The 288,358-nt window shown below is 41.1% G+C and overlaps 2 protein-coding genes across 5 annotated transcripts; both read left to right on the top strand.

Moving 5' to 3' along the window:
* Positions 1–106,598: 106,598 nt before the first annotated feature.
* On the top strand, positions 106,599–211,730 carry WLS (Wnt ligand secretion mediator). Of its 4 annotated transcripts, XM_060023729.1 has the most exons (13): positions 106,599–106,978; positions 143,676–143,948; positions 171,638–171,762; positions 176,592–176,753; positions 178,468–178,604; positions 181,590–181,758; positions 183,880–183,977; positions 184,330–184,393; positions 186,113–186,256; positions 187,459–187,542; positions 194,137–194,290; positions 210,204–210,368; positions 210,651–211,730. In XM_060023729.1, the coding sequence occupies exons 1-12, from the start codon at positions 106,873–106,875 to the stop codon at positions 210,353–210,355; spliced, it is 1,668 nt and encodes a 555-aa protein (XP_059879712.1). In that variant the 5' UTR covers positions 106,599–106,872; the 3' UTR covers positions 210,356–210,368; positions 210,651–211,730. The 4 variants fall into 4 exon arrangements, with proteins under 4 accessions (XP_059879712.1, XP_059879730.1, XP_059879721.1 ...); XM_060023747.1 differs by lacking the exon at positions 143,676–143,948; XM_060023738.1 differs by lacking the exon at positions 210,204–210,368 and having other exon boundaries at positions 106,603–106,978.
* A 54,894-nt stretch (positions 211,731–266,624) lies between these two features.
* On the top strand, positions 266,625–268,979 carry DIRAS3 (DIRAS family GTPase 3). Its single transcript, XM_060005834.1, has 2 exons — positions 266,625–266,805; positions 267,562–268,979. The coding sequence occupies exon 2, from the start codon at positions 267,627–267,629 to the stop codon at positions 268,317–268,319; it is 693 nt and encodes a 230-aa protein (XP_059861817.1). The 5' UTR covers positions 266,625–266,805; positions 267,562–267,626; the 3' UTR covers positions 268,320–268,979.
* Positions 268,980–288,358: the final 19,379 nt, after the last annotated feature.

Below are 288,358 nucleotides of genomic sequence, written 5' to 3'. Positions count from 1 at the left end.
GGGAGGGAAGAACATTCCAGGCAGAAGAATCAACATGTACAGTGGCCCTTAGTGACTGGGGTAAGGGTTCAAGATGAGACTAGACCAGGTGGGTAAGAGCCAGATCTTCTCACAGGAGTTTTCATTGTCCTAAAAGTAACAGTAGGGTTTTAATCAAAGGACTGGGATGGGTGGAAGATGATATGTTAGGATTTGTACTTTGAAAAAAATCCCTCCGGATGAAGAATGGAGAACAGATTGAAGGATGCATGAGGAGATATTAAGAGATATTTAGGAGTTTTGTTTTGTTTTAATAGCCCAGGTGAAAGATGAGGCTATCTTGAACAAAGAGAAATAGATTTAAAAAAAAATTTAAATGGCAAAACATCCAAAACTCACTGGTAGATTAGATATGGGGCTTGAGAAAGAGAAGGGTGTCAAGATGTCTCCTAGGTTTCTAGCTAGCATACTGGATGAATGATAATGGCATTGACTAAAATAATAAATACCAAAAGAGAATCAGGTTGAAGGACAAAGCTGTGAATTCAGAATTAAACAGTTTACCAATTAGGAATCTTTTAGTCACAAGTTATTAAGAAGCCCAATTCAATCTGACTTAAACAAAGAAGAGAAGATATTGCTTCGCCTAATTATAAAATCTATTAGAGAGGCTGGCTTCACCAGTGGCCTCATTTAAGAATCAGATGATATCACCAGGATTCACCTCTCGACTCTACTTCCTCTCGACTGGCTACATTCTCAGACTTTACATGGTGGTTCCTGTACAACTTCAGGCTCACACCATCACAAGACTAGTTCAGTGTAAGAGGAAATTCTCTTCCCAAAAAGTTGAACAAAAATTCAAAATCTCATCTCTTTAGCCTTTATGGTCTTCTTCTGGGCATATGCCCAACCTTGAACCAATTACAATTGCTTAGGGTGATTAAATATGCTAATTGGATCCTGTAGCCTGAGGCTTAAGTCATATTCAAAAAGAAGTTCATGAATGAAAATGGAGGAGAGTTACATATCCCAAAACAAAATCATGTACCACTGCCACAAAAAGCATAAGGGAACACAGGGTAGTGAAAACAAAATATAACTATCTCGTTTAGGTGAACGTGATTTCTGAGATTAACAACAGGCAGGATGTGGTGGACATCTGAGAAAATCAAAGCTTCACTGATAAAGAAGGGGTACTTAAAATCACCTCTGAGCATTAGCAGAGGTCAAGACTATGGGCTTTCAGTAACAACTGGCTCAATACAAGAACATAGACCACATGGGACAAAAGCAACATAAGGAACCTCCAAGAAAATCTATTTTTGGTGAAGATTCTCTGGAAGGTCCATCAGATGTCTTGCTGTAAAATAATCAGAATTGAATTTTTTTCTGTTTATGTTTAATGCACATCATATGATGTGAGTTCAGTCAATCTTACTTTTTCCATTATTAAAGTATTGATACTCCTCCAGGTATCAATAGAAATATGTAGACTCCAGCACCTAGAATGGACAAAAGCATGACGACCACCCTCTTTATTTCCTGTTGTGTCAGCCAGACCTATTCCTGTCTGGGAATGCTAAACAGTACACACACACACACACACACACACACACACACACACACACACACACAAAACCCTTTGGGGGTTGTCTTGGTAAGATTGAATGTGAAAAATAGTTTCCACTAGAGGGTGCTAAGCCTCAAAATAAAAATACAAACCAAGTACGTAGGATTTTCCCATACTTTCCAATATTCATTGAGCAACTAATAACTATTAACCCGGACTCCCCAAAAAGCAGAGCCTGAGGCAAAGCTTATGTGCTACTACTTTATTATAGAATGCAATCCCAGGGAGCAGGAATGAGGGCAAAGGAAAAGGAGGCAGGGAAAAAGTGAGAGTCAGTCCAAGAAGTTGTATTACTGAGCCAGTCACCTCTTGCTATTAAACACAACTGACTCCTAGATCTTATTGTACCTTCCTCTAAGAGACCATATAAAAAGCTGCTTCAGGGCTTCCCTGGTGGTGCAGTGGTTGAGAGTCCGCCTGCCGATGCAGGGGACACGGGTTCGTGCCCCGGTCCGGGAAGATCCCACATGCCGCAGAGCGGCTGGGCCCGTGAGCCATGGCCGCTGAGCCTGCGCGTCCGGAGGCTGTGCTCTGCAACGGGAGAGGCCACAACAGTGGGAGGCCCGCGTACAGCAAAAAAAAAAAAAAAAAAAAAAAAAAGCTGTTTCATAGAACAGTCCATCCAGACTGGCTCAATCATCCATTGTTAAAGTTTTACCCAGTGGGGTATTAATTCCCTCCTTACGTCTGAGTTGCGAAAAAATACCTTGTCAAAGATAATGTCATGCAAACAGCAGTTGGAGGATGTTTGTCCTTTGACACTAAACGTTAATTATCACTTCTCATTTAATAAGACAACTAGTTGTGGGTTTCTTAGGTATTTCTTGGTTGAAAATAATTTCCATTAGACTTGCTAATCATCTAAGAAATTAGCTTTGTTGTTTATCTTTGAATTAGTCTTGTTTACCTTTGCCAAATGAATGCTACATTATAACTGATTGAATAAGCAGTGCTATTTGTTTTTAAGAACGAGAACTCTTTGTTTTTTCAAGTTGATTTATTTTGAAATATTTATAGCTTTCCCCATGGCTTCAGAAACAGACTAGGAAGACATTTAGCTGCTTTTAAACAACCGTTGTATAACACTACAAGCTTTTTTTCTGTTTGTCTACTTAGTAAATCAAGCACATGTTTTCTAGAAGGCTTTGTCTAACTGCCATAATATCAATAATTTGCATCCATTTGTCCTACCTGCTAAATAATTTTATGCTTTAGATCCTTATCAGTTATTCTTAACGTTCTTATAAAATGTGCCATTTTTACATTGACTTTTTATTTGGAAATAATTTCAAACTTACAAAAAGTTGAAAAAATAAAAATAGTACAAATGAATACCCATATGCCATATACTTTATCCAGATCTATCCATTTTTTAACATTTTACTCTGTTATATATGGTTGTCCATCACGGCCCTTTACCCCTAAATACTTCAATGTGTTATTTCCTTAAAATAGGGATAGTCTCTCAAATAATCAATTATATAATCTACTGTCCATATTCCAATATTACCAACTGATCTACTAATGTTCTTTATAGCATTTTTCCCTCCAATACAGGATCCAGTCTAGGGTCAGGAAGGTATTTAGCTGTCATATCTCTTCAGCTTCCTTTTGTTTGGAATAGTGCCACAGTTTGTCTGTGTTTTTTAAGACATTAATATTTTTGAAGGATACAGTCCCACCTCCCTTTTTTAAAAACAGAAAATTTCTCATTTTATGATTGTCTGATGTTTCCATGTGATTAAATTCTTTCTCCACCAGCAAATGCACAGGTGATGTTATGTCCCTCTCAGGGTATCACATTTGGAGCTCCATGACTTCTGTCTGTCCCTCATTGGAAATACTAGCTTTGATCACCTGGTCAAGGTGTTCTCTGACTTCTCCACTATTGTTTTTTATTCCTCCCTGCAACTAATCAGCAATCTGTGAGAAGACACTTAAGACCATACAAATATGGTTTTGCTGTTCCAAAGCAAAATTTCTCTTTAGATTTAGCATGGATTGATTATGCTTGGCTAATCCAATCTTCACTGTGATGGTTGCAAAATTTGTGAGTTTTTCACTGCAGAACAGTCAGTCCTTGGCATTCTGCTGTATGCAAGAGCCCTTCCTTCTCCCCCATTTATCTATCATCAGTAGGGACTCATGAATTAATATGCTTTTCAATGGTTTAGATTTCATTATTGAACTTTATTTTGCTACTTAGATTGTCCCAGATTTGGCCAGTGGGAGCCCTGCCAAGCTAGCTCCCATGTCTTTGTGACATCTTTTTTCCCCAGCATTTCTTACTATCTGGTACAACAAGATGTTCCAGGTTCATCTTGTACCTACCCGGCTCCAGTTCTAGAAACCAGACATTTTTCTAAAGAGCCCTACTCCTTTTAGTGGGGAATGGTATTAGAGATCAAGATCTGGGTGATAATGTACGTTCACTGCTACTGTTGGGGGAGAGGGATCTTTGCTTCTTGGCTCTTTCAACCAGAGATAGAAAATCTGTGCGTACACATGCATACAAATGTTCATATATACATAAATATTTAAAAATAAAAATACATAGGCATGCCCACACACACACACACACACATACACACACACACACACACAAACACACACACACACACACATTTTTTTTTAAGAAATCAAGTGTTCACACTGGTTCTTCCAATTCCAATTCATGCCTACGGAGTTCTTTCTTTCTCTTCTGTATTCCTTATTTGTATGGCCATGCTGCACAGAAAGAATTCCGGTTCCCAACAACATGCTATGTATGCATTTGCTCAGTCCTATGATGCATCTAAAATGGTTTCAGAATTTTGCCAATACTACTAAAAATACAATACAATAAACAAAACTACTGAAAAGAGTTAAAGATTTATTTCCAATTCTCACCTCCCCTACTGTACCACCCCAACACACACAGCTATACACACCCTGTTCTGGCCACAACTAATGGTGTAGAGTCAAATATATATACGGTCAATAAAGGCATATTTTGTAAACTTTGCTATTTTTATTACTCTTAACAAACAGGATAACACATGTTAGCCTTCTTTCCTAGACATGCATATATGTCAGCACACCTCTTCACATGACATATTACCCAGCCCTTCCTTTCCTTTTGGACTATGCCATTTTATAATCTATCCCATATGCAGCTTTCAAAAAAAAAAAAAAAACTTCCTAAGGTGTAGCTTCACACATGCCATGATACTGTCCAACAAAACTTTCTATCACTTCCAATTACCCAAGACAAAGAAACAAGTTCATCTTCCAAGCCCTTTGTAATAGGGTCCCAAACTAGCTCATATATCCTAGCTCCCCAAATTACAGTCTATATCTGATTCTGGTCAAAATGGATTATTTGCTGTTTCCCAAACTGTTCCCATACTTTTTCTCATGCAGTTCACACTTGCTGGACGCCTTTTATTATCAGATCACTTGCCTTTTAAAACCCTATCAGTCCTTCAAGGTTCATCTCTAATACCACCGGTTCTCCCATGATGGCTTTTATTTTTCCAATTTATGCTGATTTTAGTTATGGTCGAAAAATAATTGTTTTCTGTATATATTATCAAAAAGAATTTATTTTCTATCTAGTATTTGGAAGAAACTGTGACAGAGACCAAAATAACCTGTATCTACTAATATATTGTGGGGTCTTGATGATTTGACCTTGGGGAACCCAACTCATTGTTGGTGGATCTTAATTTCATTACCAAATAGCTGTGTGGCCTTGGACAAGTAATCTCTCTGGCCTAAGTTTATCATCAATAAAATAGACATAAAAAAAGTATCTTCACTGGAGAATTGCTGTGAAAAACAGAAATAATCTTGCACATAGTAGCCCGTTTTGTCATTGCTGCTGAATGTGCTTAATAAATGTCTCAGATGAATTGGGATCCAAGACAGACCGAATTCTAATCCCAACTCTACCAACACCTTGGACATATCACTTCAGCTTTCTAGGCTTCCTTATCTTCCATCACGCACAAAGCCAAGTGGTGAAGCCCACGCCCTCTGACTGAGTCAACCTGGCTGAGTCCCTAGGTGGCAGTGTCTTGGGTTTAGGCCCATACTCTGTGTGGCCACTAGCTGGCAGGATTGCCACATGGTTGCTTGGCCACTCCCCATCTCCACCTCCATCTCCACCTCCAGGAAGGCCTTGCCTTAGGGACTTTGGACCAAAACAAACAAAACAGTCCAGGCTAGCTGCAGCCAAGCCTTCAGAGTGGAGTCTTATGTGGCTATAAAAGGAGAAGAGGAAGCAAGATCTCCAGCACTCTTGTACAAGCCTAGAGGAGGGACTAGGATTCCAAGGACAGCTGACATCTCTCCAGCCCATCTATCACATGGTAGATGCCCCTGTAAAGTGCTACAGGTGACCCAGGTCAACACCAGGGTGCCCTCTGAAGAATCAGATGCTGCCTCTCTTGGAAACCATATCTCATGCCTCACGAAATACTTGTGAAAATTTGGGACTTGGGCTTGTAACGTCCAAATGGGTGAGCAACTCACTTTGATCTCTTCGCTCCTCAGTTCCCTTTGTTGTAAAATGAGTGTAAATCAGGCCTCTGATCTCCTTGTTTTGTCTTCCGTGCTATAGGCAGTGCAGAATCCTGGAAATAATGTGGGCTTCGTGAACACACAGACTTGCTTTAAAACCTGTTCTTTCCATTTGTATAAATCTGAGGAACGTTTCTAAGTTTCCTCATCTACAGAATGGAGATAGAAAAGCTATTGATTTCGCAATTTTTTTTGATGAATGGAATGAAATAAAGTAAGTGAAAATGGCACATAAAGTTGCTTAATAGTGTTAATTCCCATCCCTGATTATAAAAATACAAAACAGCACGATTTCATAGTCATTAAAAATGGGTACACATGCATAAAAAGGACAAGATCAATATGTACCAAGCTCTTAGGATTTATCTCTAGTGATAAAAATTCAAGTGATTAATATTTTCCTCTTTATAGCCCTCTGTAGTTTCTAAATTTTCTAAAATGAACCTTTATCACTGTTGTTCCTTTTTTTATTGTGGTAAAACATACATAGCATAAAATCGACCATTTTTAAGTGTACAGTTCTGTGGTATTATGTACATTCCCAATGTTGTGCAGCCACCACCCACTGCCATCCATCTTCAGATGCCTCTTATCATCCCAAACTGAAACGCTGTACCCATCAGATCACAACCTGCATTCTTCCCTCCCCTGCCCCTAGTAACCACCATTCTACCTTCTATCTCTATGAATTTAACTATTCTAGACACCTCATGTAAGTGGAATCATGCAACATTTGTCCTTTTGTATCTGGCTTATTTCTTATTTCACTTAGCTTAATATTCTCAATGCTCATCCGCGTTGTAGCACGAATCAGAATTTCCTTCCCTTTTAGGATTAAGAAATACTCCCTTGTATATGTATACATACATATATATATATATATATATATATATAATATTTTGTATTCATTTATCCATCAATGGATATTTGGATTGTTTTTATCTTTTTGGCTATTATGAATAATGTGAACAACAGTGTACAAATATCTCTTTGAGTCCCCGCTTTTAATTCTTTTGGGTGTATACCCAGAAGTGGAATTGCTGGGCCATATTGTAATCTGTGTTTAATTTTTTAAGCAACTGCCATGCTCTTTTCCATATCAACTGCACCATTTTACATGCTTATTTTTTTTATATATTTAAAAGCCGTCCTATGGGCGTGAAGAGGTGTCTCATTGTGGTTGTTACATTTATGTAATGTGCCGATTTGCATTTCCCTAGTGACTAGTGATATTGATCATCTTTGCATGTTGTTAAGTAACTAAAAACAAAACCCTTCCTACTAAACAAATGAATATATTATGAAACAGAATATAATATTTGTACACATTTTCAAATTGAAACATGAGACTTCAAAGAAATTTCCTGTATGTGGTGGGCAGCTTAGATCTATACCCCTAGACTCCCCAGGAGTCCTCATTCCTTCTTCTCCACCATGGGGATGGGTCAGGAAACCATTTGCAAAGACTGCTGGTCCCTGAGTTCACAGGAGGAGAAAGGGTGTAAGAGGCAAAGAAGGTTACATCTAATAAGATAAAGTTTCCAGAGGAAAGTCAGCCCCGAATTAAAATGAAACCCATTCAATAAACATTTAAGACACCTGAAAGCTACTCTGCATATGACAGTGATCAAGTTACTCCTTGTGAAGTAGTGAGTAAAACAAACATTGAATTATGGTGTGACAAAGCGAGAGAGTGGCATGGACGCATACACACTACCAAACGTAAAATAGATAGCTAGTGGGAAGGAGCTGCATAGCACAGGGAGATCAGCTCAGTGCTTTGTGTCCACCTAGAGGGGTGGGATAGGGAGGGTGGGAGGGGGGAGATGCAAGAGGGAAGAGATATGGGAACATATGTATACGTATAACTGATTCACTTTGTTATAAAGCAGAAACTAGCACACCATTGTAAAGCAATTATACTCCAATAAAGATGTAAAAAAAAAAACCATTGAGCACTTGTTACAACAAACAAACATTGAGCACTTGTTACCAGTTTAGTGGGTACTACCGATGTAGAAGTACAGTACCACAGGAGGGTATAATAGGAGGATTTAAACAATGGAGTACAAGAAGCCCAGAGCCAGACACTAAACTGACATGTCAGGAACTCCAGAGGGAGATAAAAGGAGGTAAAAGGAACACATGGAGCAGTTATTCCCAAACATCTGTCTGTGGGCAAAGTGGTAGCTGATCAGCAGTAAAAAGAGAAAAATAAGGATACTCTCATGAGTTTTACATAAAGCTAAATTTACCCTGTACAGAACTATCACTAGGGATTAAATGTCCTTTCTTTTATAAAGTAAAAAATATTCTTAGGGGCTTCCCTGGTGGCACAGTGGTTGAGAGTCCGCCTGGAGATGCAGGGGACGTGGGTTCGTGCCCCGGTCCGGGAAGATCCCACATGCCGCGGAGCGGCTGGGCCCGTGAGTCATGGCCACTGAGTCTGCGCGTCCAGAGCCTGTGCTCGGCAACGGGAGAGGCCACAACAGTGAGAGGCCCGCGTACCGCAAAAAAAAAAAAATATATATATATATATATATATATATATGTATATATTCTTAATAAGCCAAAATAAAAGGAGCAAACCCACATCATTTCTTAAATTTCGTTGTGACCTTTAACTGCTCTGTAACATTTCAGTACTCTCAGCACTCCAGGAATTCCTGGCTAGGAGCAAGAAGCAGGTGTCTTGACATGGAGAAGGGCAAGCCAGTCAGGATGAGTGGAGACCCACAGAAGGCCTGGCCTAGGTTGGATCTCACGGACTCCAAGCCCTTCCAGAGAAGCCACTTGTAGGTGTTGCTACATGCGGCCCCCTCCCCAACCCTATCATTCTGAGCCAGGGACAGGGATTTAAAGAGGCAGGAACCTGCTGACGTCTTTTGAACCTGTCTGTCCCAACCTGTAGAGAGGGGTTGGCACACTTTTTCTGTAAAGGACCATACAGTAAATATTCTAGGCTTTGTAGGCCATCTGATCTCTGTCATGACTACTCAGTGCAGATGTTGTAGCTCAAAAGCAGCCACAGACAATATGTAAACAAACTGCCATGACTGTGTTTCATTGAAACTTTATTCACAAAACACAGGCAGAGGGCCAGATTGGGCCCACGGTCCACAGTTTACCAAGGACTACTCTAAAGAGCCTCGTACATCCCAGATCAGACTCAGCAGTAAAAACAGATCCCGGTCATTTTGTAGACATGAAACTTGTGGCATAGAGAGACTTGTGGTTTTGAGTTCAGCTTAAGCAGTTGTCTGCTGAACACCAATATCATCACCGTTCCTAGAATTTTATATCTAGCTGCTATACACCAAGAAATATACTAAGTACACCATACGGATTATTTTACTTAATTTGCACAACAACACTATAAAGGGCTATTACTACCATTTCTACTTTACAGCTAAAGGGATTGAGGATTGAGAGGTTCTGTATGTTGCTGAGGCCCACACAGCTGGTGAGCAGTGGAGCTGTGTTGATAAAGCAGGAGACGTGGACTTCCGCTTCTAGCCATGATGGAGTAACAGGGACTAGATTCACATTCCCACCTTAAACAGCTAAGAAACTGAACAAAATCTATAAAAAGATCGTTTTCAGACATTCAGTAAGTGGCACAGTGGGACAGTGATTCCTACGAGAAAAGAGGTGAGCCCTACCTAGGATGCCCCAACTCACTGTCTGCATAAAGTTTCCTGGCTAATACCAAAGGGAACAGGAACCAGACAGAACCCAGCCAAACAGAACCCAGCATCTGGAGTCTGGGAGGCCAAAGCAGCTAAAATTTCTGGGGCAGAGTACTAGAGAGGAAAGAGTCACACAGAAGGGAGCTCCAGAGACATGCAGAAGGTTTACCTTATGTCTTCAGCTGAGAACTAATTAGCATGTGTGTGCAAGAAACTACCAGTGCAAGGAGAGAACCATCAGAAAGGAGCATTCCTGGAGCTCACCCAGGGTTGGGAATATTTTATGTTCCTGTAGCCACAGTAAAAAGATCTCCTGATATATACCTACTCAAAAGGTATCACGTTAGTAGTGGGACTAAACCAGGCCTACCCTAAAGGATACTCTGGACCTGCCTAACAAAAATTAAAAGCAAGTCAAAAGAATCAGTTTGTTTCCAAATAACTCAACTGCATCCCCCAAAACAAGGCTTAAAAGATATATAAAGGATTAGAGAAAAAAATCTGTGCCCAATCACATAAAATTCACAAAGTCTCCCACCCAACAAAAAAATAACAGGCATTCAAAAAAGCAGGAAAATATGCCCTTAAAACCTGGGGAGGCGGCACAGGGAATCAGTCAATAGAAACAGATACAGAAATGCCACAGATGATACAATTAATAGACAAGGATGTTAAAACGACTTCTATAAATATGCTCCATATGTTCAAGAAAGTAGAGGAAAGCATAAGCAGGACGAGAAATGAAGGATATAAAAAAGATCCATATAAAACTTCTAGAGATGGAAAGCAAAGAACAGTAATATCTGAGATGAAAGGTCACACAACTAGCAAGTGGCAAACCTGAGATTCTAACCCTGGACTGACTCCAAGTTTGGTTCACTGCACTACTGGATCAGTTTTGTAGCATAGGCGACTGACAGAGAAGGAAAATCAGTACCACTTTCTTAATTAAGCCACTGGTTCACAGGTGTAAGTAGCATTTTTAAAATTTCCCTGAATGTATTTATTTATTTATTTTAACATGTTTATTGGAGTATAATTGCTTTACAGTGGTGTGTTAGTGTCTGCTGTATAACGAAGTGAATCAGCTATACATATACCTATATCCCCATATCTCCTCCCTCTTGCGTCTCCCTCCCACCCTCCCTATCCCACCCCTCTGGGTGGTCACAGAGCACCGAGCTGATCTCCCTGTGCTATGCAGCTGCTTCCCGCTAGCTATCTATTTTACATTTGGTAGTGTACAGGAATAAAGACGCAGACGTAGAGAATGGACTTGAGGACACGGGGAGTGGGAAGGGTAAGCTGGGACGAAGTGAGAGAGTAGCATGGACTTATATACACTCCCTGAATGTATTTAAACTGTCTTCAGCTTATGCTGCACGCTGGGATGGAAGCTAACTAGACACGGCCGTACATCATCTCTGGCAATCCAAGTAGAGAGTACTATAAAAAGAAACAAAAAACAACCATTGCTACCCAGTGTAAATCTAACCATGCCTGGTGAATTTGCTTAGTTCTCTTTCCTGCTGAGAATATTCATACCTCTTTTTTGTTGTTATTGAGACAACCATATATGTGATAAAAGAATGAAAGATCATTCATTGTTCTTCATCTCAGGGACTACTCAGATGCTATAGAGATTTCCCTGATCCATCAAAGACATAAGAGGCATCAAAGAAAGAAAGGACATGATTCTTAATGAGGAAAGAGCCTGCATATCCCCAGGGTTAAGTCAGTCCCTGATTCTGTCACCCACATTCCACCACAGTGGGGCTGGAGCTCATCTTTTGGCTTTTTAGGATATTTTCAAGAGCAATATTTAAACAGTAAAAAGGAATAAAGAGTTTTCATGTCCCTTTGCCACATTTATCTGTATACTATACATTGCTAATTATACCTGAGTTTATCTACTCAGGAAAAGCAGACTAAGAAAGACCATTGTTCCATACATCATATAATAACATCTTAAAATCAGACACAATCTCAAAGATCATCTAATCCTTCCCTGTCATTTTAAAGATGAAGAAACCTAGGCCACACACACAGATAATGGCAGAACTGTGACTAATATCTTTACTCCTCAGAAAACTGGAGTACATGTGGGAAGAAAAGGATCCACCTTTTAGAGGCTGTGGGCTGTTGGGCTAGATCCTTAACCTAGGGGACAAATATCTTCTGTGGATTAGATAAAATAATGTATGCATGTTGTATTAAGTTTACATTTATTTCAGTGGTTGTCCCATGTAAAGGGCCTACTAAATGGATTTAATGTCCCCAGAACCCGTTGACTAGTAACCCTCTAAGAGACGGAAACCAGTTGGAATCAACACAAAACTGGAAAAAGTCTACCATCCTAAGAGCCTCATAAACATGTATATTTTCAAGGTCTAATCAAAATAACTGGGATGAAGTCTTAGGAAAGTGTAACTAGAATACAGCTTACGAGGGCAAAAGAGCTATGGCCTAATGAATTTTATTTTAATCTTCCTAAAGAAAGATAACAATGGAAGAGAAGGCCTGGCCTGCATGGGAACTACAAAAGGGCAATGAAAGAACATAAATTGGCCATGTTGCTTCCACCTCTGTCCAAGAGAGGCGATGCCATGAATTGGATGACAGTGGCTGTTATTTTCAACCAGAGAACTCTTTCCTTTCTGTTTCTGTGTTTCCTCTTCTCTCCTCCCCTCTCCTCTCCCTTTATCTTCCTCCCCGACCCTCTCTTGGTCCCATTCAATTTTGGGCCATGTGCATGCAGATGTAAAGCCAATGCATCCATTTTGCTACCATAAAAGAAACCAGCCTTAGAATGAATACAGCATCTCAGGGGGCAGAGATAAGGCACATGAGGCGCGCGCGCACGCACACACACGCACACACACACACACAGAACAAACAACTAAAACCAGAACTTGATAATACAGTGAGTGCTTAAATCAGTTCAACTCCAAGTTCATTCTACTTTGGATTTCCAATTGTAGAAACTACCAAATCCTCGCACTCATTTCACCTATTTTGTTTCTTTTTTTCATTTATTTTTATTGAAGTATAGCTGAATTACAATGTTGTGTTAATTAGTACTCTACAGCAAAGTGACTCAGTTATACATATGTTATCTATAAATCACCTATTTTGAATTGTAGTTTCTGTTACTTGCAACAGAATGCAACATAATGAATCAAAATTGGTTCGTCATGAGGACTTTCCTACATGGGATATAATGTTCTAATCAGCCAGCATATATATGTGGTCCACCTGAAGGATGGTTTTCGAGCAAAATTAAAAACCAACATTAAGTTTTATGTTTAGGTCACATATGATTTTGTTTAGCACGATTCATTTACTTGTTGTGTGAGACGTGTCTTCTAGCCTTGTTGAGTGGATCATTTCTAGTAATACCAATATTTTCACATTTCTGGACCTACACATCTAAGAGCCAGACCCTGAACTGTGGCCTCCATGCTCCAGTGTTGCATCTTGTGTGACCTAGACTATGTGCCTGCTCTGTTCATCTCATCTCTCTCCTTAATGACTCCCATTACAGTGCTCTTTCCACCATGCCACATGCTCATTAGGTGGTTAATTACATCATGAGCTTGAAGTAATAAGATAGCATTTCTTACTATTTGTTAATTCAGATGGTAGGCCTTCCCTCCAATTAGTGTAAATTATTAAGGCTTTATTATATACATACATATGTGTTTATGTCTGTAAAGTTTCATTGATGAATAATGACTGTGCAGCCACCCACAGACCAGATGGAAATGATTGGAGAGCATTAAATAAAACATTGTTAGGTCATTTCCAGTATGTAATCAGCACCAGTGGCTGTGGTTAGACTTGTTAAATAAACAGATGGAGGAAAGGATGACTCACTGAGAACAAAAATTATTGAGGCCTTAGGTATCCCCAACACAGACCTTCCAAGGAAAAAGCTTGGAGACTGCTGAGCATGGCTTGGGTGATGTCCTAGGTTGAAGGGTTGGTGAACAGCACAGAATCTTTGCTCTCTGAGTATTGACTATAGTTTAAGGTTATAAAAACAGTCTCTCCTTCGCCCTTCCTCCTCCTTCCTCCTTCCCAACTTTCACTCCTTCCTTTATTTTTTTCTTTCTTAGAAACACTTATGAATGTCAAATATGTGCCACTCACTGGGCTGGGTATTAAAAAAGACATAATCCTGACCACCGCCCCTACTATTTCCTGGTTTTGTGGCCTTGGTCAAGTTGATTAACTTCCAGAAGCTCAATTTTATCATTTAAAACTGAAGATATAGTTGCCTCTCCTGTCTCTACTTTACAGGTTTGCTTTGAAGATCCAATGTCATTAGTGAGGTAAAAGGAAGGAAACCCCTAAGAATTGTGATTGCTATTCCATGCCCACTACCGCGGCCCTCTAACAGATAACATCATCCTTGCGCTTTGCTTCTAAGCATATTTTCACTAATAGTTATGTAGTACTTTAAAGTAGAAAGCATATGGCATTTATTATCAGAACAATCAGGCTTAAGTCCCAGCTTCACCATTCAATAGCTGTGTGACATTAGGCAAATCCCTTAAAGTCTTCGAAACTCAAGAGATTGTTGTAAGGAAAAAATTAAGTTTAAAAAAATAATAACAATGGTTAGAAATCAGTTACATTTGGGGGAGGTGTGTGTGTGTGTGTTGGTTGCAAGGACCACCTTTAAAAAGGGACGGAGTTTATTTCCAGGACTTATACCATCTAGAGCAGGAACAAGAGGCCGTCAGGACTTGAGACTCTCTGGGGACCAGACAAATTCTTCAGACTTTCTCACTGCATCTCCGTTTCTCTCCACCTGTCTGGTTTGTACCCACTGCACAATCTAGATGGAATCCTAAAGTGAACCAATCTGAGTGGTTTAGCAATTCACCACGGCCTCTGTAACACAGGAGCCCTCCATACAAGGTTATCTCCAAACAAGCCGAGGACTAGCTTGGGGTGGCCCAATCAGTGGTCACTTCCGCTCAAAGAATAGCCAAGCACGAGTCTCCTGATTAGGGGGCTGTGGATGGGCTGAGGGATGTTGTATGCGGCAGGAAACATCACTGACTATTTCAAAGTAAGGCAGGGATGTATGAGTACATTCTATTGGGCAAGAAGTAGCGAATAGAAACTGCCCCCTGAGCACTCTGAGGCTATATTTAAAGATGTTACACAGGGACTTCCCTGGCGGTCCAGTGGTTAGGACTACGCACTTCCACTGCAGGGGGCACATGGGTTCGATCCCTAGTCAGGGAACTAATCCCTCCTGCTCTGTGTCTCGGCAAAAAAAAAAAAAAAAAAAAAAAAAGTTACACAGAAGGTGTATACTTAGGGAGGAAGAGATTAGATTCCAGGCAGAAAATAACTTTTCTCTCTAAAAATTTCCCTTCACTGCAGCAAATAGAGAAAAGAAAAATTAACATAGATGTGAGGGGTGGGAAGGGGGATGAGGAGACAACCAGAATGTTAAGATTAAATGAGGGAAGCAAAGATGAAATACTCTGCAACCACTCCCACAGTAAAAAGTAAATCAGGCAGCCGGCATTTTACAGCAGGTTTGGGGGGATCTGGTCTCCTCAGCAATATTGATGACAAATTTTGAATACTTAATGTGAATTCTGAGTAATATAACATAAGCAATTACTACTAAGTACCCTGAAAAACTAGCATGGAGTAACTTGGGGAAAAAGAATGTGAGGCACCATAGGAAAATCAAAGGAAGCCAGAAGATGATAAATCAAACGGTATCAAAATCAAAGGTCTTTCCTCAGCAATACCTATCGGTTAGGGGTCGAATTGTGTCCCCTTCACACACACACAGAAAAAAGATATATTGGTACGAACCCCCAGTACCTCAGTATCTGAGAATGTGACCTTATTTGGAAATAAGGTCTTCACAGAAGTAATCAAGTTAACATGAGGTCATTAGGGTGTCCTTATATGATTCAATACAACTGGTGTCCTTATAAAAGAAGGAAAATTTGGACACAAAGACAGGCATGCGTAGAAGGAAGGAGATGTAAAGACATAGTGAGAATGCCATCTTCAAGCCAAAGATTTCCAGCAAACCTCCAGAAGCGAGGAGAGAGAGGCCTGGGACAGATTCTCTCTCACAGCCCTCAGAAGGAATCAACCCTACCAACTTTTTGGTTCTCTACTTCTACCCTAAATTTTTGTTGTTGAAGCCACCTGGTTTATGGTACTTTGTTATGGCAGCTCCAGGAAACTAAATACACCATCTGAGGATGTTTACCCGTTCCTTAAGGAGAAGAAGAAAAGAAAGTGACAGTCAGAACCCCATTGATAAGCACACATTCTCATTGCTCATAAACAATCCTCCCATACTGCTTTTGTAAAATATGTAAGTTCTCAGTCTCCCATACAGATTCAGTCCTTGAATCATCTCCTTCCAGCCCTGAGTTGGATGCTCTCTAGAATTTTTTGTAAATATCTGAACTTGGTGTATTCTACCTGAGTACTGCAAACAAGATTCCAGTAGCTAAAACCAGAATTCCTCTTCAAACTAGAATGGCTAATTTTTTTCCAGTTTTACTGAGAAATAATTGACACATATCACTGTATAAGTTTAAGGCATATAGCATGATGGTTTGATTTACATATATTGTGAAATAATTACCACAATAGGTTCAGCTAAGATCCATCTTCTCATAGAGATGCAATAAAAAGAAAGAAAAAATTTAAAAGGAAAACTTTTCTCTTCTTGTGATGAAAACTCTTAGGATCAACTCTCTTAACTTTCCTACATCATACAGCAGTGTTAACTATGGTCATCATGTTGTACATTACATCCCTAGTACTTACTTATCTTATAACTGGAAGTTTATACTTTTGGACCACCTTCCTCCAATTCCCCCTCCTGCACTCTCCCCCTCTGGTAACCACAAATATGATCTCTTTTTCTATGAGTTTGCTTATATATCCCACCTATAATGAGATATGCAGTATTTGTCTTTCCCTGTCTGACTTATTTCTCTTCAAGGTCCATCCATGTAATTGCAAATAGTAGAATTTCCCATTTTTTAATGGCTGAATTATATATATATACACTCACACACATATATCTCACAACTTCTTTATCCATTCATCCATTGATGGACACTTAGGTTGTTTCCATGTCTTGGCTATTGTAAATAATGCTGCTGTGAACATGGGGGTGCAGATATCTTTTTGAGTTAATGTTTTTAGTTCCTTTGGATATATTCCCAGAAGTGGAATTGCTGGAATATATGGTAGTTCTAATTTTAATTTTTTGAGGCTCCTCCATACTGTTCTCCATAGTGGCTGTACCAATTTACAATCCCTCCAACAGTGCACAAGGGGTTCCTTTTCTCCACATTCATACCTGCATTTGTTATCTCCCGTCTTTTATTTATTTATTTATTTATTTATTTATTTATTTATTTATTTTAGCGGTACGCGGGCCTCTCACTGTTGTGGCCTCTCCCGTTGCGGAGCACAGGCTCCGGACGCGCAGGCTCAGCAGCCATGGCTTACGGGCTTAGTTGCTCCGCGGCATGTGGGATCCTCCCGGACCGGGGCACAAACCAGCGTCCCCTGCATCGGCAGGCGGACTCTCAACCACTGCGCCACCAGGGAAGCCCTCTCTCATCTTTTTGATTATGGAAATTCTAACAGGCATGGGGTGATATCTCATTGTGGTTTTGATTTGCATTCCCCTAATAACTAGTGATGTTGAGCATCTTTTCATGTACCTGTTGACCTTTCACATATCTTCTTTGAAGAAATGTCTATTCAGGTCATTTGCCCATTTTTTAATTGGGTTATTTGGGGTTGTTTGTTTTTGTTTTTTTGCTGTTGAGTTGTATTATACATTTCTTTATATATTTTGGATATTAACCCTTTATCAGATACATGGTTTGCAAATATTCTTTCCCATTCTGTAGGTTGTCTTTTCACTTTGTTGATGGTTTCTTTTGCTGTGCAAAAGCTGTAGAATGACTCTTTAGTATGGCTTTTGTCTTTTTATCCAGGTGGGCTATATGATACTGAAGCACTTTACAGACTGTGAAATACTATGAAATAATAAGAACATATATCCTACTGATAAGAATATTCTCTGTTTTGTGTCTCTTCCTTCTCAACAAGGATAGCTGCAGGAAAATCCTATAAAACTCCAGGAAAGTCATCTTAGGTACATTGGAACATACGTATTGTTCCAGCAGGAAAATGACTGCATGTCAGAAACCATGGCAAAAGCCCAATCACACCAGAATTATCCTCACAGTAACCCACAAAATCCCCTCTGGGAATCGATTTCCACTCCACTCACCACCTTTCATCTAGGGGAATTGTGGGGAGTCTCTAAGTGGTAGAGACTAGTAAGTGTACCTCAACATCCCTACTCCTCTTCTTTAGCAATAAGCCCACAGATTGTTATCTGGAAGCATAACCATCCAAAGTAAAGTCAACATTTCATGCCTCCACATATGTGTTCCCATGTGATTAAGTTCTGACCAATGGCACACAAATAGAAGTTTCGAATGTGGTTTCTATGTCCATAAAAAGGGAAGACATGTGATCTGTATCCTCCTGTCTTCCAGGTTGGAATAGCAACATGATAGCCAGTCCTCGTAACATTGTCTATTTAGAATAGTATAACAACATGATGAAGGAAACACAGGCCTTTGCCACTATGGAGAGCCTATCCTGGGTTGCCAACATCAGTACATTTTTATCAAGAGAGAATTACAAATCTATATTGTTTAAATCACGATTATTTTAGGATTTTGTAAAATGTAGCCAAAATTCTGCCTAAATGATTCAATGCCCTTGAAAACAAAGAACAGAAAACATGTCATGGTGGTTCAAAGAATATGGAAACATATCACATAAGGAGAAATCCAGAGGTCAGGCAGCCATAGGGCTGGTTAATTCAGCAATTCAAGAAGGTCAAACACCCAGATTTTTGCATCTTTCTGGTCTGTTTCCCACTGTTTACCCACAAATACTATACTTCAGGCTTGATGAACTACTATTGGTTCCCTAAGTATGTCATGTTCTTTTAATTCACCTTTCAATGAAATATGCTGTTGCTTCTTCTTGGAACATCCTTCCTCTCCTTTTAGCTGGCTTAATCAGCTCAGGCTGCCATAGCAAAATACCATAGATTTGGTAGTTTAAACAACACAAATTTATTTTCTCACAGTTTCTGGAAGTCCAAAGTCAAGGTTCTGGCTGATTCAGTTTCCAGTGAGGACTCTATTCCTGACTCGCAGAAGGCTGCCTTCTTGTTAGTCCTCATGTGGCTTTACCTCAGTTTGCTGGGGTGGGAGGCAAGAGGAGGAGCGTGAGGGAGCTAGCTCTCTGGTGTCTCTTCTTGTAAGGACACTAATCCTTTCAGACCAGGGCCCCACCCTTATGACTTCATCTAACCTCAATTACTTTAGTAAAAGCCCTATCTCCAAATATAGTCACACTAAGGTTAGGGCTTCAACATTTGAATTTTGGTGGGAGAGACACAAAAATTCGGTCCATAATACCTGGTAAGCTCCTCCTAATCCTCTAAGATATAATCAAACCTTATCTCCTTTCAAAAGCCTTCCCAGACCACTAAAGTAGAGTTAGGTGTTTCTTCCTCAGTTTCCATATTAGTTCCTATCATGCAATGCTAATCACACTGAACAGTAATTAGGAGATGTTTGTCCCTCCTTGTTAGCCCACAAGACACTTAAAAATAGGACAGTAGTTTATTTGCTTTGTATTCCTAACACCTAGGGTAATGCCTGGCACAAAGTTGGTATTAACAAATGTTTAAGGAAGGAAGAGAGGAAAGAAACATCACACCTTTGAAAGAAAATGTGATCCTGTGCGCCAAATAACTGAATTACAAATGAACATCAGAATAGCCATCATCCACTGGATTTGTCTCAATGATACATAAATTCAATCACCAGATTGCTAAACTTGGCTTAGTGGTTAAGAGTGTCTGAGCAATGCTGTCTTCCAACCTATTGGCTATATGACTTGATTATTTACAGTGGCATATTTAAAATGATTCTCAGTTCTTTGATGTCCCTCCTATTCCCTTCTCCTTGAATCTTGGCTCATCTTAGTGGTGGAAGTCACCTTCTGGGGGTTCTGAGGCTATGCCATAAAAAGCCTTGCAGCTTCAGCTCAGGCCTCTTGGAACACTTGCTCTTGGAACCGTGGGGCACCACGGAAGAAGCCAACTACCCTGAGGCCACCATGCAATGAGGAATCTCAAGCTGGCCTGTGGGAGGCCATGATGCATGAGAGATGCCTTACCAGCCCCCAGACATTCCACTCATCCCAGCTGTGGTTCTAGACATCTTGGAGCAAAGCAGAGCTGACTCTGCTGTGCCCTGTATAGTTTCATGACCCCAGAAAGCATGAAATAAGTGTAATAATAGTGTTGGAGTAGGTTTTTAAGTGGTAGTAGATGATGAAATACTTACTCCACTGGGCCTCAGTGTTCTTTTTTTGTTTGTTTGTTTTTGTTTGTTTGTTTTGTTCATTCTTTTTTTTTTTAACATCTTTATTGTGGTATAATTGCTTTACAATGGTGTGTTAGTTTCCGCTTTATAACAAAGTGAATCAGTTATACATATACATATGTTCCCATATGTCTTCCCTCTTGCGTCTCCCTCCCTCCCACCCTCCCTATCCCACCCCTCCAGGCTGTCACAAAGCACCGAGCCAATATCCCTGTGCCATGCGGCTGCTTCCCACTAGCTATCTACCTTACTACGTTTGTTAGTGTGTATATGTCCATGAGTCTCTCTCGCCCCATCACAGCTCACCCTTCCCCCTCCCCATAACCTCAAGTCCATTCTCTAGGAGGTCTGCGTCTTTATTCCTGCCTTACCCCTAGGTTCTTCATGACATTTTTTTTTCTTAAATTCCATATATATGTGTTAGCATACAGTATTTGTCTTTTTCTTTCTGACTTACTTCACTGTGTATGACAGACTCTAGGTCTATCCACCTCATTACAAATAGCTCAATTTCGTTTCTTTTTATGGCTGAGTAATATTCCATTGTATATATGGGCCACATCTTCTTTATCCATTCATCCGATGATGGGCACTTAGGTTGTTTCCATCTCCGGGCTATTGTAAATAGAGCTGCAATGAACATTTTGGTACATGACTCTTTTTGAATTTCGGTTTTCTCAGGGTATATGCCCAGTAGTGGGATTGCTGGGTCATATGGTAGTTCTATTTGTAGTTTTTTAAGGAACCTCCATACTGTTCTCCATAGTGGCTGAACCAATTCACATTCCCACCAGCAGTGCAAGAGGGTTCCCTTTTCTCCACACCCTCTCCAGCATTTATTGTTTCTAGATTTTTTGATGATGGCCATTCTGACTGGTGTGAGATGGTATCTCATTGTAGTTTTGATTTGCATTTCTCTAATGATTAATGATGTTGAGCATTCTTTCATGTGTTTGTTGGCACTCTGTATATCTTCTTTGGAGAAATGTCTATTTAGGTCTTCTGCCCATTTTTGGATTGGGTTGTTTGTTTTTTTGTTATTGAGCTGCATGAGCTGCTTGTAAATTTTGGAGATTAATCCTTTGTCGGTTGCTTCATTTGCAAATATTTTCTCCCATTCTGAGGGTTGTCTTTTGGTCTTGTTTATGGTTTCCTTTGCTGTGCAAAAGCTTTGAAGTTTCATTAGGTCCCATTTGTTTATTTTTGTTTTTATTTCCATTACTCTAGGAGGTGGGTCAGAAAGAATCTTGCTGTGATTTATGTCATAGAGTGTTCTGCCTATGTTTTCCTCTAAGAGTTTGATAGTGTCTGGCCTTACATTTAGGTCTTTAATCCATTTTGAGCTTATTTTTGTGTATGGTGTTAGGGAGTGATCTAATCTCATACTTTTACATGTACCTGTCCAGTTTTCCCAGCACCACTTATTGAAGAGGCTGTCCTTTCTCCACTGTACATTCCTGCCACCTTTATCAAAGATAAGGTGTCCATATGTGCATGGGTTTATCTCTGGGCTTTCTATCCTGTTCCATTGATCTATCTTTCTGTTTTTGTGCCAGTACCATACCGTCTTGATAACTGTAGCTTTGTAGTATAGTCTGAAGTCAGGGAGCCTGATTCCTCCAGTTCCTTTTTTTGTTCTCAAGATTGCTTTGGCTATTCGGGGTCTTTTGTGTTTCCATACAAATTGCGTAATTTTTTGTTCTAGTTCTGTGAAAAATGCCAGTGGTAATTTGATAGGGATTGCATTGAATCTATAGATTGCTTTGGGTAGTAGAGTCATTTTCACAATGTTGATTCTTCCAATCCAAGAACATGGTATATGTCTCCATCTATTTGTATCATCTTTAATTTCTTTCATCAGTGTCTTATAATTTTCTGCATACAGGTCTTTTGTCTCCTTAGGTAGGTTTATTCCTAGATATTTTATTCTTTTTGTTGCAATGGTAAATGGGAGTGTTTTCTTGATTTCACTTTCAGATTTTTCATCATTAGTATATAGGAATGCAAGAGATTTCTGTGCATTAATTTTGTATCCTGCCACTTTACCAAATTCATTGATTAGCTCTAGTAGTTTTCTGGTAGCATCTTTAGGATTCTCTATGTATAGGATCATGTCATCTGCAAACAGTGACAGATTTACTTCTTCTTTTCCGATTTGGATTCCTTTTATTTCCTTCTCTTCTCTGATTGCTGTGGCTAAAACTTCCAAAACTATGTTGAATAAGAGTGGTGAGAGTGGGCACCCTTGTCTTGTTCCTGATCTTAGTGGAAATGCTTTCAGTTTTTCACCATTGAGGATGATGTTTGCTGTGGGCTTGTCGTATATGGCCTTTATTATGTTGAGGAAAGTTCCCTCTATGCCTACTTGCTGCAGGGTTTTTATCATAAATGGGTGTTGAATTTTGTCAAAAGCTTTCTCTGCATCTATTGAGATGATCATATGGTTTTTCTCCTTGGGCCTCAGTGTTCTTGATCAAAAATGGAGATATAAACAGATGCTACCTCTTGGCACTACAGTAAGAGTGAAAGAGTTAGAGCTTGTAAAGCACTTAAAACTACCTGGCTCAAAGTAAGTGCTTATAAATATGAGATATTGTTTTTATTTTACTTTCATTTCTTTATTTTGATACTTTTTATTTCTGTAGATCAAAACTATTTTGTTTTGGTGAAATTAATGATTGATCAGAGCTAAGGTACATTGCAATTTTGATGACTGCGACTTTGTAGTTAGTGGGACTTGATTCAGACCCCATAGAGGTAAGGCCATCTCTGCTAAGAGCCTGCAGGTGTAGAGGGTGAAGAAACAAGCCCCTGCCCCAATTATCAAATACTAATCATCTTCCTAAGAGGTCAGAGCTATGGCTTGGGCAGAGGAGAGAGGCTCCCTAGCAAGCTTCCAAATCCTCTGTTTACATTGCTAGGTTTTTTGCCTTCTCCCTCCTGGGATAATTTGACACTAATGGGCAAAGCTCTTGAGGATGGAAATCGTTGGTCTTTTCTCCCTGTGAGCCTAAAATCCAGCTTCAGAGAAGGAAAAACACAAACATGACACTAATGGACTTCCCTTGTTCTCAGTTCTTCTCATTTCAAGACAGCAGTCCCCTTGGCATCAAGGCTCCTCATTTCAGATCCATTAGTGCCGGGCAAATGAGCCGTGTGGTTTCTCTCATCTCCTGCCCAGAAACCACCACACGTACCCCTCTCCTGACCCCTCCCTCTAGTTAACATTGTTTAACAGACTCAAGGACACAGTTGTGGTTCTTTTATTCCTACAAGAGAAAAATGTGCTAATGCTTCCTGACCTGGTCACCTGGCTTGGTGGCAACTCAAAGCCAAGGCCTGAGCTGTTTGATGCTTTCTATTTTGGGATGTTATTGAGGACCTGGGTGATGAAGAGGGCCCCCGGAGCCCATGACACTACTGTGTTCCTCCACTGACATACCCTGGCACACCCCAGTCATCTGCCCTCTTCTGACTTTCCAGTGTGGCTCTGGTTTTACTGGCCTCCTTTAGGACAGCATCAGGGCCCTGAGGCCCTGGGAGGAGGGGCTGAGATGCACAAGAGGAATTGAGAAAGACTTGCACAACTAGTACCTAACTCAGCTAACTTATGAGGAAAAGAGAAGCATTTATGGGTTCAGTTGGATAGTTAACCAGCATCTAGGGTAAGGGAAAGTGTATCAGTTTCAAAACTGTAGACTGGGGTCTCAGGCCCTCTCCACTTTGTACTAGCTGTCTGACATTGGGTAAGCTATCTAGATCTCAGCCTACTTATTTATATAAATGGGAATATAATATTTAACACAGAGGGCTATTTTGACAGTTGGACGAGATAAAGTATTGCCTTTATGAAACACAACACCTGGGACGTCATGCAGATATCAAACATGACCAGAAAGAGTCCAGTTTTCTTGTAGTTGGGTCACAAACACACTTGGAATCCAGAGGACTCTGCAAACTGTTTAGCTACTCTTCCCAGCAGGTTGTATTTCAGTCCACACAGAGTTTGCCTTCTCTATTTCCTCTTTACTTCCTTTTTCTTTTCTATCCTCTGCCCTCAGTCCCAACCAAGGTTAGGGTCTGTCCCTCCCGTCTGAGTCTGGGAGGAGCCCTATGCCAGGAGCCTTCTGAGTAGAGCTCCTGAAATGAAACAGGACTCTCTTGCCCATCCTGATGGCCTCTCTTAGCATATCTTTGATGTATAATAATGTTGAAAGGTCTGTCTCTACCATGGATGAGAATGGGAGCAGATTAAAGGGACAGAGAAGTGTACCCTGACAAAGGTGGGAAGTGCCTAGCAGAGTAGGTATTCAATAGTGACACTGTCCTCCTTTAATGTTTAACTAATCTTTATCCTAACTCTTCAACCTACTAACTATGTGACCTGGGTCAAGTTGCTTAACCTCTCATGCCTCAGTTTCCTCATCTGTAAAATAGGGATAATAATCCTTATTATCATCCCAGGTCATAGTGTTGTTATGGGAATTAAGTGAACTTATACATATAAAACTCTCAGAATGATGGCTAGCAAATAATAAATAACATATACGTGTTTGCTGGTATTACTGTCATTTTTAACTACTTTGATTGCATTATTTGAAATAGGCTTTCATCCAGGTTAATGCAATTTAAAATGGGAGGTTCAAACAATACAGTCTCCTCCTTCTCTCTCCTTATTCATTTACAGATTTCTGAAAGTTGTTTCATACTCTTCAAATTCCCGTTTGTTAAGGTGTAGGGTGCCAGACTGGGAGCATACGGGTCTGAGGTCTCCAAGCTTGGCCACTGTGTGACCTGGGGCAAGGCACCTGGCCACATGCTCCTCCCTTTTCTCCTCTCCTCTAAAAAGGGCAGCACTCTCAGACCACACAACCTGTGCAATGAATTCACCCTCCGGCCAGGAGAACAGCAGGGCCCCTTTGATATGGCATCCTTGTATTTCTCCTTCACCCTGGATTCCAGGCAAGGCTGAAGGCAGCCTGTTTTCAAACTGTTTAACTCCCAAGAGAGGAGGAAAGCCTGCCTTCAAACATAGCTTGCTGCCTTTCCCCAAGATAAGCATTCCCCCAACCAAGAGTCCCTGATTATCAAACATGTCAGCATATTCTAAGAATCCTGTATAAAATAAGCAAACCAGTCCTCTGGGAAGACCTGAGGGACTGCTTTGAACAAAGTGAATGAGCATTAATGCATAAATGGATACATCCTCATTAAGCTGCAGAGGCCCAGAATCACTGGGATGGTGACCTCTATACAAAAGGTGCTGCACCTCTGTGGATGAGGGGTCACCAGGGAGCTTAATTCTCTACCCTCTGCGGAATAGTCACCCCCAACATCTTTATATTCTCATGATGATACCTGTAGAATCAAGATCTTTTTTTCTTTCTTTCCTTTAATCTCTCTTTCCAAAGTAGTCTTGAGTCCCTGCTATGCACTAGATACTCTGCTTACTGACAGTTACATAGAGAAAATTAAGACATGCTTCATGCTTTCAAAAAACTTATATGTCGGTTGGAAAGACTAAAATATAAAGAATTCTATAATACATTGCCAGGCTAACTCTGGTTCCTCTGTTAGCACGTTGATAGCACTTAGTACTTTCCCTTCACTTATCATAAGTCAGTAATTGTATTTGTGTTCTCTATTAATTAATATCCACCCTCCCTCACACTCCTTCACAGTGTAAACTGTGATGCTTTGAGCTAACATATACTGGTACTTATTATATACAAGACACTGCTTTAAGTGCCTTACATATATCAACTTTTAATCTTCACAACTACTTCAAGATAAATGTACTAAATATTATTCTCATTTTACAAATGAGGAAACTAAGACACAGAGAAATTAAGAACTAAGTAATGTGCCTCAGGTCACGCAGCTGGTAAGAGTCAGAGCCAGGTCTTAAACCTAAGCAGTCTGGCTCCAGACCTCTGCTCTCAATTACTAAGCTCTGTATTAAAGGGATGATACCACGGCTCTTTTTAAGGTAATAGATAAGTACGTGATACAGTCTAGACAGATTTCCTTGTCAAATTATTAAATTTTGATAACGCAGATAAACTTCATTTGTCTGGAAAATTCATTCCTATGGAATCCCTAGTGTCAAATCCAAGTAAGTGAGGTATTGGGTTGTATACAAAAGAAGAGAAGGGAAACGGCAGTACTTAGATCAGACTAAGGAAAAGAACATACACTGCAAAGCAAGTCTATTTGTAGAACTGAGAAATGTTGCTACCTAAAAGCAAAGAACTATATACACTGTCAGATTTCTGACTTGATCTAAATTTTTAATTATGGAATCGAAGAAAAATGGCCTACTAGTTCTTAAAGAAAGAACCCCATCCTGACTGCTGTAACAGCCCAATCCATTCATCCATGGGCAGCAGGCATTTCTCTGATAGACTCTTATCATCTCATAAGTTAAAAGAGCAAAATGTCTATCAAAAATAAAAGTTAGTTTACTTTATGCAACTATGTAATTTAAAGACTTACTAGATTTCAGGGCTTCCCTGGTGGTGCAGTGGTTAAGAATCCACCTGCCTAATGCAGGGGACACGGGTTCGAGCCCTGGTCGGGAAGATCCCACATGCCGTGGCGCAACTAAGCCTGTGCGCCACAACTACTGAAGCCCGCGCACCTAGAGCCCATGGCCCGCAACAAGAGAAGCCACCGCAATGAGAAGCCCATGCATTGCAATGAAGAGTAGGCCCTGCTTACCACAACTAGAGAAAGCCTGTGCGCAGCAATGAAGACCCAATGCAGCCAAAAATAAATAAATAAAATAACTAAATTTATGGAAAAAAAAGACTTACTAGATTTCAAAACTGTTTAATTGTTCTCTGCCTTTTGAAAATAAAACATGAAGACTTTCCATCTTGATGTGTTAAATTCCTGTTGGTAATTTAAAGCATGAGATCACACCAAATAGGTTTCGACCCCAGCTCTCTTACTAATTATCTACAGAGATTTGGACACGTAATGTAGTCTCTCTGGTCTCAGTGTACTTAGCTGCAAAATTAGGAGACTGAATTAGATGGTTTTTAAGACTCTTTCGCTCTCCTCTAACATTCTGAGATTTGGTGATATATTTTTATATCAGCCTGTTTATGTCTTTCTATAATGTTTTATTTCCATGCAATGATGTTAGAAGATACTTATGTTTGACTCCAGTTCAAATTCTTTCCATGAACATTTACTATAATAAAAACACTAAATTCACTTACAAAATAAATTTGGAGTTAGGGCCAGTGTTCAACAGAGTAAAGTGGTTCCCAGAGCATCAATAAATAGATGGGATAGGGACATCAGCTGTAGAGATTGCTAGTGTTTACAAATACCAGTGCTCTGTTTTTCTTCTGGGCACATGGCTGGACCACATCCTGCAGTTAGTTGAAGCCATGTGTCTACACTTCTACCAAGGGAATGTGAACCTATGTGACATGAGCCACTTCTGGGCCTGAAACTTAAAAACCTCCTTCATGCATTCTTCGTTCTTCTTCCCCATCCACTGGCTAAATAGACAGAATTTGGAAAGTGGAAAAGAGAAGCACAAACTCAAGACAAAAGCAGCCTATGCTCCAGAATGACCACATACAGCAGAACACTACTGGATTGTTACATGAAACAAAAATGTTTATTGTGTCACACCACTGAATTTTGGGCAATAGCCTATCCTAACCAACACATCAACCTTTTAGATTTTTATCCAGGTGAAACTGGGTTATGATGAGCCTCTGGTTCAACCTCGAAGGGAGGCAATGTCACAGAATGGTTAGTCTGAGGACTGTTTCTGGTGAGGAAAGACGAATATTTTTGTTGGGCATCTTGAATCTTTCTCCCTTGTTTATCCTATGATACTACTGGGTTTTGTTTTGTTTTGTTTTGTTTTCGGTAAGCGGGCCTCTCACTGTTGTGGCCTCTCCCGTTGCGGGGCACAGGCTCCGGATGTGCAGGCTCAGTGGTCATGGTTCACGGGCCCAGCCGCTCCGCGGCACGTGGGATCTTCCCGGACCGGGGCACGAACCCGTGTCCCCTGCATCGGCAGGCGGATCCCCAACCACTCCACCACCAGGGAAGCCCAATACTACTGTTTAAATACCTTATCCTATCATCTTAAAGGTCACCCTAGTTTTGCCAGCGCTCCTACTGCACTTACAGCACGTCCCTACAAAACGCCACTTCTGCTGCTCACTATCCAAGTCGCTCCATTATCCAAATCTCCTCTCTAGTAAATGCAGCTTAGCCGTTCTTCACTTATTTTTTATTTGTCATTTTCTATAGCATTAATTCTAAAACATTTTCAGTTTCTAATCTGTCACATTATGGACTAATCTTTCACCTCAGTCAAAACTGAAAGCTGTCGGACTTCCCTGGTGGTGCAGTGGTTGAGAGTCCGCCTGCCGATGCATGGGACACGGGTTCATGCCCCGGTCCGGGAGGATCCCATGTGCCGCGGAGCGGCTGGGCCCGTGAGCCATGGCCGCTGAGCCTGCGCGTCCGGAGCCTGTGCTCCGCAACGGGAGAGGCCACAACAGTGAGAGGCCCACGTACCACAAAAAAACAAAAAACAAAAAAAAAAAACTGAAAGCTGTTTAAGAAACCTGTTTGTGTACTGATCTGTTTCTCTTTGGCGTTCCATGAGTTTTTGCTTCATGTATTTTGAAGGTCCATCATTAGGTGAATATCTGTTTAAGATTGTTATGTCCTCTTATTGGAATGACCCCTTTATCATTATGAAATGACATTCATATTCCTGGTAATGTTCTTTGCTCTGAAATTTACTTTGCCTCCCTGCTCCATTGCCTGGAAACTCTCTAAAGACAGTAAGCTGGGACAATGGCTGGGTTTGCCTCATTTGGTTCCCATCTTTCAGGAATTACTGTCCTTTGTTGCTTGTTGCCCAGTGTCTTTTTTTTTCTTAATTTAATTTATTGATTTTGGGGCTGCATTGGGTCTTCATTGCTGTGCGCAGGCTTTCTCTAGTTGCGGTGAGCAGGGCCCACTCTTTGTTGCAGTGTGTGGGCTTCTCATTGAGGTGGCTTCTCTTCTTGCGGAACACGGGCTCTAGGTGCATGGGCTTCAGTAGCTGTGGCTCTCTGTCTCTAGGCACGCGGCCTTCAGTAGTTGTGGCTCACAGGCCTAGTTACTCTGTGGCATGTGGGATCTTCCTGGACCAGGGCTTGAACCTGTTTCCCCTGCATTAGGCAGGTGAATTCTTAACCACTGTGCCACCAGGGAAGTCCCACCCAGTGTCTTAAAACTATTCCCTCTTCTCTTATATTTTAGCCAGTTTTGGGTTGTTTCAGCCAAGAGGGTAAATCTGGTCCCTGTTAACCCAATCTTGCCCTGAAGGGAAAGTCACTAATGCTTTTATTTTTATTTATTTTTTTAAATCAATATTTATTTATTTGTTTGTTTGTTAATTTTTGGCTGTGTTGGGTCTTCATTGCTACATGCAGGCTTTCCCTCATTGCGGCGAGCAGGGGCTACTCTCTTTATTGCAGTGCACGGGCTTCTCATCGTGGAGACTTCTCTTGTTGCGGAGCACGGGCTTTAGGCGCACAGGCTTCAGTAGTTGTGGCATGCAGCCTTCAGTAGTTGCGGCGTGTGGGCTTCAGTAGTTGTGGCTCATGGGCTCTAGAGCACAGGCTCAGTAGCTGTGGCACACGGGCTTAGTTGCCCCACGGCATGTGGGATCCTCCCATACCAGGGCTCGAACCCATGTCCCCTGCATTGGCAGGCAGACTCTTAACCACTGTGCCACCAGGGAAGTCCCACACTAATGCTATTATATATCAACTCATTTGATCCTCACAGAAGAACCCTATGAAGTGAATCTTATTATCCTTTTTTAGAGCTGAAAACAAAAACCAAAAATCCTGAGTCTCAGTGAGGTTACATAAATGGTCTAAAGTTACATGGTTACAAAAACCAATTAAAATATATGGGATAGGTCAAGATTTTGGTGATAGTTGCATATATTTTCTGAAACTAAAATTAGGCACATGCCATAAGATTTTCTTTTATTTGTGAATTTATTTACATGATGAATCTCACAAAGATTTATAAAATCAAAACACATTTAAGTACATATGTAGTAATCTGTCTTACCTGACAATAGCTACAGTATATGAAATGAGGTCTATCTCAGAAAATCTGGGCTATGACTTCAAAGTATGAGATGGGAAGGATGATGAAATATTATAGCCAGTGGGACTGGACAAAGGATAAAAGTTAATAACACTATTTCAGGTAGGAATTGGACCTGCCATATTTAAAAAATATCCTTCAAGCCAAGAATCCTGAAGCAAATGTCTTTAGTATTCATGGAAGAGTTTAAAAGAAATAACTGGAGTGTGTGTGTTTTTTTTTTAAGGGGTGGGGGACCTACTTTATTTATTTATTTATTTATTTATTTATTTATAAATATATATTTTTTTATTTTTCAGCTTCTTTCCCATTACAGTTTATTACAAGATATTGAATATAGTTCCCTGTGCTGTACAGTAGGTCCTTGTTTTTTATCTGTTTTATTTTTTTAGTCCTAATCTTATTTTATTTTATTTATTTATTTATTTTTATACAGCAGGTTGGAGTGTGCTTTTTAATTCTTGTTTTCTTTTGCCTGTTGGAATATAATGGAAGTAAATCATCAGGAACGACTTGGGAGGGGCCACCCAAAACAGATGATCCAATTTATGTCACAAACATAGTCTTAGGGCTCAAATGCCTCAGTTTAGCAATGTTCTCCAGTGGGTTCAGTGGGAACAATGGGAAATCCTAGTTCAAAGATTCCTTCTTCTTTTAAAGTACATATCATTGTGTCTGGCACATCAGATGCCCTTTAGCAAATGTGCATTCCATCCTTTCTCTCCAATTAGAATAGATCAGACCAAACACTCTCTGTCACAAAGGAAGCAGCAACTCAAGGACACCCAGGCAAGGCTGCATGAGGAGGCTTAATTTGTCTTTATATTGGAGATCCTTCCATTGACACTAATTAATCTCTCCCCCCAACTTGGAGGGCTAGCAAACGTCTTTTAAAATAGCTGCAATAACTCACTCCCTCTTGTGAGAGCACCGGAATCACAACTAACTGCTGACCAATCATCGAAAGGAAGACACTGGAACTCACAAAAAAGATGCCCACATCCAAAGACAAAGGAGAAACCACAATGAGACGGTAGGAGGGGCACAATCACAATAAAATCAAATCCCATAACTGCTAGGTGGGTGACTCACAAACTGGAGAACACTTATACCACAGAAGTCCACCCACTGGAGTGAAGGATCTGAGCCCCACGTCAGGTTTCCCAACCTGGGGGTCCGGCAATGGGAGGAAGAATTCCTAGAGAATCAGACTTTGAGGCTAGTGGGATTTGATCACAGGACTTCGACAGGACTGGGGGAAACGGAGACTCCACTCTTGGAGGGCACACACAAAGTAGTGTGTGCATCAGAACCCAGGGGAAGGAGTGGTGGTGCCATAGGAGACTGAACCACCTACCTGCTAGTGTTGGAGGGTCTCCTGCAGAGGCGGTGGGTGGGTGTGGCTCACCGTGAGGACAAGGACACTGACAGCAGAAGTTCTGGGAAGTAGTCCTTAGCTGAGCCCTCCCAGATTCCACCATTTGCCCCACCAAAGAGCCCAGGTAGGCTCCAGTGTTAAGTTGCCTCAGGCCAAACAACCAACAGGGAGGGAACTCAGCTCCACCCATCAGCAGACAAGCAGATTAAAGTTTTGCTGAGCTCTGCCCACAAGAGCAACACCCAGCTCTGCCCACCACCAGTCCCTCCCATCAGGAAACTTGCACAAGCCTCTTAGATAGCCTCATTCACCAGAGGGCAGACAGCAGAAGCAAGAAGAACTACAATCCTGCAGCCTGTGGAACAAAAACCACATTCACAGAAAAATAGACAAGATGAAAGGGCAGAGGGCTATGCACCAGATGAAGGAACAAGATAAAACCCCAGAAAAACAATTAAATGAAGTGGAGATAGGCAACCTTCCAGAAAAAGAATTCAGAATAATGAGAGTGAAGATGACCCAGGACCTCAGAAAAAGAATGGAGGCAAAGATCCAGAAGATGCAAGAAATGTTTAACAAAGAAGCTAGAAGAATTAAAGAACAAACACCTAGAAGAATTAAAGAGCAAATAAACAGAGATGAACAATACAATAACTGAAATGAAAAACACACTAGAAGGAATCAATAGCAGAATAACTGAGGCAGAAAAACAGATAGGTGACCTGGAAGACAGAATGGTGAAATTCACTGCCGTGGAACACAATAAAGAAAAAAGAATGAAAAAAAAATGAAGACAGCCTAAGACACCTCTGGGACATTAAACACAACAACATTCGCATTATAAGGGCCCCAGAAGGAGAAGAGAGAGAGAAAGGACCCGAGAAAATATTTGAAGAGATCATAGTCAAAAACTTCCCTAACATGGGAAAGGAAATAGCCACCCAAGTCCAGGAAGCACAGAGAGTCCCAGGCAGGACAAACCCAAGGAGAAACATGCCGAGATACATAGTAATCAAACTGACAAAAATTAAAGACAAAAAAAATAATTGAAAGCAACAAGGGAAAAATGACAAATAACATACAAGGAAACTCCCATAAGGTTAACAGCTGATTTCTCAGCAGAAACTCTACAAGCTAGAAGGGAGTGGCATGACGTATTTAAAGTGATGAAAGGGAAGAACGTACAACCAAGATTACACTACCCACAAGGATTTCATTCAGTTCAACAGAGAAATCAAAAGCTTTACAGGGCTTCCCTGGTGGCGCAGTGGTTGAGAGTCTGCCTGCCGATGCAGGGGACATGGGTTCGTGCCCTGGTCCGGGAAGATCCCACATGCCACGGAGCGGCTGGGCCCGTGAGCCATGGCTGCTGAGCCTGTGCGTCCGGAGCCTGTGCTCCGCAACGGCAGAGGCCACAACAGTGAGAGGCCTGCGTGCTGCAAAAAAAAAAAAAAAAGCTTTACAGACAAGCAAAAGCTAAAAGAATTCAGCACCACCAAACCAGCTCTACCACAAATGCTAAAGGAACTTCTCTAAGTGGGAAACACAGAGATGGAAAGGACCTACAAAAGCAAACCCATTACAATTAAGAAAATGGTAATAGTAACATACATATTGATAATTACCTTAAACGTGAATGGATTAAATGCTCCAATCAAAAGACACAGGCTCACTGAATGGATATAAAAACAAGACCCATATGTATGCTGTATAAAAGAGACCCACTTCAGACCTAGGGACACATACAGACTGAGTTTAAGGGGATGGAGAAAGATATTCCATGCCAATGGAAATCAAAAGAAAGCTGGAGTAGCAATACTCATATCAGATAAAATAGACTTTAAAATAAAGAATGTTATGAGAGACACGGAAGGACACTATGTAATGATCAAGGGACCAATCCAAGAAGAAGATATAACAATTATAAATATATATGCGCCCAACATAGGAGCACCTCAATACATAAGGCAACTGCTAACACCTCTAAAATAGGAAATCGACAGTAACACAATAATAGTGGGGGACTTTAACACCTCACTTACACCAATGGACAGATCATTGAAAGAGAAAATTAATAAGCCAACACAAGCTTTAAATGACACAATAGACCAGATAGATTTAATTGATATTTATAGGACATTCCACCCAGAGACAGCAGATTACACTTTCTTCTCAAGTGCGCACGGAACATTCTCCAGGATAGATCACATCTTGGGTCACAAATCAACCTCAGTAAATTTAAGAAAATTGAAATCATATCAAGCATCTTTCCTGACCACAACGCTATGAGATTAGAAATCAATTACAGGTAAAAAAAATGTAAAAAACACAAACACATGGAGGCTAAACACTACGTTACTAAATAACCAAGAGATCACTGAAGATTTCAAAAAGGAAATCAAAAAAATACCTAGAGACAAATGACAATGAAAACACCATGATCCAAAACTTCTGGGATGCAGGAAAATAAGTTCTAAGAGGGAAGTTTATAGCTATACAAGCCTACCTCAAGAAACAAGAAAAATCTCAAATAAACAATCTAACGTTACACCTAAAGGAACTACAGAAGAAGAACAAACAAAACCCAAAGTTAGCAGAAGGAAAGAAATCATAAAGATCAGAGCAGAAATAAATGAAATAGAAACGAAGAAAACAATAGCAAAGGTCAATAAAACTAAAACTGGTTCTTTGAGAAGATAAACAAAATTGATAAACCATTCGCCAGACTCATCAAGAAAAAGAGGGAGAGGACTCAAATCAAAATTACAATTGAAAAAGGAGAAGTTACAACAGCACGGCAGCAATACAAAGCATCCTAAGAGACTACTACAAGCAACTCTATGCCAATAAAATGGACAACCTGGAAGAAATGGACAAGTTCTTATAAAGGTATAAACTTCCAAGACTGAACCAGGAAGAAATAGAAAATATGAAGACCAATCACAAGTAATGAAAGTGAAGCTGTGATTAAAAATCTTCCAACAAACAAAAGTCCAGGACCGGATGGCTTCACAGGTGAATTCTATCAAACATTTAGAGAAGAGCTAACAACCATCCTTCTCAAACTCTTCCAAAAACTTGCAGAGGAAGGTACACTCCCAAACTCATTCTATGAGGCCATCATTATCCTGATACCAAAACCAGATAAAGATACTACAAAAAAAGAAAATTACAGACCAATATCACTGATGAATATAATGCAAAAATCCTCAACAAAATACCAGCAACAGAATCCAACAACACATTAAAAGGATCATACACCATGATCAAGTGGGATTTATCCCAGGGATGCAAGGATTCTTCAATATACACAAATCAATCAATGTGATACACCATATTAACAAACTGAAGAATAAAACCATATAATCATCTCAATAGATGCAGAAAAAGCTTTTGACAAAATTCAACACCCATTTATGATAAAAACTCCCCAGAAAGTGGGCATACAGGGAACCTACCTCAACATAATAAAGGCCATATACAACAAACCCACAGCAAACATCATTCTCAATGGTGAAAAACTGAAAGCATTTCCTCTAAGATCAGGAACAAGACAAGGATGTCCACTCTCACCACTATTATTCAACATAGTTTTGGAAGTTTTAGCCACGGCAACCAGAGAAGGAAAAGAAATAAAAGGAATACAAACTGGAAAAGAAGAAGTAAAACTGTCACTGTTTGAAGATGATATGATAATATACACAGAGAATCCTAAAGATGCCACCAGAAAACTACTAGAGCTAATCAATGAATTAGGTAAAGCTGCAGGGTACAAAATTAATGCACAGAAATCTCTTGCATTCCTATACACTAATGATGAAAAATCTGAAAGAGAAATTAGGGAAACACTCTCATTTGCCACTGCAATATAAAGAATAAAATACCTAGGTATAAACCTACCTAGGGAGACAGAAGACCTGTATGCAGAAAACTATAAGACACTGATGAAAGAAATTAAAGATGATACCAACAGATGGAGAGATATACCATGTTCTTGGATTGGAAGAATCAATGATGTGAGAATGACTATATTACCCAAAGCAATCTACAGTTTCAATGCAATCCCTATCAAATTACCAATGGCATGTTTTACAGGACTAGAACAAAAAATCTCAAAATTTGTATGGAGATACAAAAGGCCCCGAATAGCGAAAGCAGTCTTGAGGGAAAAAAACAGAGCTGGAGGAATCAGACTCCCTGACTTCAGGCTATACTACAAAACTACAGTAATTAAGACAGTACGGTACTGGCACTAAAACAGAAATATAGATCAATGGAACAGGATAGAAAGCCCAGGGATAAACCCATGCACCTATGGTCAACTAATCTATGACAAAGGAGGCAAGGATATACAATGGAGAAAAGACAGTCTCTTCAATAAGTGATGCTGGCAAAAGTGGACAGCTACATGTAAAAGAATGAAATTAGAACACTCTGTAGCACGATACACAAAAATAAACTCAAAATGGATTAGAGACCTAAATGTAAGACTGGACACTATAAAACTCTTAGAGGCAAACATAGGAAGAACACTCTGACATAAATCACAGCAAGATCTTTTTTGATCCACCTCCTAGAGTAATGGAAATAAAAACAAAAATAAACAAATAGGACCTAATGAAACTGAAAAGCTTTTGCAAAGCAAAGGAAACTACAAACAGGACGAAAAGACAACCCTCAGAATGGGAGAAAATATTTGCAAATGAATCAAGGGACAAAGGATTAATCTCCAAAATATATAAACAGCTCATGCCACTCAATATTCAAAAAACAAACAACCCAATCCAAAAATGGGCAGAAGACCTAAATAGACATTTCTCCAAAGAAGATATACAGATTGCCAACAAACACATGAAAGAATGCTCAACATCATGAATTATTAGAGAAATACAAATCAAAACTACAATGTAGTATCACCTCACACCAGTTAGAATGGGCATCATCAGAAAATCTACAAACAACAAATGATGGAGAGGGTGTAGAGAAAAGAGAACCCTCTTGCACTGTTGGTGGGAAAGTAAATTGATACAGCCACTATGGAGAACAGTATGGAGATTCCTTAAAAAACTAAAAATAGAATTACCATATGACCCAGCAATCCCACTACTGGGCATATAACTAGAGCAAATCATAATTCAAAAAGACACATGTACCCCAATGTTCATTGCAGCACTATTTACAATAGCCAGGTCATGGAAGCAACCTAAACGCCCATCGACAGATGAATGAATAAAGAAGATGTGATGCATATATATAATGGAATATTACCCATAAAAAGGAACAAAATTGGGTCATTTGCAGAGATGTGGATGGATCTAGAGACTGTCATACAGAGTAAAGTAAGTCAGAAAGAGAAAAACAAATATCATATATTAATGCATATATGTGAAACCTAGAAAAATGGTACAGATGAACCAGTTTGCAGGTCAGAAATAGAGACACAGATGTAGAGAACAAACGTATGGACACCAAGTGGGGAAAGTGGTAGGTGGGGGTGGTGGGGTGGGATGAATTGGGAGATTGGGTTTGACATATACATACTAATATGTATAAAATAGATAACTAATAAGAACCTACTGTATAAAAAAATAAATAAAATAAAATTCAAAATAAAATAACAGCAATATAACACTCCCTAAATGGGATTTTAACTAATGTATAATAATTAGTCTTATCATAACAGCATCTCTTTACCACATTCAGAAGAGAACCCTGCCTGTCTGCCATAAGTGGTGTTATTAGAGGGAAGAGAGTGTTTTTCCTGCCCATTCATGCTCCAGATGCCATTTAGCCGCATTCTGTGGGGACAATGGTCCTTGCCTTTCATAGAGTACAGATAGAAATGCAGAACTACAGCATTCAGAGATTCTGCTGTCTGCCACAGAATTCTAGTCAGCCCCATTTCTTTGAAAATGCATAATATTTCTGAGCAGAATGAAAACTTTCTTTCAAAAGAAAACTGCTTTCTGAGTCTACTGTAGCCCAGAAAGAGAGGTCAGATACGGAGAGTTGCCGCAGCAGACCTGGCCTTTAGATAAAATGCCTTTTTCATTTGTTGAATGCAAAGAGAATTTTTGCATGAACCAAAACTTACTTAGTTGCACAAAAATCTAATTGGAGAGCTCATGTTGCCCTTGAACACAATAGCAGGAAAGCATCTGCTTAGACCCAGACCCTCTGCAACTTGCTGAAGTAGAAAAACCATGGGCTTTTGCACCATATAGACCTGTGTTCAAATTTTAACCTGCCGTGTAGGAGCATAGCCTCAAAGCCAATGCTATCCAATAGAACTTTCTTCCATCACAGAAATTTTCTGTATCTGTGCTGCCAAATAGAATAGCCACTAGCTACATCTAGGTATTGAGCACTCGAAATGTGGCTAGTGAAACTGGGAAACTGAATTTTTACATAGTCTTAAAATTTTAATTCATCTAAATTAAAATAGTCACATGGTTAGTGGCTACTCTATTGGACAGCACATCTCTAATATAAGAACACTTTCTGCATCTTGCACCTCCTACCATTATGACAGAGTTACACCTCCCAGCACTAAGTTGGCCTCTTTGGGTTTCGGAGGCAGCACACACTGCACTCAGGAACACTGCTTTGTCTCATTTATCAGGTGAACTATAAGACTGCCAATTCCACATAGAACCCAGAGCAAGAGAGGGGTTTGCAGCAAGTTGAGGCTGGGAACCCGCCTGCCCACTCAGCTACAAACTAAAAGTAACAGTGGCAGATGAGAATGCTGAGTGGAGGACCAAGCAAGTTTCAATAGGAGAGTTGTTACATCGTCTCCTAGAGCTTGAGAGTAAGGCCATGGCTTTTACAGCAGAGAACAACTTTCTGTTTGAAAATCAACAGCTGGCATTCTATTGGACCCTAGGAGGGACTGAGTACTGCTCTCAAGCACTATGTGACCAGAGCTGCCCATTATATCCTGGGTATTGTTTAATTCACTGTGTCATAAATTCAAGCAGGTGCAACACAATCCACTACTCTACATAACGGATTGTGTTGCAATCCATTAATGTACAGAAACGGTACATTAGAGTTTGGGCTTAAGTGATTCGAGAAGGCACAAGTACGTTGCATTAACAGCTCAGACTTCCACATCATCTGTCCCTATTGTATCAATACCTCTTCTAAAACCCAAACCTATAGCTCATGGGGAATACCCTACAACCAACTGTCAGAAGAGGAATGAACTTGGGCTTAGTTCACAGATGGGTTGGCACAATATGTTGGTGCTAACTGAAAATGGACAACCGCCATTATAATTCCACTCAGGGGTATTTCTAGTGAACAATGGTGAAGAGAAATCCTCCCAGCGGGCAGATCTGCTAGCAGGACACTTGGCCATCCAGTGCTAATGGAGGGAGATGTAGCTTGAGGTACTTAGGCTCCTGGTTAATGGTTGCATGACTTGGCTAGTTGTTGAGAGGCCTAGAACAAATAACACTGGAAGGTTTAAAACAAGTAGTTCTGGGGAAGAGGTATGTAAGCAAATCTATAAAAGTAGGCACAAAGTGTGCAGATCCTTGTGTCTCACAATAATGCTCATCAGGAAGTATTCCCTGCAGAGGAAGCTTTCAATAGTTAAGGGAACAGAATGACTCAGTAGACGTTATTTTTCTCCTTTCCTTAGCAACCTAAAGCCTCATGAACTGGGCCAATCAACAGAGTGGCCATATGAAGAAATAAAGACACTAAATGGGTCTAACAGCACGTACTTCCTCTAATCAAGACTGATACAGCTACTGCCATGGTGAATATCCATCCAGTTTCCTAGGAGAAGAGACCAACTCTGAGCCATCACTATGGCACCATCCCTTGAGGCAGCCTCAATTTTAGCAGGAGGTCAATTACAGTGGGCCACTTCTACTATGAAAAGGGCAGTGATTTTTGTCTCACTGGAATAGAAATCTACTAACAATGTTAGTTTTCCTTTCCTTGCACTTCCCTCAGCACCACCATCCAACCAGCTCACAGAATGCCTGATCTATCAGCATCATGTTCCATAGAACATTTCCTTGGAGCAAGATCCCTATTTATGTCAAAGGAAGAGCTACAGTGGATGTACAACCACAGGTACCACTGGTCTTCAATATACACCCCTCACCAAGAGCATCTGTCTAGAAGAACACTGGAAAGCCGTGTTGAAGGTTAAGCTAAGGATTGATTGCTGTCCTCTAGGATGCAGGGTAAGTACTGATAAATGGTAGATACACAGTGATGCTTTATCCTACATAGCAAAAATAAATGCATCTGGGAAGCACAGGGTCAAAATAGAACTGGGTTCTTTCACCATAATTTCTAAAACTCACAGAATTCGCACTTTCTGATCTTAGGTTCTACGAAATTAGAGATTGTGTTTCCTGGGGATCAGATAGGTAGAGTGGAATGGGAGCATGCATCTATCAAATGACACAGAAAAATTCCTACTTAACTTGAAGGTATGACCTACCTGTTCATTTTGAGCTCCTTATACCAAGAAACATCAGGCAAAAAAAGGTATTAATGTCTTGTCAGGGGTAATTGATCCCTGTTATCATAAGAAGAAATCCAGAATTGCTGCTATACAATAGGGATAAAAAGGGATGTGTCAGCAACCCAGGAATTCACTGAGGTATCCCTTGGCGGTTTTATACCTGGCAAGTGATCAATTGTAGCAACCACAGCCTGACAAAAGGCAAGGCCACTATGGATACGTACCCTCAGAAATGAGGTCACTCCAGCAGGAAAGCAACTGAAGGGGAGGAAATTCTAGAATAGCTGGTGAAGAAGGGAGATTATATTTATTATACCCTTGGAATCAGTTGAAGCTGACAGCATGTTGTTTCCACCAAGAGAAAAGAAAGAAAAAGAAAAGAGAGAGGGGTCTCTTATTTCAGAATGGTAGCCAGATATAATGAGAGCACATGAGTTGAGGTGACTGGTGCAAGGGGGTGAATTGTATCATATACCACTTATGGTTGCTTCAGATTCTCTTGATCTCAGCTGTTTCTGTCATTGCCACACTTGTTCCAGAATCAACAGTCACTGTATTGACACAGTCTGGCTGGACACTAACTCATTTCATGTGGCCACAACCTAACAGCATTTGCCACATGTCTATTCAAAGCACATCTTGCCTCTTGTTTCAGATGATGCTGAGGGATAAGATGACATGGGACCACGTATGCTCAGCTCAGAAGTATCAAAGAATTAATATCCTAGGGAGCAAGCATTTGACTAATGAGAAATGGGAGCTAATGGATAAATTCTCCTTCCTTCTTTTCTTGGAAGGACTGACTTGAGAAGTAATTGTTTTCATAGTCTCTTAGAAGAAGGTCCCATGAATCAGGTAACACTGTCACTTGTTACCACATATGGCCAGCTTGATAATATACCTTTTTATTGGCTCTTCCCCCACTTTCCCTACCATGCTCTCCTTGTTCCTCAGATCTGCTGCCCAGGATTAGGAGAACCCAGGTCAAGAGACAGTGGAATTACTGAGATTTTCTTGAAAAAAATAAAATCCCAGGTTTATAAAAACTGCGGGCTATGTTTAAACATCTTATGAAGAATAGAGTTAATAGGCACTTCAGGAGGTCAGCCTAACTCTTGCTTCCTGGCTGGCTGTCAATTTCAACTCATCCATCCTTTAGAACTGACCCAAGTCCTTCAGACAGCAGCACCAGAAGACACAGAGAGATACCCAGAAGAGGAGAGGGCCATAAAGAAAAGGGAATTAATATTAACTAAGCACTGTACCACATATACTCCATATATTATCTCAGCCAATCAGCCAAGGTAGGTAACATTATTATCTCTATGTAAAATAGAGAGGAAGGAATGTAAGTTCAGACCAATACTACCCAATTACCAAGTGGCTGGGATCAAACTCAATTTTTTTCACTAATGTAATTTCTCCATATTAGATTCCTTTATTGAGAACCAGAGTTATATTTAGACATTAGCGTTTTGTGACCTCATTGGACCTAGAGAAAAGGAAGTTGGTACTTAGGGAGCAAAAAAACCCCAAACCCCACAAACCATCTTAGCAAAAGTAGAAGTTAAATACAGTTATACGTAAAAGAGAAAAATAAAAGAGAACAGAGAAAGTCAGAATCTTGGACGGCATTTGTCCAGACCAAAGTTTTACAAATATGTGATGCAGAACACATATGTATCAAAAAATTTGGATGTGTTACTAATTTTTTTTTTCGGTACGTGGGCCTCTCACTGTTGTGGCCTCTCCCGTTGCGCAGCACAGGCTCCGGACGCGCAGGCTCAGCGGCCATGGCTCATGAGCCCAGCCACTCCGCGGCATGTGGGATCTTCCCGGACCGGGGCGCGAACCCGTGTCCCCTGCATCGGCAGGCGGACTCTCAACCACTGCGCCACCAGAGAAGCCCGTGTTACTAATTTTTGATCAATGTTCCAATATGTTTTGGCTATCACTAAAGATACTCTATTTGACAATGCCTGTCAGATTAAACATTGCATTACAGTGGGTTGTGCAACATGGTGTAGGGCAGAGCAAAACTTGCTATGAACCGGGAAGGACTGTATCACAGATTCAAGCAGGTGACAAAGAAAGAAGTGTTTAATGGAACACTTGAGAACATTGTCTTCTGTGTGTATAAGAAAGAGTAGTCATGATAGTTGATATTTCTATCAAACATCAACAGTGGTGCTGTGAGATCAAGGGAATGCTGAAAAAAATACTAAAATCTGATGCAACATTATTTTTTGTAGTTCAGACTGATCAGTAATAACTGTTGACTTGTTTACTGTTGTCAGATGAGTCTTTTAATCTTTCAAATTGAGCTGCTAAAAATACCTTGAATGTGAAAAGTGTGAGAACTGTTGTTCTAAGAAACCTATTTACCTGACCAGACTTGCCACCCCACCTAAGCTGAGAAACAAATGGGAAATTGCTGGTTTAATTGCTGGCTAAAGCAATTTATTGTGTTAAAAAAGCACTTTTCCTTACTAGTACAACTGAAATGAAAATAGTGATAGTGATGTATAGACTAGTGATACAGAGACCCACATTCATGGAGCTCTCTATCAGAATCAGCAGCATCTCTTTGAGCCAAGTGACCCATCTGGACCCAAATGACCCAGAAACCATGAAGGGGAGAACACCTCACTCACTAAGAATGTATTTAGGAAGTAGAAGAGCTAAAAATCAAATTCCCTGAGCCTTGGGCAGTGATCACAACATGCATTAGAAAGGACCAGAAAGAGCTGAAAAAGAAGAAAGCCAGGATTTTGCTTTGGCCTGCCTCTTCTCCCTCCATGTGTTGGCATATGAAGGAAGCCTGCAAAATGGAGAGAATTTCTTCAGTAAATGGCAGACCCCGCATCTGCTGAAGAACGGAGGTGAAGGTAGCCCCCCCACCAAAGCTCCAGAGTGGCTTTGAATGGTCAGCCAGAGACGGAGGAGGCCATTATTAGCCCTGCAGGCCGGCTATTGCTCTTTCAGGAGAATCAATGGCAGTTTTCTTTGAAAGATTCAAGGACAAGGAAACAAATTTCACTTGCTAAGATCCCTTCTTTCCCATTTTATCAAGATTTGATGGCAACTCAATATGCAACACTGGCTTCCACGTTTGGCTTCTGATGCTGTTGCGAGAATAACAACCAACATTTGAAGGTGGGCCCATGGCGAAAAGGACAGGAATGTAAGGGCCATAAGGCCCTGGATGAAAACCATAACTCCACCACTTCCTGTTTAAGAAGTGAACTCTCTGAGCTGCAGATTGATCCCAGTTAAATGGGAAAATGATACCTGCCTTATAAGAGTGTTATGAGAATGATTTTGTGTATAGGGTCCAGCTCTTAGATGGTACTCAATAAATGTTAATTCCCTTGCCCTGACTTCAGTTAAATTCAATGTCTCCTTTAATCCTCAAAACTCTACAAGGAATGCAGTCAGGTACCACCCACTTGTAAAAGGCAGGGAGAAACTGAATCTCATTATGTGCCTAAAAGTTGATGGCCGATAAATGACAGAATTAAGAGTTATTTCCACGTCTTTTAAAAATTCCTAACATCTCTGCTCCTTTGCTCTAAGTCACAGGGTTTGATTCATTTATTCATTCATTCAACATTTGTTCAAGTGCCTAACACCCATGCCAGACTTATAAATCAAGGATTGAAAAAACCAACAAATCTCTTTCCTTATAGAACTTACATTCTAGTGAATGGAGACAGATAACAATTAAATATGAAACATGTACAAAGGTGACAATGCTAGAAGAAAATACAGTGAAGTAGAGCAGGAGTCCCCAGCCCCTGGGGAACCGGGTCACACAGCGAGAGGTGAGCAGCGGGCGAGCGAGCGAAGCTTCATCTGTATTTACAGCCGCTCCCCGTCACTGGCATTACCGCCTGAGCTCCGCCTCCTGTTAGATCAGTGGCGGCATTAGATTCTCATAGGAGCGCAAACCCTACTGTGAACTGCGCATGCGAGGGATCTAGGTTGCACGCTCCTTATGAGAATCTAATGCCTGATGATCTGAGGTGGAGCTGAGGCAGTGATGCTAGCGCTGGGGAGCGTCTGCAAATACAGATTATCATTAGCAGAGAGGTTTGACTGCACAGAGACCATAATAAACCAATTGCTTGCAGACTCATATCAAAACCCCATCAGTGAGCGGCAAGTGAAAACCAGCTCAGGGCTCCCACTGATTCTTCATTATGGTGAGTTGTATAATTATTTCATTATTATATTACAATGTAATAATAATAGAAATAAAGTGCACAATAAATGTAATGCGCTTGAATCATCCTGAAACCATCCCCGCTCCCGCCAGTCCATGGAAAAATTGTCTTCCACGAAGCCAGTCCCTTGTGCCAAAAAAGTTTGGGCACCACTGAAGTAGAGGACTGTAGGGCTGAGTGTGTGTGCACTAATTAAGGAAGCTGGTTGGGAAGGTGGTCTGATAAGCTGACCCTGGAGTAGAACTGAAGGAGTGAGAAGTGAGCCATGTGGATATTTGAGGGAAGAGTGTTTCAGGCAGAGGGAATCACCAAGTACAAAGGTCCCAAGGTAGGAGCATGCTGCTTTTGTCAGAGGAATATCAGAGATATTGTGGCTGGATGGAGTGAGGTGGGTGGGGGGGTAGTGGTGGGATATGAAATGCAAGAAGCATGGGGGAGGTAGGTTTATTCAGGGCTTCCTAGGTGATGGTTAGCTCTTCGAATTTTACTCTAAGATGGGAAGCCAGTGAATGTGTTGAACAGAGAGGTAATATGATCTTAAGTTTTTACAGAGATCACTCTGCTGGGGGGCAAGGGGAAAGCATGAGACAATTCACTAATTCAGGAGAGAGATGAGGGTGGCTTGCTTAGGATGGTAGTGGTACAGATGATGAGGGGTGGTCAGGTTCTGTATATATTTTAAAATAGGTTCGAAAGAAGCTGTTTATGAATGAATTTGAGTGTGAGAGACAGAGGGAGAGATGTCAAAGATAGCATCAAGATTTTGTTGTTATTTTTTAAACACCATAGAAAATCACCAGTGATTGTTAAAGTTTCAGCTCTTATAAGTAACCCTGAATTAGTCATTTTACCCCTCTAGCTTTAGTTTCTTCATTAGCAAATGTCTTTTGATTGGTCCAGAGGCAGCATCCGTTCCCTCCAACACCCCTTCCCTCCAGCATCTTTTCATGCCAACAAATTTAATTTGAGGGTGGTGTTTCCTCTTCTCATTTCAAAGAGTTTCTCTTCCTCTTCATGCATCATTCTATTTCCCTCAGGTTTTCTTCTTCCTCACTTCCCTTTTCCCATTCAATCTGCCTCTTCCTGAGTCATGAAGAACTGAGGATACATCGTCACAATTTGGAAGAGAAGCATTCCCCTTCCCGGGGATTATGCTGGCCATGCATTCTCAATCCATCAAAGGCTAAATTTTTAGCATCTACAGTGGATTAGGTATCCTGGGAAGATAGCCCATGTCCTCAGGAATCAGTTGCTTCTCCTTGCATTAATATCTTGATTCATGTAGATCCCTTCAGAAGAAAGTAAGGGAAACAGAGTACTGCAGAGATGAATCTTAAATCTGATAAGTCTGTGTCTAAAAGCTTCATTTTCCAGTTTTGTCACTTACCTCCCTCAAACCTATTCCCAGCACTCCTAAAGTATAAACACTTGACTGATTTGAAAGCTAGATAAACAGAAATTCTACTGGACAACGAGAAATTCTTCATATCTCCTCAGCACTGAATGGCTTATAGAGCATTCTCATATCCTTTGGACAGCACTATGAGAAAGAAGGGAAGGACAGAAATTATTTCCCCATTTCACTGGTGAGAAAATTGAAATTCAAATAACTATTATTGCCCAAGGAAACAACTGCTAAATGCAGGATCTACACTAACATCACTAGAATGTGGGTCTTCTGATTTCTAAACATAATGCTATTTCATAATAATAGCTTCTATTTATTGAGCTCTGTATACCTAGTGTTCTGTGAACAGTTTTTATAAATTAGCTTATTCGATGTTTACAAATGCCTATGTATTGTATTGACCTAATTTACAAATGAGGAAATTAATACTCAGAAAGCTTAAAAAAGTCAATTATACCTCAATAAAGCTGAAATTTTAAAAAATAATGAAGTTCTTATATTTACTTTTAAAAAAAAAGGTTAAATAAATTGTCCATCTGACACTCATAAGAGATTTAGCCAAGATCAACCTTGCCCCCATGGGCGGTGTTGTTTACCATATAAAGAAACTTAGTGGTTACAAATGGATTTCAATATAGTTGGCTACTTCATTCCTACAACACTTGCCTCTCCTAGGTTTCTTTTTTTCCTACAGTCATCACTTACGATCTTCCTCCTACCTCAAGGTCATGGCTTTTTGGTTTCCACACTAACTCATTTTCCTCTACAATCATATTTTTATTTATTTATTTATTTTGCGGTACGCGGGCCTCTCACTGTTGTGGCTTCTCCCATTGTGGAGCACAGGCTCCGGACGCGCAGGCTAAGCGGCCATGGCTCACGGGCCTAGTCGCTCCACCGCATGCGGGATCCCCCCGGACCGGGGCGCGAACCCGCGTCCCCTGCATTGGCAGGCGGACTCTCAACCACTGCACCACCAGGGAAACCCCTCTACAATCATCTTAATTTTGGATTCCCAAAGGCAAATCTTGGGCTCTTTCTTCTTCCTTTCTCTATATGATTTTATCCATCTCCTTAGATTCAAATACAAATGAACTTCCGGAGACTCTCAAACTTCTGTCTCCAGCTTAGCAGTCTCCTCTAAGCTCTAGACTTGCCTCCATATCCAGCTGACATTTTGGCATATCTCCTTGCCTGTCTTGTTGACATCCCACACTTAACATTTCCAAAATGGAACATGTGATTCTCTCTTTACCCAACTCCTAAGCTGATCATATTGAAGTCTTCCCTTTGAAAGGGAAGAAAATGACAGAACCACCCAAATAGTTGCTAAAGCCGGAAACCATGGTTCTTCCCTTTCCTCACTCTTCACAACCTATCAGCAAGTCCTACTGGCTCTGCTTTCCAAATATATCCTGAAACTCTACTCCCCTCTGTTTTAAGCCACCCTCCATTTTTACCTATGCCACCTCATAGGTGGCCCACTGCACCCACTCTTGCCCCTCTCCCATCTGCCCTCTCTACAGTAACTTTTTTGGAAAATGTAAACCAGCTCATGTCATTCCCCTATTTCACAGCCCTCAGTGACTTCCCATAGACTTAAGAAATCTTCAAACATCTAAAGGCTTATGTGATGTGGCTCCTGCCTTTCTCTCCCCATCTTTCCTTCCTTATACACCAGTCATGCTGGCTTTCTAGTAGTTCTTAAAATTTTTCCAGCTCCGTCCCACCTCGGTACTCTTGCTGTTGCCTCTGTCTGAAAAGCTTCTCTCTTGACCCTTCACTTGGCTGGCTTTTTGGTCTCATCTTAAACATTGTCTCCTATGAGAAGCCTTCTCTAACTACTGCCATTAGTCTCCGTCACAGCACCATGCTTAACTTACTTCGTCACACTTATCACAACCTGTAATTATTTATTTGTATATGTATTTGTCTAACTCTACTTGAGGGCAGAGTTTTGTCTGTCTTGTCATTGTCACAATACAGTGTCTGTACATAGGTGTTCCCAGTACACAAAGCTTGGGAGATACTTACGAAATGAATGAAAGAATGAATGGATGAAACTCACTTTTAGTTATGCAGACTCCCATTTTCATAAATATGATGTCTTGGTTATGTTTATCCTCTGTGTTCTGTGCTCTAACAACTCAAGGAGGCATCCCAGTGATGAAGTAACATAGAAATGAGTTATGGTCAGGACCTAACTTCTATGAAATAAGAACAAAGAGGACAGGGCTTCCCTGGTGGCACAGTGCTTAAGAATCCGCCTGCCAGTGCAGGGGACATGGGTTCAAGCCCTTGTCTGGGAAGATCTCACATGCCGTGGAGCAACTAAACCCATGCGCCACAACTACTGAGCCTGTGAGCCACAACTACTGAACCTTGTATGCCTAGAGCCTGTGCTCTGCAACAAGAGAAGCCACCACAATGAGAAGGCTGCGCCCCGCAATGAGGAGTAGCCCCTGCTCGCCGCAACTAGAGAAAGCCCGTGTGCAGAAACCAAGACCCAACACAGTCAAAAATAAATAAATAAAATAAATAAGTTTATTTAAAAAAACTTATAAAAAATTATTAAAAAAAAAAAAAAAGAACAAAGAGGACAAATTATATTGACCCAAAAGAATCCAGGCCGTTAAGCCAGGTGCCAGAATTTTTTGGCTTTTTCATTTCCTTAGGTACATAACAGACTTGAATTTCTGAGAAGTCACCCAAAGTATGACCATGTGTTACAAAACCCATTTCACTTAGCCCTTAAGTACATGTCATGCTCTATTTCAATATCAGCCAGAATTCTCATCAGCATTTACAGGGTTGGAGGCCATATCTAACCCAGGCCTTAATCTTTGTCACTAAAAGTAGGCAAATATATAATCATAATAACTATTTGTCTTATTTTAAGAGCCTACTTATGGTAATGACAAGTACTCCCAGGTACTAGGTGCTCTGTGTTTTATTTCTACTTAATCTTTGCAACAAACCTATAAGGAAAATTTTTTGCCCAACTAATAGTTGAAGAATCTGAGGCTCAGAGAAGTGACATTACTTGCTCTTATGTCAGGCTTATAAGCTGGTAAGAGGTAACGCAGAGATTAAACTCAAGTTTTCTGATTCCAAAGTGAACATTATTTAAACTACATTGCCTTTTGAAAAAAAAATCACACCAGTATCTTTTTAATAAATTATTTAAATCACTAAGTATACCATATTTTCTGATCAACTAATGAAATGTGGTTCTCTTTAAGAGGCAATCTGTGTAAGCTCTCTGGCTCTCCATTATATCTCTAGGGTGAATCCTATCAGTGACTCTGTCACAGAGAATAATCTTAATTTGCCTTCTCTGAGTAAACAGTTGGCTCACAGATAATAGTGATTCCTCTACCTGAAGTCTCCTCAAAGAGGAAATGAATTCATTTCAGTAACGATCTGTGGAACCCTTGGATTTCATGAAGTTGCGGATGAGGTTCTTACAAAGAGAAGAAAATGGCGCCATTATTCCCTTGTTTATTTTCTATTTTGGGGCTTTAACTTAAATTTTCATTTGAAGTTTGAAAACCACTGCCCTTGAGAAAGAGAAAAAAAAAAAGAAGGAAGGAAGGATGGGAAGGAGGAAAGGGGGGAGGGAGGAAGGAAGGAAAAGGGAAGGGAAGAAAAGAAGAAAGGGAAGAGTCTTCTTTTTCTTGGAATGGCACTACAATAAAGGTATCCTGACACCCTATCTGACTGGAAGAGAGGGAGAGATGGAAGACCAAGGGTAGAGTCTTCTTACGAAGGAAGGTAAAAATAGGTGTGTTCCAGCCCCAGAAAGAAAAGTTAGATTGAATGAGAGTATAAACTCCTTCAGCTAGAACATCTAACACAGATGTGAGGAAATAAGAACAACCTGATTTAGCTAGAGAGAGTCAAAGAATAAATTCTATGACATAAACAGACCCCCACTTCTGTAAAGAATTCCTAAAAAACAACAGGCACTAAAGTTATCTGGGTAAAAGTTCAGCACAAAGTCACGCAAACAATGTGAGAGGTGTTCTACCCCCAGGAAGTTAAATGTATTATAAAACTCCTAATTACACTTTAGATGATCTACCACCAGCATGTCTTACATATTCTTAGATTTAGTTTTTCTTCTGTAATTAAACACACAGTTGTCCGCCTCAGATCCAATGGATGACTACTTGAGACTCAGTATATCTAATGATTTTTCATATTCCATTTTGTTACAAGAAGCATCATTTTCAGAATGGAAGTTCTCCTCTGCTATACCGATTAATGTTGGTGTGATCCAGAAAGGGGGGAGTAGGAAGCCTACTGCTCTTCTCTAACCACACGTTCTCTCCAGGTAAATACCTGTAGTCCCATGGCTTTAAATAATATCCATGTGCCACTGCCTCTTAAAGCTCCATCGCCAACTCTGATCTTTCACCAAAACACCCTTACTGATATGTCTAACATCTCCAATAAGATGTATAGGAGGTATAGGAACTTCCCTGGCTGTCCAGTGGTTAAGACTTCGCCTTCCAATGCAGGGGGTGCAGTTTCGATCCCTGGTCTGGGAGCTAAGATCCCACATGCCTTGCGGCCAAAAAACCAAAACATAAAACAGAAGCAATATTGTAACAAATTCAATAAAGACTTTAAAAATGGTCCACATCAAAAAAAAAAATCTTAAAAAAAAAGAGGTATAGGAGGTATAGATATCCTAAACTTGAAATACCCAAAACAATATTCCCATTCCCCAAAATGTAATCATCCCCCAATTTTTCATCTCAGCAAAGGTCTATACCACTCATTGCTAAAAATAAACAACCAAACAACTCTTGGAGTCATCCTTGCCTCCTTTCTCTTCTTCACGTTCCACATCCAATGTTGGCTTTACCTCCAAATTTTATAGTATTCATCCACTTTTCTCAATCTCTTCAGCTACCAAGCCAACATTATTTCTTCCTCTAGATGAAATACAACAGCTTCCTAACTGGTCTCCCTGCTGTTACTCTCACCCACCTTCATACAAACTTGCTCTCTAGACAGCAGTCAAAGTCAGTTTTCAAAATGTGAATTAAATGTTACTCTCCTGCGTATAACTTTTCCAAAGGTTTCCAATTATACTGAGAATAAAATCCAAAATGCTTACTATAATCTAGGACAGAGCTTTCCAAACCAAGCCATTACTAGGTTGTGAAACCAATGTACTGGGTAAGGATCAGCATTTTAAAATAAAACAAAATATCAAAGTTTATTGAAAGAACTCTTTCAGGAGCGTGTGTGTGATAGTGGACTGTAATATAAAATGTATTTCTTACTGTGGGTCACATTAAAAGAGTTTGAAAGCCATTGGCCTACGAGATCTTAAAGATCTGTTAGCTCACATCTCCTGCGTAACATCCCACCCCATCCCCTGCTCATCCAAATACCTCAGCCCTTCTAGCAGCCTTATTGTGTCTTCAGAGAAGGCAAGCTTCTCCCCACCTCTGTCCCTGGCACTTGCCTGAATGCTCTACTTCCAATTATTCTTAGGGATGGATCCTTCTTGCCATTCAAACCTCAGCTCAAATCTCACCTGCTTAGAAAGCCTTTCCTCCTCTAACTAATGTAAAGCAGTCCCTACCACTTCTCTATCACACCACCCTGGTTTATTTCCTTATGTGGCTAACCATGCTCTTGAATACTTATTTGTTTGTACACTGTCTTTCTCGGCATAATGCAGGGCCCTTAACTCTCCTGTTCACCACAGTTCCCCACACACTTATAACAGCCTCTCAATAAGTATTAGTTGATAGAATGTTGAATATTTCAGTTTTATGTGTTTTTATAAAATAGGGACACCTTATGATGAAATCCTTAAATAATCGTAATAACACTGCTAGGAAAACAATGATGCTGCTGCTGAAACTGAACAGTGACTGGTACGCAGGACCCATGGGAGAGCCTGAAGGTTCGTTTGTCAGCTGATGGAGGAAAACCCAACTGTAGCGTATAAAAGGTAATTTCCGGGCACGCAAGGAAAATTCAGATTGGTTGACACTGAGCATAGAAATGTTAGAGACTTTGTCATAGTTTTTATCTAGTGCCCTGTGGTTTCTGGCAACAAAACCCCTTAAAACCAAAGTGTTCATCTTGAATTCCCTTCCATAGTGGAACCAGGAGCAAAAATCTGCATCCAATGCCTTCAGTCCTGAATGAAAGAAGAGGGACCCAGGAAGGCAAGAAAAGAGTGGCAACTGCCAGGAAAGACAAGATGGGGGCAGGGTCAGAGTGGGAAGTGCCCTCGGGGAGCCAGGCCCACAAGTAGACTCCGGAGTCAGAGGGAAAGAGGCCCTGGTTCCCTTCACAGCCCCATCTAGCAAACTCCCCCAAGAGGGGATTAGGATTATCGCCTCTGTCTGTCTTTAATTCTTCCCAGGTGCCTGTCATAAAGGGGCTTGTGTGCTAAGCTGAGGAGTTTGAACTTTCTGGGGAACCTTTGAGGAGTCTAAGCAAGGGGATGGCCCATTGCGGTGTCTCAGAGAGATTCCCCCTGGCTGCAGGGGGGAGAGGGCTGCTGTCTGCATGCTTGGAAGCGGGAAGCTCTGCAGCAGATGCACCTGATGAGAAGCAGTGAGCGTCTAAACGAAGACGAGGTGTGTGGGACCCAGAGGCTGTGCAGAGGGAATCTGACTCCACCTGCCTACTAGTTAGCGCCCCCAGTCCGCGGCCCCAAGCCGGTTAGGAACTCCAAAGCCTTTTTTTCTTCCTTGTAAAATGAAACCGGAGACTGGCATCTCCTTCAGAGATTGCTTTGAGGATTGCCTAAGATCATGCGTATAAACTCTAAGTGCCTGACACATAGTAAGTGCTCAATAAATGTCAGCTGTTACTTTTTTTAGGCAGGCACTAGCATTGTCTTTTAGCACGGTGGGAGACGCTGAAGCGGACAGAGACAGACAGACCCCACATCCAGCAAATCATAACTCACGTTGGACGGTCACAATGCCTTGAACACACGTTCTTGCCAGAGATGAACCTGGAGCTACAAGGGAAAAATAAACAGCATTTTATTCGTAGAAGCAGTGGACTTAGACTGAAAACAGCAATGCAGGAGAATGAAAACCGAGTTAAAGCTCGACCTCATTGGGGTGAGCGTGGGACTGAGGCGGGAGAGGTACCGCTCGGGCCTGGCCCGCTTAGAATCCGGGCTCCTTTCCCTTCGCCTCCGGCTCCTCCTTTCGGAGACAAGGCTCCCGCCTTAAGCGAGCGGGAGAGGCGGCAGCTATCCAGGCCCACAAAAGGTCGGGGGTTGAGGGCCCCTCGGCACAGGTTTTGTCTGCAAACCCAGTTTCCGAGGTGCCTAAAAGTGTACAAATAGTGAAGCCAGGCCCAGGCGAGCCAATTCATTACCTCGTCTCCGCGCTGCATGCTGATTATCTGCTCTCCATATCACCTCTCCTCAGGGGGCTCAAAGGAATCAGCAAATCCCCCGCATCAGAGCTACGAATCCCCAGCACAGCCCATTCACACACAGCGGGGCGGCTGGGGATTAATTGGAGGGGGGATGTTGTGAATTCCAGAGAGTTCTTTCTCTTTGCCTCACAGCCGGTGGCCGGGGATATTGCTACATGAAAGCTTCCCTGTCAGTAGCAATCATCATTGCCCCGGCTGCTACATTCCAGAGAATGAATTGGCCTCATTTGGTAACTCAACTGGAGAGGGGGCTGGGGAGGGGGTCATTCCTCAGGGGTCCCCATTTGTGGTCCCCACTTCTCGCTCCATAAGTGGTTTGCAAAGCCAAACAGAAACCCCCAGGGCCCAGCTTTCTTTTCCTGTTTCCTTACTTTAGTGATGCTTGGTACGGAGTGAAGCCAGGAAGGGTGGGAAAGGGCGGGACCTGGGTTAGGGCCCGGGCAGGAAATTAGTTGGGGCAAAGCCGCTTCGGAGGAGAGAAGCAGGCCAATAGACCCCCAGGGTTTCTCTGATTGCTTTGATGCGAGGCCGACTTCCCCCTCCCATCCCCGGGCTTCTCGGCAGGAGGCCTGCGGGCTCTCCCCCAACCTCGCGCCGAATGGCGCCCGGGCCTGGAAGCCAAAGGAGCCTAAACCCCGCCGCGCCCAGAGGCAGGGCTGCTCCAGCAAGGCAGGTAACATGAAATGTAAGCCTCAGACGTTTTCTTCGAGGAAGCAGTTTCTGGGAGCCCCGAGAAAGGAGAAGAAGGATTTCATCTCTGAGGTCGGCCGACTGAAACCTTTCGCTAATTCTTTACCTTTTTAAATGCAAGATTGCCCGACTGCCTTCCCCTCCCCCGCACCTTCTGAGCATTTCTCTCCGATTCTCCTCAACCCTCCCGCTGCCTTTTTGCAGAATTCCCTGAAACTCCCACCAAGTCCATAGTTCAGAGAATGTACCCTGGGGAATCCACGAGTCTGGGCCTCTGCATGCCGCCGTAAGAGGTGCCTGAACTGAGGGTCCTCAGGGGCTGAATCCCCCGCCGGGCTCTGCTCAGCCACTCTGGGGCTGTGTGGTGTGGGGCAACTCGCTGGGCTCCCTCTGTCTCGCTTAGTGCATCCATAAGACATATGATAATAACTGCTCTGCCTCCCTAATGACTGTGTAGGGATTAACGGAAGAAGAGATTAAAACGCGTTTTGTGATTTGCAAAGTGCTCAGCATAAGGTATGATTATTATTCAGTTCTCTCATTGGGCTCAGTATTGGGTGTACTCGTGATCTTTATAAAAACCTCATTCTGCATTTATCTACCTCTGTCAGGAGAGTCCTGGTGACGTATGCCCAGGGAGGGACAGAGATAAAAAGATAGGCCAATATACACAAAGGAAAAACAAAACAAAAAGCAGGAGTGTTAGTATAATTTTCAAAAGTAAAAACAGAGTGATATCCCTGCCGCATTTCAAATTACGGATGCCCGGAAGGTGACTCTTGCCCTGTGGGCATTATTCTAGGCCAATAGTCTATCTGCTGGGGATTCTTTGGCGTGGCAGCAGGCAAGCATTGGCCTGCAAAGCAGAAGACTCTGTGTAGTATTGAGCAAGTCATTTCCTCTCTCCGGGCCTCAGTTTCCCCTTCTCTAAAATATGTGAATAGGACTGGATTTCCTTAAAATCTTTTCCAATCTGTCTGTTTTATGATTCTTTGTATGCCTTGATAAGGATTTAGCAACAGTTGGGGCTCCAGTGTCATTTCATACTTGCTAGAACATCATAGAGTTTTACTAATCTTCATCCTGGGATGAAGGACTAAGTGAGCAAACAATCCAAAATCATGCCAGCCACTTAGGGACCCTTAAGTCTACTTAATCATAATGAGAATTTTTCAACATTTGGAAATTAATATGGGAAGAAGCATGACATCATGCCTTAGAACATTCCAGTGCAACTGGCACAGGATCTTATTGCAATTGGCACAGTTTCCCCACCCCAAATGCTTTACTACTAAAAGTGCCTGCTTCACTTAGTAACTCCACTCTAAAAACTGACACCTGAAAACCACAACCTTGGTGTTGCAAGAATCCTAAAGACCACAAGTTCAGCATTCCATTTCACCTTTCTGTCTGCTAAATCTGAACTCTCATCTTGAGTTCCCCAACCAGGGTCTTTATCTCCCAGCTGCACTCATCTGCCTTAGAGAGATGCATTTCTTTTCTTCCCAGCTTCTGTCAGCTGGCTTGTCTGTCCTCAGTGGGAGACTTCAGGTTCAACGCTCTGTCTGGGGAGTTCATATACAGCCTTGACTATTATTCTGATAGATCGTTTTAATTCTCCCCACTTTGATCATGTCAGTTTCCACAACAAACAAGCCTCACCAGAAGCATTCCTGGGCTCACAAAGGCAAACATGCTTGGCTTTGCCTCACACACCAGAGGCCAGAATTCTTTGGTTTTGGCTTCAAGGCTATTTTAACCCTTGGTTACATAAGTTTCCCAGTTAACGCGTTTAACCTTCACTTCCTGCAACCAAAGGCGTGTTAGCCTCCTTCAGAGAAATGCAATGATTTCCAGCCTTTAATTAAGTAAGGATCCAAGTGGCAGATGCAGTTCACACACACTGGAGCCAAGCCCTGGCTACGAAGATTCTTTTGCTCCAAATGCTCTGCAGTTCACTAAGAGTAACTTCAGCTAATAAAAATAACTCTGTCTATTGAGTGCCAGGAGCCATTTCAAACCACTTAAAATATTATCTCATTTAAGATAGGCAAAATGTTAATGTGAAATGGGGATTATGTTGACTTCATAAGTGAAGAAACCGAGGAGATAGAAGCTAAGAGGTCTGTTTAAGATTATACAGCTAGCCCAGGATGGCGCAGGGGTTTTAACCTAGATTTGTCTGACTTCAGGGGAGGCTCTAACACTGAAATGTTAAATGTTAGACATCAGCACTCATTCATGCTGTAGCAGAAAGAGCTCTTGATTGAGAGTAAGGAGGCCAGAGTTAAAGTCTCTGACTGTGGCCATCTCAAGCAAGTCAATTTTCTCCATGCTTTGATTTCCCTAACTGTAAATTGAGGACAGAATTAAATCAGTTTTTTCCCAAACCTCCATCATGCACTTTATTACTTATACCATTCATACTATTATTTAATAACTTTTTTCTTTAAATCCAAATGTTTTAAAATTAAATGTTATTAAATTAAAAACCGAAATGTCGTGCTCTAAGTAGATGGTAGTAATAAAAATAAGATGATAAAAAATATACCGTTAAATTCTAGCTGGACACTGTTGCTGGCCTAAGGCTCTAAGACACCTTAGGCTAACCTTATGTTAAATTGGAAAATATGCAAGCTGGTTAAAGACACTGCAAGTTAGTTAAGTTATATGGAGGACATACTAACAGTCAAGCTAAGACTTGGCCTCAATGTAACCACATGGAAAGAGAAACCAACAAGAGACAACTTTCTCACTCCCTTACTCAATGTTACTTAATGTTTGGCTGTGTATTACCTAAAATATTTTTTGCGTACAACCAGTGGTCCCCATCTCATATTTGACCAGATGATGTTGTGGGTTTCTCTTTTAGCATTTCTAGCTCTAAAATACTTCGATGCTAATGAGGAAAGTTATATTAATTACTGGTAAATTTGAAACTTAATTCATTAGCACCTAGTGAGTATTTCCTGAACTGCAGAGAAGGTAAATAGGGAGGGAATTTGACAGTAAAAAAATCACTGTTATCAATTTCTTTGAACAGCAAAATACAATAAAGAAAGACTCTTCTCTGGGAAGTATGGGAAGGACTTCCAACCCTTTAGCCAGGTAATAATTTTTCATATTTACCATGGTGTGTACAGTAGGTTTTCAAAGTGTGGTTGAAGGCCCTGGGGATAATCAATACCCATTCGGGTCAAAACTATTTTCATAATAATACTAAGATGTTCATGCCTTTTTTACTCAGTTTTCCAGAGGCTACATGAAGTGAGATACTGCAACAGATGGAAAGCAGAAGTAGATATGAGAATCCAGCTGTCTTCCATTGACACAGACATTAAGGAGATTTGCAAAATGTTAAACAATGTCACTCTTCTCACTAATTTTTTTTTAACATGGGTAAATCTATTTTTCCATAAAAATTAAGTTATTTATGTTAACATATAATGAATTTGTTATTTTAAAATAAATATTTTTAAAATATCTCGATTTACCTTCTTATATGGTAAATATGGTTGATATAATCCACATTAAAAAATCTTGATCCACCAGAGGGCAGACAGCAGAAGCAAGAAGAACTACAATCCTGCAGCCAGTAGAACAAAAACCACATTCACAGAAAGATAGACAAGGTGAAAAGGCAGAGGGCTATGTACCAGATGAAGGAACAAGATAAAACGCCAGAAAAACAACTAAGTGAAGTGGAGATAGGCAACCTTCCAGAAAAAGAATTCAGAATAATGATAGTGAAGATGATCCAGGACCTCGGAAAAAGAATGGGGGCAAAGATCCAGAAGATGCAAAAAATGCTTAACAAAGATCTAGAAGAATTACACAACAAACAAACAGAGATGAACAATACAATAACTGAAATGAAAAATACACCAGAAGGAATCAATAGCAGAATAACAGAGGCAGAAGAATGGATAAGTGACCTGGAAGACAGAATGGTGGAATTCATTGCTGCGGAACAGAATAAAGAAAAAAGAATGAAAAGAAATGAAGACAGCCTAAGAGACCTCTGGGACAATATTAAATGCAACAACATTCACGTTATTAGGGGTCCCAGAAGGAGAAGAGAGAGAGAAAGGACCCGAGAAAATAGTTGAAGAGATTATAGTCAAAAACTTCCCTAACATGGGAAAGGAAATAGCCACCCAAGTCCAGGAAGTGCAGAGAGTCCTAGGCAAGATAAACCCAAAGAGAAACATGCCGAGACACATAGTAATCAAACTGGCAAAAATTAAAGACAAAGAAAAATTATTGAAAGCAACAAGGGAAAAACGACAAATAACATACAAAGGAACTCCCATAAGGTTAACAGCTGATTTCTTAGCAGAAACTCTACAAGCCAGAAGGGAGTGGCATGATATACTTAAAGTGATGAAAGGGAAGAAACTACAACCAAGATTACTCAACCCAGCAAAGATCTCTTTCAGATTCAATAAAGAAATCAAAAGCTTTACAGACAAGCAAAAGCTAAGAAAATTCAGCACCACCAAACCAGCTCTACAACAAATACTAAAGGAACTTCTCTAAGTGGGAAACAGAAGAGAAGAAAAGGACCTACAAAAAGAAACCCAAAACAATTAAGAAAATGGTAATAGGAACATACATATTGATAATTACCTTAAACGTGAATGGAATAAATGCTCCAATCAAAAGACACAGGCTTGCTAAATGGATATAAAAACAAGACCCATATATATGCTGTATAAAAGAGACCCACTTCAGACCTAGGGACACATACAGACTGAAAGTGAGGGGATGGAAAAAGATATTCCATGCCAATGGAAATCAAAAGAAAGCTGGAGTAGCAATACTCATATTAGATAAAATAGACTTTAAAATAAACATTGTTGCAAGAGACAAGGAAGGACACTACATGATGATCAAGGGATCAATCCAAGGAGAAGATATAACAATTATAAATATATATGCACCCAACATAGGAGCACCTCAATACATAAGGCAACTGCTAACACCTCTAAAAGAGGAAATCAACAGTAACACAATAATAGTGGGGGACTTTAACACCTCACGTACAACAATGGACAGACCATCCAAACAGAAAATTAGTAAGGAAACAGAAGCTTTAAATGACACAATAGACCAGATAGATTTAATTGATATTTATAGGACATTCCATCCCAAAACAGCAGTTTACACTTTCTTCTCAAGTGCGCATGGAACATTCTGCAGGATAGATCACATGTTGGGTCACAAATCAAGCCTCAGTAAATTTAAGAAAATTGAAATCATATCAAGCATCTTTTCTGACCACAACGCTATGAGATTAGAAATCAATTAAGGGGAAAAAACGTAAAAAACACAAACACATGGAGGCTAAACACTACGTTACTAAATAACCAAAAGATCACTGAAGAAATCAAAGAGGAAATCAAAAAATATCTAGAGACAAATGACAATGAAAACACGATGATTCAAAACCTATGGATGCAGCAAAAGTAGTTCTAAGAGGGAAATTTATAGCTATACAAGCCTACCTCAAGAAACCAGAAAAATCTCAAATAAATTATCTAACCTTACACCTAAAGGAACTACAGAAAGAAGAACAAACAAAACCCAAAGTTAGCAGAAGGAAAGAAATCATAAAGATCAGAGCAGAAATAAATGAAATAGAAACAAAGAAAACAATAGCAAAGGTCAATAAAACTAAAAGCTGTTTCTTTGAGAAGATAAACAAAATTGATAAACCATTCACCAGACTCATCAAGAAAAAGAGGGAGAGGACTCAAATCAATAAAATTAGAAATGAAAAAGGAGAAGTTACAATGGACACCGTAGAAATACAAAGCATCCTAAGAGACTACTACAAGCAACTCTATGCCAATAAAATGGACAACCTGGAAGAAATGGACAAATTCTTAGAAAGGTATACTCTTCCCAGACTGAACCAGGAATAAATAGAAAATATGAACAGACCAATCACAAGTAATGAAATTGAAACTGTGATTAAAAATCTTCCAACAAACAAAAGTCCAGGACCGGATGGCTTCACAGGTGAATTCTGTCAAACATTTAGAGAAGAGCTAACACTCATCCTTCTCAAACTCTTCCAAAAAAATTCAGAGAAAGGAAACCTCCCAAACTCATTCTATGAGGCCACCATCACCCTGATAAGAAAACCAGACAAAGATACTACAAAAAAAGAAAATTACAGACCAATACCACTGATGAATATAGGTGCAAAAATCCTCAACAAAATACTAGCAAACAGAATCCAACAACACATTAAAAGAATCATACACCATGATCAAGTGGGATTTATCCCAGGGATGCAAGGATTCTTCAATATATGCAAATCAATCAATGTGATACACCATATTAACAAATTGAAGAATAAAAACCATATGATAATCTCAATAGATGCAGAAAAAACTTTTGACAAAATTCAACACCCATTTATGGTAAAAACTCTCCAGAAATTGGGCATAGAGGGGACCTACTTCAACATAATAAAGGCCATATATGACAAACCCACAGCAAAAATTATTCCCAATGTGAAAGATTTAAAGCATTTCCTCTAAGATCAGGAACAAGACAAGGATGTCCACTCTCATCACTATTATTCAACATAGTTTTGGAAGTCCTAGGCACAGCAATCAGAGAAGAAAAAGAAATAAAAGGAATACAAATTGGAAAAGAAGGAGTAAAACTGTCACTGTTTGCAGATGATATGATACTATACGTAGAGAATCCTAAAGATGCCACCAGAAAACTACTAGAGCTAATCAATGAATTAGGTAAATTTGCAGGATACAAAATTAATGCACAGAAATCTCTTGCATTCCAATACACTAATGATGAAAAATCTGAAAGAGAGATTAGGGAAACACTCTAATTTGCCATTGCAACAAAAAGAATAAAATACCTAGGAATAAACCTACCTAGGGAGACAATAGACCTGTATGCAGAAAACTATAAGACACTGATGAAAGAAATTAAAGATGATACCAACAGATGGAGAGATATACCATGTTCTTGGATTGGAAGAATCAATATTGTGAAAATGACTATACTACCCAAAGCAATCTGCACATTCAATGTAATCACTATCAAATTACCAGTGGTGTTTTTTACAGAGCTAGAGCAAAAAATCTTATAATTTGTATGGAGACACAAATGATCCTGAATAGCGAAAGCCGTCTTGAGGGGAAAAAATGGAGCTGGAGAAATCAGACTCCCTGACTTCAGAGGATAGTACAAAGCTACAGTAATCAAGACAATATGGTACTGGCACAAAAACAGAAATATAGGTCAATGGACCAGGGTAGAAAGCCCAGAGATAAACCCACGCACCTATGGTCAACTAATCTATGACAAAGGAGGCAAGGATATACAATGGAGAAAAGACAGTCTCTTCAATAAGTGGTGCTGGGAAAACTGGAAAGCTACATGTAAAAGAATGAGATGAGAACACTCCCTAACACCATACATAAGAATAAACTCAAAATGGATTAGAGACCTAAATGTAAGACTGGACACTCTAAAACTCTTAGAGGAAAACATAGGAAGAACACTCTTTGACATAAATCACAGCAAGATCTTTTTTGGTCCACCTCCTAGAGTAATGGAAATAAAAACAAAAATAGGGCTTCCCTTGTGGCGCAGTGGTTGAGGGTCCGCCTGCCGATGCAGGGAACACAGGTTTGTGCCCCGGTCAGGGAAGATCTCACATGCCACGGAGTGACTAGGCCCGTGAGCCATGGCTGCTGAGCCTGCGCATCCGGAGCCTATGTTCTACAATGGGAGAGGCCACAACAGTGAGAGGCCCACATACCACAAAAAAAAAAAAAAAAACAAAAGAAACAAAAAAAAACAAATGGGACCTAATGAAATTTAAAAGCTTTTGCACAGCAAAGGAAACTATAAACAAGACGAAAAGGCAACCCTCAGAATGGGGTTGGACAAAGAAAGGATTAATCTCCAAAATATATAAACAGCTCATACTGCTCAGTATTAAGAAAACAAACAACCCAATCAAAAAATGGGCAGAAGACCTAAATAGACATTTCTCCAAAGAAGACATACAGATGGCCAAGAAGCACATGAAAAGCTGCTCAACATCACTAATTATTAGAGAAATGCAAATCAAAACTACAGTGAGGTATCACCTCACACCAGTTAGAATGGGCATCATCAGAAAATCGACACACAACAAATGCTGGAGAGGGTGTGGAGAAAAGGAACCCTCTTGCACTGTTGGTGGGAATGTAAATTGATACAGCCACTATGGAAAACAGTATGGAGGTTCCTTAAAGAACTAAGACTAGAATTACCATGTGACCCAGCAATCCCTCTACTGGGCATATACCCAGAGAAAACCATAATTCAGAAAGACACATGCACCCCAATGTTCATTGAAGCACTATTTACAATAGCCAGGTCATGGAAGCAACCTAAATTCCCATCGACAGACAAATGGATAAAGAAGATGTGGTACATATATACAATGGAATATTACTCTGCCATAAAAAGGAACGAAATTGGTTCATTTGTAGAGACGTGGATGCATCTAGAGACTGTCATACAGAGTGAAGTTAGTCAGAAAGAGAAAAACAAATATCGTATATTAACGCATATATGTGGAACCCAGAAAATGGTACAGATGAACCGGTTTGCAGAGCAGAAATTGAGACACAGAAGTAGAGAAAAAACGTATGGACACCAAGGGGAAGAAGCCATGGGGGTGGGGGTAGTGGTGTGATGAATTGGGAGGTTGGAATTGACATGTATACACTGATGTGTATGAATTGGATGACTAATAAGAAAAATAAATAAATAAATAATAAACATTAAAAAAATCTCTTTTGCTCCTCAATAATTCTTAAGAGTATAAAGATGTTCTTCAGCCTAAATGTTTGAGAATGTCTAAGGCCATTACAAACAGCAGGTCTAGAGTACATCAGCTGGATTATGAAGTGAGTGAAGTCAACAGTAGTTCATCACAGAACTACCTATAAGGGGGAGGAGTAGGAGAAAAGTACAGTTAGCAATAATGAATTATTATGGTTAGTAATAATGAAGTTAGATTTTCTGAAGTGATCATCAACTCAGTGACATCATTTGTGATTGTGGCAAAGGAAAATTAAGAAGAAATGTAACCAGAAAATGTTTACATTTTATATATTAAAAAACAGAAGCAGAACTTTGAGTTCCAAACTTTGTGACTGCAGCAACATAAAACATGTCTGCTCTTGCGCAGGCCTAGAATCGAATGTGGAAAATGAAGACTTTTCTGGGAAGTTGGCATAGGAAAATTTATTCTTTCACAAATTATTTTTAATGGTGTCCCCAGTTGGCATATATAATCACTGTACAGTGGTAGTTAGTTTAATGTCTTGTGTAGTCAAGAGACTGCTGAAAGGTTGGGATACCACAGAGATGGTTCTCTGGTCACACACTTGATTAAATCAACAAGTTGGGCCAATGTAGCCTAGCCACTTTACTAACTGAATCCCATGAACTATATGGCCTTTTTTTTTTTTTTTTTAAAGGGCTGGAGAGCACCCGCGGGTCTCGAACCACTCTCGGAAGTGTGGTTGAACCATGATGAAGTATGGCCATAAATTGATTGTGACTATCAGCCGAGACCATGGCCGAAAAAATATAATTGTCGGGCTTCCCTGGTGGCGCAGTTGTTGAGAGTCCGCCTGCCGATGCAGGGGACATGGGTTCGTGCCCCGGTCCAGGAAGGTCCCATGTGCCGCGGAGTGGCTGGGCCCGTGAGCCATGGCCACTGAGCCTGTGCGTCCAGAGCCTGTACTCCGCAACGGGAGAGGCCACGGCAGTGAGAGGCCCGCATACCGTGAACAAAACAAAACTAAACAACAACAACAAACATATATATATATATATATATATATATAAAATTGTCAATTTGTATGTTTCACGTAGATAAGGCCAAAGTGTATTTGCACCTACACTAAATGCCTCACTCTCATTTTGATTCTGGGAGCTCAATTTACAAAGAGAATTAACATTTCTCTTTATTTTAAGTGGTTTCTATGGATACCTTCTATGAAGCATTTCATTCACATCTATCCAATTTAAGCTTCTCATTTTAATTTAAATACATTTTCCATTCCTTCAGAATCTGTATATGATATCCACAGTTCATTTTCTGAAAATAACCTATGCAAAGCATTTATGCACATAAAATTTTAAATTAATATGTTTAAGAGTTAAAAACGAGAAACTCCTATAATACAGAAATGCATAATCTCAGAGTTAGAAGTCTATTTTCATCTGCCTCATACTCACTGAAAATCTGAACTGATTTTCTGATTTCAATTTTTTGGTCATTATTCAGTGCTTTTTGGTCCCTTTCGTAATCTTTTTTATTGTTGTTGCAGTTTTCTTACTTAGCAGAGTTGGGATTAAAACTTTTTAGGTTCTAGTGCCATTAAAATTCAATAAGGTTTCTACTTAATGTAGAAAAATGGGGAAAAAAATGTTTTAAATGACTACAACCTCAGATATATAATATTGCCAGTATTCCCTAATCTAATAAGCACTTATACTGTTAATTTCCTTTTTTCCAAGAAAAACTATTATATATAAACTCTTGTTAGAGGAGAGGTCTGATGTCATCTCCAGCTACAAATCTTTCTTTTTTTTAATCTATTATGCAGACTTTATATACCCCAGCCTAGAAACTAAGATCTTCCACATTTTGATTCCAGACTTCTGCCACCTCTATCCACCACCTCTCCCTGCACAGACCTACTATGCCACAAATAGGCCTACTGAGTTCTCCAGGGGGTTGGTCCCCTTGCCAACCTCTGGCCTTTGTTCTCACCATTCTCCTTCCTGTGAAATGCCTCCTTCAGGACCCTCACTCTCTGTTAATTGAAATTTTATCCAGGCCGCCGAGGCATATGACCAACAACACTTCCCTTAGAAAGACTTTCCTGATCCTCCCAAACAGAGGTGACCACTTTGCTCTTAATGCCAAAGGACTCTCATTACTCAACAGGATACCTGTGTTTTTTGACTCATTTGTGCATTTGCTTTATCCTCTACTTCAAAATGAAAACTCCTTTAATTTTTTTTATTTTTAATAAGTAATGCATGCATACAATAATATACTAGTCAGAGAGCACCAACAGATATTCAAGGAAACATGCCTGCTTCTTACCCTCACCCAGTTCTCCCCACAGGCACCCAATGTTACCAATTCCTTGTATCAATATATCTTCTCAGAGACAGTCTATGCGTGTGCGTGTGCGTGTGCGTGTGTGTGTGTGTGTGTGTGTGTGTGTACACAAATGGCAGCGTATTTTCATGTTATTCTGCAGGGTGGACACATGATGTTGGGCAGTTTGTGCCTTATACAAGGGCACCCAGTGGAAAGGGCATGGACCGTGAAATTCAGCCCAGGCTTCTCCTGAAAGCTGTCTGCTCTGTGGCTTTCCTAAGTACATTCTAAAGAAAGAAGGCTGTCTTCAAATTTCCGCCAATGCTGCTTGGAGGCTATCAGTCATCCTACTGTGTATTTTTATTTCATTTTTAATTTTCACTTTATTGTGAAATATCTTTGTTGTTTTCTTCACTTTGCACTCTTACAAGAAAGGACTTGCATTAAAAATTCATATTTAAACACTGTCATCAGGAAAAAATTAACTTGCGAAACCTGTTTTCAAGCACTGGCCTATTTCTTTCAAGACTTGCCAATTTACAAATCATCAGTGAAAATACTAAGTTGATATTATTGTTTTTAAATGAAATATCCATGAAAAGATTTCAGAAATCATGAAAATATCAATTGTCATACTTATAATGATTATTATTCTTTTTAGAAGCAAGAATTTTAAGAATGTTTACTAGATTAGGTTATTTGGAGTTTATTAAATCTAAAAAATTTTTAATCTAATAATTATACCTTTTTTCTTTTCTCCAAATGAGTCTAAGATATATTTTTTTAAAAGGTACTGTTTTCATACCCTGAGGGCTCATTGGGTGTCAGTTGCAAATCATGTCAAAATCCAAGGCTCTTATAGTTCCAGAAAAAAATTTATCTTTAATGCTTCTCACTTCAGGCATCCCCTTTTGATGTGTTGCTGCCCTCATTTTCCAATAGTTAAATCTAAACCTGTGTTTTTTCTTAGAAAATTCATCATTCTACTTCGGAGCCTGAGATTTGCAAGCCAAGACCATGGCTCCTTCCTGGATGTGAGAACCCAGGAATTCATTCTTCCATCCAACCACCTATTTGTATTTTATAAACCTATCTAGATTATAAGCCTTAGATGCATCCCTTTCAGAATTGTGTTTTAAATGGCTCTATCACTCTGCTTGGTCATGTTACCTTTAGGTCAGAATCTCTGGAAGACAAAAAAGATATTTCCCCATGGCTTAAAAGATGAGAACATAAATATTTGTAATGCCATAGACATTTAGTACTTCCTCCTGTTTTATGACCTTAAAAAAAACACTAAGCTTTTAGATTTTTAACATAAAAATCAAATAATATGCCATCATTTGCAAACTGAAGGACCTTTATGTCTATTCCTCACACTCAGTTCACCTCTGACCTCAGGCTCAGGGAAGAGTGAGCAAGATGATGATGATAAAGTGATGAACAGAAGAAGGAGAAGAAAAAACTATGAAATTAATGATCGGCCTCTTCGGGTCTCCAAATGCCAGGGAGCCAAAATTATTGTCAAAACATCCTGCTTCTTTTAAGATAAGATGTATTCCTGGCTTATTTTTCACAAAGCAGTAATAAGTATTAAGACATTATCACCTTTCTCTGCATTGAAGGGGCCCAGAATACTCTGCCGTAGCATAAAACATAATGTTGAGCTGATGGCATCTGAAAAGTCTTTTTTCCTTAATACTCTCATCTGCCTAAGAGCAGAGCCTCCCAAAAGAACTCAAGAGAGCTCAATTGCCATAAATTCGCTTCCTGGGAGCAACCAGGAAAGTCTGACTGTCATCACTGTCAAATAGAAATCAGCACCACACCTAAGCAGACTGTCTTATCTCCTATCTATTCTCTTAAGGACTTATTTATCTTTCTTTAAAGTCATTTGTTTTCCAATAAGTACCCTTCCCCTCCTCCCCTTCCTGTATTAAAATAGTACATAAGCCCCAAATTTTAACTGTCTCCTAGAGCTACATTTTTTTGTGTGAACTCCCATGTGCCTTGTACTTAGGTGGATAAAAATCCGCCCTTTCTCTTGCTAATTTTTGTCAGTTCAATTTGTGTGCTCCCAGTGACTTAAGAGGGTAGAAGAAAAGTTTTTCCTCCCTGACAGTTTGGCAATGAGGATGGGATGGTTGGAACTTCCAGCTTGCTCCAGAGACTGAAGCTGAGACCTCAGGACCACTGATGAAGCTGGCAAGGGTAAGATTTCCTTACTAGTCTGTCTCTTGGATTTCTGCCTGGAGTCCAGTTGAACAAGAGTAAGAGCTTCTCTTTGGTTTTTCTAACTTTAGGCTGGCAGAAGAAAACACTTGAAGGAACTAGTTTTGGGGCATTAGGACTCTTGGGTGACTCTCAATTTCGACTACTCTTGACTATAGATCCTTTCCTTCACATGGGTCGCTACTATGTCCTGTTTGTCTCATTTTGTGTCCTGAGAGCTTGGCTTGTGTTTAGTGAGAGTGTGTTTGCTCTGAGAGTTTTCATCTGCCAGGGAGTGCAGATTGTTGGACCTGCATGTGCAGGCAGCCAACCATCAGTTTGGGGGCCCCAGGAATTTGTAGTCAGCTGAACAGAAATGCAGGAACCTGCGGTACAGCTGGCACCGTACTGACCACTGCCAGCTCTCGGAGGGTTCATCTGTCTTTCCTTATTGCCTTGCTAGTGCTGAGACTGCCTGTGGCAATGAGAGTCTTTACTTTCTTTCTCTTTGGCTATCTTTGGGGATGAATTTAAATCATGGGGTCTGCATCTTCTACACCCTTTGGGGGCTTGCCTTTTGCATCCATGGTTAAGTCATAAAAGGGCTTATTGGTTTTGAGTCACATTTTTCTGTGAACTCTCATATATACATATGTGGATGAAAATCTGTCCTGTCTCATGCTAAGCTTTCTTTTTAATTCACAGTTTAATTCACAGGCCTCCAACTACTGAACATAAGAGGATAGAAGAAAAGTTTTTCCTCCCTGACAGATCATCTCTTCCTAGTGAAATAATACCCTTTAAGACCCAGCTCAAACACTGCATTATAGAAAGTGTTCTCACCTTCTGACTTTCCAAGAAATTTGCTTATACTTCTTTTAGAGCATTTCTGCAGATATCATAATGATGTATGCATTTATATTACTCTCTCATATTCTTTTTTAAAAAATATTTATTTATTTATTTGGCTGCGTCGGGTCTTAGTTGCGGCATGCCAGATCATCGCTGAGGCACTCAGGATATTTTCATTGGGGTGCGCGGGCTTCTCTCTAGTTGTGGCATGCTGGTTTTCTCTCTCTAGTTGTGGCACGGGCTCCAGAGCACGCAGGCTCCCTAGTTGAGGCGCGCGAGCTCAGTAGTTGAGACACGTGGGGTTAATTGCCCTGTGGCAAGGGGGATCTTAATTCCCCCACCAGGGATCAAAGCCATGTCCCCTGCATTGGAAGGCAGATTCTTTACCACTGGACCACCAGAGAAGTCCCACTCTCTCATATTCTAATATATGGTTTTAAAGACAAAGACTGGATCTACCCTATCTTTGAATTCCCAGTACTACTAAGGACAGTATCTTGTGTATGTAATAAATATCAGTAGAAAGGAAAAAAGAAAACTTATCTAATGGCCCCAGCATTATAAATCTGAATAGTTCCTCAGGTGGTCAGTTCTTAACTATTAGTCTTGGGCAAGTTCCCTCCCAATCTCAACCTTAGCTTCCTCCTTAGCAAATGAGAATCATAGCACCTATGTGGAAACATTCATTTTCATGATGGGTAGATGAGCTACCTCATTTAAGCACCTAGCAGAATGTCTAGGACATGAAAGATGCACTGCAAGTTTAGTTCCTCTGCTCCCTCACACCTACCTGAACATACCTGTGAAGACTGAGGAACATAGCAGTCTTCACATCTGGATCCTATCTGAGTCTGCCACTCTCTCTCCCAGCCAGGTGAAAATTTCCCCAAATAAGAGTTTCTCCTTTCTATTGGGCTTTGCCTATTCAAACTAGAATAACAAAAAACACTAGACTAATTATCTGGAGACCTGGGTACTTGTCCCAATCTATAGTCAATCTCACAGTTGTTTGGGGATGGTTGCTTAATTTCTAAGCCTTAGAGTCTTAATCTGTATAATACAGGTAATAACCCTCACCAGTCCTGTTTTTCAGATCATGAATATTGTAAAGTAAAATGAGAAGTGAAAAAGATGGCTTCACGCTAGATAAATACAGGTATTATTAACTGACATTCAAATTTAGAGGGTATGGCTATAAGGAGTATTAAATGTGATGATTTGGAAACTCAAGAAGCCTGAAAAAAAAATGCTGGGCAAAATCCCTTCGAGGGTCATACAGAGTCAAAACACCAGGACTTCTAGAAGCTGCCCAAGTCTTTTTCTAGGCCTACTGTTAGATTATCTTGTCAGGTAGTTCACTGTTTCCTGTGTCAGCTGACAGAGGGAGGTTTCAATGGTGCTGGTGGTGAGAGAGGATTGAGCTGGTAGCCTTGAGAGAGGAGTGGGGATGAAAGAGGTGGCCACACAAGACAGCGGGCCAGCAAAGGGAGGGCTTTGGTGACGAGAACAGTGTCCCCATCACTCTGGGAATATTTGTGAATTTGTGTGAATCTGTTTGTCCATGCTTATGCGCACAGGAGAATTGCCCACAAGAAACCCACGCATCTATTCATTCATTCATCTGTTCATTTTAATCAAATTAAATGCACTTTTAAAAGTGCTCCAGGTACTGGGGGAAAAAAGATAAGTAAGATAACCTATGCCCATAAGGAGTCTGATTACAGTTTATTTACAGTCTGTTGGAGTCAGACAAGTAAGTGCTTTACAAGTACTCTTGTAAGAGAGGTTAGCGCAAAGCACTAGGACAGCAATCAGGGAAAAAGCACTGGAGAAAAGGGGAGAAGCACTAAGCTGGAGTTTTCTTCTCCTCTGCACGTTCTCCATTTACCTTTGTATATTCTCCATCCCATTCCCTCCCCACCCCACCCCAGGATTAGTTTGGAAGTAGAAACAAATTTAACGAGACTTTTTGTTTTCTTTTGACATGTGCTGAAAGGCCAGTACTGCACAGCTTTTCCTGTCTGGTTTAGGGACCACCCTTTCCTCTACCAATTTCAAGTGAGCAAATTAAAATGACTTGTAGTTACTGTGTTTCCACTCGTTAGTTGTGGTAGATGGTAAGCACCAGCACAAGGCCTACCACACAGAACAGGCTCAGTAACTATTCTCTGGTTGGTGAGGGAGGGAGGGAGTGAATGAAACTAGGTCTGACTTGTAACGTGGAAATACCTCCTCCGGGTTCTCAGTGCCGTTGTGTGAGTAGCCGATGCTGGGCCTGGCCTTTGAGAAGCACTCAGTATATGATAGATAGCATTGTTATTATCATTATTAATATTAATAATTACACTTTAGTGGATTATACCCAAACATTTAAAATGTTTAATTTCGCTTTTAAAGTAAAGAGAGAGAAAGAAAGAAAAACAAAATGTCTGGGCCATAATGAAAGCCGTGTGGGTCCCTCCACGGCTCTGTATTCCAGAGCTCTTCGTGAGCACCCCATGGTGTTCCCTCCTCTTAGTCAAATTCCAAGTCCAAGAGTTACCCCCAGGAGAGAACTTGCCATTTTGGCCAGTGGCCATTATCTTGCAACCCTTGCTATCTAAACAGATTGTCTCCTTGGATGAGTAGATAACCACACCTGAGGACAGGTGGCCCTCTGCCATCTCCTTAAGATTCCAGTCCCTTGGGTCACAGCCTTGTGCCCGAGGAACCCAGGCAATGCCAGCTTCCTAGGGCTGCCTCACTCAGGACTCAAGACTTTCACTCCTTTGCCTCCTGGCCATTTGTGACTGCAGAATTCTCCACTAGGACACTGGGCCAGGGTGCAAACCAGTGTGGTTCCCAGGTCTGATCCTAACTCAGCAGCTCACATCTTACTTTGCTGAGACCTACACGCTAAAGACAAAAGGATGGAGTCATCTGCAAATGCCACCATTGGGTTTGTTATTAATAAGGGAAGAGGGTTATTCATTACCATTTGTGAGAAACTGGAATGCCACCTCAAGCATGGAGACCATTTTAATCCACTCATTCCAACCACCCAGATTTTCATTTTGAAAAGCTGACTTCTGCTACAGTCCTGCTCCCAATTCAAAAACATCTCCCACATAGTAGGTGCCCAAGAAATATTGTTTCAGTTCATAGAGAAAATGTCATTTAGGTCTTAACTTGAATGAAGACATTTACCTTGTCTGGGTAGAGATTTATGCTTTGCGGGATGGCTAGTCTCTTAGGCTACCCATTCAGAAAGAATACCTCTAAGGAAATTATATGTGGCAGGCAGTAGGCATTTATAAACGTTTTGCTTCACAATGGTAGACCTGGAGGTATAGAGAGGACAAAAGGGAACATGTGTATATCTATTACTTGTGTAATTGAAATTTTTTATACATAGAAAAAGACTAAAGCAAATATGACAAAATGCTAGCATAAATTAACTTTTCATGTGTGGGAATACATATTACATCTGTTCTTTTCTATATTCTACTTCTATATATTCTATATTTTTCAAAATTCTAAGTTAAAAAAAGTATGTTGCCTGGATTTGGCCATCTATAGGATGTGGATTAAAGGGCACAAAGGTGGGAGTGGCTTCTGCTGCCTCTTTTTATAAATATAGGCTGGGTCTTGTATCCCTCGTACAACCTTAAGTGTCAGGTATTAAAATACTCATTTTACAAATAAAAAAGAGAAAGAGAGAGAGAGAGGTTAGTTAATTAGCACAGATCACACAGCTATAAATGGTTGAACTCTGCTTCAAACCAAGCAGACTGCCTCAGAGCCCTGCTTTTTAACCACTATCACGATGAACTGGAACTCCTGAAATTGCCGTCATAGCATAGAACACCAAGAATAGTCCTGTCTCCTGTCTTCTTCCTGGAATAAAAACCTGAGCTAAGAACTTTATGTTCTCTCTAAGGCAGTGTTTCTCAATCTTCTTTTTCCCCTAATCACCCCTTCCCCGTGAACTTTTAATACCACAGGTATATTGTATATCTATTTATGTACTGAGAAGGGCCACAAACCATTGTAGTATCTGATCTGGTTTTTCTCACCCTCTATAACCAATTTTCACCTCCTTGCCAATAATACTGTCCTCTGTTAAGAATGCATGCTCTAAGGAAAGTCTGTAAGACCTTTTGTACTGTCATTGCCTATCCACATATTACAACACTGTGGTATGAAACAAAAGCCTCCATGTAGGCTGACTTCACAGGAAATGTAGTAATGGAAGAATTTGGGCTCTTTCTCGCTAGCTTCTGAGGTTGTGTGTTTGAGGGTGGCTGCCGGTATGTTTTGAGAGAACAGGGAATGAGTAACACCAAAGTAACTGCCTGAAGCTGGAGATTCCAGTTGTCCTTATTATATACAGTCAGTTTTCAATTACCTGTGCTAATGAGGTCCAGCAAGAGGATGGGTAATTGAAATCCACAAAGAATTCCCAAATCTCATTTAGGAAACAGTTGCAAGCTCCTTCTTGAGCCTGTGAACATGTAAGAACCACACTAGGATAACTATTGTTTCTATTGTTTCCAGCCTCAGATGGAGTTGGAATAACAATGGATGCCATGTTCACCTTGTATTCATCCAGTAGAGCCTTCTCTTGACCAGGTAAACTTTGTGAGTTCTGTTCACTGAGGTATCTTACTTAAGCCCGCAGGGTCCATATGTGGTAGGTATCATCTTTCTATTTTAAAGAAATGAAACTGACTTGCTCCAAGTGCTGCCAGTAGGAAATGGCAGAATCCAGTTCAAACTCAGGTATTTCTAATTCCAAGTAAGTTCCTTTGTAGTATCATCAAAACCTTATGCAAAAGCTAGAAAGACCTGGAAAATGTTCAATTCAGTTGAATTCAGTGCACTTTGAATTGTTAATCAATTGAAATGCTAATTGTTTGAGCTTTAACGTTAGACAACTTGGATTTATTTCTTTCTAATTACGTGTCCATAAGCAAGTTTCTTAACTACTCTTGTGTTTCCATCAACATCCTAATCAGTAAAACTGTGTTGTAGGGAAGATTAAATGAGACAGTGTTTTCAAGCACCTAGTACATCATCTGCATCAAAACATCCTGTTTCCTGTCCCATCCATCAGTTTAGTCCTCATGTCACTTATTTGGCTTTTGTGCTACACTTCCCTGCATTGTTACATGTCACTTTACAGTATCTGTCTGGCCTTTTTTGCTGTTCTCATAAAGGTTGTTGTCAAATTTCCATATTTATATCTTTTCAGTGTATGAAATTGTATACATTGCACATTGATACTCCTAAAAATGACTGTTCTGAGCTAATTTTAGACTTCTTTACATCACCCAGTGAGCACGAATTTGAACTTTGAAATGGAGGCGCCTCCAGGATGGCCACAATTTTTGTTTGTTCTGTTCTATGAAGAGTTGATTGCATTTGCCCTTGAAATTTTAGAATGGGTGAAAAACGGTGATGAATAAAATTGTGAGATGATAGAAGATATACTCTAAGTGGCAGATCTATGGCTTCAAATGGATGTTTATTGAACTTCAGCCTATATCTGTGTTCAGTTGTGAGGGTAAGAAGAAAATGAAAGGTCATCCATGAAACATCGAGGTCTATCTTCTCAGACTGCCTCAAAGGAGAGGAGTTGGGGATATGAAGAGATCTTTAGATTATGAATTGTGAATCTATGTAAAAATTATTGCTATAATTTGAATGCCCAGAGGAGTTCAAGGCTGAGAGAGATATTGCCAAAGGTAGAACTCACACAGATTCCTCCCTCGAGGAGAGAATGCCAGAGTTCAATTCCTTTTGACAAAACTTCAAAAAGAAAAAACCAGAAGTTGCTGCCATAAGGTCATCTTTATAAACTCCTGCTCAATGTTCTGCACAATCTCATTTTGCAAATCCTTTTCCCCACAATGAAATGATGTGTTTCTTCTGTTTATAAGATGCCATCTTTAGAAAGTAAGTTCCTTACAGGCAGAAATATATTTTGTTCACTGAAGAGCTCCAAGCACCCAGATCAGTACCTGGCATGGAATAATCACTTAATAATTATTTACTGAATTTAATTCAAGTAAAGTCAAGTTGGAATAAGACATTACTTTATAAAATTATTTGCTATATTCAATTTTCTCTGTGTTAAATAATCATGTGTACCTGGTGTCACCCAGGAGTTTAAGGAAAGCTAAAATGGAGAATACAATTAGGATTTTATTATTTTAGCTCTTTCAGGTCCAGAAAAGTTAAGCACCAGGTTAGGTTCTGTCTTGCATGAAAGGTGTAATATTGATCAAGTCACTAAACTTCCCTGAACCTGATTTAAGATAGATAAATAATGACATATTTATGTAGCAAACTATTTGTTTATCTATGTATCCGCCTCACAGAATTAGGACACCTTCTAAGAATACATACAATGGACCAAAACAAATTAGATAAACTGAATAAAGAAGTGTATAAATACATGTGTAAGTTTCAAATAAACTATAGGCTAAAGGAGAAGATATGACAAAGAATAAAGCTTTGTTTTTTTCAGTTTTAAGTTAAGAAATAGCACCAACCTTGCAGATTAATGTATTGAATGATTTTATGTGATATTAACTTGTAAGGTTAACACATTTTAGGTCTTTTAGTTGTAATAGTAATTGTAATCTTAAAGATGAGTAGGGTAACTTCATGTTTCCTACCTTCATACCATTTGTGGCATGAATCTCCCCTCTGCACTGTAATCTTTGTGACAGTTGTGGATGCTCAGTGGGTATTACTGAGGGTGACACAGTGTGTGGTAGATTATATGCAAAGATGGCCATTAGCAACACCTCCTAGTCTTATATGTCTGCTGGGCCTCTCCTCTAGAAGCGCAGTTTATTTTCCTTTCTCTTAAATCTGGGATGACCTTGTGACTTGCTTTGTCCAAAAGAATGGAACGGAAGCAATATTGCACCAAGCTTTGTGAAGTGTTGAAATTTGTATTTTCACTCTCTTGGGAGTCCTCTGAGACACCGTATAAAGGAGTCCATCTACCCTGCTAGACAGAGAGGCCATAAGGAGAGAAACAAGCCCAGTCATTCCCAGCCATTCTAGCCACCCGCTCTAGCTGGAGCTCCAGTCATGTGCGTGAAACCATCTGAGATCCTCCAGTCCAGGGGAGCCACCCAGCCAAGACCACATGGGGCAGAGAAGAGCTGTCCACCCAAACCCTGGCCAATTTGGAGAACTGTGGGCAAAAACGTGGCTCTTGTTGGAAGCCACTGACTTTTGGGGTGGCTCTCTACGCAGCAATAGATCAACAGCATGGTTTTCCCTGGGCAGAACACCAGCCTCAGAAGTGCCCTATCCAATAGTAGTTTGTTTTGTTTGTTTCACCTGCTATCTCCCATCCTGAGCAACTTCCTCTTTATTTCTTCAATTACCACTCCATTAGCTGTCCATGGATTTTCAAAGAAGATCAGTGATGCTGTGAAAAGGGCCTTGACCTTTGATTGGTACCCCAGAGAAGACTATCAGGTGTGAGGACTAAGTGAAGATATTTAAATATTTAAAACTCAGAGTTGTTTAACAATACAGAAATGGAAATCTAGGCCTTCTATAGGCCAAATACCAGAAACTGGATGTCACAGTGGCTTGTTTGTGTAAGGCAAAAAGGAAGGAAAATGACATTAATCAGTCCCAGTGGACCGCAATAAGATATTGGTATCGCACAGGAAATGCAACCTCACTTCCCTTATAAAGTGAAAAAGCAGCGTAACACACACAAACATGCCCTTTTTATTTTCAATTTTAATGTATTGTACAATCAATATTTTAATGACAAGGAAAAGAATAAATAAGCCACAGTCTTACCACCAAATGCAACTATTTTGCCAAGTTCTTTTCCAGTCATCTTCCATGTGCGTTAACTGTAAGCTCTTATTTTTAGCTGGTTAATTATCCAGCTTCTCTTGCACAAGGATAAAGACCAATAGGAACCGAAAGCAGTGAGAGAGGCAGGGAAGGGAAATAAGGGAACTGTGCCCCCTGTCTCCATGGAGGCATGGAGAGAAGGTGTTAACGGTTAATTTATTTCTTCATTTATTCAGTCAATGAACATTATTGCAAGTATTTTAAGTACTTTCCATTTCTTAACATTCTTCAGCTGTGTAACTACTTGTTCATTGGTCTTCTGCCCAATTAGACTGTGAGTTATACATGGCAAGATCTGTTTTTATTCACAACTATTTTTCTAGCATTTAATATAATGCCTAGCACTTTGAAGGTATTAAGTAAATATTAGTTGGATTGAAGCACGGGAATGGCAAGTCTAGAGAATATATTTACCAAACCAGAGATGGAAGGAAAGAAGTAAGGAGGAATGGTAGTTGTTAAATAGTGGGTAAGAGACTATGTATTAAAAGGAAAACATGCATGGCCTAATGTACTTTAAAATGTGGTCTATTTGATTAATGCTGCTAGTTAGGATTTGGGTCTTCTGGAAAAAAAAATGATGAAACCATCTCCAGAGACATTGTGTATTCAGTTCATTTAATATTTATATCGAGCTTCTTAACTCAGCATCCTCAAGGAGACCGAAAATGATCTTTGGAATGTGCAGTGATACTCAGGAGGATGGGGTAAGAGCGCTCCCCACTCTCCCAGTCCCAGATAAATCAACATAGATTGAGTTAAATTTAGGTACGTTCCTGAAGGGCGGAGGAAGCACTATAGAATATTCAGAAAGGAAATATCCTTTCTCATCTCTTTCTCCACAAGACTCTAGCAGAGGTTTAAAAAGTAGGTTTGCTATTACGAGGAATAAAAAATATAAGTTAGGGGCTTCCCTGGTGGCGCAGTGATTGAGAGTTCGCCTGCCGATGCGGGAGACGCCGGTTCGTGCCCCGGTCCGGGAAGATTCCACATGGCGCGGAGCGGCTGCGCCCGTGAGCCATGGCCGCTGAGCCTGCGCGTCAAAATTCAGTGGCTTTCAAGAAGATAAACTTTTATTGTGCTCTCTCATAGTAGTCTACAGGTGGGCAGACCAGACCAGTAGACAAATTTGCTCAACAAAATAACTGACATTTAGATTTTTTTTCCATGGATGTTGACCCATCATCCGCTACTGAGGCAGTACTTCTCAAATGTTAATGTGCATTCAAACCACCTGAGGCTCTTGCTAAGATACAGATTCCGGTTCAGCGGGACCAGGATGGGGCCCAAGATTATGCATTTCTAAAAGGCATCCAGGTGATGCTGATGCTGCTAGTCCAAAGACCACACTAGGGGTAGCAAGGCCCTAGGGCGGCACCGTCATTATCTGCATTGTCAGAGCTGGGTGGCTGGCATATTTTGATTCCAGTTTTCAGGAAAGGGAAAGAGAACAAGTCCAGGGCAAAAAGTTTCCTTAAAGTGAACAATGTAGAGATTATATGCATACCATCTGTTTATATTCAAAATCAAAGTCTTAGTACGATGGTCATGCTGGGGTTCCAGGGGGCTGGCAATGTGCTTAGTCTCTAGTTGGCAGCCATGTTGCCAGCAAATATGTGGAGTGGAGGAGAAAAGCACTATTACCCTAGGAAAAGAGAGAATGGCTGTTGGGGAACTTTATCAGTCTACACACAAAAACAAAGGAGGTAGGAACGTGTAATGAAGCAATAGAGATGAAATGGAACACCAAGAAATAGGATGTATGAGCTAGATATTACCCTGAAACCTATGAAGACAGCTTTAGCAAAAAGCTATTGGATCATAAGTCTATGGGCACTGACAGAATCCCATTTTAAGTTTTCAACCCCCGGTATGCTTTGCTTGCATGTCCTCTGTGACTTATTCTTGGGGGGTGCTGACAATATGATAGGTAAGTGGGAATGACTCAGAGACTATTCTATTTTATTTTTGGCTGCAGTGAGTCTTAGTTGCTGTGCGCGGGCTTTCTCTAGTTGTGGTGAGCGGGGGCTACTCCTTGTTGCGGTGCACGGGCTTCTCATTGTGGTGGCTTCTCTTGCTGTGGAGCACGGGCTCTAGGCATGTGGGCTTCAGTAGTTGTGGCTCACGGGCTCAGTAGTTGTGGCTCGCGGGCTCTAGAGCGCAGGCTCAATAGTTGTGGTGCACAGGCTTAGTTGCTCCGTGGCCTGTGGGATCTTCCCTGACCAGGGTTCGAACCCATGTCCCGTGCATTGGCAGGCAGATTCTTAACCACTGCACCGCCAAGGAAGTCCCCAGAGACTATTTTAGAGATACTGAGTAGACACTGACATCTGCCTATGGTTTGAGAAAATAGATGTAAACAAAAATCAAGAACATAGCTAAGATGTCATTAAAGACATTAGGCTAAATATTAAGAAAATCCAAGCATAAATTAGGAACTTCTGGACATAGTTAACATGACTTTTTATCCCTGTGACCATCAGTTTACCCGGGACATATTTTGAAATTTGCTTCTGACAGCATCAGAAACAAAATTCATTGCCTAGCCCTTTGATATGACAAATTTTCTCAGAACATTCAGTTGCATAATGAATTTGAGAAGCTTCCAGCAAAGAAAATTACATAACCTTTTCTGACAGTCCCACCTCATTTCAACATTTAATTATCCTGTCTTACATAAGATCTTGTTTGGCTCTAACGTCGTTAGAGTGACCATGTTGGAACACTTCTGAAATTGAAATGGGCATTGTTAACAATTATGCCAGAACAATAGGTATAAACCAGGACTGTCCTGGGTAACCCAAGAGATATATAACTTAGTCTAGGTAATACCTATCATATCTTCTTTCTCTCTCTCTCTCTCTCTCTCTCTCTCTCTCTCTCTCTCTCTCTCTCTCTATATATATATATATATATATATATATAATTTCTTCAGTAAAAGTAGGGAACATTAACTGTGTTAATAAGGTTCTTTAAGATTGTAATGAATAGTCAGTTGCAGATTGTCTTTGGTAATGAGAGTTTGTTCCAATAAAAATAACAGGAAGGTGTGGCTGGGGAGCTGTGCAATCAGTCACTGTTGACTCTAATCCTATACTTTCAAGAATGGGATGTTCAACATCATTCAGGATATAGTCTGGGTTCCACTGTCTCTTCCTCTCTGTGTGCCTTTGTTGGGCAGAGATATTGCCAAGTCCAAAGCACTGGGCCTTCATTCACATCAAGCACATTCAAGTTTGCCTTGTTCAATCAATAGTACCCAGGGAACAAAGACAGTTTACCTCATTGAAAATGTTGTGAACTTTAGGTGGGCTTTTTGTAGGAAAAAAAAACAAAACAAATCTGTTGTGTTGTATATTTCCACTTATGTTTTTTTGCTTTAAATGGAGGAAGCATACAATTGATTGGGATATTCAAAAAGGAAATAACATTCTTTCCTATCTCTTTTTCCATGTGACTTTGTAGAGGTTAAAAAAGTAGATTGTGGATTGTGGTCCATTATGACCATAAAGCTTATTTGGTCATTTGATTACTCCTTTGTAGGATTCTGTTACCAGAAGAAGTGGGGAGAGTGAATGTGATGGGCAGACAAAAATACAAATACTATCATGCTGGACAAGTGATAAAAGCTGATAGAGTGAAGTAGAAAATGTGTGGAACTTACCCCAGTGATACTGGCAATCTGAACAGGAGCTGCCCTCCAAGATGAGAGTCTAGATTGTGTCTGGAGAGGAATGCTATGTAGAAGGTGTGAACTCAGAATCACATAGCCCAGAGAGGGTTTCATAATGAAAGAACGCATTATGCAGGAAAGGGAGCTAAGGTTATAACCTGGAAAAAATCAGATGTTGCCTTAAGCCACAGAGACTCAATTGGAAGTATAAATATGGTAATGCATATGATAAAGACAGTTAAGTGAGGGATGAGGGGATGCAGGGTCAAGGTCAGGGATTTTTGTATATGGCTTCTTGAATTTTGCATATCTGGTAGAGAATATTTCTTTTAAATGTGGGTCCTAGCTTGTTTCATGATAATGGAAAATAACTCTTAAATAAGTTGAAAAGAACCAAATTAGATAAATTTCTCATTTCAAGGAAGTACAAAGCACTGAGATAGAAATTCCCTTCCATAGACACCCCACTGCCTGGGCGAGAAGCATGAAGCCAGCAAGGAGGCCACGAGTGGGCGAGTGTGATGGTATTTTGGAGGCGAGAGCTCCTTGAGCATTCACTCTTTCCTTGTTGTACCAAGTGCCAACACTATCCATAGTTTTTTGGGGTTTTTTTTTGTGGTATGCGGGCCTCTCCCTGTTGTGGCCTCTCCCGTTGCAGAGCATAGGCTCCGGACGTGCAGGCTCAGCGGCCATGGCTCACGGGCCCAGCCGCTCCACGGCATGTGGGATCTTCCCGGACCGGGGCACGAACCCGTGTCCCCTGCATCGGCAGGTGGACTCTCAACCACTGCGCCACCAGGGGAGCCCTATCCATAGTTTTTAAATGTGCTGTTCCCCAACAGAGTGGAGACATGCAATAAAACTTTATTGGATGAATGTATGATTGGTACTATTATTTCCCTTTTCCCCCTTCAAATACAAGCGAAGCCTGAATGTCCAACCTTCCCTCTCTCTAACCACTGTGAAGGAACCAAGCCTAGAAACAGAATCAAGCCTAAGGTGTTCCTTTTAATAGTTTCCACACGCTAAATAAACTTTAACCTATTCAACTTGCTAATGTCTAGACCCAGTGTATTCTCTTAATTATATTCCTTTTCAGGGCCAACAGGACCAGTTACTAAGGTATAAGAAGGAGCATGTATAGTTAACCAACTTGAATCAGAGACAGGGATACAGAACCCAGCTACTAATCACGGGTCAAGGGCTTACTATGGCAGAGACTGAGCTGGTATTCACCAAATCTATTTTCTCTTCTCCCTGAAACATTTTTCAGTCTTGTTTGCAATTAAATGTGATTATGTTTTAGCTAATAGAATGTGAAAAAAGTGATATGTGCAAATTTTAGATCTGCTCAATAACCTTCCATCCTTCCATAGCACACAATCTTTGTTTTCGTTTCTATTCCCCTGGCTTAGTGATAATAAGCATGGTGACCTGGGATGCCATAGTTTGAAGATAACAGAATCACAAGATGAAGGAAGTCCCAAATCTTCACTTGGAGGAGAGCCACCTGCCTATCAGATGTCTGTTTTGGACTTTATATGAGTAAGAAATGAACATCTTTTGTATTATGTCACTGAGATGCTGGTGTCTATCTGCTGTAGCAACTGGCATCACCTAACTGATTCCTATACACATGAAGAAAGAATCATGGAAATTAGAGCTGGAAAGGGCCTTAGAAATCATCAAATCCAACTCTCTCAATATTCAGAAGTGTGGCCCAGAGAGGTAAAATATTTCCCCAAGACTAATGAGCTAGTACTAGAATCCATGTGTTATTTATTAGTCAGGATGAACTGTAACTGTACTAAACAAAAAACAGTAATGTATTGGCTCACATAACTGAAAAACTCATGGGTAGGGCTTCATCCAGAGGCTGAGACAATATCATCAGGATTTGGCCTTGCCCCCTCTCTCTGCTCTTCCTTCCACTGGGTGAGCTCTGTTCTTAGGAAGACTCTCCACTTCCGGCAGCAAAATGTCTGCTGGCAGCTCCAAGATACACCCGCAAGAGAAGGAGAGTTTTTCTTTACTGCACTTTAAACAAAAATCCTGGAATAATTGCTTCTGATTGACGTAGCCCTGTCGTATGCCACTCTCAGGACCAAATGCTGCAGCCACCAACCTAGATGACTTGCTAGGTGGCATCGACCCCACGCATAAGATCTAGAAAAGCCAGAGGCCAGTGTTCTTACCTTACATAACTAAATGCACCATCTCTTCCTCACAAGAGCATTGACCATGCATTTACTCATTGTACATTTGCAGTATGCCAGGCTCTGTGCAGGATGCTATAATGGATACAAAGATAAACGAGACACAGGTCCTTCACTCAAAGAACTACCAATCTTGTGTGTTTGATAAAACATATACACAAATAATTACCTGGCTACCAGGCAACCATACGAGCAAGCTGTCAATCATAACTAGGATATGCTTAGAGCTTATGATTGCAATTTCCTACCATGGGACAACATGTTTGTTAAAATCCACAATCAGTGCCACTAAAAAGAGGAGAAACAGTTGAACTAGGGAATTAAAGAAAGGCCAACTGAAACATACTTGGGGAAAATAGAATAAAGCTGGTTTTCCCTTGTAATTCCAAATTCCAACTTTAGTTACTAAAACAAAAGCCCAATTCATCAAAAGTAGTTTAAACAAGATAGAAGTGTATTTCTCTCTCATAGAACATTTAAGAATAAATGATAATAAGGCAGCTTCATAGTGTGGAAGGTCTAAATTCCTTCCGTCTGCATCATTCCTGATGGTGTTGTCTCCTCGTGCTTGAAGACGGACTGCCAACACATCTCCTCAATCAGCTTTCGGCAAGCAGGAAGACTGAAAGGTTCAAGGGAAAGACAGGCTTTTTGCTTCTAAAGGTACAACCCAGAAGTTGCAAACATTACTTCTGCTCATATCCCATTGACTACAAGGGAGACTGGGAAATAGCTTTTGTAGCTGAGAGTTCTAATAAGGGACAAAGGGAATGGGCACTAAGGGACGGCTAGCAATCATGCTACACAGTAGAAATAATGATTTAATCTATCCATGAATGATTAGGGAGAACTTGTAGGTATTATTTAGTCAACTTCTATTATAGGAAACCAAGATTCAGAGAGGTTGAATGATTTAGCTAAGGTCACACAGCAAATTATTGAGGGAGCCAGGACACAAATTGGTGTTAGTTGACTTCAAATGGTAAATTGTTGTTATCACCCTGTGCTGCCTGTATTTTATTATTTTTTAAAATACATGCACTTTTTTTTTTATTTTTAATGCTTCTAGTACTCTTTGTTTTTAAATTTATTTATTTATTTATTTTTGGCTGCTTTGTGTCTTCGTTGCTGCGCGCGGGCTTTCTCTAGTTGCAGCGAGCGGGGGCTACTCTTCGTTGCGGTGTGTGGGCTTCTCATTGCTGTGGCTTCTCGTTGCAGAGCACGGGCTCTAGGCTTCAGTAGTTGTGGCACATGGGCTCAGTAGTTGTGGCTCGTGGGTTCTAGAGTGCAGACTCAGTAGTTGTGGCTCACAGGCTTAGTTGTTCCATGGCATGTGGGATCTTCCCGGACCAGGGCTCGAACCCATGTCCCCTGCGTTGGCAGGAGGATTCTCAACCACTGTACCACCAGGGAAGTCCTGTGCTGCCTTTAAAAGTGCTTTGTCACATAATGTTGTAAAAAAGAAAATAGTAGTGTAAGATGTCAATGAGAGCTTTTATAAGAAATGTTAAAAGACAGAAATACTGATTTTTTTTCATTGCATAGTTGATAGAGCTTATATAGATTTTAAGATATTTGGTTGTGTTATTTAATGCAAATTAATATGCAGTCATAAGAATTAAAGTATCACAGAAGTGGTTAAAAGTAAAAATCTTCCCAGGCATGACCGCTGTTAACAATTTGTGCAGAGATCTTCTCAGGTAGATTTTCAAAGGTTCTTGCGTCTATTCCCAAAGTGATGAGACTCCCAGCAATATTTTTTTAAGTAGAGTCAAAGGAAAAAGGCAAGTAGATCAGCAGAACCATTCCCAGTCACTGCAAAGTGGGGTGATTCTTTGGTTAGGAGACTTCGGAGGCACCTGGGGTCAGGCCACAGAGAAGTAAAGAGCCAGTACAAGAGGTGGGCACACCTGCAGTTGTCATCTTGCCAACACCAGGACTGGTTGCTTGGCATCAATTCCTCCCTCCATCTCCATAACCCAGCGCCCCATCCAAGCTGATATTATCCCTGAGGGCACTGCCTTCCTTCCTCTCCAAAGGCTGGCTTCCACAGCCACATTCACTTGGTGGAAAATATTAAGTGTAGGGGCAAAGGGAGAGGAAGAGCACGAGTTTTTTGTGTGATTTTCTGACCATTCAGAGTGACAGCCCAGAACTATATTCCCATTCATTCTGTCTGTCCAAGAGATAGTGTGTGCTGAAAGGCAGAGAGCTCAGTTCAAGGCCTTGTGCCACTATTTACCATACATGTGCCTTGTAACCAGTCACTTAGCTCTCTGAGCCTAAATTTCTTCATGGTGACCAGGGACAATTAATCTTACTGGGTTGAGAAAATTAGTGAGATGCTGTATAGAACACTGTTGTAACTCTAAGCCTTTGTGGAAGAGAGGTTTAAGGCCCTGCTATCAATGGGCTACACTACCTTCTTTCTTGATTCAAGTAATTTCTGATATTAAAAAGAGTAAACATGTTCATACACCATTGAAATTTGTGTTGAAAACCCCACAAGTTCTAATTTATAAAAATATTTTGAGAAACAGGACATAACAACAAAAATATTAGACTAAAATCTAATATTCGTAATTCTTTAGGGACTTAGCAAGCCTCAGGTTATAGGTTTGAAGTGCCCTGGATATTTTTAGCATTAATAAAAGGATTCTTCTTAATGAATAGGCAGTAATTCTGTAACATTATTCTTAATCCCAGAACTAGATCAGAGGGGCTAGTCCTTTTATTTTTTGTTTTTATTGTGACTTCTATTACTTCCATCTTTAGTTCTAAACTTCATACGAAGATTCTCTGGGCCATTGCTATGTTGGCCACAAGGGAAATGGATTGAGGAAGCCTAAAAAGTAGGGGTGATAGCCAGCAGGTACCATTAATTCAGGCTAAAAGTGGTGGTTTAAGGCTGGCCTTTCTTCTGATTAATACCTGAACCAGTGCTAACAGGGACCTTTTCATTAAAGGAGCAAATGTCAGTTTGAAAATCAACTCATTCTTGAGGAGAGGAGAGTAAACTTAAAGCATCTTTACTTTGGGGCAGAAAGGTTTAAATCAAAGGCAGATATGGTTTTTTCTTGGCAGATATGTTTTTCAACTCCCCAAACAAATGTCATTTACAAGTTGACTGAATTGCATAGATTTGCCCTTGAGCTTTGGCCCTGTTTTAAACATAGTTTGGGGTTGCTTATAAAATAAGCAAACAAATGAATCAACCTCCTCCGCTGCTCCCCTCTCTGCAAAGAAACCCAACAAACAAAATCAGTGGTGTCAGGAACACACTAACCCTTTTTGCTCATAGACATAGCAGCATGTGTGTCTTTCTTCCCAAGATCCGTTTTCAACCAAGAATACAAGCAAGTGCGTATCCTAATCCTTACCCTTCCCTTGAAGATATTCCTGAATCTACATTTTCTGTTTAAATTTGAAAAGCTCTAAGCAGAGATTTTATATATATATATATATATACATATATGTGTGTCAACCCCAAAGTGTTTGAAGACAGCAATTTGTGAATTGGTATATCTGTTTTCCTTCTTTATTTCTTTCTCTCTTTCTTTTGAAACATTTTAAGCTAGTGACTAATAAAACTAAGATTTTCCAGCTTTCCAACCAAAGATTAGAAACCCTACCCATTTCCTGGCCTCTGATAATTTTGCTTCCATTTATAGGACACAAAGAAAAGACAGCATGGGGAAATCAGTTAGAAATTACTTCTCTGTCAGTTGTGCATATTGAAATTATATAGACATATAGAAACAAAATTATGAGGAAAACAAGAAATTCAGAGAACTCAATCATTTCTATTATGACTGAATCAAAACAATTATTTAAGCCCCTATATCTATCAAGTCTAAGCATAGCTTATATAAATGAGGAATAAAGTTTGAATTACTCCAAACTATCAGGTTATTCTATTGATACTTTTCTACAATACACTGAAATATTCATTATCTGTATTTTAGATTTGCGATTGTGGTGATCAATTGCTTTCTTTTTTCTTCAAAAAAATTTTGACTCACATATACTACCAAAATTGGTGTTACTTTTTAAATTAGAAAAGTGAATAAAATAGTCAATTTTTATCATTAGAATACTCTTTTCTGTTCTAAAATGTTGATTCCACAGTGAAAAGTACGAATTAATAGTTGTTGACTTTGCTGTTGTCCTCTACTGTTCAATTAATCTTAGAATTTTTTTGATGGAATCTTTGTTGGCAAGATACCACAATTCTGAAGTCAGTGTACTTTCATAAAATTGAATATTTCTCTTATGTAATAAGTCTCAGGGAGGTAACAAAATCTAAATTATTCAACCTAGAAAGAGCCTGAATCACCTCTAGTAGAAGCTAAAATTTATAATTTTGTTTAATTTTGCCTTATGCTTATTTTATGAACTTTAGTTTCACCTAAAGAAGAGTCGGGTACCTGATTCTGACCAGAAAATGAAACAAAGACTTAGGCACATTTGCCTTAAACAAAGTAAAGTTTTGAATTTCTGACAGTAATATAACCATTAATATCATATATTTTTTATATTTAGCAACCAGATAATTTCTAAGAAAGATTGACTAATGAGTAACATTAGTCAGAGGAACTCTAATAGTCAATGAAAATTCCCCCAAAGGAAATATCACAACAGTCTTCCTTGGTTTAATTTATGAAATTTTTGATTAATAAACCTGAAATACAAATTTGCCTCCATGACAAAGATGAGCAGTTTATTGTGACCTCTGAATATTAGCAGTCAATCCACAGCAACATTAGACAAGGAACAGTTAAAACATGTTAGCTTTCAGCAATTTAATGTGTTCCCACCATTAAAATGATTATTTCAAACCAGTATCCCTTCTAATGTTTCAATGTCTTAGGAAAAGAAAGCTTCTATTGACTGTCTCAACAAATTCAGATGTTTATGATTTTTTCCCAAATTGAGGTTAAGAGTTATTGGAAGTTTTTTAGCAGTAAAGATAATAGGTATGACTGCAAATAAATCATTTTTGTGTATGTGTTGCATTTTTTACTAGAAATGAATTCCGTCTATGAAAAGCAGAACAGCCTGATGTTTAAGAATACAGATCTGTGTCAGAACCTTGGAGTCAAATCTTGCCTCTGCCAATTACTAGTGGTAAAACGTTCAACAAGTTATATAACCCACCTGACAGTTTCCTCATCTGTAAAATGGGAACATCTCATTGGAATGTTGTAATGATTATACAAAATACAAAACTACAGTTTCTTATCCAAAATCCTATGGCCTAATGTGTTTCAGAATTTAGATAGTATGTTTACAAAGGAAATATGGTGAACATACTGTATATTATGCAATACCCCCACTAGAGTCTGAGGTGGCACTCCAAAATCAAACATGTTGTGTTAGTCAGCTCCTGCCTCAATAATTCCTCCTAACAAAACACACTAAAACTCAATGGCTTACAAAAGCAATCATATGTATATGTTTTTTATTTGTAGGTCTGTGGGTCAGTTGGCATGACCACTTCAGCCTGTGGGTCACCTGAGCTCAGCTAGGATTGGCTGGGTTTGCTCCAGAAGGGAGCTTGTGGAGGCTGTTCTGCATTTCTTCTCATTCTTCTCAGACCAGCAATTTCCTGGGGCAGGCTTTCTCATGGTGAATCATAGGAAGGCCAGAGGCAAACCAAATTCAAACCTCACCAGCAGATTTAAAGCCCCTGCTCTCATCACCTTCACTCCATTCCACTGGCCAAAGCAAGCCACATGGCCAAGTCCAGAGTTAGGGAAATACATTTCAGAATGAAATAAGTGAATTATTTCTGTAAAATACTCAAATCTATCATACATATTAACATTTCTTCAGTAAAATATACAAATATACTCATATTAAGTGGAATAAACACTAACTATAAATAACCTCATTATAGTCTGGTTTTCAGAACTTTTTGAATTTTATATTTGTTACTAAGACATTGTGGATCAGTAATGTAGGCAAAGAAAGCACTTTTACAGTGCCTGATAATAGATAGTCTTCTTCGGTGCTCACAGATGATGTATAATCTTTATGGTACCTAGGGACTTAACTATTGAAAACTTTTCCCCATGTCATGCCAAACATATTAAAATGTATTTCCATCCCCTCTTGCATATATGAATAAAATTTAACTGTAACTAGAGGACATAATTCTAGATTGTAATGATGCCTAAACATTTATTAAGTTTAATTAATTTATTTTAGTTTTCTTCTTGAAGATTGAAACGAGTAATATGTCTTTAAATCTGAAGTACCTACATGTAAACACAACATAGAGCTTACCATGAGCCAGGAACTATTAAACTTCACATGTAGAGCTAATTTAATCCTTATAACCACTCTGTGAGTTAGGCACTATTGTTATCCTCAGTTTGATATCCCCAGATAAAGAAACTGGAGCATCTTAGATGCTCTAAAACTTAAATCAAGTTCACATAACTAGGAAGCTGCAGAATTGGGATTCAAATCCAGGGGGGGCCCACTCTCTTCTCCTTTCTCTAAACCTTGTGCTAAGTGTTTTTGTAAACACAAAGAAGCTTAAGTTTTTCAACAGCGGACCAAGAATCCGTTGTGGATAAAAAAAGTCCCTGTTTGCACATGAATCTAGGACTTCTCCAGCTATCTTTTAAGATTTGGAAGATCTAGTCACTAGTTTACTTTTTGTCAATACCGTTTATCTGTGAGCTCCTGAAAGGCAGGAGGGCCGTGTGCTATACCATCATATTTCCAGCATCTGGCATAATGTCTGGCATGTAATAGGCACCAAATATATATTTGTTGAACAAAATGAATGACCAAATGAGTAAGCTATATGTAATTAATGCATTTTAAACATGGACCTTTAAGGTAATAGTGTGTATAATTTCCATCAAATCACGTGGTATTTCCACTCATCCTTTTACTCTGCAATTCCTACTCCTGAGACTAAGAGCTGCAGCAAGGATGGCCTCCCCTCTGCTCAAGGCAGGCAAAAGCTACTGCTGGTACCTGATTCCTAATGTTCTCCATGGCACCTTGGCTCTTTCAGATTTCATCTACTTCCTTTGTTGCTCTCACAGGGCCTAACAAAAGCTTCAGACCCCCAGGAGGTCCATAAAATAATGCTTATTCAATTGGATTATAACGTCAGTGAAGGCTGTAGATGATGCAAGCCAGTTGTGAGAAGACTTGGGGAGTTAAGCCCCAGGGATGTTCCTGCCATTCAGCTAGTGTATCTCATCCACTCCTATTCTGTAATCACTCTGCTTAAAGAACATCTGAACAATTTTCAGGTGGGTTAATTAAACTTCACATTTTCCATTTATTTACTAATGCATACTGCCATGTTTTTAACCAGAATGAGATAGTTACTTAGACTTCAATAATATTCTCCTAAAATAAAGAAAACAAATCTTGGCAATAAAGTTATACTTAACATTTAAGGCCAGCTAATAATTAGTGACGATACCATTTATGTACTCCCTTAGTTTTCTGAGAATCATGTTTCTAAGGGGATTTGAAGTAAAGCTATGGACTTGTATTTAGAGTGGAATATTGCCCAGTAACAGTGCTATCTACCATATATTTATCCCTAACCCTTTTGGCCTAGATTGTAATTAAAAGAGAAGGTTATTACAACAGCATGGTTATTACTTGTTTCATGTTACAGTAGGTTGGTTGATGTCTTCTTGAAAAATAAAGAACTCAACTTTAAGCTGAGGGATTTTTCTAAATACCCTGATGCCATTCTTGAGTGCACAAAATTATGATTTCTCAGGTTTCAAAAGAAGATAAATCCAAAGATTTATGAAAGAAAAACCATAGAAGACAATACTGCTGAATTACCGGCAATTGAACCAGACAAAAGAGTCAAAATGAATTACATTTATTTTTAAAGCTAAATCATGAAGAAATAGCAAATCAAAAATAAATAAAATGAGAAATTTTTATGCTCACAAAGGAGATTTCTTAGCATTTTTCTGGGACTTCAAAGATTCTCACACACATGCACAATTGACAAAAATTTTCCATTGCTTTTTATTTTTTCAAATTTATTTATTTATTTATTTTTGGCTGCGCTGGGTCTTCGTTGCTGTGCGCAGGCTTTCTCTAGTTGCGACGAGCAGGGACTACTCTTTGTTGTAGTGTGCAGGCTTCTCATTTTGGTGGCTTCTCTTGTTGCGAAGCATGGGCTCTAGGGTGCGTGGGCTTCAGTAGTTGTGGCATGCAGTCTCAGTAGTTGTGGCACACGGGCTTAGCTGCTCTGCAACATGAGGGATCTTCCCAGACCAGGGCTTGAACCCACGTCCCCTGAATTGGCAGGCGGATTCTTAACCACTGTGCCACCAGGGAAGTCCTCCATTGTTTTTTAAAATTAACTATTTTATTACAATAGTAATATAGGCTCAATATTTTAAATATTAACAGAATAGAGAGGTATAGGTAAAACAAAATTTCCCTGCCTTCTGTCCTTCCTACTCTGTAATCCCACTTTCTGGAGATAACTACTGGTAACATTTTCTTCCTTTTACAGCCGTTGAAAAGGTTTCACTTTTACTGTTTGTATTAGTTTGCTAGGGTTACCATAACACAGTACCACAGACTGGGGGCCTTAAACAAGAGAAATGTATTTTCTCACAGTTCTGGAGACCAGAATCCCAAGATTAAGGTGTTTGAAGGGTTGATTTCTTCTGAGGCCTCTCTCCTTGTGTCATACACAGCTGTTTCCTCCCTCTGTCTTCTTGCGGTCTTTCCTCTGTGCATCTCCATCTCTCTGAGTCCTAATCTCTTCTTCTTATGGGGACACCAGTCAGATTGGAGTAGGGCCACCCTAAGAGCCTCATCTTAACCTAGTCATCTCTTTAAAAGTCCTATCTCCATATACAGTCACATTCAGGGGATCTGGGGGTTAAGGTTTCTACATATGAATTTTGGGGAGACACAACTCAGCCCATAACACCATTAAAAGCAATACTACAACAAAATTGTGAAATTCCTGTACATATATCTTCAAAAACCTTTGCAAGTATATGAGTAGGATAAATTTCAACATGGAGGTCAAAGGATATGCTCATTAGTAATTTGGAAAAATATCGATAAATTTCCTAAAATGGTTTATAATAATTTATACTATCAGCAATACATAGAAATATCAGTTTCCCTTTAGCCCTGAACTGACCTAATCTTTTAATTTTTAATTGAATAGAAAAAAATGACAATTTATTCTTGTTTTAATTTGTACAATTTAAAATATGAATATGGTTGGGTATCTTTTCATGTATTAATTGTCTATTAAGATTTTTTTCCATGAACTCCCTTGTGCATTTTTTCTCTTGGGTTATTTATCTTTTATTTACTTATTTGTGAGAATTTCTTGTATATTAAGGATGCTTTTTCATATGTATTACAAATATTTTTTCCAATTTGTTATTGTCTATATTTTTGCCCTTTTTTATTGCATAGTCTTAAAATTGATAAAAACTTAAAATATTAAGATATAAATTTGGATATTAAATGTTCTTGAATAGCTTGAGACATTTGAAAAATGCTTTAGAAAGGCCTTTCCCATGCCAAAATTGTTTATGTATTACTATTATCTCAAGTTCTCGTCCAGGTATCTTATGGTTTCTTTGTTCACATTTAAGTTTCTTTTTTCACATTTTAATATAGAAGGAGAAGAAGAATACTCAGCTTTATGTACGTCAAATGTTCAGCCATTCTCACCAACATTATTTATTCAACAATTCATATTTTCCTAATTTATTAAAGTTGGCTTTTATCACTTATTAAATTCTGAAAATTATTCAAGTTTATTTATGAATTATCTCTTCTGTCTCATTGATCTGTTTGTCTAATCTAAGGTCAGGGAAATACAGTTTTAAATACTTTACTTGTTACTCTCCTCATGATTTTTCTCTTTTAGAATTTTTTCTTACACGTACATTTTTCACATAAATTTTAGCATCATTTAGTTCAAGTTAAAAAAAAAACAAAACCCAAAACCTTGTTCATATTTTTGATTGATTCAAAGATAACTGATGTCTTTTTAAATATTGACTCCTCTATCCAAATTAAGGATGTCTTTTCATTTATTTAACTCTTTTTTTAGGTACCTCAGAGGAATTTTTAATTTCTGTGCCTTTCTTGTTATATTAATTCCTAGAATCTCAATATTTCATAGTAATTGTGAATGAGACTTTCCTTTAATTCTACTTTCTGATAGTTAATCATCACGGTAAAGTAACTGTCTTTTATATTAAATTTGTGATTAACCATATTAATGAATTTTTATTGTGCTAAATAATTTTTATTTGAATTGTTTGTAGTTTTTAGGTTTATAATTATATCAATTACAAATTATTGTAAGTTTGTTTCCTTTTTGCTTCTTTTTTAATTCTCTTGTCCAGTTGCACTGGCTAGCATTTCCAAAATAAATATCAAATAATAGTGGTGACTTTTCAATTTTACATTGTACTGAAAGAATTGGCCATAACTATAAGGTAAGAAAACAAAATAAAGCTGTAATGTTTGGAAAGGAAGAAGTAAAATTGTCATTATTTGTACATGACATGATCGTTCATGAAAAATTCAAAAGAATCTACAAATAAATTATAAAAATAACTTAATTTTGCAAGGTCACTGGATAGAAGGTCAATATAGAAATATATATATAGGTACTAAACTAGAAAATAAAAATTTTTAAATTACCATTTATAATAGCACCAAAAAAAATCCAATATTTAAGAACAGATCTAACAAAAGAAGTGTAAGACCTCTTCCCTTAAAATTAAAATATGACTGAGAGAATCTAAAGAAGACTCAAATCATTAGAAGAGACCCCATGTTTATTGATTGGAAAACTTAGTATAGTAAGATGTCAATTCTTGCCAAATTGGTTCAATGCAATCCTCGTCAAAACCCAGCGAGTTCTATTGTGGAAATTGACAAGATGATTCTAAAATTTATTTAAAGTTCAGAGAACTTAGGAGAGCCAAGGCAATTTTGAAGAAGAGCTAATCTGGTAAACTTAATTTATATCAAGTTTTAGCATAAAGCTTTAATAATTAAAACAATCTAGTGTTACCACAAATTGAGATAAATAGACAAATGGCAGAGAATACAGATTCCAGAAGAAGACCTGCACAAATATGTTTACCTGATTAGCTACATAGCAACTACTGCAATTCAGTGGGAAAGAAGTGGTGCTGGATCAATTGGCTAGACATACAGAAAAATTAATTTGAGGTGAATCTTAATCTTTTACATGAAAATAAAACAATCGAGCTTCTAGAAGAAAACACAGGAGAATATCTTCATGACCTTGGAGTTAGACAAGGTTTCTAAAAATGGAACATCAAGACAAACTGTAAAAGGAAAGATTGAAACATTGAACTTAAGAATTAACATTAAGAATGTCTATTCATGAAAAACCCATTTAAAAAGAGAAAAGACAAGCCATAGACCAAGAAATGATATCTGCAATACAAATCCTGAAGAAGGGTCTGTATCAAGAATATACAAAGAACTGCAAAAATCAACCAATTTAAAAATGGAAAGAAGACTTGAACAGACATTTCACAAAAGAGGATATCAAATGACCAAAAGTCAACAGCATTAGTCAGCAGGGAAATACAAATTAAAACTCCAAAGATATACTCATACATCCCACCAGAAAGGCTAAAATTAAAGAGCTGATAATGCTAAGTGTTGATGAAGATGTGGAACAACTGGAGCTTACATTGCCAGTATACGTTGGCACACCTACTTTGGAAAATTATTCTACAGTATCTGTTAACATTGAATACAACCATATATCTATAGCCTAGCAATTCCACTTTTGCTATATACCTAGCAGAAAGGAATGGTTATGTCCACCAAAAGACATATATAAGAATACTTACAGCAGCTTTATCATAACAGTCAAAAACTGGAAGCAACTCAAATATTGTATAAATTGTAACATATTTACACAATAAAATGAAATAAAATACTGCTACATGCAATAACCTGGATGGATCTCACAGACATCATTTGGGGGGAAAAACAGCAGTCAAAAAGATAACAACCCCATATTATGAAGTTCTGAAACAGGAAAAAACATCAATGGTGATAAAGATGAAAAGGGATTAGCACAGGAGGATTGATTGACTGGAAGAGAGCACAGAAGAACCTTTTGAGATTAAGGAAATGTTCTATACCTTGATCTAGGCAGTATCTTATATATGTATTTTCTACAGCTGAATTATGTCCTCCTTCAAAGTCATATGTTAAAGTCCCACCCCCCAGTACCTAAGAATGTAACTATATTTGAAGATAAGGTCTTTAAAGTGGTGATTAAATTAAAAGAGACTGTTTGGGAGGGGCCCTAATCCAATATGACTGATGTTTTTATGAGAAGAAGGGACATCAGGGGTACAAACACACAGAGCAGAGGTCATATGAAGAGACAGTAAGAGACTGGCCATGTTCAAGCCAGGAGAGAAGTCTCAGAGGAATGCAACTCTGCCAGCACTTTAATGTTATATTTACAGCCTCCAGAACTGTGAGAAAATAAATTTGTTACTTAAGTCACCCCGTCTGTGGTATTTTGTTATGGCATCTCTAGCAAACAAATACAGTATTCATTTGTAGAAATTCATCAATGCGTATACCTATGATTTATGTAGTTTCCTGTATGTAAGTTATATATACATCAATCTAAATTAAAAAAACAAAGTTTCCTCTGGCAGACAACCTAACTTATCCCAAACACATCAGTCCTACTCATCATTGGAAACCTGTATCATAGTTTATCCAGGATTTTCTGCAGAGCTCATCACTCTATCTGATTATCTTTAGCTCCACCTTAGCCTTTTCAGCTACAATATTTTGCTCTATTTTTCCATGACAAGAAGAGGAATGGGAGGGAGAGTGTGGAATTAGCATGATCTTGTTATTTTGGACACTTCAGTGAGCTGCAATTTAGAGTCCCATTTCTAGGTCCATCAGTAACTTTTTGTGCAACCCTGGATTTCTGCCTTCCTTACCTTGTACTTCTGCTTTCCTGTGTGGAAAATGGTGATAATTATAATTGGCCAGACCTCCAAGGTTGTGAAGATTACTAAGATAGTATCTTAAAATTGTACAGAATTGGTGCTATACTAACACAGAAGAAGTGTTATTATTCCCAGTCCAATAATAAACATGGTTTAAAATGATAGCTTTTAAAGATCTATAATCATAATGAGAACATCACTTCTCCACCCTTGTTATGTTCCTATTTCCCATGGCTATAGGTCTCCAAAGCAATATGGTGGAGACACAATGACACATTATACTACTTCTTTTGTATGAGCTTTAGGAGTTACTGTTCTCTGATTTTAATATTGCCTATCTATCTATCTATCTATCTATATATTTTGCCTACTTGGAGAACACTTGCTCATTTTTAAAAACTCATCTAGAGTTATCTTTTTCTCTAAAGACTTATATGAACTCCTTTACTCACTCTTTGTTCTTGCTTCTCAATGCCCATGTTTCCTTATATGGTAATTCCATTCAAACAACAACTACTGCTACTACTACTAGCTACAGCTGCCCTTTACTTAGTGTTGCCATGTTCCAGGCAGTGATCAAAGTTCTTTATATATAGTAAAACTTAAAATCTTGATAGCAATCATATGATGTAGGCATAAGTAATTTAAATGAATTTCCTAAGATCACACAGGAGGTATGTAGCAAAGCCAGGCTTTGAACAAGCTCCATCTTGTTCTAGAGTCTGTGTTTTGTGTTTGTTTTTCTTTTTCTGGCCACACCACAAGGCATGCGGGATTTTGGTTCCCCGACCAGGGACAGAACCTGTGCCCCCCGTGGTGGAAGCACGGAGTCTTAATCACTGGGCCACCAGGGAAATCCCTAGAGTCTGTTTTCTTAACCTCTTTGTAATTCTACCTGTTATACTTCATTGTACTTGTTGGCTTCAATGTCCTTTTCATTTTCTAGATTTTTATTTTCTGAAGAGAAGAAACATTCTCTGGAGTATTTAGTGTCTTTCATACAGTAGGTATTCAATAAATGTTTGCTTAATAGGTAGATGGTTGACTGAATAAAAGAGACCCTCACTCTCATACTGGAAAGGTACCTAAAAGTTTGTGTTAAATGATCTGAGAAATAGAAAATTCCAAGGAATTCTGAAACAAGCCTTTAAAAGAGTAAAAGTATACTCTTTTGCACTGAGTATTCACTTCAAGGTTTTTATGGGTTTCCAGTTTGAACTTTTATTCAGTTTTCTTTAAGTTTATCTGTATAGGTAATCAAGGAGAAAAATGACACCTACCTCACAGAGGGTGTTGTAAGGACTGAATGAAGTAATACATGTAATATATTCAGAGCAGTGCCTGGTACATAGAAAACCTTAAGGTATGCTACTATCACTGCTATTTGAATCAAAGGCAGAAGAGAGCATCTGTTAAGTGCAAGGACTTTGGTGTTATACTGATGGGGTTCACAGCCCAGCTCCAGTGTTTATTAACTGTGTGATCCTGGGTAAATTACTAATCCTCTCTAAACCAGTTTCCCTAGTGTCTAAAATAGCATAATAGCATGTATCTCAAATGGTTGTTGTGAGGTTAAAATGTTCTAAGTGATATGTATAAGAGTACACTTAGAACACTTAATCCTCACTACAACTATTTGAGGTATATATTTGTATTATACTCTAGTAGTTCTAAGTGTTATATATTTACACATTCTATCTATCTATCTCCCTAACTATCTCACTTCAAACAGGGTCTGTCTGATATACTCTGATATGAGTATTTTGTGTTATTATAATGATGCATTATTTATGATGCCTGGCAGGTAATATTGTCAGTATCTCTTGACTACATTTACAAATGAGAAGTCTTGGATAATTTCTAGGTTTCCATTGAGTCTCTGGATAGCCAGCACTTTTAAACAGACAATGCAACAGGAAAAATACCACGAAATCATAGCTTGGTGACATCGCCTTAGCGGTCAACTAGTCTATCCCAATAATTATGTCACAAGGAGAAAGACATAAGCTAGACTGTGAATTATACACAGTGAGGTACAAAGAAGTGCCTTGGTGAGTCCGGGAACAAAAGGTAGTACAAAAGAGCTATATCTTAGAGTACTCAGTGGAATTTTGCTAGACAAGGGCTTAAAAAGTAGGCTTTATTTGTAGGCAGTGGGAAAATACCATAGAATTATATTCAGAAAGTGAGCAAAACGGATCTGTGTTTTATAATGATCATACGTGGAAACTGTGTGCAGACTGGATTATCTAGATTAAGAAACCAGAGATTGGAGAATTGTTAAGGAAGGTCTTCAGTAGTCCCAATTTGGAGAGATAATGAGGGTCTGGAGTTGCAGAGAAGTGGGGAAGATGGAGAAGAAAAGGTAGCTCATTATGGGTAAGGAAGACAGAATCTGGTCTGGATAACTGATTGGATGTGGGGTAATGAATCAAGGATTGCCCTGAGACATGTAATTTGGGTAATTAGTTGGAAAGTTGGGCCATTAAGTGAGATACGGAAGACACCCAGTTGGTTTGGAGATCCATGTAGGCAGAGATGTCTAGGAAGTGACATCTATAGACTCTATGAGTCTATAGTTCAGTCAAGAGGTCAGGGCTGAAGATCCAGATTTGCCCATGGATTCTATGAGAAGAGATGAGGTAAAGGAAAGAATACTCAGGGATATTACCATTCAAGGAGTGGGCAGAGGAAATGGAGCTGGTGAAAGAGAGCGAAGGGGATGTTAGAGAAATAGGAAGAGAATCGAGAAAGCAAAGTTATTAAAGCTGAGGTACGGAGAGCTTTTCCAAAAGGAGTGTTACATTTCAGAGGCATCAAGTAGGGTGAAGACCAGAGAGGTCACTGGTGATATTTGTCAGAATAGAGAAGAGTAGAGTCAGTGGAATATTGGGTCTGGAATCTAGATCATCTGCAGTAAGTCAGGGCGGGAATGGGAAATGAGGTTATAAAGCCTGCAGATATGAACACTCTTTCCAGAAATTTGATTCACAGCCAAAAGAAAGAAGCCAGTGAAGATGATGAATTAAGGAGAATGTGAAGGATATATTTTAGGATGGAGATTTGAGAATAAGATTGAAGCAAGGTAGGAAAATAAGATCATTAAAGAAGCAAGTTGTAGAAGGTGATGGAAGGTAATTAATAATAATAGCTAACAATTATTGATTGTATACCATGTGCTAAGTACTCTATCTAGGAAGTGCTTTCCACAGGCTAATTCATTTAATCCTTATTCTCACCCTGGAGGCAGGGGCTAAACAGAGCACATACTCTTAACCCTTAGGCTGTGCTGGCCAGCTCTCTAAAATAGGCCGAAGAGCATAAGTAAAGGTTGATATGCACCAGTAAAGTTGTATGCTTTGCCCAAGAGGGGGCTCATTGCTTCTTTGGAGATCAGGCATCGGAAAATATTGATGAGTTTGGAGGCTAAGAATGTTTAAACCTGATGGCTCCTTCCCCCAAGTTCCCCAGTAAAATAGAGCAACTGTTTTGAGAGGGAGGTGAAGAGACAACGATGAGGAAGAAAGATCTGTAAGAATCACTACAGAACCTGGGTTTCTAATAGAATTAAATAAAAAGTCTTCTGAGTAAAACACAGTCCTTTTACCTTAAAAAAATGTGTGACTTAATACAGTAGATATGACAAGTGCCCAAATAACTACAATATCAGGTAGCATGTGTGAAGGGACATAATAGACATAACTATATGAGGGTTCACCCAAAGGAGATACTGTATCTGCTTATGAGGCAGGAGAATCAAAAAGAATCTCCAAGTATATTTGTGATACTGGAAAAATAGAGTTTCAGCAAGCATTCCTAGAGGCTTAGTATCCCATTCTTTCCAACAGACAGCTCTACAGCTCCGTAAGAGCAGGGTTGTTCCATGAGAGAGTTTTCAACAAGGATTTCAGGGAATTGGAGTTGATGGGAACAAAGCACGGGGGAAGGAAGAGTCCCTGAACAGGGAAGGATGGGGAGGCAAGGGTTGAGAGCACTGAACCTGTTTTCCAACTAAAAAATGTCAGCCACCTCTAAGATTATTCTCCTCTTCTTCCTCCAGCTCTTCTCTAGTTCCTCATTATTGAGTGCTTATCAAATGCCTGGTACTTTACTAAGCTCTCTATACATTGAATGTATTCAATCTTCTCCATAGCTTTTGTGAAGATGTGATCCTCTCTACTTTATAGGTGACTTAGCTGAGGCTCTAAGAGGTCATGTTACTTGCCCAGGGAATTCCACCCAGATCCATTTGATCTTTATCCTTGCTTCTCACACTGCCTCCAATAATTATACAAACAGCACCTGGCATATAGGAGATATCCCATACATTAATAATGATGATAATAATAATAATTATTAATGGATATATATCCAACAACACGTGGTGCTTTGGGGATTTATCAAGATGTTAAAGTGAACAGAATCCAAGGTACATTTGTGGGAGTGATAGAAAAGGAAAAAAATTATTGTTTATTTATTTTTAGCAAATCCATTGAACTTAAAATCAGGCAGTTTTAAATACTTTACACAAATTATCCCATTTAATCTGCGTAATGATCATACTTGGGGAGGGTATTATTATTCCCATTTTACAGGTGAGGGTACTGAGTGACGAAACAATTACCCTAACTGGCCCAGGCACACAACCAATAATTGGCAAAGCAAGGATTCAGATCCCAGGTAATCTGGCCCCAGATCCATGCTCTTCACTGCTTCACTATGCTGACTCTGAAGGTTAAATGGAGCCAGAGTGTGGAGGACCTCGTACATCCAGCCAAGGAAGGCACACCCCCTCTCAGAGCACATTCCCTTTCTCTTTCTCAGATCAGAGTTTCTTCCATGTGTCTTACACCAGTGATTATTTAGGACTTACTATCTTGGCTAATAGAGCCATTGCATCACCAAGATCCTTGGACACACCTGAGATTATAAGCTTTACGAGAGTAAATCTGTCCTTTTTGTATTTGCATCCCAGCACTTGCCAGACGGTAAATGTATAATAAATCTTTATGAAATAAGTGAAAAAAAGTACCATCAAATCATTCAGGCTTCAGGTATCAGATTTCCTAGAAAGGTAAGACATATCAGAAGTAGGAATTTTTACCCATAAAAATGATACAATAAGATGAATAATATTTATAAAGCAACTTGACACTTTGTGTAGAGACAACACAATATCAAACAAAAATATTTTAGGACTCAATCTGCAGCTTAGCTGAGCCAAAATTAATTTTGTTCATTGAATGTCTTTTCCTCATGTATGTTCTTCAAGGATGTTCTCAAAACACTGTGAAATCATGCTTAACAATTTCTTCCATGAGTCATTTGACTTGAAAATTGATCTTCAACTTGGAAAAGCCTTAGTGGCAGATCCAAGCAAGGAAAGAATTGCAAAGATTGAAGGCTTTATTGGAGGGAGTTTGACCCGAGTGAGAGTAAGGTGCTGAAGAAAAAAACAGAGTTGAGTGTATGAACTAAGTAGTAGCTGAAAAACACTAAAACAGGGCCTGTCTCAGAATTGGCAGGAAAAGAGGTTTCTGAATGATCGTCTCCTGAGGGAAACATGGGAAAGCAGGAGTTAGGCCCCTCAGCCCAATGACAACATGATTTCTATTCACTTCCACAGCCTTATGGGGTTCTTTCTTTGATAAGTTCAAAGGGCATGGCTGACATAAAGGAGGTAAGAACCTAGGCTCTGAAGTGAGCTTTCGAAAGTAGGCTGCATGAGGGCAAGGCCTGTGTTGGGCTCACTGCTCTTCCCCAGGGTCTAGATCAGCCCCTGGCACTTAGAGGAGTTCAGTACATATTTGGTGATTGAATGAATGGAGTGTTGCATCTACTTTAGAATCTTAATTCCCCACGTTACTAGCTCTGTGGCCAAGGGAATATTCGTTACCTTCTCTGAACTGGCTTTCCCCTTTTAAAAATGATAAAAATAGTACCTACCTCAAAAGTTGTCACGTGCATTAACGGTGACAACATATGTAAAGCATTTCATGGAGTGCTTGGTACGTAGGAAGCAATATAAGTTCTTGTTGTTGTTGCTGTTATAATTATTGGTGTTATTATTAGGGGCTATTTGCTGCCATGTATCTGACATTTGGGGAATTACCTGCCCTCCCTCACTCCCAGTCATCCCAGTTTCCGTTGGCTAGTGGGAAGTAGAAATATGAAGTTCCTTGGCTTTCACATATTTTATTCTCATACAATCTTTACTTTCCCACATTACACATAGATGCCTGAAGCTGTTTTATTGGAGATTGTCCTTCATGCTGAGCTGCTTAGTGATGATTCTGAGCTAATTTACAATTAACATGGGGTAAGGACCGGGCTTTGGTCCAAGTCAGGGCCTATTCTCACCCCAGATGGTCTAGGGCTGACGTTAAGTCTGAGCTCCTCTTCTTGCCATTGGCCACCTGTGGGGGGCCTTCTTGAACCCCTGGACAGCCAGGGACTGGGACATGTTCATTGGTCATTCATTCATTCAGCAAAATTTGTGTGCTGACTCTGTGCCACGGTGTTGAGTGCTGTCCACACATCATAGGATCTCTGTTCAGCCTCTCCTCCCACTGCCACTGTCTCTGGCGAGGAGCAGACGGAAAGGAGCTTGTGAGCATGACAGAGCACAAGGTGAGATGGGGAGAGCAGTCGTGAGAGGACGGGGAGTGGGGGAAGCAGTCAGCTCAGACCCCATTAGGCTTATACAGGCTATGAAAACACGCTAAGAGAAAAAGCCCTTTCCTCCACCTCTGCTCCAGGAACCCGGCATGTGTGACCTCTGAGGTTTAAACACTGGAGGCATGTCTGCCCTCTGCCGAAGCTTCTTTCAAGCCTGGGAAACAGCAGGGTGCTGGCTCGCTACTTCAAGTTGTCAGCTGCCTCCCACCAGAGGTCTCTGGAAACGTATAAAGTTTCTTACCTGCCATTCCGGGTTGCAATTTCAAAGAGACAATTTCATAAGAGACAATAATTAGGTGTTTCATAGTTCTTTGGGTTTTTTGTTTGTTTTTTTTCTATCTGGGAACAGAAATCTCCTCCTTTATAACATGCAAAATGTTTGTTGAGTGCCCACTTTGTGCCAGGCTCTGTGCTAGGCACTTTGTAACGTTATTTTGCTTAATGCTCACCACAAACTATGAGGTTATATTATCACTTTTTTAAAGTTTTTTAAGAAATAAGAAAAATAAATATCAAAAAGGTAAGTAATTTTCTCAAGTTTATTTACACAATTAGTAAGACTTAAAGTTGGGCATGAATAAGCCTAATGTCTGAAATGTATGAGGAATGTGAAAGAAAAAGTGAAATGGAGAACTTCAGGGCAGGTGCTGATGTGTAAAAATGGAGGGGTGGCGGGGTATTTATTAATTAAACAAATTCATCTGAAGATCAGGTTGAAATACTGGTCTTCCAAGCTCTGGGTTCTACATAGTTCCTATCCAAGGTTAGCCTGTGAATGTGGGGGGGAGCTGGGAAGGGTCTTGTGTGTATACACGAAACAAGACAATGGGACTCAGAGAAAGAAGGGAAGGGTGGTTCTGTGTGGAAAAAAAATAAGCATTTTAAAAGAAACTGAACATATATATATATTCAGGGAGTATATATATATATATATATATATATATATATATATATATATATACACACATTCAGGGAGAGAGACAGAGCGAAGGAGAAAAGTGACGCTGAATAATAGAGTGTGAACCCCAAATGCCTGCTCGCATTCACAGGCACTAACTGTGAGAAAATACCAACAACGGAGGAGCTGCAGGGATGCCATTTATGGATAAAAGCTATTTATGAGAAAGAGAAGCCTCAGAGTGGGACTATTACTCTTGTTAGGTCCCTCTGAGAAGTAAATTACGTGTTGGAGTAGGTAGGTGCAACTCTTTTGTATTTCTATGTTACATTTACTGCGATGACAATAATGATATGCCACCCTTGGCTTCCAAAGGGGGCTTTCTCAAATTGAGGAACTGAGCCTCGCTCTGTGCAAGTTGCTGTGCTGGGGCTGTGAGAGACACAAAGGCTCAGGTCATATCTCCTTGTTTTTAAGGAGCTTGCCAGCCACGGGTGACAATACAGCACATATATAGAGATAGTGTGCAAACTTCAGCGCAGGAAAATGTGTCAGATAGGCATTTCGTCAGTGAACGCTATACAGGAATTAGGGGTTGGGAGAGGGGGAGGAATTGCAGTGAATCCACCTTCAGTTAGATATTCATTTATTCATACGTTCGTTCACTCATTCATTCATCCATTCAATAAATATGCACTGCAATCTTTATGACCTTCCATATGAAAAACCCTTCAAATAAATCAATGGATAAATCAGGATCCCCATCTTATAGTCTAGTGACGTGGACTTGGAATGATCAGTTTCAGCTGGCAGAGTTGGATTGCATCCTTGGATTATCTGTCTTTTGGACAATGTACCTAATGACTCCAAAAAAGTGTTTTACTGGTGATTGGGTGCAGTTTTTAGAATAGAATATCTATATTTAAGGTTCACTGAGTGTTGTTCAGAGTTCAGTACTAGATGTTGGCCTTATTAGCACTTTTGTCAAATAGTTAATCACCCAGACTGATCCTAAAATATGCTTCCAAAAATAATTATAACATGATAAAATTTTAAAGCTGAGAACAAACCAATTAGTGAACAGTTTCTTCTAAGTGTTCCTAAATAGAATCATCATCATCATCATATCTTGCGAGAATACCATGAGGTAGGTACTATTATGATCTCCATTTTACAGATGAGAAACCTGAGCCTCGGAGTGGGTAAATGACTGTGTAATGGTTTATGGTGATCACATATAGCAAGAGGCAGAGCTGGGATCTAGGCTACACCCCAGATCCAGCGGACTCAAACACTCATGCTCTTTTCTACGCATCTGTGTTATTCCCTTGGGAAATAAGGACCCGATAGTCACTTTTAATATTCATAAAGACATAATAGACATTGTGAATTTTTTAAAGCAGTTCATGGTGATGAATATTGCATGTTGTCTGCCCTGCACTCAGTTTGGCAGTATTGGTCATCTCAGGCAAGCTAGAAGCATTTATTAGCAATTAGAAATATCTCTTTTTAATAAAAATGGTTATATAAGTGCCTGTTCAAAATAGGGGATCATAGTTGTGGGGAACCAGTATTTTATCCCAAGCCTCTGGTTTCCAGATGTGGACACTGGAACATAAGGAGTTAAGCCACTTACTCTGAAGAGATGCATTTGGGAGATACAGGGATGGGGTGTGTTGTAGCACTTGATAGAAAAATGAGTTGAGGACTCATTAATCTTAAATGAGTAAACCAATGCAGCTAGCCAAGAATATCTTATGGATCCAATTCAAACTTGAAGTGCGTGGGACACCCATTTCTTTCTTCTTAAATTGTGAAATGTAATATCAAATGGAGAGTAAATCTTGATATTGAATCCTGTCAACCTTACTTTAGAAATATCCCTTGATATTAAAAAAAGGAATTCTAACCCTAAGGCATTATTATTAAAATGTGTGGAAGTTGCCAGGTTGTTGAGATGAGAACACAGAATGTGGAGTTAACTAGCAGTAAGGTGAGAAGGACATTCTTACTTCTTTTTATGATGCTCTGGAACCAATTCTGACAGGGAAAAAAAAAATGATGTAAGATTCTGAAAAGGTAAAGAAGGAATGCAAAAATAACCTACGCTGGTCTATCTATGTTTGGGTACCAAAGTGTTGACCGCTATTGTTCACAACAATTCTGTCTGTTTTTGACCATTTGCCATTTGATCTGCTGTTCTTTAAAGTAAAGACGGTTAATCACTATTCAGTGAATAACAGCTAGTCTGGGGCTCCTCCAGGTCAAGGGCAAGTGTTTTCACATCTTGGTATCCTCAAGTACTTAGAAAAGAAAACTTGGGACAAGTTAAGGGCGCAATATATGCCTATTGGTTAAAGGGTTAAAGGAAAGAATAAATAAATAGCAACTGTATCCTCAGAACTGTTAAAAACTGTTAGACTCCAAGGAGATGGAATTTTATATATGTATGGTTTGGCACCTGTCCTTAAGGAGGTCCTGGTCTAGCTGGAGATTAGAATTGAATACTTCTATTAAGTGTAACCTGCATGGGATCTTCTATAAGGGCACTGAGAAATCAGGAACAGAGTAGAGGAGGAGACAGGACTTGGGATATTCCCTTGGCATGAAGAGGGTGTAGGTGGAGGCGAGGGACAAGAAACCAGGCAAGTAAGGGGTGGTGGGTGGTGGAAACTGTGTATGTGTGAGAATAGGGTGTTACCAAACCAAGGGTCTGTTGGGCAATGTGAGCTATACTGGGCAAGTGGCTAGTTTATGTAACGTGGAACAGCCAGGCCCAGGAATTTAGACTTGATGGAGCAGGAAATCTCTAGAGTCCCACTTACCTTTCCCCCTGGAAGTTAAGCATAAATATAAATATATCCTTACAAAGAGAGGACAAACATTGTAACTTAATATGTGTTCCCTCTAAGGCAAATAAGGTCTCAGGCTTTTGAAATGCACACCGTGGGCTTGCTTTCACATTCACTTATTTATTCATTCCACAAAACTTTACAGAGGACCTACTAGAGCTAGAATTTTGTTAAGCACCACGGGGGGTACAAAGATGAAGAGCACTCGGTCCCTATCCCCCAGGAGTTTACAGCTGAATGGTGGAGACAAACGTGTACACACAAGTCCTTGCAATAGGAGGTAAGAACGTAAACACAGGAATTGTAGGGGCTTAATGTCCGGAGATATTAAAAGGAGGTGGTTTAGAAAGTAAGAAAGATTTTTCAGGCGAGCTGGTTTTTAAATGAGGTTTAAAACTCCGATGGGGTAGAATATATTTTCTTTCAAGGCAAGAGCCAGGGTTAAGGCTCTGGAAACCTATGGAGTGGGGGGATAATGTGGTAATGAACAGTGGCCTGATCTGGCTGGAGCGCAGGGTTCCCCAAGGGGTGCAGTGGGGGGATTTAGCTGGCTATTTGCCCAATGACGAGGCTGGGATCAGGCAGAAGGAAGCCCAGCTGAGACTTTATTCCGCATCTCCGTGCTTTGACCTAAGCATCTATTGGGTCCCTTTAAAAGATTCTCCTCCTCTTTCCTAAAGAGAGTTCTAGCAGTTGGGGGTGGGGACCATTTCCTAAAGTCAAGGCGTAAGTTAAAGGTCTGCCGAGCTGCCCACGGGGGATTTAAATCTCGCACCAGAAGAGGAAACGTGTGGGAAGCGGAGTAGGGGGAACCCACTAAAGAACAACATCAACCCCCAAACGACACGAGCCCCTGGCGGGACAGGTTGCCTTCCAGACCCGGGAGCGGGACACCAGCACCCGCCAGAGCTCGGAGCCCCGCACTGGCGGGCAAGAGGGAGTGGAAGAGCGGGAGGTAGGGAGGGAGGGAGGAAGCGCGAGAGGGAGGGAGGAAGAAAGGGAGGGAGGCGGCGTCATGTGATCCGCTTCCCTGCTCCTTTAAGCGTCCACAGGCGGCGGAGCGGCCACAATCACAGCTCCTGGCATTGGGGGAGCCCGAGCCGGCTGTGCCGGGGGAATCCGTGCGGGCGTCTTCCGTCCCGGTCCCATCCTCGCCGCGCTCCCGCACCCCTGAAGTTTTGCAGCGCCCAGAAAGGAGGCGAGGGAGAAGGGAGCGTGAGAGGAAAGGGAGCAAAAAGCACACCCTAAAACATTTATTTCAAGGAGAAAAGAAAAAGGGGGGCGCAAAAATGGCTGGGGCAATTATAGAAAACATGAGCACCAAGAAGCTGTGCATTGTTGGTGGGATTCTGCTCCTGTTCCAAATCATCGCCTTTCTGGTGGGAGGCTTGATTGGTAAGTGCGAGAGCTGCAAACTTTTCCCCCTTTCTCTCTTTTCGGGCCCCTTCCCTCTTTGCCTCTTCGGCTACTTGTTACAGTATCACTGCCTTGCTTCTATGATCTAATTAGTCCGGCTATTGTGCTTAAGAAAGCAGAGCTCCATGGGGCTCCGTGGGGCACAATCCAGTCTAGTGGCTAAGAGAAAAGGAGGGGGAAAAGTTTTGGCCTAGTTTCAGTATCCACTTGAAAGGAAGGAGGGGGGTAGCGGGGGTGGGAATCTTAAGCATGGCGACGGATCGCGCGAGGAAGCGCTGGGTTACAAAGTTGATTGCCGCTCCCCCCGCTTTTTCCCGCGTTCCCCCCCTTTTCCTCTCGCTTCCCTCCCAATCAGCTCCCGGAGGGCAACGTAATCGACTTTATTAGGAACAACTGAAGAGTCAGAGAACTGCGCCCGGCGCAAACCCAGAGAGCCCTGTTACAGGGCTGTGATCTCTGCATGTGTAAACGCTTTGGGTTGTCTCAGCTGGGGGCTGAGAGTTTGCATTTCGGGTCCTGACCTTCGTGCCCTCAGCTTCCTCGTCGCACTCCCATCCCACGCCCCGCCGTGGCCGTCCGCAAGGTCCGAGCCTTGGCCCGGAGCCTGGATGGGGTGAGGTACGGTGGGAGAGAGTCCTTGGATGGCGCTGCGGGAAGTTGGAGAGGTCGGAGGGGAAAGGCGTATCGGAAAGGTGTTGCTTTTGGCCTCCCGCCCTCTCGCGAATCTCCCCTCCCCCACTTCTTAGAGCTCCGAGAGCCGGTGAGTCGGGAGCCCCGGGTCCTGCCTTGGCGCCTAGGAGGGCGGCCTGCGCCCCCGCCGCAGCCCCCCGCAGGTGACAGCTCCCCCCGCTGGGAGACCTCCCCTGGCGTGCATCGCCCGGACCTCTCGAGCCAAACACGCTTCCGGGTGAAGAAGATGGTTTCACGGATCTTCCACTCAAAAATACTCCCTTCTTCTCGCCGTGTCTCCATCTCCATCCATCCTCCCGCCTCTCCGCACACTCGCTTTCCCCTTACCCTCGAGATTTAGGACGTCCCGGCGCAAACTTCAGCGCCAACTTCGCCACGGGTGCGGATGGGAGGCTTGGCTTCCGTATTTCGCAGATCTGTAAAACTTTGCGCAGTGGAGAGTCTACGGAGGGGCTTTCTGCGCGCGTCCCTCTTCCGGAGCCCGCGCGGCGCGGGTGTCGTCGTGGTCGTGAGAGCTGCACAGGCTTGGGCACCTCGAGTCCTGTGCCTGGCGTTTTGTCTCCAGACTTGGGTTTGATGGGAACAAATGAAAGGGAGTCTGGTTTTGTAAATCACCGTAACATCCAAGCTAATTGTTTAAACAAAGGAGAGTGGGTGAACCTTCACCAAGGAGAGAAATTTCTGGAGGAGATCGTGCCTTTCGCTGTGTGTGTATCCACAAAGCAGAAGGAGGTTCGGAGTTTTCCAAGCTCATATCCTCAATTTGGGTCAAACAGCTTAATCTTTTTATTCCTGGAACCCTCCCTCCCAGCCCTCCCGTTAGGAGCTCCTGTTTAGCTACGTGCAATCTCCATGTTTCCCTGTATTGGATTTTTCGAGGCTCTTAATACATTCTCTACTGGGAGCTGAAGGCAGCCTTCTCTGTGCCCTCACGGTGATTATGCAGCGGTTACAATTACACCTCTTGTCTCCCTTGATGAGCAGTTGCAGTTAGATGCCATTGGATCTTGTGTGATTTCAGTGGCAGACCATAATTAAAATTTCTTGCACCTTGTGCTTTCAGAATTAAATTGGCCTATTATCCCTGTCTGACCTTCATCCTCTTTGAGGTTTTTGCACAAGCAGTGAACCATTACACATAGTTCCCTGGTATTTGTTGGTGTGTGTTTCTTTTTCTAAAGTTGATCTAGCCCGTTATCCACTGTTGTAGGTTTCTTAGGGCACTTCTGGAACTAGCATAATTTCTGGAATCTTAGTACTGTGGAGAAGGTCCAAGGGCACTGGTGAATGGCTGCTGGACATTGGAGTTTCCATAGGATCAGAACAGTTGTATGTTCAAAGAGGGGTTTGTTTGGAGTAAGTGGTGCCAAGGGTTGTTTTTCCCTGAGAACTTGATTAGTGACCGTATCTGATAACAATCTCAAAAAGTTAGTGATAGGTCTCGATTCCCCTCAGTAAATCAACTGATTTAATTCCATCTTTACTTGAAAAAGAAAACTATCTCTGTATAACACTTCTTGGGGGAAATTGTTGTGTACGTTGACCTCTTACCTCTCCTCCTTCCTCAGTTGCCAAGGCTGTGTCCCTAGTTCTGGCCTGAAGGCTGAAAAGATCAGATCCGTTTCACCGCAACACTTGAATAGTGGCTTAGCCTTTACCTCAACCAGTTATAGAGTAATTTTTTTTTCTGTTAAACAAGTCTAAGAACTTAGGTATGCTATAAGACCCAAACATGGGAAATAAATATCAGCAAAAGGTAAGTGATATGTTTTCCCTCCAAACTTCCCTAAACTGGAAAGCAGGTGAAACTAAGCAAAGGATGGAACTTCAAGAAAGTGAGTGAGTGGAATCAGTAGCTGAAGAAGAAGTGTGTAGGCTGGAAAGTCTAAGTCCAGAAACCTCCTCTTCCATGCTCCGCAGTGAGAAGAGAACTTCTTCACTGCTCAACCCTATTGATGCGTAGGAAGTCCGGTGTCTTGGGTGTGCAGTGTCTTTCTAATTCATCAGCAGAGGCCAAGTGAGAAAGTGAAATCTTCACTTTGAATTGGCCTCGGTATATAATGTTCCTTTTTGATCACTGTTGTCCTAGATGAAAGGAAACATGACAGCCTAGAAAGGGGAGGATCCGAATGGCAAAGCTCCTGATGGTAAGGGTGTAAGTACTCCACACACGCAGAGGCAAAACAAAAACAATCAACCACCACCCCCGAACAATAATGACAAACCCGGCACCCAAGGTGACAGGCAGCTTTTCAGTTAACCAACAGGCTTCAGTCTCCTCATTGGTAGGTTGATGAGTTTGAGATTCCTTTCAGTTATGAAATTGTATGAATTTTTCAGTGCTTAAGTTTTATGTGGCATTCAGGCTGGTGTTTGGTTGTAGTTTTCTAGAATTGATGGGGAAAAATTTAAACACTAGGTAAAAAGGAAATAAGAGGGATTGGGTTTTGGTTTAGTCAGCTTAAATCCTCCCCTGCTCCAACAGCCTTCTTAGAACCAAGGGTTTTTTTGTTTGTTTTTGTGCTTGTTTTGTTTGTTTGTTTTGTGCCAGGGTCTGTATACTGCTAAGCCTTTAATGGGATTTTTCAAGAAGTCTCTGGAAAGCAATATCTTATGTGGTAGAATTTGGGGTACTTAAGAATTCAATGAATTATGCCATGCTTTTGTAAAAACTTTGAGTCATTATAAAATCATGCATCTGATTGTTTTCTTATGTATTGAGAAGGTTTCTTAAGTGGCTAACTTATTTTGTATTTAGAATTCATTTAAAAATTTAAGAACCCCTGAAGGAAAAGAAAATATTTTTAGAGATATAGCTTAATCTTTAGCCTCCTTAAAAATAAGCCTGCAGAAAATTAAAAAAATAATTTTCCTTTGATTTCACGTTTGGTGAGTTTAGTTCATGGAGAAGCAGCTGCAGGGGTGGTGGAAGGGGGGAGGGGAAGGAGACCATGTGTGCTGAAACAACAGTGCAGCCGACTAAAAATCATGAACTTGATTCCCTGGCCTATTATGTGCAATTTGCTCAGCTTCAAATTAGTCATGTCTGGGAGATATAATGGTTGGAAAAGCAGGTCACCGTTCCCACCTGTTCTAAAACTGGTAAGAGTATAAAGATCAGGGTTGGATGAATAGAAAATTATTGCATTGTTTTAAGCATACCCGTAAATTAGAATATTCCAAACTTAAACCCAAATAAGTATCAACAAATTGCCCATTATTATTATTTTAGGAAGGATTGCTTTCTTTCAAAGGCTTAGTATGTTAGCAGCCTTTTCTTGTTTTTTATTGCTGAGAGTATTATATGTGTGTATACATGTATAATACACATACATATACACACGTATAATCAGTTTTCTCAATTTTAGCATGGACTTATCTACTGCTTTTCAATGATATAGCCGTATTATTGGGCTATTATTGTTTGAATGGAAACTATGGGTGGTTTTGATTGTGGTCCATTCATATGAAGAGTTTTTGTTTCTGCTACTATCACTTATTTGAAAGGGGCAGGATTTTAAGAAATTTAATAAAATTACAGTTATGCAGAGTATATAAGTGTTTGCTTCTCAATATATTAGGTTTTAAACTTGTGGTATTTATTACATTTTAACATATATTAATAATGCAGTACTTGGCAGTCCTGCAGTGTTTGGGTATCTGTTGAGAAAAGAACTAATGAACTTGCTTTTGGTTGATGTTACTCCACAGTTTTCTGTATTTGATTCTTATTTTGTAAAATTTCATATCTGACTAAACCATGTCATTTTTTTCTTTGTTAACTATCAGTATCTAATATGGTTCGTAGAAGTACTGTGCAACCTCAAAATTTCTTTTGTAAAGAGTGGGAAATTTTTTGTAATTGAAATTGCATTATTTGACTTCTAAAAAACTATCTAAGCCATCTACTTGGTTATTGCAACAAAGTCATGCTAGTGCTAACAGTCTCTAATCATGCTTTCATCTAATCATTCAGTACAGCCTGTCTAGGCTTCTGTTGGAACTTTCCCTTTTCCCTGTTCAAAGTGAGAAACATTTCCTTGAGATAATAGTGTGGCTTTGTAAGGTTTTCAAGTCCCCTGCCTGGAACCCAGATCTAGACTCAAAGCCTTTCCTAGCTAGTTGACATTTTGCAATAATGTAGCCTTAAAAAAAATTTTTTTTTTTTAATCCATGTAGACTGAGGAAAGATTCTTACCTTATCTTCCCCATAAAGGTGTTTCTATGGAGATTTAGAATTTGGAATTGTGTGAAAGTCCTTAGCTTAGAGCTCATGTATGTTACCTACCTACTGTGCAAAATATTGATTAGAGCCTAATGTGTACCCAGCATAGTGCTACAATGCTGACTAGGGCTTAGGAAAGAGGGGACTTGAAGCCTGAGTAACCTCGGGGAGCCAGAGGTAGAAAAGAGTCCCTCTTAATCCAAGTTCACTAGCTAAAGATTTCTTATGATGAGGTTTTCAAGATCATGATAATTCTCACTCATTTACTGGGAATTTGAGAACATGTGAAATGAGAAGCCCTGTTAATTATGTCATCAAATAGTTATATTAGTATTTCATCTTAACATATTAATATAACAATATAAATAATACTAAACATGTGTTAAATATGTACTGTGTGCCAGACTTTGTTTAATTTGATTCACGCAAAGCCTTGCCACATTGGTACTGTTGTACCCATTTTATGTATAAGTAAACTGAGGTACAGAAAGGTCTAGAAAAATTGCTCAAGATTACCTAGCTAGTCAGGGTCAAAACTCGGATTGGATTCCAGTCAATCCAGAATTATCAACCATTAGGTGCTCCTGACCCCACTTCCCAAAGCCTTGCCTTCTAGGGCTGAATAGAAATGGTTTGAATGTAGACAGACATGATAAGTAACACTGTAAATGCAACTAATTTCTCATTTCTAACCAACAGGTAACATGTTAAAAGAAAAAGTATCAAATCTGATGATAAGTGAAATGGAGTCCAGCTGTACTTAATAAAGCAGAGCCTTGACCCAGCTAAGGGAGGACAACTTCTGAGAAGTCTATATATGCCAGTCCAACCAATTTCTTACAGGTTCTAACCAGTACCCATAATTCTATGAATAATCCAACTGGCTGAGCAGCCAAGTTCATTAGCCACAAAGTGTTTGAGTTCTGCTACCTTAAGGAAGATTACTCAATTTTATTTTCTCTAGTTAGTGGTTTTAACATATTTATACAGTTATATAAGTCTGGACTTTTTCAAAGGAAGAGGAGAGAAGAAATCAACTGAGGTTGGAGAGGTTTTTTAGAGAGTGTGGATTGGCAGTGAGAGCAGTTGAAAGAAGAGCCTCTTACTGAAAGTTGAAAATTCAGTTTCCCCAAAGGATAATTTTTGTTTATATACACACCATGCATAATAATGAGGGCATTTCACACCGGAGGCTTCCATGCTGACGCTGTGAATAGGTACATGTCCCATTGGAAAAAATGTTGATGGATTTTCTCTATTGAGAGATTTACTACCCTCGGTTTTGATAGAGACTCTAAGAGATGAAGGGAGACAGAGAGCATCAAGACGTGAAAAGATCATGTCTATTTCATTTGTCTTCTGTTTTCTCTGAGGTGTTGTAGCGGTGGCACAATAGAATAGACGAGTGTGCCAGATGTGTATGGTTCCCAGAAAAAGTGCCTGGATGGGGATGGGAGTGGAGAGGAGGAGCTTGAGGCACTGAAGTTCTCAAACTTGATGATGAAATGTTTTGCGTTTTTCCCTTTTCATAATAGGGCTAATCAAAAAGAATTGATAAATAACAGAAAAGAGCAACTCATATGTTTTAGAATACAGAAATCCTAAGGTTCTTTAGCCCTTTAGCACTACCTCTCCCTCCCCTCCGTCCCTCCCACCCTACCACGTTCCACCCATAATTAAATTTTGTTGAGGAGTGAAAGCAATAATCAGAGTGTCATCTGACCAGTAGTGAGGGATTTGGCTAATTATGATTTGTTGCTGTTTTGAAGATTTATTGGGTGACTATGGAAAACATTTTACATGTATTGATTCACTTAATGAACATAACAACCTAGAGGAGCAGGTACTTTCTCCAGTTTTCAGATGAACGGGAGGCTCACTTAAGGAACTTTTCAGAGTTAACAGAGATGGTAAATAAGAGGGCTGGCATTCAAGCCCATGATCCTGAACTGAATCAAGCCATGCTCTCAAGTCTAATGCCACTCTCCTCCTATTGTTCCTTCAATTTCTATGGGAAACAAAGAGTCAAGTGTGATGAAACATTCTACACAGATTCAATAGAAGATGAAAGCTCAGACTAGCTTCTTCTGCTTCTACGCCTTTCCCAGACCACATACTCCCATCACTGCCTGGGTACTATTCACTGACCTAGTTACTTCCTATACAAATGATCCCAATTCCTAAAATATATTAACCTCCTTCACCAGCTATTGTAAGTGTTGGCCAGTGCTTGCAGGCCATGCTGAAGAGGGTTAAACCTGAGGAAATTACACCCCAGCTACCCCCCACCACCAAAAGAAATTATTACACACAGCAAAGGGTAACTGAGAGTTGTAATTGAAAACTTGTCAAAGAGTTGCTTCGACCTGAATGCCAGCTAGACTTAGTATACACAATAGGTCCTGAATATAGCTGTTAAATACAAGAGAGGGGAATGTGGGTGGGGAGAAGGGAGATAGGAGTAGAATGTGGATTCAGGAAAGGAAAATTAAGGCCCCTATAAACATATGAGAACGTCTCTTTGGGACATAACTTATGCCTGGATTTCCAAAATCTACTTCCTATGTCACCCACTCCTCCCAAGCTGAGCTAGTGTTTCTCTCTACTTGCCTGTTTAAATCCTGGGCCTTCAAGTGCAATTTCTGCTCCCTCTTTTTCTTTTCTACTCTATTCTTTTAATATTCCCTGGTAAAGGGTGTTCTTTCTTCACTGGCCCACAGGAATTATAGGGCCTTCTTAATCTTCTAGTTAATTCCCTGGGTTAACTAAGAGGCTTTATCCATAAATACACATTTCTGAGAAAGCAGAAGAAATTGAAAGAAGATGCCAAGTTATTACATTTGTTTTGGCAAGGCATTATGATTTTTCTTTATGTAGAAGGTAACCGGTCTGTAAATGATTGGTTCAGTTTTGTTTTTTTTCTTTTTCAAGCCCCAGACTAAGGAGGTTAAGCTCATGAGAGCTGGTTGGGGGCCAGTTATCTGCTGCTTTTAGTTTTGGACTGAGCCCCTCCCAGGGAGAGAGTGCCTGGTCTCAGGGCAGCATCATGTAGTGGAGAGGAACTTGGCTGTAACTCTGCAGATGATCTGTGGTCTCCGTGATCGCAAATAAGTCACAAAAGCTCCTTGGTTCTCACCCTCAACTGTGCTGTGGGGCAGAGGCCTCCTATTTCATGGATGACTGTAGTGAGGAATCCACTATCATGAGGATAAGGCACCCTTTGGGTTTCTCATTGAGCCAGGCCCACCAGAGAGCTGATTCCCAGAGGACATTTTGCTGAAACCATCTGCTTAACTTGTATCTGTTTCTCCTACTTTTCTTTCTCTGTACCTCTCTGCTCTTAGATCTGGAAGAATTTAGCCTTGATGTCATTTATTTTCTATTCTTTTTCTTTCTTGAGTCACCACCACTTTGTCAAACACCTCCAGATTCATGGATCTATTTAGGCAGAGGGAAGTGGATTGACCCAAAGCATTACTCATTTTGGGTTTGAAGGTGCCCAGAGAGGTCATCCTGCTTTCTAACATGAATTCCCATTATAACTGTATGTCTCAGAATGAGCCTTCCCCAAATGGTAGATATTAATATTGTTGCAGATAACTAGCTAAAAAGAACGTGAGTCTAAATCATTGTCCTAAAGCATGCACATTTTGTTCCAGGTTAACTACTTTTGCTTTATAGGCAATTTTAATAGAGCCTGGTTATGCCATTTTCTAAGTCTACAGCAGTTGGGACAATTTGCCGCAGAAACTCACTGGCAGCAGAGAGATGTAGATGTGCGGTAGGTACCATGAGGACACAGGAAGAGAAAGGGAGCATGCCCCGGGTTCTGGGGTCTCTGGATATAGGCAAGTCATTTCACACCTAGCAGTAGCACCCCTTCCCCCTCCAGTGGCATCATTACATTATAGGCTGGGGTATGTTAATTGATTCCACTCTAAAGCTTTGTGATCTTATCACTTGCCATGAGTGCAGCTTTTTGGATCCACTGTGTCTGTCCCCTTTGGTGGTATCTGGCCTGAATGGAAGCTGTGAAGCTTGTTGCTATTAAATTGTAAAGATGAAAGGGCCTTGGAGACCGTCTTGTCCTACCTCCGAGTCCCAAGAAAGGGAAGGGGCTCAGTTTACACAATTAGAGGCAGAGCCTTGGTTTAGACTCAGGTTCTAATGCCAGTCAGCCCTCCAAGCATATATCTCTTTCTGCGTTTCAGCGTGAAGATCATCTGATTTCCGTCGTATAGTTAATGTGCAGAAAATTCCCAACTTGTGGTTCTTAAAGCTCTATTGACTTTCCTGTTACTTGAAAATAAAGTAGCAATAAACTTTACTGTCTTCTGCTTGCCTTTGTGTACTTAATGTTCTTAGCTAATTTCTGATGAAGCAATGGGATTATATGGAGTGTTAAGCTGTTCTATGTGGATTCTAAAGAATACCACATAATAATAAAAAACAAAAATAAAGCTAAATTTCTTCCTTGTTTGCTGAGTGGGCGGTACATCCCCTTTCTCCTGCTTGAGAAAATGTAAATTTAAAACTTAAAACTGTGCACTATGGTCCTTACCAATCCAACCAAAAGTGACATACATCCACATGTTTAAAGACTTCGTCAGTCTAAAGCTTCCTTGTCTAAACGTCTGTGACTAACTTTTGTGCTTTCAGGAGATGTTTGTGGCAGGCATAATTCTGAAGTTGTAGTGAGTTTAGGGGAAGTGACATGCCCTGTATTTTCTGGGTCTGTTTTACATACAGAAGAAACAACAAAGTTGCTCATCCTTTGTGTCTGCCATTTCTTCACTCTGAAGGTAATGGCAAGTAGAAAATTCAAATTGCCGAAACAGGGCTTAGAATGTTGAAGGCCTTATGCAGTTGTGTCTGACAAGCATATTTTTGTGATTTCAGAGCTGCCAATATTACAGGGTAGATTCTTCTACTTCTTTTATTTTTACTGAAACTAAGCAGAGTCACAAAGCACTGTTTTTCTGCATCCTCTGATTTAGCTGTGATGAATTTTTTTTTCTTTTAATTCTCTCTTTAACATGCTTGCCTTCAGGTGATCCCAACCAAAAAGTTGGCATCCATATTTGTGAAACCCAGCCCTCTCTCAAGGCAGATCAAGCCTTTTTTCTGTTCCCTTTACTCCGGGTTCTTACATATTTTATCTGCTGTCATTTAGGTTAGAACTCACCTGAGAACGAAATGCCTCAAATGTAGAAAAGACACATCCCCACATTCCTTTCTTTGCTCTGCTCTGTTGAGCTAGTTCTGGCTTGTGTGAAATGGGCTCTGAGTTCAGCCCCTGCGTGCCTGGGCAAAAGGAAGTTGTAGATAAGATTTTTACTGAGGCTTTGGAAAGAGACTGCACCAGGGGCCTTGCTGTCACTTAAAGAACACATCTGTACTTAGAAGGGATCAGCTTCTTCTGAATTGTGAGGTGGCAGTGGGTGAGGTGGGGAGGGGCTTGTGACAGGCAACTCCAGGGCCTTGGACATACGTTCAGTCACCCAGTCTCCTAACTGTACAGTGTTTGCATGTTCACGAGCCAGCCTGTGTTAAATCCTCGGCCGGCATCGTTCTTTGAACATGCCCAAATGGAACAGAGTTATGCTCTATGAGAATGTGGTGTTTCTGGATAATAGTTGATGAAAGAGAAAGAAACAGAATAATTTGTAGATGCCTAAGATTTTTAAACTTAAAGTATGCTAAGGTCCCCTTTCAGTTAGCATCTTAGTTTTTTCTAGAGATTGGGAGAATTCTCTCATGTCGCTTCTCTACCCCACCTACCTGTTAAAAAAGACAAAGAGGGCTTCCCTGGTGGCGCAGTGGTTGAGAGTCCGCCTGCCGATGCAGGGGAAATGGGTTCGTGCCCCGGACCGGGAAGATCCCACATGCCGCGGAGCGGCTGGGCCCGTGAGCCGTGGCCGTTGGGCCTGCGCGTCCGGAGGCTGCGCGTCCGGAGCCTGTGCTCCGCAACGGGAGAGGCCACAGCAGTGAGAGGCCCGCGTACCGCAAAAAAAAAAAAAAAAAAAAAGACAAAGAGAGAAAATATAGTTTGGGGGAGGGATGAGCAGTAGGCTTGGGATTTGAACAAAATCAGCACTAGTATATATTTGAGAAGACAACATTTCCAGGTCAGGATGTGGTTAGGTACTGATACCAGCTCTGTCTAGGGAAGCCGACAACTCTCTGCATCTCACGTTAGAGTAACTCTCCCAGCTAAGCAGTGACGTTACAGGAATTTGGAAGTTGCCTTTAATGACTTGCGCTTCTTATAAGATTCCTAGGAAATTGTCACACTGCAAAACAACATGGTGTTGGCTCAGGGTTTTCCATATGATGTTTCTGTTCAAATGATAGACTTACTGATTTAAAGTGATCAGATTTCTAACTGCTGGTATGCGGGTTTTGGGTTGATCGATGGGTGTGATCCGGTTTGTTATCAGACTTGGACAAACCATTTACATTCTATGAGCCAGCCTCAGTTTCCTCGTCTGAACATAAGTTACCTGTGCGTATGTGCTAGATCCTTCAATGTATGTGAGACATTTCCCTGAATTAGGAGTCGTCACTAATTAACTTTTTAAGGATTTTTTTGAGTCATCCCATGTCTAGTTAGGCTCATGGCAGCTTATTTCTGCCTCTTAGTGAATTACATAAAATTAGAAACCCAGCAACCCTGCTTCATAGCCTTCCCATTAAGCATAATCCATGCAAGCCAGCAGTTCAAGAAGCATGTCATCCACACATTTGGTGAATTAGAGCAGTTAACTTACTTTTTGATCCAGTTAGTGATAGTTTTCACCAGGGTTTAACTTGAATCTTAAATTTTGCCTTTTAAAATGCTTGCCAGTATTCACCGCTCTTTATAGCATATATAGCCCAGGTAGCTTGGCTTTTAAATGAATACCACTCTATATGTGGAAGAGAGATTCCATCCATGCTTGCTGCATAGCAAATCCCAGTTGTTCTGTTTTACATTATAAAATTGAAGTCATCATCCACTGGGAAATGTTTTTGCTTCTAGATATAATATAAATGACAAAGACCTTTGAAAGTCAAGCTTCAAGGAAAGAAATGATCTTTTATAAAATATTAACTACTTCTGAAACCTTAGCTAGAGTTATCACACTGTATTATAAGGAATTATAAAGAAAAATAAAGTTAAAATATAATCCCTGTAAGACTATAAGCTACATGAGAGCAAGAATGGTCTAATGTGCTCATCTTTATCTCCAGTGGTTACCACAGGGTAGTGCAGTGTAGGTGTTCAGTAATACTTTTTGAAGAAATAGATAAATGCCTTGCATTTTGGACCTGTTGCAGGGGTAGCTAAAATGCTTCAACTTTAAGGTCAGCCCTAGAATTTCTAACACTCTATTCTGGGCTATTCTTTTATAATTTAAATGAGGACAGGTTTCTTATTACTTACTTGAATTTAAAAGATTATGTCACCTTCATGGTTTATATGATTAGATTTATAAAATTGTAAGTTTGAGGAGTTTTGGGAAGGGACCTTTTCTTGTTATGTTGTATAATAGAAACTAAAGCTCAGAGAAATTGCAATGAAAGAAGATTTGAACCAAGTTTCCTGACTGCTAGGGGAGTGTTTCATTACCTATGCCTAGTGTTGCAGTGATTACTACTAGGTCTGATTTATGTATTCGGTCTTTATTTGGCCATAAAGGCAGCAAATTGACTGTGGTTATCCATACTAGCTGATAAAGTCTGCTGGGAAAAAGGAACACACCCTAGTACATGAATCCTGAATATTCCAATGGGAATGTGGAACCATAATGGAATTTTGTGATTTATTATCTTTAAGAAGTAAGTGTGTTTCTTCTGCTCCCTGAGAGCTGTTTTTCAGGGGCTTCTTTAAGAAGCTCACATAATTTGCTTAATTTTCTATAAACTTTTAAAGATGGAAAATTCATCTTTCAGAGTTTCCCTTCTAAGAGTTTTGCAGATGTATTTATGGTTCTTGTTAGGGACCAGTAATGTATTTGTGATGTCAGCTTTTATAACTGCCCTTGACAAGAAAGCATAAGACATTCAAATAACCACCTCTGCATCCCATTGTGTTCAGCTTGTTGATCTGGTGGGTGGGAATGAATTCATCCACACATTCTTCCAGGTTCCTGAACTGTACTGAAACGTGCTGTGTGGAATAGGTGCCTGCAGGCAAAGAGGAGCCTGGGCCTGCTGACTTTCCAGTAGAGCCAGGTGGAAAGGTGGGAACAGAGGTTTAAGAAGCAGATGTACACTGATAGGGAAGGAAGCAAAAACCAAGGAGAAAGCTACGCAAAAGCTGGACTTGGACTCCTCTTAGCCAGACCTTCCAGCTAGAGGTGGAAGCATTGGGGAGGGGACACAGAGCTGACACAAGAGTCAGGGGAGAGGAGGCGGTGGTGATGGAGAGAAGATGGGCTTGAAAGAGGCGACAGGAATTCCTCCTTGGCTGGGTCATCACATCATCATGCAGGCCTTCCCTCTAAAATAATGACGTGTGTGTGTGTGTGTGTGTGTGTGTGTGTGTGTGTGTGTGTGTGTGTACGCTATGAACCTATCCACTGCTCTAAAGGCTAGGTAAAACCACAGCGGAAATGGAAGTTTGCTATTCTAAATATAAGCAAGAGTGTTGCGTTCAGAAGGACTGGATAGAAATCCTGGCTCTACCCCTTGGTGGCTAGGTGGCCTTGAACAAATGATTTAAACTCAGAGCCAGAGTTTCCTCATCTACCTCTTGGGTAAAATGGGAGTGGTAGCGCTTGTGACATTGCTGTGAGGATTAAATGAAATAATCTGTGAAATGAAAAGTATGTATACAGTAACTTGCAAATTGTAACCACATAGAATATGCTACATGTTATTTTATTATTAGTCTTATTCTTTTAACCCAAGAATGATTTCCCAGTGTTAAATCACCCAGAGTCCTTTGGGAGCTGACATAAAAGGTTTTCTGCCTGCTCCGACCCTGGACACAATGGTTCAGGGAGAAGTAGGTGGCTCTAGAGTTGGGTTTAGATTGCTTGTGTGAAATTATAATCTAGTGACTATAAACATGCATTTTTGTCCCCTCCTAATCTTATTTGTTTTTAAGCAAGAACACAATGATATTAAAGGAATTAAAAGCAAAGAAAAAAAATCCTCCTAAAATGCACCATTTTAATACAATTCTGTGTTAATTTTTTATTTTTTCACACTTCTGTGACTATTTCCAATTTTATATAAAAGAAATGTAAAAGCCTAGTTAGCAGAGGCTCAGACGTTTATTGTTTATGCCTCTACCAATTATGTGTTTTCTTTGGAAATTCAGCAGTCAGTTCCTCCTCTCCTTCTAAAACTCTTCTCTCATACTTAACTCAAGATTGCTTGTTGAACCATTGAACCATGGGAAATTCATTTTCAAAATCTGCTTAATTGCTGTGAGACTTTTAATTTGTTCTGGATGATGGTGCTAATGTCTGGGAACTGGGACCGAAGCCCTCCAAAGTTGTTAATTCAATCAGCCACTGTGCCCTTGCCATGCCTAATGAAGGGAGGGGGGTATCCAGACCCCTCTCACAAAGAGGCTGGGTCCCTCCTGACCACCTCGTCAAAGATGAATAAGAGGGGACCCCACAGTTAGGTCGAACACTTGGGGCAAATTACCAGGGTGTCAGTCCACATTATCCAAAGCCCTGGGTTGTGCTTTCCCAAATAATTATTCAGTTGGTTTTATGTAGGAGCCCAGAGTTTTAAGGCATGGTTTTTGTGTGCATGTGTTCACACCTGCTAATCTGCAAAATTCTTTAATCACCAGCGTCTATTTGGCTGTGTCTGCAATCTGTAAGATCATAAACATCACCCCCAGACTATTGATATTCCTGTTAACCACTGAAGTTTTCCATGGCGAGACTGGTGAAAGCTTGCTCTGTCCTCATGATAAATTAGCTTGTTTATTCCTCTTCTGCTTATTTCTATCCTGCTGTTGGTTAGTGTAATGAAGCAGAAGTCCATTGTGTATGTTCATTGGGTAGCGATCCTCTGGCACCAAAGGGGGTAATTGAGTAGAAAGGCAGAATGCTGTTGGTGCATGGGAGAAGTTAACACCACATGAGGTCACCAGGCTTCAAGCTTTAATCAATGTGGACACAATGCAATTGAGATTTTGAAAAGGGTTTGTTTATAGTGTGAGAGTAAGGGTCAGTAGTTAATTTGAAATGCTGTAGGTGTGTTTTCCTTGAACCAAGAAGGTACAGAGCATGTGTCATAGAGGATTGTAAATATCCTCAAGGGAGGGATGTAATTGGGGTGGAGGCTTAAAAAGAAGGGAATTTAAGAACTTCAGTGTGCTTATTATTGACCCATCCATGTTTCATTTAAACTTTTACCATTCTTCACAATGGGAAAAAGACTGTAGGAAAAAACCCTATAAAAGTCCATAGTACAGAGGCACAGCCCTACCAAGAAACAACTTTTTTGGTTTTTTTAGAGCAATGCTTTCCTTTGGGAAGATATTTGGAGTGCTATAAAATATTGCACTAAGAGTACTTAGTAGTACTAATATTACTCTTAGTATTAGCTGCTAATTCTCAAAGAATTCCCACTCTCAAAAGTTTACATCTTTTAGGATTTTTAATTGCCGTGGCTTGAATGAGATAATATGAAAACCCTTAACCCCTCTACTCATTTATGCTGCTGCCTCTTTCCATTTCAGGCTCCAGTCTAAACCAGGCATGTCTGTCTGCTTTTTGGATTATCTTTGACATTTCTCCCCATTATTTAATTACCTAACTTTCAACAGCTAGAAACACCATGCTATTATAATCACTATTCCAATTTGAAAGTAGAGAGGGCCCTATCCTTTTGTTGCAGGGAAACTCTGCAGACCAACGTCTGGTTTTCAGAAATGACTACAGGAAAAGAATGTGAAGGCTAGGCAGAGCCAAAGACTAGACATAGACTCAGAGATGCTTTGTTAAGTGCATGTTAAACCTAGGTGATGACTTCATACTCCTAATACCTCATATTTGTATAGTGCTTTTATCCTTCTTCAAAGCACGTTCATAGAAATGATCTCATTTGATCTTAATAACAGCACTCTGAGACAGGTCAGTCCACCAGGAATATTCACATTTTAAAGTTATGGAAACAGAAATGGAGAATAGCTGGTTTGTGGTTAGTTTTGTTTGAGAAGGGTTGATTTGGTAAGATTTATTTGTGGTGGAGTTACTCTGAGGATTTGAAGATTAATTGCTACTTGATGATATAGGATAAAGTGTTGTAAAAAGCTTAGTTTTTTAATATAGAGAATTACTTCTTACAGAAGTTGCTGTATATTAACCAAACATTACTTTCTGAGCTATCTTCTAGGACAAGTACATGTCACCTGTGGTCCATCATGTTTAATTTCCCCATGTAACACACAGCTGCTCCCTTAAACAATTGTTAAGCAAACATGTCAAAAATATCTCTTTGAAGGAACAACAAATTTTAGCCTGTTGAAGGTGTCCAGATATTTTGACCTTTCCCTGGGGAGATCTGGGTCTTTAGAACCCTATGGAAAATCTTAAAGAAGGAACCAGGGAGCACCTAGAGATGAGAGTGAAATTAATTTCGTAATTTTAGCTAGTAAATGGCGCTGTGGTATGGTCACCCACTTAGTAACTCTTCCATGGTATGCCTTTCTCCCTTAAAGTCATGCCAACAAATACGCATTGAAAAGCCATTTTTGGTGTTGGTATGATAGCCCATAGAATGGATTACCATAATTAGTTTACCTAATCTCCTACTGTTGGACATTGATGTTATTTCCAGTTTGGGGGCTATATAATAGCACTACTGGGAAAACCTCCCTTGTAGTTAAATTTTTATTCATGCCCTTAATTATTTTCTTAGCAATTTCACTTCTGTGAATTTATCTGAGGTCAAAAATCATGCCCATTTTTAAAGATTTTGATAATCTCCATCTCGCCCTTCGAGATCAATGATAACCTCACATATACCTCATAAGTCAATCCTGGGAGTGTCCATATCCCTGCATCTTGGCCTGGGCCCTGGGCATTAATTTTATTTTTAAAAATTTTGCTAATATGCCAAGAATATTTTTTTCTTTTAATTTACATTTCTTTGATTACTGGTGAGGGTGAACCTATTTTCATATGCTTATTGGCTACTTATACTCTTTTGTGACTTGCCTGATTGTTTCCTTCCTTTATATACTATTTTCAAAGTTGATCATCCTTGTAATACAACTTGTTAGAGATTAGGGAAAAAGGGAAGACTTACGGAGGAGGATGGTTCAGCCTAATTCTGTTGATAGCAGGATCCTGCATTTCCTTTGTGGTACCTCCCCTTTCCCACTCTCAGACCATGAGCTTTAGGAGAATCTTCATCTCTGACTCCAGTTATGGACATGTGACCAAGCCACAGGGGACACGTGGCTCAATTTAGTTTAATCAGAATGAAGTCTGAGATTTGTTGTGGAAGCTACCAGGAAGAGATGTCCTCTCTGTTTATTACTGAACTGAACCCAGATAATATGAGCCTGGAACTGCTGGAGCCCTTCCAATGAAGTCTGAAAATGAAACTAGTAAAATATGATAGAATTCAGTGACCGTAGAGAGATGAGATCTGTTGATATAATTTGATTTCTCAAAACAACCACTATCTAAAGACCATACTGTCTCTGGACATTTTTCATCCTCACCTTGCTAATTGATTAATTTAATTTTTGCTCAAGCAGCTTTGTGCAGGGTTTCCTTTCTTTTGCAACCAAAAGACCCAGACTGATTTACTTACTATGCCTTTGGTTTAAAGATAGGTCAATGGAGACTGCTGCTATATCGTAGAAGGTGTATTTGGAGAGTTTGCTCATGTTAGGTCTTTGGTAACAAATAAAAAATAAAATTAGGTACGGAACCAACTTCTGTTAGGCACAGCTCTTCCAACTATAGCAATAGTTGAAATGGTGTGTGTGTGTGTGTTTGTGTGTGTGTGTGTGTTGTGTCACGGTTGGAGCACCAACTGGCTGGTGAAGATCATTAGTGACAATTCTTGGAACTTGGCCAGGCTGTTGGCTTTGAAGAAAAGCTCATTGCAACATGTACTCCTGCTGAGCTAGATGTGTGTGTGAAATGGATGGCAAGAGGATGTCCCAGCAGCTAAAATGAGGTTCTTGATGGCATCACAGGAGAAGCTTAATGACTGCCCAAGCAGGCTAGTATTTGGGGGGATGGTTGGGAAACTTGAGTAGGTATTATGGTGACTCGAGGTTTCTTTGGGGCATCCAGAAATCTGTGAGGCAGAACAAAGGATGAGCTGGCACATGTTACTACAATCCCTGAGCTGGGTTAGTCATGGGCTACAGAAGGAATGCACACATGGATCATGCCTTTGGGCAACTTAACTTTGATTAGAGAGATAAGAGCGATAAAATAAGACAGTCTGTTGTCAAGGTCAAAGTGGGTGAAATGGACTAAGTGCTCTAAGTATTTTTTAGATCAGATATAAAGATTTTTTTGAAGAATTAGGGAGTTTGACCTGGGCCTTTGCAGTGTGGGTGGTCATTGGAAGCACAATTTGATGTACATAATTCAAGACAAGATTCACGTCATTCAGGGCACTGAATTAAGAGCAAGCTTAATAGAAAAAGCTATGAGTAGAGTATCAAGAGATCTGGCTCTAGCCCCATTTGCCTCCTTAGACATATCATTTAATCTCTCATGCTTCTTGCCTTTGATTATTTGCTGAGTAGACCTGGTAATGCTTTCCCTTGGCAAATAAAGACAGAGGCATGTCTTTCTCAAAGCCAAATACGTTGGCTTTTTCCACCCATTTCTTTTCTTTTTTTAAAGGCATTAAAGTAAGTCCTCAGAGTCTTTAGGTTACTGGCAGATTAGAAGTTTGTTTAGATGGTGATTAAGTTATATCTTAGAACTTGGCTAAATTCTGGGGAACATACAGAGGCAGAAATCATGATAATCTGCTCATCTGTCATGTCATGGAAAGAAAGCGTGAAGTTAATGAGTTGAGATCTCAGGGAACCTATTTCTCACCAGCTATGAGACTAGGTTTGCTTTTAGTATCTTGTCTGTACCCTACCATAGATCTGTAAATCGGTAAATAAGAGGATGTGTATGAAGGCAAGGCAATTATCTTTTGTAATGTACCAAAGACAAACGAGGTGGCACTGTTTTAGCTGAGTAGACAGGCAGGACATACATAAAAATATCATTAATAAAACAGAGCATGGTGTGGTAAAAATATTAGGTAGTATTAATTGAGCACTTACTATGTGCTAGGCAATGTGCTAAGTGTTTTATATGCATTATGTTGGCCCACTAACATGGTTGAGCTGGAACTAGAATCTTTGTTTCACTTGCTGTTTTCATGTTTAAAGGTCTAGAGAGACTGAATGATCCTTAAAGCACTGATTTGGACTTCTTTAACTCGATAATTGTATTTTCTTTAAAAACTGTAAGTTCGAAAAGCAGTGGAGTTTTGGGGACAAAACCTGGGGGTGGTTGTAAATTGACCAGAAGGTTTACAAATACCCATAAGGACGGGCATTGTGTTAGACATTGTGGGCAAATCCATTCAGCCTAGGGCCTTCCGTCTGTATTTCCCTTTGTGAACTCTTTTGCTGAATGTCCCGTCATCCTTTGTGAGGTGAGGTCCTGTTCATCCTGTCTGCTTTCACGACATAAATGTTTTAGGAACTCTCCACAGACTGGCTGGATTGTCTCTTTGGGCTATGAACAGATTGTGTGGGTGATGAGACAAGTAGGAAAAGACTCAGCAATCAAAAAAGGGGGGTGGAAATCTCTTTCTCTGGCTCTCAGAATGGAGCTTGGACACAAAGGGAACTTCGTTAATCATGCCTCCTTTGTAATCAGAATGGTGGAGGCATTTTTTTTAAACCACTATTATTTTGTCCTTTGTCTCGTCTGAGTGAAACCAATTGTTAATAGCTAATCGAGGGGTTAAAAATTTCCCAGACATGGCCAGGCAGAATCAACTTCACTTGATAAAGTAGTGGGTTGATTCTGGTTGGAACACCAAGTCAGGTGTGGTGACAGGCTTCTTGCAGACATGGTGCTGGTCTGATAGGATACCCTTGTCCAAGATCTACATGGTGGCAGCTTTGTGCTTAGTTGTTGAAAATTTCATGCATGTGTGAGAAATGGGGAAGAGATAGGTAAGACTTGGGGGTTTTGGTGAGTTAGGATTCAGTCACTTTGTAGTACTAAGTCCCTAAAACAAGCACTGAGTGGACAACTCCAAACATCTCAATTTACTGAGCAACTTGGACAGCTTACTTGTTTAATCTTTCTGTAGTTGCTTTCTTAGAAATCAAAGGAGGATAATAATCTTTGGTACCCACTTAATGGGTGTAAAATAATGAGAATGTAAATGCTTTGAGTGCCCTGGAGATGAAGAGATAGGGAAAATTCTCTTAATGTATTATTCATATATAATATGGTAAGATGAATCAGTATGGTTTTTTTTTTGAAAACCTGTTATTATTTTAGCACCTCCTCCCTTTTACAAGGGAGGTTGTGTGCCTTAGCAGAAGTTGACTTTGTCATAATTTTATTTGCCAAGACAGGTCCAGCAAATTTACAATGTGGTGGGTTTTCCAAGAGGAAAGGTTGAGGTTAGCCCTGTCCTATCCATTCCCTGAATCTGGTGGTGAGTTGTTTTATAACGAATTGTTGGTTGAGGGCAAGTCGAGGATAGTGAAACTAAAGGCAATATCAGTGTTTAGAAGAAAGCTGTCAACTGTTATTCTAGCTATTCCTTACCTGGATGTTTGTCTATTTTCTTTAAAAAATTGAATGGATTTTTAAAATCAGATAGTGAGAGCTGCCTGTAAATTCCAAGAAAGAGGCATCACAGTGTTATTAGGGTTGGAAGACAAAAGAAAGAGCTGCTTGATTCTTGGTCCTTTTTTAAAAACCCTACTGCCCTACCCCTTCATCTATTCAGAAGAGAAAAACATCCCCCACAAGGTCTTCCCCTCTCATCTGGTACGACCTAAATGATATTCTCTTCCCAGGCAAGATGGGAGTCTACCTCTCCTATTATGGCGATGAACTAATGCTGGTGCTTTTTGCCCAATGGAGATCCCCACGTTTCCCACCCTCCATTTGTCTGTTTTCAGCAGGAATCCACAATTTCCCAATTCTTTAGAGAAACAGAGATTCTTGTTTTGTAAGGGGCCTGGGAATTTGTCTAGTCTAACCTCACCCACACTGGGGTCTCCCCAACACAGATGACCTCCCTGGCAGCATTTTTTCCATTCCAGTGACGGTTGCTCAGTAGACAATTAAAATTGTTTAATTTTTCAATCTAGTTGAAACACTGTGATGGTTAAATGTTCTTTCTTATAATTCAATGGAAAACTGGTTTCCATTACCACATTGTATTTTCCACTCATGAATCCTGGACTTTCCTTTTGGAATAATCTAGAATATGTGCTGCTTCCCTTTTGTTAGATGGTGGCCTTTCAAATAATTGAAGATGACTATCATTTCTCTCTGACTTTCCCTTTTCCAGGTGAAAACACCGTTGTCTGGTAAGATTCCTTACCAGAATCTTGCTGTCCCTGTCTGGTGATTGTATTCCCAGTCAAGATTAAGTTTACCTCTGCTACCATGGCAACCAGCTACTGCTTGTTGTTTCTGCTTAGAGGAAACCACCATTTTCCTGTCTTCAGTAGAAAATCCATAATTCAAAAATCAACTTGTTAGTGTCCTTAGAACAAATACGCCTCTATTACTGGTGATCAGCTTAGTTCAGAGAGCACCGAGTTCTACAACAGTCTATGTGCTGGCCTCCCCATTTTAACTCATGTAACTCACGCCAAATGTACTTCGCATATATGTCTGCACTGGTTTTTCTCATTAGGAGAAATAGTGTGACCTGAGACAGAGAGAGACTCTGGACTCAGATGGATTTAGGTTCAAACCCCAGCTCAACCCTTTATTGGCTGTGACCTTGGTTGAGTTATTTACATTTTCAGAGCCTCATTTTACTCATCTCTAAATGGAGATAATGATATCTACCACTTACTGCTGTATAAGAATGAAAATCAATCCAGTTAAATCCCCTAGCCTACTTCCTGGCACATATGAAATGCCCAGCGATTGGTAGCTGTTATAATCATTTACAATTTGTAGATGACAACCTGATGCCCTTTGCAGCCAGTCCAGCATGCAGGCAACTGTGATGGTTATGGATTATTCAGAGCCTGGAATCCCCGTAGTTGCAAATTCTGAAAAGGGAGTGTCGCAAATTGGCTTAGTGGGGTATGAATTTTTCTCCGAAGCCCGAGTGATTGGGATAAAGCTGGGGTTCTCAACCAGGAGTGATTTTGCGCCCCAGGGGATATTTGGCAATGTCTAGAGACATTTTTGATTTGCACTACATTCGGGAGGAGGAGAGAAGATGCTCCTGGCAACTAGTGAACAGAAGCCAGGGCTGCTGCCAAATACCCTGTTGTGCCCAGAAGAGCCTCCACATTTATCCAGCCCCAAATGTCAACAGTGCCGGGGATGAGAAGCCCTGGGGTAGAGGGATGGCGGCAGTGTAGCCAGGAGTATTAAGAGGGAATAGGCATGTGCAGCTCTCTGATTGTAAAGAGCCCAGGCTTTGAACAAAATATTGAAATAAAATGATGATGAGATAGTGTAGGTGTAGCTCTAGCCTCGTATGGTCAGCCCCATAATCCTAACTTGCCTTTCTAAACTGTCAATCCTGTCCATCTTCCCAGTGTCATGTGCTGATTAAATAAGTCCTGCCAAAGGTTTGGATGACTTTTTTGCACCTGTTAATCTGTTTTGTTTGTGTTGCCCCTATGCAAAGACATGACTAGCCTAATAGAGCCATCTTGACGTAGTGATTCTGTCAAAGAAATAGGCAATCCCCCCAAAATGAATTTAAAGTCATATAATAACTTCAGTTCTCTATTCATACTGTGAAACATGGTAAAGAAGACATAATCTGTAGCACTACTTCTAGAAACCCCCCTTTTCTTCGATGCTTCTAACTTCTCTCTTCCAAAATACCCCTAAAACCTCCTCTGCTAAAATTCCCCCCTAGCCCAAGCCCATCTCTTCCACTTGTCCCTTTTCTCTTGATTGTGTATCATGAAAACTCAAAGAATCCATTTAGCAATAAGTTGAACCCCTGCTGGGGGCTGGTGAGGGCCTGCAACAGAGCAAGCAAAACCAGCATTCTCTCTATCTGCAGGGAGGAGGCAATGGAGTAGGGAAGACCCACATTAATACTTTTGGCTATAGTCATTTTCTAATAAGTTATGGAAATAACTGTGAAAAAAGATGTTATGAAGCCCATTTCACTGAAGAGAAAATTAAGAGCTAATCCTGTGTTCAAACAACAGGCTGCTTAGGATATCCCTGGGATGTTTCTTAGGGAAAGACATCTTAGATGTTCAAGTTAAAATTCTGATAGAATCATCTCCGGTTGCTGAGAACCTCTGTTTTTAATGACCCAAAATTCAGACCTTCTAGTTCCTTGAATGTTTAGATAAACACATCCCTGGTGGGAAGGAGGGGGAGATAGGATAGAGAGCAAGGAGCATGTCACCATCTCCCACCAGATTATTCTTCTCCATCTGCTGGCAGCTTTCTTATTATCAGTAGTTAACATTCATTAAGGCCTCACTATGTACAAGGTACTGTGATAGGCTCTTTTTACTATTTTATCTTTACAACAAACTTACGAGGTGGGTACTCATAGTAAGCTTTTCCAAAGGAGGAAACCGGCATTTTGTAAGGCCATGAAAATTGCCCAACTAAATTGCTAGTAAGAAACAGAGTTAGATTTGATCCCAAGTTTTTCTGAGTCTAGAGCCCTTGCTTTTAATTTCTCTTGTTCTGTTTTTGTAGATGCCTACAGCAACCTAAAGAACCCTTTCAGTGAAAGCATTTCCCTTGCTGCCCTGTAATTGTCATTTTCTCTTATGGAACATTTTTTCATAGAGGGTAAATTTTGAAATATATTAAGAACCCAGCAGTTTAAATGAAAATCTGAATGAATGTTATGAATTGATGTCTCATTAGCAAATTTTGTCCGTGATCTTTTGGCTTAGGGCAGTGTTTGCCATGACTTCCATTTCTTCTGAATAATAGACTCAGCTCTGTTGAGCCTATTTCTATCAACCTGAAAAACAGAGGTTGGACATACTCCAGATTATTTCATTGTGTTGGAATGTCTTTGTGTTGTTATACTGCAAGTGTATGGGCCATTGGCTGGAAGCTGGAATGGAGTTTTGGGTTTTTTTCCCTAAACGTTTTCATTATGATTAGGTTGGACCACCTTCCCATAGTATGTATTACAGGGGTATATTTCATCGTGCTGAATATATCAGTATGAAATTTTACATATACAGTTGGCTCTAGCTTGCCTTTGCTTTCTGGAATAATTTGTTGATGTCAGCAGTTGTTGGAAGATAGAAAACACCCAGAGCCCATTTCGGCCTCAATAAGCACCAGAGAAGAGTAGGAGAGTACAGTGTTTTCCTCTAACAGATGTGAAAATACAAGGAAGATGAGGGGAGAAGGGGCTAGATGGGCAAGGCATGGCAGCCTGTAGCATTGGCATACACATTGATCCTAATTTAAAAGGGTATTTTTCAACCTTAAAAGAATGACTTTCACCGTAACATAGAACATATAAATTCCCTTTACAGTCGAAGAATTTCTAAGTTAGGAATGTCTAGCAGTTAAAATACTGCCCTTTACAGTTGAGAGAACTGGGGCCCAAGATTGGTTGAATACCTTGCCTGCTTAGTGGCATATCCAGTACTAGAACTCCGCAATCCTGATTCATCGATAATTCATGATAATTGATAATTCATTCTGCCAAGGTTCTTATCCTCAAACTTGTAGTAATTCAGGAAAGCAGACCAATTTGTGGCCCAGAGTTGGAGCTCTAAATGTCTGAAGAGTGCTCATAGAATATAATGATGGAGAAGGCCCTAAAGGCTGTCTTTCCATCCTCATCCAGTGCTCAAATGTCCTCTGTGCTCTTTGCACTTACCAAGTGTTTCTAGCAGGAGCATTTGTACTCACACAGGTATGAGTAACTCATTGTGTTCAACTGGTCAGGTTAACTTCGGACCATCTGATTTCTATTGCTCTCAGATTTCCTTCCTTAGAACTTGCAACATTGGAACCACCTAGAATAAATCTAACTCCTCTTCCAAATCTTAGTCATTCATGTATTTGACCTTTTATCTGTAACACCCCCTGCATCTTACAGACTGAGCTCTTTAATTTAACAAGCTTTACACCCCCCGCTTCTTTATATTCTGCCTGTCATATGACATATCACTCATTTTCCTTTGATTCCTCTCTTAGCTAATGACATTGCCATCCATCTGCTGCCCACGCAAAGAACTTGGACATCCTTGACTTCTCTGTCTCACTCACGCCGCGCGTTAACCAACAGGGCCCACAAATTCTTCCTCCTAACTAGCTCTTCCCTCCAGTCACAATTGCATTTGCCTGTCACCATTCAGAAGCTCCGTGTGTCATCTCAAGACTTCTGATACCATCCTGTGCTCCACAGTTCCTTCAACACCAGAAATCTTCCATTGCTTTTCTTTGCTACTCTTTTGTGAACTTTCATATGTAATTCATTGGACCACAGAGAAAATCTCATTTAGAGCTGCTAGGTAAATAGATCATGATGCCGCAGAAGATTCTTTTGCCCGGGTTTCTGTCTGAGCTGTTTTGTAGATTTGATCTCAAAAGTAGGATTTGATGCCTTTAAAAGCAAGTGACTTGTGTAGGGGATGTTAATGAAATGGCCAAAAATTTCCCTATCTATGTTCTTAGGAATATAGATTTTGTTATAAAATCTTCAAATTTGCAGCCACTAATTATATACACTTAAGTCTAAGATGTGAATATTTTATCTCATTTTGTCTCCTATTTTTCTTTCCACCGTGCAGGCCTTGATCCCTTCAAGGCAGCACTGGTATAGGGTAAATAACTGTTAAGTTCTACCTTTGTGAACCTCAGTTTCCAGGAAATAATGATAAAGAGTGGTATCTAAACATGCTCCCACAATTTTAATATGGGCTGCAAACCCTCATAGTAAAAAGATAAAGGCTAATAAGTAAACTGGCAATTGAGGCAATGTGGTGTATTGGAAGGCGCAGCAGATGTGAAGTGAGACCGGGGTTCTAGTCCCAGCTCTGCCACTTACTGGTGGGACAAAGCTACCAATCTTCTGCATAGGCAGTGTGGACCATTATAATAACAGCTTCACCTGTTTCCTATGAGGATTAGATGATCCAAGTGTCTGAAAGTGCTTTGTAAAATGCAACGTGCAGTTCACATATTAGTTAGTATTCGTGTTTATTATTAACATTGGTAATATTGATAAAAGTAGAATATCTGTAATTTATAAATAATACATGTCTGATAATAATAAATTATAGGTGATAAACATGTGAAATTATTGTAGAATGTAATAGGTACTTCAGAACAAAGCAGCCATTTCTCCTAGAAGATTCAATTTAGGGGTTTTCTAACCCTAAAGTTTCACTCCAAAGGTGTGCCAGTGGTGAGCTTGCTGGTTCATAGAGCCAGGTGGCCACGTTTGTGTCTTCCCTACCCACGTAGCTGCCAAGAGCAGCTTTGGGGGCCTCTACAGGGGCTCGGAGAGATTTTCCACACAAAAGCTTGTTCACCCTCCATGCTGGGTTTATGAGATCATAGCCAAGGTAGTAAATTATAAGATGCTATAATTCACTTTCCATAGGTGGTCTTGGCTGCATTCCACAGCCTTTTGGCTGAATGGTGGCTGATTTTGACGCACTGGCACAAAGTCAGAAATTCAGCCCAGATGACTGGTTTGCTGAGCGATGAGCAATAGTGTCAACAGATGAGCCGTTTGCTTTTTCTGTGGAGGACTTTTGTGTTCACTTCGTGTGTAGTTTCTAGCGTTTTGAGTATTTTTGAAGCTATGGAGAAACAGTAGTTGTAGGTATTTTTCAGAGCTAGAGGTCAGAAATATTTGATGTACCTGTCAAGCTTCTTAATTTAATCTCTGTTCGTTGCCAGACACCAGAGTTGAGGGTCAGTTTTTTTAATCTGAATTCAGGATTGCTCCCCCAATTAGCACGTCTAATGGTTGGCAGATTTTATGTGCTAAAACTCTGGCAGGGCTCTTTATGTGCATTTTATTATTTTTTCAAAAAGAGGGAAAAAAACTGGCACTAATCTTGAGCCTAAAGTAACTTCATGTTTACCACAGCATTTCAAATACTATGTAAGAATTTGGCTCTATGTCCCAAAGCACAGTAATTTTTTTCCTTTTGGTTCCAGCGCTCCTCAATTCCACGGGATCCAAGCCAGACAAGTAATGGAAGCCAAGTGGCGCTTCATGTTTGCTGTGTAGATTCTGACAAATGTAGAGTAATTCTTCTATTCCTCAAAGCTGTCGCATCTTTGGCTCCAGAACAATTGAGGTTGCAGGCTAAGCATTGAAAATCCTCATCAGCCTAAGATGTAAACATACACTATTTTTCAATATTTTTTAAGGAAGGAATGAATTACACAAGTGTTTGCTACAATTTCTGAAACTTTCCTGTCAAAATGTCTGTCATTTATTCATAAGTTTATGTTGTAGGGAACTGTTTTAAAATACGTGTTTGACTTGTGTGTGCACAGTACAAATTACTTTGCATTCATCTCTGCTATGTGGGGTGTGTGTGTGTTTGTGTGTTTTGGTGGTGGTAGGTTAGTGTAGAGGAATGTTCTGCTGTGTTTAAAAATTTAGCTTTCTTAGAACAGATGTTAGCATAATTAACTACTACTTACTGAAAACGGCTGGCAAGGATGAATTACACGTCACTTAGTGTACCCCGTTATGCCCACTGGGGCATAGCTAGGATAATTCTGAAAATTACTTCTCCAGATCTTGGCCCTGCACACCCACTTTTGGTTCTCTAGTGACTGAGATTGAATCATGAAATAATATTTTAGTTAGTAATCTAGTAAGATTTAATTGGTGTGGTTGAAATATAGGAGAATTTTATCTTCAAAGTCAATGGCATAGGTAGAGTGAGTGTCTGACCATTACAACTTCAGAGCAATTTATGTGAAGGAATTAACAGACCGAGTCAGTTAATTCTGAAGCACTCAGTTTAACACAACTATGTACACTTTCTTTAGCCGAAAAGTTTTGAAGTGGTCATTATTATGAGACATTCTAAAACTTAGGTACATGCTGTGGTAGATACTAAGAAATCTTTTTAGGAACTGACCTGGAGGGAACAGTAAGCAGAATTGGCCAAGGAATTGCTAGTTGTCTCAAATCTCTCAACTCAACCAGATAATATGATCTGGCTACTTCAGTTGTATAGTGTATCCCACATGTATCCTTTTAACTAGAATTAAGGTAGAAGGTTTCTGAGCTTAAGAAAGGCAGGTGCAGTCTCTGAGGGAATTCAATTTAATACATTTAAAAGCTAATTGTTAAATTTAGCTGAAGATTCCTTTATGTTAAATGAGTGTTTGGGGGGGTGGTTTGAATAAAACTTGTAGTTGTATAAATAACAGGTATTCGTCTGGTCTCCTTGGTTTCTGTGGCCACCTATGTTCCTCTGCCCCTCTTTTCCCCATCCCCTTCCTTGGGAGGGAATCAAAAAATTCTAAGCAAACCCTGGAATTGTCCAAGGGCCTTAAAGGCCCAATGCATTTCATATAAATTCTCATTTAGGCAAGCATAGATATTCAGATAGGCAAAGCTTAGAACCAATTTGAGTATATAATCTTTTATGAACATCTTATACATACCATCCATGATGAACATCTTATACATACCGTTCATAGCCAGGAAATGGAAGTTTTCTTTATATTACAAAGTGAAATAGATATTGAGCCATTTAGCTTTGTAGTTCAGCTGAAAGCTGTGGGGCTTACATTATCCAGCTATTGCTTTCGTAGATACAGACATAGGCCAAGTAATTCTTAGTGCCCCAAACATTAATTCCATGCTTTTAAATCAGCCTCAACTCGTTTTAAAAAATAAAGTCTAATATTCACTTCCTAGTATCCAAAATCTATTAGGGAACAAAGTAGAGAACAAATAAACAAATTAAATTGTAAAAAATAAATAAACCAATTATTCATGTTTATACAGGTCAGAGATCATGACAACAGATTTTGAAGTAAGACCAGATTTAAAGAGTTAAATCAACCTCCCTCTTGGGTCAGTAGAAAGTATCTGCTAGCAATTGTCTGTGTTTTAATTAATTAATTTATTTATTTTCACTTTAATATTTTAATACGTCTCTCTTCTAAATATAATTCTGTCACATATTTTTACACCTATATAAACAGCTTAATAAGTTATTTTAAGAAATGGGAATAAAATTAAAGGAAATAACACCTTAAATTTTTATTAATTAGCAAAAGCAAAATAATCAAAAATAAGAGTAATGAACTCTTATACAAGTGCACCATTTTCTACAACAAAGATAACACTTTCAAGAAAGTAAATAATTGTTAGAATATAAATAATGCACTTTGTTTAAACAGCTCTATAGTTTACCTGGATCAGACTTATTGCATATATTTCATAACAGTTTAAAAATTTATCCAGATTTAAATGTTAAGTCCCCAAATTTATAACATTATATATCACATTTCATTCCAGAAGAGAAAATGACCTGGTCTCAGGGATAGTTGCTTACAGCTTGGATATTTTGTAAACTTTTATATGAAGTATTAGTACAATTTCTTTCATTCAGACAATTAAAACAATTTTCCTGGAATACAGTAGGGTACAAAATGTGTAGAAATCTTATAGTTAAATGGGATCAAATCAGACAGCAAAGATTTCCCAGACCATAAAATCTATGAAGACAGGAAGCAAGTGATTTAACTTTCAAGATGTTAATTTACAGATCTAACTATTCATTTATGTTTGACATTAAAACAAATTTTGAATAAGTACTGTTACAGCATTTTTTTCTAGGGACAATCTTATACTGGTTGGGTTATTCTGTCAGTTATTATATATTCATTTTTAGATCATATAATTAATGGGAGTCTACTCAGCTTTGTTTCATTTCATTAATTGTAAGGGTGTGTTTTTATTTTTTTTTAATGTTTTTCTTCCAGTTTTATTGAGATATAGTTGACGTACAGCACTGTATAAGTTTAAGGGGTACAGGATAATGATTTGACTTACATACATCATGAAATGATTGTGTTTTTTTGTTTGTTTTGTTTTTTTTTTTGTTTTGTTTTTTTTTGCGGTACGCGGGCCGCTCACCGCTGTGGCCTCTCCCGTTGCGGAGCACAGGCTCCGGACACGCAGGCCCAGCGGCCACGGCTCACAGGCCCAACCACTCCGCAGCATGTGGGATCCTCCCGGACCACGGCACGAACCCGCGTCCCCTGCATCGGCAGGCGGACTCCCAACTAATGTGCCACTAGGGAAGCCCGATTGTGTTTTTAAATCAGTGTGTATAGTTTTGTTTTTTCACTTTTGTTAGCTAAGATGCTATTATGAAAATAAAATTCTCTAAAATATTTCTGAAATGTTTGACCATTTTTAATTAAAATCGTTACTTTTTCAATTAGAGAGGTTCTGGTTATTAATGCTTGTAAACATGAATTACCCTTTTAATTGGTCTGTTTTCCACATTCCTTCCCCTTGGAGCCCAAAGCACATTAATCCTGAAATATCATTTCTGTTGCAAGGAAGACAGTCTTCCTCTAATTTAGGTGAAGGCTGTTCTGATAATGGAGACTGCACAGGCTCTTCGGAGACCCCATTGCCTTTTGCCTTCCTTCCGGGGCACCGTGTTGCTCATGTCTGGCCTTGTGGCTACCTATAAGATACCAACAGTGTCTTAGAAGGAAAGATTCCCCCAAATAAAAGTTCTTTGTTATTTGTGGGTCTCTTCATGTCGCTGTACAAAGTGAAGCTGAGACTGTTGGGAACAGAAGCCAAGGCCCCCTAGAGAACTAGACCCCTGGTCAGAGAAAGCAAAGGGCTGTAACAAGGTTAGGGCTGTGCAGCATTTTCACCTAGTAAATGATCTCTTCTTAAATTTAATGCTCAAACACAGACCGTACGATTGGCCTTCGGTATCCTCGGATCAACCAGCCAGGGATTGATCTGCTGATCAGGAGGACCGACTATATTGTGCCATTTTATAGAAGGGACTTGAGCATCCTCAGAATTTGGTATCCATAGGGACCGTGGAAGCAGTCCTCCACGGATACAGAGGGACGACTGTATTGTGGTCGAGATAGCCTCTGACCCAGCACATGCTCTTCTTCAGCGCCTTCCCTACTCCTGTCCCCTTTTCCACCTGGCTAACTAACACCTGCTCTCTGTGAAGTCTAAGTCCAGGCCTCGGGCAGGCAGCCCTCCCAGCCTCCTTCACAATTGATGCCTCCTGTGCAACATCTGTAAGGGCACGTTTCAATCAGGATGGGCTTCTCTGCCAACTTCTCACCCTCCCACACTCGACTGTGAGCAACTCAGGGTCTGGGACTGTCATTTGTCTCTATCTTTAGGTTGCACAGTGCCCACATAATAGTAATACTCCTAGATAACTGCTAAAGGAAACTTCTTTACTTGTAATAAAGCGAAGAAATAAATAGTCTGTGTTGGCTTAAACGGAGACCATGTGTCATGTCAGCATGTTGTTTTAATTTTATTTTAACTTTTCTAGGAGGCAACCAAGTCTTGTGTCTCTGTCCAACTCTCTAATTAAAGGTTCTGGCGGGAGTAGGGGCTAATGATTTGATGTTGACTCAACTTTGAGCATGATAGCGGTAGTGGTTGGCCAGATAGTAATTTGTAAACGGGACAGCCATTTTAGATGCCATAACAGGAAGCTGACTGGAGTCAATGAATATTCTTCCAAAAGAAGTACAGGTTTAGTCATTGTTCACTTACATTTTTATTCAAGGTTGCATTGTAATGATGACTGGAATTTTTGCCTCATTCTAGTGAATTCATTTCTCCTGCCTTCCAAATATCTGACTATGGCCCTTTCTCAGGTAATGTCAGGGTAAATATAGTATCACCACAACTATAATTACTTTTTCCTGTAATTATTTATGTATTGTCTGTTTTCCCCATTATTTTTACATTCCACATGGCTGGTGTCTCTTAGGTTCCCTCAAGCACCTAATAGTGCTTCGTGCATAGTAGGTATTCAAGACATATTTGGTGAATGCAGTATGAGCCTTAGTGATGTATGTCACTGAAGGGTCACTGAATTTTTAGAGGCTTCACGTTGTGTTTGTACAGTTTTTCACAGCCTCGAATTAGAAGTCTTATTGATTTCACATCACTTTAAAATTAAATGTTGTGTAGTGTCAGATTTCACAGTTCTCTGCTCTTGTGGAGAGACGGAGGCCAAAAATACTGTGTTGAAATACAGATAAAAAAAGGAAAAAAAATGGCCTATGTTTGACACGGTAAAGAGAACTGGCCTCAAAATGGGGTGGTGTTTTCAAAGAGTGGCTTGTGTTTTATAGCTTCTGTGCCTACTCCCAAAGTTGTGTTAACCTACCATAAACTAACCAGTCCGTAGTGCCTGGGCATATTCATTTTGGGCCAAACTGCTCTGTCTATGAAATTGTACTGATGTAGAAGTAGCTTTGGGCCACTTGTTTTCAACTAAGTGCTACGAATGGGTAGAGGGGACATTTATAATATGTGCTGAAGCAGCTGGATGATATTACATTACTATCCTAGGAGTACTGAGGAGTGGTTATTTTTAGCTTTCACCTGAGCAAACATGACTCAGTTTGTTGACCTGAATCCATCTAGTTCCTTCTTAAGCACACAAACTATTAATCCCTAGAACCACGCTGGCGACTGAGGCCTTCCTTACGTATAACTGTTGGTTAGTTGACTGTGGCTTGTTCAAAGGTCACCGATAATTTCAGCTTCTCCCATTTCATTCTTTTCTCTTACAATAAAATCCCTCACACTTTTTAAAAATTTAAAGACAGAAATCAAAGTTCTTTTGATTTTAGACACTGCTTTGTGATCTACGTAGTCACATTGTTGGCCATAGCTGATGAAAACACCTTCTAGAGTAGGCAACCAGCTAAGAGCTATAGACTTTGTTTTTGGCTTACTTTGATATGCTTTCTACATAAGAAACACCTGGAAATTCACTTTTAGCTGGAGTAGGAAGTTGTCTTGAACTGTAAACATATTATTCAGGGAACATTAACTGTCCATGTTTGAATAACAGAATGTCTGTTTACTTTCTCAAATGATACAAGTGTTTCACCTTTTGAGCACTATTAGAAATGGAAAATGTTGAATTATCTTCAGGTTTTTAAAGTTATACAAAAGGTTTTTTAGACTAGATTTATTCAAGTGAAGAAAAATACTTGTGATTCTTATAGTACAGCTTGAGATGCACTTGCGGCTTCCCAAGTTCATTGCCATGATATTTATGAAAATATTAGTATTCCTGGGATTTTTTTTTCTTTATGCAAGAAACACTAGACTAATGAAAGAATGAAAATAATTCAGGCTGCTACAAAGGCAGGCGTTCACCGTGTCCATTAAAAATGCAGCCTTTGTGCCTGTAAAGTGTTCAGCTTCTCTGTTATTAAGTTTGGAATGTGGTTTTGGAGGTTAACTAGGAACTCAGATAGTTATTTTTCATTTTGGTCTAAGGAGGGAAAGACTTGTTTTTCAAAAGGAAAAAAAAAAATAAAGAAATGAAAAAAGGTTAGGTTCATTTTGGAAGAATAGAAGTTTTAAAATGTAGTAACTATTTTCTGCAGCAAATAGTCAGTTTGAGTATGTTGGCCAAAAATAGAATTCATGACTTTTGTCTCCCTGTTTATTCTCCAACCACATTAAAAGAAGTTTAGTTAAATGTGCCATTTGGTCTTTGTAACGTTGGTGGGCTATTTAGCAGAGTCAGGATAACCAAAGTTTGATTGGTTCATATTTCTAATAATAAGTGAGATGTCTGATTTTAGATGGATTAGGTGTAGAATGTATTCATGATACAGTTTTGAGTTTTAAAGAAAAACTTCCCTGGCCTGGATTAGTGGTGGCTCTGTGTTGTGGTATTCAGGATACTACATTGAAGAACTTTCAGCCAGAGTTTAGCAGTGCTGTGTTTTCTGGTAAGTTTTAGTAGGCATCATCCCAACTTTCTGGGAACGTAACATTTTACTACTCAAAATTTACTGTTAGGATTGATATTTAGGGGTAGAAAAATGTGTATTTGAGCACTAGAAGTAGAGCAAAATATTAATAATACACACTCTTGCGTCATAAATGACTTTTCCTCTTGCTTTACATATTCCTCTAGTTGCTATTTGATCTCTGTCAAGTAAGAGATGATTTCTGTTCATAAAGGGTCTGAAAGCACTGTGTGTCAAGTATCATATGTGCAAAATTAAACATATTTAAACCATGCACATAAACCAGATTTATGTTTTCCTTCCACTACTTTCAGAGAAAAGTTTTATAAATAGATTTAAAAATATATTGTAGTAGAAGGATCCACATGAAGAAAACTATGAAAATTTTCAAAGAGATATTAAAATGGACTGCAGTTAATAGAGAAGTGATCACTGTTCTTGGGTGGGAAAACTAAATGTCAGGAAAGGATGCCAACTCTGTCCACATTAATTTATAGATGTAATGTAATTTCAGTCAGATCCCAGCAAAAAATATAAACATGAAATGGCATGGGGGAGGGGTTTTACTCTATCAGATATTGATATAAACCATCAGTTTACGTGACTTAAAACCATGTTGTGTTGGGCCATGAATTTACAGTCCAATACATGGAAATAGACTAGATTGTCCAGAAATATCTATTTGTATACATAAGATAAAGGTGCTGTCATAAAGCGACAACAAAGGAGAGTTTGTTCAGTAAAGAATAATTTAAATATTTAGAAAAATGAAACTAGATTCTCACCTCATCCCTTATATCAAAATAAATTCCACGTGGATCACCTATTTAAATATTTAAAAAATGAAATTGTTAAAAATGACTAGAAGGTAAAAGTTTATTGAATTTTGAGATTAGAAAGTCTCTCTATACACAGAAGAATGGGAAAAACATAAAAGTGTGATTGTACATGAAATCTGGGATTTCTCTGTATTAAAATATGCCATAAACAAATTGAGACAGCAGAGGGAAAAGTTGAGGTAAGTCACTAACAAAACATATTAGGCAAAGAATTATTCTTATTTATAGACAACCTTTACAAAACAAGGGGTGGAGGGTTATAGGTAAATTAGAAGAGTGTATTGTGTGATTATTTTGCAACCACTAGTTGAGAAATTTTAATTACATAGAAAATATAATATAATAGCTAAAATTAATTCTATATTTTTTCATGTACTTTCAAGCACTGTTCTGAATACTTTTCATATGTTAATTTGTTTAATGTATACAACGACTCAGAGAGTGTGACAAGATCTGAGACATCGAGGAAGTGATTCCAAGGGAAATCGAAGCCAATGACATTGTGTCTTCTGTCCACAGTCCCCTCCCCTCCATGGAGATGAGTCCTTGGTTCCAGTTCATGCTCTTTATCCTGCAGCTGGACACTACATTCAAGCTATTATTGTTGCCATTTAAGAGATAACAAGACTAATACACAGACAGGTTTAGAAATTCACCCCAAACTTTGCTAGCTTGGATTCATGGTGACACAACCAGAAATGAGAGAGCCAGGCAAGTTGGCTTCACAGCTTGTGTTATTTACCACTGTTCTACCCTACTTTGCTAAGTGATTAAAAAGAAGAAGCTACAAATAGGTATGACCCTATTTTGTAACGATATGTGTTAATATTAGTATGTATTTTAAAGTTATAAAAATTAATTCCTCTATAAATTTGTATCTAGTTACACACTCATAGAAAAGACAGATAATACTTTGATATTTTTCCAACAGTGACTACTTCTCTTTAGTGGGATTTTGGGTAACTGTTGTTTTGAACTTCAACATTTCTGTATTTTGCAAATTTTCTGTTATAATTATGTGACCATTTTATAATCACAAAATTGTGTCGTTAATGTTATATATTTCAAATTTGATGATCCCTCTTGAAATGCATGTATCGTATTTTAGTATACCCTTGAAGGGTCAGTCAGTGTTTGGGTTCCATCCTCTGATAGGTACATTAAATGGGGGCCCAAAGTCAGAAAACTTCTTTCTCTCAATCAAAAGCAGTGTTGCAGAATTTCAGAGTTAAGAAGAATCTTAGAAACCAGCCATCTTGGTTGAATTTTAGAAGCCAACCATCTTATTTCTCAGATGAGGATCCTGAAGCTACTATAGATTTAACCAATTTACCCAAAATTACCTGAGAGTAAGTCATTCAACCAGGCTTCAGACCCAGGTCTTCTGACTTCAGACACTGTGTTCTGTGAAGCCCCAGAGGTCTCCAAGCCCTCAGGCAGGTGGAAAGTGAAGCACAGTTGATTTTTGTGACGTTTGTTTGGAATGATGAGGGAACTGAAGAAAACAAATGTATTCTTTCAATAAATAACCGTCACTGAAAACAATGGGAAGGCTCTTGGGGATGCTTTATGATGCCTCTGGAGGTCACTGAAGGATCCTCACCCGGATTTTGGAGATCTCTTGGTATTAATGACCTCAAGTTATAGAAGGTGGTGTGAAAAATGGAGAGAGGACAGTAGTGGAAAGAGTATTAGACAGACATAGGCACTTCCATGGATGATTCTTCTAAAACAGGAAAATATTCTCTTTTCAGCTCCAGGACCCACAACGGCAGTGTCCTACATGTCAGTGAAATGCGTGGATGTCCGTAAAAACCATCACAAGACAAAATGGTTAATGCCTTGGGGACCCAACCAGTGTGACAAGATCCGAGACATTGAGGAAGCGATTCCAAGGGAAATCGAAGCCAATGACATTGTGTTTTCTGTTCACATTCCCCTCCCCTCCATGGAGATGAGTTCTTGGTTCCAGTTCATGCTGTTTATCCTGCAGCTGGACATTGCATTCAAGCTGAACAACCAAATCAGTAAGTGCATTCTCCCCATCCCTCTCCTATCCTGGAGAATTTCTCTCTTCAGGCTTTTCAGAGCCAGTTATAATAACAGTAAAATAAGAGTATTACTAGTGACAATTATCGACTGCTTTCTACTTACTAGACACTTTTCTGAGTACTCTACCTGAATTAACCCATTTAATTCCTAGAGGTAGGTCTTATTTCATTTTACACATAGAAAACTCAGGCATCGGTGAGACTGCCCAAAGTCAGAAGGCTAGAGAATGGAAGAACTGGAATTCAAAGTCAGGTGGCCAGAGCCCTGCCCTAACCAAGTTTCATAACCCCTCTAGTGCCGAGAGGGGACTCATCCTAGTGGAGTGATTTGAGGGTTTCTGAAAGGTTGCATCTTTGCAAATGTCTTTTCTGGCTGGGCTTTGAGTGAAGCCATTGCCTTAGAAAAATATACCTGTCAAAATGGGAACACCAACCCACAAGCACCCATTTTCCCACAAACCGGGTTATTTTTCTACCTTACTCAGTTGTGATTCAAGACTCTGAGGGCATGAGGCATATAAACATTTTGTGAGGAGATTATTGGGTGATTTTGGAGAGGAAGATCCACTTGTGGCATCTGAGGACAGTACAGGGAATCTGAAATTGAGAAGGAAGAGAACATTTTTTACTGAAGCAGGATCAGGGGTGAGAGTGAAAGAGAAAAAGGTGTGTTGAAGACAGCTCTGCCTAGGGCCTGTCCATGGATTAAAGCACTTTTTCAATTCTAATTTTCCTGTATCAACAATTATCTTGATACACAATCACATTGATTTTACTCTGTTTAGGAGTTGGAGCAGTATATGTGCCTGGTTGACATTTTATCTGGAACAGATTATGCTAAGATAATTTTTCAGAATGTAGAGTTTCCACCCTACCCCTAATTCATTCAGTCTCTTACCCATTATTTCAAACTGGTTTTGAGTACCCACTACGGCCACATACCAAATTGATGGCTGGACATGTGGTTACATGTGAAGACACTGTCCTTCAAGGGGCTTATAGTTAAGTGGAAATGACAGGCAAATAACAAGTCATTACAGTATAGTGTGCTAGGTGCTGTGACCAAGGTATACCCAGGAGCTGTGGGAGCATAAAGAAAAGGCTTCAGAGCAGAGAAAGGGAAGGCTGCCTTGGTGCGCATACACACACGTGTGTGTGTGTGTGTGTGTGTGTGTGTGTGTGTGTGTGTGTGTGTGTGTAGAGGTGAGCAGACACATCTTTGAGGTGAGTGTTAAATAGTGAAAACCCTGACAGAGTTGGGGTGAGGGTGGGTGCAAGTGGAAGAGCACTTTAGGTAGAAGTAATGGCTGATGGGCACATCTGGACCTTCATAACAGCATTCAAGTGGTACTTCCCACATCCCTATTCTCTTGCCTATTGACTTGCTTACTCATTCATTGCTTGCATAACACATTTGTTCATTCAAGCTTTATTAAGTCTCAACCATGTGTTAAGCAGTAGGTACTGAAGATGCAAGATTGAACAAAGCACTAGGGAAGAAGTGGTTGGGAGAAAGATACTTAAACATACCATAAGGAAAGATAAATGCTATAACGAGAGGAATATGCCATATAATGTGTGAGATTCGGGCAGGAAACTGCTATGAGGTTAAAAACTGAGACTAAAGCTAGTGTATATATCTTGAGGTTTGGGTTTTCATATTCCTAATTCTAAGAATGTATTCAAGAAAAGGAGAATTACAACAGTTGGAGGAGCCATGGTAGGCTGACATCGGTAGGTTAACTGGCTTATTTATGTTTTGGTGTGAAGGTCCAGGACAGAGTTCTCTGTTATCTGGTTGCCTGTTGTGTATTTCAAGAATAATGTTCCCAGACAGACTCCTAGCTCCAAGTATAAAGGAAATGATTTACTCTGTAATAGAAATTAAATAATTGCTCCGTAGTGACTGTATTAGTGCTGGGTATAACAAATTATCCTGAAATTTAGCAGCATACATCAATAAGCATGTAGTATCCCCTCTTTCTCTGGGTCAGGGATCTGGGTACAGCTTAACTTGGGAGTCTCTGGCTGAGCTTCTCTTCTGAGGTTGCAGTCAAGCTGTTGTTCTGGTCTGCAGTCTCGTGAGAAGGCTTGAAGGCTCGACTGGGGGAGATCTGCTTCATGTGGTCACTCATGTGGTCGTTGGTAGGCCTTGTTCCATCACCACATAGGCCTTGCCATGGGGCTGTCTTACAGTAGGTCCCCCCCCGCCCCAATAAGGGCTAGTGATGAGAGAGAGGAAGAGAGAGAGAGAGAGAGAGAGAAAACGCAGGTGCCTAAGACAGAAGCCACTCAGTCTTAGAAGTGACATCTCATCTCTTCTACTGTATTCTACTGGTTAGAAGTGAACAAGTAAGTCCAGCCCACACTTGAGGGAGATTACATAGGGCATGAATATCGGGAAATGGACATCATTGAGGACCAATGAGTTGATCAATCAAGCCTATATGATGAAGCCTCCATAAAAACCCAGAAGGAGAGCTTCCAGGTTGGGGAATCAGAATGCTTCCACGTGGCACCATACTGGACCCCAAACTCCATGAGGACAGAAGCTCCTTTGTTAGGGATCTTGCCCTATGTATTTGGACGTTGATTTGTATCTACTTTAATATCTTTTGTAATAAACCTATAATCTAATGAATAAATGGGTTTCTGAGTTCTGTGAGCAGCTCTAGCAAATTAATCAAACCTGAGAAGGGGGTTGTGGGAACCTCTAGTTCGTAGCTACTAGGTTAGAAGTACAGGTAACAACCTGGACTTGGCAGCTGGCGTCTGAAGTCTAAGGAGGGGAGCATGGGATCCTCCAATCTGTAGCCAGTAGGTCAGAAGCGCAGGTAACAACCTGGGCTTGTGATTAGTGTCTGGAGAGAGGGGCAGTTTTGTGCGACTGAGCCCTTAACCTGTGGGATCTGATGATATCTCTGGGTAGATAGTGTCAGAATTGAGTTGAATTGTAGGACACCCTGCTGGCATCAGAATTGTTGGATGTGTGGGAAATTTCACACCCCATCTTTACTGGTGGTCAGAACCTATCACATATCTTAATAACTTCACAGATGAATTGTTTCCCATCAAATATTAATTCTAAACATCAAAAATGCCTATGTTGAGGCTTCCCTGGTGGCGCAGTGGTTGAGAGTCCGCCTGCCGATGCAGGGGACACGGGTTCATGCCCTGGTCCGAGAAGATCCCACATGCCACGGAGCGGCTGGGCCCGTGAGCCATGGCCGCTGAGCCTGCGCGTCCGGAGCCTGCGCTCCGCAACGGGAGAGGCCACAACAGTGAGAGGCCCACGTACCGCAAAAAAAAAAAAAAAAAAAAAAAAAAAAAGCCTATGCTGGTAAGGCTTTAACTAAAACATTGCTATATGTAAATGAAATGTGAATGCATCTTATAGTTTTTTTTCCCAAGTACATCTTCAGGTTCCAAAATATATTTTATCTTCATCTAGAAAAAGAGTGGACTAAAGATTCTTTATCTTAGAAACATACTTTAATTTCTTATAACATGAGGGTCTGCACTTAATAGGGGCACACTAAAAAATTATCTTCCAAGCAGGGGCTACTCTTCGTTGTGGTGTGCGGGCTTCTCATTTATAAGACGTGGTAGGTCTGGGTTTTACCCTGATCCTTATATTAAAGAGTATGTACAGCTGCCGGTTCACTTCTTATATTTTATCATTGTTTGGATGCCTTTCTGACAGCAAGAGATGGGGCAGAAGAAAAAAGATAAGTGTGGTGAACAAGATCCTATTATATGTGGATGGCTTTCTGTTTATCAGAGATTCAGCTCTAGCAATATTACCTCAAATGGAAGGAAAAGTCAGGCCAATCCTGTTTTTTCTTTAAACTTTCCTAGACAGTCTGTGAAATAAGTTTCAGATTTCAAGTAGTAAGAGATTTCACATTTGGACTATGAAATTAAAGTTAGGATTATATGTATATGTGTATATATATATATGTATTCAGAGTTTTCATGTATCTTTGAAGGGTCTTTGAGCAGATAAAATAATCTAAGGACTGTATATTTTAAAGGACAGTCATTTGGTGCTAAATTTTATTCATTTTATTTTCAAATTTATTTATCTATTTTTAAAATTATTTATTTATTTATTTTTGGGTGAGTTGGGTCTTCGTTGCTTCGCGCGGGCTTTCTCTAGTTGCGGCAAACAGGGGCTACTCTTCGTTGCGGTGTGCGGGCTTCTCATTGCAGTGGCTTCTCTTGTTGTAGAGCACCAGCTCTAGGCATCGGGCTCAGTAGTTGTGGCACGTGGGCTCAGTAGTGGTGGCTCTCGGGCTCTAGAGCGCAGGCTCAGTAGTTGTGCTGCATGGGCTTTGTTGCTCCACGACATGTGGGATCTTCCCGGACCAGGGCTTGAACCCGTGTCCCCTGCACTGGCAGGCGGATTCTTAACCACTGCACCACCAGGGAAGCCCTGTTTATTCCTTTTAAACTTTCAAGTTAAGATGATACAGGTTTTGGCTAGGATTTGAAATCTTGACAATCCATCAGAAACTGAATAAGCATTGACATTCACTTTAAAAACTGGTCATTGTTTCATCAACTTCAAGATTTCATCAGACTGATGTTTTTCGGAGGGAAATGATGATATTATAGGGTAATGTATAGTAATAAAAGTGTTTAGAGAATGTGTATATTTTATTTGATCATTGAGAAATACGATATTCCATGCTTATTATTCAATAAAAGTAATCCATACTTGAAAAAGTATGGAAATGGAGGGAGTGTGAGTGGACTAAAAAGTGTCAAAAAAATGTCAACCTAAACATCTGGTGTCTGGATGGTTGAGCATTGAGAAAAATGAATGCTTATCTATGTGATGGGCTTAGATTGTTCCGTAACAGCAAATTCTGTTATTTGAAAATATCCTCTAGAGTGGGTGTATGTCATTTTTTTTTAAAGTGTTTTATCAGTCACTTAATTTATGTATGTATTTGTGAAATACAGGTTTGAGTTGGTTAAAATGGTACCCACTTGTAATGGAATGTCGCTCTACTGATTACAACTGCAAGTCACATACTTAGCATAACCTCAGACTCTACATGGGGCTTCTTTTGAGGAACTTGGGTGGAGAGATCAAAGAAGGAGGGTTTTTCTGACATGTCTCTACCCAGCTTTCAAATCTACTGTTGAAATAGAAGCACTGAAATTCTTTGGCAGAAAGCCTCAAGGTGGATTGATCTGTCTTGAGTAGTGAATCTAGGATTTCAGGGGTCTAAAAATCCCTTAGGCTGAAGAAATACTGACAAATGGTGTGAGATGGGGAAAGCCAGAGCGTTTATTCTGTTCTTAGGTAATGAAGTCATTATGTTTTGCTTTGAACCCCGTGCTGTACGCTATAATTGAGTATTGTCTTATTTGCTTGTTTCATTCTTGCAAATGACTACACGTAACGATGGAATTATTTCTATAACAAGTGATTTTTCTTTTCTCAAACTGAAAACATTTCTGTACAACATTTCTAGTAAAAAAAAAAAAAAAAAGTAGAATGATATTATTACCCAGTCATTTTTCAAGTTAGATGGCTGAGTGTCCTGAGAGGAAATTGCCTAACTTTTTATGAAATGATTGTGTGCTTCCATTTGTGTATCGATTATAGAATGTTAGTTAGACACCACATGAAGACAGTTAGAATAAAGCAGCAATCTGCTGACTGTAAAAAATAAACTGTCATGTTATTTAAAATGATTAGGGGCGAATTTATAGAAGGAAGAAAGACGGAATCCTATTGTGATCTTATTGTTGACCATCAGCAAGAGTCATGCTTCTTAATTCTATTATATTTTGAGATGCCTCTTAGGAAGAGTCCACAAAGAGAGCTTAATGGGGCAGAGGATTCTGTACACCATAAAACTACAACTACTGTGATGGAGCAGACCATTGGTAATATGGTATTCACATAACTGGAATTCCATGCTTCATCAGATAATCCTCTTTAACAAACTATACCGAAGCAAGTCACTGAGAAGAAATCTAATTCTACCCTCCCACTCCCATTCCCCCACCTCCCCTAATAGAGACCTTCTTTGATTCATGACCATGTCACAGTCTCTATAAGAAACATTTCTGATTGGACAGTTTTTATTACAGGCTGGTGACACCAAGATTTTTTAAGTTACCTTTTAAATTTCTTTACCTGCCCCAGAGTCAGTGTGAGCAGAAATAAAAACTTCAAATTTTTCCTCTCCTCTCTCCCCTCCTCCTTAAAAAAAGATAAGCTGAAAAAGCTCAAAACGCACCAGAAAGATGGGGCAGACTTAAATGGAGTGGGGTTTGAGGTGGTGGGTAAAGGTTAAGAGGTTGTCACTATTTGAGAAGGATTTACACGGCCAGTCCTTTTTCTTATGGTGTTGTGTTTCCCCTTCAAACAAAGGCTAGAACCTAGAACTTACAGGCATGACTCAGTCGTACCTACTGACTTGAAACAGAAGGAAACTGAAATCATGGGAGAAGACCATATTTTGTTGATTAACCCAGGATAGTGACTATTAAGGACATCATGTTAGTTTACTCTCATTGATAGATTATCTTTCCCTTTGTGGGAATCATCAGGCACAGCTTTGGAATTAACCATTGTGAACATGTTTATATTGGCAGGAGCGTGGGAACCTTTGGCTTTGTTTGATTTGGGTGTGATGGGTGTAAGCACGTGACTTGGACAGCATCACTATAAAGCTGTCTGGATCTCTATATCTGGCTCAATGGTTTCGTGTTATATATTTCCAAATGAAAAAATCCAGTTGAGAAACAGAGTTGGCCTCTCAAAACCTTCCCAAGATGTTTTATTAATGTTTATAGTTTGCTTATCCAGTCCCTCCCACTTCCTTCCAGTCATTCATTGATTTACCAGTCAATTTAACATTGGAAGCTAGATCGTTTTGGATTGGTCTTTAGTCTTAGCAAAACACTCATCTATGGTGTTGAATAATTTGCAGTAATTGTTACTAAACATCAACTGTGTGATTGCAGACTCTGAGCACTGGAAGATAGGTTAGAGTGCTGCTGGTCTAATTATCTTCAACCAGGAGTCTATGGGTAGGGTTCAAGGGCCACATGAGCCCCTGATACTGTGTGAAATTTTAGTCATATTTACTTATGTGCATTTTGGGAGTAAAAGGGTTTGTGGCTTTTGTCAGGTTTTCAAATGGGTGTTTGGCCCCAAAATGTTAAAGAACTAGTCCTTTAGTTTACTAGATGAGGAAACCTTACAATACTTGCCCACTGTAGCACAGCTGGCTGGAGACAGAGCAGGATCTCCTGGTGTATATCAGCCATGTAGGCAGGTGGATGGTACCTAGCAACAAGTAGCTACCGTATACAGGGCAGTGAGCCTTCTGCCAAACAGCGGCCTCTAAGATTCTTGGACAGAAGTTGTGCTGGTCTTTCTAAAATGGTGTATTCTCTCTGGTTTTTTTTTTTTTTTTTTTTTTTTCATCTCCCAAGTTCAGGAAATGTAGTGCAGTCTAGAATCTAGACTAGGAGGTAGGCTGGTCCTGTTTATAGTGCCACAGCTGCAGATCACCCATGTGTCTCATTTCCTGCTCTGAGTTTAGAATATAAATGAGGAGATTCTCTTTGCATCCATAACAAGTATATCCTGGTTACTAAAATAAAAACCTGGTGACATCAATGAAAAATGGGAGCAGCAGAGCCACCAGCGGCAGCAGATTCCTTGTTGGCGCTCCACTATATAGAAGGTGTCTTTGTGCTGTTACCTCCTCTTCTAATTTTGGGTATTTTTGTTAATATTTAAATGCCAGCCAATCACCACATAGCTAATATGAGGTTATTTTATGGGGAATCATACCTTTATTTTGGGTAACCTAAGAAAATATGAAGTAAAATTATTTTCTGGATGATGCTTTTCAAAGCAAAAGAAAGTTAGATGGGGAAAGAAAATCCTTTGTTAAGCAAAGCAGAATTCTACTTGCAAAGGTGCCAGGGATTCTACAATGGAAAAAACCACTTTCTTCAACATCTACCTACTGTCTACACGCTGATGCTAGAAATGGTTCCAGTTCCTCTTTTGCTTTAGTAAGTTACTGCTAATGGTATTAGTAGGAGAGGTAGTAGTAATTCTTTAAAGGAAGAAGAGGTTCTGGTTTTTTAATTGTTCTGGTTTAGGTTGTTTCCTAAAGTAATTGTCCAATGAATCTATCTTTCCTGCCCCACTGGTTATTCATATTATGACCACAAAGGAAAGCCCAGGCCTGACCTAACAAGCAAGATTATGTGTTCTTTAAAGGTAAGGGTTGGGGGAAGATTGTAAACATTTAAATTTAGTATCTTCTAAAAAGTTACTGTCAATGTAGAAAAGAGTTTTAATAGTTGAAGTTGTTCAGCAATGAAAAGGCTGTCTCTTCAAGTAGTGAGCAGCCTGTCATTGGTAGTAATCAACCAGAAGCTGGTTGAGGGGGGAATCATAATGATGACCCCAAGTGATAACTTGCATTTGGTGGTGATTTCTTTACAAAGTACTTTTGTACTAGGGGTGCTGGTGGTTGTCTGTGTTGCCAGCCATTTGCTTTGGCCTCATGTCATTTTCCTGCAGAACTTGTCTATCTCTCTTCTCTGAGTGTGGGCTTCCACCGTGCCTGCTGAGTGGGCACCTGGCCACATGATCAGTCCCCCAGCCACAACTGATTGGATTAGGATGGGCCCTTGCCCCAAGGGGGAACAATCAGATTCTCTCTTATAACAAATCGGGATTCACTATTTCTAGGCCCACCTTCATTGGCATTTAAACTGAAAAGTCCTGGGGGCTACCTGGGCAGGAGGTGTTGGAGATGTTGGAGAGAAAAGTTGTTTGGCAGATTGGGAAAATCAGATGCAAAGAGAAAAATGGAGACAAAGGACCATAATTATGGGGTATAATTATGATCAACTGCAAATGATGAATCTCTCTCTGACAGTTTTCTCTTCCTGGTTCTGGTTCCTCAAGCTTGTCAGCACTTTGTGTCCTGAGTTTCTTGAGATACCTTTGTACCAGCTAATTTCTGCTTAAGCTAGCGTGCCTAAAATCCTGTTACTTGCAAACAAATCATCTCTGATTAAGACAACTTTATTTTATTTCATCTGATCATCTTAATAGTTCTTCTCCCTTCTAAAATCAGAGGAAACTGAGGATGAGAGAAGCTAAATGATTTGTCCAAAGTCCCCCAGCTGAGAAATAGAGGGGTTATAAGTGAAAGCAATCTTGGAACTCTAGTGCCTTCATCCCACTGAGTCTATGGCATGAGTCCATCCATAGTGCCCTGGAGAGCCTTCCTGATCTGAGTGGGAAATCATACGAGATGACTCCTAAGGTTCCATCCACTCTACATCTCTTTTGCGGAAGAGTCCATGACTCACTTAAGATTTTTTGGCTCTATAAAAATCTCATGAGTATCCCTTCAGCTTTGTGAATCAGTTACTTCAAAGACCCTTAAGTGTAACCATTTTAGAAGATGCTGCTCAGTGGGGATGGATGCCTCTTTGTTCGTGGGTGAACTTAGTGTTGAAATGAGTGAGTTTTCTTGTATTTTATTTTGTTACGTGTTACCTTGTGTTCATTTCTAGTCCTTGGGTAGGCAGACAGGGTTGGTGTACTGGAAGTGTATTTTTAGTCTGACATTAAAAAATGTATCATAGACACCAACACAGGAAACAGTTTTTTAGGTGAGTCAGTATACAAATAACCTCAAAGAGTTTTCATAAAGGGATGGCAGATCTTTTAAATTTAACAGTCCAGTTTCTGAGACCCCCCTCCCAATGTCCTGCATTCATTTATTGCTTATTTATTGGGCTTCTACTACGTGCTGGCATTTTTTACTCAGGAATTAAGGTATAAAGATAAGTCCTTATCTTTCATAATACAGTTTCAAAAAACATCATGACCCTTCTCTGTTTACTTCTCTCTATCCTGAAAGACTGAATTTTGAGGGAAAGGACTGTATCTTGTTCATCTTTGGGTCCCTAGCACAGCCCCTGGCACAGTAAATACTTGAGATGTAGTCAAAAGAATTAGGTGCTCACTGTCTAGTTCACAGAGAAAGAAACAAAAAAATCACACTAATGTGTTCAGTGCTAAGTGCCCAGAATATTCTGTGAATACAGAAGGGGAAATGATGAACTAACTGCGAAGATAGTTTTTTAAGTGAGTATTGAAGGGTGGAGTCTTAAAGGAGATGTTGGAATTTGTGACTGTCTACTATCTGATGGCAAAGAAACAATCCAAGGGCAGCCTTATTTTGTTCTGGGAAGCCAGAGTTTTGGGGCCAAATCCCCGACCTATCACTTATAAATTATATGACACTTTTGGTAAGTTTGTGAACTTCCTTATACTTTATTTTCTTTAATCAACAGAATAGATATAATAGTAGTACCACCCTTATTAGGATTGTTTTAAGGATGAAACTAGAATAAAATACACGTGAGACCTCTACATAGTAAGTGTACAGAGTAAATGCTCAGTAAAGGTGAGTTATTATTCTTGGACTTGAGCAGAGAGAAGAAACGTGAGTTCTGGAGAGAATATAGTAGCCTAGAAAGGGAGGCAGCAGGGTCAAATGTGCAAAACAAGGACCTGGGTGGATGATGGCCTTAGGCCTTTCATTACTTCAGGACAGTGGTTCTTAACTTTGGATCAAGGACCTTGAGCTTGGGAGAAAAATGTGCATAAGCCCCATTCAAATATTTTGTATTCATACTTCAACAGAAGACCTGAAGGTCGTCTGTGGAATTTAGAGGTTTATGAATCTCAAGGTAAGAGTTCCAACTTCATGGTATAGGTAGACCCCATGAGTGCCAAATTTCATGTTGATCACCACCTAAGCAATTGGAGAACACCATAAAATAGAAGTTATGGGAAATTCTCAGCATCCTTAGGAGAATATGTCCACAAGGGATGATTTAATTTTATTTGACTGTAAACATATGCATATGTAAATTAAAATGTTTGGGAATAGAGTAATAAGTCAAGATGGGAGCGGAGGTATGTGGGTGACAAGCTTTTAGAAGTCTGCAAACTGAGATTATAGAAGGTATGTGACTTCTCCAAGGTCATCTGGTTTGCAGCTGAGAAAGGCAGAACTAAGACCCATATTTTTCCACCGTGAAATACTGTGAAATGATGTGTTGTATGCAAAGGACAGTAAATTTACTTGTTAGAAGAATTCTAGATTGGAGAGAAAAGATAAGCTCCTGAAAGAGAGAGGGCCAGTCGGTGAGTTGCCTTGATGACCGGGCTAAGAAATTTGGAGTTTGATCCTTGAGAAAAGGAATTGAAAATCACATATTTAGGGCTGAAATGAAATGTGGAATTCAGGATTTGAGACTCATAGCTTGTCCTTTGAATTATACAGCAGCTGGAAATCGAATTTCTTTTTTTTCCATCTGGACTTCTCGCATGGTGGTCTTCCCGACGGGAGGGCATCTGTGAACTTTTTAATGGGAGAAGTCGTAAAGCTGTGTTAGGGCTGTGTTCGCACAAGGCTGGCTTCCGAGGCAGGTAAAATCGAACTCCCCTTTTTCTTTTCAGTTACAGACACAGCCATTGCTGCCACCACCAGCTGAGTGACTCGGAATCTAGGGGTTGCCAGTAATTGTGGGTTTTAAGTCACAGAGGAGAAAGATAAGAGGCAAGCAAGGCTGGTTTTTTCACAATTAAATGTTGCCTCTCGGGCTTCTCTGTCGGCAGGAATCCAAGAGGTCAGGACCCACCAGCCATATTATTTTTCTCCCTGGCTGCCTGCTGTCATTCTTATCCCCTCCTCATTCATGGGAACGAAGAAAAGGTGGGTTGGAAATAAAAAGCTTGTTCTAGCCTACTTTTTCCTTTACGAAACTTGTCAGAAACAAAGCTTTCCCGTGAAATAGACGGGATCCCTTCTGGTAGCTGGCTTTTCCTGCCAGCAGCACAAAGATATTTTTTGGGGGGGAGAGAAACCATTGTTGAAATGCACTTTTGTCCTTTTATAGTTATGACTTTGTTTTTTCTCAAGGACTGCCATGGACTCTGGTATTTTTGTATTTGTTTCTGTTTAACTCATGTGAGTCAAAATCAAGTTTTTATCCCTGGTTGCTCCAACTCCATTATAAGTGCCCTGAGGGCAGGAATTGTTCTACTGTTCTTTGTTTTTACTGCAGTGCCTCAAAGGTAGAAGGCAGTCAAGCAGCTAGTGGTTTAGTTTTCTGCATTCATGAGATGTTAGAACTAGAAGGACCTTAGTCATCATACGTCCAACTTCAGTATTTAATGAAAGAATACAATGTGTACAGTGACTTACTCCAATTGTACAGCTAATTAGTGGCTTTTCTAGAGCAAGAAACAGGCCTCGTCCCCGAACTCATGACATGATAGGAAAGGCCTGGAGTGGTGGAGGTGGGCAAGCCTGGTTCATAGTTTGCCTCCTTCCCAGTTTCCTCATTTTGAGATGCAGGTGATCATTTACATCTGGCTGGCATCTATGTGCAGCTGAAAATGTCTGCACATAATAGGCACTCAAAAATGTGAGCTTTAGGGCTTCCCTGGTGGTGCAGTGGTTGAGAGTCCGCCTGCCGATGCAGGGGACACGGGTTCGTGCCCCGGTCCGGGAAGATCCCACATGCCGCGGAGCGGCTGGGCCCGTGAGCCATGGCTGCTGAGCCTGCGCGTCCGGAGCCTGTGCTCCGCATCGGGAGAGGCCACAACAGTGAGAGGCCCGTGTACCGCACAAAAAAAAAATATGTGAGCTTTAGAGAATCATTGTTTTATTTCTTTTTAAAATACAAGACTTCCTTTATAAGAAAACACATTTCTTTTTTAAATTTTTATTTTATTTATTTTTTATGTCTTTAGAATATCCTTTATTATTATTTTTTTAACATCTTTATTGGAGTATAATTGCTTTACAATGGTGTGTTAGTTTCTGCTGTATAACAAAGTGAATCAGTTATACATATACATATGTTCCCATATCTCCTACCTCTTGCGTCTCCCTCCCACCCTCCCTATCCCACTCCTCTAGGTGGTCACAAAGCACGGAGCTGATCTCCCTGTGCTATGCGGCTGCTTCCCACTAGCTAGCTATTTTACGTTTCATAGTGTATATATTGTCCATGGCACTCTCTCACTTCATCCCAGCTTACCTTCCCCCTCCCTGTGTCCTCAAGTCCGTTCTCTACATCTGTGTCTTTATTCCCGTCTTGCCCCTAGGTTCTTCAGAACCTTTTTTTTTTTTTTTTTTAGATTCCACATATATGTGTTAGCATACGGTATTTGTTTTTCTCTTTCTGACTTACTTCACTCTGTATGACAGACTCTAGGGCCACCCACCTCACTACAAATAACTCAATTTCATTTCTTTTTATGGCTGAGTAATATTCCATTGTATATATGTGCCACATCTTCTTTATCCATTCATCTGTTGATGGACACTTAGGTTGTTTCCATGTCCTGGCTATTGTAAATAGTGCTGCAATGAACATTGTGGTACATGACTCTTTTTGAATTACGGTTAAGAAAACACATTTCTGAGATCTCTTTAATGTCAGAAAACGTAGCCCGATTGCTGTTGTGAGAACAACTTAGGAGGGAGAGCAGGTTAATAGGGCTCCTGGTTGGATGCAGCGTAGAATTGCCTACAAGTGGAAACTGGTCCTGCCCACAGATAAGAAAGGCCACAAGTGCAATGCCTTTGCCTGGGTCCCATCAGCCCTCGCTGGAAGGGAGCTGGGTTGCTATGTTCAGCAGTTAGTAAGGGATGCCTGCTGTGCCTGCCTTGCTGAGCAAGAGGCTCGACTGTAGGGGGTGGGAGGGCACGAACGAGAGTCCACGGGCCCAGCTTGCGTCAGGAGTGAGATAAACATAAACGACGGTAGGCGGTGCAGTGGGAGAGGGGAAGGCCAGGGGCTGAGGGAACACAAGAGGCACTAGCACAAGGCACGCAAGAGGACACTGCCCAGGCCTAGTGTTGTTCAGAGGCAAGTTTGTGGAGAGGTGCACAGACAGACCGACAGAGATGAAGGGGGTGCCAACATTACATGATAGGAAAGAGGCTTTCCCAGGAGAGACTGAGGGAGATGGCTGGAGAGGAAGAGCAGAAGAAGGAACCTCCTTTCAGTACTGGTGGCTTTTATTGAGGGAGGGGCCGTTGAGGTCTTCGGGGCCCAACCCAGGGTCCTGGTTTTCTTCTCTCTGTCTCACAGGCACACATGCCTTCTCCACCCTCTTTGTGGTGTTGTGAGTCCAACCATCTCCCGGAAGCCTGAGCAGCAGCCCAACATTGTCTCATTGCTGCCCGGAGGTCAGGGAATGCCCTTGCTGATGATCAAGGGGAGGACCTGCTCTGCAAATAGCACCCCAGTCCCGTGTGCAATAATTCCCCACCTAAGCTGCACGGAGCACATACTCTGTGCAAAGAACACTGGCCTGACTCCAGCAGTGACACAGCTGTTGAAACAGCTTAGTCACCGGGGCGATGGAGGTGGTGTGGCTCGGGAATGCGGGGTGCAGCGATCTGACATTTAGCTGGCTGGCAGCCGCCCTGAGAGCCAGCACAGATCTGTGGGAGAGCTGCAGAGAGAGTCTGCTTCCTGTCCACAAGCATTCCCTTGTTTCTTTTGAAGCCCAACCATAATCCCCTCCCTGGGCAGGACAGACTGGGGAACAAAACGTTTTGGGACCAAGGAGAGGAAAAAAGAAAGGGTGAATTCCTTTGAGACACCTGGTTTCTTTCCCTTAATGATCCATGTTAATTTACTGGATAACTTTTTTTTTTTTTCCTGCCTCAGGCTAGGCAGAGTGTGATTTAGACTTCCTGAAGGTAGGGTGAGGCAGGGGGAAAGAGCTAATTTATCTAGAAAATGGAGTGACTTTCTTAGCTTTTAAGGTATCCAGGTGATGTAGGAAAAAGTTAAGAAGACAAGTCCTGGCCCTCCTGCCTGATCTTGATTGCATTTCTTCAGCCGTTTCATCTGCCAGAGCTCCTGTCTGAAGGACTCTGGGCAGATCTGGGCACACTACTTCACTGGTTTCATCAGGATTTGAGGAGGACTAATACACTGCCACAGAGTGACCCCATTCCTCTTCCAGCCCTTTGAAGAAGTGACCTTTGTGTTTTCTCTTTATCCTGGACTTCTTCTGCACTGTTTGTTTTGGGAGTTGTTAAGTTAAATTAGCCATCCCTTTCCTCTCCTGGTTACTGTATGAGAATGCAGCTGTCAGTCTGTGAACTCCGCTGTCCTCTATTTTTAGATTCAGTGTGAATGAAGCTCTCTTCTCTAATTGCATTCAGAGGGGGGGGAGAGAGAGAGGGAGAGAGAGGGAGAGAGGGAGAGGGAGAGGCAGGTAGATTTTCCTAACCATCACACTGGCTATTATTCTAGATGCTCTGTGCGCTGATGGTGTCCTGGGGAGAAAGCAAAGAAACCCACTGTGTGTTTCCCTCCCTTGGCTGTCAAGTTTGTTTTCACTCCACACTTATGTTGATTATGGTCGAATAGGAAAGAGCAGTGTGGCCACATTTGCTTTCCAGTGTTTTAACACTTGCCAGCTTGGATGGTTCTGATTTCTCTAGCTTTTTTAGGAAAAGATTGGCTCATTGTTGAGTTCAAATTCCTTGGAAAATGGGGAAGGTCCTTCTGGTGACCTTTACTATGAGATGAAATAATCTTAAACATGCTGAAAACTGTGTAAATGCAGCAGGCCACAGTTTCTTCTAGATCTCTCTACCCCTTCCCCCACCTTATCCCAGTCTGCCTTTCACACAGCTGCCAGATCTCTTTGCTGAAACATCCTTCTAAAGAAAATGCTGGGGCTTCTCTGGTGGCGCAGTGGTTAAGAATCCGCCTGCCAATGCAGGGGACACAGGTTTGATCCCTGGTCCGGAAGGATCCCACATGCCACAGAGCAACTAAGCCTGTGCGCCACAACTACTGAGCCTGCTCTCTAGAGCCCACGAGCCACAACTACTGAGCCCACGTGCCAAGAGCCCGTGCTCTGCAACTAGAGAAGCCACCGCAATGAGAAGCCCGTGCACGGCAATGAAGAGTAGCCCCCGCTTGCCACAACTAGAGAAAGTCTGCGTGCAGCAACGAAGACTCAACCCAGCCAAAAAAAATAAATAAGTAAAATATTAAAATAAATAAAGAAATAAAATGCAGTGTTCAGAGCACGTTTCTTCTCTTTGTCAGAAAATCCTTTCTCCTCTGTTTGTTTTCTCCACTCCTTTTCCCATTCCCTGCCGTATTGAATTAGTTGATTTCTCTGACTACACTGTCCTATTTTTTGCTTCCGTGACTCTTTAGGCATGCGGCTCCCTCTGCCTATAATTTCTTCTCCTGCTTCCTTACGTAGTGAACTCTTACTCATCCTGTGATTCACAGTTAAACATCATCTCTTCTAGATGAGATAATCTAGAAGATCGTGCATTCTATGCTGCATTTCTTGTCCCCCTACCTAGCACTCTTGACATCTTTGTGCTGACTGCAGTCATCCCTCGATATCCCTGGGGGATTGGTTACAGGATCCACCTGAATATCAAAATTCATGGACGCCCAAGTCCTTTATATAAAATGGTGCAGTACGGTCAGCCTTGTATATCTGCAGGTTCTGCGTCTGTATATAGAGGACTGACTGTATATACCTACTTTAGATGTACTACCCACATGAGATAATACTTATTTATGTATATGGCTGCCTTCCCCACCTTACTGTGAACAATCAAGGGCAATGACTTTGCCTTGTATGTCTTTTTCATCCCCACTATTGTGCATAGAAACTAGTAGGTGCTTAAACATATTTGGTGGAGGAAAAAATGAATTGGATTGGATGGTCCATTTAGAATTAGAGGTTTCAGAGGTACATTATTCCATCTCGGTGGCCACACCAGCTGTTATGACATCCTGTTACGAGTTCCTGATGGGCTTCTTTTCTGTCCTGGAAAAATAGGCTTGAGTAGATTACCAGAGACCTGACGTGTTATACCCAAATGGGTGCTGTACAGTTTTTCTTCTCTGAAGTCTCTTGCCAGTAGTTCCACCTATTCTCTTATCCCTATAGACTTGGGCAGGCATGATACACACCTCAAAGACCCATCTTTTTATTGTTTTACTTAAACCTTAAACTCTAGAACAGGTCAGAGGACTATTTGGTTTCTAGTCCCTGTGGCTACATCCTTTCTCCTCCTTTACCCCTACTAGCCCTCTCAAGCGGAACACTACTGCAACCCCATATTATAATTCAGATGGAGAGGGAGGAAGGAGACGGTGCCTCCCTCAGGCTCACTCCCCTTCCACCCAGTCCCGGGAACAGGCATATTGCTCCTTGATGGGACCCTTGGCCAAATTTGAGGAACATCCTTTTTTCTGAGTGTGTGTGTGTGTGTGTGTGTGTGTGTGTGTGTGTGTTGGTGGGGGCGGGTGGGGGGAGAAAGGAAGCAGGCAGTGGGGAAAAGAAAGTGAATGCCACCAGAACACAGCAAACTATAGACTACACACGTTTGTTATAGAGGTGATGGAGTGACAGAGGGAATTTTGGATTGTAGGAATATTTGGAGGAAGAAGAATGATATTCATTAATTTGGCAAATATTTAATGACTATCTGTTTTGTAAAGACATGGGGTGATATAGCTGTGAGCAAAACTGAGGTTGTCCCTGGCTTTCATGAACCTCTCAGTCTAAGTGGGAGGTGGGTAGGGAAAGAGATACAGGTAAATAGGTAGCTGAACTGCAGTAGGATACGTGTTACAGTGCTGGACACACAGGGTATTGTGCGAGCAAGAGGAGGGGCACTTCATCCGTTTTAGTGGGCGAGGGAAGGCGGGAATGAATCTGTAGAATTCTAGAGGATGAGCAGGAGTTGTTCTGGCATGAGTGGGAATGCCAGGCACTATCTGCAGAGTACTGTCTGTAGCCCAGAGGCAAAGAAGCTCTTTTGTAATTCATCCTCTCAAAGGGGACACCTATTAAAAACCTGGTATGCAAGCAGGGACCCCAAGTGCAGTAAGTGTAGGTAACCTTGAGTAGCAGACTTAAAAAAGCAGTCAGCATTTACTGAGTGCTTACTGTATGCCAGGGCTGTGCTGAGTGATTAGCACATTTAGTCCTCACAACCATAGGAGATGGGCATGCTGTTCTCCCCCTTTTATAGAGAGAGAAGTTCAGTGGCTTGCCTACTGTTGTACACCTTGCCTACTTGGCCACCAAGTGGCCAAGGTGGGCCATGATTCCAGGCTGCCTCTCTCCAGAGCCTGAACTCTTACCCATCTTCCAGGCTGGAGGCAGGATGGTGAGGTGACTAGTCTGGGGAGGCAGGAATAGGGAAGAGTTTGCGAGATGAGACCCTGGGATGCTAACCGAGAGTCAGATCTTAGTCTCTTATGCCATTTAAGGAGTTTCAACATTAGACTGAGGGTAATGTAAAGACATTGAAAGTATCTCAGAAATCATCTATCTGGCTACAGTGTGAAACACAGGCATGGGGCATGTGTTTGTGTCATCTAGACCTGAAATGATGGTGACCTTGAACATGGGGAGTGGTGGTGAGGAGAGAGACGGGGATAAATCTGCAAGACTTGATGAGCTGAGAGAATTGACCAGATCTGGTGGTTTGGCTTTCTTTTCTGAACCACAGAAATAAAGCCATCCAGTGGGTAGTGAGCGTGCAGATTTGAAACTTAGGAGAGGAATCTGAACTTGAGAGGTGGCTGGTGTCCCAAGAGCAGATGAGACCCCTCAGGGCAAGTGAGCTGAGTTGGAAGGGGAAGGGGCTATTCTACAACCCAGTGAACACCAGGATGTATTTGTTCTATATTCTGTGGTCCTGCAGATTCATTTGATGCCCCAGCTACTTTTCCAAATGTATAGCCTTTAAGCAGTCCAGTAGGGTGCAATATGTGTGAGTGGATGTTTTCTAACTGCAAAGGGCCTGATGTGTGGAACATTCCCCTATGCCCTAGTCATGTTTCATAGACAGCTTACTTCAATTAGGAGATACTGCTTCAGAATATAGCAAGGGATCATTCTGATGATGCTTAGAAAAATGTCTTCCTACATGTGGAAAATATTTCTCCACAACGCGAATGCTTGACGTGATGGGGGAAAAATGAGAGAGGTGGTGTGAACTAAACTGTTAGGCTGGTTTGCGAAATAATTGTACTCATTCATTTTATAACTGCTTACACGCAGGCCTCTAGGGCATCTTAAGAAAACAGCGGAGACCAAATTTATAATTAGCTGAGTCCATTTTTGCCAGACCTAACGGTGGATATTGGACAGGGTTGGTTTTTTTATTTCCTTAATTGAAAACGTCAAGAAAATACAAGCCAGGTCAGGGAGTTTTTGATCAGGGTAGGAATGCTGGCATAAATAACCCCAGATTATATGTCTGCAGGAGGCTGGGAGGAGGCTGGTCTGCACAGCCTCCTTCTGAGGTTACCCAAACAAACCTGGTGACTGGTAGCTCCCCTATGTAACGTGGGAATGCATGTGAGCATTTTGAAATCTCTTTAATTCTTTCCCAGAACAAGGGCCCAGGGAAATCAAGGTTTCTTAGGGAACTGGAAAGCTTTTGACAACCATAAAATAATTCTTTAATAACTCTTAATGTAACTTGTCCTCCCCCTTTTCCCCTTTATTTCCAGTTAATTGATCAATAATATAACATAACCATCCTAGGACTGGATGGAAAGGGAGTGAGTATTTTTAAGTACCTATATGCCAAGTGGTCCTGTCAACAGCCTTGAGAAGTAGGTCCCACTATTTCTATGTTGCAGAGGTGGAAACTAAGACATTTCAGGTCTCTTAGCTAGGAAGACATAAAGATTAAATTGAAAAGCAGATCTGTTTGGCCGCCAAGCTCTTTGTACTATCCTGGCTGGCAAATACCTGTTTCTAAAAGTGTAAGTAAGAAGCACTTTGATTACTTTCTTTCTTTTTCCTCAAGGAAGGCTCATCTTTCATAACTTTAGCCCCTCCTCCCAGGGACCATTCTTACCTTAAGCAGCTGCCCTAGGTTTCTTGAGGTGCTCACACTGTTTTCCTAGCTATTTGTCCCCCCACCGTTTTTGGCTTATGCTAAGGACTGGCTCACCTCTCTGGCCTTCCACTTGTCTTCAGAAAACTGATTGGCAAACACTTTTCTCATGAAGGGCAGGGCGTTTGTTCCCCCCCCTCCCCCCCGCGCCCCTGGTACGCGGGCCTCTCACTGTTGTGGCCCCTCCCCTGAGAAGCACAGGCTCTGGACGCGCAGGCTCAGCGGCCATGACTCACGGGCCCAGCCGCTCCGCGGCATGTGGGATCTTCCCGGGGCACGAACCCGCGTCCCCTGCAACGGCAGGCGGACTCCCAACCACTGCGCCACCAGGGAAGCCCAGGGCAGGGCGTTTTAACTCATACAGAGATAAATGCTTCTTAAGGATATGATTGGTCTATACTTCGCAGTATGGAAAGGCACAGATCTTTCTGCTTGTAATGATACTCTGCAGTCTGCGTCTGCTTCTCCGGAACGCTGGAGTGCAGGTTCCTCACATCAGAGCACTGCTCCCATAACAGGATGGAAATACCGAGTGTGCCTTTCCACACCTCCCTTCCCAGTATTGAGAATGGATTTTCCCTGCAACCAAAATGTGTCTCCAAAGCCATTTGAGAAACGCGAGGCTCCGACAGCCCACAGGATAGCAAAGCTGCTGGTCTTGTTTAGGTGTGGAAAACCATGCATTTCAAATCTATAAATGCCCTATGCTGATATACTTCACAACTTTACCCCATGGAACTGGTATAACCAGCATCCTTGTTTTATAGGGAAGGTTCTCCAGGTGCCAGAGGTAGCCTTGGCCTTCCTGCCATTCTCCCTGGGAGTTCAAATTGGATGCTTTACTTTCATTATCTCTGTGGGGAGGGGAGGGGTGTCATGAGACCAGTGTTTTATTACATGCAACATAGTCATTAAAGCTGAACTTTGTTTCCGAGTCCATTGGAGACAGAAGAGGAAGTGATTCTGGTGGCTGACTTCAGAGCTTTGCTGTATTTCTCTGCCCAGTGTTTTCCTTTTTCTGAGTTTTGTGTTCCAGGTTTGGATACGGGTTCATAGTGGGAGGTTCCATGTCCCTGAAACCTGGTAATTATTTTGAATTAAAGTAAGTATAAGACTGGCTTTCACTTCCCTAATAAAATGATAAAAACAATAGCTAACCCTTCATGCTTTCTGCACTATTCTAAGGATTTTTCATGTAGTAAATGATTTAATGATCACAGAATCCTAGGAGGCAAGTCCTATTCCAACAGGGTAAGGAACCTGAATGTTCATGGCAGGGTGGGTAGGGGAGATCACAGAGTCCAGCCAGGGAAGGCTCGAGGGCCACTTGAACCGGCCATTCTCCCTGTGGTTTCTGTAAGAACTATACGCCATGAAACTCTAGAAGCTTGAGTGTCTGATGTTTCTAGGGGTGAAGCTTTCCAAGTCTTGGCTTCTCTGCCTCACAAACAGGAATGATAACACCTGCCCCCAGATGGCAAAGGAAGTAAGGAGGTGATGTGTGAGGATTAGGCAGGGTATGTGGTAAAGTTCATGAACCAAAATAGAAAGCTTTAGAAAGAACTTCGCCTAATGCTGAAATGGAAAGAAAAGAACGGCGGTGTGGGGGGAGTAGGAAAAGTGTCCCCCCAAAGAATGACACAGCTTGCCTGATGTCTTATTAGCTGACCTGCGCAGAGATTTTGTTTCCTTTCATTTTTAGCGAATTGGTTATTGACATGTAAAGATTGAGAGATGTTGTATAACCATCTGCATTTCTGGCTTCTCTTGAAAGAAGCAGCAGGTCTGGTCGGAAGACCTGTGCTGCCTTACGATGATGGCTGGAGCAGCTGCCCCCAGTCCACGGGGCTCACTTCTGTCCCTGACTACACACCTGGTTAGGGCCAGATCCACAACATGAACACAACCGTCGCCAGGCTTCCGACTCCACGCTGGGACGGGGCGGGCGGGGGGGTCGCATCACACTCCTCCAGTCAGTTTTCTGAAGTAGTGGTGTGTTTCTCTCCCATAGAAAGTTGTGTTTGGTCAGAGTTGAGTGGTCTCTGCACGCAGTGTGTTTGATTCAACTGTTAAGTTTCTTTTGAATTCTGTTTCTACCAACAAAGGTAACAGAGGGTGGTGGGGTCTGGGGTGATCCGGACTGAGGTTTAAGGCCCAGCTCTGCAATTACTAGCCATGTACTCTTGGACAATTTATATAACTAACTTCTTTATAGGATGGGTGTGATGACCGAAGGGGACAGTGTACACGTGGAGACTTGCTTTTATTAAAGACCTACCTATTCATATTTTGTGACTAGTTTGAGGGGCTTCTTTCATCACAAGTTACCCAGTTTTCTTTACGCCATACAAATAAGATGGTTGTCTTTTAAGACAGTTTCAAAATACTTCTCTTTCTCATGTTACCAACAATAATACAACTTCAGGCAAGTCACTTCATATCTGAGGACCTCGGTTTACTCACTAATCAAAAGGAAATATCCATGCCCACTTTATAAGTTGTTTCATGAGGTCATTTAAATGAAAGCACGGAAGTCATGAGGGCCTAACACAGAGTAATTGTACACGAAAGCAGTGTTTAAAATTTTTTTTTTTTTTTTTGGCGGTACGCGGGCCTCTCACTGTTGTGGGCTCTCCCGCTGCGGAGCACAGGCTCCGGATGCGCGGGCTCAGCGGCCATGGCTCACAGGCCCAGCCGCTCCGCGGCATGTGGGATCTTCCCAGACCGGGGCACGAACCCGTGTCCCCTGCATCGGCAGGTGGACTCTCAACCACTGCGCCACCAGGGAAACCCCTTTTGTTTGTTTTTAACAGCATATTTTAAAACAGTCTGGGGATTCCCAACAGGTGGCAATAAGTTTTAAAGCTGGATCAGGCCAGGAGGCCAGTCTGTCTGGCCCTTTCTCTCCCTGAGGCACCTGCTCTGTACCAGGCCCACTCCTAACATTTGTGGGGTACAAGGTAAGAGTACCTATGAAGGCATGGCTGCCACATGTCTAAATATTTTTAAAGTGATAAACTTGGCTTACCAAATTATTAAACCAAATAAGTCTTATCATCCAATTGTAACAAATTTACTTTTGTAATGCACTGGAAGTCTGGATGTGAATTTAAGATTCTTGGATGCCTTGGAATTCTGTGCCAAAAATGTGATGGACCAGGGAGTGTGGGCTTCTAGATGTCTTTTCTTCCCACCCCTGGCTCCATCCCATACAAAGAGTGTGTTTCTGTGTGGACACCCCACCCTCCAAGCTCAGTCTCTGTCTGTATCCTCCTCCAAACAGCAGCCGTTTGAGCACTCCTGAGCCCAAGGGTGCACAAGCAGTCGTGTAGTTCCCTCTGGGAGGCCAGATCTGGGGAAGAGGTCCCCCCCAGTCCCACGATGTGGAAGTAGGCTCAGAGCTGTCTGGGTACCTATTCTGGGGTCCCGAGCTCCTGGACCATGTTCTAAAAATTGCGGAAGGGGTTAGGCTCTTGATGAACATGTCCTCTTCACTTCAGGGTCTTCTCATCCGGAGAGGAAGAGAACAGCTGGAAAAGGGCCAGACCGAGCGGGACCCTTGAAAAGTGTGGCGCCCAGATTCAGGACCCCTCCTGCTGTGCTGTGTCTAAGGCCGGTGCTGCTCTGAACCCTGGTCCTCCAAGGAGCGCAATATGAGAATTGATAACTTCCTTTATACCTTTCAGATTGATACTGTTGAGTTCTGTGGTTCTGGAAGTGCCCTTTAGACAGAGTTGAAAGTCCCAATTCCTAATTACAATGTTAGAAATGAAAAGGAGGTACCCTGGTGCCTAATATTCAACTCACAGATGGGAGCTCTGCTCAGTTCTTTCTTTGGACCACTGAGGCTGCCAAGTGACAAACGGTTGTAGCCATTCTGGTTCCTAACCAAGAGGATGTACAAACTCTGAGCATTGCTTCTGCCAAGCCAGGCGTTCCACAGTTTCTTATACAGACTCTTATTATCCATTCTCAGCCCTGGGTCTCTGCACAGCCTGGTGTCCTCAAGTCCAGAGTCTCCTGGACTATGTGGAGATGGGAAGATGGATGAGAACTGGGGTTCCAGAGATTCTGTGTACAGACTTTGACCCCACTACCCCGTTGTCAGCATCTTGCCTCTTCTGTCTTATGTCACACCTGGTGCTTTCCAGTTCTGAGTGGCTTGGGGGTCTGTTGGACATGTTGGCTCACTTTTCCAAAATATCCCTTCCATGGAGTTTCGGCTGTGCCCATCTCTGTGGCTGTCAGGAAATCCTACTTCATCTGTTTTTCATCTTCGAAAAAATTGTTGCAGTCTCTGGTTTGCTCATGTCACTACCATTTTTTTTTCCCCTTGTGATTTAATATCCTTTGTGTTCTTTTACTGTTTTTTTGTTTGTTGTTTGGTTGTTTTTGGGAGTTTCAGGAGTGAGAGGAGGAAAACATAAGTAGCCAGTTCACCATGTTTGACAGATTTATTATCTTTTGTTAATTTTTCATTGAAGTGTAGTTAATTTACAGTATTATATTAGTTTCAGATATACAGCATAGAGATTCAGGTTTTTTTTTTTACAGATTATGCTCTATTAACAGTTATTATAAAATAATGGCTATAATCCCCTATGCTATACAACATACCCTTGTTGTTTTTTTATTTTATACATAGCAGTTTGTATCTCTTAATCTCATACCCCTTACATGCCACTCACCCTTTCCCTCTCCCTGCAGGTAACCACTAGTTTGTTTTCTATATCTGTTTCTATTTTGCTATATACATTCGTTTGTATTATTTTTTAGATTCCACATATAAGTGATATCATATAGTATTTGTCTTTCTCTGACATAAGCAAAGCATAATATTCTCTAGGTCCATTCACATAGCTGCAAATGGCAGAACTTCATTCTTTTTTATGGCTGAGTAATATTCCGTTGTGTGTGCTTATGTGTGTATGTGTGTATTTATATATGTGTATATATATATATATATATATTTATACCACATCTTCTTTATCCATTTGTCTGTTGGTGGACACTTGGATTGCTTCCATATCTTGGCTACTGAAAATAGTGTTGCTATGAACATTAGGGTGCATGTATCTTTTCGAATTAGTGTTTTCATTTTTTCTGGATATATACCCAGGATTGGAATTGCTGGATTGTATGGTAGTTCTATTTTTAGTTTTTTGCGGAACCTCCATACTGTTTTCTGTAGTGGCTACACCAATTTACATTCCCACCAACAGTGTACAAGTTTCTTTTTTCTCTACATCCTCACCAACACTTGTTTTTTGTAGACTTTTTGGTGGTAGCCATTCTGATGGGTGTGAGGTAATATCTCACTGTGCTTTGACTTGCATTTCTCTAATATTAGAAATGTTGAGCATCTTTTCATGTGTCTGTTGGCCACCTGTATATCTTCTTTGGAAAAATGTCTATTCAAGTCTTCTGCCCATTTTTTAACTGGATTGTTTGTTTTTTTGATATTGAGTTGTATGAGCTGTTTTAATATTTTGGATATTAATCCCTTGTCAGTTGCATCATTTGCATATATTTTCTCCCATTCTGTAGGCTGTCTTTTTGTTTTATCATTGCTTTCCTTTGCATGCAAAAACTTTTAAGTTTAATTAGGTCCCATTTGTTTATTTTTGCTTTTATTTCTTTTGCCTTAGGGGACAAGTCCAAAAAAATATTGCTGTGATTTATGTCAAAGAGTGTTCTGCCTATGTTATCTTCTTTATGGTATCATGTTCTACATTTAGGTCTTTAATCAATTTTGAGTTAATTTTTGTATATGGTGTGAGGAAATGTTGTAATCTCATTCTTTTACATGTAGCTGTCCAGTTTCCCCAGCACTACTTATTAAAGTGACTATCTTTTCTCCATTGTATATTCTTGCTTCCTTTCTCATAGATTAATTGACCACAGGTGTTTGGGTTTATTTCTGGGCTCACTATTCTGTTCCATTGATCTATGTATCTGTTTTTGTGCCAGTACCATGCTGTTTTGATTACTGTAGCTTTGTAGTATAGTCTGAAATCTGGGAAGGTGATACCTCCAGCTTTATTCTTTTTATCTCAATATTGCTTTGGCAATTCTGGGTCTTTTGTGGTTCCATATAAATTTTAGGGTTATTTGTTTTAGTTCTGTGAAAAAGGTCATGGGTATTTTCATAGGGGCTGCATTAAATCTGTAGATAGCTCTGGGTAGCATGGCCATTTTAACAATATTAATTATTCCAATACAATAGCATGGGAGATCTTTCCACTTCTTTGTATCATCTTCAGTTTCCTACATCAGTATTTTATAGTTTGCAGAGTATAGGTCTTTTATCTTCTTGGTTAAGTTTATTCCTAGGTATTTTATTCTTTTTGATGTGATTCTAAATGGGATTTTTCTTTTTTACTTTCTTTTTCTGATAGTTTATTATTAATGACTGAGGGTTTAAATGATACTAATAAAGGAGCGGGTGCTGATGTTCATGAAGGTTTGGTCTATATCAGAATGGCCTCAAATTCCTTCTTTCCTGCATTATTTCCTTCTCTTCCTAGATTTCCTCAGAGAACCAGGGATTCATCACACTGTCAAATTGTCTACAGGCCACACTGGGTCAGTGGAAAGAACAGCCCTAATTTTCCAGACAGCAATTATTCTTATCTTTCCCTTGTGACCTGATATTCAGGTTCCAGAGCCTAGAACTGAGCCCAGTCTCATAACCCCAACCAAGGTCATTTTGGAAATGTAGTCTGTGCTTTTTTTCCTCCATTAAGACTCCTCTGTTCTTGAACTTGCTCAACAGAGTATAAAAGAGACAAAATGGGTACAGGCAGTTTTAATTACTCTAATCTCCTTAATGAGTTCTATGGTGAGTTAAACCCATTCATGGTCCTTATTGATATGGAAGTGTATGTGAACGTTCCTTTGCACAATTATGAACTTATTATTATATTCCTGTCTGTGCATAAGTCTTTAATTTGGAATATTATATTCCTGTCTGTGCATAAGTCTTTAATTTGGAAAAACCCTTTACCTCTTATATTAACTTTGTCCATACTCTGAAGAAGGGGTTTTGAGAAGCAGCAGAGCCTATATTTGAGAGCTTCTTGGGAGTAATTTTAAAAAGGATGCTTTCAGACTAGATTGTGTCCTGAAGAAAGCACCCAAGGTACTTAAATCATGTCTCTGAGGGGTGGCTGAAAAAGTTGGTCATTTTTATCAGAGAGGAGAGGAAACACAGGCAGATGAGTTGCAGGTTTCAAGTGCCTAAGGAACTTTTGTGGAAAAAGGATCTCATCTGCTGTGGGACTCCTACAGGCAGACCTAGGACCAGTGGTGCAAGTTAAGGAGGATGAATGCTGACCGTGAGTTGGAATGTGACCATTTGAACTGCCTCAGAGAGAGTGAGACCCCCGCCTCTGGAGGACTTTAAGTGGATGCTCTTTGACTCCTTGGCAGAGCAGTTGGTTATGGGAGGGGACCCAACGTCCAGCTTAGACAGTCGTCCTATGACTTTTAAGTCCTCAGGTTTGGAGAGTCAGGTTTGGCATTTGATAGGAACTGATACGTCTCTTTTGTCTTATTGGTTTCCATGGTAGAGCCTGTAAGAATTTTTAAACTGTTTCCAAAGTATCTTCCCAGAAGCTGTTTCTGAATTGTGCATCCTTTCTCTTGCAGGAGAAAATGCAGAAGTTTCCATGGACGTTTCCCTGGCTTACCGAGATGATATGTTTGCTGAGTGGACTGAAATGGCCCATGAGAGAGTGCCCCGGAAACTCAAATGTACCTTCACCTCCCCCAAGGTAGGGTACCTTGAAGTCTCAGTTGATGGGATTTTTTATTTGGTTTCCAGGTATGTGGGAACGTTTGCTCAGACACATTTCTTGTTCCTAAGCACGCATGAGCCCCAAAGGTTAGTAGTCACCGTCCTTTGTCCTAAAAGAGGGCAATGTAGATATTTCACGTCCCTGCAAAGGAGAAAAGAACAGAAGAAGGAATGTCTGTTTGAAGTGATTTAGTTGTTTCTTTGAAATACCTCCATAAAAATAAATTCTTGGTTCTTTGGATATTAACAAAAAGTGTTTGAAGATCATTGCTAAGTTAATTTTAGATGTACAAATCTGTTCATATTGGTTCCATGCATGTGTCTGCTTCTCTGTTTCATCGGCATCTCTGTTGCCAAGTCAGTGTGCAGGTGTGAAGACTAACAATCCCAGAGAACAAACACCACAGACACAAAGAGGACCTGAGGGAGAAATCTAGTTTCCTTTGAGACCTCTCAGTTCTCTTACATACTTTTAGGACTCTCCCTTCTTTGGTTCTTCCAGGAAGACTCATTTAACCACCAAGGGGAGGAAAGCCACTATCCTTCACTGAGAGTAGGGAGACACTTTCTCTTGGACAAAGGCCTTAGATTCTCCAGGAAGTAAAATACAGGCATGGACTCAGTGACCCTCAGAGGATAGTGGGATTTGTCTGTATAAGGACCAAATCAGAATTAGTGAGGGGCCCTTTTCCAGTGCCACATGCTGCCCTCACACATGCCTCCCCAAGATTCTGTCCCCCTCCCCACTCACCACCCCCTTCCCCCCTTGAAAGTCTCTGTGAAGTTGAAATGGAGCCGTAGTTACTGTTACTCATGGCTACTCACATTCCTCAAGAATGTTGACAAGGAGTACCACCTGCTAGGTGATCTCTGATGTCCCTTCACAGACATAAATAGTCTTGTTTTCTTTGCATGAAATGCACGAGAGACCAAACTGCACTGAAGCACATTCCTGATTATGTCATTTGTCACTTGATATCTTCAGGTCAGTTGCTCCTGAAGGATTTGGGCTACTTTGTAGTACTCGCTCTGTTGACTGATTTAGTTCCGCTCTTCTCCTAACATTGGCCTTTCCTAACTTCACTTTTGCCTATAACTGGAAAATTGGGGTTCCCTGTGGAATGGTAAGAATGGCAGGTTGAAGCCTCTGAGGACCATGCCCCTGCCCTGTCTGTCCTGCCCCGAAGAGGAGTAAGATGGGGCCGGGCAGGTTCATGAACATTAGTTAAAGGCCTGGATTTGGAGCAAAACATACTTGGCTTCACTTCCAGGCTGTTTCACTTCCTGACTGCATGACCTCAGGCAAGCTTGCTTCAACTGTCCAAGCTTCAGTTTCTCCTTTGCAAAATGGGATAATAATACTTGCCCTGGGAATTTTTATAAGGACGAGATGAGATAATGAACCTTATCACTTAAAATCAAGTCTGGGACATGTTTCACCAGTCGGGCCAACAGGACAAAAGGTATAAATTAAAGCTCTCATGGGCAAACCATGCACCCTACACATAAGCATCTTTTGGGGCACCTGGTGTTTGTTAATTCTCCCTCCCCAGGTTCCCTATACAAGAGCTATGGGAAGTGTGGTCTAAGGACTAACAGTGTCAGCATCACCTGGTAGCTTGTAGGAAATGCAGGTTCCCAGGGCACACCCCAAACCCATGAATCAAAATCTCAGCATGTAGGACCAAGGAATCTGTGTTTTAACAGGATTTCAATTCCTTCTCTTAAGCTTGATAAAGTTTGAAAGTCACTTCAGTAGACCCTTTGCTGAATGGTCAAATATAGGGTTCCCCCCACCCAAAAGCCATCAGGAATTGTTTTGGGTAGGCCTTTGGGGGCAATCTATAGGTAAAAATGAACGGTCAAGAGAAATTGGAGGTAGCAAGAGAGAGATATGTAATATTTCTAGACCTTTGTATGCAATGGAGGAAATTAATTAAAAGTTGACCTCATCATTCAGAGGTAAGACTGGTTGGCTGTCTAAGCTAAAGGATATAAAGCTTTTGGATATGGAATATCAACCTCAGAAAAGGGAAAAGTCATTTCTCACCTTACGTATACACTTAGAGGGCACTGAGAAGCAGAGTCGGGGGAGGCCGTTAAGAAGACTGCAACTGCTTCTTAATGACAGTTGCTTAATTATCTTTAGGATGTGTTGATCCCTTTCAAGAAAGATATTAAACCTTGAAAAGTGTGAAGGAAATGAATCATCAAATCTATGCTTTTTGATTGCAGTGAAATTTAGACTTGAGTTTGAAGATTAAATGAGAAATTGCTTTAAAGCTTTTTAGTCCCTGGTGGATTGTGAAGTTAAAAAAAAAAAAGTCAAGTTGCCACCTGCTGTAATTTGTCCTAATTAGCCAGGCTTATGCTGGATTTGGGGGAGGGTGGAGGGGCGTGGGGGAAAGGAAAAGGAGGGAGGAAGAGAGAGGAGGAAATCTTTCTTTCTAAATGTGCTAAATACTGGCAGAGGCAGAACCTCAGTGAATAAGGAAAAGTCCCCAGCAGGATACAGTGAATTTGTCTCTGAGACAGGTAGGCCAGGCCAGGATCCCAGAACCCTGTGTGTCTCTCTCATTTGTTGGACTTAGGTAAATTTATCTCATGTGATGGTGTTACCCTCTCTGTAGAGACAGGGAAGTGGAGGACACATAAAGACCCATGACAGGGCATTAGAAGGAACCCCAGAGATCATATAATTAAACTTTCTTGCTTTACTTAGGAAGCAAGTGAGGCCAAATGAGGTGGATGACCTTCCCCAGGTACCCAGCAAGGGGTGAGGTCAGGACGAGAATTTCAGCCTCCTGGCTTGAAGTTCAGTGCCCTCCTCATCAATGCCTGCCTTCAGGCATGTCTGAGGCAAAACAGCATTCCTTTCTTCCTGATGCACTCACGAGTCCTCCTCTGCATCAGAGCTGGAGGCTGGACTTGGGAGACCCACGTCCTCAACTCAATTCTGCCATGACTTTTGGACCTTGGGTGAGCCCCATAATCAAGTCAGTGGCATTAGACTAAATAAGTTTTGTTTCCTTCAAACTCTCACTTTCTATAAATAAGACCCTGACTGGAAACACATCAGAAAACCCACCTCTTGCTGTTACCATAGCAGGTAATCAGCCTCCTGAGTGCAGCTTCATCTGAGCCTGAATTAGAGCCTGTACTGTATTTTCAGTAGTTCTGCAGAGTCCTAATAATAGCCTTGATTTGTAAGTATAAGAGAAAGGAGCAGAGGGGAGAGGAAGACAGATCTATACAGGAAAACTCAACCAACCCGAAGCTGGGGTTTGGAAAAGAAGGATCCTTTCTACAGAAGAATTTTTAAAATCTTATATGCCGTGTCTAATCAACTGGTATTTCTGATAAGAGCCCCTTAGACTGTAGAGGATGAAAAATTATCATGATTGATTAGTGATGTCTGTCATGAATGGGAAATGGAAAAATGGAAGTGCATAAGCAAGATATTTGCCTGCTCTACCTCTACTTATGTCATGTGTGTCTTCCATTCCTGTACAAAGGTCTGTTTATTGCACTCTAAGCTCTGACTGTCCAGTAAAGAGCCCTCCCGCCCCATCCCCTGACCCAAGATCACAGAAGAAACGGATTGCTTGATATCTTGCTTTTGATTTCTCCACTGGACTTTTTACTCTGAAGATTTACAAGAAATTTTGGAGGCCCTGAGAATTCAGGCTTAGGAACACCAAATCAGTCCCCCATCACTTCATCAGGAGGTGACAAGCAAACATTGAAGCTGGCATACAAACCCAGCAGTGAAGACAAGACACTCATTTGCTTTATCAGGGAAGAGTCCTCGGTTGCTGAAGCTCCTGCCTATATGTGTCCGTACTTACCCGCTTCCCCCACATAGCTGGGACACATAGCCATGTGTCCTGTGAAGGTAGAGCAGAATTTAGTTTTCAAAAGCAAGTTGTACTACTTGCCAACCTCCCACTTCCATGTGCTGGCTGGTACCTCTTAAATTGCTTGGCAGGAAGTCCAATAGGCTTTTCTAGAAACTGAGCTAAATTTTTGTTTATTTAATTTCTGCTCCCTCTGCCATCTTGTCTCTTGGGCAGTTAGAAAACTTTAGAGGCAGAGAATTGCGAGTGGTCATCTCTAGCAAGCTAATCTCATTGTTTCCTTTCATCCCCCTATGTCTTCCCCAAATTCCAAGGGCTCCTTGGGTAGCTTCTTTTTTTTTTTTTTTTTTTGGTCAAATCAATAAAAAGTAGATATTTTCAGCTTCTTGTAGCTTCTCCTGCAGGCCAAAACCATGTAAATAAGTAGTCATCATCCAAGAAAGTGATGAACATTAGCAAGGGCTTCCTCCTGGACATTTGAGTTGACTGTTCCACAGAGCCTTAGAGGTCTCCGATGGTATGCTGCGAATAAAATTGTAGCCCTGGTAGACCAGGTTAGTCTGACGTGAGGCTCTAATGAGGACTGAAGAGCTGAGAAAGGTGTCGAAATAGAAGAAATTTCTGCTTGTTACCTAAAATTTCTGGTTCTATCTCGAATGTGGCTGGGTTTTATTTTTATCTTTTTATAAATTTATTTATTTCTTTTTGGTTGTGTTGGGTCTTCATTGCTGTGTGCGGGCTTTCTCCAGTTGCAGCGAGTGGGGGCTACTCTTCATTGTGAGCAGCTTGTAGATGCCATGCCTCCAGTGTACCCTATTATCTGTACCTCTGAGGGATACCTTTAAGCATTAGCTTTTTAGAATTGGTGATATGAGGCAAAGGCAAGACAATTCAGACATAGTCTATTGGAAATAGTGACCGTGCCTCAAACCCTCCACTCTTCTTCCAGACCGCAGAACATGAGGGCCGTTACTATGAATGTGACGTCCTTCCTTTCATGGAAATTGGGTCTGTGGCTCATAAGTATTACCTTCTAAACATCCGGCTGCCTGTGAATGAGAAGAAGAAAATCAATGTTGGGATTGGAGAGATTAAGGATATCCGGCTGGTGGTAAGTGAATCTGATTGATCCAGGCAGCCTGTCACATCAGAGCACTGGCTAAGAACACTGGTTGTGAGCATGTGTATTGGAAAGACGCTCCATCTCAATCTTGAATTTTCCATGTCTCAACTGTTTCATTAAGAAGTAAGAAGAATAACAAACCCATGGAAATGGAAAGTAATGCAATTATTGTGTCCATTTAAGATTTTATTATGATGGTCATGATTATATAGTGAATAACACCAAGATAAAAGTAATTTTTTTTTTACATGTTTCACCTTGCAAGCACAAATGTTAAAGGGAGCAGTCGTGATTTAGGTTCTTTCCATTTTATCTCTTTAGTAGGGGAAAATAAAGAATGTGCAGCATGACTTTTTATATCTAATTTAGGTTTTTTTACGTCTAAAAAACAAATACATATTTACTCTAGAAAATTAGAAGCACAAATAAGCACAGAGTAGAACATAAACGTTACCTGTAACGTCCTGCCGTCTAGAGAAATAACCACTTTGAGGTTATGCTGTATCTCCTCAATTTTTTTCTCTGTGTATATAATCCTTCCCTTACAAAAAAAAGGCCATCATACTCAACTGACTCTTTCATTCCTTGCTTTTTAAAATTAATTGTATGTATCTTTCCATGGAAGAAATTTTGAGAATATTTAAAATGTCTTAATTTGGGATTATTCTACATGAAACCCAGAATTTCAGTGTTTCTGTATCTTCATTAGCAAATACTAAAAGCACTTTGATACAGTGGTTTTCAAGAGTTTCTTCACTGTGAAATATGGTCGCTGGTGCTTATGTATATACCAACTTTCATGGGCATACTATGTCAGTAGGCACCCACAAAATCTTTTTCATTTCTTGAAGAGAGAATGTGTTTATATGCAACTCCTGTGGCAATGACATCCATTCCACCCCTTCCTCTCCACTAAAGGAAGGATATTGTAACACAAGTAAGGTATAATGAAATTTTATGGGAATAACCTGAAAGCCATTCTAACAAATTAAAAAAAAAGTTGTTATCATTAACAATACTGTATTAATAGAAACAAATCACATTACAACCGTATTCCAACTGTTGGCACAATGTAGGCACTCAATATTTGTCTAATGAGTGTATTAACCAGACACCCACATATTACTGAATGCCCACATATTATTAAAAACGTGATGGAAAATATTTGTGTTGAGATCTGGGATTGATTCACCAATGAATGACAAGGGTGTGTGTAAAGTTACATATGTATTCAAGATGTTGATAATATAATACATTTCTCTGAGTTCATAAAGAGTTTGTGACCAAAAAAAAATTAATGGTATATTGTGAATACAGTATAAATATACTTTGTAGTACTGCTTAGCATTCCACAGTACGGATTTACCCTAACACGTTTTACCAATGCCAACATTTTGGGCATCTAAGATAGCTCCAATTTTTCAATGAAAACCTTATAGACAAATCTTTGATCATGTTCTTAATCGTTCCCTTAGGATAGAGTGAGTCTATCTTTATGCCTTTTGATTTATATTTCTACAGTGCCTGAGGAGGGACCCAGGCAGGTAGGATGAGGACAGTACATGCTGTGAATGTTAGCGCTCATTGATCTTGAAAGTTCAGCAAAAAAGATCTCCATTTACCTCTCCCCAGAATGCATCTGCTGGTAGAAAATAACACTAAGATATATTGACCTTCAAAATTATGATTGGTCTCTATCTAGGGAATTCACCAAAATGGAGGCTTCACCAAGGTGTGGTTTGCCATGAAGACCTTCCTTACACCCAGCATCTTCATCATTATGGTGTGGTATTGGAGAAGGATCACCATGATGTCTCGACCCCCCGTGCTTCTGGAAAAGTAAGAGCTGATTTTGGAGCACCCTTAAGGAACGCTGGCATCCTGTGATTTGCCTGCCATGGACCTGGTTTTGCTGGGGGCCTAGTTCAAGTGGTCAGTGTGTTATCAATACTTGGGCTGGTGATTTGACCGCAAATCAGCCTGGACTCCTTTTTCTCCTTCAGCTTTCATGTGCAAATTATTATTAAATCCTAGGGGTTCTGCTGCTCTCATATTTCCAGCTCTCTGTTGTATCTTTGCTCTTCATTCCCATGTTCTGCATCAGATACTTCTCTCTATTACAGTGGACGAACTGCCTTGCTGCTAACTGATCCCAACCCCTCTCACTGCCAGACGGATTATGTTTCTGTAGACATAGCCCCTTTCTCTCCCACATTATTGACATTTTCCTTTCTGCTGGATTATTCCCATTAATACACAGGCACACTCTGTCTTCTCCCATTCTTAGTCAAAACTCTTTGTACTTCCCCCTGAAGCCACCACACCAATTTTCTGCTCCTTTTTACAGCAAAACTCCTCAAAAATCTTGTCTATATATCTTCTCCTCCTGCTTTTTCTTGAGCTCCTTCAACCCCTTATTAAAATTGCTCAACAGAATCATCAGTGACCTCCACATTCCAAATCCAGTGCTCATTTCTCAGTCCTCGCTTTTCTTGACTTGTCATTAGCATTTGGCATAACTGATCACTCCCTTTTTCTTCATAGAGGCTCCTCCACATTCTCATTGTTATTCTCCTTTGCTGACCACTCAGTCTCCATGGCTGTTTCCATCGATTTTTCCGACCTCTTCAACTTTGGACTCGGTCTTTGGACGTCTTCTTTTTCTTAGCTACGCTGCTTTCCCTGGGTGATCTCATTTAGTTTTGTGGTCTTAAAAAATCTTCTACACTCTGATGACTCTACATTTACATGGTCAACCTCAGCTTCTCCCAAATCTAGACCCAAATATTCTACCTGTTTACTTAACATCTTCACTTACACAGAAATGTAACACATACGAAGAACACTTGTTTTCCTCTCACTTCAAACTTGCTCCTCTTCGGGGCCTCCTGGTCTTAGGAATTGGCAACTCTATCCTTTCAGCTGCTCAGAAGCAGCTGAGCAGACGTGTAGGAGGCATCCTTTACTTCTCTTTCTTCACACGCCTCTTCCAACACACCAGGAAATCTCACCATTTCCATTCCTGCCACCCTAATCTAACTCACCATGATTTCTCATTTCTCACCTAGATTATAGGAAATAGCCTCTTATTTGCTATAAGAGGCTCCTCTTGTTTCCATCATTTTCCTTCCTGAAACCTATTCATACAGCAGCCAGACTGTTCCCTTTTAAGTAGAAATTGGATGATGTCAGTGCTCTGCTCAAAGCTCTCTATTGGCTTTTCATTTCCTTTGCTCTGGCCTATAAACCCTCGATGATCCCAGCTCTTCACCACCTCTAAATTTTATCTCCTATTCTCTGCACCACCCACCATCCACCTTGATGGTTCTCAGACAGGCCCAGCATGCGCTCACCTTAGAGCCTTTGCGCTTGCTATTCTCTTCAGCTGAAGTGCTCTTTCCCAGGTATCATTGTGGCTCAATGCCTCATTTCCTTCAGGACCTGATATAATTTCTGTCTTAAAGGCTTTTTCCCATCTACCTTATTTAAATTGCACCCGATCTCTCACCATTCTCCTACCTTGCTTTATTATACTTCTTCATAATACTCATTCTCTATTTATTTATTATCATTCCTCCCATACCCCTCCACTCACCCCATCTGAATACAAGCATCACTAGAGCAGAATTCTTGCCTACTTTGTTGACTGCTATATCCCCAGCATTTAGAATAGTGACTGGAACATAGTAGGAGCTCAATAAATATAAATTTGTTGAATGAATGAATGGAATGATGTCACTCCATTGCTTAACCTTCTTATTGGATCCTCAGTCCTTTCAAGATAATTTTCAAATTCTCTAATGAGGTATGCAAGTTTCTTTACCAGCTCAGCCTTCTTTATTTCTCTCGTATCATGTCCTGTCATTTCCTGATATGTGCCACATACAGAACCCCAAATGCTTCAGGCTGTCCCAGACTCCCGTGCCTCCCTCCAGGCTCTTCCCTCTGCTTGGAATGCCCTTCCACCTCCCTAATCTTGACTCACAACTCAGTTCAATTTCTGTCTCTATCAAAGTGAGAAGTCCTGGTAGCAGCCTGTGCACACTTCTGTCACATTATTTATCACACTTTGTCTGGCTCAGCCACTGAATATACCTCCTTGAAGGAAAGAACTGGTGCTATTCACTTAGGTATGTATGTCCCTAACAAAATGCCTGGTACATGATTTGTGCTTAATAAACATATCATGGGTATGAATGAAAGTGTCAATAAGTCAGTAACAAAATGAGTGATATTTTGATAGAGAAGTGGAAATAATAGGAGAAAGGCAAAATAAAAATGAAACAAGCAGCTAAAATAATTTGTATTTCATATGGTTTGGAGTCATGTATTATTGAAACAAATATGCTTGTATACTTTATAGTTGCTGAGGATATCATAATAATGAGTGTTCTTAACGATCAGGTTAATGATAACCTGAATAGGTAAGAGCAGATAATTATATTCAGTGAGGTCTGTTTAAGAAGGCAAGGGAGGGTGAAAACACTGTAGGAAGCTCTTGATCTGAGGTGGCACCGAGATAAAGTCCAGAGCATTCAGGAGGTTAGGTTCAGTTACTGTGTAGAAAGATTAATGTAACACTCCTTCATTCTGCAGTGGTACCAGTGAAAGAAGACATTCAGCATCTCCGTGTAAAGACTGATTATGAGAGCAAAGAAACTGATCATATGGCTTCAGTCCCAATATGTAACATCTCAGTTCCCAAAACTGGGTTTTGATTTTTAAATCAAAAATGTTTTGCCTCCCAGATGCAAATAAAGTAGTTTCATAAAGTATTCATCCCAGATGAATAAAGTAGTTTTCCTGATATTGTCTCACCATCAGAGTCATCTTTGCCCTTGGGATTTCCATGACTTTTATCAATATCCCAGTGGAATGGTTTTCCATTGGGTTTGACTGGACCTGGATGCTATTGTTTGGCGATATCCGACAGGGCATCTTCTATGCAATGCTTCTCTCCTTCTGGATCATCTTCTGTGGTGAGCACATGATGGTAAGAGCGCCCTGGGGAAGAGGCAGTGGGTGAGGCAGAATAAACTAGTGGTTACAGGAGTAGTGAGCTCAAGAGCCCCGGAGTCAGACTCATGGTTCAGGTTCCTGCGTTACCACTTATAAACTAGCTGGCAAGTGACTTGACCACTCTGATTCTCAGGTTCCTCAACTATAAAATGGGTTTTAAAGGCTAATGTATAGGTTTTCCGTGAGGTTTAAATGAGATAACATAGACAAGTATTTAGCAGAAAGTAAACGCACAAACATTAATGATTATCACTCTTTCTTGTCCTTTGGCTTCAGCTCTGCTTGTCCCTAGGACCAAGGTAACCGCCAGAGAATGTGGGCCGGGCTCTTTCCAGCCGGCACTTTGTCCAGGTGGCCTAGTAACCCCTATTACCCTGAAATACTGACCTCCCTGGTCTCAGTTTGCACAGACACCAAATCATATTTCAAGAGGGATTGAAGATACCATGGATAAAAATAAGAATGGTGCAGTCATCACGTTGTGGCTAGGAGGATAGGCCAGCTGGAGCTTGGTCCTTGTGTCAGGCACATGGGCCTCATAGTAGAGCGGACTGTTTTTAAATTCCTTTATGGTTGGATCATTGCTTCTGAAGCCTCGCAGCCCTTCCACAAGAGCAGTGGGCGGAGAGAGAGGCTTTTCCTTACAGCTGGGGTGGGCACGAGGGGTCCTTCAGCCCTCGGCAGCAGGGATGGGAGTTGAGGGGACTCAGGTGCAGCAGCAGGACAGCCAGTCTGGGTGGATTTCCTAGCCTGGATGCTACGACATGTCTTTTACCTTTCCCTGTTTTCTCACTTTACATTCCTTCATTTTCTGTCTCTTAACATCTTTGTATGTCTATCAAGAGGAATCATTCTTCTTTTTCATGAAGATAGACTTTATTTCTATTTTCCTAACCATAAGAGACCTCTTACACTTGACGTATTTTAATGCATTTAAGTCTTTATTTTGTCCTCTGGGAACTACTCCACCTGAAAAAACACAAGTGATAAGTCACATAGGAATTTAATTCTGAACGAGTTATTTTGTGGATCACAGAACTTCCACTATCTAAGGTATGTAGGGGAGCAAAATTTGCCACTCAAAACCAAAATATCTCTTTGACGTGTGAATTATTTCTAACTGAAACAATCAAGGTTCAAAAGACTCAGGAAGAAACTTGGACCTTCCCCCTAACTGCCTAAAAGAATTTCAGTAGAGGCCCTGTTGCCTGAATAGAGCTATCACCAGAGACATCTGCAAGAATATGGGCTGGGTGTGGTGGGGAAGACTCTAGGCAGGGCCTCAAAAATCAGTTTACTCCATCTCATTGCGTCTGCAGGGCCCAGCAAACATTTATTTACCAAACATTTGCTTTTCCATCTCCATGTGAATTGCCTTCCTTCCCTTTGAAGTTCCAAACCACTACCCCCAACAGCCTCTTTTGTCTTTAGCTGAAGATGGTATTTAAGAGGTGAGGGTCAGCAGTCTGGTGATTAGGTCAAGGTCTTTATAAAAGCTAAGCAAAGGGTGGATCTATTTTTTAGAAAATTTATGGAAGATGTCAAGAAAGAGTTGATAAGGCTCTATGATGTAATTTTTTTTAAAAAAACAAAAAGATATGTACAACTTAGAGAAATGTTTTCCATTTGTGAACACTATGTTTCTTATCTGTATCATGAAGGAATTATGGGATGGGTGCATTTTTCTCTAAATTTTCCACCCATTTATCGCTATCAAAAAAAAAGGGAGGTGAGGGTTTTGGCCATTTGGGCAAGTTACTCAGTTTTCCTGGGACTATCCTATGTTATTAAACTTTTGTTTGATTTTCACCTTGTTAATCTGTCTCATGTCAGACCAGCCAGAAGAACCTAGAAGGGTAGAGGAAAATATCTTCCTCCCTGACAGGTACAAGGCCTTTCTTTGTGTTCCCTCCTGTGGCATCCCGTCCTTATGAGAACAGGATGAGAGCCCTTATGGATGGGCTCGTATGCTGGTCTAGCACGATGCTTGATACACAACAGGTGGCCAGCAAGGATTGTTGGATGACTGAGTCACCTATGGAATTGCTTTGCTCTCCCACATCTTTATCTCATTTTTCAACTTGGCTTTCCTCAGGATCAACATGAACGGAATCACATAGCAGGGTATTGGAAGCAAGTCGGACCAATTGCTGTGGGCTCTTTCTGCCTCTTCATATTTGACATGTGTGAGAGGTGAGCAGGGGGATCGTGGGACTCTGGGCTGAAATGCATGTCACCAGGTCCACTCCCAGCTCTTTTGAAAAGGAGAGGGGGTGGTCGGGAGCCTGTAGGATGAAAGCACTGGACATGGTCACATCCTCAGATAAGCACTGGGATTAAATCAGAGACAGAGCTCTTTATAGATACAAAATATTTGAGCTGATTGTATTCTTCAAACTCCGTTTCTCTTTTAAGTCCTCCGTGACTTAGTCTAAATACAGTCTCCGCCCCTCTGGCTGAAAAGCTGAGAGTATGTAAGGAGGAAAGTTCCCCTTTGCCTCTGTATTAATTGTTTCTTGCCTTTCCATCTTGTTTCTCTTTGTAGAGGGGTACAACTCACGAATCCCTTCTACAGTATCTGGACTACAGATGTTGGAACAGAGCTGGCTGTATCCTTTCTTGATGGGCTCAGGGTTTTATTTCGTCCCATAGCCGCCTGGTCCCCAAGATCATTTTCTAAGTCCCGCTGATGCTCTCCATATGTGCTCAGCCAGGGCTTTGATCTTCAGACCAATGATAACAGCACAATTAAGGCAAATAATGAGGAGAATTAGTGCTTGCTTTCAAGCCTGGGTGACAGCAGGCCAAATGAGGAGGTAGCAGCACATCCCCACGGCAGAAGAATCAGAGTAGCTGGTCTTACTGCTGCCTGTCTAAATGATCTATTATACACTTGTTTACTGCAGACTGAAGCATGACTAGCTTTTCCCTGGAGCCACGGAGGTTCATCTCTGGGCCCCTGTGGGAGAGCCTGTTTCTGAAGTCGTCTGTGTGCAAGGCTTCTTACAGTGACTTTGGTGTCCTGGCATCCCATGCTGCTGCCATTCATTTCCAAGACCAAGTGGAGATAAGGCTAAGGGGATTAGTTCCAGAGGAGTCGCCCAGGCTTCTGGTTGGTTGGCATAAAGTGTCTGAGTCATCTTTATGAAGCAGAAGCGACAGTCTTAGCTTATCCCTTTTAGGATGCTGGATTTAAATATTTATCTTCCTCAACAATATGTTAAGTGCTTCAGGAGAAAAAGACTGTCCTCTGGAGAGGGGGCTTGAGTTGTATTCTTTCTTGGTAGATAATATGTTGTCATGTGCTGGTGAATATGCTTTGTTTGGTCATGATCAATAGTATCATTGCTTAAAAGACGAGAGAGTTGAGCTCCCCCTTTCTGCTCCGCACCCCCTCAAATGTGAGCTGCACAACACCAAGAATATAACGTTGAGTCTGCCTCAACCCCTTCATTCTATAGATGTGATGGAGGTCTAAGGAGGCAAATAAATTGTCAAGTCTTGCAGCAAACAACCCTTTTCATCTAAGGGTACCATTGATTTTAGGAAAGAAAGAGAAACTGCATTAAATATATTATTTAATGAAACATAAATGCTGAGTTCACACTTGTTAAAATTTTTTAAAATATGCAACTTGGCATGGAGCTGGAGTGGAAAAAAGTTGGAGTCTGGTCACCTGCCTCCCAAGCCAGCTCACTCTACCCCAAACCTGGTTGGTTCTCAGATTAAGCTTTGAAGATCGGCCTCAGAGTATATTGCTCCCACCCTCAGCTCCCACTTTGGCCATGAGTTCTTCTGCTCCCCGTTCCATTTGACAAGACTTTTCTCGTGGTGAGAGAAGATGGCGACAAAACTTCATCCCTGGTTTTACTTGAAGACCTGCAGTCTCAGGCCCAGTATCCCTTGTAGCAGCAGCTGCTGCTATTGCACCCAACCCCACTCCATCCCCTTCAGATTCCAGAGTATCCCAATCTCCTTATAAAAATCCAGGGACAGGCTTCCCTGGTGGCACGGTGGTTGAGAGTCCGCCTGCCGATGCAGGGGACACAGGTTCGTGGCCCGGTCTGGGAAGATCCCACATGCCGCGGAGCGGCTGGGCCCGTGAGCCATGGCCGCTGGGCCTGCGCATCCGGTGCCTGTGCTCCGCAACGGGAGAGGCCACAGCAGTGAGAGGCATGCGTACTGAAAAAAAAAGAAAAAAAAAGATTTTTATCCTCCCGAGAATTGCCTAAATATTTGGAGACAAAGAGTATCGCCCACAGAGATGGGGAGAGAAGTACTGAGTCCTTGGCGATGAGCTGGCCATTTCCTTGACTGGATGCCATCAGATGGCCTTCATCATTGTGGCTGGCATCTGCCTCTGCCTCTACTTCCTGTTTCTGTGCTTCATGGTCTTTCAGGTGTTTCGGAACATCAGCGGGAAGCAGTCCAGCCTGTCGGCCATGAGCAAAGTCCGGCGGCTGCACTATGAGGTGAGCACATCTCTGGGCTCATTCAGGAACTACTTGTTGTGAACACACACACCCCACTACATCTGGAGATGTAGGGGAGATGGAAGCTTTTATTTCAAATACACAGTGAGAGATTCTCATGTAATGTAGAACCTCTAGGCAAAATAAGAGGCTAAATCCTACTCTGAGAGGCATCTAGCTTTCTGGCTTATCTAGATCTTGGAGTTTTCTGTGGTATAAATGTATTTCTATCCCCAATAAGGAGTAAACTTGTTCAGCAGGTTCTTGAGCTTTGGAATGGAATGTGGGTGTGTGCTGGATGGGAGACCTGACTATGGTAGAATTGGGAGTTGGCTTGGAGTGAGGCTATATTTAAAGTTCTCTTGCTGAAAATCAGCCTTGAGAGTGGGGTTCAGCCCAGGTGATCCGATTTCCAGACTTCAGTTAACCAACTTTCCCCTAAAATATCCAGCAGGTGCTCGCTCTGTTTATAGATCATGTCCCTAATCAAGAGAAACACACGACAGCCTCACATCGCTAATGCAGGCAACACATTCTTAATTTTTCAAGGATCCCTTAGGCTCATGCCTAAGTGGCTGTCCTTGGAGACATGGGCCTAATTCCTTTGTGCAAAGAGAAACAGAAACTGCAGAACCGCAGGGTTTTTATATGCAGTGGAAATAAGAGCCCCTGAATAAGAGACGTCTCTCCCTGAAACACAGGTTCCCTCAAATCCTCTCAGGAAAGCAGGGGCACTTTCAGAAGCTTTGCCTGTGTCTAGAGCTGGAGTGACACATGAGAAAATTCAACCAAATCCACTTCATGCTGATTAATATGCACATTTCTCTTTGTTCACTGGAGCAGAGTTTTATTACAACCGCAGAAAACTTGGATTTGGTAACTTTGAACCCTTGCAGAGAAGCATAACTAGCTTAGCAGGGAAATTAGCAGCCTCATGACGTGCTGTGAATATAATTTCCCAGGCTCTGGTATCACTGTTTCATGACAGATAAGAACGTTGGAAATATTGGGCCCAGTACATTTTCCAGCCATATTCACCTCTGCAGGAGAAATGTTACTTTGTGAAATTATTTTACTCTTACTCCTAGGGATTTGGTTTTACAGATTTCTTTAAAATTAGCTTTTGATAGATTTATATATTGAGAAAAGGATTGGTGGTAGCTGGTAGAATGTTAAACTGCTGTTTCTCTCTTTCCTAATAGGGGCTAATTTTCAGGTTCAAGTTCCTCATGCTTATCACCTTGGCTTGTGCTGCCATGACTGTCATCTTCTTCATCGTTAGTCAGGTAAGTTGACCCTGAGAGGTCAGGATGAGAATGTCCTGAAAAGGTGCCTCTGCTTTGCACAGAAAATTCTATAGAGCTAGAATTTAGGAGCAGTGAAAGGAGCAGAGAGGCTGTTATGCGGGGCAGCTGATCAAACCATTGCTTTCAGGCTGCTCTAATCTGGGACTGTTATCACCTGGCCAGAGGTAGACTGAATTTTTCTTTCAGTACAGCCTCGTAGGAGGAAAAAGTTGCTAATTAAATTAAAAGCCTGCAGCTAGACTGAAGGGCACCTGTTTCATTTACTTAAGAGAATAACTTTTCAAGCCCCGTAGCAGATCACCAATAAGCAAGTATTCATTTGATTTGATCCTTATCTAGCATTAACATAGATCCTTTTACAGTCCATCAGCCATTCTTTGGAACAATTATATTGCCACTTAAACATGAAATGTAATTCAAAATTCCCCTTGATAGAGCTTTATCTTTCTTCTGGTTATTTCCAAAGCTCAACATTTTGCTCTACTTGAAAATCTCAATAATGGTAATGATAATGATTTTTAAATATTGGTAACTTGCTATGGAAAGTGGAAAGTACTGTTTAAACCATACATATATGTACCTATCATACTTTTGAGCTGCACAAAAATCTGATGGGTAAGTAGGATAGGAATTGCTATGCCAGTTTGCTAGAATATGAAGTCTAATGGCCTCAGAGACATTTCTCATTTATGCTGTTTTCCAACTGGGTGGGACTATGGATGGATTACTGAACACTTCTAAGGTTTAATTTTCTTATCCATAAAATGGATATAATAATAGCACCACCTGAAGAAGGTGGCTGTAAGGATCATATGAAGTAATGCTTGCAGAGTGATTTGCAGAGGGCCTGGCAAGCTGTGAGCGTGGGTAGCTGCGCTCTTATGAATAGCAGCAGGGTGAGTGCTGTACCAGAGGACATACAGTGAGTTAGGCACCAGAATCCAGTCTTTTGATTTTCTTTGCCAGCTGCTCTGTCATCCCTATATTTGATTAAAAGTGAGAATGTTAGTAGTGCAAATAGAGCCTTAGGACAAGACTTGCCCCATTTTGCTAGCAAGCTTCCTTTTAGGAGAGGGGCTCCTAAGCTTTTTTGTGTCCTGGACCCCTTAGGTAACCTTAGGTGAAGGCCATGGCCTTCCAAACGTCCAAAGGCCTCTTCTTTGAATGTTTTTAAATGAACAAAATACTTTGGATTTCAAAGGGAATCATACAGATACATAGATAGATAGATAGGCGATGTATATTTGCAGTTATACATATTACAGAGATTTCAGATATATAAGTGTAATCGATATGAAAATATGATTTCTATTGGTGATGGAATTACAGGTATTGCTAATATTATGGGGATTTGTTTCTTACATTCATAATTGAAAGAAATGGTAACTTTCAGTTAGAGACTGAAAAGACGTAATTTTATAAAAATTTTATAAAATTTTTTATAAAAAATATTTTTTATAAAAAATTTTATACCATTTTAATTTTATAAAAATAAAGACGTAAAGAAAATAAAGACATAATTTTTTCCCGCTCTAGTTCATGGACCCCTTGAATTCTATCCAAGGATACCCAAGGGTACCTCTAATCCCTAGAGCCCTGTTGGCTACACCCACTGAGCAGTGTGAGTGCTGCTGCTGAAGGCTGATGTGAATAGAAAAAAATACAACAAATATACATACACATCTTCAGAGGTTCTGTGAACCACCTCTGCTTTGACCTATAACAGTGCTGTGTTTGTATCAGACTGTTTGTTTATAAAGCCTTGGAAACTTCACCCTCCACTCCAAAGGCAGTAAAAATATTTCAGATTCTGAATGAGTTTTTTATTCAACCAGCTGAGGCTCAAACAAGGGTGTCTGAGACCAGACTTATCCCTTGGCTGATTCCCTCATGTGCCCAAAATGCTTTTCAGTCCTCAAGTCCCTCAGTAATGCACTGTGACACTTAACACAACCAGTTCTGCAAGGCTGCGAGAGCAGGACACACTCCTTGGAGAAACAGAACCTCGAGGAAGATGGGCTGAGGAGTAAAAGGTAATACCAAGATACGTTCTCAGGGAGGCAGAAAGAAAGGACCCCTTTGCTCCTAACACATGCTTCTGCTACTTTAGAAAGCTGAAGTCATTGCCCCATGGCCCCATCCCATCCCACTCACTCTCTTGTTTCTGCAGAGCGTCTCTCCCATCTGAAGGCAAGAGGGATTTTGGGCTGATCTTTACGCTGGCTACATGTTGCCCAAATTTAATCTGGTACATGTTTCATTAGTACACCTTTCTGAAGCAAAGGAGGCCAACCTTCCAAGTCGCAGAGTTTGTGGCTTTTCTTCGGAGAAAAAGATTCATATTCTGCTGCCCAGTATTTTCTAACACGGCTGCAGCCTGTGGCTGGCTTTTTATATCTGCTGCGACAGTTGGCCTGGAGTGGATTTCAACTCTAAGGGGGTAGCGATGAGGTCTTTTGGATTCCATTAGCTCTTTACAGTCCTCCTGCTGGGTTATTTTTTTTTTAAGGTTTATTTATAGATATCTAAGACGTTTTCAGGCATAACTCTCAGTGTCCCAGGTACTGTATTAATACAATCATCAGAGGATTTATTTTTTAATGTCATTTTGGAATGTCTCAGCAATGAGCTCACCTGAAAGAAAACCTATTGGGTAACTTTCTGAAATAGATCCCAGCCTTAGGTAAAAGGAATGTATTAAAACTCCCATTATACTCTCAGGCTTGCTGGGAGAGCTTGCATTTAAGCCTCATGAAATATAATGCGAAGGGATCTCTCCAGGATATTGAAGCTCTGAGGCCAGGAATGAAAGGCCGACGGAAGCTGTGGAATGCAGTGACCTTGAGGCTTTGTAGTTGGGTACTGAGGTGCAGTCTTTTAATGCCTGCCATTTAAATGGCCTCAGTCATAGCAACCAAGTGATGGCACGTCACAGTCTGGTATTTTAGCCCCTTCCCTCTGGAAAACAAAGAAGTATTCCATTTAGGGATGGCAGGCAGTAGGGAACAGAAGTGCAATGCAGGAAAGATGGTCACTGACCTTCACTAAGGGGATTCCAGGTGCCTGACATTTAGGTCGAGCCACGTGCAGCAAACTCCCAGAGAGCCTTCCCCAGTTCTTTTTTTGTATGTGATCACTTCATTCTGTTACTTACAGAGGAAATGTTTCCAGTAAGAGAGCCTGTGTCTGGGATTTGGAAATCTCGTTGTAAAGTGGAATGTTGGTTGTCAAGACTACTGGGTGTAAAGGGATTTGACCTTCACTTGGCTACAGGGGTATAATTGGGTGGTTTCACACAAAAGTAAATTGTTCAAATGTGAAATCAGGAAAAACGGGGACTTTTAGAATTAAGACTTCAGGCAGAGGGGAGATTCTTTTCTTTTTTTTCTGTTTTTTTGGTTGGGGCTACCTGATTTTTCTCTCTGGAAGTTTAAAGGGGGTGACTGTCACCTCTTTGCCTTGCCATTAATAAGATTTTGGATTTACAAGGCCTGCTCTGTTGAGGCTGCTTATTGTGGTACATATTGGTGGGAATGTACTCGGAGCTCAGGATGTCTCAGGCATGAGTAATTGAGAGAGAAGAGGGGAAAGCACAATGGGGTCTCCAAACAGTAGAGTGACATTATGTATACAGTCTGTTTATGCAAATTCAACTCCTTGCCCTCAGCAGGAAGTAATGCATTTAGAGATTACAAATCAAATAGTATGGGTAATTCTGCAACTGCATTTTAAACAAGTGCAGGTGTCCCAAAGCAAGCATGGGACGGGGGCTTGAATCTACTGTTTCCTCAGCCAGTCCTGGTTCCAATGCATCCCTCATAGTATAAGCATCTCATTTCAGTGCTTCTACTGTAAAACTGTATTTTGCATATATATATCTAGTTTGTTATATACCAAACATTACTACATCTGGGATACATAGTTCATATAATTACAGATTTGAATATAAAAACCTGTGTATGTATATGTGTGTATATATATATATACACACACATACTGTATAAATATTGTGCTCAATTAAGTGAATTTCAAAGGAAATTTGACCTAATAGTTGCCTCTTAGTCTCTCTAACTAAGAGACTCATCCTATTTAAGATAATATTCCTACTCTTGTGTTGTATAATGGTTAAGAACACCCACCTTTCTGGTGGGTTAGAGCCACACCTTTCTGGCTGAGCAATCCTGGGCAAGATACTCTGTGTCACAGTTTACCACCAGTTGAGTGGAGATATTACCTGCCTACCTCATAGAAGTGTTATTAAGACTAAATGATATCTTCCACGTACAGTTCTTAGTATAGTGCCTGACACATCATTAGCACTGAATAAACGTTAACTATCATTATCCTTGTTATTATTTCTACAAGTCTTAGCTTTGTTAATATCTACATTGACGATTTGTTTTAAGTGATAATAAAGGAATATAGTAGAGAGCACTATTTAAATGATTTGACCTATTGACTACTCATTAGGTCATTGACTACTCCTTTTACTTTTAAGTGTAATTATTTTGGTTTACTATGGACTGCAATATTTTTTTATTTCTTAGATATTTCCTAAAAGTGACTCTTTCTGTACACCCTTTCTACCTCCCTGTATTTGTGCTGGCATTCTTGCACTCATCCCTGTGCTTTTGCCCGTATTGATTCAACAAATATCTGTCTGTAGCGCGCCATTGTGTACCAGGCATGCAGGGAGGTGTTTCCGTAGATGGATCAGTTATGCCAGTCCCAGCAAGAATCAATTTCAGCAAAGTTGTCAATACTGAGTATTCCCAGCTTATATTATAGGAAGCAGGCTCTCCTGCAGGCCCTTCCCCTAGCTGAGGGGCCCACTGCCTTAACAGAGTAGAAGAAAATAAGAACTGCCTTACTCCACATTACCTTTAGCTCTCCCAGCCTCATTTCCCCTCCTTGATCACATAAAGAAGAGTTCCCTTTGTTATGAGAGCAGGTACATGGATTTCCAAAAACTATCTTAAGGCTACTTCTCCCCTTCCATTATATGCATTAAAAATCATCTTAAGTATGCTCTAAGTATTGTAATTTTTATAAAGTTAGGATATTCTGTACTTAAAAGTAAGAAGAGTGACATTTGGAGATGTCTCTAAGAAGCAGTCCTAAATAGCTTGAATGCTGTACATTTTTCTAAAATCATTGATGGTTATGAAATCCTTCTTTGCCATAAAAACTTTCCTGAGCATGTCATATAAAGTGAATTATTTCCCAAAGTAAATAAGAGTTAGTGGTGGTGGTTTGTTTATGAATCACAAAAATGAAAATTATGTATTAACAAGGCCAAACTAAAACTGGCAAGTCTATAATCCATTAACCTGGTTAACTGACACTCTAGGTCTTTCAGAAGGAAATACCTGTCCTTATAGCTTTATTCTGCCTGGGGCCCCTGTGTGTCATGGGTTATACAGAGGGTACCAAATGAATATAGACCCATTGCCTCATAAACAGGAGGTGAAATCAACCTGCTTGTTGAAGTCATTAACATTTAGAGGTAGCTTGCCATCTTACACTTTAGCTCCTAGAAGGAGGGGCTCCTAGATATGGTTTATATAACCCAGCCTCATCACAAGAACATCAGTCCAATACTTTCTTTTACTCCCATTTAAGATTTCCTGGAGCAAGCAGAAGTGGTCAAAATCATTTCATTGATCTCAGAGCTGGCACAAATTATTAGTTCCTCTGCTCAGCAGTTTTCTTGACAGTTCTTAGTGCAATCCATATGTCATCAGCCCTTAAAACAATTACCAAGTCATTAACATAGACAAAACCAGCCCCAAAACGTTCTTGCCAAATTGTAAAGCATATGAAAGCTTCGTAATTACCTTCGTGAGTGACTTACATAGGGTGACATTATGAAATAAGATTTTTTGAGTGTTTGCTGTGTGCCAGGAAATTTCTAGAAATATTTTTACTTAATTCTCCTTAGTAACCCTGCAAGTTTTTGTTTTGCACTTCAGAAAACTGAAGTTTAGAGTCTTAATCCTACTTCTCTTACATTAAACAGAAAGTGAGTGGTAGAGCCTGGACTTGAATCCAGGTCTTTGACTTCAAGCCTGTGTCCTTCTGCTTCTCCATACTGCCCCACTCAGGAAAACTACTCACTCCGAGGACCCATTTGTTTATTTAACCAACCCTGTGGTATATCAGGTGCTGAAGATACGGCAGAAAACAAACCAGAACTGGTCTCTGCCTGCAGGGAGTTTACATCCAGCTGGGAAGACAGGTAGCGGAGGAGGAACTATAATTGTAGATGAGCGTTAAGACTCAAATGCCGTTTCATTAAATTAGGGATAATTATGTGCTGCTGTTTTAGGAAGAGACACTACCCAGGTGATGCTGATGCAGCCAAGATGAGAACCACTGACTTTGTGCCTGACACATAGTGAACCCTCAGTTAACCTTAAATTCATACTAGTATGATTCAGATTAAAAGATGGAATCTTACATGGCCCTTCACTTTCACATATATGGAAGAGACTTGGTGTTCGTGTTAGTTGGTTCCTATGTTGGAGTTGTTTCTTCTTGGTTCCAATTGAATGTCACTCCTTTATCCTGTAGGTGACTGAAGGCCATTGGAAGTGGGGCGGCGTCACGGTCCAAGTGAACAGTGCCTTTTTTACCGGCATCTATGGCATGTGGAACCTGTATGTCTTTGCTTTGATGTTCTTGTATGCACCATCCCATAAGAACTATGGGGAAGACCAGTCTAATGGTGAGTTCCAGCCTCTTTGGCATAGCTTTAATCAGGATAAGTAGGCTTCTGTCTCTACAAGACTTAGATAGCAAAGGCTCTGGGTTCCCCAGTCAAATGTTCCCTCCAAGTGTGAATGAACACCTCCAGGGACTCTGGGGCCATAAGACAAAACGCCAGCATAGGGCAGATATTTCTATTAAGTCCTCATTTAAAAAAATCTTTAAAATATATTGGGAATATTGCATGCTAGTCTACAATATCTCCCAGTCTTAGTACAAAAATTAAATTTACTTTCCTCAATTTTTTGAACAAAATTGACTGTTGGAAAGTGTGCTACATTTATTCTTCTAGTTTGAGAACCACAATCTGAGATATCGGGTGGATGGGGACTGAGCCCTGAGTGGAAGTGGAGCTAGCTTTGTTTTTCCTCTGCTCATTTTCCTGCAAGCCTGTTGACACATCCAAACCGGTAGCTATTCTCCTGTCCCCATAGCCTCCCTCCCCTTAAGTGCTAGTATGCTGTCTTTCGTGCTGCTGCAAGGAGCCTTGGAGAACTTAGTCAGTCCAGTCATTTTATAGATGAGGAAACTGAGACCCAGAGAAGGGAGAGGCTTGCCTGGGGTTTCTCTACCAGCCATGGCAGAGGGAAATGAACATTACTGCCTGGGCCAGTGCTGTTAACATGGAAGAGGTGACCTGGTAAACAACACATCTGAGAGCTCCTTTTTCTTTGCATACTTAGGCCTACATTGTCTGGCTCCACCCTTATTCTTTCTTCCCATTTTCATGTCTGCTTTACCCTGGCCACGTGCCTCCTATTCCCCAAACAAAAGATGCTTTTTGTCAAATCAGAGCCAGTGCCCTTCACTCTGCCCTGAAGCAGAGATCAGGGCTTTAAGGTCTGCATGTCTGCGTGGCACCAAGGGTTGGCCTTGCTCATAGGAAGTGCTCAGCAAGTGTCTGCTGAGTCGATGGATTCATATCCCCCCTCCACCTGGGCCTGATAAAACCCTACTCGTCTTTTGGGTCCATTCAAAATGTTTCCTCCTCCTTCAGACCCATTCCTGATCACCCCAGTTGGAGTCTGGCAAGTTACGTTCAGTAGAATATTGTTGCCATGGGATGTTGGTAGGCTTTAGTAGTCAAATGAGTTTGAGAATCATTGGGTTTTTAATCAGCATGAATATGATTTTACTGCAAGATATCTTAATGCCTTTAGCGCATTAATTTGTACTATGTCTTCTAAAATGGGTGGGGGTAACAGCACTTCCAAATTATTATTTTTTTAAATTATTTATTTATTTATTTGGCTGCGCTGGGTCTTAATTGCGGCGCACGGATCTGTAGTTGTGGTATACGGGATCTTTAGTTGTGGCATGCGGGGTCTAGTTCCCTGACCAGGGATCAAACCCAGGCCCCCTGCATTGGGAGCACAGAGTCTTAACCACTGGACCACCAGGGTAGTCCCACTTCCAAATTATTAAATCATTTGGCCCTGGAAACCTTTTTCCAGGCATGGTATCTTTTGGAACTGGTGTTCTGAAGAGCAGGCCTGGGGGAACATGACTACGCTTTTCACATGACACTCACCGTGTAGGTGTAGTAGATGGGTTTGCCTGTGCCTTCTCTCTCCTGCTGGAACACTTAACTCCTTAAGGGCCAGGATCGGTTCTTAAGGGTGCTTTGAAAACGTTGAGTGCATTGATGCTTTAGAAATAAGAGTTCTATATTAGCTTTCTTATTTCACAGATGGGCCAGTGATCTTGAGATAGGTCATCTTGAGATGAACATGAGGGATGGAGCAGGGACAGGAGGGCATCTGTGCTGAGGGTCAAGGGTCGTGGAATGGTCTCAGCCACCATCTGTCCCCAGTATTACACCTGCCTCTTCTGTACAAAAGCATCCTAGACACCAGGCCTCTCTTCCTTTCTACTCCATGACTTCCTGTCACACTATCAAGTCCATCTCTGGCATGGGTCCTGGGCAAGGATAAAGACCTTTGGCTCACCTACCCACCTGCCCAACTCTTGGTTTGATTGACGTCCCTTCTACAAAGCTTGTGAGCCAGGTAGCCTTCAGCTTCCTTTCCACTGCTAGCACTCTGTGTTTTACTATATGCATGGTAATGGGAGCATGTAGTCTCTTCGTGGCCCTCCATAATGCCAAAGGAAGGGATTCTGGGCTTGTGAACAAGAATCTTGATTTCATTTCATGGCCATCCTCTTGGACTTTGACAGAAACCATATGGACTTGTTCTTGACTTGAGAGTATTAAGCAGGAACCTAGTAGGTGGAGTTCCTGCCTTCCAGGGAAATACTACCTAAAGCAATGGCTGGACTTCCTGGGATGTTGGAATAATAATCCTAGCGGGTAACAGTTATGGAGTACTGACCGCGTGCTACAGCACTTTATGGACATAAACTATTCTGGTTGTTTTTGCTGTGGGACTAGTGGCGAACTGCTTCCCTCTCTGTGCACCACTTCTCCCACCTGTACGTGATCTCTTAAAATCTTTTGGGACCGTAAAATTCTATGGTTCTCTTCATTCCCGTTAGCGAGGAAGTGGCAGAAGAGCACCTCCTTTCATAAAGTGGTAGCCCAGAGGGTGATTCCGTCACACGTAAGGGATTTCTAAACACTGGTGAGAATTCGCCCAAGCCCAACACTTTCAGGCACATGGGAGGCCAGAGCTGTGGCCAGGCCTGCAGAGGCAGGATGACTGCCTGCCACCCTGTGGCGTCAGATGCTTGAGCCGCGAGCCAAGTGTTAGGCAGCTCCCATGAGGACGTCTTACTCAGCACAGCAGCCACCCTCCTAGGCTTCGAACCTTGCCATTGAGAATAGAACTTGATTTGTTCCCCAACAGATTTGTTGCTGTTTTTGAAGTCTACACAACACACAGATTGGTAATTTCACAGAAAGCTCAAAAGCTATTCTCAACAGGAGGTCGTATGCACTGAATCCCTTGCAAAGAAGTGTTTGGAAATGTCCCTGGCTGTCCTGGATTGTCATTTATGACAGGGACGTGCCACTGGCATTTAGTGGCCAGATTCTAGGGATGCTAAATGTCCTACAAGGAGCAAAACAGTCCCTTATAGTAAAGAGTTATCCTGCCCCAAATGCCAATAGGGCCCTTGTTGAAAAACATTCAAGCAGTCTAGCAGGCAGACTCTTTTGGGACCCTGTTCTGATCATAAACACAATTTTTAGTCACACGATTTAGCAGCCGTGCAGTCGTGACATGACCCACTGTGACTTTGCAGAAGCCCGTAAGCCCCTAGCAGCTTGTGCCCTTAGCTTACCTGGCTGGTGCTGTGCCCTGTGCATTTGGAAAGGGCTCTTCCAAGTTGGGTTCTCCGGTCATTTTTCTTCTCTGCTCTCTTCCCTTTTCATCTCTTCATCCGCCGCCAGATCACACAATGTATCGTAGGAATTATGGAGCGTTTGTCAAAATTTTGAAGCTCCTTGGAAAAAGCTAATTTGGAATATTACATGGAAACCTAGAAAATGAACTCTCAGAGGGATACACTGTATTTTTTTAAATATATCTTTATTGGAGTATAACTGCTTCACAATACTGCGCTAGCCTCTGTCGCACAACAAAGTGAATCAGCCACGTGCATACATACATCCCCATATCCCCTCTGTCTTGAGCCTCCCTCCCTATCCCACCCCTCTAGGTCATCACAAAGCACCGAGCTGCTCTCCCTGTGCTATGCTGCTGCTTCCCACTAGCTATCTATTTTACATTTGCTAGTGTATATATGTCCCTGCTACTCTCGCTTTGCCAAGGCTTCCCCCTCCCCTCCGTGTCCTCAAGTCCATTCTCTATGTCTACATCTTTGTTACTGCCCTGCCACTAGGTTCGTCAGTACCATTTTTTTGTTGTTGTTGTTTTTAGATTCCACATAGATGCGTTAGCATATGGTATTTGTTTTTCTCTTTCTGACTTACTTCACTCGTATGACAGACTCTAGGTCCATCCACCTTATTACAAATAACTCAGTTTCGTTCCTTTTTATGGCTGAGTAATATTCCGTTGTATATATGTGCCCCATCTTCTTTATCCATTCGTCTGTCGATGGATATTAAGGTTGCTTCCATGTCCTGGCTATTGTAAATAGTGCTGCAGTGAACACTGTGGTACATGTCTCTCTTTGAATTATGGTTTTCTCAGGGTATATGCCCAGTAGTGGGATTGCTGGGTCATATGGTAGTTCTATTATTAGTTTTTTAAGGAACCTCCATGCTGTTCTCTGTAGTGGCTGTATCAACTTACATTCCCACCAACAGTGCAGGAGGGTTCCCTTTACACTACACCCTTTCCAGCATTTACTTTTTCTAGATTTTTTGATGATGGCCATTATGACTGGTGTGAGGTGATAACTCATTGTAGTTTGGATTTGCATTTCTCTAATAATTAGTGATGTTGAGCATCTTTTCATTTGCCTCTTGGCCATCTGTATGTCTGCTTTGGTGAAATGTCTATTTAGGTCTTCCATGCATTTTTAAATTGGATTGTTTGTTTTTTTGATATTGAGCTCCATGAGCTGTTTGTATATTTTGGAGATTGATCCTACTTCCATTGTTTCATTTGCAAATATTTTCTCCCATTCTGAGGGTTGGCTTTTCATTTTGTTTATGGTTTCCTTTGCTGTGCAAAAGCTTTTATGTTTAATTAGTTCCCGTTTGTTTATTTTTGTTTTTATTTTCATTACTCTAGGAGGTGGGTGGAAAAAGATCTTGCTGTGGTTTATGTCAAAGAATGTTTTTCCTATGTTTTCCTCTAAGAGTTCTATAGTGTCTGGTCTTACATTTACGTCTTTAATCCATTTGGAGTTTATTTTTGTGTATGGTATTAGGGAGTGTTCTAATTTCATTCTTTTTTTTTTTTTTTGCGATACATGGGCCTCTCACTGTTGTGGCCTCTCCCGTTGTGAAACACAGGCTCCGGAAGCGCAGGCTCAGCAGCCATGGCTCACGGGCCCAGTCGCTCCGCGGTATGTGGGACCTTCCCGGACCGGGGCACGACCCCGTGTCCCCTGCATCGACAGGCAGACTCTCAACCACTGCGACACCAGGGAAGCCCTAATTTCATTCTTTTACATGTAGCTGTCCAGTTTTCGCAGCACCACTTATTGAAGAGGCTGCCTTTTCTCCATTGTATGTTCTTGCCTCCCTTGTCGTAAATTAGGTGGCCATATGTGTGTGGGTTTATCTCTAGGCTTTCTATCCTGTACCATTGATCTATATTTTTGTTTTTATGCCAGTACCATACTATCTTGATTACTGTAGCTTTGTAGTATAGTTTGAAGTCAAGGAGCCTGATTCCTCCGGCTCCGTTTTTCTTTCTCAAGTTTGCTTTGGCTATTCAGGGTCTTTTGTGTTTCCATACAAACTGTAAAATTTTTTCTAATTCTCTGAAGAATGCCATTGGTAATTTAATAGGGATTGCATTGACTCTGTAAATTGCTTTGGGTAGTGTAGTCATTTTGACAATATTGATTCTTCCAATCCAAGAACATGGTGTATTTCTCCATCTGTTTATGTCATCTTTGATTTCTTTCATCAGTGTTTTATAGTTTTCTGAGTACAAGTCTTTCGCCTCCTTAGGTAGGTTTATTCCTAGGTATTTTATTCTTTTTGTTGCAATGGTAAATGGGATTGTTTCCTTAATTTCTCTTTCTGATTTTTTTGTTGTTAGTGTATAGGAATACCAGAGATTTCTGTCCATTTATTTTGTATCCTGCAACCTTACCAAATTCATTGATTAGTTCTAATAGTTTTTTGGTGGCATCTTTAGGATTTTCTATGTATAGTATCATGTCATCTGCAGACAGTGACAGTTTTATTTCTTCTTTTCCCATTTGTATTCCTTTTATTTCTTTTTCTTCTCTGATTGCTGTGGCTAGGTCTTCCAAAACTATGTTGAATAAGAGTGGTGAGAGTAGACATCCTTGTCTTGTTCCGGATCTTCATAGAAATGCTTTCAGTTTTTCACCACTGAGTATGATGTTTGCTGTGGGTTTGTAATATGTGGCCTTTATTATGTTGAGGTAGGTTCCCTCTGTGCCCATTTTCTGGAGGGTTTTTATCATAAAGGGGTGTTGAATTTTGTCAAAAGCTTTTTCTGCATCTATTGAGATGATCATATGGTTTTTATTCTTCAATTTGTTAATATGGTGTATCACATTGATTGATTCGCATATTTTGAAGAATCCTTCATCCCTGGGATAAATCCCACTTGATCATGGTGTATGACCCTTTTAATGTATTGTTGGCTTCTGTTTGCTAGTATTTTGTTCAGAATTTTTGTGTCTATGTTCATCAGTGATATTGGTCTATAATTTTCTTTTTTGTAATATCTTTTTCTGGTTTTGGTATCAGGGTGATGGTAGCTTTGTAGCATGAATTTGGGAGTGTTCCTTCCCCTGCAATTTTTTGGAAGAGTTTGAGAAGAATCAAAGTTTTAGCTCTTCTCTAAATGTTTGATAGAATTCACCTGTGAAGCCATCTGGTCCTGGACTTTTGTTTGTTGGAAGATTTTTAATTACAGTTTCAATTTAATTACTTGTGATAAGTCTGTTTATATTTTCTGATTTTTCCTGGTTCAGTCTTGTAAAATTGTACCTTTCCAAGAATTTGTCCATTTCTTCGTGGTTGTCCATTTTATTGGCATATAGTTTGTAGTAGTGTCTTATAATCCTTTGTATTTCTGTGGTGTCAGTTGTGATTTCTGCTTTTTCTTTACTAATTTTATTGATTTGCGTCCTCTCCCCTTTTTTCTTGATGAGTCTGGCTAATGGTTTATCAATTTTGTTTATCTTCTCAAAGAACCAGCTTTTATTTTTATTGATGTTTGCTTATCGTTTCCTTCATTTCTTTTTCATTTATTTCTGATCTGATCTTTATGATTTCTTTCCTTCTGCTAACTTTGGGGTATTTTTGTTCTTCTTTCTCTAATTCCTTTAGGTCTAGGGTTAGATTGTTTAGTTGAGATTTTTCTTGTTTCTTGAGGTGAGATTGAATTGCTATAAACTTCCCTCTTAGAACTGCTTTTGTGTTCCATAGGTTTTGGGTCATGATGTTTTCGTTGTCATTTGTTTCTGTTTATTTTTTTATTTCTTCTTTGATTTCCTCAGTGATCTCTTGGTTATTTAGTAACTCACTGTTTAGCGTCCATGTATTTGTGGTTTTTACAGTATTTTTCCTGTAATTGATTTCCAGTCTCATAGCATTGTTGTCAGAAAAGATGCTTGATGATTTCAATTTTTTTAAATTTACCAAGGCTTGATTTGTGACCCAAGAGGTGATCTATCCTGGAGAATGTTCTGTGTCTACTTGAGAAGTGTATTCTGCAACTTTAGGGTGGAATGTTCTATAAATATCAATTAAATCTATCTGGTCTGTTGTGTCATCTAAAGCTTGTGTTTCCTTATTTATTTTCTGTTTGGATGATCTGTCCATTGGTTTAAGTGGGGTGTTAAAGTCCCCTACTATTATTGTGTTACTGTCGATTTCTCCTTTCATGGTTGTTAGCATTGGCCTTATGTCTTGAGGTGGGTTTATGCACCCTATGTTAGGTGCCTAAACATTTATAATTGTTATATCTTCTTCTTGGATTGATCCCTTGATCATTACGTAGTGTCCTTCCGTATCTCTTGTGACAGTCTTTATTTTAACGTCTATTTTATCTGATATGCATATTGCTACTCCAGCTTTCTTGTGATTTCCATTTGCATGGAATATCTTTTTCCATTCCTTCACTTCCAGTCTGTATGTGTCCATAGGTCTGAAGTGGGTCTCTTGTAGACAGGCATATATATGGGTCTTGTTTTTGTATCCATTTAGCCAGTCTGTGTCTTTTGGTTGGGGCATTCAGTCCATTTATGTTCAAGGTTATTATCGATATGTATGTTCCTATTACCATTTTCTTAATTGTTTTGGGTTTGTTTTTGTGGGTCTTTTTCTTCTCTTGTGTTTCCTGCCTAGAAAAGTTTCTTTAGCATTTGTTGTAAAGCTGGTTTGGTGGTGCTGAATTCTCTTAGCTTTGGCTTGTCTGAAAAGCTTTTGATTTCTCCATTGAATCTGAATGAGATCCTTGCTGGGTAGAGTAATCTTGGTTGTAGGTTTTCCTCTTTCAGCACTTAAAGTATATCCTGCCACTCCCTATGGCCTGCAGAGTTTCTGCTGAAAAGTCAGCTGATAACCTTATGGGATTTACTTTGTATGTTATTTTTTGTTTTTCCCTTTTAATATTTTTTCTTTGAATTTAATTTTTGTTAGTTTGATAAATATGTGGTTTGATGTGTTTCTTTTGGGGTTTATCCTGGATGGGACTCTCTGTGCTTCTTGGACTTGCGTGACTATTTCCTTTCCCATGTTAGGAAGTTTTCCACTATAATCTCTTCAAATATTTCCTCAGATCCGTTCTTTTTCTCTTCTTCTGGGACCCCTATAATTTGAATATTGGTGCATTTAGTGTTGTCCCAGCGGTGTCTGAAATTGTCTCCAATTCTTTTCATTCTTTTTCTTTATTTTGCTCCTCGGCAGGTACTTCCACCCTTTTGTCTTCCAGCTCACTTATTCGTTCCTGTGCCTCAGTTATATTCTGTTACTAATTCCTTCTAGTGTATTTTTCATTTCAGTTATTGTGTTGTTCATCTGTGTTTGCTTGTTCTTTACTTCTTCTACAGCTTTCTTAAACATTTCTTGTATTTTCTCAGTCTGTGCCTCCATTCTGTTTCTGAGATTCTGGATCATCTTTACTATCATTACTCTGAATTCTTTTTCAGGGAGATTGCCTATTTCTTCTTCATTTATTTGGTCTTATAGGTTTTTACCTTGCTCCTTCATCTGTGACATATTTTTTTGCCATCTCATTTTTTTTTTTTTTTTGATGAGTGGGATTGTGTTCCTGTCTTACTTGTTGTTTGGCCTGAAGCTTCCAACACTGGAGTTTGTAGGCTGTTGGGTAGAGCTGGGTCTTGGTGCTGAGATGAGGACCTCTGGGAGACCCCACTCCGATGAATGTTCCCTGGAGTCTGAGGTTCTCTATTAGTCCAATGGTTTGGACTCAGAGCTCCCACTGCAGGATCTTTGGCCAGACCCCCGGCTCATGAACCAAGATCCCACAAGCTGCCCGGAGCAGCCAAAAAAAAAAGTGGGGGAGAACAATAACAAAGTGAAAAATAAAATTATACTAAGAAATTAACAGATATGTTAGAAAGAATGTAAAAATAAAAATAGAGATGAAACAACAGATAGAAGGCAAAACAGAACCACAATAATAAAAAAGAAGAGGAGAAAAGAAGAAAAGGTGGAAAAGGCCTTGGCTATGTAGGGCGGGGCCTAAGCAGGGGTGGGGTTTGGGCAGTGGGCAGGCCCTATGCTTAGGACCCACAGGACTGGAAAAGGCCCTGGGGGTGTTGGGGGTGAGGCTTAGGCTCAACGGAACAGAAGGGGCCCAGGTGTGCCTCCCGCCTCTGGTCTCAGAGCACTGGGGACCCCACCTGGGAGCTCAGTAGGTTTCCCTGGCTCAAGTGGGTGGGGCCAACGCCCTCTGTTCCTCTCCCGCTCCTCCGGTCCTGGAGGCCCCCTCCTGCGTGCCTCTCCTGATCTCCTCCCCGTCTCCCTCCTATGCCCCCAGGACCCACGCAGCCTGGAGTGGGCCTCTGAGGGCGTAGGACCTGGCCCGAGAATCAGGCAGACTTCTCTGGATGGTTGGGCAGGTGATGCGCTGGGCGTGCTCCCCCTGATCCAAGCCTCCAAGGGTGAACCCCTTCCCCTCTCAGCCACCCCTCAAGGGCACCGGTCCTGTCTGGCCTCCACTTCTCCTACCTCCTCAGTCCCCCCACGTCCTACCAGTTCGCTTGGGGGTTCCTCCTGTCACCTTGGGCTTCGAGGTACCCCACCAGCATCCTGCCGGTGCCCAAGTTGTGGGGAGATGCAAACTCCTCATCTTCCCACACTGCCCTACAGTGTATTTTTAAATTCTCCGACTCTCTGGATAGCATTCCTCCTCCTTCCTCAGCCTTCCCATGCTCCTTTTCCTTTCTTGTGGAAAGTTTTTATTTTTAACTGGCTTGGACTCCCTCCCCACTCTAGCTTGTAAGGTCCAGAGCCAAGAATTTGGATCTCTTGCTATGGAGAATGAATCCTAGGTATGTGGCTCTTCTTGCCTTCGTGAGATGGATCCTGAGTGGAGCTCTGGAGAAAGCTCATTTCCAGGAACTTGGCAAGCAGTTTCTGATGCAGCAGAGGCCAGAGGGGCTAAGGAGAGAGAAAAAACCATTGAGAAGTGTTGTTTTGTTTGGGAGATGGAGAGAGATGCTGAGAAATGTGTGTGTGTGTGTGTGTGTGTGTGTGTGTGTGTGTGTGTGCGTGTGTGTGTGTGTGTGGAGGGGGAGTAGATAGGAAGGAAATGAAAGCAGAGAGCACAGACTTTTGCTTCTCCCTTTTGGTCAAGGAATGGACAGAGAGAAAGCGGGCAGCAGGTTTGAGAGAGGGTCAGTTTCCAAAGAACATTTTCTCTCACGTAATTCTGTTTATTGTGTGGCTCGGAAAATGAGCCTTAACAATGAACCAGTGAGTGCCTCAGCGCCTCGCACTGTGCTGGGTTTGAGAGGATGAGTGACAAAGACACATGCTTGTTCTCACAGAGCTAGCAGTCTGATCTAGGAGATAAGACTTCCTCCTCTGCCTCAACATGGGACGTGGCAGGACAGCTCCAGCCAGGGTGTCCAAGCGAGAATGTTTTCATGTTGTCAGCAGCTGATTGGTGCCGCAGGGGTGTGGTTCTCCAGGGTCCTAACTGTCGGTGGATCCACCATAGCTGCAGTGTTGGTATAAACACATTCAAATCAGCCTATATATATATATGGTTGTAAAATTAATTTACGTCCATGTTTACTAAACGATTACCCTTAGTTTTGTAAACCATAGAGATCCCAATTCTCAGATTCTTATATCAGAAGAACAGGAATGTTTGTGAATGCTTGTAATCTGTATTTTGATTGGATCATACAGTGGATTTTGAAAGGCTTTATTTAGACTATGTGTGTACTTAATATACGTTAATTAATAAAACTGAATAGTTTTTAATGTGTTAAAAATATATATAATGAGGGCTTCCCTGGTGGCGCAGTGGTTGAGAGTCCACCTGCCGATGCAGGGGACTTGGGTTCGTGCCCCGGTCCGGGAAGATCCCACATGCCGCGGAGCGGCTGGGCCCGTGAGCCGTGGCCACTGGGCCTGCGCGTCCAGAGCCTGTGCTCCGCAACGGGAGAGGCCACAACAGTGAGAGGCCCGCGTACAGCAAAAAAAATATATATATATATATATATATATATGTATATATAATGAGACTATCAATGTATACATATGTATCTGTTTACATATAATCATCTTATGTGTATACATATATATAGATATACATATACTTTTTTTTCTTTAATTTAGCAAAGATACTTTAGACCTTCTCTTTCAAGGACCATTCACATTTTCTGCCGTGCTCCTGACGCCTTTTCATTAAAGCTTTTCCTTTTACCTGTTTCCATAATCTATCTGCAAATCATTCTGGATGTCTTCCCAGGCAGAAACAAACTGCAACACAGGCTGATGTTAACCCTCAGCCCGGAGCAAAGGCTTCATCTCTCAGGGGTACACCATCGATGCCCTGCACACAGGACACACTGTCCAGATCCCCTCAAGTCACCAGTTCATGTAGGGAAAAAAAGTTGGAGTTGCTTATGAAGTCAATTCTTGATACTAGCTTTCATTTTTGTGTTATTTCGTTTATAAAATTCTTATCAGAAGGTTTTAGAAAAAAAGTGAGAAATGGAATTCCTGACTAGATGACTATGACAGAGGGAACAGGAGACACTCTAAGTGCCAACAGGTTCCTTTCTATTTCTATTCCCACTAAATGTCTTCTGTCTGACACATTCTTTCTGCTGGAAGCCACAGCAGCAACCCCAGGCCCTGTGTCTTGGTAGCTACCGTTCAGGGTCAGTTTTGCTTCTGGAGGCTTCTGAGGTCTCCTGCTGCTTGTTTCACAGGAAAGGTGGCTTAGGCTTTTGTTGCCTCAGTAAATGTTTGGTTTGAGTCATGAGGCTTTGACAGTGGCTGCCTTTTGTTGCGATCTTTCCCCTGCTTGTGTGTTAAGTGACACGCACCTACCCATGGCCAGGCTGGCTCCCCCTTGATGTCTGTGAGCAGCGATGGAATCGGTCTTCCCTCCAGGGCTGGACTCAGATTCTGAAGTGGGTCTTGATAGCCTGTCTCTTCACATGGTCTTCCCTCTGTGCATGTCTGTATCCTCATCTTTTTTTTTCTTAGAAGGAGAAATTATGGTTATATTGGATTAGGGTTCACCCTAATGACTCCATTTTAACTTAATCACCTCTTTAAAGACCCTGTGTCCAAATATAGTCACATTCTGAGGTACTGGGAATTAGGACTTCAACAAATGGATTGGCGGGGAGGTACAATTCAAGCTACGATGCTGAGATTTCATGCAAAATGTCTAGGATTTATTGTTCCCCTCCTTAGAGGTGCCTGGCACTGAGTGTCTGGAGGCACCTTGGAGGTAGATGGGAAACGGCTCACTTCAAGCCTGCTATAAACCAACTTGATCGTTGAAAGGGATTGAGAGATCCCTGAACCCTTCCTACCAAGGCCACTCTGCCTTATCCCCCAGAAGGGATCACAAAGGCTGAGTCATCCCAAAGCACACCTGTTTTTTTTTGTTGTTTTTTTTTTTGCGATACGCGGGCCTCTCACTGCTGCGGCCCCTCCCGTTGCGGAGCACAGGCTCCGGATGCGCAGGCTCAGCGGCCATGGCTCACGGGCCCAGCCGCTCCGTGGCATGTGGGATCCTCCCGGACCGGGGTACGAACCGGTGTCCCCTGCATCGGCAGGCAGACTCTCAACCACTGCGCCACCAGGCAAGCGCAGCTACACCTGTTTTCTAGCTGAGTGTTTGTCCCTAAACCCCAGTGGGGAATTCCAGTGCTGGAGTGTTGGGCTAGATAGTACCGTGTAGAGCAGAGCAGGGAGGAGCTGGACCGGCCCATGTGAGGAAGTATTGGTGGGTGTTTTTAATGATCACTTACTACACAGCATATACTGTGCTGGTGATTTACATTCTTTAAAATTTTTTTTTTTTTAATTTTTAAAGATTTAGAAAACCCACCATCCAGTATTTTGTTAACACCCAAAATGTAGAAAGGATATAATTGTAAACAACAGTCTTTGGCATGGAAATAATTTAGCTTTACTAACAATACACTCTCCTTGATTTTCTCATTTTTCCATGAACCAGAGACATCATTACAGAGAGTTATCATTTGAGCTTAGCGTTGAAGGTGAAAATGGGAAGAGGTTTGTTGTGGGACTGGAAGAAATTCCACAGAAAAGTAAGGAGTGTTATAGAAAGAACATAAACTCTGGAGGTAGACACAGATGGTTTGGAATCCTGGCTCCAATATATACTGTGTATGACCTCAAGAAATAAATATAAACTCATAGTATGAGAGCTTTCTGGCTTCCACATCTGGGTAATGAGGTATTAATTTGCCTTAGTGGTTGTGAGGACAGAATTAGGTAGCCCTTATTAATATTAGAAGAATGTGGATCTCTCCCAAATTCTGTGAAACCACCTTGGAATTAAATTAGAAGTTTCCCTTCTTTGACTAAAGTAGCCACATTTACACAAATAATTGTCATTAAAATGCTGCCAGTCTTAGGAAGCTGTGCTCATCATTATATCATTAGAGTGCAGTTTATGTAGCTTTCTGCATCCCCGGTATGCATTCCAGCAGTTCAAATCAAGCAACAGCAGCGTATCTGTGGATGTCGTACCATAGATGTGGATCTATTGATAGTCCTTTGAGATTAAATCCCATGGCAGAGATTGGTCTCATTTCACAATGGTTAGAAACAAGGCTTCATCTTTTGCGGTACGCGGGCCTCTCACTGTTGTGGCCTCTCCCGTTGCGGAGCACAGGCTCCGGACGCGCAGGCCCAGCGGCCATGGCTCACGGGCCCAGCCGCTCCGCGGCATGAGGGATCTTCCTGGACCGGGGCACGAACCTGTGTCCCCTGCATCGGTAGGTGGACTCTCAACCACTGCGCCACCAGGGAAGCCCCCCACATCACTATTTATCAACTTGGGTCTTGGGAAAGTTACTTGACCTCTCTGTGCCTCAGTTTCTTCTTCAAAAGAATGGAAATGATGAAATGGTACCTCTCTCAAAGGGCTGGTAATGAGGATTAAATGCATAAATATTTGTAAAGTGTTTAGAATGGAGTCAGACATAGGACAAGCACTATAACATAGGTACCTGTTAAAATTAAAAAGCCCAAGTAATTTTGGCTGTTTTTTCACATGATGTGATCTGTAACGGTCATACACATTTTCCAGGACCTGCAATTTGGAATCACATTTTAAGCTTAAATAATCGGTGCCTTCGGTTCAAAACCTGAGTAGAATTACAATCTAGTATCTATTTCTACGAAGTCTTCAGTGAAAGGGATTCCTTAGGTCAACACTTGGAGGTACTAATGGGTCTGCTGGGGTGCTCAGGACTCTCTTTGAAATTTTGATGACTCTCAGACATGCAGATCATGAAATTGGCTTTGAAGTTTTGGTTGGCTCACCCAGATATGCAAATCCAGAACTAGCTTTGACCAAGAAATTTGAGGCTTAAGCCCGTTCTTGACTGAGGAGTGGACTAGAAGTTGCAGCAGTGAGAATGTAAGTTAGTGACCTGGGAAAACTTGCTCATTGTATAATTAATGGTTCCACGTGGCCCCAGGCAGCTCTGTGTAAAGCCTTTAAGCAGCCTTTCCACCTTATTGGTGCATGCCAAGTGCCGTACCATTGGAGTCTGGGCTGATACTCCTTTGGTACCTGCTCTGCCCCCTGTCCTTGGATTGGACACTTGCTAGAACAGCCCCAAATTGCTATTAACAGTTTCTGCAACAGCTAATGACCCTGCTTCTGGGACTAAAGATTCTTCTGGGTAGAGAATTGCAATTCCAGCATTTCATAAGAGTGATTTAGTTGCACAGCTGCTGGGGGTCTACAGTGAAAAACGAATACCCTGTGGCACACATGAAGGTCACCAGCCAAGCAGCCTGCAGGGTGACCCCTAGGGTCCTAAGGCCATCAGATTAATGGATGCCCAGCAGTTCCTAAACTAGTGACGAGATATTAGTTGGGCCAGCGCTTTCTTCTAAGTAATAGTATGGAATCCCATTTGAAAACAGCGCTTGTGTGTTTAATTCCATGCTTTGAAGTAGGAAAAATTTCAGTTCCAGCAACTATGAAATCATATGTGTACAATGTAAGTAAAAAAATAATCCCAGACATAACCTTAACCTTTTGTTCTCCAGCACCCCTCTCTGCAAATATGCCTGTACATGTGCTCCCCACATACAGTCTAACTGAGAACCACTGGGTCTTGGTGTTTTTCGTTTTCCCTTTGCCAACTATATATTCACTTGATGGTCTTACGGCAGGTAGCAGACTCTAAGGGTTTAACACAGAAACTTATTTTTCTCCTGCTAGTTGAGAAGAGGCCACATTATTCCATTTTAGCAGAAGAATACCTTTGTCCACTGGTGATGACTCCAGAACACTGGTGTTGTGTAGAATCCTGGGGGCAACAGAAAAGTCAGAGCACATTTCTTACGTTTTTTTCCTGGAGGAGAAAACCCCTAATTATTCCTAAAGGCATTACACGTAGTGCCCTGTCCAATCTGTTGGTAAATATAGGCAGGTCGTCTTTACCTTCACATGGCCGTAGCTGCTTTGTAAATTATTCACAGCGAATGTGTACGTGATTTTGGAGTCAGACCTACCTTCCTTGGCCTAGTTCCCGGCTCCATCGTGTGTCTGCTCCTCTTCCTGACCCCCCCCTCCCAGCTTCCTCACCTGTAAAGCTGGCAAGACCAGAGTTCCTGCCTCGGAGGGCTCTCGTGAGGATTAAGTACGGCAAAAACCGCATGGTCGTGTCAATAGACGCAGAAGACGCATTTGACAAATTTCAACCATCACGTATAAAGCATCAAGAATAGCGTCAGGCACAAAGTAAGCTCTATTAAATGTTAATAATATTACGAATAACGTAGGCAGCAAGCTGACTCATCTATCCTTAAAATGTCTTCTCTGGGAGACGGAAATGCTAAGAAATTACTGGCGAGTCCGAGTGCAAAGGGTGGGAGTCAGCCCTACTTTTAGGTGTCTGTGCCCTGGTTTTTTCTCTAAGCTCAGAATGTGAAAGAGCTCTGGTGTCGGGCGGTTGTTACTGAGACGAATCCCAGCTTTCTCCTTCCTCCTTGATCACATCTAACACCAAAAACCCTGTTTCAGGCGATCTGGGTGTCCACAGTGGGGAAGAACTCCAGCTCACCACCACTATCACCCACGTGGACGGACCCACCGAGATCTACAAGTTGACCCGCAAGGAGGCCCAGGAGTAGGAGGCTGCAGCATCCGGCTGGGACTGTCCCCCACGCCCCAGCCCCGCTATCTAGAGTGGGGAGCGTGCCAGAGAGCTCCACGTGCAAATGAATGCTCTGTCTCTTAGCTGTGGTTTACTTGGACCAGCAGCGTGGACGTTTGTCAGCTTGCCTTCTGATGGTAACTCTTGGAGGAAGATTCCTGCAGCCACTAATGCATTGTGTATGATAACAAACCCTCTGGTACGACACATGTTCTGTGATCATTGTTAATTAGTGACATAGTAACAGCTGTAGCAGGTGATTAGTCAACCTCATGTGTTGGGGGTGCACTCCTTGGGGGATGGTTTGGGCCAGATGGCGTCTATATGGAGTGGAATATTTGATTCTTTTTTTTTTCCTGTTTTAGATTCTAGGATAGAGTTTAACATTCTTTGCTGTCCGAGATGGGCTGGTGTCATAGTCTTCTTAGTCCGTGACCACTTTTTTTTTTCCCTATTTATATCACCAAGTAGCCTATCGAGTTAATATTTAAGTTGTCAATAGATATGTGCCCTTATTTTTTACGGCATAATATAAAATAACTGAATTTCATGAGAAGGTCTGTTACACCAGGGGCATTTCAGCTTTGAAACCAAATCTGTATATCCAATACTAACCAGTCTGTTGGATGTGGGTTTTAAAAAATGTTTGCTAAACTACCCAAGTAGGATTTATTGTATTAAATGGCCTCTGGGTCTGAAAAGCTTTTTTAACCTCTTGCTTAAAATGTGTTTTCTTTTGATAAGATGCTTCAAGCAGCCTCCGAAAGTGTAGATCCGATCATTTAAATAAACCTGTATGTATATGCACATATGTATATGCACACCTCGTCCTCATGCTCAGCCAGAACACGCGCTTGCAGATTCTTTTCCGTGTTGCATCTATGAGGTAGGGGGAAACAGCTCTATGAAAAATTAAAATATTTTGCCATCAAATCAAAGTGTTTGGGGGTGGTATATATTTCTGGAAATAGGGTAACGTTTTCTGCACTGGATGGTTAACGCTGGCATGTGTGACAGAAAGTGTGGGGGGAAAATGTACATGATTTAGAAGTAAATTATGACCCTCCTACCTATGCCCACTTCCCCAAAGAGCCTGTTTCATTGTATTTTAACTCTGCCATTCGGGAGACAACATGGTACAGCAGAGAGAAAGGATACTGGATCTGAGATTAGAAGGCAGAGTTTCCTAGCAGAGACCCAACATTTATTACATAGCATGACCTTGTTGAAGCCACCTGACCTGGCTGTTCCCTCACCTACGAACTGGCGTTCATAAACTTTAACTGCTCCACGGGGTGGCAGTGCAGACTAAGTCAGTTAATGTGTATGGAAATGCATTTTAAACTCTGAAGCTGTGTAACTCTGTTCTTTCTGGATTTTAAAGACAATTTTGTGAGTGTCCTGTTTTTCAGACATTGATGCCTGGAGGTTTGGGGCACCATCCATTTAATTCACCTACTCGGCACTCCTTCTCCATCCTTTCTTTTCCCTGATTTTGGCTAGAACCATGGTATACAGTGATGGGAGGAATTACTTTGGCTTTGGCTTTTCTCTCAGGCCTTTTCCTGTCCTGGTAAACATTTGATGGTGTCTAATCCAATGCACTCAACATCCACTTCTGGTCGACCACTGTGGTGCCAGGAATTAAATGTAACCCATGCTTCACTGTCTGGAAGGGAAGATGAACTTAAAACATGACAAGTAATCTCCTGCCCCAGAGGATGGATGAGTGTTTCTCCTAAGGAGATGCGGAAAGGGCCTGAGATAGGCCTTAAAGAAGAAGAAGTAAGATTTTACGAGGGCTGAAGGACAAAGGGAACAACAGTAAAAAATCATAGAGGAAGTGAAGAACAGAGAATGTGTGGACAAGGCTGGTCATCAAGGCCTGATTGGCACATAAAAGGAGTGGATATAGCAGAAGATGGGCCCCATGCATCTGTGAGCCAGAATGAGATGGGTCCTTAATGCTATGAGAAGAGCTATCAGACTCAGCCTAGAGTTCTAAGCAGAAAAGTGATATGATCAGAGGTACTGTTGGAGCAACAGAAAGGCTGGACAAGCCCAGCAAAAAGATCACAAACCCTGGAACCAGGGCAATAGTAGAGGACATGGAGAAGAGGGGGTTAATTTTGGAGATAAAACTGGCAAGGCCTGAGCATTCTGAATGTGGACCTCATAAAAAGCAAGAGCAGAGTCAAATTTCAAGCCCTCCTAGGTGAAGGAACGTTAGGGCCCTTGACAGAATTAGGGAGTTTTGGAGAGGAAGTATCAGTGAAACTATTACCTAAGGGTCTGTAAGTACTAGAAGCCAAGTCTAGCAAGCTTAACTAAAAGAGGGACTTTAGTAGAACTTTCTGAGAGCACCCAGCACCAGGAATTCATGGACCTTTCCCCTAAAACACTACCATTAACTAGTCCAAGTCTTTGTCTCTCTCGCTTCAAAACTAGGGGAGGGTGCGTGAGTGGCTCAGTCTCAGGCAGGTGGCTGCCCCTGTGCAGATCACCTGTGATCAGGAAGCCAAGTCAAATGGCTGCTAGCAGCTTACCCTGTGGATTGACATCAGTTTCTAAAGAATGGAGAATACATTTTGAGCTGGGCACACAATCAGAAAAGATGAATTACAGTGGGCCAGATGAGGAGTTTGGAGTTTTGGTTTTTAAAAGCCATCTTCTGGAGGAATTGACAAGCTAGCAGTTGGAAACGAGAAGAAGCGGACCAGTCAGGGCAGGAGGCTTTGCAGCCATCATCACTGAGAATGAAGTTCAGCTTTGCAGAGCAGCAAAGTGTCAGATAGCTGTGAGTGATGAACCGGGCACAGCCCATTCAAGAGGTGAGAGGAAGAAACTCCATGACTCACAGGAACGCAAGGTGTCAAAGAAGCCAAAGAAAGAACCAGACCCGAGGGAAAAATGTTCAATACCCTGAGAGATTCAACAGCATTTAAAGATTGAATAAGGCCTGTGGGATTTGGTGGTTTGGACATGTGGGACCTCATGGCAAGGACAGGCATTAGAGTGCTCATGATGGGAAGGAAAGAGGTAGGACGGTGGTCCAGGAGGAACCAGAGTCTGGGGAGAGAATGGGACTGAGTTTGTAAACTCTGAGGGGGTGAGTGTCAGCCATGAAGTCAAGACAATGATGAAGTAACATAAGCCCCAAGGAAGGTCAGAGACTTGGGATAAAGGACACAAGCTGATGAGTTAGCTTTGAAGGAGTGAAAGGTCACTTTTATCCAGAGACAGGAGAGAAATAACCGATGGATGTTAGAGGAGAAACTTTAGGGCAAAAGGAGAGAAGTTGCAGCCTGTCCCTTTGTGTGTTCTGTTTTCTCCATGAACATGAAATGAGCTTGGAGTTCTGCTGAAGAAGTTCTCAGTTTCAACAATGCAGGTTGAATACAATGGTTTTCAATCAGTTGGAGACTTCAAGAAACCCTTCAAGAGGCAAGAAAAAGCCTTTATTAAGGACTATCAACCTAGAGCAAAAGTTAATTATTGGCCATGTAGGCATTTTACAAATTATCTTAAATTTTTAAAGTAGTTTTGAAGAATATTATGGAGAAGTATAAAATTCCCCAACTATCTGCCTTTAAAAAATAAGAGAATTTACGATTATATTCATCAAACAAGTAAGGTACAATTGCTATTTCCCATAGAAAACAATCAGTTTTATGTTGGTTAAGCCATTGGGTTCACGAGGTGTTAGTCCTTCATTTTCCCCTTAGGGGTAGAAAATGTCCATAAAAATGAAATTAGTGGTTTCTCTCACGACCTCTTGGTAGTTCTAATCATTTCTCAGAACTGAGATGATGTCTCAATTCTGATACCTAAGAGCTGGTGAAGCCTTTGGAAGTCAGACCCCTTGGGGTTCTGGCAGGTACCTTGAGAAGCTCTACAGAAGTGTCAGAAGGGAAGTTGGTCTTGGGTCTCATCCTCATCTTGGCAGTTCTAGAAACTCTATTTTGTCAACTTTTTCAAACTGATCCAGCTTTGAGAGGCTGCCTGGTCACATCGGGGAGTCTCAATGGATGGCAATTCCCATGCAGTCTCAACAGTGAAGCGTTCGACACGCCTTGTGTCTCCATCATCAAGGACGTGTTCTTCCTTGCTATTGTTGGGTAACCATGGAGGCTAAAAGAGGAAATGGGAGGTTTTCGGTGCACAGGGGATAAAAGCACAGAGACATGAGAGCCCTTGAAAGAAATAACATCTCAACCATGACGAAGCCGTACCTCCAAAGGAAATACACACAGCTCCCTGAAGAGTGCTTAGCACAGTGTGGGAGTCCAGCTGGGGAGCATTGGTGGGTGAGCCAGTGAACGCACCTCAGCTCATCCCATTCTCTCGGACTGCTGGGGATGCCCTTCTTCCCTTGATTCAATCAGACCCTGCTCCTTTCACTGCCATTCAGCATCGGGATACGTTAGTGCAGTTGATTAGGCTTCATGTGTGGGTGTAGCCTGACTTCCATGAGCCTATGCCTCACTCCCTGTATTTCAAGGTCCTCTCGTACTTTTGTGCTACGGGAACCATTCTGACTTCGGTGGCTTGCTCTTGCCCGTCTCATTTTGATACAGGGATGACTTTCATTGTACAGGGATGACTTGGTTTCTGAGACAGTGTCAGTGGTGCGTTTCTTTCCTCCTGACATCAGAGGGCTCTTCAGGCACTCCTGGATCCACCCCAGTGCCCAGAGCTTCCTGTCTCTATGATCATGCACTTAGCTTCGGTGGTTGAGAAGACCCTTCAGTATTGAGACCCGACCCCCTTTGCGACTTTGGCCTTTTTGTTCTGACTACAGTTCCTCCCACAGGTCCTGTCCCACCCAGGACTGCTCTCCTCCAGGCTCACGTCTTGATTCCTCAGCTCCTCCTCCATATGTGGTTTCTGGACCCTTGCCTCATGACTGCGCGCCTATTAAGTGCCTTCTAGTTTCTCATTGTTCTAGAATTTGATACTCAGACTGCAGCGTTGCTCCGGCTGGCACAGATTAGTGTGAAAATACTTCTACTAGGGCTCGACATCCTAAGCAAATGGCACTGGATTTGAAAACTTATCCACTTCTTACCTTTTTGCTTCTCATGAACATGTGACCACTAAAACACTTAAGAGTTTTACAATTAATACAGGCATACCTTGTTTTATTGCACTTTGCAGATACTGCAATTTTTACAAATTGAAGGTTTATGGCGACCCTCTTGTCAGATGATGTTTAGCGTTTTTTAGCAATGAAGTGTTTTTTAATTGAGGTATGCCCGTTGTTTTTTAGACATGATGCTACTGCACACTGAATAGACTATAATATGGTGTAAACATGACTTTTATATGCATTGGGAAACCAGAAAATCCATGTGAGTCCTTTTATTGTGGTATTCATTTTATCACAGTGTTCCGGAGCCAAACCCGCAGTACCTCCAAGGTATGCCTGTATCGCCAATACCCGCCTTTGTATTCAGCACTATTTTTCAACTGAATTGTAGGACTTTACAAGTGTATCTGTGAATTTCACTTTTTCCCACACACAGATTCAATAGGTAAAGCACATCTGTAACTTTTAAATAAGCACAGTTTGAAATGTAAATAAAAGTAGTTAAGACGTAAGTGCAGAATGGGTTGGTTTCAACTGCTGGAGAATTTCCTCCCTCAGCCTGGATCTCTCCTTTGTCCAGCTCTCTCTCTGTCTCTCTCTCTCACACACACACACACACACACACACACACACACACACACCCCATTACTGTTAAACTCCTTTTTTCATGTGCATGTGTTTTGTAATATGGAACTTTATAATTTACATATTTTTCCTTTAATATCTCCTCTTCATAGTCACATAGTGACTACATAAAGGAATGAGGTTCAGAGAAGTGAAATGACAAAGTTGGTACTAAGAAGAGATCTTCAGTCTCTGAACCTGTCTCTTCAGTGGCATATTTGCAGCAGAAGAGTCAAGAATTTTCTTTTGGGCTGCAACTCTCATTAGAGCAGAATGACCTTATTGGGAGATGTTATTCCAGCCTAAAAAATATCTGCTTCCTCTCCACTTCCATCGATGGCAAGTGTCTGCCCTCTTCCGGCCAAAGGGAGGATGACAGCTACCACTGAGCTAATTCTTAGAACAAAAGTCAGACCTTGGAATGGGGGAATTTCAGTTGCTCCATGATAATTATTGCTTTTTAGTGAGTTCTTGTCATAGCTTTGCATATGACTTTGCTCTGGGACCCTTAGGGCAGTTGCCTACACCCCGTTCACCCGTGAACTAGGTGATCTCTGAAGTCCTCACCAGCCCTGATTCTAAGAACGGTAAAGGAGGCTGTGTGTTAATGACATCTTACAGCAATGCAGGGCACTTGATCCAGATCTGCTGTGGGCAGATGCGCTGACATCGAAGCCTGAGGGGGTGCTAGTGTAAATAGATCCCCTGCATTTATTGATTCGGAAGCCCCTCCGATCCTTCTCACTGTTCTTCTGAGCTCCTCTGAAGCTCTGAGCTCCCTCAGGTGGCTGCTCTACCCAGCAACTCTTTCCAGGGGGATGAGTCAAGGTCAGGATGGTCTTCACTCCCATGATGAACTCTTCTCAGTTCAGGGACGCTGAGAGACTGAAAGTGGGCCAAAGACAGGAGCAGCCAACACATGAGATCTTTCCATCGCACGTGCTTGGCGGACGTTCCTCACATGCTGACCGGATGGAAACTCCAGGCCAGCACAAAAAGGCCAGAAGCCGGTCAAGACTCACTGCGAACTGACAATCCGTTTTAAAGAGACTCTTCCTGTGTTTGTGAAATGCTTCACAAAGGGAGCTGTTCCTAGAAATGGGCAGGAGTGTTAAATCACGTTTGTGTGGCTTAGCCTGGTCCCCCGAAAGGCAACTGCTGAGACAAGGATTCCTGTGCAGGTTCGTAAGGCGGTCCGAGGAGGCACTGAGAGGGAGCGTGGAACTTACACTGAGAAAAGGGAAAGCTCGGGACCGCCACCACTGCGCTGCTCACTCAGGCTTCTTCGAGCTTCGGGCTTCCGGCTCCCTAGAAGGGTGAGCGGCAGCCCCGCTGAGCAAGGAGGCAGGGCCTAGCCAGCACCCGCCCTCTGTTGGTGCAGGGTCACCCCTGAGCTGTTAGCTACCTGGAACCAGAGTCAGCTTGAGTAATATGGGTACTACGTTGTGTTCTTACCTGATTCCCCAAAGCAAAACAGGCTTGTTGTAAAAACCTTGGAAAGATGCATGAGTCAAGAAAAAAAGGCAAACTTTTCAATACTTGATCACACCAAGTATTAGACATAAATACTTAAAATGTCAGTGTTCTTACACCAGTTTTTATATGCATGTATGCACGTGTGTATATTATATGCATAGATCATATTTCCTATGTTTATATATGCATGAATATATCATATATGTGTGTATATATCAAATATATGTGTATATATATATAACATATGTATTTTTTATATATTACAATGGTATTATATACAAAAGATTTCTGGAGAATTTCTCCAGAAATTCTCTAGAAAACAGCATTATGTGACCTGCCTCCTTCACAATACACTATATCTAGAAACTCCATATCATTATATCATCTACAACATGATTTTAATGACTTTATTATTGTAGTCTCTAATAAGGATGTTTGTTTATTAAGCCCCTATTTTGGACATTTAAATGATTTGCAAAATTTGACTATTATAAGCTGAAATGAACATCCTTGGATATAAATCTTGTTGTAGATCACTGATGGTTGCCTTAGGATCGGTTCCTAAGAGTAGAATTACTGGGGCAAAAGTTCAATCCTTCATTCATTAGGTGTATGTTGAGCACCCTAGTTATGGGCTAGTGCTGTTCTAAGTACTTGGGACAGACAAGTAAGCAATGTCCCTGTCACCAAGGTGCATATTGACCTGGTAGGGGGAAGCGGTGAGGGGGAATAAGTAATAAATAAACACAGTGACGGTGATAAAGGCTATGGAAAAAAGCATTCACGATGGACAGCTGTAAGCTTACCATGGCCCCCAGAAATGTGCCATCAGCAGAATGGGGGCCTGTGGCTTCACATCTTCACTGACACTGTGCAATTTTGCAATTTGCCACTTTAAGGTGCAAAAAAAGTTGCATTTTACTTATATTTCATGACCAGTGAGATTGAACATGTTCTATATTCCTGTGAGTTTATATTTTTAGGTTGTCAGTTCAGATTCTTCATCCGTTTTCCTCTGACATTCTGGTTTAGGATATTCATCCTTTGTCTCTCATACATGTAGCCAAACTTTTCCCAATTGTTACTTGCTTTTGATTTTGTTTTTGAGGTTTCTTGGGGGCATGGAGCTTTTTAATTTTATATAGTCAATTCTGTAAATCATTTCCTTTATATTTTCTACCTTTGCTGTAATGCTGAAGGAAATCTCTCTAATCCGAGATAATAGAACAGGTCAACCGTATTTTTTTCTAGTTTTCTAAATTTTCTTTCTAAGTTTTCTTTCTTTAATTCTTTAATTCATATGGAATTTGTTTTTCAGTAGGAATTTCAAATACTTTTTTCTAAAGTTTTTTGGATAATGATTGGGAAAGACACTATCTTAAGAAAACTAGGGAGGCTGTAGCAGTGGGCCACCCATGAGCTGAGACTCTGGGACAGCCTTGAGGCTGAAGTGTGGGAACCGTTCCAGCCACCAGGCATGCTAGAAACTGCCTGTGAGAAGTAGAGCTCTCTGTGCTACGCTACCCAGGTGCTACCCAGGTCCTCACCTTGACCTGGCGTGGGCCCTGTCATTGGGGAAGATGGACTTGCACTGGGTCATGGAGGAAACTTGAGAGGAGTGGGCAGGGGCCGAGTTTGCTGAGGGACAAGTAGGCAGTGGTTGCTGACTGTCCCCCATGCCTGGACCTCCCAGGGGGATGCCCTGGGAAGCAGTCAGCTCTTCCATTGCAGAGTTCAGGGGAATAGCATCTGGGGTCAGAAGCTGATGATCACATTGATTGGATCAATAAATGGGGACCGCTTGAGTCTTCTCTGTGGGTAGAAGGAGAGGTGAGTGGTGACCTGGTGGGATGGACAGAGCAGAATGTCCTGGCTTATGCTGTAACTTTGCAACTAATTGCTGTGTGTCTTTGGCCAAGTTACAGTACCTCTCTGGGTCTAGTTTTTAATCTATCAGATGTTCTTTCTATTATACTATATTTAGCAGCACTAATTGATTGGGAAGAATATCCACTCTAGACTTAATGGTTTGGAGTACAAGGTGCAGTAGTACAGATAGAATTTGGGAATGTGTACAGTATACTAGCTTGATGCATTGGAGTGAGTGTGTGTGTCTGTGGTGTGTGTGTGTGTGTGTGTAACAGAGAGAGAGAGAGAGAGAGAGAGAGAGAAACATAATTAGAGAAAGAGAAGGGAGGAGGGAAAGAATGGAGGGAGAGAGGGAAGGAGGAAGGACAGGAAGAAGGAAGTTGAAAATAAGTTGGCCCTGTGAGAATATCGAAGCAAGATTTGTCGTGAGTTGGAATTTCTGCCAATCATCCTAACTGCATAAAGGTAAGTGGGAGGGGTAGGGGCCACTCATACAGGTGCAACAGCAACCTTTCAACCCACCAGCTGGATCAGGAGGGGACAGTCCTGTTAGCCTTCAAAATTAACATTTAAACCCCCTTGTCCAGAATGACTGTAAGTCATAGCTACTTGCTGCCCTCTGCTGGTCAAAATAAATAATGTCTGCATTACAAAAGAGTTCTAACTGATTGTAATGATGATATTTATTTACCCCCAAAATATTTATGGAGCACCTATTAAGTGCCAGGCACTGTTCCAAAGCAGACCAGTAACCAAAACAGACAAATATCCCTACCTTCATGGGATTTAATTCAATAACAACAATGATAATATCTAACATTTATAGATCCCATGCTACGCATGTGCCAGGTAGCATTTTAATTCCTTGATATTTATCAATTCATTTCCATCCTCAAATCAGTCCCAAGAGGTAGGTATGATTACTTCCATCGTTTTAAAGCTGAAGAAACTGTTGCACATCGAGGTTAAACGATTTCCTTGAGGTCAGACAGCTGGGAAATAACTGAGCCAAGTTTAATTCATTTTGCTTCTAGAGCCTGTTCTTAACCACTCCATTCACTGCCTTTACTGGCGTTTCTAGCAGATACGCTTCTCCTCCTGTCCCAAATACTGTGTAGGCACTGGCATTATGAGGTGGAAAGGCAAACACCCACCTGCTCCTTTGGCTCAGTCACTCATCCATCTCAGTCTCTGTGTGCCCTCGAGCCAGTCCCTTACCCCATGCAGCTGTGGGAAGATTAACACAGGGCGAGGGCATGCTGACAGCAGGGTCCTGCCAAGTGTTGTCCCTGTCCTCCGCCATCCCCTAAGCTGACCCTCAGATGGGAGGCTCAAGGAAGCCGCTGGAGGGGTGGAATCTCTAACCTGCTGCTCCAGGCTTCTGTCTTGAGGTCCTAGTGAGTCCTTCTCCAGTTCAGCACTAAGGGCAGGAGGCAACCTGGAAGTTAGTGATGAAACTCAGAGTTCTTTCCTGCTTGGCCCAGATTTCTGGGGCAAAGGGATGGCATACAGCAAGAGGGCTTCAGGTCAGCTCCAGGGGAGAGCTGCACCTACTGACCTGGGAGATGGAGCTCCCCCAGTCTCCAGGGAGAGCTGCACTAAAATGCCAGTGGCTGCTGCCAGGAGGGAAAGGGTCCAGAGCAGTGGGGTACAGGAGGAACGAGGAAATCCTCAAATTTTGTAAGCCCTAGATTTCTACTTGTTAAATTTTTTGTCATGTGTGCCCGACCTAATATAAAATGTCTCTCTTATTGGGAGAGAACATATTTTTAAATTTTATTTTTAAAAAATCTCTTCAGAAATTTGATGTTTTTAAAAGGCAAATTTAAGAAGTATTCTGTTATTGTATACCCCAGAATCCCCTCTTGTAACCAATGTCTAAATAACATTATAGGAGCTACTCTTTAGGAAGCACTGATGATGTGCCAGCGCCTCACAGCAGCCCCATGACATAGGTACTTTATTCACGTCACTTACAGATGAGCAAGCTAAAACTCAGAGAGGTTAAGTCATTTGTTCTGGGTCACACAGCCAATGCTCAAGGCTGTGCCTGGATGACTCCATTACCACCACCCTATACTATGTCCCAAAGTGAGGAAAACACCATAATCTGAGTGATTGACTTCTAGGTCCCAGGGACTGATAAGTGTCGTCCCAAGAACCAAAGATGATTTATCCGTGGGTTTTGTCTTAACACACAATAGGGGTTTTATCCTCATCTCTGGGGTTCTCTCGTGTGATTTGGAAGCAGCAGATCTGCATGTCCGTGGGAGAGGGGTGATTGGGCCAGCTCTCATGTGATCCGGATCTGCCAGCCTGGAGCAACCACAAGCCCAAGGGAGCCCCGGAGAGGACCTCGTGAGAAGCAGTCGGGGAGTTGAAACAGGAGGTGCCAGGGACTGTCGCACACGCTCGGTGAGAAACTTTCAGCAGCTTCACGTGGGGACGGGGAAGAGGGGTATCATTATTCTGAACACTAAAGAGGAGGGACGAAGGGCCCGAGGAAGAGAGGCCTGCCAGAGGCCCCGCAGCACCTGGGGGCCAGAGCGGGTAGAGCCCAGGCCTTACAGAAGCAAGTTTAGTCCCACCTTGTGTCCTGCCTTCCAGGTCTGCCCCAGCAGCACTGTCACCACCTGGGGCATGATGGAAATGCAGAATCCCAGCCCTGGCCCACTACTGAGGCTGCTCCAGTCTGCACCTGCCCACTTAGGGCTACCTCACACCTGAAGTGACACCCCCAAATTGCAGACAGGAGAGACAGTCTCCCAAAGGGGATTCGACTTTCTTGGTTCACACTATTTCAGTAGGAAGGAGACCAGAGCGTGGTAACTGGAAGTTTTGCTGAGGCACAAATTTGAGTCATGGCCACTGCCAGGCTGGTGCTCTGGGCAAGGCTCTCAGCTCTTGGGGGCTGGCTAGGAGGATAGAGGGGACCCAGGGACCACTTCCTTCTCTGGCTGGTTTGGTCCTGTCACCTAGATCTCAGAAGTTGCATTCAGAGTAAAAGGGGTGGAAGTGAGGAACCATCTCTGTGCCTCAGTTTCCTAGTGTGTAAAATGATTCACACTGTTTATCTCATTGCGTTGTAAGGAAACGTGAGCTAGGACAGTGCTTGGCGTGCCAGAAACTCTCCATAGATGTTAGCTGTTATCATCATCATCATCGCCACGGATTCTTGACACCTGTGAGTATGTGTAGCCCAGACCCTTTTCCAGTTCCCTAAAGGACAAATAAGGAACGCTTATATTGGCTCCTGGGTTTCTCCAAATGACACGTTCCATCTAGAATGCAGTGTTTCCTATGTACATCCTCACAATGCACGTTAACCAGCAATTTAAATTATCTCGAAGGCTTATCTCTCATGCAGTGGTGGTATTCATTGAGATGCAGTGTTTTCATTACCCCATGAGCTTTGCCACAGACTCAGTCAGAAGCAGAGACCAACCCAGCCACGTGAAGGAGTAGTCCCTGGGTCCCCTCCACAACCCTCCCCAAAGCTCCCCAGAGCTGAGACTTTTGCCCAGAGCCCCAGCAGTAGGCATGATTCAAATCTGTGCCTCAGCAAAGCTGCCAGTTATCGTGCTATGGGCTCATTCCATCTGGAATTGTTTAAACTAAGTAAGTTGAAACTGTGACTGTCAGAGAGCCATCACGGTTTTTCCCAAGGTGGGTTTCACAGGACACTAGTTCCGTCGCCTGTTTACAGGTGCTGAGTCATTGTTGGGCTGTCCAGTGAGTTTGAGGAACATCGGCATTTTAAACAAGTTCCTTTTCTGAGGACATCTGCACCTTTCTCATGCCAGCTTTCTGAGTCTGTGAGGGAGGGACGGGTAGGCTCTTCCTCAAACTTATTTGACCATCTATTCTTTTTTGTGTGGGACATGTTCTATCGCAGTGCTTTCCAAACCTTCACCTGCACATGGTTCACCTGGGAGCTTAGTCACGTGCAGTTTCTGACTCAGAAGATCTTGGGAGAAGCCTGAGATCCCGCATTTCTACCAGCTCGCGGGGATGCTGCTGGTACACAGACCACACTTGAAACAGTGGGGTTTGAGAAGATATTTCTGAAAGGTGTGTGCTGTGTTCCCTACCCCAGGGGCTCCTGTGACCTCCCTGTCACAGCCTTAACACCTGCTCAAGTGCTCGGATCCTGGGAAAAGTGAGCTAGGCACTGAGCTGGAGTGGAAGCTCGTGAGAGCAGAGTTCCATCTGTTTTGTTCCCAGCTGTATGTCCAGAACCTAGAGCTGTGCCTGGATCGCAGAGGGGCTCAGTCATACCTGTGGAATGATGGTGTTACCAGGGAAACTCAGCAAAGATGCCCGTTTCCAGGGATTTTCTGAAACATGCTGTGCTGAGTTGTGGTGGATTTGAGTTTTTAAGTGGTCTGAGATGGCTGCAAACTCACCAAAGAGTTTGAAAACCACCCAAAACATCTCTTTCTTAGCTCATAAATCTGACTTGGCCAACATCTAGGTGGGTCCTCCACCTGTGAGGCACAGTTGCTTTTCTTGTTATGGGAGCTTCAGCCCATGTGGCCTCCAAGCACTCATGAAGAGAAGTGCTTCCCGCTCTGGCGTTCAGGGGTGTGAGCTACAGGCGGACCAGCATCTCCAGAACGAAGCACTTTCTGTGAGAAGGGACCAAGGTAGCCCAGGCCGAGTTCACGGGCAACTTATTAAACCAGGTTCACGGATTTGGCCTCAATCTTGTCCTGATGTTCTCATTACCAGTCCAGGCAGGGAGCCAGACTCCTTGCTCTTCAATGGTTGGTTTGTTTGTTTGTTTTGATCTGAGAGAATAGGTGAAGCTATTTGTTACCATGGTAACTGCTCAGTGAGATTCTTATTTATTTATTTTTTATTGAAGTATTGTTGACTTTATATTAGTTTCAGGTGTACAACAGAATGATTCAGTATTTTTATAGATTATACTCCAGTTTTAGTTATTATAAAATATTGGCTATATTCCCTGTGCTGTACAATATATGCTTGTAGGTTATTTTATACATAGTAGTTTGTGCCTCTTAATCCCCTACTCTCATCTCACCCCTTCTTCTATCCCTTTTCCTACTGGTAACCACTGTGAGTCTGTTTCTGTTTTGTTATATTTGTTCATTTGTTTTATTTTTTTTGATTCTACATGGAATTGAAAATATACAGTACTGTCTCTCTCTGTCTGACTTATTTCACGAAGCATAATACCCTCCAGCAAGTTTCTTAAGTTGGGGAACATAAGTCTCCTCAAAAGCTTCCTACCTTTGAGAAACTTAGGATCTTTTTTAGGGAGCTAGGCTCTCAGTACATGAGCTGTGCAGTCAGTGACCAATGGGAAGGGAAGTACAGTGGGTGCTTTGCGGTGGTTTCTGAGCTGGGGCAATACGGGACCACTTCTCAGAGAAGCGAAAATGAGCTTAGTCTTCAAGTGGGTGGATAACAGGGCAGGATAAAGGAAGAGTGTGAGAGTGTGAAGATGAAATTTCACAAGCATTTTTTGGAAGACGGTGACTAGAGTAGCCTGCCTAGAAGAAAGTCTGATGTGTAGTGGACAGAAAAGCAAATTGGAAGCAGAGTGTAGAAGGCCTTGAATGTCAGGCCATGGGGGCTGGACACCTGGACCCATCTCTTTAGAACTGGAGTCCAGTTCAGGCAGTCACGAAGCAGTCACAGAAAGGCAGGCTCCTCCTGAATGAAGCCAAGGCTGGGTCACCAGACTGATAGGGAGCAAAACGGTTTGACTACTAGGTACAGTGGTACAGCATGTGCACTGCACAAGAGAACCTGGGCAAGGGAGCAGGTTCTCACTCCTCATCAAGCTATGCACCCTGGCATGGGGCTGCCTTCTTCTAGAGGGGCCCTCCATCCAGTGTTCATAAGCTGGCAGTGGTCTGATCCTCTAAAGCCACAGCCATGGGTGTTTTCTCCTCACGGCAAGGCATTTTCTCAGAGCAGCCAGTCGTGTATGTTCCCAGGGTGTCCCAGGGAGGGCGCTGCTCAGCTTTGCAGGGGACGACAGAGCCCAGAACACAGAGTGGTTCTGAGAATGCAGCTAGAACTGGAGCAAGCCAGTTTTCTGCTCCTGGGCAGACAGACCAGCGAGCAAGTGTTCTGTAACTGTCCACTTCAACCGAATTTAACCAAATCTTACTGAGAGGATGACTTACTGCGAGGACGACTTACTGCTCCCAAGCAGCAAAGGAGTGAGGACAGAGCATCTTGCAGCCCTAAAGATTCTGAAGTTAGGACCAGCAGCCCTCTGTCCTGAGAGGTCTGGGCAGAGACTTGCTTGCTTCCCAGAGGCCAGCAGTTACCAGCTGGGCAGGAGTGAACATCACATATACAGACAAAACAGAGAGACTCAGAGGGCTCCGAGGATGGGAGAGCCGGTGTGTCTCACCAGGGCCACTGCTGGCCTTTTGGCTCCCAAGTCCCTGTGACAACCAAGAACTTTCCCCTGCATGATTCAAAGGCTCTCTAAGGAGGGTTGAATCACCCCCAAATGAGAACTGAGCTAGCAGCATGTGGATAGAGGCAAGGGTCCCAGCCTCAGTCAAAGGCTGCTGAGTGGGCAACGCCACTACCTCCCAACAGGTCCTCGGCTAGCATCCTCAGAAGAGTGAGTTTACTCACTGGGACACAACCCCCAGCAAGGAGGGGGTGTCCCCAGTTATTTTCAGGGAGGTGAACCCAATGGCAAATCACCACTTAGATAGAGAAGGCCATGCGTGGCTTTGGTTGCTTACTGTTCCTTTGCCTTATTTTCATATTTTATCACATTCTTTCTTTTTTTAATTTTAATTTATTTTTGGCTGCATTGGGTCTTCGTTGCTGCGTGCAGGCTTTCTCTAGTTGTGGCGAGCGGGAGCTACTCTTCTTTGCGGTGCGTGGGCTTCTCGTTGTGGTGGCTTCTCTTGTTGCGGAGCACGGGCTCTAGGGTATGCAGGCTCAGTAGTTGTGGCGCACGGGCTTAGTTGCTCCGCGGCATGTGGGATCTTCCCTGACCAGGGCTCAAACCCGTGTCCCCTGCACTGGCAGGTGGATTCTTAAGCACTGCACCACCAAGAAACTCCCTATCACATTCTTATAAATGTTTAAACGATGTATTGTTTCATCTTGCTCGTTTGGGAATGTTAGAAAAAGATCATACCCTAGGTGAGCTACATTTTTTTAAAATTCAAAGCTATGTTTGTGAGATTCTTTTGAGTTGGTGCAAATAGCTGTAGTTCGTTCATTTTCACATTCTCATTACAGGTCTCCCAGTGCACATGTGCAAGAGTCTCTCCAGGTATGTATTTAGGAATGGAATTGATAGGTCATAGAGTTAGCAAACTTTCAACTTCACTAAGCAGTACCAAATCATTTTGCAAAATGATTGTGGATTTCATACATAGTTATTTCATATTTATATATGATTATTTTAATATTTAAAGTCCTTGAAGATCTAAATCTGGTGTACTTTGTTTCTGCTGCCTCTGGCCCGAAGTGGTTTGACTTCTTATGTTTTGGTTTCTTAAATCTTATTAAGAGCTTATATTTTGTTGATCTTAATCTGTGGAAATCCTAGAAACCCTAAATGAGGAAGCTTTGCTCCAGAGCAGAATTGTATTGGCATTTGCTGAGAGTCAGTGTTACCCAGCTTATACTTTAGCCCCCCTATAGAATCCCAGACTTAATCTCTTCACCTTGTTACTTAGCTTTGAGTTTTGGTTTTAATATCAGCATTTGCCAGCAGGGCAGCACTACCTTTCTCCCATACTTATCACTGTGAGTTCAGATCTCTGGGAGAGGGTGAGTGTGGGTGTGCAAGAGTCATACATCTCTTCTTGCAAGCCTGGGAATGAGATAAAAGGTATGTTTTATCAGGTTGTATTCATTTCGTAGTAGTGGAGACTCCATAGCACGTAGTTCTCCATAGTGCCAGAAATGCTTTTTAACACTTCACTATTGGCTTCTATTAACAGGGAATTTGGGTGTAGATGGTCAGGATAGAAATCATCTGGGCTTCACAGTCATCTCTACCTCCCAAACACCTTTAGGCAACACCATTCGTTTCCTTTGTATTTCTTTGGCCTTTCTCTGAATCTGCAGCATCTTTGGTGTGCGAATTTTTCCCATGATGAGAAAATCTCTTCAGTTTTTTGCAGCTCTTTTGTTTCTGTTTTACCCTCTCCGGAGAATAAATCTAGAAGCCTGCACTGTTCAGTGTGATAGCCAGTAGCTCCATGTGGCTATTTAAATTTAAATTAATCAAAATTAAATGAAATTAAAAATTCAGTTCTCAGTGAAAAATCTCAAAAGAGAAAGGTGTTCCAAGTGACTGCATTCAGCATGTTGATGGATGTCTTTGAGGCCAGCTCACCACTCTTTGGCGTAGCTGCTTACCTCATTCTAATCAACCCCAGTAGAGAAGGGAGTTGGGGGCTGGGGGTAGATCACAGAACACAAAGCAGGGCGGGAGAGGAGAGTGTACTGCCTTAGAGGGAGCAGGGAGACAGTGGCGGGCATTTCTAATATCCTCCATGACTTCATTTGGTTCTCAAGAAAATCCTGGTACATTATGACCCCTGTTTAAGCCCCCTTTTAAAAGATGAAGAAACTGAGACTCTGAGAAGTAGTGAGTTGACCAAAGATGCAGAGCTATGAAGTGTAAAGCCACACACACACACACACACACACACACACACACACACACACGATTTATAGAATAATCCTTTACGCACTTTCCTACTGAAGGTCTTTGTGCGTTCCTCTGACTTTCAGTGTATAGTACTGAAAGGTCTCCCATAGATGTAGCCGCAGAATCCAGTGCTGTCTTCCCACCCCGGCTTCCTAAGTCAGACTCCTTGCTCTAAGACTGAGGTTACCCACACCCTCCACATTCTAATAAGTATAATTTTCCAGTTTTACATGGTAGCTAGTTTCTTAGTAATTTTTGGGTAGAATTCAGAGAGAAAACTAGGATCCTTTCTTGTCTGGGATTTGGACTTTCTGGAGAGCCCAGGGCAGTGAAGTCTGCCATCGTTTCATAGCTTGAAATTTGCAAAGTTGCCACTCATGACCATTTATTTCTTCCTGGAATCTTTCTTTCCAACGAGGCAGACCTTGGTTATGGCTTTGTGGCGCATAAAACTAGATTTTGCATAAAAGTCACTGAACTGAATGTGTCCATTTTTATAGACCCGGGAACTCTTCGTTAAAACAATTAAGTAGCACAAAAACAAGGAATACTAAACAATGTGAAAGGGCTACACAAAATATAAACACTCAGGTTGGAAGTCTTTTTCCAAAATCCTAAACTATTACCTCTCACATGGATAATAGATATATATATTATCAGATAAACTAATTATGATGATTCAGTAGATCAGAGAAGGAGAAGGACTCCTCAGCCCCTGCCTTTCCTCCAGCTTTTCTGTCAAGGAATTGGAAAGAGAGACTAGGCATTGATAAAGGGTGGATTAGACATTTAGTTTCATTAAACATACTGGTTTGGATAAGTTAGAGCTGAGGAGAACGGGACCATGCCAGTGAGATCAATTATCCACAGGCAGTGACCTCCTGGGACCTTAAAGACCAGGAGAGGTGCCAAAGAGCCAGAGACAGCAGGCTGCCACCTCTACGATCCTGAATTTTCCAATGCTGAAGGTGAGCTCATAAACTTGACAACAGAAGCAGACAAGGAGCTAGGAGCCCTGGACATCCACGGTCCCAGTAGAGCTGGGGTGGGGGCCATGTAATGTTGCACCAACAAACGAGAAGCAGCCTGGGGGTTCTCACTGATTGCAGACTCCAGCATGAATCACCACGGGGATGTAGCAGCCACGAGCCAATGTGACCTTCAGCCGCATTCACGGAACTATGGTGTTTCCAAAAGAGAGCACAGCGACTCCCCACACCCGCCCCCAGACTTAGCGACCTCTGAAACACCGAGTCATCCTCTGTTGATCTGGATATTGTATAAAGAAGAGTTTTATATGACATTTACGCTGGGCAACAGGGTCTGTGCTTTGATTTTTTCTACCGCAATGAAATAAACATCACGGGGCCCTAGAGACAGTGGTTCTTCTCTTTGTTCTTAATCAAGCGTTGTATCAAGGAACATTCTGGTTTTTTCCCCACTGCTGCTCCCCTCCATCTGAAGGTAGGAGTCCCCAACTGAATGGATAGTCCTGGGTCCCAGAGCCAGTGTGGCTTATTGATGATGAGCATATAGGACAGAGGAAGGATATGTCTCAGCTTATAAACAAGCCTGTGGGAACTTAGCCAGTCGACTGCATCAATGAGGGAAAGTGCCACCTACCCTGCATCCCATTTTTTGACTATAAGGCAGATTTCCTAACAATCAGGGCTGTTTAAAAGTAAAATTGGCTGTCTTGGGGAGGAGTGAGTTCCTCATCATTGGAAGTGTGCAAGAGCAGAGTGTGGGTGACCCTCTGAAAATGAACCTGGATCAAGAAAAGGCTTGGGGGCTTCCCTGGTGGCACAGTGGTTGAGAATCTGCCTGCTAATGCAGGGGACACGGGTTCGAGCCCTGGTCTGGGAGCATCCCACATGCTGTGGAGCAACTAGGCCCGTGAGCCACAACTACTGAGCCTGCGCGTCTGGAGCCTGTGCTCTGCAACAAGAGAGGCCGCGACAGTGAGAGGCCTGCACACCGCGATGAAGAGTGGCCCCCGCTCGCCACAACTAGAGAAAACCCTCGCACAGAAACGAAGACCCAACACAGCCAAAAATAAATTAATTAATTAATAAACTCCTACCCCCAACATCAATGGTGAAAAACTGAAAGCATTTCCACTAAGATCAGGAACAAGACAAGGTTGCCCACTCTCACCACTCTTATTCAACATAGTTTTGGAAGTTTTAGCCACAGCAATCAGAGAAGAAAAGGAAATAAAAGGAATCCAAATCGGAAAAGAAGAAGTAAAGCTGTCACTGTTTGCAGATGACATGATCCTATACATAGAGAACCCTAAAGATGCTACCAGAAAACTACTAGAGCTAATCAATGAATTTGGTAAAGTGGCAGGATACAAAATTAATGCACAGAAATCTCTGGCATTCCTATATACTAATGATGAAAAATCTGAAAGTGAAATCAAGAAAACACTCCCATTTACCATTGCAACAAAAAGAATAAAATATCTAGGAATAAACCTACCTAAGGAGACAAAAAATCTGTATGCAGAAAATTATAAGACACTGGTGAAAGAAATTAAAGATGATACAAATAGATGGAGAGATATACCATGTTCTTGGATTGGAAGAATCAACATTGTGAAAATGACTCTACTACCGAAAGCAATCTATAGATTCAATGCAATCCCTATCAAACTACCACTGGCATTTTTCACAGAACTAGAACAAAAAATTTTGCAATTTGTATGGAAACACAAAAGACCCCGAATAGCCAAAGCAATCTTGAGAACGAAAGAAGGAACTGGAGGAATCAGGCTCCCAGACTTCAGACTATACTACAAAGCTACAGTTATCAAAACGGTATGGTACTGGCACAAAAACAGAAAGATAGATCAATGGAACAGGATAGAAAGCCCAGAGATAAACCCACGCACATATGGTCACCTTATCTTTGACAAAGGAGGCAGAAATGTACCGTGGAGAAAGGACAGCCTCTTCAATAAGTGGTGCTGGGAAAACTGGACAGCTACATGTAAAAGTATGAAGTTAGATCACTCCCTAACACCATACACAAAAATAAGCTCAAAATGGATTAAAGACCTAAATGTAAGGCCAGAAACTATCAAACTCTTAGAGGAAAACATAGGCAGAACACTCTATGACATAAATCACAGCAAGATTCTTTCTGACCCACCTCCTAGAGTAATGGAAATAAAAACAAGAGTAAACAAATGGGACCTAATGAAACTTAAAAGCTTTTGCGCAGCAAAGGAAACCATAAAGAAGACCAAAAGACAACCCTCAGAATGGGAGAAAATATTTGCAAATGAAGCAACCGACAAAGGATTGATCTCCAAAATTTATAAGCAGCTCATGCAGCTTAATAACAAAAAAACAAACAACCCAATCCAAAAATGGGCAGAAGACCTAAATAGACATTTCTCCAAAGAAGATATACAGAGTGCCAACAAACACATGAAAGAATGCTCAACATCACTAATCATGAGAGAAATGCAAATCAAAACTACAATGAGATATCATCTCACACCAGTCAGAATGGCTATCATCAAAAAATCTAGAAACAGTAAATGCTGGAGAGGGTGTGGAGAAAAGGGAACCCTCTTACACTGTTGGTGGGAATGTAAATTGATACAGCCACTGTGGAGAACAGTATGGAGGTTCCTTAAAAAGCTACAAATAGAACTACCATATGACCCAGCAATCCCACTACTGGGCATATACCCTGAGAAAACCATAATTCAAAAAGAGTCATGTACCAAAATGTTCATTGCAGCTCTATTTACAATAGCCCAGAGATGGAAACAACCTAAGTGTCCATCATCGGATGAATGGATAAAGAAGATGTGGCACATATATACAATGGAATATTACTCAGCCATAAAAAGAGACGAAATTGAGCTATTTGTAATGAGGTGGATAGACCTAGAGTCTGTCATACAGAGTGAAGTAAGTCAGAAAGAGAGAGACAAATACCGTATGCTAACACATATATATGGAATTAAAAAAAAAAAAATGTCATGAAAAACCTAGGGGTGAAACAGGAATAAAGACACAGACTTACTAGAGAATGGACTTGAGGCTATGGGGAGGGGGAAGTGTAAACGGTGACAAAGCGATAAAGAGGCATGGACATATATACACTACCAAACGTAAGGTAGATAGCTAGTGGGAAGCAGCCGCATAGCACAGGGAGATCAGCTCGGTGCTTTGTGACCGCCTGGAGGGGTGGGATAGGGAGGGTGGGAGGGAGGGAGACGCAAGTGGGAAGAGATATGGGAATATATGTATATATATATAACTGATTCATTTTGTTGTGAAGCTGAAACTAACATACCATTGTAAAGCAATTATACTCCAATAAAGATGTTAAAAAAAAACAAAAAAAAAAACAAAAAAAAAAAAAAGGAAAGGCTTGGTAGAGATGATGCTGGGCCTTCCTCCAAATCTAACACCATGATCTTACATTTAGACCACCCTGCTTTTTGCTGGTGATAAAATTTTCCAATTAGCTTGATCCTCCCCGTTTGGAGTTAGCAGCCCCCTGTGAATTACAGCGTTAGGATTCTGAATCCATTTTAAAATAAAAAGCCTTTGCAGATGTTCCTTTACCTCTCTCCATCACTATCGGTGTAGTCCTCATTGCCTCTGCTATGACCACCTGAATTCATAAGAAGGGAGAGACTGCCCTCTTGGGTTTTCTGGGTTTTCGGGTCCAGTAGAAGGACACCATGGTGTTCCCTCTGGCCTCCTCTCTAATCCCCATAGCCTTTTTGGCAAAGCGATGGAAAAAACACTTTATAAGGAGTGTGAGCAGATTGCCATGGGAGCCAACCTGTGATCATTCTCTCCTCCTCACCTGCTTCCCAGCCAGCTCAGTCCAAAAGCATTTGAAGCGAGAGCATGAATTACTCTAATTTAGGGCAATTATAGGATTTACACATTAAACATATTCCCGGTGGTTTCCCTGGCAACCACCTCTGAATCACACAGTGAGATAAAACTATTATTCTATTTAATAGAGTCCACTGTTAAGAGAAGTCCAACTATAATTCACAGCGAGTACCCACCTGGTGTGGGCAGAAAGAACACTGGGCAAGGGGACAGGAGACCTATATGCAGGTTCCAGTCCACGGGGGTCAGATCCAGAACAGGAACACATCCTGAGACCCTGGTGACAGTGCCCCAGCAAAGCAAAGGGGTCTGAGCAGGGCCAGGAGAACGAAGACTCAGGTGCTTCCGAGTGAGTGAAAACAAGCACAGAACAATTTGAGGCAAGGAGTCTATGTGAACGATGATGAGATGTAGTAGGGTCCGGTGCAAAGCAGGCTTATGCAGTGCCACAGGGCTCAGGCAGTGCTTAATTAATGCAGCAGGGCCAGGCCAGGCAACCGAGCAGTCTTGGGCAACATACTTCACTATGCTGCTAGCCTTGGTGGGGTCTGGGAGGGCAAGCCAGCAGGAGGGCGTTCAGTTCGCAGCTTTTTACCTGTACGATAGAGACTTGAGCCATATCCCTTTCAAGCCCCCTTCTAGCTCTTCTGGGCAGTGGGACTTATCTGGTTCTGGAACAATTAAAAACATAGTCATACTTATAGTAAGATAGAGATGAAAATAGCAGCTTTATTGGTGGTCGTGTTGGAGCACTTCAACTGGACCTACAACCAAATGACCTTCAAAATGATACAACCCCGACCGAGTCTGGACCTGCACGTGGGCAGAACTGGGGCTACAGCTCAGGAGTGTGCAGCTTGCCTCGAACCCACGAATTCTGGAGAAAGGCGTGTCCCCCTTGACTGTGGACTGGGATCCAACTGTTCTTCTTACAGGAAAGCAGAAACACTCAAAAAAACTCTTCATCCAGCACACAGCCAGCCTAACAAAGAGAGTCCACGTTTCAGGGCGCTTCTCCAGTCTCACCAGAAAGAGAAGTCTTTCCCTCCCCTGGGAAGAAATGAAGGAGAGGGAGAAAGATGGGTGTGCGCTAGCTCTCCAGTACCCCAAAGAGGGCAGAGATTCCTGTTTTGTGGACTGACAAGAATGCCGGAGGGGAGAAAAGGATTCCCTAACACAGGGCCGGGGGTGTTGAGTGAAATACTAGAGGCACGTAGCTGGCTCCTGGTGGACGCACTTTGCCTCTTCTTGCTTCCCAGACAAAAGACGTCTGGCCACCTGCACCCCTGTGTGTGCATGGAGAGCCTGCAGCTCCCAGCAGCTGCCACCCATACACGGACAAGTCAAAGTCCCTTTGAAAATTAAAATCTGCAATAAGTCATGTCATTTCTGTCCAATGACAGGTTTGAGTAGAGTGGAGCTACTGAGTTATTGAATTTTTAAGGGTATAAAATTTTTTTTTAGTTTTCCAGTATTTCTCACTATGACTGAACTATAGAGTTTCATAACGTTCCTTGTAAAAGAAGGAGAGTGTGTAAGCATGCATTTTGCAAAGTCCCTTGCTGCCAGTCTTTCTGAACTGTCACCAGTGGGAGATTCATCCCCAATTCACTGCCTCTCTAGATTTCTTGTACAATTTTTCAAAGTTCCTCATTTAGGAACAAGCACGTTAGTCGTGGCAAACGCTGACATGTGTTATATTCTGGGCAATGAACAAATGTTTGTCTAAGGGTCAGAGGGGGAAGAGGACATGCTCAGGAACTCACTACAGTGAGTGATTGAGTTGGGTTCCACCCCACATCCATGCTCTCTTGCACTGCTTCTCATGGGCCTAGAGTGACTGGGCTTTCAGGTGCTTTCTTTCCAGACACCGCCCCGCCCCCCATTCCCCTCCACTAGATAACTGGGTTCGTGGAGGAGGAAAACACCGAAATAAAATCTTTCTGGGGTGGAATAACATGTGGCCTCCTTTCTTCGGAGCGTGAAGGAAAAATCTCTCTCTTCTGGTAGGTTGCTGATGCCCGATATTGTTTATCAGCTCCTGACCCTGTGCCAGGAATGGTGCTGGGCAATTTACGTTATCTCATTTAATCTTCACAGCAATCCCATGGGCAGTGATTATCATCCTCACGTTACAAATGAGGAAAAGGAGGCTTGGAGACCCTTAGGTAACTTGCTGTGCGGTCTCGCTAGAAAGTGGTGGAACTTTGCCAGCTTATACAATTTCATTTTAAATTCTTGCCAAAACCTTTACCCTCTACCTATCCATTCCTCCTCCTCCCCAAAGCTGGAGATTTATTCAAAGGAAATCCACTTTGAACGTGCCTGTGCCTTGAGTGTTTGAGTTTATGGGTCACTCACACTTGATTTGTTTCATTCATTGCTCTCTGTACTTAGGGACAAATGGGAGTTTGGAGAGTAAGAGGACAGTTGGGGGAAGGTGGGATTTTGGAACCTGCAAACACGCTGGGTGCGAAGATCACAGGCCCATTCTCTGCATTCCTCTCCCTGGGCCAGCTCCAGCCATGGAGTGTTGGGAAGAGCAGCAGACTGGAGCCGGTGCCCTGGCTCTTCCTCTACCTTAGCTACATGAGTTCGGCCACTGGATTTCCACTCTCTGCTTACAGTTTCCTGCACTGTAGCACAAGCACGTTGGGATTGATGAATGTTGAGTTTCCCCTGAGCATCCGAGCTAAGTAATTCAATCTCACATCACTCAGTGAGAGAAGCTGCTAGGAAAGGCTGTGTTTTCTCTGAGCAACTGTTTTAGCTTGTTTGTTTGGCAAATGCTTATATAACATGTACAAGTAACTACTGTATACTGTTTTAGGCACTTTATGAATATCAACTTATCTAATCCTCCCAATAGTCCACGTGGTAGGTATTCCAGGTATTATTATTATTATCCTGTTGATAGGCAAGGGGTCTGAAGCACACAGAGATTTACTCAAGGTCCCAAAACTGGTAAGCATGGAGTCAAGTTGAATCGAAGCAGTCCAGCTCCAGAGTCCACATTCTTACCTTGTTTTTATCTCCTGGACAGTGGAATTGTGTAACTGATCCAGTGCCCCTCTTTAACTTGACAACCCAGGCTACCTCTTACGTTTAGCAAATGTACAAGCCCTGGGAGTGTGTGCTTTAGGCACTAGGTTCACCCCCAGCTTCATTCTGCCTGCCTATTTTCCTCTCATCCTTCACCCCACCAGATTTTTTCTGCCTGTTTATGAGTATACCTCTTTGCCACTCACCAAAACATCCTTTTAGGAAGATGATAAGAAATTTTAAGAATAATAATAAACATAAATATAAAGATGATTCAATGATGCAAGTTTGGAATCCTTCTAAGGGGCTTGCTGTATCCTCCAGTGTCTGTGTGGTGCTTTCACAGAGTTTGGGAGAGAGAGTTGGGGTGAGGAGGCAGATCTACCTCAGGGGAACAAGGTCAAGGTTCTCAGCAAGGATGACAGTGCTTCCTGGTGGGGGGCAGGGGTTGTTGGAAAATTTATTGTGGGAGGGGATTGATTATTGCAATAATTGGGGGGGTGCTATTGGGATAAACTGGGTGAGGGACAAATCCACTAAAGTCCTACAGTGAGGGAGACAGCCCCACACAGATTACAAATGCCCCATTGGAAATATATGTAGGTAAAAATCTCTATGGTTACCAGAGCCTAACACCTAACTCCGTTTTACATATGTTTAAAAGGATATTTTACATGGTTTTGACATATACTGAATTTTCCAGGAATGCAACTCCCATATAAATCAAGAGAAGATTGAACTTTGTTTCGGAACTTTACCAAGAATTGTTCACCACTTGGAAATATTCCATCATCAACAACAGCACTTCTGGTGCCTGAGTCAACAATGCAATATACCATATCAGTTTACACTTGTAGCTGTCACATTCATATTGATACTACTTATATATATATACATACACAAATATGCTCATTTAGCTTTTATCTCAAAATGTTCAATATAAAGAAAAAGTGTCAACAATAAACATTATTTGAGTATTGCCTTACTTCTCATACATCCAAATTTGCTCATTAGAACTAGGAGCAAGCACCTGCCAACTTCAACATGTCTCTAGTGTAATCATGCCTAAACATCTCCAGGTTGAAATACACACTCTTTTTATTATAAATTACTTTTCATTTATTGATTTTCTTTTCAAGAGGATATTGGATTATTTTCTAAAAATTTGGACTATTTGTGAATTTCTTTTCAGGCTATCAAAGGGGGGAGTTACAAACGTATATTTACAATGACGGTGTTGTGTCTGATAGGTTTGGGAACCATTGGCTAAGGCCTTAAATATACAGGCTCCCGGCATGCACAAGGGTCTTCTTCAACTGTGTGCTTCCCAGCTTAATGTGACAGTAAGTAGTATTTGGTCACTGTGTCTTCATGTGTTTCTGTTTCACTCAAATTTATTCATTCATTCCTCAAGTAATTTATTGAATGCTACCAGCTGATAGACACTGTGCTACGTGCTAGAAGGGCAGTTGGCTTAAACCCAACAGATGCTACAAAATTAACAAGAGAATAATATAAGTAATTTTTGCCAGTCAACTTGAAATTTTACATGACATGGATAAATTCCTTAAAAGTCATTACTTACTGAAACTGACCCAAGAAGATATAGAATATATGAATTAGTCCTATAAATATTTTTTTAAATTTAATTCCATGTTTCTTTCCCAGAAAGAAAAGTTGGGCTTCACTGGTGAATTGTACCAAACATTTAAGAAAGAACAATTCTAATTCCACAAAAACTATCCCAGAGGATAGAGAGGAAAAGCTTCCAATTTGTTTTATGAGGTCCTATAACCTTGATACCATAACCTTGTTATCAAAAATCATAGGCCAATATTATTCATGAACTTAGGTGCGAATACCCTAAAGAAATATTAGCAAACTCAATCCAGCAATTCATCAAAATCATGTTGGATGTTTTCTAGGAATGCAAGACTAGTTTAACATTGGAAAAAAATAGGCAGTGTAATTCAGCATATTAACATTAAGAAAGCTGTAAATCTTTTGGACATTTCAATAGATGAAGAAATATTTAATTAAATTCAACATCTATTTATGAGAAAAAAACTTCTCAAAAATTATAAATAGAGAAGAATTTCCTTAATTTCATAAAGGGTTGCTAAAAAAACCACAACATCATACTAAATGGTGCAATGTTGAAAACTTTCTCTCTGCGACTAGGGATAAGACAGGTATGCCCAGCATCACCACTTCCATGTAGCATTTTACAGAAAATCCTAGTAAGTACAACGAGAACAAAAAATAAACAAAAGATATAATGAATGTAAAGTAAGAAATAAAACTATTATTGTTTAAAAAACTATTATTGTTTACAAATAGTGTTGTATGCAGAAAAAATTCATTTACAAGTAAATTATCAGAAATAATAAGTGAGTTTAGCAAAGTTTGTGGATACAAGGTCAAGGTACAAAATCAATTAAAGAAGCAAAAATTAGAAAATACAATTTTTTTAAGCAGATACCATTTATAGCACCAAATACCTATGAATAAATCTTACAAAATAGGGCAAGGTTTCTGCAAAACAATAACACAATATTGAGAGAAATTAATGAAGACCTATATAAGTAGAGAAATATCTCATGTTTATGGATTGAAAAACCCTGTAAGATATAAACTGCATGGTTTATAATCCTGATAAAAATCACAGGGTGCTCAGCTCGGTGCTCTGTGATGACCTAGATGGGTGGGATGGGGGGAGGGAGGTACAAGAGGGAGGGAATATATGTATACATATAGCTGATTCACTTCACTGTACAGCAGAAACTAACACAGCATTGTAAAGCAATTATACTCCAATTAAAAAAAAGAAAAAAAACTTATGAGCTGCTTCTAAAATATATATGGAAATAAAAAGGGATACTATGAAAGAGTAAGGTCAAAGAACTTACACACTAGATATCAATACTTATTATAATGCTATAGTAATTAAGACCGTGTGGTACTTGTGTAAAGGTAGACAAATAGACTAAGAAAAAAGTCCTCAAACAGGTCCACACATATTTGGACATTTGATCATACAAGTTGGGGAAAGGACAGTTCAATCAATGTTTTGTCTATTGGGTAACTGTATGGGAAAAAGAAAAGAAACTTGATTATTATGTCACAGCATACATAAAAATCAATTCTCAATTGATGGTAGCTCTAAATGTGACATTTCTTTAAGATAAAATAAGAAAATATCTTCATGATGTGAAGATAGAGAAAAGTATTTATTAAATGACACATATACTCACCAAGAATAAAGGAAATATTGATAAATTGGACTACATTAAATTAAGAACTTTTGTTTATCAGATGACATCACTAAAAGAGTGAAAAAGTAAGCCACATAGTAGGAGAAGATACTTGTGACACATAATTGACAAAGGACTTATGTCCAAAATACGTGAAAAACTTTTTATAAATCAGTAAGTAATACAGATAATTCAATATATCTTCTTTACAAAAGAGGATATCCAAATAGCTGATATATCTACAAAAGGTGCTCAACCTTATTAGTAATCAAGGAAATGCAAACTGAAACACACCTACCCTGTGACCAGCAACTCCACTACTAGGCATATACCCAACAGAAGTGCAAGCATATGTGTACCAAGACATTTACGAGAATGTTCATTGCGGCATTATTTGAAACAGTCCCAAACTGGAAGCAACCCAAAAGCTCATTCATAATAGAAATTGTGGTATACTCATTCAGTGAAATACTCTTCAGCAATTATGATGAAAAAAACCATGGAAACATAAAACATGAGCAAATCTCATGAACATTATTTTGAGAACAGAAATCCAACACAAAAGAATATATACTGTATGACTCCACTTATATAAGGTCAAAAACAAGCAAAACTTAACTGTAGCTTTGGAAGTCTGGGTAGTAACTAAATAGGGAGAAAGCAGTTTTGGAAAGGGGACCTGAGCTTGGCTTTTGGAGGTGCTAAAAAGGTCCTATTTGTTATGGTGATTGATTATATCAAGTTGTATGCTTATTATTTGTACATTCTTATTTAGTGAGGTACATTTCAATAATTTTTTTTAAAAATTCAGCAATGCCCTAATAAGATTAATCTTACGGAATTATTTGTTTACACTATCAGTTATAATAACATAATAGTTGATGTGAAAATTTATGTGACATTGATGAAACAAAAGTGAGAAATTATCTATGGTTAATAACTGCCAATAAAAAATAAAGTTGAACTCATGGAAGGAAAGCTACACACAGAATGTAACCTGAAGATTTTGAAGAAGGAAGTTTAACAAAGATCAAACACCTTAGAAAAAGGCTTCTTGCTTGACTCAAGACTTTGGGCCCTGCTGGCATCCAAGCATGCTCTGTCCTGGCCTATGAGGCTCTATCTGGTTTATACCCAACTTACACCTCCTCTGGTCCCAGTGAGTCTTTTGTATTAATCTTGGACCAGATGAGGACAGAACTCTTTGAGCACTGACTGGTTCATAGAACTGAAATGTTTCCAATAACACAAAGCTACGAATTGCTATGATTTATCCTGAGTGCATGCAGCCCTTGGAGAGCTTTATTGTAAGAGGAACACACTTCCCAAAACCCTTCTGTATGGCCACAACCTTGCTCGTCTACACGTGAGATGCTGAGATTTGGGTTTTAAATATTAATCCAAGAGCACAGATTGGTATCTGGACTGTTTTCCTCTGTGAGGTTTTGTCTTTGCTGTTGCCATTGTTATTACTGTTGCTATAAGAGAAAGGGAAGGAGGGCGGGAGAAATCTCATATTCTCTTGCCTGGATTTCAAGACCCTTATAATGGTTCCCCAAGCTACCTTTTCAAACATATCTCCCACTGATCCCCTGAGTGGTGCCTATGTTAACCGAACAAAAGTCACTACTGCAAAGTACTGTGTGCTTCTTGCTTTTAAGCATTGTTCCACACTTTCCCCACTCATTTCTTCTTAGATGAATCAATTCCGCCTTCAAGGCTGAATTCAATGCAGCTTCTACCGGAAGGGTTCACTGACCATTCCCAGCCCCTGTGAGTGCTCTGTCCTGCTCACTCTAATGGCTATTTAACTGACCCTATTTTCCATACCCTAAATCAGAATGCATAGTCTGCAGGGGACTTGTCAACCATTTATGGGTATGAACAGCCATCTATGAGACGTTTGAAGCTGGGAATAATGGAATTTCACATCAATAAATTTTTTCCTGCTGTTAAAGTATATATCCCGTGCCAGGCACTATATGAAACACTTCATCTACATTATTTCATCGAATCCTCATGATACTCCTGGTTGGTAGACATTATCATATATCTGCCCAAGGTTATTCTAGAGACAATAAACCGCAGAGCCAAAACTCAAACCCAGAACTGACTCGTCAGGATATGCTCCCCACTCTGCTACAGAGCTGTTCACAGATGTGGAGAGGGCAGGGGTGCAAGATGTAGGAGGCTGAGGCAGCATTATGGAGAGAAGCTGGGAGAGATGAGGCTGGGCCTGACCATGTTTGGTCCATGTCAAATCTGGAGCCCTGTCCAACAAGCAGCAGGAAGACAGCGCATGTGAGTACGAAGGCTTCAGCGAGCTGCCTGGAAATACAGATCCGGTAGATCCTCACTAGCTTCAGAGTTGGCGTAGTACAGCGGCTGCAAGCATAGACTCTAGAGCCAGACTGCATGGATTTGAATCCTGGCTCCGTCACTTATTAGATGTACGACTTTAGGTAAGTTACTCGCCCTCTCTGAAGTCACTTGTCCATTCTGTTCCTGTTTTTTTTAATCTGCAAAATGGAGATGATAGTACTTATCTTGTAGTGATGTTGTGAAGATGAAATGAGTTAATATGTGGGAAGCTTTCTGCAGGGTTCCAGGCACACAGTAGGTCCTGTGGGAGAGTGGGTTCTTCCTCTTCTTCTCTGTTTGGGCCTCTGTAAGTGAGAGTTGGATCAGATGGTCCACAGTACGGCCACCATAACATATGTTTGTGCTCTCCTCTTAGATTTCATGAGTTCTTGGAAAGTCTAAACTCTGCTTCTAATTTGCTGCATCATGCTGGCAAACCATTGAAATGGAGAAGCAGCTAAATGACCCTGAATAGGTTACTTGATGTCTCCAGTCATCACTCCTGCTTAACTTTTCTAGGATCCCAAACAGAATAGTGCACACCTCCTAGCTGAAAAGTGTTTCTGGGTCCCCCAGACCTATGGAGTGTTAGAAGCGGGACTGTTTTCCTCTTTCAGCACCCATCTGCCACCTGCCAACTCGTGGGCAAGTTGCCCTTGAAGGTAAGGTCCAGGTGAGGCATTTCCGAGGTTAGCTCTGTGAGGGGGGAAAGCCGAGAAGACCACGTCCACAGGCGTGTGGGCAGCAGTGTGGGCTTTAGGCCCTCATAATTCTGCTGCCTTCTGCAGCCCGTTCGTGGATGAAGACAATTGGCATTTTCAACATTTGATATGAAGTACTGTATGTATGCAGTTCAGGCTTCACTCCAACCCAAGGACTGCCCCTTAGCCCCTTAAATCAGGGGTTCAGGAGCCACTGATGCCTGCAGGCTTCCTGTGAAGGTTCACCAGTGCACACCGCAATCCCTTGCACAGTGACTCAGGCAACAGTTTTCTCAAATATTTTGCCATAGCAAAACAGGACTCCCCAGCCTGCCCGTCTCCAGTACCTGTTTCCTCACACAGTCAGTGTCACATGCTTTAGTCTTCTGTTATGGGAGCATGCACTTCAAAGTACCAACTTCTAATTTGGTTAGGGTAGTCTAAGCCATGCTGTGATTGCAGACAGGCCCAAGCATGTCATGGCTCAACAGGAAAGCAGTTTACTTCTCACTTGTCTCAAGGTCTAGCAGGTTGGATCATTCTTTTCAAAGCAGTGATTCAGGAAACACAGCTCCGTCTACCCGGTGGTTCTACCATCTACAATGCATGGCTCTCAGAGTTGGGAACTTGGGAGTTCACTCCATTCCAGTATGATGGGGAAGGAAAAAGAGAAAGAGAGAGAGTGAGATGGGCCTGGAAGTGTCATCCCTGACTTTCATCCGTAACCTTTCTGTCCACCTGGAACTCAGTTGCATGCTGCCAGCTAACAGAATGGAGGCCGGGAATGGAGTCCAGCTGTGGGCCTAGGAAGAAGAGACGGCTTTGTTGAGCATCCTGCCAGTCTCTGCTACTGTTAACTACGGTATTGGTCCAAATCCTGTCTATTCTGCCTCCAAAAGTTTTCCACTTTTTTTTTTTAATTTTCTCCTCCTATTCTTTTTTTTAACATCTTTATTGGAGTATAATTGCTTTACAATGGTGTTAGTTTCTGCTATATAACCAAGTAAATCAGTTATATATATACATAAGTCCTCATATCTCTTTCTTCTTACATCTCCCTCCCTCCTACAGTACCTATCCCACCCCTCTAGGTGGTCACAAAGCACCGAGCTGATCTCCCTGTGCTATGTGGCTGCTTCCCACTAGCTATCTACTTTATGTTTGGTAGTGTATATATGTCCATGTCACTCTCTCACTTTGTCCCAGCTTACCCTTCCCCCTCGCCGTGTCCTCAAGTCCATTCTCTAGTAGGTCTGTATCTTTATTCCCATCTTGCCCCTAGGTTCTTCATGACCTTTTTTTTTTTTTAGATTCCATATATATGTTTTAGCATACGGTATTTGTTTTTCTCTTTCTGACTTACTTCACTCTGTACGACAGCCTCTAGGTCCATCCACCTCACTACAAATAACTCAATTTTGTTTCTTTTTATTGCTGAGTAATATTCCACTGTATATATGTACGACATCTTCTTTATCCATTCATCTGTTGATGGGCACTTAGGTTGCTTCCATGTCCTGTCTATTGTAAATAGAGCTGCAATGAACATTTTGATACATGACACTTTTTGAATTATGGTTTTCTCGGGTATATGCCCAGTAGTGGGATTGGTGGGGCGTATGGTAGTTCCTTTTTTAGATTTTTAAGGAACCTCCATACTGTTCTCCATGATGGCTGTATCAGTTTACATTCCACCAACAGTGCAAGAGGGTTCCCTTTTCTCCACACCCTCTCCAGCATTCATTGTTTGTAATTCTTTTTTTTTTTTTTTTGCGCGGGCCTCTCACCATCGTGGCCTCTCCTGCTGCGGAGCACAGGCTCCAGACACGCAGGCTCAGCAGCCATGGCCCATGGGCCCAGCCGCTCCGCGGCATGTGGAATCTTCCCAGACTGGGACACGGACCCGCATCCCCTGCATTGGTAGGCGGATTCCCAACCACTGCACCACCAGGGAAGCCCTGTTTGTAAATTTTTTCGTGATGGCCATTCTGACCAGTGTGAGATGATATCTTATTGTAGTTTTGATTTGCATTTCTCTAACAATTAATGATGTTGAGCATTCTTTCATGTGTTTGTTGGCAATCTGTATATCTTCTTTTGGATAAATGACTATTTAGGTCTTCTGCCCATTTTTCGTTGGGTTGTTTGTTTGTTTGATATTGAGCTGCATGAGCTGCTTGTAAATTTTGGAGATTAATCCTGTCAGTTGCTTCATCTGCAAATATTTTCTCCCATTCTGAGGGTTGTCTTTTGGTCTTGTTTATGGTTTCCTTTACTGTGCAAAAGCTTTTAAGTTTCATTAGGTCCCATTTGTTTATTTTTGTTTTTATTTCCATTTTTCTAGGAGGTGGGGCAAAAAGGATCTTGCTGTGATTTATGTCATAGAGTGTTCTGCCTATGTTTTCCTCTAAGAGTTTGATAGTTTCTGGCCTTACATTTAGGTCTTTAATCCATTTTGAGTTTATTTTTGTGTATGGTGTTATGGAGTGTTCTAATTTCATTCTTTTACATGTACATGTCCAGTTTTCCCAGCACCACTTATTGAAGAGGCTGTCTTTTCTCCACTGTATATTCTTGCCTCCTTTATCAAAGAAAAGGTGACCATATGTGGGTGGGTTTACCTCTGGACTTTCTATCCTGTTCCATTGATCTATCTTTCTGTTTTTGTGCCAGTACCATACTGTCTTCATTACTGTAACTTTGTAGTATAGTCTGAAGTCAGGGAGCCTGATTCCTCCAGCTCTGTTTTTCTTTCTCAAGATTGCTTTGGCTATTTGGGGTCTTTTGTGTTTCCATACAAAATGTGAAATTTTTTGTTCTAGTTCTGTGAAAAATGCCAGTGATAGTTTGATAGGGATTGCATTAAGTCTGTAGATTGCTTTGGGTAGTATAGTCATTTTCACAATGTTGATTCTTCCAATCCAAGAACATGGTATATCTCTTCATCGATTTGTATCATCTTTAATTTCTTTCAACAGTGTCTTATAATTTTCTGCATGCAGGTCTTTTGTCTCCTTAAGTAGGTTTATTCCTAGATATTTTATTCTTTTTGTTGCAATGGTAAATGGGAGTGTTTTCTTAATTTAAGATTTGTCATCATTAGTGTATAGGAATGCAAGAGATTTCTGTGCATTAATTTTGTATCCTGCTACTTTACCAAATTCATTGATTAGCTCTAGTGGTTTTCTGGTAGCATCTTTAGGATCTTCTATGTATAGTATCATGTCATCTGCAAACAGTGACAGCTTTACTTCTTCTTTTCTGATTTGGATTCCTTTTATTTCTTTTTCTTCTCTGATTGCTGTGGCTAAAACTTCCAAAACTATGTTGAATAAGAGTGGTGAGAGTGGGCAACTTTGTCTTGTTCCTGATCTTAATGGAAGTGGTTTTATTTTTTCACCATTGAGGACGATGTTGGCTGTGAGTTTGTCATATACGGCCTTCATTATGTTGAGAAAAATTCCCTCTCTGCCTACTTTCTGAAGGGTTTTTATAATAAATGGGTGTTGAATTTTCTTGAAAGCTTTCTCTGCATCTACTGAGATGATCATATGGTTTTTCTCCTTCAATTAGTTAATATGGTGTATCACATTGATTCATTTGCTTATATTGAAGAATCCTTGCATTCCTGGGATAAACCCCACTTGATTATGGTGTATGATCCTTTTAATGTGCTGTTAGATTCTGTTTGCTAGTATTTTGTTGAGGAGTTTTGCATCTATGCTCATCAGTGATATTGGCCTGTAGTTTTCTTTCTTTGTGTTATCTTTTTCTGGTTTTGGTATCAGGGTGATGGTGGCCTCGTAGAATGAGTTTGGGAGTGTTCCTCCCTCTGCTATATTTGGGAAGAGTTTGAGAAGGATAGGTGTTAGCTCTTCTCTAAATGTTTGATAGAATTTGCCTGTGAAGCCATGTGGTCCTGGGCTTTTGTTTCTTGGAAGATTTTAAATCACAGTTTCAATTTCAGTGCTTGTGATTGGTCTGTTCATATTTTCTATTTCTTCCTGATTCAGACTTGGCAGGTTGTGCATTTCTAAGAGTTTGTCCATTTCTTCCAGGTTGTCCATTTTATTGGCATAGAGTTGCTTGTAGAAATCTCTCATGATCTTTTTTATTTCTGCAGTGTCAGTTGTTACTTCTCCTTTTTCATTTCTGATTCTGTTGATTTGAGTCTTATCCCTTTTTTTCTTGTTGAGTCTGGCTAATGGTTTATCTATTTGTTTATCTTCTCAAAGAACAAGCTTTTAGTTTTTTTGATCTTTGCTATCATTTCCTTCATTACTTTTTCATTTATTTCTGATCTGATCTTTATAATTTCTTTCCTTCTGCTAACTTTGAGGTTTTTTTGTTCTTCTTCTAATTGCTTTAGGTGCAAGGTTAGGTTGTTTATTCGAGATGTTTCCTGTTTCTTAAGGTAGGATTGTATTGCTATAAACTTCCCTCTTAGAACTGCTTTTGCTGCATCCCATAGGTTTTGGGTCATCGTGTCTCCATTGTCATTTGTTTCTAGGTATTTTTTGATTTCCTCTTTGATTTATTCAGTGATCTCTTAGTTATTAAGTAGTGTATTGTTTAGCCTCCATGTGTTTGTATTTTTTACAGATCTTTTCCTGTAATTGATATCTAGTCTCATAGCAATGTGGTCAGAAAAGATACTTGATATGATTTCAATTTTCTTAAATTTACCAAGGCTTGATTTGTGACCCAAGATATGATCATCCTGGAGAATGTTCCATGAGCCTTGAGAAGAATGTGTATTCTGTTGTTTGGATGGAATGTCCTATAAATATCAATTAAGTCCATCTTGTTTAATGTACCATTTAAAGCTTGTGTCTCCTTATTTATTTTCATTGTGGATGATCTGTCCATTGGTGAAAGTGGGGTGTAAAAGTCCCCACTATGATTGTGTTACTGTCAATTTCCCCTTTTATGGCTGTTAGTATTTGCCTTATTTGTTGAGGTGCTCCTATGTTGGGTGCATAAATATTTACAATTGTTATAACTTCTTCTTGGATTGATCCCTTGGTAATTATATAGTGTCCTTCTTTGTCTCTTGTAATAGTCTTTATTTCACAGTCTTATTTTGTCTGATATGAGACTTGCCACTCCAGCTTTCTTTTGACTTCCATTTTCATGGAATATCTTTTTCCATCCCCTTACTTTCAGTCTGTATGTGTCCCTAGGTCTGAAGTGGGTCTCTTGTAGACAGCATATATACAGGTCTTGTTTTTTTATCCATTCAGCCAGTCTGTGTCTTTTGGTGGGAGCATTTAATCCATTTACATTTAAGGTAATTATCAATATGTATGTTCCTATTCCCATTTTCTTAATTGTTTTGGGTTTGTTATTGTAGGTCTTTTCCTTCTCTTGTGTTTCCTGCCTAGAGAAGTTCCTTTAGCATTTGTTGTAAAGTTGGTTTGGTGGTGCTGAATTCTCTTAGCTTTTGCTTGTCTGTAAAGCTTTTAATTTCTCCATCAAATCTGAATGAGATCCTTGCTGGGTAGAGTAATTTTGGTTGTAGGTTTTGCTCCTTTATTACTTTAAATATGTCCTGCCAGTCCCTTCTGGCTTTCGGAGTTTCTGCTGAAAGATCAGCTGTTAACCAGAGGGGTATTCCCTTGTGTGTTATTTGTTATTTTTCCCTTGCTGCTTTTAATATTTTTTCTTTGTATTTAATTTTTGATAGTTTGATTAATGTGTGTCTTACCATGTTTCTCCTTGGATTTATCCTGTATGGGACTCTCTGTGCTTCCTGGACTTGATTTACTATTTCCTTTCCCATATTAGGGTAGTTTTCAACTATAATCTCTTCAAATATTTTCTCAGTCCCTTTCTTTTTCTCTTCTTCTTCTGGGACCCCTATAATTTGAATGTTGGTGTGTTTAATGTTGTCCCAGAAATCTCTGAGACTGTCCTCAATTCTTTTCATTCTTTTTTCTACTCTGCAGTAGTTATTTCCACTATTTTATCTTCCAGGTTACTTATCTGTTCTTCTGCCTCAGTTATTCTGCTATTGATCCCTTGTAGAGAATTTTAAATTTCATTTATTGTGTTGTTCTTCACTGTTTGTTTGCTCTTTAGTTCTTCTAGGTACTTGTGAAACGTTTCTTGTATTTTCTGTATTCTATTTCCAAGATTTTGGCTCATCTTTATTATCATTATTCTGAATTCTTTTTCAGGTAGACTGCCTATTTCCTCTTCATTCTTTAGGTCTGGTGGGCTTTTGCTTTCCTCCTTCATCTGCTGTGTGTTTCTCTGTCTTCTCATTTTGCTTAACTTACTGTGTTTGGGGTCTCCTTTTCACAGCCTGCTGGTTTGTAGTTTCCTTTGTTTTTGGTGTCTGTCCCCAGTGGCTAAGGTTGGTTCAGTGAGTTGTGTAGGTTTCCTGGTAGAGGGGACTAGTGCCTGTGTTTTGGTGGATGAGGCTGGACCTTTTCTTTCTCGTGGGTAGGTCCATGTCTGGTGGTGTGTTTTGGGTTGTCTGTGGCCTTATGATTTTAGGCAGCCTCTCTGCTAATGGATGGGGTTGTGTTCCTGTCTTACTAGTTGTTTGGCATAGGGTGTCCAGCACTGTAGTTTGCTGGTCATTGAGTGAAGCTGGGTGTTGGTGTTGAGATGGAGATCTCTGGGAGATTTTCGCCGTTTGATATTACGCGGAGCTGGGAGGTTTCCTGTGGACCAGTGTCCTGAACTTGGCTTTCACACCTCAGAGGCACAGGCCTGACGCCTGGCTGGAGCACCCAGAGCCTTTCATCCACATGGCTTAGAATAAAAGGGAGAAAGGAAAGAAAAGAAAGAAAGAAAGAAAGAAAGAAAGAAAGAAAGAAAGAAAGAAAGAAAGAAAGAAAGAAAGAAAGAAAGAAAGAAAGTTATTAAAATAAAAAAATAATTATTAAGAAAAACAATTTTTAAAGTAATACCAAAAAAACCCCAAAAAACAGACGGACAGAACCCTAGGACAAATGATAAAAGAAAAGCTATACAGACAAAATCACACACAGAAGCATACACATACACACTCACAAAAAGAGAAAAAGGGAAAAAAAAAATATATCTTTGCCCCCAAAGTCCACCTCCTCGATTTGGTCGTTTTGTATTCAGGTATTCCACAGATGCAGGGTACATCAAGTTGATTGTGGAGCTTTAATCCGCTGCTCCCGAGGCTGCTGGGAGAAATTTCCCTTTCTCTTCTTTGTTAGCACAGCTCCTGGGATTCAGCTTTGGATTTGGCCCCACCTCTGTGTGTAAGTCGCCTGAGGGCGTCTGTTCTTCGCTCAGACAGGATGGGGTTAAAGGAGCCGCTGATTCGGGGGCTCTGGCTCACTCAGGCCGCGGGGAGGAAGGGGTACGGATGCGAGGTGAGCCTACGGTGGCAGAGGCCGGCGGGACGTTGCACCAGCCTGAGGTGCGCCCTGCATTCTCCCGGGGAAGTTGTCCCTGGATCACGGGACACTGGCAGTGGCGGGCTGCACAGGCTCCCCGGAAGAGGGGTGTGGATAGTGACCTGTTCTTGCACACAGACTTTTTGGTGGCGGCAGCAGCAGCCTTAGTGTCTCCTGCCCGTCTCTGGGGTCCATGCTTTTAGTCTCTGGAGCTCCTTTAAGCAGCGCTCTTAATCCCCTCTCCTTGCACACCAGGAAACAAAGAGGGAAGAAAAAGTCTCTTGCCTCTTCGGCAGCTCCAGACTTTTCCCCCGACTCCCTCCCGGCTAGCCGTGGCGCACTAGCCCCCTTCAGGCTGTGTTCACCCAGCTGACCCCAGTCCTCTCCCTGCGCTCCAACTGAAGCCCAAGCCTCAGCTCCCAGCCCCCGCCTGCCCCGGCGGGTGAGCAGACAAGCCTCTCGGGCTGGTGAGTGCCGGTCGGCACCGATCCTCTGTGCAGGAATCTCTCCACTTTGCCCTCCGTACCCCTGTTGCTGCGCTCTCCTCTGTGGCTCCAAAGCTTCCCCCCATCTCTGCCTGCGAAGGAAGGGGCTTCCTTGTGTGTGGAAACCTTTCCTGCTTCACAGCTCCCTCCCACTGGTGCAGGTCCCGTCCCTATTCTTTTGTCTCTGTTTTTTCTTTTGCCCTACCCAGGTACGTGGGGAGTTTCTTGCCTTTTGGGAAGTCTGAGGTCTTCTGCCAGAGTTCAGTAGGTGTTCTCTAGGAGTTGTTCCACATGTAGATGTATTTCTGATGTATTTGTGGGGAGGAAGGTGATCTCCGCTTCTTACTCTTCCGCCATCTTGAAGCTCCTCTCCTTTTTTTAAGAAAATTTAATTAGTTCATTTATTTTTGTCTGCATTGGGTCTTTGTTGCAGTGCATGGGCTTTCTCTAATTGCAGCGAACGGGAGTTACTCTTCGTTGCAGTACGTGGGCTTCTCATTGCGGTGGCTTCTCTTGTGGACCACGGGCTCTAGGCGCTCAGGCTTCAGTAGTTGTGACATGTGGGCTCAGTAGTTGTGGGTCACGGGCTTAGTTGCTCCGTGGCATGCGGGATCTTCCCGGACCAGGGCTTGAACCTGTGTCCCCTGCATTGGCAGGCGGATTCTTAACCACTGCACCACCAGGGAAACCCTTATAACTGCTGTTTTTCTCTAAGTTTTTATCCTTCCAGTTTCCTTTAAACAGTTGCCAGTTACTTTTCCAAAACTCAGACATGATCATATTACTCTCCTTACCCCAAAATCTCAATGTCCCCCACACCTATGCTCATAGAATAAGGTGCAAACTCTTTAGCCTAGTATAAAAGTTCTGCCCATCCTGTGTGCTCAGATATTAGCTCTCCATTTCCTATGTCTCGTCCTTTCCTTTTTCGTGTTAGTGCACGTGATGTTCCTTCAGCCTCCTCTATCTCTTTAAAACCATACTCACATGTCCTACCCTTCATGAAACTGTCCTCAAGTTGCCTGGTTGAAATTGTTCTTTTTTCCAATATTCTCATAGTCCTTTGTTAATCTCTGCATTTGATTCCTACATTATTTCTATGATATGTTACAGTATTCTCACCTTATGTGGCCAAGGACAAATGTACATTAGCAAAGAGCAGAACCAATTGGAAAGTTACACATATTCACATCTCCATATTGTACAGGAAAACAAAAGTAACATTCTTGTGAGTCTTGTCAATTTAAAGCTTTATCAAATCAGATTCTTCATGCAACCTTCATGAGTCAGAAGGAAACAGCTCTCCCACAGTTGGTACAGGGGAAGGGAAACCTCTTCTCGCTCTTTTCTGAGAATCCTTTTGCTAATTGTAAAGACTTCATTTTTAAGACCAGCCTCTGGAATTTCATTAATTAGTCTTAACATTTAAAAGCAGGCTTATAAGTATAGGATGGAAAGGGAGAAAAAGAAGAATAACTTTACAGTGAATAAACCTGACAGTCACCACCTCAACCAGGTGATCAAGGATAACGTCAACAGTGATGAGTCATGTTGATGGTGTATCCCTTGATGTGGTATGATGGGAATGATACTGTACCTCTGTGGTCCTCCTCTCAAAACATTACCCCAGTCTAATTATGAGAAAAACATCAAACAAGCCCCACTTGAGAGACTTCAAAATATCTGACCAATAATCCTCAAAACTATCAAGGTCATCAAAAACAGGGGAAGTCTGAGAAACTCACAACCAAGAGGAAACTAAGGAGATAACTAAATATAATGTGGTAAACTGGCTGGGATCCTGAGACACAGAAAGGACATTAGGAAAGAAAATGAGGCTATCTTAATAAAAAATGAACTTGAGTTAATAATCATGTATCAGTATCAGTTCATTTATTGTGACAAATGTACCATACAAATGTAAGATGTTAATAATAGGGGAGGGCTTCCCTGGTGGCACAGTGGTTGGGAGTCCGCCTGCCGATGTGGGGGACACGAGTTCATGCCCCAGTCCAGGAGGATCCCACATGCTGTGGAGCGGCTGGGCCCATGAGCCATGGCCGCTGAGCCTGCGCGTCCGGAGCCTATGCTCCGCAAAGGGAGAGGCCACAACAGTGAGAGGCCCGCGTACCGTCAAAAAAAAAAAAAATAATAATAATAATAGGGGAAACTGGCTGTGGGGTATATGGGAACTCTCTTTACTATCTTTGTGATAATTCTGTGAATCTAAAACAGTTATAATATTTTAAAATCCTTTTAAAAATTCAGTCTTGCCGAATTCAACTGACAGAAACATGATTTTGTTTGAAAACAGTGAAAGAAGGAGTATATACCATTGTGTTCTACAAAAAAAAAAAAAATAGCAGAGTCCTGATGAAATAACACAATGGGGTGAAAACTTATTTCTCTTTATGGACTTGTACAAAGAATGCTTTTGTTTAGGCAATGAGTATTTTACAGTGGAAACACTGTGCACATGGAAAAAATCAAAGGGGAATATGCTGCAAAACTAAACTTTTTAACTTAAAAGGGGCATAAAATGTGCTTCTTGTTTTTGATGGGGATAATTATTTTCATTCTTTAATAATTAGTCCTCTCTTTGTAGGCAGCTCTTTCCTGCTACTTTAATAGAACTTAGTGGCACAGAGAGAATTGGGAGCATGGGCAAGGGAGGTGTTGCAACTTTCTAGCTGTGTAAACTTGGGCAGATTACTCACCTAGGAAATGAGGTAATTAAACCACAGATTATTTCTAGGAGGGATTCCAATTCAACTACTATTTCATCCATAGATGCTTTCTTGGCTCTGTGCCCTTTTGGCATCATTCTTCCGTCCATCTTTTCCCCAATAGCCTCTTCTCCCTTCAAGGTTCTCTCCAGACAGCATGTTCTCTAAAGCTTTTCCTCAGATTTCAGATTTAAATAAAGACTAGAAGAGCATTAGAGATGGAATAAATAAAAGTAAAATAAGTTTTTAAATTAATTGATCTAATAGATAACTTCAAAGTGATAATAGTAACAATGCATTAGGTGATTATAGCATATGGATGAGTGAAATGAGTGACATAAATTTATAAGGGATGAGAGGGATTAATTGGGAATATTATAGGTCACCTGCCTTTCATCTGAAGTGTTATTTGAAAGTGGACTTAAATTTGTTATAAATGTATATTATAAATTGATATGCTAAGAGGAGAGAAAATGGAATTATATAAAATGCTCAGTTAAAACCAGAGAAGGAAGAAAAAGAGGGAAAAAATAAAGAACAAGTACAATGAATATAAAACAGCTACAAACATGGTAGATATTAAACCAAATATACTGATAATCACATTAAATATGAATTGTCTAAATATACCAATTAAAATACAGAGACTGTTTAGAGTAGATAAAGAAGATCCAACTTTCTCTCTCTCTCTCTCTCTCTATATATATATGTTTACAAGAAATCCATTTTAAATATAAAGACACAGATAGGTTAAAAGTAAAGGGATGGAGAAAGATATTCTATAGTAACACTAATCAAGAGAAAGCTGAAACAGCTATATTAATTTCAGACAAATTAGACTGCAGAACAAGGGAAATCATCAGGGATAAAGAAGGTCATTACATAATGATAAAGGAGTCAATTCTCCAAGAAAACATAGCAATCCTTAATGTGTGTGTACCTAACAATAGAACATCAAAACATGCAAGGCAAAAACTAATAGAACAGCAAGGAGAAATAGACAGATCCATTATTACGGATTTGGAGACTTGAATACCCCTTCAGTAATTAATAGATCCAGCAGGCAAAAACTGAGTAATAACACAGTTGAACTGACACAGCACCATTAATCAACTAGACTTAATTGACATTTATAAAATACTTTATCCAACAATAGCAGAATACACAGATACCATGCCATGTTGATCACTATAGCTTTACAGTAAGTCTTGAAGTTGGGTAATTGCAGTCCTTCAACTTTGTTATTCTTCTTCAGTATTGTGTTGGCTATTTAGTTTTGTTTTCTGTTTGTTTGTTTTGCCTTTCCGTATAATCTTTAGTTTGTTTGATATCCACAAAATGGCTGCTCAGATTTTAATTTGGATCATATTGCATCTATAAATCAAGTTGGGCAGAATTGACAACTTAACAATATTGAGTCTTCTAATCCATGAACACAGAATATCTCTTCATTTATTTAGATCTTTTTGACTTTTTTTCATTCGAGTTTTTTATTTCTATGCATATAGATCTTATATATATTTAGATAGATTTATACCTAAGTATTTCAAGGTTTTTGATGCTAATGTAAATGGTACTGTGTTAATAATTTCAAGTTCCAGTGTTCATTGTTGGTATGAAGGAAAGCAATTGATTTTGTACATTTACCTTGTATCGTGTGACCTTACTGTAGTCATTTACCCATTTCAAGTGGGTTTTTTATTTTGTCAGTTCTTTGGGATTTTGTACATAGACAATCATGTAACCCTCAAACAAAGACAGTTTTATTTCTTCCTTTCCAACCTGTACACCTTTTATTTTTTTTAATATTTAGCCCTATTGTCCCCATAAGTGGGAATAGCTAACATTTACTGAGTGATTACTATGTCCAGACACTGTCCCAAGCATTTTATATGTATTTACTCATGAAATACTCATTATTTACTCACAAGAACTCTATAGAGTAGGATACCACTATTATCCCAATGTTACAGATGAGGATAGAGAAGTTAAGAAAATTGCCTAAAACATTGAAATATCCCAAGAATGTCAACACTTTGGTATTAAAATTTTCTCTCTTGAGTCTGGGAGAAGCACAGAAATCCACTGCAAACCATGGTTTCCAGTTCTTGTTCCAGGAAATATAATCATGAAATCCGTCTAACCACTGATAATCATATTAAATATGAATTGTCTAAATATACCAATTTAAATACAGAGACAGAGTAAAGAAGATCCAACTATATATATATATATATATATATATATATATATATATATATATATATATATATATATACAAGAAATCCACTTTAAATATAGTGGATTTATATCCATCTTTCCCTGGAGTTCTATTCAATAGTTCCAACTGAGTACTAGAAATAGTCTCCTGTGTGTCCCACAGGCATCTCCAATTCAACGTATTCAAAATCATACTCAAAATTTTCTCCTCCAGTTTTGCTTTTCCTCTTGTGTTTCTTTTTTCTTGTTGTTATCTCTTCTTTCTTTTTACCTTTTGACCCCCCTTCACTCATTCTGTTAGGTTAGAGATGGGATGATGGATTAAGCAAGGTGCTAAAGTAGTTTCAAGCTTTCTTCTGTATCAGAATCACCTGAGGGCCTTGTTAAAATGCAGACCCCCAGGTGTCACCCATAGAGTCTCATTCTGTAGATGTGGGTTGTGTATTTTTTTTTAATTGAAAAAAAATCGTGTAGCATCATGTAAGTTGGGTTGAGTATTTTTAACAAGCATCCCAGTTGATGCCAATTCAGGTGATCCTAGAACCACAGGTTGAAAAACACTCCAGGGCTCAGATGAAGGCATCAGCCTTGGATGGAGAAAAGACAAAATGCTGCAGGATATGTGTGGGCTAGGGGCTGCTGGAGTTTTATCTGGTGTCCTCCTTTCTTTATGAGGTAGGAGCTAGTGTCTCTATGAACAAGGAGCTGTTTATAGCATCAGGGTGCTAAGAGAAAGCAGTCAGGCTGGGAATAGAAGTCATAGGAATGGGAGAAGGTCGTTGCAGGGTTAAAGGAAGAGAGTCTGAAGCAACACTGATCTTGGAAATGAAAACTGTAAAGAAGATACTATTTTTTGGTGAAAGGTAGGGAACACAACTGCCATTAGTTGTCTACAGAGCTTAAAAGAGGGGAAGAACCCAGAAAGAAATGGAAAGAAAACAGATTCCCCAAATTATGATTGTGAGGGTCCTAAACATCACCACCTGTCTCTGCTAGAGAGGCAGCATGCTGTGAAATACACAAGTCCGAGAGGTAGCCAGAATTCCTAGCCTCTACCATGCAGTTAATCTCTCTGTGCCTCGTCTCCTCATTTGTAAAATGGAGACAGTATTAGTTCCACTTCATGGACTCATAATATAAGTTCCAAATGAATAAACACATGTAATATATTAGGCTCATAGCAAAGACTCAAATGGATGTTAGCTTATTCACATTCCACAAGCAATACCTTGCTTGAATTTTACACACATAAGTCAATTAATCTTACTTCAAATAGGGGTACTTTTGACCCCTTTTTACAGATGAAGAAACTGAATATAAAAGGAAAACAAGTTATTTGTCTAAGTCCAAACAAGCGGAATATGAGCAAACAGGAACTGGAGACCAGGTCTCCAAACTCCAGCTGCATTTTGAGTGTCTACTTGTTGCCAGGTATTGAGGAAGGTGCTTTTAACATGTCAGCACTTGCCATGTATTTCCCTATTATCAGTTGAGGATATTAAGGATAGAATTAAAGGCCAAATTATAAACAGGTGGTGGAACCACAGCTGGAGAGAAGCCAGCTGGCTCAAGAGCTGGGAACTCCTACAGTGACTTCTACCCCTCTTAATGGAATCTACATTACCCCACACCATCCTGGTCACCTCTGAGAGCTACATGCCGGTGCTTACTAACATCTGTGAGGGAATCAGAGATAAATGAATCTCAGTTTCATCTGAGAAAAGCTCATAGCTTTGTGGAGAGTATAAAACAAGTATATACAAAGCTATAATACAAGGTAAAAGGTGCGTGGGAATTCAGAGGGAGGGATTCCCTCCAGCTGGATGTGCCATTTGGAGGTGAACCTAGAAGGAGGGCAGGATTGGGGCATGTGGATGAGGGAATGGGGTTGGAGGATGAACTGAGTGGAGAAGCAGACACAGGAACTCCCAAGAATATCCAGTTATTAAGCCAGTGTGTGTAGACTTGTGGAAGGTAAGATTTGAAAGGGAATCTGGGATCTGTTTGTAGGGAGCTGGAAATTTGAAGATGAATAGTTTGAACTTTAATTCTGTAGGCAACAGGGAGCCACAAGAGATGTGTTGTTTTTGGCTTTTTTGCAAATGCCTCTTAAAATTAATGATTTTACTTGGAGATAACTGAAGACTGACATGCAGTTGTAAGCAATAATACAGAGAGAGCCTGAGTAACTTAGTCTCCCTCGATGGTAATATCTTGCAAAACTGTAGTCAATATCACAACCAGGATGTTAACATTGATACAATCCACTGCTCTTATTCAGATTTCCCCTGTTTTACTTGTACTCATCTGTGTATGCATTTAATGCTATGGAATTTTATCAAATGTATAGGTTTGCATATCTACAACCACAGTCAAGATACAGGACAGTTCCATCACCATGAGAATCTCTCCTGTTGCCCTTTTACAAGCATACCCACCTTCCTTCCATGCCCCTTCCCTCATCTCTAAGCCCTATTACTAGCACCGTTTCTATAATTTTATTTCAAGAATGTTTCATAAATGGAATCATAGAGTATACAACCTTTGGTGACTGGCTTTTTTTCACTCACCATAACTCTCTTGAGATTCATTCAAACTGTAGCCTGTATCAATAATTCTCTCTCTCTCGCTCTCTCTGTCTCTCTCTTTTTTTTTTTTGGAGCAGTATTCCATGATATGGATGTACCATAGTTTAACCATTCACCTGCCAAAGGATGGCTGGGTTGTTTTCAGTATTTTACTACTATGATTTAAGCTGCTGTAAATATTTGTGTACAAAATTCACACATAAAGTTGTGTGCATTTTGTGTGAACATAAGTTTTCATTTCTCTGGGATAAATACCCAAGAGTTCTGGGTATGTATGTTTAGTAGTAGTAGGTATGTACGCTGGGTTGTATGTTTAGTTGCATCATTAATTTTATAACAAATGAATATATATATATAACTAATGTATATATATCATACATATTCTTTTCCAGATTATTTTCTATTATAGGTTATTACAAGATATTCAATATAGTTTCCTGTGCTATACAGTAGGTCCTTGTTTATCTACTTTATATGTAGTAGTGTGTACCTGTTAATTCCAAATTCCCAATTTATCCCTCCCTCCCCTTCCCCCTTTGGAAACCATAAGTTTGTTTTCTATATCTGTGAGTCTATTTCTGTTTTATAAATAAATACATCTGTATCAATTTTTTTTAAGATTCCACATATAAGTGATATCATATGACATTTGTCTTTCTCTGTCTGACTTACTTCACTTAGTATGATAATCTCCAGGTCCATCCATGTTGCTGCAAATGACATTATTTCATTCTTTTTAATGGCTGAATAATATTCCACTGTCTCATTGTGCTTTTAATTTGCATTCCTCTAGTGGCTTATGATGTTAAAAAACTTTTCATATGGTTATTTGTTCTTTGTATATCTTCTTCAGTGAAATGTCTATTCATGTCTTTTGCCCATTTTCTAATTGGACTTTGTATTATTGAGTTTTGATAGCTCTATATTTCTGGCATCCTAGTCATTTGCCAGAAATGTGGTCTGCAAATATAGCTCCCAGTGTACTCCTTCTCTTTCCATTAGTTTTACAAGGTCTTCCACAGAATAAAAGTTTTTAATTTTCCTTTTATTTATCAAATTTTCCTTTTATGGACTGTGCTAATGGCATCAAGTCTAAGAACTCTTTCCTTAGACTTAAATCCTGAAGATATTCTTTTCAAAAAAACAATTTTGTATTTTTACATCTTATGCTTAAGTCCATTTCCATTTTAAGATAATTTTTATATAAGGTGTGAGATTTAAGTTGACTTTTTTGTTTGCTTATTTGTTTTTGTCTATGGATATCCAATTGCTCTAGCACCATTTGTTGAAAAGACAACAACAATCCTTCCTGCATTGAATTGCTTTTGCACCTTTATCGAAAATCAGTTGGTTGTATTTGTGTAGGCCTACTCCTGGGTTCTCTGTTCTGTTCCATTGATCTATATGTCTATCCCTTCACCAATATGACACTTCCATGATTATTGTAGCTATATTGTAAGCCTTAATATCAAGAAGAGTGATTCTTTTCACTTTATTCCTCTTTTTTCAAGAGTGTTTTAGCTATTCTAGATACTATGCCTTTTCATATAAATTTTAGGATGAACTTGTTTATGCCTACAATATCCTTGCTGGGATTTTGACAAGAATTTCATCAAACCTGTAGATCAGTTTGGAGAGAACTGACATCTTTACTAAGTTGTCTCCTAATCCATGAACACATTGTCTCCTAATCCACGAACACATCTATTTAGGTCTTCTTTGATTTCTATTATTAGCATTTTATAATTTTCAGCATTCAGACTATTTATGTGTTTTGTAAATTATACACAAAGTATTAACTTTTCTATAGAGTGTAAATAATACTGTGTTTTTTAAACTCTGGTTTCCATGTATTCTGTTTTACTATGTAAAATCAACCTACCTATGTCATTGAATGTGAAGTGAATTTCTTCTTACTTCAAACACCATACAGTTGGCTTATGTTTCTTTTGTTTGTTTTATCCACCCTGCCAATCTGCCTTTTTTGTTGTTGTTTTTTGTTTTTTGCAGTACGCGGGCCTCTCACTGTTGTGGCCTCTCCCATTGCGGAGCACAGGCTCCGGACACGCAGGCTCAGCGGCCATGGCTCACGGGGCCCAGCCACTCCGCGGCATGTGGGATCTTCCCGGACCGGGGCACGAACCCGTGTCCCCTGCATGGGCAGGCGGACGCTCAACCACTGCACCACCAGGGAAGCCCCAATCTGCCTTTTTAATTGGTGTATTTACACCATTTACATTTAAGGTGATTCTTGATATATATGAACTTAAGTATGCAATTTTATTATTTGTTTCCTGGTTTTCCTCTGTTTCTCTTTTATCATCTTCCTGTGGGTTACTGGAATGTTTTATAGGACTCTATTTTGATTTATTTTTAGTGTGTTTGAGTATATCTCTTTGTATAGAAAATTATTGCTTTGGGTATTACAATATGCATATATGACATCATAATCTATTACCATTTGAGTGAAGTATGAAAACCTTACTTCTATTCAGGTCCCTTTGCCTTCCCCAATTTTTAATATCATTGCCATGAGTATCAGGTGTTATAATTTTTGTTTTGATCATCATGATTGTAAAAACTTATGAGAAGAAGGATTGTCTATCATATTTACCCCTACTTTTTCTTTTACCTATCTTGATATTCTACTTTCCTTTATGAAGTTCCAAATTATCTTTTCCTTTCTGTTTATAAAACTTCCTTTAGCCACTCTTTAAGGGTAGGTTTGTTAGCAACAGATTTTCTTAGTTTTTCTCATCTGAACATGTCTTTTTTCATGAAGGACCATTTTTGGATATAGAGTTTGCAGTTGACAGTTCTTTTCTTTCAGCACTTGAAAAATGTCATGCCATTTCCTTTGGCATCTGTGGTTTCAGATGAGATATCTGCCATCATCTGAAATAATGTTCCTCTGACAGGTAATATATTATTTATTTCTAGCTGCTTTCAAGAATTTTTCTTTGTGTTCAGTTTTCAGAATTCAATTATGTGTCTTGGCATGGATTTCCTTGGAATTATCCTGGTGGGGTTTGCTCAGCTTCTTGGAACTGTAAGTTTGTGTCTTTCACCAAATTTGGGAGATTTTCAGCTGTAATTTCTTCCCATACTCATTTAGACTTTTTCTCTTCTCCTTATGGGACTCTGATGATACAAATATTGGGATTTTGGTTACTGTACCACAGGTCCTTGAGACTCTGTTCATTTTTTTCCCCAGTCTATTTTCTCTCTATTGTTTATATTGAGTAAATTTTATTTTTTATCCTCCCTCAAGTTCATTGATTCATCCAATGTCATCTCCATTATACTATCAAGACCATTCAGAAAGTTTAAAAAATTTCTATTATTGTATTTTTCAGTTCCATAATTTCTGTTTAGATCCTTTTTATACATTTTATTTCTTTGTTGAACTTTTTTTTAAATTTTATTTTATATTGGAGTATAGTTGATTAACAATGTTGTGATAGTTTCAGGTTTACAGCAAAGTGACTCAATTATACATATACATGTATCTATTCTTTTTCAAATTCTTTTCCCATTTAAGTTATTACAGAGTATTGAGCAGAGTTCTCTATGCTATACAGTAGGTCCTTATTGGTTGTCTATTTTATTTTTTATTTTTAAAAATATTTATTTATTTTAGGCTGTGTCGGGTCTCCGTTGCTGCACGCGGGGTTTCTCTAGTTGCAGAGAGCAGGGGCTACTCTTTGTTGCGGTATGTGGGCTTCTCATTGCAGTGGCTTCTCTTGTTGTGGAGTGCAAGCACTAGGTGCACGGGCTTCAGTAGTTGTGGCATGCAGGCTCAGTAGTTGTGGCTCATGGGCTCTAGAGTGCAGGCTCAGTAGTTGTGGCGCACGGGCTTAGTTGTTCCATGAAAGTGGGATCTTCCTGGACAAGGGATCAAACCCATGTCCCCTGCATTGGCAGGCGGATTCTTAACCACTGTGCCACCAGGGAAGTCCCTGGTTGTCTATTTTAAATATAGCAGTGTGTACATGTCAATCCCAAACTCTCAGTCTATCCTTCCCCACCCCACCCTTCCCCTCAGTAACCATAAGTTCATTCTCTAAGTCTGTGAGTCTGTTTCTGTTTTGTAAATAAGTTCATTTAGTATCATTTTTTTTAAGATTCCACATATAAGCAATATCATATGATATTTGTCTTTCTCTGTCTGACTTACTTCACTTAGTATGATAATCTCCAGGTCCATCCACAGTGCTGCAAATGGCATTCTTTCTTTCTTTTTAATGGCTGAATAATAGTCCATTGTATATATGTAGCATATCTTCCTTATCCATTCATCTGTTGATGGACATTTAGGTTACTTCCATGTCTTGGCTACTGTAAACAGTACTGCAATGAACACAGGAGTGCATGTATCCTTTCAAACTATGTTTTTCTCCAGATATAAGCCCCGTAGTGGGATTGCTGGATCATACGCTAGCTCTATTTTTAGTTTCTTAAGGAACCTCCATACTGTTCTTCATAGTGGCTGTACCAATTTACATTCCCACCAACAGTGTAGGAGGGTTCCCTTTTCTCCACACCCTCTCCAGCATTTACTGTTTGTAGACTTTTTGATGATGCCCATTCTGACTGGTGTGAGGTGATATCTCATTGTAGTTGTGATTTGCATTTCTCTAATTAATTAGCGATGTTGAGCATATTTTCATGTGCCTCTTGGCCATCTGTATGTCTTCTTTGGAGAAACGTCTATTTAGGTCTTTGCTGAATGTTTTTATTTTTTATTTGTTTCAAGAAAATTTGTAAGTGCCTGTTGAAGTATTCTTATGATGGCTGCTTTAAAGTCTTTGTCAGATAATTCCAACATCTGTTTCATCTCAGTGTTAGTTTCAATTAATTGTCTTTTCTCCCTGATATATCTCCAAACTCTGGATCCTAACTAGCCAATATTTGCTCCAGAACTCTGGTCTGGCCCTTTCCTCTTTTTTTAATTAATTTTTTTTTTTTTTTTTTTTGCCGTACGCGGGCCTCTCACTGTTGTGGCCCCTCCCATCACGGAGCACAGGCTCTGGACGCACAGGCCCAGTGGCCACGGCTCACGGGCCCAGCCGCTCCGCGGCATGTGGGATCCTCCCGGACCGGGGCACAAACCCGTGTCCCCTGCATCTGCAGACGGACTCTCAACCACTGCACCACCAGGGAAGCCCTTAAATTAATTTTTATTGGAGTATAGCTGTTTTACAATGTAGTGTTGGTTTCTGCTGTATGGCAAAGTGCATCACTTATACATGTAGCAAGGGGGAAGGGGGGGTGGGATATACTGGAAGATTGAGATTGGCATATATACACTACTACATATAAAATAGATAACTAATGAGAACCTACTGTAAAGCACAGGGAACTCTACTCAGTGGCCCATTTCTTTGACACTTCTGGCCCAGCACAGTGCTGGTTCCCTGGGCTAGGGCTCTTAAGGTTAAGATATTTTATACTGGCTTTTGAGGTGCAAGACTTGGTTCGGATGTAGAAGCTATGGTTTCAAATTTTCATCATTCCTTGTGAATTCTATTTATGATCTCTTAATTTCATCTCTCTGGCATTTGAAGGATTTAGCTTTGTAATATATATTTCCACACTCCCTAGTTTTTTTTTTTTTTTTTGTTTTGTTTTTTTTGTTTGTTTTTTTTTTGCGGTACGCGGGCCTCTCACTGTTGTGGCCTCTCCCGTTGCGGAGCACAGGCTCCGGACGCGCAGGCTCAGCGGCCATGGCTCACGGGCCCAGCTGCTCCGCGGCATGTGGGACCCTCCCGGACCAGGGCACGAATCCGCGTCCCCTGCATCAGTAGGCGGACTCTCAACCATTGCGCCACCAGGGAAGCCCCCTCCTAGCTTTTTTCTTCTTCTTCTTCCTCCTCCTCCACCTTCTGCTTCTCGTCTTCTTTTTGGGCATTTCTTTGTTTTAAATGTCTTGCCTGCAGAGGCATCTTCATTTATCTTCCATATCAGTGTTTTCAGGAGCCTCTTTCCTTTTTTTTTTATGTTTAAAACATGTATTTTTTCGTTTTTAGTTGTTTTCTTTTTACTGTAAAAAACAAATGTGCATTATAAAAATTGGAAAAATCTAAAAAGCGGTGGAGAAAAAGACACCCGTACCCCTCAAGGAACAGTTATTTTCAAACAGAAGACGAGGCTGAGGGAGAGAAGAGTAAGCTTGGTCAGGAGTCGGGGCATGACGTAGCCTCTGAGGTTCAGTTTCCTCATCACCAAAATGAAGGGCTTGGCTAGATGATCCTCAGGCTACTTTCAATGTTATGAATGACTTAGTGATGGGACATGACTGTCTTCAAATGGCTGAAAGGATATAAAGTTATCCAAGGGATCAGATTGATCATGCAGTTCCAGACTCCAGAAGATGAAACTAGAATCAGTGGGTGGAGAGACAGGTAAACTAAGAAAACTTCACTGATAATTAGAACTACGCCCCAATATAGAGGACAACTTGTCAAGCACCAAGTAGCCTGCTCTGGGATAAACCGATGCCTGTCAGTTTCAGTTTCCAGAGCCTCTTTTCTAGTCTTTCTCATTTCTAAATACTTTGTAGTTGCCCTAATTTCAACAGACAGAGTGATTCTTGTGGTTTAGGAGGAATGTGAAAAGATTTCATTAATGCTTAGAATTCTCACCCTACTTCCCCCCTGACCCAAGTTCTTCTATCAACTTATTTACCCCCAAACCTGCTATGTTTTCCAGACTGAAATCTGCTCTTCTTTGGATTAAATAAAAAGATCATTGCCACTTCCAAAAAGCCACTCTTAAAATACTCAAAGACTACAGGATTATGTGTATACAGACTTCTGTATTACTATGTGAAGGTCAAAGCTGTCATTTACGTTACCTATTGCATTCTATATGCCTTCTAATTAGTCTTCAGGCAGTAGCTCCTTAAATCCTCCCCACAATTCTTTCTCACAGGTATCAGTTCCCCTTCTACAGAAAAGTAATTTCTCCAGGACCCCGCAGCTCAAAGGCATATTAAGATGTACTCAAAAGAAGGAAAAGGGAAAAAACCCACAAACATTCTAAACCTAGTTTTCTGCCTCTAAAACGTGTGCTCTTGATCTCTACCTAACACGCATGAGCTTTTGGGTAAGAAAGAAAAGCTATAAACATGTTTTCACTAGTGAGTAAAATATAGTGTATCAGGGCTTCCCTGGTGGCGCAGTGGTTGAGAGTCCGCCTGCCGATGGGGACACGGGTTCGTGTCCCTGTCCGGGAAGATCCCACATGCTGCGGAGCGGCTGGGCCCGTGAGCCATGGCCTCTGGGCCTGCGCGTCCGGAGCCTGTGCTCCGCAACGGGAGAGGCCACAACAGTGAGAGGCCCGCGTACCGCAAAAAATAAAAAATAAAAAAAATAAATATATACACACATATATGTATATAGTGTATCAGCTTAATGACACAGAATGATAATACCAGAAAAAGAACAAGACTTGGAGTGAGGAGAACTAGGTTTGGGCCTAGGTTTGTCATTTATGAGCCCTGTAGCCTTGAACAAGTAATTTTACCTGCTGCATTCGTTTTCTTTTCGTTTGCTGTGTAACAAACTACCACAAATTTTGTGGCTTAAAACGACTCCCAACCACAGAACCCACAATTCTGTAAGTCGGAAGTCTGGATGGGCTCCACTGGATTCTCTGCTTAATTAAGGCTAAAATCAAAGTGTTGGCGGTCTGATCTTATGCGCAGTTTGCAGAGAAGAATCCGCTTTCAAGTTCATTTAAGTTGTTGGGAAAATCTGGTTGCTAGCGCTGCGGTCCGTGTTTTCTTATTGGCTGTCAGCCAGGGGTCGCTCTCTGCTCCTAGAAGGCTGCCCACATTCCAGTCTCGAGTCTCTTGTGAGGATTTTGTGATGATGACTAAATGAGACGTATTGTACACAGAGTGATGATGGATGTGATAGCTGCTTAATGTCGCTGGGTGTAGAGGATACCCCTCAACCCTTAAACACAGCACATGTCTATACAACAGGAAATCCTACCGGGGGCAGGTTCCGAAGTCTCTTGTAACAGAAGAGACTTCTGTTGGTCTTCCCCTACAAAGACAGAAACTGGGTTTTGCGCCGGACAAATGTTTACTAAGTGAAGTGGATGAGATGCGGTGAAGTGTCTGGCACCAGTAGTGGGAAGAATTCTAACTGGCCATTCCACAGTGAAAAGAAGGTGGCGAGGCTTGGGAAAGGCTAACCCCGCAGGGGGCAAAAGAACAGAAGTGGTGAGGAATGCAGTAGGTGAGAAATGCCTGCATCGCCAGCGCTGTAAGCAGAGCCCCCTCAATGGGCGGGCACCTGTGAACTCAGGACCGCCTCCCACCCCCGCCCCCGTCCGGGCTGTGGGTACCCGTGTGGGGGACGCCGGGGGGACTGCGTGGGGGGTGCGTCTGGGCTCGGTCAGCCCCTCATAGCCCAATCCCCCCTCCGTGAGCCATGCAAGTGGAGTCTCCCAGTCTGCGCCCCCTGGCTCTGGCTAACCAGCCTCAGTCCCCCCGTTGGAGCATTTCGCCCCGAGCTTCCGAGCGCACTGGTTGCCAGCTGCAGCTCGGAGCTTGGTTACGCAATTACTTGCCGCCGCTGCGACCGCGGCCAAAGCCCACCCCGGCAAGGAGTGAATTTGCCGCGAGGTTCCCGCCTCGGAAAGAGGTAAAAGCTATCTTCCGCCTTTTTTTTTCGGGCACATGAATGCGCGGCATAGCGGGCGAACCAGCCTGGGTTATCGTGGGGGTGGAAACCGGTGGGTGCGTTGTCAGGGAAGCGGGTACCTGGGGACAGTTGCTTCAGGTAAGGGGTCTCTGTTAGCTTCACGAATCCTGGACTCTGTGGGCTCCCTTGGCGCCCCTCGCTGCCCCCGTGACCACACCCTGGATCGCGATGTCTGCAGCAACCTAACCTTGCCCGCAGTAATCGATCCATGTCAGAGACGCGCACAATTTTTCATACCGAAGGAGAGAAGACAACGAGGGCTTATTTGGGGAGAAAATGTTTGGTAACATAGCTCAGACGTGCGTGTTTTAAGGGTTGGCAAGTTGTCCGTTATTGCGGCCTTCTGTAGAGTGGAGTAGTGTGGCGTGAAAAATAAAAATGGGTGCATAGCCACCGCGAAAGTAACAGTAAGGTATCATTGGAAGAGGTGCGGGGCGAGACTGCCCTCCTCCCCGCCCGCATTGCCTTCCGTAGGTGCGTGGGGTTGGTGGCTGGCTCGCCGCAGAGAAGGGAGGAGGGAAGTGGGAGGAGGGTGGGGTTAGGGAGCGAGATGAGGCAGACACCCCTCCCACCTCCCCCCGTACCCCCGCCCCCAGTCCCCAGGGAGCGGCGGGCCAGGCAGGCGCTGCGACAAAACACCATTCCGGGTTAGACTCCCATCGCTCACTCTTCCTCTCTTTCTCTCTTCCTGCCTAGGCGTCCCTCACTGCTGGCCAAGTGCCAGAGAAGGTGTGCACGCATCTCCCCGCCAAAACCCAACCATGGGCAACTCCTGCTTTGGCCTCAAGGAACGGCTGATGAAGCGGCTGCGGCCTCTGCCTACCGTGATCGTCATCCGTACCTGCCTGCCCCAGAGGAGGAGCAGAGATTTCCGCGTGGTGGTGCTCGGCTCGGCCGGCGTGGGCAAGAGCGCGCTGGTGCAGAGGTGGGTGCGCGGCAACTTCCGTGAGGCGTACCTGCCGACCATCGAAGATACCTACCGCCAGGCGCTGGGCTGCAGCCACAAGGCGGGCGCACTGCACATCACCGACACCACCGGCGGCCGCCGCTACCGGGGCCTGCAGCGCCTCGCCATTGCCAGGGGTCACGCCTTCATCCTGGTCTACTCCGTCACCAAGAAGCAAACCCTGGAGGAGCTGAAGCCCCTCTTTGAGCTGATCCGTCAACTCAAAGGCAACAACCCGCAAAAGTGCCCCATCATCCTGGTGGGCAACAAGTGCGACGAGAGCCCCCGGGAGGTGAGCGAGAAGGAAGGTGCTGCCTACGCGTCGGAGTGGAATTGCGCCTTCTTGGAGACCTCCGCCAAGATGAATATCAATGTGCAGGAGCTGTTCCAGATGCTGATAAACTTCGAGAAGAAGCCCGCCGCCGCCGCCGCCGCCCAGCCTCCCCAGAAGAAATCCCAGATCCCCAAGACCGCCGAGAAGCTGCTGGGCAAGTGCATCATCATGTGAACCCTGAGCCTTAAGGAGCCCGACCCTCTTCTCCTTCAGTGTGCTGAAAACATGGACCAACCCCATTGTGCTGTGTCACCTGTACACGACTGACTTTTGTGCTGTGGTTTGGGTTGTAACAATTAGATGTCAATAAATGTCCCCTGTGAGTTAGTAACTTTTCTTTTCCCCAGGCAAGAGAACTTGAATTGTTAAAATATGGACATTGGAGGAGGAGAGGAAAAAGGAACAGGATGCATTTTAAAGGATGGGACTTGGACGGACTTTAGAGATTAATGTTTAAAAAAGAGAATGGAAATAGCAAAATGAATTGAAAGATGTCACTGCCCTTCTTGTAATCCTATTATTGTGTATTATTCTTAAACATTTCGAGTCCTGTAAATGTCTGATCATATCTTCCCATTGTGTATTTAATTGTTAAGAGATGTTTTTGCAACAAAATCTCTGACATATGACTGTGAGACAGATACTAAACATCATAAATAAATGAATGTTCTATAGTTGAGCGCTGAGGGTGGGAGCAGAGAAAATTGTGATAGTGGAACTTGCTTACTAAATATGTACCAATTGTTTCCTAAGTCATTTAAAAATGTTTGAGTATTCTACACTGCAGTTTAAAAAAATTGTAACAGTTCCGTGACTTAATAAAGCTTTTCCTGCATGCAATCAGCTGTAATAATTTCTTTTTCACTGAACAACAACAAAAATCACCCATTGCATTACCCATTACCCGTTGCCAGTCATATCTGGAGAAGATTTCTAATAAGAATTTTTCACACTAATGCCCCTGCCCTCTTGAAATTAGCCAGTTGGGGGTGGGGCTGGTTCATGGGTCCCTGCAATGCAGAGCTGGTTTGTATCCATCACCTTTCCTGGACTGACATCCAGAAGAACTCCAGGCATCTTTGAAGAGGGTGCTTGCTCATTCTGCTGCTGTCTTGGAGGTAGGTGGTGAAAAGCAAACCTTGGCCTTTGGCTGCCTCAAAAGTCTTTCCTCAACAAGTATTGGATATAGGGAATGGGGAGTGGGATGGAAGGTAAGGGGAGAAACAGGTGGGATTTGAAATCTGAGAAACTTCTCCTTAAGAGAGTTTTTTAAAGACTCCTATTTGAACATAATTTTTTGAGTGAGGGAATCCATATCTATACATGTTCTTGTTTTCAAGTGTTTTTTGTTTTTTTTTTCAGTTAAGGGGAAGAGGAGAGGCTTTTAGTCTGGTGGGTTTTTTCCCCCATAAAATATCCCTTATTGGATAAGTATTTATTGAACAACTTAAATGTGTTTTTTAAAAATGGCTTCTTATAACTTGATTTTTAGGGGAGAAGTACATCGTTGAGAAGGAATCATAAACATCTGTCTCATAGTAGTAGAGTCAGAGTTTTGAGCTTAGAAAATTAATTCAGTGGATCCTTTTAAATAGTTATTTAAAAATTTTCTTGTTCATTTTCAAAGCAATTATTCTCAACCACTAGAAAATACCTAAATAGTTCTTCCATATTGCTTTTTAATGTAGTCTATTTAAAAAAAAAATATTTCTTAGCTAACATTCCAAATGGAGTAATTCCATTTCTAAAAGAAAACACTCTATCTTGGCTATTTTCCAGGTGAATTTTCCTTGAAAAAATATATGCATTCATTGTTGTTCTTTGTAGATGAGCAAAGGGATTACTAAGTGGCAAATACTGCCCTTTAGAAAGGGGAAGGAGATTTAATGTTGCAAGTAATGCTTAGTAAAAAATATTTTTAAATTATAGCAAATATATATACAGTCTATCTACGTGCCAATGTTTCTACATTACATTAGAGCAAATATTTATATACTCTTTCTACATGTCAATGTTCTACATTATATTATTTAATCCTCACAACAATCCAATGAAGCAGATACTGTTATGCCCATTTGGCAGACAGATAAATGTTACAAAACCAGTAAGTGACAGAGCCAACATTTAAAGCCAGATGTTCTGCTCCAGAGTCAGTGCTCTTAACCACCATGATGTACTTCCCTTCTAAGATGACTAGTCCAAGGACAAGTGAATTGACTTTTCTGTTCTCTATTTGTGCTATACAGATGTGGAAAAGGAAGCTTTCTCAGAGCCTCCCTAGAATCCAGAAGGGAGGCAAAGAAGCAAATTGACAATTACAAAATGCACAGGATGGTTTAGAAACAGGGAAGAGAGCATTTTATATGGGGTGTTGGAAAATTTTCCCTGAAGGCATTACATAGTTGGAATCTTTTATGCCTAGAAACTTAGGGCTCTCCCAAACATAATTACAAGCAAGAAAGAAGCTTTACATTATTACTGCTTGGATCAGGGAAGATATAAACCATTCTAACCATTCTTCGAGCTAATAGTGTTATTCAAAGGAGCTGGAACCTATAGCTTCTATTTTTGCACTATACAGTATAGTAGCCTCTAGCCTTACGTAACTTCTGCACTTGAAATATGGCTAGACCAAAGTGAGATGTATTGTAAATATATCACATTATTACAAAAAGAACAAAGGTAGAATATCTCATAATTTTTAATATTTGTTACATGTTGAGATAATACTTTAGATATAGTGGGTTAAATGTAACATACTAATTTGGTATTTCTTTTTACTTTTTTAAATGTGGCTACTGGAAATTTTAAAATTGTATTTGTGGCTCATCTTTGGCTCACATTATATTCCTCTTGGGCAGTGCTGATACATAGTAAGAGTGGCTAGCAGAACTCATTTCTAACTTGAATTTTATTACATACATTTCCTAGGATCAACAATCAAGTGTTGAGAAACATTAGCATGTATTTAAAATAATAGATGTTGTCAGATATCTATGTAACTTCATGAAATTCAAGATTAACAGAAATGTAACAAAATCCACTGAGAGGTATGTTTGCATATAAATGAATGTGAATAGTACATCTATAAGCTACATCTAGAAACCTGGACCCACAGGGCCAGAACTTGGAAAAATAAATATGTAAGAGAGTGAATTCAGGGAGTTGGTGAGGATTAAAATAAATGAAAACTGAAAATATGCCCACTTCACTGATATGATGTTTTTTCAGGCTACTGGTGCTGACAAACCTGCCATCCGTTTGATGTTGGGAAGTGAAAAAGTGGAGGAAAGAAACCTGGTATGGAGATAAACACAATTTTATACACTGAGATTCAAAAAATTTAACTATTTGACACCAGTATTGTGGGTCTATGTGGGTGCATTCATAGATGCTCATCTGTTTTCAGGTTAATGGACGTGGCGTAGAAAAGATCTCACAAACTTAGCATAGCATTAGAATCCCCCATGTCTGCCTCCAAATTTCCTTTCCAGTCTCCTCTGTGAGCACATCACACCATGTACCCTTTCTCCAAACAGCCTGGACAGTTTTCTGTTCCCTCAAACATCTTATGTAGTCATTCCTTTGTTGTTTCTTCACACAAAGAAGAAACATTTTCTTTCATTTTCTGCCTATCACAATTTTATTCACCCTTTAAAACCCAGCCCAAATACCAAATACCAGTCCCATTGAAGGCTTCCTTATTTTTTAATGCTAATTATTCACAAATGTTATTAAGGGTCAGCAATATCCTGGCCCAGTGCTAAGCCCTGGGGCTCAGAGTCCCCACCTTCAAGAAGCTCATAATCTTAACAAGGGAGACGGGAAAAAGTGCACAGCAGAGTGTGAGAGGTATTATAAGACGAGTCCATTCTCCACCCTGCTATTACATTGATCTTTCAAAAATGCAAGTTGATTACACTGCTGCTGTTCTTAAGAGCCATCATTTGCCAGATATTCTGAAAAATTTGCACAAAACTCTGTAAAGATGTGTTACAGCATTGTTCATTCTACCTCTCCCACTTGTTGTGTGTCTGTGGGGCAAGTCCTCTGGGAATCATTTTCCTCAGATGTAAAATGGATGATAATAATAGTTTCTATCCAGGACGGTTGTATTGAATCAGTTAATACATATAAAGTACTTAGAATAGTGCCTGGCACATTCCAAGTAATCCATAAATATTAACTATCGCTATTATCAACAGAAGACTGGAAATTACCTACCTGACTAACAATGTGGGCCTAGCTACATTAAAATAATGAGGTGATATGGGCCAACACACCATATCTCCCAGTCTTATTTTAAATTTGCTCCCATTTGAGGGCTAGAGTGTGTGTGTATGTGGTTGTATATGCATAATAGAAAACTCTTCTAGAAGGATATTCAAGTAAATGTTAATAGGCATCACCTCTGAGGAAGGCACTGGTTGTTTAATGGGGAAGGAAGACCCACTTTTCATTTTATAACCATTAATACAGTTTGAATTATACTGCCATGTGCAATGTTGTTTTTCTAATTATTGAAAAAACCAGATAATTTCCTTATGAGTCTCAGAAGGAAAGGAAAGAGTGGGAACTAGAATCCAAATTTTCTAACACCAACACCCAGTGCTTTTTAAATTATATTCAATATTAGTAACCCCAGTGAGGAACCACGTAGTCTAATTGAAAGAAAAAAAAACTGTAAGTGTATTGTGCACATAGCATATGGCATTTAACAGACAGGGGACAGATAAAGCTCAGAACGGTTAATAATTAACCTAAGGTCACACACTGGGATCACTGGAGCTGGGATTCTTCCCCAGATCCTCCTGACATCACCAAAATGAATCCAGAATCAAAAATGTAGGTTCAATACTGTCTTTCCTTCCTTATTTATTTTTTTTATTTTTTGCTGCTCACAGCCTTGTGAGTTGTGCAAAGGGAATGAACTAAAACCTGTGAAAGCATTGTACACAAATGCCTGGCACATAGTAAGTGCACCACTGCTCGGTTGAATTGGATTGTTGTTTCTTTCCCTCTTTACTTCTGGATATTTATTCCATGACTAATGCGAATGTTGTTCTACCCAACACCCACTGCCTCAGAGATTATGTTCACCTGATATTTGTAGGAGAAGCACATCATCTAAAAAATTCCATTTCTAAAAGCTCTATACTCAGGCGTGGGAGGTAACCAGCCCTCCACATTAATGCATGTCCTCCTGTTTACTCCTTTGGCTCTGAAAGCTCATGTGGACTCTTTGTGAAGGCAGTCATTAATCCAGAGTGGGAGAGAAAGAGAGGGTTTCAGAGAAAAATTACTCGTAATTGCAGAGCTCTATTAGTGTGTTTTTCTCTGCAACCTGGAGCTGAACATTGTGAAATGTATTTGTTCCCAGTGTAATTTAAATGTGAATTAAGCAGTGCTATTAGGCCAGGCTGTTTGAGGACAAGGCAGTTTATCACGTTTGGAATTATTGCTTGAAAATGCCCACCTGAGTGAAAAATGCCTCCTATCCTGCTGGTAGAAGGACTCCTTAAGACACTAACTATGATATCAGCTCTGCTATTCTTAACTAGCTGGCAGCCTCTGGAAACTTCTGTGGACTGCAGTTCTTTTCATCTTGGAAATGAGAGGATCTCATACTCAAGGTCCACAGTGGGCAAGTAGGGAGTCTAGTTGAGGGTATGCAGGAAGATTATGCCCATCTATAGGGAGCTACCTCTACTCAGTTCTACTGGGAGATGTGGACCCAGTGTTACAGGTTTTTTCTGATTTTGGGGGGAATCTCACAATTTTTAAACAATGACAATTAATTAGAAATTGTTGGCACAAAAACAGACACATAGATCAATGGAACAAATCTATAGAGAGCCCAGAAATAAACTCATGCACTACGGTCAATTAATCTACGACAAAGGAGGCAAGAATATACAAGGGAGAAAAGGCAATCTCTTTAATAAGTGGTGCTGGGAAAACTGGACAGCTACATGTAAAAGAATGAAATTAGAACATTTTTTCATACCATATAAAAAATAAACTCAAAATTGATTAAAGACCTAAATGTAAGACCAGAAACCATAAAACTCCTAGAAGAAAAGATAGGCTGAACACTCTTTGATATAAATTGCAGCAATATTTTTTTGGCTCTGTCTCCTTAGGCAAAGGAAACAAAAGCAAAAACAAACAAATGAGAGCTAATTAAACTTAAAGTTTTTGCACAGCAAAGCAAACCATCAATAAAACAAAAAGACAACCTACTGAATGGAAGAAAGTACTTGCAAAGGATATGTCCAATAAGGGGTTAATATCCAAAATATGTAAACAGCTCATACACCTCAATATCAAAGAAAATCCAAGTAAAAATGGGCAGAAGAACTGAATAAGACACTTTTCCAAAGAAGGCATGCAGATAGCCAACAGGCACAAGAAAAGATGCTCAGCATCGCTAATCATCAGAGAAATGCAAGTCAAAATAATAATGAGATATCACCTCACTTCTGTCAGAATGGCTATCATCAAAAAAGAAAAAATCTGCAAATAACAAATGTTGGAGAGGATGTGGAGAAAAGGGGACCCTAATACACTATTGGTAGGAATGTAAATTGGTGCAGCCACTATGAAGAACAGTATGGAGGTTCCTCATAGTACTAAAAATAGAACTACCATATGATCCAGCAATTCCATTCCTGGGTATATATCTGAAGAAAATGAAAACACTAATTGGAAAAGATATATGCACCCCAATATTAATAGCATGCTTATTAACAATAGCCAAGGTATGGAAGCAACCTAAGTGTCCATCAACAGATGAATGGATAAAGAAGAAGTGATATATATATGTATAAACATAATGGAATACTACTCAGACATAAAAAGAATGAAAATTTGGGGAGTTCCCTGGCAGTCCAGTGGTTAGGACTCAGCACTTTCACTGCCATGGCCCAGGTTCAGTCCCTGGTCAGGAAACTAAGATCCCGCAAGCTGCTTGGCATGGCCAAAAAAAGAAAAGACATTTTGCCATTTGCAGCAACATGGATGGGCTTGGAGGGCATTATGCTATGTGAAATAAGTAAGACAGAGAATGACAAATACTGTATGATATCACTTATATGTGGAATCTAAAAAATCAACAAATTAGTGAATATAACAAAAAAAGGAAGCAGACTCACAGATATAGAGAACAAATTAGTGCTTGCCAGCAGGGAGAGGGAAGGGGGAAGGGGCAATATAGGAGTAGGGGGTTAAGAGGTACAAACTATGAGGTATAAAATGAGATACAAGGATATATTGTACAACATGGGGAATATTGCCAATATTTTGTAATAACTATAAATGGAGTATAACCTTTAAAAACTGTGAATCTTAATATTGTATACCTGTAATTTATATACTACTGTACATCAACTCTGCTTCAATGAAATTTAAATAAATAAATAAAAGTATTAACATAACCATATTCTGGATGAACAGTTTATTATCAAATATTAGTTGAGGTGCTAGAATTTTTGCTTCTGTTTATGACTGTACTAGTGATATGTGTTCCCTCTTTAATTATCTCAAACTCATGAGAAAACACCTTCTATAAAAGATTGTATTCTCACCCGCACTTGGTTATATAGCACTCACCACCTCCATTCCCACCAAGAATTTCTGAGAGCCCCTTGAATTACAACTATATACAAATTGTTCATCCAAGTGCAGTCCCACTTGGCATCTACCATGTTCTTCCAGAGCTACTCAGTCTCCCAATAGCAAAGTCCAAAGCTAAGTTCACATGATGCTGTTCCCAATGCTCGAAAATGTCGGGATTTTATGCAGAAGTTGGGATAATTGCCTTGTCTCAGATTCTGTGTACTTTGTCACCTGGTCCCCAAAGTAGCATGACTTATTCTAGAATCTTACTAAACCTCTTATGAAAACAGAATTTTCATCTCTAATCCTAAACCATAGCTCAACATCAAACTTTTTTCTCTTTCCTTGCAGCCCACACACCCACATCCCTTCTTTGCCTAACTCAGTTTAACCCTCACTGCCTCAGTTAAACCTTCTCTGATTGTCCAGACTGGGTTATTTCCCCATTGTAAGTTCCCATCACACCTTGTCTTTCCCCTTTGCATTGTTATTTGTTTAATGGTTTTGCAACCAGATAGAGTATAAGATTATGAGCATGAGGCCATGAGTAGCTTTTGCTCACTGGTGTACCTCTAAAGTCTAGCACAACGTCTGGAACTTAATAGGTGCTGAATAAATACATATTAATGGAGGAAGTCACATTTTATAAAGGAAATTGAGGCTTAGAGAGGTTAAGTATCTTCCCAAGGCACAGAGCTAGTAAGGGGCAGAACCAGGATTCAAGCCTAGATTTGCCCGATTCCAAAAGCCCTGATCTCCTAACCACCATAACCAAGAGCATAGCCTCATGTTCTATTCCCAAGTTCACTCTCCCAAGGGAGAGCACAAGTCAAACAAATCTGAAGGTAGGATTTTGTTCTTAAGTCAGAGTCATCAACCAACTTTTCTGTGCAGATCGAAAACAAGAGCTAAATATATGCTTTGAAGTGCAATTACCCCATTGTTGCCGGGAAACTTGTCATTCTGAGGTTGGCTTCATCAGGTATGAAGCAGAGAAGCTTCTGGGATGTCAGATCCTAGTAACAGACCAAAAGATTTCCTGGCAGAATAAGAAATAAAATTCTCAAGTAGACTTCTTACCTCCCCAGAACACATTGGGGAGGATGGTGTCACCACAATGTCTTGGAACTGATACATGATGACAGGCCAGGAGCTTGAGGAGGCCATGGCAGGTGCCACAGATGAAAAGGAAGCACGTTCAAGACCCAAGCAGGTACAAGTGAGCCACACAATGGGGCCCCTAATCCAAAGGGAGATATTTGAAAAAAATTAAGTTATTAATAACAACCAACTTTTATTGAGCTCACCATCCATCTGTCTAACCATCCATCCATTTATCCAATCATCAAACTTCATCCATCCATCCATCCCATCCATCTCCATCCATCCCTATCCATCCACCTATCCATCCATCCATCAACCCCCACCCATCAAATGTTTACTTGGGACCTATTAGGTACTGGGGACTTTTTTAGATGCTGAGGTTATAGAGATGAATGCAACAGACTGAGCCCTTGCCCAGATGGAACATACATTCTATTGGGATGGAGAGTAGAGGGAGGAGACAATGAACAGATACATAAATATTATATAATATAACCTCAGTGATAAATGTCATGAAGAAAAATAACACAGGATGAGGGGATCAAGAATGTCAGGGGAATTTTTTAGATAACATGGCCAGGACACTTTGTTAAGCACGGGACAAAAAACATGATTGCACTTGCTTCTTCTCTGCAGTACATACCAGTTTTCCTACAGAGGAGGAAACTGGACGGTAGTAAATTAACTTGTGTCCAAGAGTTAAGAGTCAAGCTCAAGCCCATCTGATGCCAAAGCCTACAGTCTTGCCACTGATGTGCAATCCTAGGGATTTGGGCTGGTCAAAGCTGAGTCAGATAAATGCTGGTTTGTTGCTATTATTTTTTCTCTAGAACAAATATCTATGAAGTTTGCATGATGTATAGGACGCTGCACCAAACTCTGGGAAATAGACTGTCCATGCTCTAAAGGAGCACACAGTCTGGTAGGAATGTAGACAGCTGGGCAGGCACTTAGAATACAGCAGAGAGAACACTAGGTCTGCTGTAAGGGCCAGTGCAAGTGCTGGGATGGGAGCTCTAGTGAAGGCTGGAGCCCCTCAGCCTGACCCCCAACCCGAGGCCCTCCATGCTCAGCCCTGCCTTCCTTGGATCTCACCTCCTTTCACTCACCTCTTGCTCAGGTGCGCCACCCAGCCTGACCCCTTGCTGTTCCTCAAGCCCACCCCTCTTGCTCTTGCCTCAGACCTTTCACCACTCGCTGCACCTGCATTGCTTTCCATTTCCTACCCTATTTTCTTCAAAGAGTTATTGCTATCCTCACATATAGTGTATAATTTCTGCTTCTGTGTTATTTTATTTCACTTTATTTTTGGCCGCGCCATGCGGCATGCAGGATCTCAGTTCCCCGACCAGGGATCGAACCTGCGCCCCCTGCAGTGGAAGCGCCGAGTCCTAACCACTGGACCGCCAGGGTGGTCCATCTGTTTCTGTGTTTATGAGCAGTCTCCTCCACTTAAACATCAGTAGCAGAGAGTTTGTTTTATTCAGTGTCATCTTCCTGGCACCTTGAAACAGTGTCTGGCACAACGCAGGCCCTTCAGCATTCAATGTGTGAGTTGAATACTTGAATGAAATGAAGAATGTACAAATGACCCTCTCTGGGCTTGGTGATAGCTGGGGGGCTTGGTAAAAACGCAAAAGCCTGGTCCCACCCTGGGGAATTAGTAATTGTGGAATAGAGCCTGAGCATCTGAAACTGTCAAACGCTGAACAGTTAATTCTAAGGTACCAGAGCCAATTGTTAATTCAGGAATTTTGTGAGCTGGTTGCTAAATATGGCCATTGTGAAAAATTAGATTATATAAAGCCACAATTAAATAAATTATGTTTAATCATACTTAAAATAAATATACTCAAACTCAAAATACCCCAAATTCAACACTATCATTCCTAATTATTTTACTACAGGTTACTATTATCTGTGCTCTTGGGTTTTTTACATTGACTATATTTGTACGGTGGGAATACTCTATGACATGAGCTACTGCATGGCCCTTCCCAGCACTGGGTTCAGTGATGTCACGTTGGTAGCTGGAAATTGGCTACTATAGGAGTATTTACACCCTGGAATTTGCTAAATGCTACAGATCACGGCTTGGTCCCTCTGGAGAACCAGCTGTTGAAGATTTACCACCCTCAAGTACAAGAACGACTGACAGAGTGGAAAGAGAGTGGATTCAAATCAACCATGCCACTCACTTGCTGTGTGACCCGAGTGGTTTCTAAACCTCTCTGAGCCTAACTTTCCTTAGCTCTAGACTGGAACTGATTATATTTTCCCCCTCCCTGAGCCTTCTTTTCCCTGTCCCAGCCTAACTCAGAGGAAGAGAAAATATAGGTAAAGTAATGATTACTATGCTTGGCATATAAGAAGCTTTCAGTAAAAGTTAGCCCTGGAGCTGCTCTGGGGAGCTGAAAGAAGTTTTTCCCTGAGGTATGGCTCTCAAGCTGAGGACTAAAATGTGCAGAAGTATTGGCAGGCCAAGGAGGGGCAGGGAAAAGTTATGTGGCTAGAGAAGTTATCCCTATCAAAGAGAGTCATTAAAAGAAACCTGAAGGAGAAGGAGAGAGAGAACATGACACTTTGGAATACTCTGTGTGGTTCCACTGGGCTAGCGCAGTAGTTCTCAAACTTTCTGGTGCTGGGACTCCTTTATAGTGTTAAAAACTATTCGGGACCCTCAAAAGATTTTTCTTATGTGGGCCCTATTTATGGATATTTACTGTAAAACACTGAGTTAAAGCTAAAAATTTTTAAATGTGTTTATTAACTTAAAATAATAATAATAAGCCGATTAGGTACTAACATCAATAACCTATCTTTTATGAATATTAAATGCATTTTCCAAAACAAAAAATTTAGTGATGAGTTAGGAGATTGGGACTGACATATATACACTAATATGTATAAAATGGATAACTAATAAGAGCATGCTGTATAAAAAAATAAACTAAAATTCAAAAAAAAGGAAGAAGTAGATGCTTGTATGTGAAAAGATCAGTAGAAATAAAGTGTTTTGATAAGAAAAAAAAATTTAGCAAGAAGCTGACATAATTACATTTTTACAAATCTCTTGTTGGGCTTGATAGAAGACAGCTGGCTCCTTGTACCTGCTTTTGCATTCAGTCTGTTGGAGTATGGCCCATCACGTAGCCTTGGGAAAACGTCACTGAATACTCATGAGAGAATGAAAGTGGATAAAGAAAATATTGTCTTAGCATTATTATGAAAATAGCTTTGACCTCAGACCCTTTGAAAGGGCCTTGGGGACCCCATGGGTCCTCGAATCTTGTTTTGAGAACCTCTTGTGTCATGTACAAAGTCCAAAATATGCAGTAGAGGAACTGATGGATTGGAGATAAAGCTTGGGAGAGAAGCCGGGGCCAGATGGCATCTGATGGAGTTCATGGAGAGCCACTGAGGGCTTAAAAGCCAGAGAGTGACAAGGTCGCTTTTATTTTGGAAAGATCATGGGCTCTAATGAGGAAACTGGATTAGAAAAGCTGAGAGGGGATGGGGTGAGGGCCCAGCCAGGAGGTTGTTGCCATAAAGCAGATGAGACATGAAAGTGGCCTGAACTGAAGTCGTGGCAGTAGATCTGGAGAACAAGGGCAGCCTGGTAGAGTTGCAACAATTTTGCGATGAGTTATGTGTGAGGGGAAAGGAAGGTAGGAAGGGTGTCCCCCAGGTTTCTGCCTTGGGCAGCTGAGTGGGTACTGGGGAGGAAGAGTGGATTTGGTGCAGGAAATAATTAACTCCATTTTGCACATGCAAAGTAGAGTTTTCTAGTAGACAGATGACAGGTGGGTCAGAGGATAAGAGAGGTATCTGGGCAGAAAAGAGGTGGCCTGGGGAAAGTAGCCAAGGCTTATAGGGACAAATTGATTTGACTGTGGTCATACAGCTTCTAAGTGCCTTTAAAATTTTTCAGCAGGATACTGCATGAAAATGTTATCGCAGTACCTAGTACACGATGGTTATGCAAATAAATTGGTTATATTTTGCCTTTATTTGTTTATTTTTCTCTGACTTGTAAATGAATTGTGTAGGTGGTCCCCCTGCAGTCCATTCACAGGTCCTTGACGGAGTTCATTTGCGACAGTACAATGTGTGGGCTTAAAGCGAAAGTCTTAATGCAATTTTCTTCAGCTGTGGCCAGGAGAATTAGTAAGATTGGAAAATATTAGGTAGCTGTTCTGCAACTTGCCATGGAAAAATCTGAATAGTGTAGAAACCTGGGAGTAGAGTCTAAGGCATTTACCCCACCCCAATGCTTTAGGAGCGGAAGCAATATCGTGCAGAGTTAAACAGCTACTGCATAGGCTCTGCCTGTGTTGGCATTGATACTGACCACATGAATGATGTGGATAGGATTTATAGTCACAGGGTGCCCAGAGGGTGAGGGGTATGGTCAGTAAAGGCTCACATAACTGTCATTCAGTCACACATTCACTCAACAAATATTCGTTGAGTATCCAATAGGAGTCAAAACAAGATGGCAGGTCCTGTGGGAGTTACAAAGTGGAATGAAATTAGGATCCTACCTTTAATGAATTTACAGCCTCTAACACAAATAAGGAACATTTCTTGAACTCTTACATTATGCTCGGCACTGTTCTAAGCCTTTGACATGTATTAGGTCTTTTGATCTTCACAAAAAATATATAGGGCACATGTTATTACTACAGTTCTCATTATTCAAATGGAAAAGCTGAAGCAAGCCAGAATTAAGGCACTTGCCTAAATCCCTAGAACATGTGCTCCCGTTGGGGGGGATAAGTTAAAGTCTCTGAGAGTGAAACCAAGGGTAATCATCACTTAGATCCATTAAACTTGTAACCTGTCTTCACCGTGCAAGCTCACTTTAATTGTTGCTACAAAAACTTGCATGTCCTCCAAGTGTCACGTAGCCTAAACAATAAAGAAGTTTGCCCAAGTTGTTTTCAGGAACTTGGAGTCAGCTGTGTCCAATTTAAGCTCAAGCCAATTAAGATTGTTAGGACCACCAACCCTCCAACTTGGGCTTGCACGGGTGTTTGCTCGTGGCCTTTTGACGTCATAGGGCCCAAAACTCCACCCTCAGAACGTGCTAATGCCTCCATTTCATGAACGTGCATCCTATGAAGAAGACTGTAGCTTAGTTACGCCTGCGCAGAACGATGATTACATCACCTTTTAATTTCCAATCACCTTTCCCCACGCTCTGCACACCTCAGCTTTATCCCATAAATACCCCCACCCTCGCACTTTTAGGGGAGGCTGGCTTGAGAGTTCTGTTTTCTTGTTTGGCTGCCTTGTGAATAAACACTTCCTCTGCTGCAAACCTCAGTGTCTCAGCATTTGACGTGCTGCACGTCGGGGAAATGAGAAATGAACCTGGTTCAACAAGAAGACGCACTGAGTCACTGGGTCTTCCACAATGGAGTGTGCCAAGGAGCAGAAACTTGCAGGTGGGAGCATATGAGACTGGTCTGGGCAGAGGCAATATATGGAGCATAATGGGAGGTGAGGGGGGGAGGCATGGAGCCAACCTGGCACAGAGTTGGCACTTCATGAACATCTGTTGGATGAGGATTTGAGGGGGAAAAAGTGCTAGTAACAATACACAGATAGTATACTGTTAAAAGATTGCCGAAGACATGGAAGGCCACGTTTAGGAGTTATTGTGTATATATACACGCAATATATATATATATATTTGCAGTGAAGAGCCAGAGAATCTTTAAAGCAAGGGATTATGTAATAAAAAGAATGGTTTAGAAAAAGTGACACGGCAGAAGGTGTAGCAGAAGAGTTGAAGGAGAGGGAGAATGAAGGCAGGGGAATATAGAATTAGGACCCCAGTGATTCCCAGTGATTCTTTGATCCTCTTCTTTGAAAGAAGACATAGGGTTAGCTTGTTTCTGCAATTGATATTCCTTATAACTCCCTTTCACATTTAAAGTAGCACGTGCCTACTATAGGAAATTTAGAGCATACAGAAAAGTGTAAAGATGAAAAACACCCATGAGACTAGTATTCCAAGGTAATTACCGTTAACATATTTATTTACTTCCAGGCATTTTTCTAGGCATATATCCTCTAGGTAGATTGAGAGATGATGGATGGATGGATAAATAGAATTGATTGACAAAATTGGAATCGTATTGCTTGTCGTTTTGAATCCCGGGGCTCCCTTCTCCTACCCCACCCCCATGGTCAAATTGCAAATGTTTTTCCCCTTCTATTAAACATTTCTTTAAACAACCATGTATTTGGTTGATCAAAATATGACACAATTTAAGTAATTTACTATTGTTAGATATTTTCTGTGGTTCCTATTTTGCTTTTGTACTTGCAAATAGTACTGCAGGGAACAACCTTGTATGTTAACCTTACCCCCTTGTCTCTGAATATTTCCTCAGGTTTAATTCCTATGAGTGAAATTACTGGGTTAAAGGGTCTGAGCATTCTTAAGGTTCTTGATCTGTATTTCTAAATTGCTTTTTGGAAAGACTGCAACAATTTGCATATCCACCAGCCCTGGGCAAATGTTCTGCCAGTGGATTGTGCATTCTGCATCAGCTTTTAAGTATCTGGCCCTGAATTGTGTCAATTATGCCAGACCACAGTTTCAAATTGGATTTCAAATATTTTGACTTGGATCATGTGTCAGATCAGGAGAGTTCTTTCCTGAAGCCAGGTTTGTGCAGTGGCCCGGGCATTTGATAAGGAACTGTTTATGTCATGGGAGTAGAAATGAAATTAACATCATTGAGCTCATTGCCTGACAGAAAAGAATGCAACTTGGAAAAAGCTCTTTAAAGAAATGGGAGGATTGGCTTTTCAGACACCTTACTTTTAAGTCAGCTTCAAGGTAGGCAGTCCTGATGATTTAGGGCCTGATTACCATGAATTTTGAGCCCTGTTCTGTCTCCTTCTGATGAGATGGCATTTGACCAGTTCACTTTTCATTAACACCTCCGCCAGAGGACTGAATGAAGGAGTAAAAGGGAAAGAAAATCAAAGATGCCCAAGCTTTTTTTTTTTGATTGATGGGAGAATAAACTTAGAATGTAAGTGAACACTTTAGCAATCCCTGCTCTTTGACTCTCAAATCACAGAAAATTGAGAAGTTGTCTTAGAAATGATTGGGAAGAATGTTTTGTTTGTTTGTTTGTTTTTGTTTGTTTTCTTTTTGCGGTACGCGGGCCTCTCACTGTTGTGGCCTCTCCCGTTGCGGAGCACAGGCTCCAGATGCGCAGACTCAGCGGCCATGGCTTACGGGCCCAGCCGCTCCGCGGCATGTGGGATCTTCCCGGACCAGGGCACGAACCCGTGTCCCCTGCATCAGCAGGTGGACTCTCAACCACTGTGCCACCAGAGAAGCCCGGGAAGAATTTTTTTTTCGATCATAATGATGCCAGATTTTTCTAGATCTGTATATTACATGTCTAATCTTCTTTAAACCTCTAACATACAGAAGGCCTCATATTTCTCCACGGGACTCCCAGGGTTTTGTCATATTTCATCCCACTCATCTTCATAGCATGCCCCAGTTTGTTTATCTGTATGATGAGAAAGAGGGGATGAATTAGGTTATTGTCACCTTTAACCCCAATGATTCTTTGATCCTAACATCTTAATCCAGAATGAATGCCGTATTGGGGAAGATTGGGGGAGCAGAGAATCCTCGTGTTTTGACATTTCCTGTAGGCAAACTATAGTTCCTTCTCATAACAGCTACACTATGCTAAGTGCTCTATAAATATTATCACATCTGGTCCAAATGATGACAGGTACTATTAATAGTGCCAGGGTCTACAGATGGGGGAATTGAGGCACAGAGGCTATAAGTAATTCAGCGAAGGTGTCACACAGTAAGTTGTAGAGGTGTGTTTCAAACCAAGCTGGCCTGGCCCCGAAGTGAGTGCTCTCAACCACTGTACTATGCTGTCTCCACAATAGAGCCTTCCTCAGTTAGCCTCCAGATGGTCCAAACCCTGCTGACTCTGCTTCCCATGACTGGCCCAGTAAACAGGTCTGTATGTCTCGCTGGCCTCAAACTGATGGAGGGAACACAAGCATACCTCACTGTGCTGGCATGCAGCATAAATACTGTGTTGTTTATAATAACTTTATTCATTTATTGGCATTTGCTAGCTGTGTGACCTAGGCAAGTTTACTCTCTCTGTGCCTCAGTTTACCTATCTGTCAAATGGATGTGATAATATCCATTTCAGGGGATTGTTGTGAAAATCAAACGAGTTAATACATGTGAAGTACTCAGAATAGTATCTGGCACAGTGAAACTGCTCTTTAAGTGTTGTTAATATCAATACATTACATTATAAACTACCAGGCACTGTGCAAAGCATTGGAGAAACAAGGTTAAATAAGACAGGTGGGTTCCTCCCCTCAGGTCTAGTGGAGGAATTTTTTGAACAAATACAAATGATAAAAGTTAGGAGTGTTACCAATGAGAACTATACATTGCTCTAGGAGCAACCAATAAAAGGCTCAAACCAGGACTGGAGATCAGGGAAGTCTTCTGTATGAAGGTAACTTAGTGTAGCAGACACTGACATCTTCATTTCACCCCAGGGGTATTTCTCCTTACTTTCTGGATCGTCACTTCTGTTTTTTTCACCCCCACCATCTAGTCCATGAACAAGATCTACAGGCTCTTATTCTAAAATAAACCCCCCCCCAAAAAAAATAAATAAAATAAAATAAACCCCAATTTTATTTGATTCCACCAATACTACCCTTGTCTGAACCACTCATATGTCCACCTTGCCTCCTGCAGGGTTCTCCAAAGGTTCTCCTTCCGTGCCTTCTCTCTGTCATCTCTACGACTCGTTCTCCATAGCGTCCAGGGTAATCTTTTAAAATGTAAACATAATTTAAGATGCCCCAGTGACTTCCATTTATAGTTAAAATCTGAGCCCCGTACCCATAATGCCCTAGATGATCTGCCCCACCTACCTCTGTGACCTATGGTATACTTTTCAATCTCCATCACTGGCCCTAGGAACAAGCCTTCTCCCCGCCCCCCCACCTTGACTTTCCAAAGCTTGTCCTGCCTCAGGAACTTTGCACTTGCTGCTGCCTCTCTCGTGTATCCTTCTTACCAGTGTCACAGCTCAGGTCACTAAGAGGTGAACCAATCAATGTATATGGCCCTCTCCCACCCAACCACCACCCTCCAGAGAGCCTGGAGTTCCCCCATCCCTTCGTTGTCCTTTAGCACCCATCAAAATCATCCTGTTCATTCATTGCTTGCTTGTTTACTGTCTCCCCAGTGCTAGAATATGATTCATGGGACCCAGGGCTCTGCCTTTCTATTCACTACTGTCCCCATCATCTAAAACAGGGCCTGGCACACAATAGGTACTCAATAAATACAGTAAGTCTCCTACATACGAACGAGTTCCATTCTAAGAGAGTGCTCATAAGTCCAATTTGTTCATAAGTCCAACAGAGTTAGCCTAGGTACCCAACTAACACAATCAGCTATATAGTACTGTACTATAATAAGCTTATAATACTTTTCACAGAAATAATACATTAAAATGTTTTATTTTTTGTGTTTGCTTTTATCTTACAGTACAGTAAGTACAGTAGTATAGTACAAGAGCTGGCATACAGGGGCTGGCATCGAGTGAACAGGCAAGAAGAGTTACTGACTGGAGGAGAGAGGGGGGGTGGGAGATGGTAGAGGTGAAGGATCATCAGCGATAGGAGACGGAGGGCAAGCTGCAATTTCACTCATGCCTGACGCTGATGGAACGCGAGTCCATATCTTTGAAAGTTTGCATATTAAAAGTTCATATGTAGGAGTGTTTTTGTGATTTGAATGACTGAAGTTCATTTAATATGAATCCTAAAAGAAGGATGAGAGTTAACCAAGTGAAGATGAGCAGCAACAGTTTTCCAGGCAGGGGGACAGTATGTTCAAAGGACTAGAACTTTGGGAAGAGTGTGGTATCTTTAAGGAAAGTGAAAAGAAGGCCAGTGCAGCTGAGTACCAAGAGCAGAGGAGGGCATGGTACAAGCTGAAGGTGGCAAGTAAGTAGGGCCAGAGCATCCTGCGACCTGCTAAAGACTGTGGACTTTTGTAAGGGCAGTAGGAGGCTGTTTTAAGGCTTAAGCCACAGACTCAGGTTAGTGTTTCTAAAAGAACTCTGTAGCCGACGTGTGGGCTTAGGGTAGAGACGTGACACCAGGTCATAGCTCCCTTTCCCTTGCCTCAATCTTAACAAAACCCTGTGGGGTAGACAAGAAAAAGTATGGTTACTTCCAACCTATAGATGTTAAAAAGCAAAGATTCTGGACTTCCCTGGTGGCTCAGTGTTTGAGTGTCTGCCTGCCGATGCAGGGGACACGGGTTCGTGCCCCGGTCTGGGAAGATCCCACATGCCGCAGAGCGGCTGGGCCCATGAGCCATGGCCGCTGAGCCTGCGCGTCCGGAGCCCGTGCTCTGCAATGGGAGAGGTCACAACAGTGAGAGGCCCGCGTACTGCAAAAAAAAAAAAAAAAAAGGCAAAGATTCTGAGAGCATAAACAAGTGGCTGGTGGTCAGTGTGACTTTATGCCAGCCTCTCCTGTCTTCAAGCAGCCATGAACAAAGGACACGGGAGGTGCTTATGGGGAGCACCCAGATGAACGCCCTTGGCGTCTCTCCTCTTCCCTGTCCTAAGGAGGGGGGGGTGGGCATCAGGCACACCGTACATTAGAACCTGTGCTTGTAATAAATCTTCTGCTTCCTTGTGAAAAGACCGTCATGAATCTTGTGTCTTAAAGAGCTTCTCTGCTCTGTGAATTTTAACAGCCTTCTTTAGTGTAGACACTCGGACCCTTGTTCATGTTTGAAACTCAAATCTTGGATGAGTAGATATATTACACCACTGAGCTGCAAGAGCGGGTAGGCCATCCATCTATCTGCCTCCATTTAGGTCAATCTTTTTCACCTGTAACTGATGAGTCCTCTGCTCTGGTTTGCTTCCACATCACACTTCACCCCGTCCCACCCCCCAAAGATGACAGCCCAGAAGTGACCGCTGCAATGGGAGGAGGGGGGCAGCAGCTACCGATCAAGTGCCAGGCTTCGGACGAGGTGTGGCGCATGCCTGATCTCACGTAATCTATCTGCAGCAGTCCCTGCCGTGTTTTGCTGATTGAGAGATCTAAATCACATGTTTCAGGTAAAACGTACCAACACATTGGAATTAAAGTCAATGTTCTCTGTTCTGACTGCCCCCCACGCTGGATCCACCCCCATCATCCCTCACATTGTCAGAACTACCTCCCCGGTGACTCAGCCTCGGATTTTTCTCCCAACTATCTCATGCTCCATTACCAGCAGTCATCTGATTGAAGCACAAATCTGGTTAGGTTTCTGCCCGGCTCAGAAACATTCCCTGGCTCCCCACTGCCCACAGCTTACTATCTAATAAGGAACAAAACCAATCATGCTAGAAGAACAATAATAGAAGAGGACTGTTAGGGCA

The sequence above is a fragment of the Delphinus delphis genome, chromosome 1 (genome assembly GCF_949987515.2).
Source record: "Delphinus delphis chromosome 1, mDelDel1.2, whole genome shotgun sequence".
In the NCBI taxonomy this organism is placed as follows: domain Eukaryota; kingdom Metazoa; phylum Chordata; class Mammalia; order Artiodactyla; family Delphinidae; genus Delphinus; species Delphinus delphis.
This window is presented reverse-complemented; position numbering and strand designations above follow the sequence as displayed.

Bases quoted from the DNA above. Each gene is read 5' to 3' on its own strand.
- WLS (XM_060023729.1), top strand. From the start codon at position 106,873: ATGGCTGGGGCAATTATAGAAAACATGAGCACCAAGAAGCTGTGCATT. The intron at 176,754-178,467 runs GTAAGTGAATCT...GTCTCTATCTAG, and splicing joins TTAAGGATATCCGGCTGGTG to GGAATTCACCAAAATGGAGG. The intron at 181,759-183,879 runs GTAAGAGCGCCC...GGCTTTCCTCAG, and splicing joins TCTGTGGTGAGCACATGATG to GATCAACATGAACGGAATCA.
- DIRAS3 (XM_060005834.1), top strand. From the start codon at position 267,627: ATGGGCAACTCCTGCTTTGGCCTCAAGGAACGGCTGATGAAGCGGCTG.